Consider the following 232,796-nt stretch of genomic DNA (forward strand, 5'->3'; position numbering starts at 1 on the left):
ATCGGATCGCACTGATGTGGACCGCATGTTCACTGCGATTGCGGTGTGAATTCAGCCTTACAAACTGTATGGCTGAATTTGCACCTCACAGACAACGCATGCAATTCAGAGCGCACTGCTTCTAAAATTACATGCGTTGTCTGTGTGGTGCAAATTCAGCCATACAGTTTGTATGACTGAATTCACACCGCAATCGCAGTGAACATGTTTTTTTGGTCCGCAACCAAATCGGATAGCACGGTGGTTCACAACAGTGTGATCCGATTCTGTGCTAACTGTCAGATCGCACTGCGATATGCGATCTGAGCTGGGGGGTGTCGTTAACTTTGAATTGACACCCCCAGCGTATCGCATATGGCAGTGTGATGCGATGCGGAAACATGCAGATATATTCGCAGTCTGTCCCTGCTCCAGACAGCAAACCTCTCCCTACACTGACAAAAGACAGAATATAGATAGTACACCTATACCAAATACCAGTCCTTAAAAGGACATTTGTGGGCCTATAACCAAGCGATCTGTGTCACTCACTAACAGTCTATCCCTGCTCCACACAGCAAACCTCTCCCTACACTGACAAAAGAGAGAATATAGATAGTACACCAATACCAAATACCAGTCCTTAAAAGTACTTTTGTGGACCTATAACCGAGCGATCTGTGTCACTGACAATCTCTCCCTGCTCCACACAGCAAACCTCTCCCTACACTGACAAAAAGTAGAATGTAAAATGGCCGCTAGATCAGGTCTATTTTTAAGGTAGGGGGTATGTCCATGTGCTGAAATGTCTCAATTGGCTGTCCTGTACCACCTGATGGATGTGTCACGGGTCACAGTTCTTCACAATGTAAAAGAATATGGCCACCGTGAACATCGCCAACGGCGCACAGCGAACGAGCAAAGTTCGCCGCAAACCGACCGCCAGGCGAACCACAAGGCCATCTCTATTGATTTCTATATAATTGGGTATTATACTGCCATCATGTGGTTGTTTTGGTTGTTTCCTCTGCCCATTCTGACTTTCCCTTCTGTGTTCCTTCCCACCTGTGTTGTACTTCCTCTTCCTTTTTCTTTATGCTTGTGGGGATGAAGATGGCCACGTCTGTATAGGCTTCATGCATTCTGCTCACATCTGGGAACACATTACCAGTAAGGATGATCGAACGGTTCGGGTCGACCATCGGTTCGACCCGAACATTGGATGTTCGATATTCAGCCGAATACCAAACTTTTTGCGGCAAAAGTTTGGTATTTGGCCACCAGAACCGCCCAAAATGCACTGGGACAGGAACTGGGCTTTAAAAGCCCGTGATTGGCCCAGAAACGTCTGCAAAAGCCAATGAGGGGGCAGGAGTCTCCTAGGAACATGATTGGAGTGACTACGGGGGCCAGAGGCCAATCAGGAGTAAATACGCCCCACACTATATAAGATGGCCCCGCCTAACCCCTAGCACAGTTATCCAGATCCTGTTGAAGAGAGTTGAAGCAGTTCTGTCTGACTCCTGCTTGCTACACTACATTTCCTACATATCGAGTGGTTCTAAAGCTCCATATAGCAGAATTGTATTTAGCTTACAGCCAGTGTAGATAGATACAGCGATTGTGCTGGTTCTTAGAGTTACAAAAAAAAAAAAAAAACTTAAGGGACAGTGTCAGTCTTCTGCTGTATGGAGCTTTCTATTTAGTGGAAAGGGATATCTAGTGTAGTTAGGGAACTTTGTACTACATTAGTTAGATTTGAAAATTGAGTTTCTGTAGGGAAAGTGTGAGGGTTCTGTTTAGTGAGCACGTGGCACAGTGCTGCTCTATCACAGCAGGTGTACGTGCTTGCTAGGCAGCAAAATACAGTGACAACTTAACGCCTGTTGTTCAAAGCGTTAGGTGCACTGTACAAAAGCCTTTGCAACTGTGCGTGACACGCAACTGCTGTGCTGTATCCAGCGACAACTCTGGGTCGCATAGCAGTGTGTGTTTTTCACCGCACACAGTTGCCAACGCATCAGTGACAACCTAACGCCTGTTGTTCAAAGCGTTAGGTCCACTGTGCAAAAGCCTTTGCAACTGTGCGTGACACATCTGCTGTGCTGTATCCAGCGACAACTGTGGGTCGCATAGCAGTGTGCGTTTTTCACCGCACACAGTTGCCAACGCATCAGTGACAACCTAACGCCTGTTGTTCAAAGCGTTAGGTCCACTGTGCAAAAGCCTTTGCAACTGTGCGTGACACGCATCTGCTGTGCTGTATCCAGCGACAACTGTGGGTCGCATAGCAGTGTGCGTTTTTCACCGCACACAGTTGTCAACGCATCAGTGACAACCTAACGCCTGTTGTTCAAAGCGTTAGGTCCACTGTGCAAAAGGCTTTGCTACTGTGCGTGACACATCTGCTGTGCTGTATCCAGCGACAACTGTGGGTCGCATAGCAGTGTGCGTTTTTCACCGCACACAGTTGGCAACGCATCAGTGACAACTTAACACCTGTTGTTCAAAGCGTTAGGTCCACTGTGCAAAAGGCTTTGTTACTGTGCGTGCGTGACACATCTGCTGTGCTGTATCCAGCGACAACTGTGGGTCGCATAGCAGTGTGCGTTTTTCACTGCACACAGTTGCCAACGCATCAGTGAGAAATATGCCTGGTAGACCAAGAAAAGGCATACGTGGCCCTGCTGCGGAAAGGGGCACAGCTTCTAGGGTGTCTAGAGGCAGGGGTGGACGTGGTGGTCAGTCCTCAGCCAGGCCACCATTTGGATTGTTCTCCGGCAGTGGCCAAGCTATACGTCCACAGTATGTACAGGAGGTGGTGGACTATATGACCAAACCCTCATCATCGGCATCATCTGCAACTACAGTGACCCAGGCAGAGAAAAGTGGTCAGTCTTCTGCAGTTGTCAGAACAAATACAGATGAGTCCATGTCCACCTCACGTCCTCCCTTAGACCCAACTTCAGACATGGCAGAGGAGTCAGCTGAGCTGTTTGACCACAGTGTCAGCCCTCTACTCCAGCCTGATGCTCAGTCCTTTATGGAGTCTGATGTTGGGTCTGAGTTTGAGGAGGAGGCAGAGCAAACAAGAGGGGAGAGCAGACGGCCCGCTCCATCTAAGGCCGCACCTGTTGTCTCCCGAGCCAGGCCTGATGCTCAGTCTTTGATGGAGTCAGATGTTGAGTCTGAGGTTGAGGAGGAGGCAGAGCAAGCAAGAGGGGAGAGCAGACGGCCCGCTCCATCTAAGGCTGCACCTGTTGTCTCCCAGGCCAGGCCTGATGCTCAGTCTTTGATGGAATCAGATGTTGGGTCTGAGGTTGAGGAGGAGGCAGAGCAAACAAGAGGGGAGAGCAGACGTGCATCTCCATCTAAGGCCGCCCCTGTTGTCTCCCGGGCCACTATACACACCTCATCTTGCAGGGCCTTTTTTGAGACATCCCATGCAGACAAAAAAGTTGCGATCTGCAAGATTTGTAAGAAGGGAATAAAAAGTGGCAAAAATGTCAACCACCTGGGTACAAGCTGCCTAAACAGGCATTTGACAACCCACCACTCGGCCCGTTGGCAGGAGCATTTAAAGAACCCACAAAAGGGCCAAAGATCGGTCAGTCGGCCTCCTAGTTCTCCTCGCGCTCCTCCTCATGCTCCATCTGCTCCACCTGCACATCAGTCTGTTCCTGGCCCTGCTATAGTCACTCGTCACCTGTTGGCAGCCTCCACTGGCAGGGATGATGATATAGCAGGCAGTGTCGCATCTACCTCCAGCACACCACCAGCTGTAACATCTAGACGCCAAATTTTGATTCCACACATGCTGGAACGAAAAAAAATGTATACTCCCCGCCACCCACATGCCCAGCGTCTAAACAGTAGTTTGGCTAAACTACTGGCTCTGCAACTATTACCATTTAACCTGGTAGAGTCTGCTCCCTTCAGTGACTTCGCAAAATGTGCAGTTCCACAGTGGCAGGTGCCAAGTCGGCATTACTTTTCCCGTAAGGCCCTGCTATCCCTATACCAACATGTGGAAGGCAATGTAGTGTCGTCCCTGGCCAAGTCAGTCAGCCGTAAGATACACTTGACGGCTGACACTTGGTCAAGCAAACATGGGCAGGGACAGTACATTTCTGTCACTGCTCACTGGGTGACACTGCTTGCCAGCGGAAGGGATTGTAGCCAGGGCTCGGTGCTGCAGCCAGTGTTGCCCCCACGTCTGCAAACAGCTGGTGGTGTCGCTGATCCGGGTAGATCGATCACTTCTACCCCCTCCTGCTCCTCCTCCTCTACCTCCTCCATGCCCTCCTCTGCAGAATGGTCCTTTGAATATGATGAGGTACCACGTAAACGTTCAAAGGGCTATTCTATGTCTCAGGCCAAAAGGTGTCACGCAGTGCTGCAGCTTGTGTGTCTAGGGGACAGGCAGCACACTGCCCCTCAGATTCTTGGGGCTCTGCAGGCACAGGCCCAGAGGTGGTTGACACCACGCCAGCTGCAGCCAGGGATGGTGGTTACTGATAATGGGTCAAACCTCCTGGCCGCCCTTCGTCAGGGAAAGTTAACCCATGTGCCATGCCTGGCGCATGTCCTGAATCTCGTGGTACAGCGGTTTTTGAACTCGTACCCGGGAATGCAGGATGTGCTAAGGATGGCAAGAAGGGTGTGCAGTCACTTCAGGCGGTCGTACAGTGCCACTGCACGTTTGGCCGAAGTGCAGCGTGAGTTTCACCTGCCGGTACACCGCCTCATCTGTGACATGCCCACCCGCTGGAACTCCACCTTGGCTATGCTGCAGCGCCTGTACACGCAGCAGAGGGCCCTCAATGAATACCTATGCGAGTACGGCACCAGCACTGGCTCTGCGCGCCTGGGCTTCTTTTCACCACGGCAGTGGCTTTTGATTAAGGATGCATGCGCTGAGCGCATGCATCAGTGACACAATACCGGTACTGTTTTTGTTGGAGCACACTCTGCGTGGCATTATGGACAGGGCACTGGAGGCAGAGCAGCAGGAGGAAGAGGAGAACTTCCTTGCCTCTCAAGGCCCCCTTTATCCTGAGAATCCTGACCCCATTATGCCTAGCTCCCAGAGGCCCGAGCAGGATCCAGTGGTGGAAGAGGAGGAGGAGGAGGAGGACGATTCTGCGGGAACTTTTGCAGGGTTTGAGGAGGAGGAGGAGGAAGACATGCGGCAATCTGCAAGGCCTAGTTTGACTCCCTCGGGACACTTTGGAGTAGTACGTGGCTGGGAGGAGGAGGAGCCCGTTGAAGATAATGTCGTTATGAGTGACCCCGAGGAGTCAGCTTCTCAGGCCTTCGCTAATTTGCGACGCATGGGAAACATCATGCTTCAGAGCCTGCGAAAGGACCCCAGAATCAAGGCCATTAAAGAGACTAACCACTATTGGTTGGCCACCCTACTTGACCCCCGGTACAAGTGTAAAGTCTCGGAGCTTTTCCCATCCACCCAGAGAGTCCACAGGATCAAATCCCTTGAGGTCTCAAGAGGAATCTGGTGAACATGTTCCCCGACTCCCGTAGGGTGCAGGGGCGGGGACAACCTACCATGGATTCTACTGGTGGTCACGAGAGGAGCGTTGGAGAAGGCGTGCGGTTGACGGATGCCTTTCGGTCTTTTTTTAGTCCTCACCGCCCAGGCCTCTCAGCTGCCACATCGCATCGACAGCGTCTGCATCACATGGTGGACGATTACGTGAGGGCACAGAGTGACACAGAGGGCTTTTCATGTGACGAATCCGATCCACTGGCATACTGGGTCTTAAGATTAGACCACTGGCCAGAACTGGCCCAGTATGCCATGGAGTTGTTGGCCTGCCCTGCTTCCAGTGTCCTATCGGAACGGGCATTCAGCGCAGCAGGAGGATTCGTCACAGACCATCGAACGAGACTCTCCACCGACTCAGTCGACCGTTTGACATTCATTAAGATGAATCAGTCGTGGATATCAAGCTTTGATGCACCTGATGCAGACCTTGTAGACTGGGCTATCGTTGTGATGTGGCAGTTGAGCCTCAGTTTAAGCCTGGACCATAGTGCCACCCTCAAACCCTCCTCTCATTCTCTTTACGTTCACAGAACCTCATTTTGGTTATAACAAAAACTACAATGTTTGCACACCTGTTCCACAGGTGCACACCTTTACAATTTTTGGGCCTCCTTCAACGCCAGCTCTTTGGGGTTAAGGTGGGGAGGCTATGCTAAAACAAAAACTACAATGTTTGCGCACCTGTTCCACAGGTGCACACCTTTACAATTTTTGGGCCTCCTTCAACACCAGCTCTTTGGGGTTAAGGTGGGGAGGCTATGCTAAAACAAAAACTACAATGTTTGCGCACCTGTTCCACAGGTGCACACCTTTACAATTTTTGGGCCTCCTTCAACACCAGCTCTTTGGGGTTAAGGTGGGGAGGCTATGCTAAACAAAAACTACCATGTTTGCGAACCTGTTCCACAGGTGCACACCTTTACAATTTTTGGGCCTCCTTCAAAGCCAGCTCTTTGGGGTTATGGTGGGGAGGCTCCGCCAACACCAAAACTACCATGTTTGCGCACCTGTTCCACACGTGCACACCTTCATAATTTTTACGCCTTCTTCAACACCAGCTCTTTGGGCTTACAGTGGTATGGCTCCGCCAACACCCAAACAACAATTTTTGCGCACCTGTCACACAGATGCATATCATTGTAATTTTTTTCCTTACAAAGGCAATTATTGCCTTCATTACCAGCACTTTCATAGGGATATGGTGTCAAGGCATCGTCCGCACCACCAAATGCCCAATTTTTAAGCATCCTTTACTTCTATTCAAAGTCAAGAGACAACAGTATTCATCCAAAACATCTCTAATCTTGTTCACTGTGCACTACTTTGTGGCCCCTACCCCTAACCCTAACCCTCAATGTATCCGTGCATATATGTCTGTTTCTTGTGAGAATTCAAGTTAAAGTGCACCAAACACCATTTTACATGAAATAAAGTGCAATTACATACATCTTTGGACTTCTTGAAACATTTGGTAATAATAGCCCCATTGTGGAAATACACCCGTTAAAAAAAACTCTAATCTTGTTCCCAGTGCACTGCATTATGTCCCCATCATACACATTGGCTGAGCCGTTGATTAGGAGCAAAAGAAAGGTGCGGTTAAGCAAAAAAGTCATTTTTGAAGGTTTGGTATGCTGCAATTCTAGTTCTGGACATGCTACAGAGCTGAAACTTCACAGGTACACCTTTTAGACCCCCCAGACACTAAATCCAAAGAAATCTTTTTTTTTTTTTTTTTTTTTTTTTTTTTTTCAATAATTGGCTCTCTATCAAAAACGACAATTTTTAAGAACTTTTTTTTGTGTGATTAATAGTCCCTGGGGCATGACCCAGAACCCTAGGCACTTTTTAGGGGCATTTATTGGGTTTTAGGGCTTCAAAATGGTGTTTTTTGATTCCAGAAGTTCGGGTCCCATTGATTTCAATGGGGTTCTGAAATCCAAAACGAACTTTCGGGAAGTACGGGTGTTCTGGTCGAACCAAACTTTTCAAAAGTTCGATCATCCCTAATTACCAGGTTTTGACCTGCAAAATACTGTCTTTCAATCGTCTACCGCATCTTGTTGTCTGCTGTAACTGCTGTTTGCAATAAAATCTACGTGGATGGAAAAAGAAAATGTTTTGGTGAGTTCAGCTATCTGATAAAGGCTGTCCACAGTGATTATATCTGCTTATACAGGCCAGGCATATGTCTCAGCAAGGGATAAGTCACTATTACAACAGTTGGAGTCAGAATAGTCAAAACATGTGATAGAATTCCTACAGCCTGCTGTGTAGATGTTTATGTTTAATCTGCAATTAAGCTCAATGCCATCCACCATCTTGTAAATGCACATGGTGACACACACTTACTGCAAGTAATCTATGAATGTTGAATACTGTTTCTCTGAATTGGTGTGTTTTACCACCTGTCTAAGCTGCTGTTCATCTTCTTAAAGAGACAGTAACCATTTTTTGCAAAACTTGAAAAAATGTCTAGACAAGCCTCTGAGCACTCTGTTATCACTGAATCTACACAGATACATCATGCCTCAGACCACACAGATACACAGGGTGCAGATATCACAGAATAAGTGTAAGACCCAAACGAACAATAATACAAACACAGAAACTTAGAGAAAACTAGGAAACCACTAGAGATGAGTTCTTTGGCAATCTGTCAGATCTATGGGACAGAACTACATACCGCATGTCTGTTAAATACACAGCTTTCTTAAAGGACTCTAATATCGAGGACTCTTTAGCAGAACTGGCTAAGACAGATGAACTAAACCAACAAAAATATCTCTTAGTGCAAGTTGCCAAGAATAAGGTGTAACCCTGCATTGCTCATCTGCAGGAGACCAGATCGCATAAATCCACATCTACTAAGCTCACCACACATTCATTTAGATCAGTGTTTCTCAACCTTTTTTCAATCAAGGCACCCTTTCAAATTCTGCACAAATCTTGGGGCACCCTATTCATAATGAAAAAACTAAACTAAACTAAACGTTTTAATGCAGAAACATCTATATATATAGTACGCCTAACGTTAGAGATGATTGATCAATTTTCCCAAAGCAAACACACCTTTGCACACTGATATAAACTAGTACTCCAGTGTTTTTCCCCTCACTCAGCTAATGGGATCCCAATGCTGATGGAGAGGGACAGGGAAGGGTCACACAAGGATGCTGTGCAGGCGCTGATAACTTAATTGGTTGTGAGGGCACCAGCGGCTAGAAGATTGTAATGGTGCTCAATGGAAGCCTGCAGCTTTGTGTAACTAAAAGGCAGGCTTGATCCACCCGCTGGCTTGTATACCATTTTTGAGCAATTTTTAGGCATTTTGTTAAGGCACCCTCTAAGAAACCTGAAGGCACCCAAGGGTGCCTGGGCATCCTGGTTTAAAAAGGCTGATCTAGATCTTCTCGTCCTAGAAGCTCAACATTAAGTGACAACCTAATAGAGGCTCCTGCAAGTCTGTAAGCGAATAAAGTGCGAAGCTCCTTTTCCAGAAAGGAAGCTGAAATGGAAGCTCAGAGCAAAGCTAACCAAGCTGAAATTGACGCTCAAAGCAAAACTCTTCAAGCAGAGATGGCAGCTCATCAAGCAGAGATAGAAGCTCAGACCAAAGCTCGCTATGCAGAGATAGAAGCTCAGAGCTAAGCTTACGAAGCAAAGGTGGAATACCAAATAAAGATTCTGAAAATGGAAAGGGAGGAAGCAGCTGCCCTAGCAAAGGCTGAAGGTCCTTGAACAAGCAAAGGGAGAAAGTACTAGTTTGGACTGTTCCATTCCAGCAGAAATGGAAGATTCAATTGAACGCACCAGTGAATATGTGCTAAGGCATAGTGTTTGCAATGATACAGAATCATCTCCTGTATCACCTACTAGCATTACTGTCTGGACTCTCAACACAGAGACCTCCAACCTGCACAAGCCTGAGCCTCTTCAAGTCCACAAAGCAAGTGCATCTAAACAACAAACCACATCACCTCCTGCCTACGACAAGGTGACTCCCAGGAACAAACCACAGTTCAAGCAACAGCCAGCAGAAGCCTTAGAGACTAAGCTAAATGTTCTTGCAGCGTAATTGTATTCTGGTAAACCTCGCCCTTATTCACCAGAGAACTTTCACACCCAAGGGGTTCCACAAGTTACTTTGGCACGAAAGAGTGAGAGATCAGACCTTTCGGAAATTCGCCAGATATATGATTCGCCCCAAACTCATTAACATTAGCCTCTCAAGGTTCGACGACTGTCCAGAGAACCTTAGGGCTTAGAGATCAACCTTCAAAGCTGCTATTGTTGATCTCAATCTTAATGTCAAGGAGGAACTTGGTTTGCTCATAAACTGGCTGGGGCAAGAATCTGCAGATCCTGTTAAAAGACTGGGAGCAGTGCATGTTAACTAACCAGATGCAGGTATTGCTGCTGCATGGGCAAGACTTGAGCCAACGTATGGTAGTTCTGAAGCGTTCTATTTAAAAGACTGCAAAACTTTCCAAAAATTGGTAACAAAGATCATCAGAAGCTTCAAGAACTAAGCGACTTCCTCATGAAATTAGAGTTGGCAAAGGCAGAACCTCATCTACCTGGGCTAAGCTATCTGGACACTGCTCATGGCGTGAATTCAGTGGTGTCTAAACTGCATTACAACCTGCAGGAGAAATGGGCACAACAGGGCTCAAGATATAAAAGAGACTTTAATGTATCCTTTCCTCCATTCTCAAATGTTTATGGGTTCATTAGTGAACAAGCTGAGAAATTGTCCCAGCAATAGCTTCTGTGAGTCTAGCCTGCCCGCTTCATCATCATCATCAAGGTATGATAACAAAGCAGCTAAACAGAGACTTAAATAGAGCTGTATCTACTATAAAGACAGGCATCTCACCTCCCGTATCCTCTCTTGATCACCAGAGTGATTCGGGCGATAGAGACAAGGATCCTAATCGTCAGTGCCCTATTTACAAAAAAACCTCACCCTCCTAAACAAATTTTGTGGGCTTAGGGCAAAGACTGTCAAAGAACGCAGGGAGCTTCTCCAGCAACTTGGAATATGCTTTAGATGCTGTGCTTCCTAGGACCATTTTGCTAAAAATTTTAAAGTTGTGATCAAGTGCACAGACTGCAGTAGTGAGAAACATGTTACAGCTATGCATCCTACTCCACTTCCAGACAATCCACAGCACCCATCTACATTGAACCCTGCTTCAAATCATGGTGGGGAGCAACAAGGCCATGCCCTAGCCATAAGAAATGTTTTATCTTCATGTACTGAAGTCTGTGGGGAAGGATCAAACCACAAATGCTTTGCCAAGGTATGTCTAGTAAAAATATATCCAAAGAATCAAGCCTGAGAAAGCTACCAGGATTTATGACATAATAGATGAGCAGAGCAACAGATCCCTGGTTAAACCTAAATTCCTTGAGATCTTCGGCATAAAGGGACATGCAACACCTTATACTCTCAACACCTGTTCTGGTTGTGTACAAACCTCTGGCAGAAGAGCCAATGGGTTCATGATCTCCGATATCAAGGCAAAGGAGGGCATACTCTTCCCAACATTAGTTGAGTGTGACCAAATACCAGACAACAGGGAAGAGATTCCTACTCCAAAAGCTGCGTATCACCATCCCCACTTAAGGCACCTGGTTACTGAGATTCCTCCAATGGACATGGATGCTGAAATCTTAGTCTTGCTGGGAAGAGACATTCTCAGAGTACATAAAGTACGTCAGTAGTGCAATGGATCTGACAAAGTCCCATATGCACAAAGACTTGATCTAGGCTGGGTAATATTTGGGGATGTATACTTGAATAGAATGCTGATGCCATCTGAGATTAACTTCTTTAAGAGTCATGTGCTAAGAAATGGGTGTGCATCTTACTTCAGACAATGCCCTTATCATTATGAAGTGAGTATCTGACGTATCTGACGTTACTCCCATCCCCCGTGATGACAACTTAGGTAGTACAGTGTTTTGTACTATACATGATGCCAACAGAATAGCCCTGTCAGTTGAAGATAGAAAGTTCATCCCAAAAACAGACAGTGAATTTTTCAAAGATTAATCTAACAGCTGTGTTGCACCATTACCTCTTTGTGCTGCATGAGTTAGACCTCCAAACAATTGTGAACACGCTTTATCCAGATTCAACTCACTTCAACAAACACTAAAGAACGGGCCTGCAGCGAAGGACCATTTCATTGCCTTTATGAAAAGGAATGTGACGGTGTTCACTGTCACTGGGTGTGAGGGACAGATACTTGGGGGACGCTGAGAGAATGGTTTGGATGGCTTCAGATGGGATAGTAATATTTGTCAGCAATATCTCTCAGGAAATGTATGAAGATGAATGGTTTGACTTTTCAGATTGCCAGAATATTGCAGGAGTGTCTCAAAGACCCTTGCTAGATAGTGAGACGGGGTAGGGTTTGTTATTGGTAAGTGCCTGTATTCCATTGTTCTATTGTTTCTGTCTGCCTTAAGATAAACTTATTATGAGATGTACATGTGTATGTGGACTGGCTGCTAAGGGGGAGGGGGGATTGTCCCACAGTGTATATCTCTTTGTGCATGTGTTTAAATAAACAGTTTGAGTTTTACTTCACCCTCAATCTAAAGTCCTGTCTCTCATTGGGGGAATCTGCTACAAGGGATTGTTATGCTCTTCATACTCCCTTGAATAATCACTAAGCTCTTGTAAGAGCTTGTTCCTGCTTCACTCTCTGGGGAAAGAGAGGTTCATCCACTGGAACTTGGAGCCTTGTTGTAGGTCCAGGGTGGGTAGGAGACGGCAAGACTCCAACCAAGCTGCGGCGGTTTGTGGGGTCTGCGGTGGTTATGGTGTCTGGTGGAGTGCTTGGAGCCCTCGGGAAGCACTAGGAGCATCCGTCAACGGAGGTACCCAGTCGGGTACTGATTGATCTGTTACAAGGATCTTTGACAATGATCACGCTGAGCCAGCTCCGTGTCTTCTAAAACATGACAAGTGCTGGTATCTGCCTTCCTTTGGAGTGTACCATTAACATAAACCAAGGCAAATCAGGGTAGTGTTTGACTCCAATGCCAAGCATCAAGCCATATCCCTGAATGATGTTCTTCTCACTGGTCCTAACCTAACCAACAAACTTGTAGGAGTACTTATGAGGTTCAGGAGAGAGCCAGTTGCCAGTATGGCGCAGATGCTCGACACTTTGTTGAGAGAGACCTCCATGTGGATGACGGACTCAAATCCTTACGCACAGATGAAAAAGCCATTGACATGCTCCAAAGGACTCAAGGTATGCTTTCTCAGGCCAACCTCAGACTCCATAAGGTTGCCTCAAACAGTGCTGCTGTGATGAAAGCCTTTCACCCTGGTGATCATGCCACAGGATTTAAGGATTTAAATCTGGGAATGGACATGCCTCCCATTCAGAGAAGTCTGGGCTTAAGGGGAAACTTATTAAAATGCACTTTTGGCTTTCCTGTCAGTGCTGCAGACAAGACATTCACGAAACATGGTGTTCTGTCAGTGGTGAACGGTCTATACTGTATGATCCACTGGGATTTGTGGCTCCCATCTCCATACAAGGTAAATCCCTATTAAGACAGCTATCACTATTCAAGATTGGGATGCTCCACTACCAACAGACAAATATTCAAAGTAGGAGTCCTGGAAACAATCTCTACATGCCTTAGATGGAATTGACATACCACACTGCCACATTTCAGCTTCCCTTGATGCAATTCAGAGAAAAGAGATTCACATCTTCTCAAATGCATTCACTGAGTCCATTGCAGCTGCTTCCTACTTTAAGGTAAGAGACTCTTTCAATCATACCAATGTAAGGTTTCTGTTTGGCAAAGCTAAGTTAGCACCTAAGCCTGAACACACAATTCGCAGGCTTGATCTTTGTGGGACTGTGCTAGCCGCAGAAATTGCAGACTTTATATTGCGTGAGCTAGACATTTAGGTAGATGACATCAAATTCTACACAGACAGCAAAGTTGTTTTGGGCTACATTTACAGTCAGACAAAACACTTCTATGTCTATGTCAGTAACCATGTAAAAAGAATCAGAAAATCCTCAAGGCCTAAACAATGGCATCACATTCCATAAGAGTTTAATCCATGCCACCAGACCAGTGTCTGCAAATGTATTTACAAATTCTTCTTTCTTAACAGGACCTGAATTCCAGCTGGATCATACAAAAGAAACTACAGTTGAGATCTTTAGTCTTCTAGATCGTGACAATGATCCACAGCTATGCAGAAGCTTGGGTCTGTTCCTGTTCCACCTGGAGACTTTAAAGCGGGGAACTTATACCGTGAGCAATGGAAGTGAGTACATCCTCTTGCCAACTGCTTCTGGAATCACTGGAAGATAGTGTATCTTTCTCTTTTGCAAGGACGCAGAAAATGGCAATATCTGAACCCTAACCTCCAAGTTGGAGACCTTGTTCTGCTCAAGGACCAGCAAGCTGAAAGAATTGATTGACCCATGAGACTTATTGTAAAGTCCATTCCTAGCAATGATGGTATGGTACGTAAGGTAAAAAGGTGAAAGTTGCAGGACAATGAACTGTAAAAACTTTCCTCAGACCCATCACAGAACTTGTTTTACTCTTGCCTTTTGGAGACTGAACTTGCTTACCTGGGTTTGTTGTATCCAGTTTCTAACACATGAAGAACGTGGCTTGAACTTTATTGACACTTCTTCATGCCTTATCTACAGTGGGTACGGAAAGTATTCAGACCCCCTTAGATTTTTCACTCTTTGTTATATTGCAGCCATTTGCTAAAATCATTTAGGTTCATTCTTCTTCCTCATGAATGTACACATAGCACCCAATATTGACAGAAAAACACAGAATTGTTGACATTGTTGCAGATTTATTAAAAAAGAAAAACTGAAATATCACATGGTCCTAAGTATTCAGACCCTTTGCTCAGTATTTAGTAGAAGCCCCCTTTTGATCTAATACAGCCAGGAGTATTTTTGGGAAAGATGCAACAAGTCTTTCACACCTGGATTTGGGGATCCTCTGCCATTCCTCCTTGCAGATTCTCTCCAGTTCTGTCAGGTTGGATGGTAAACGTTGGTGGACAGCCATTTTTAGGTCTCTCCAGAGATGCTCAATTGGGTTTAAGTCAGGGCTCTGGCTGGGCCATTCAAGAACAGTCACGGAGTTGTTGTGAAGCCACTCCTTCGTTATTTTAGCTGTGTTCTTAGGGTCATTGTCTTGTTGGAAGGTAAACCTTCGGCCCAGTCTGAGGTCCAGAGCACTCTGGAGAAGGTTTTTGTCCAGGATATCCCTGTACTTGGCCGCATTCATCTTTCCCTCGATTGCAACCAGTCGTCCTGTCCCTGCAGCTGAAAAACACCCCCACAGCATGATGCTGCCACCACCATGCTTCACTGTTGGGACTGTATTGGACAGGTGATGAGCAGTGCCTGGTTTTCTCCACACGTACCGCTTAGAATTAAGGCCAAAAAGTTCTATTTTGGTCTCATCAGACCAGAGAATCTTATTTCTCACCATCTTGGAGTCCTTCAGGTGTTTTTTAGCAAACTCCATGCGGGCTTTCATGTGTCTTACACTGAGGAGAGGCTTCCGTCGGGCCACTCTGCCATAAAGCCCCGACTGGTGGAGGGCTGCAGTGATGGTTGACTTTCTACAACTTTCTCCCATCTCCTGACTGCATCTCTGGAGCTCAGCCACAGTGATCTTTGGGTTCTTCTTTACCTCTCTCACCAAGGCTCTTCTCCCCCGATAGCTCAGTTTGGCCGGACGGCCAGCTCTAGGAAGGGTTCTGGTCATCCCAAACGTCTTCCATTTGAGGATTATGGAGGCCACTGTGCTCTTAGGAACCTTAAGTGCAGCAGAAATCTTTTTGTAACCTTGGCCAGATCTGTGCCTTGCCACAATTCTGTCTCTGAGCTCTTCAGGCAGTTCCTTTGACCTCATGATTCTCAATTGCTCTGACATGCATTGTGATCTGGAAGGTCTTATATATAGACAGGTGTGTGGCTTTCCTAATCAAGTCCAATCAGTATAATCAAACACAGCTGGACTCAAATGAAGGTGTGGAACCATCTCAAGGATGATCAGAAGAAATGGAAAGCACCTGAGTTAAATATATGAGTGTCACAGCAAAGGGTCTGAATACTTAGGACCATGTGATATTTCAGTTTTTCTTTTTTAATAAATCTGCAACAATGTCAACAATTCTGTGTTTTTCTGTCAGTATGGGGTGCTATGTGTACATTCATGAGGAAGAAGAATGAACCTAAATGATTTTAGCAAATGGCTGCAATATAACAAAGAGTGAAAAATTTAAGGGGGTCTGAATACTTTCCGTACCCACTGTAGTTATTGTTGCATATACAGTATATGCATGTTCCTTTTTGTCTTTCAGATCTTCAAGACAACTGCAAATTGCACCATTTTTTTATTTGCGTTGCATAACTACCATCATGATGTAACATAGTGGTATTTACAATAGCAGATGGGGAGTGTGCTGTTACACATGTTGTGATAATTTACATAGTTAATTTTCATAAGCCATTGTTATTTGACTTTTATATAATTGGTTATTATACTGCCATATTGTAGTTGTTTTGGTTGTTGCATCTGTCCTTTCTGTCTTTCCATTCTGTGTTCCCTCCCACCTGTGATGTACTTCCTCTTTATTTTTCTTTATGTTTGTGGGGATGAAGATGACCACTTCTGTAAGGGCCTCATGCAATCTGCTTGCATCTGGGAACACATTACCATGTTTTTGACCTGAAAAATACTGTCTTTAAATCATCTACCGCATCTTGTTGTCTGCTGTAACTGCTGCTTGCAATAAAACCTACGTGGATGGAAAAAGACATGTTTTGGTGAGTTGAGCTATCCGATAAAGGCTGTCCGTGGTGATTAAATCTGCTTATACAGGCCAGGCAAAGGTTTCAGCAAGGGATGAGTCACTATTATAAAAGTTAGGGAGTCAGAATAATGTAAATGTATTTTATTGGGATTTTATGTCATAGACCAACACAAAGTGACACATAATTGTGAAGTGGAAGGAAAATAATGAATTGTTTTCAAAATATATTACAAATAAATATCTGAATGTGTGATTGTGTATGTAATTGTGTGTGAATAACTCCCAACCACCCCTTATTCGCTGGGACCGTCCCGGGATTTAATTTAAATCCCGGCGTTCTGCGAGTCTGGGCTAAATCCCATTGCCAGAACTAGTTCCAGCACTTGATTCCACTATGGCTTCTAACATTGGCACGCTAGTGGGGGCACCTGGCGCACCTACTCCACTTATCTAACACGCGTACCTCCTCTATGGCAGCCGACATCTCTCCCCCCCAGCTGCCTATATTATTACCTGCTGGAGAACTAACTCTTCTCCGGCTCTGGAGATTTCATGCACACAGGACAGATGTAGGAGCCGGGGAGGAGAAACACCACTGTGCATAAACTTGCGCTGATCTGAGGTCTTTGCAAGAAGGGATAACAGAGTGGCAGTGAAGGAGAGAGTGCAGTGACAGGGAAGGGGGAGAAGACAGTGACTGGGAATGGGAGGACACAGTGGCTGGGAAGGGAAGGACACAGTCACTGGGAAGGGGAGGACACAGACACTCGGAAGGGGAGGACACAGACACTCGGAAGGGGAGGACACAGTGGCTGCGAAGTGGAGGACGCAGTGGCTGGGAAGTCGAGGACACAGTCACTGGGATATATTATATATATTATGAGGCGGGAGGGCCGATTTAAAGTCCGAGCTCCCCCAAGCCCACCCCCCTCCTTCTAGCACAAGTCCTCTCTGCTCCCAAAATGCCCTGTTAGCGCATATTCTCCCACCCCCCCCCCCAAGAGATGCCAGCTGCCATAGAGGCGGTCATCATGGCATTCGGGACCCTGGGCACCCCACAAGCGATGCTGGGCACGCGCCCTGGTAGCCCGCACAACGCACCCCTGTAAGGCTCTGGGATTCAGCCCAGATTTGCGGAACAATGGGATTTTGTTCAAATTTCAGGAAGGTTCCACTATATTGGAGATGGTTGGGGGGGGGGGGGTTATGCTAGAAGTGCGGAGAGGATTTGTGCTGGAAGAAGGGACTAGGGAAAGGAGGGTTTGTGCTGGGGGGTTTTGAAGAGGGGAAGAAAAGTTTGTGCAGGCATGAGAGGGGATAAGATTTGTGCTAGAAGTGGGGAAAGGATTTGTGCTTGGAAGGGGGATTTGGAAGAAAGAGGATTTTTGCTGGGGGTATTTGTTACGGAATGAGGAGTTGTGCTGGGAGGGATAATGTTGGGGCGGGGGGCGAAGAAAATTTGTGCTGAGAGAGGGAATTTGGGGGAGAGGTATTGTGCTAGAAGTGGGGAAAGATTTTAGACTGGGAGGGGGAGGATTTGTGGTTGAAGATAATTTTTGCCTGGAGGAGGAATTGGGGGGGGGTTGCGGTTCTGGGAGGGAGTATCAGGGGTAAGTAGGATATGTGCTGGGGGTATTTGGATACAGCGGGGACCGGACTCATTTTGTTCCATGTATAGGCAGGGTGGTTGTGCACAAGTCAATCTACCGATCTACCTGTGTACAACCACTCTGTTGGAAAGTTTCTGCTCCATCAGCACCACCAGCTATAGTCTCCTTCCTATCAGAATACAAACACTCAGAGGGGAGGATTCCTCCATCCATCTGGAATGTTTGGATGGGGCAACTGAGTAATTTTTCATTCAAACTGTTGTTGAACAAACAAAAGAAAAAAAACATCTATGGGCTGCCTTGCACTCTTGCATCCAAACTGGACTAATGTAACTATGCAAAAACATCAATACCTATAGTTTGGATATAAAGATGGCCATAGAGGAGCAATTTGCTTTCCTGCAACCATGGGTTGCAGGAAAGAAAATCTCTTGATTCCCCCATCAACACAGTGTTTATGGGGGAATCCCTCCCTCGGGGGTATTGTGCTCTCCCCACTGGCAATAATCACAAGAAATATCCGACAGGCTGATTGTACTCAAGTTGATTGATTAATCTGCTTGGGTATAATCAGCCTGCCCTTACATGGTTCCAATCTTAGCCGGTCCCTGCTGAACTGAATGAAATTCAAACCTTCTATGGCCGGCTTAACACTTCCTTATGCTATCCAAAGTTGGAGTTAAGCTTTGAAAGGTCTTCTTCTAGGGTGGAACAATAAGCAATTAAATATATAAAGGGATACTGTCACATGTCATGAATGGCATGTCTGTACAGCCACCCCTTAAACACACTGCTGCTCTTCTATACAGCTATCCCTTGCTGGCGCAAATTACCTGGTACTTCCAGGTATGGTAGAGCATGTGACCTTCTCTCGGTGACAGTGCTTGGGTATATGTCAGGGTCCGGACTGGCGGCAGGTGATGGCACTGGAGGTGGATCCTCTGTGTCAGTAAAGGAATTGGCGTGGACCGTACCAGGGGACCGGTTCTAAGTTACTACCGGTTTTCACCAGAGCCCGCCGCAAGGCGGGATGGACTTGCTGCGGCGGTAGCAACCAGGTCGTATCCTCCGGTAACGGCTCAACCTCAAAGACAGCTGATTCAGGCGCGGTACAGAAGGACAAGGCAAAGGCAAGGTCAGACGGAGCAAAAGGTCAAGGCAGGCGGCAAGGTTCGTAGTCAGGGGCAACAGCAGAAGGTCAGATACACAGGCAGGGAACGATACACCAAAAGCTTTCTCAAGGTACCAAAGGCAACAAGATCCGGCAAGGACAGGAAGGGGAAGTGGGTTTTTATTGAATTTTTATTGAATTTGGGCTGATTGGACCAGGCACCAATTAGTGGTGCACTGGCCCTTTAAATTTACATGCTGCGGCGCGCGCACGCCCTAGGGAGCGGGGCCGCACGCGCCGAGAGGAGGAAGGAACCCGGCGTGCGCCGGGAGCAGAGAGGACCCGGCGGGTGAGTTCCACTAATGCGGGGGAACAGCGCTCACGGTCGGGGACGCCGACCGGAGCGCTGCAGCCCGCAGCACGCCTTGAGTGCTCCGGGGAAGCCACGGAACCCGGAGCACTCGGCGTTACAGTACCCCCCCCTTAGGTCTCCCCCTCTTTTTGGAGCCCAGGTACCTGTGGATGAGGTCCTTGTCAAGGATATTGGACTCGGGCTCCCACGACCTCTCCTCAGGACCACAATTCTCCCAGTCAACCAAAAAAAACTTTTTACCTCTGACGACCTTGGAGGCGAGGATCTCTTTTACTGAGAAGACGTCAGAGGACCCAGAGACAGGAGCAGGAACGATGACGATGAAAATCGGTTAAGAATGAGGGGTTTGAGGAGGGATACATGAAAGGAGTTGTGAATACGGAGAGAAGGAGGAAGATGGAGTTTGTAAGAGACAGCATTAATTTGGCTTTTGATTTTAAAAGGCCCAAGATAACGTGGACCCAGTCTGTGGCTGGGGACCCGAAACCAGATGTATTTGGCAGAGAGACACTCTTTTCCTATCTGCATGTCTCTTCATGCGAGAAGAGGCGAGGGTGAGCGACTTTTGAGTCTCTTTCCAGATGGAGGAGAAGTCCAGGGTCAAGTCATCAATGGCAGGAACTCCAGAAGAAGTGGGAATGGGGAGGGGGGGAAGCGGGTGACGGCCGTACACCACAAAAAACGGGGATTTGGTGGATGACTCAGAGTCTCTAAAGTTGTAAGAAAATTCGGCCCAGGGCAACAAGTCGACCCAATCATCCTGACGGGAGGAGACGAAATGTCGCAGGTAGTCACCAAGGATCTGGTTAACCCTCTCCACTTGTCCATTGGACTGAGGGTGGTAGGCAGAGGAGAAGTTCAATTTGATCTTCAATTGGGTGCAGAGAGCTCTCCAAAACTTTGAGATAAACTGAATGCCTCTATCGGAGACGATGTGTGTTGGAAGACCATGGAGACGAAAATGTGTAAAAAGAATTGCTTTGCCAGCTGTGGCGCAGAAGGGAGGCCAGGGAGCGGAATAAAATGTGCCATTTTAGAGAACCTGTCGACAACCACCCATATGACTGTGTTGCCATGGGATACAGGAAGATCCGTGACGAAGTCCATTGCTATGTGGGACCAAGGCTGTTCAGGCACTGGCAGAGGGAGAAGAAGACCTGCAGGCTTCTGGCGGGGAGTTTTATAACGTGCGCAGACAGTACAGGCCCGAACGAACTCCGTCACATCATTCTCAAAGGAAGGCCACCAATAGTGTCTGGCAATTAGTTGAGTCGTCTTTTTAATTCCAGCATGACCCGCCAGGTGAGAGGAGTGACCCCATTTGAGAGTCCGCAGGCGAAGACGTGGAGGAACAAATGTTTTCCCTGGAGGAACTGGTACCAGTGAAGCAGGGGCAGTTGAAATTAGACACTCAGGAGGAATGATGTGTTGAGGATCGGTTTCATCCTCGGAGGCATCGGTGGAGCGTGATAGGGCATCCGCCCTAATGTTTTTATCAGCAGGACGAAAATGGATTTGGAAGGTGAATCGGGCAAAGAACAATGACCACCTGGCCTGGCGTGGATTAAGGCGCTGGGCAGACTGAAGGTACGAGAGATTTTTGTGGTCAGTATAGATGGTGATCGGATGAGGGGATCCTTCCAGAAGGTGTCTGCATTCTTCCAGTGCCAATTTAATGGCTAGAAGTTCATGATCTCCGATGGCGTAGTTCTTTTCAGGGGGAGAAAAAGTTTTTGAGAAGAAACCGCAGGTGACGTTTTTCCCTTTAGCAGATTTTTGAAGAAGAACCGCTCCGGCTCCAACAGAGGAGGCATCTACCTCCAGGAAGAATGGTTTCAGCGGATCAGGCCTATTCAAGACTGGAGCGGAGGCGAAGGCGGCTTTAAGACGAGTAAAGGCTTCTTCAGCTTGGGGAGGCCAGGATTTCGGATTCGCTTCTTTCTTGGTTAGGGCCACAATAGGCGACACGATAGTGGAGAAATGGGGAACAAACTGACGGTAATAATTGGCGAATCCCAGGAAGCGCTGAATAGAGCGAAGGCCTGAGGGGCGTGGCCAATCCAAGACTGCAGAGAGTTTGTCAGGGTCCATTTGAAGACCCTGTCCAGAAACTAGGTATCCCAGAAACGGCAGACAGCTACGTTCAAAAAGACATTTTTCCATTTTGGCGTACAGATGGTTGACACGAAGGCGCTGGAGCACTTGACGAACATGGCGACGGTGTTCCTCCAGGGTGGAGGAGAAGATTAGAATGTCGTCGAGATAGACCACTACACAAGTATACAACATGTCCCGGAAGATCTCGTTGACAAAGTCTTGAAAGACTGCAGGAGCGTTGCACAGGCCGAACGGCATGACGAGATACTCAAAGTGGCCATCTCTGGTATTAAAAGCGGTTTTCCACTCATCTCCCTCACGGATTCTGATGAGATTATAAGCGCCCCTGAGGTCAAGCTTGGTGAAGACCCTTGCTCCGCGCAGACGGTCAAAGAGTTCCGAGATGAGAGGCAAAGGGTAGCGATTTTTTACGGTGATTTTGTTAAGACCGCGGTAGTCAATACATGGGCGTAGTGACCCATCCTTTTTGGCAACAAAGAAAAATCCTGCTCCGGCAGGAGAAGAGGATTTCCTGATAAAACCTTTCTTAAGGTTCTCCTGAACGTATTCTGACATGGCCTTGGTTTCAGGGATGGAAAGAGGGTAAATCCTGCCACGGGGTGGCGTGGTACCAGGAAGCAAATCAATGGGACAATCATAGGGTCTATGTGGTGGTAAGACCTCCGCCTGCTTCTTGCAAAAGACGTCAGAGAAGTCCAGATAAGCCTTAGGAAGGCCGAGCAATGGTGAGGAAACGGAGACTTGTCTAGTAGGTACCGACTTGAGGCAATGAGTGTGGCAGGTAGGCCCCCATGATTTAATGTCCCCAGAGGTCCAGTCGAGGGTAGGAGAGTGGCGCTGGAGCCAGGGCAGGCCAAGAAGGACGTCAGAGGTGCAGTTCGGTAGAACAAAAAATTCAATGGTCTCTTGGTGGAGGACTCCTATGGTCATGAGCACAGGTTCTGTGCGATAACGCACGGTACAGTTTAGATTCTCACCGTTAACTGTAGAAATGAAGAAAGGCTTGACGAGACGGATCACAGGAATGTTAAAGCAGTTTATGAAGGAGGCTCTAATGAAGTTTCCTGCAGAACCAGAGTCCACGAAGGCCTGTGCAGGGAAGAAGACTTTAGCGGTAGAAGAAATCCGTACTGGAACCATCAAACGTGGAGAGGAAGACTCTACACCCAGCGACGCCTCTCCTACGTTCACTAGGTGCGAGCGTTTCCCTGACGCTGTGGACGAACTGGACAGTCCTTTAAGAAATGTTCGGAACTCCCACAATATAAACATAAATTCTCATTCCTCCGGCGAGACCTTTCTTGCTGGGTCAGGCGAGCCCGATCCACTTGCATGGCCTCCTCGGCGGGAGGCGCAGCAACCGGTTGCAATGGTTGCTGAAAGAGAGGTGCCAGGCGTGGATAACGCCTGTTGCGAACAAGATTCTTTTCTTGGCGAAGTTCCTGGCGTCTTTCAAGGAAGCGCATATCTATGCGAGTAGCCAACTGGATGAGTTCCGTCAGAGAGTCAGGTATTTCTCGTGCGGCTAGAGCATCCTTGATATGGCTGGATAAACCTTTTTTAAAAGTTGCGCAGAGGGCGTCGTTGTTCCAAGTCAGTTCGGAGGCCAGTGTGCGAAATTGTATAGCATATTCGCCTACAGTAGCGTCTCCTTGGACGAGGTTTAGCAAGGCCGTTTCTGCTGACGAGGCACGGGCAGGTTCCTCGAAGACACTGCGGACTTCAGAGACGAAAGACTGGACGGAGGCAGTGGCAGGATCATTGCGGTCCCAAAGTGGCATGGCCCAGGCCAAGGCCTTCCCAGACAATAAGCTGACCATGAAGGCCACCTTAGATCGTTCCGTAGGAAACTGGTCGGCCAACATCTCCAGGTGTAGGGAACATTGGGACAAGAATCCCCGGCACATCTTAGAATCCCCATCAAACTTGTCCGGGAGAGACAAACGGATTCTAGCGGAGGTGGCGGCCACCGGCTGCGGAGGTGGAGCGGAAGCAGAAGCAGAAGCAGAAGCAGGCGGCTGCTGCGGTGTGGGAAGAAGCTGTTGCAGCATGGCGGTCAACTGTGCCAGTTGTTGTCCTTGTTGGGCAATCTGCTGGGACTGCTGGGCAACCATGGTAGTGAGGTCAGCGAGACTAGGCAGCGGCACATCAGCGGGATCCATGGCCGGATCTACTGTCAGGGTCCGGACTGGCGGCAGGTGATGGCACTGGAGGTGGATCCTCTGTGTCAGTGAGGGATTGGCGTGGACCGTACCAGGGGACCGGTTCTAAGTTACTACCGGTTTTCACCAGAGCCCGCCGCAAGGCGAGATGGACTTGCTGCGGCGGTAGCAACCAGGTCGTATCCTCCGGTAACGGCTCAACCTCAAAGACAGCTGATTCAGGCGCGGTACAGAAGGACAAGGCAAAGGCAAGGTCAGACGGAGCAAAGGGTCAAGGCAGGCTGCAAGGTTCGTAGTCAGGGGCAACAGCAGAAGGTCAGATACACAGGCAGGGAACGATACACCAAAAGCTTTCTCAAGGTACCAAAGGCAACAAGATCCGGCAAGGACAGGAAGGGGAAGTGGGTTTTTATTGAATTTTTATTGAATTTGGGCTGATTGGACCAGGCACCAATTAGTGGTGCACTGGCCCTTTAAATTTACATGCTGCGGCGCGCGCGCGCCCTAGGGAGCGGGGCCGCGCGCGCCGAGAGGAGGAAGGAACCCGGCGTGCGCCGGGAGCAGAGAGGACCCGGCGGGTGAGTTCCACTAATGCGGGGGAACAGCGCTCACGGTCGGGGACGCCGACCGGAGCGCTGCAGCCCGCAGCACGCCTTGAGTGCTCCGGGGAAGCCACGGAACCCGGAGCACTCGGCGTTACAGTATAGTAGCCAGCCGTCTATAATATCACTGGTTCCTCTAGGCTCTTATACCAGCCAGGTATTTTAGTATTGGCTGCAATATTGTTGGAAGAATTGGCTGAGTCAGAAATCTTTCACCAAATGTAGCTGAAGTAATGTATATATGAACCTATAAATGTAGATAGAAGTTATACTTTATGTAAATTACAGTTAGAGTGATGCTTTATGATGAACCTATTCTCTAGTGAACGTTCATGTTCGAGGTTTCCATACCCCCCTCTCCTTAATGAAAGGGGAGTTTGTGTGTTCCTTATTCCTACAGACTTTAAAAAACCTAGAGAGATAACGAAGCAGGATGCTACATTCCAAAGACCAATTTCCAGAACCAGCTCTGACCGGAGAGATTACAGTTAAAGGATGGGACAGTTGATAAACCGTTACTTTGCCATAAGAAGAAGGGGACATTGATTGGATGAAATATGCTATTACACCTTGGATCAGCCCAGAACACACCTATGCTTCATACATATTCATTACTAAAAAAAAATTAATGTTCTATTGTCTTTGTAGATTTTGGGACACGTGGCAGATTTGCACGGTCTGAACTCTGTACATATTTTATGCGCATGAAAATTAAACGGATCTACCTTGTTTTCCAAATTGCCGGTATTCAGTATTGAGTTCTTTAAATAAGAAACCTACAAATATGCAGAGAGCATTTTGCATAACATTAGAGACTCCATGCCATGCTTTGTGTTTTATTTAACAAAAAGTCTATTACATTCACGTACGACAAGACCAGTGGAGATACATACATGTGCGCATACTGTTGTGCTGTGGACAGGGTCAACACCAAATGTGCATTAGTGTGCTTGCGCACACATCTTGTGACATGCATACAAGCGTGCATGCTTGCTTAGCACAAGTGTTGGTGCCAAACCGCCAATAGAAACTGGAGTGGACATGGACACTTTTTCTGAGTAGCCTTCCCTTAAGTCAAATCAAGTTTTTGATAACCTACAACCCCACCTGGTGTTTTCCAGCTTCCTGTGTAGGGCCCATCTTGCCCCCTTGATTTATTTTTGGATCTTGTCTTCCCGTTGTGACCCTGGCCTGTGTTTTGGACTTTTTGCCTCCTGATTTGGTACGGTTCTTCTCTGCCTGGCTGTTACCAGCCTCAGCCTACTGTATATCATGAAATTGTCACAGCCTTATGATTCTGTACCCCACTACCCTGCTGTTACTGACCATAGCCCATATCCTGACTCTACCTCGGTACCTCGCTAGTGTTTATTTATTCTTGTAGTGATCATAATAGGTTATTCTCTTTGATGTTACCTTTTATATAGTTATCAATTGGTTTTTTACTATTTATTATAAAATACTATCATAGATGTGTGTTATGGAAGAAGAAATAAGCCCAGGCACATTTATGTGCAGACGGAGAATTTCTGTTAGCCAAATCCACAGACGGAGAAAACCTATTAGCCAAACCCATGGGCAGAGAATTCCAGTTCACATGACTCGCCCGCCAGTGTGCACGCCCGCCACTAAAGTGGCGCCAAGTGGGCTATATAAACACCTCTGCTGCACTAGGACCTTGCCTTATGGTCTACAGCTTTTTGCTACCTTCTACCTGTTCCTGGTGTTTAAACTCTGTTGCCGTTCTGATCCGACTGACCATGCTTATACTCTCCCTGAACCGACCCCTGGCTTGCCCTTTGACCACGTATCTGCTTGATCCCTCTGTTTGTCTGTTTGCCGTTGCCAACTCCAGCCTTAACCTGATTACTCTGCTGCCTACTGCTCTGTTCCTAACGTGCCTGCAAGTTACCGACCCAGCTTGCCTGTCCCTGCTGTGTGTCCAGCCATCCTTATATCTGCTGTCTTTGACCTGCCAAGTGCCTGCTTCCTGTGACGTGCCAGCCTGCTGAGCATCTGCTGCCTGTGACCAGCCAGTCTGCCAAGTACCTGCTGTCTGCCACCCGCCAGCCTGCCAAGTACTAGCTGCCCTGCATCATGATCCAGCCTGCATCCAAGTATGCACAGATCTCCCATCTGCAGCCTTCACCATCTGAACTTCTAGGCACTAATGCCACTTCAGGCTTCAATGCCTCCTGTTTACTTTATCAAGGGTACCAGGCCGGAGGTGTAAGAGATCGCCTTCCTCTCCACATCCGGCTCCATCTCCAGGTACGTGACAATGTGTTACTATGCGGCCGTTCACTCGGATCTGATGATATTTTTAAGGATTTTCTGTAATCATGCCTATTTTCCCTTATTCTACTTTATATACTTTTTAGCCTGTTGCCAGCTGTGCTATAGGTACACTTGTGCTTTGTTATATCAGTAGAGACTGGATTGCAGTTATAAAAGCCGGCCAGTATTACCCTTTTAATCGGGTGACTAGCCACGCCCAGTCTTCTTGCTGATTGGCTGTTTTTTTATTCCATCCAGACAGTATAAATTTTCCCCTCCAGAAGGGGGCGGGTCCACATGAAGAAAACGCGTCGCGGCCCACCCCTGTCCTGATTTGGTCTCTTGCTAGCTCTGTGAGAGTGGGTGTGAGAGCTGGAGATGCCATCAGTTATATACCTCCATACGGTGGGTCCGAGCTTATTCCCACAGTGGTCTTCTCATCCCTCGTGATGGTTGACTGCTTGAGTGGGGATCCACATCTGCTCTGTGTGCAGCTTGCAAGATATTTTTATGTAAGTGTATCTGAATAAAGTGTTACTTTTTTTTACTATCACACTGACCCAGGCACCCTCTTTCTTCTGTTTTTGTTTGTGTCTGAGGTAATTCCCATTTCCTGCTGAGGAGTGGCCGGTGACTGTGTGTGCTATTCCCATCCACATGTGGATCCATCCATCCTGCGGACTTCTTCTTGATATTCCCTACCAATATGGACCGTATAGACTAATTCTTACCTAATGTGTTTTGAGTTGATCTTTTGTGCCTCCCCCCCCCCCCTCCTTTTTTTTGATCGCTTATGGTCCACCTTATAGCTGTCAGTGAGCACGGACTCACACATTACCTGCCAGTTCTGGGTGATATATTGATTGTTATCCTACCATCACATCATATTAGATGAATTTCAGTGGCACAATTAACAGGTTTATGTAGATCTTTGCAGGGGAACTCAGAAAAAAACGAGGTGCAGATGTACTCATAATTGGGTGCTGCAGCACATACTGTACATATTTTTCTTTTAATGGGAGGCCATAGTTCCATTTTCACCTTCTATAAGTTACTAAGTGAACATAACAAAGGATGTTACACCTCATAGCTCCAAAATCCTGATTAATCTGGAGTGTCAAGGGTAAAAGGTCGCTCAAGGTTTGACTGGAGAGACTGGAATGTCAACTACCTGCCCTATTGTATAGCACAATATAGGCATGGGAGACAGTGAGCCCAATAAACTATCCGTGGCACAGAGTGATAAATTGTGACTAGGAAAGTATGTGTGAAATTGTCACAAAAAAATTGCAAATTGTAATTGTAGCATTTACATCCAAAGGGCCAGCAAGAATATACCAAGGTCTCCCACATTCGTTTAGAGGCTACCAGTCACAATATCAGGAAACAAATACAGCTAAAGTGTGCCAACGCATTGGCACCAAACTGCCTATTTAAAGGAGATCCTGGTGTATGCTAATCGCTGGATGGTCTTCCGTTTTCCTGTGACCCATGTTCCTGTGTTTCTGCTTTTGCTGACTGATCTTCTGTTGCTGACCCGGCTTGGTCCTGACCTTGCTCTGTGAATTCTGATTACTGACCATGGCTTGCCTCAGACTATTCTCTGCCTGCCTCTCTGGTATTGACCTCGGCCTGCTCCTGGACCTTGCTCTTCCTGATTCCCTGGTACTGACCTCGGCCTGCTCCTAGATATTTCTCTGCCTGCTTCCCTGGTACTAACCTCAGCCTGCTACTGGACCTTGCTCTGCCTGCTTTCTATCCATGCTGCTGCCTCACTGTGTATGACCCTGGCCCTTCTTGACTATGTCTCTGTCCGTGGCAATCACCTGCTGCCAAGCTACCGGCACCCGTGCTTCTTTGAGCCTTGTACCTCTGTCATCACAATCAGGGGTGTTTGGACCAAAGCCGCAAGGGAAGTCCTCTCGTCAACTTGGCCTGCAACCAAGGTACGCGAAACACAAGCTCTGTTCCATGCTCACTGACAATATAGGCTCAGTCCAGGGCAGTGATGGCGAACCTTGGCTTGGTTTATGTATTTAAATAGTGCCACTCCTTTTACACAAATGTTTTCAGTCTAGGGGATGTCTTTTTAGAATTTATTGCTGAATAACCTGAAACAGGAGAGGGGGATTTAGGGGTTCAGGACACTCAAACACCATATTAGCAACCAACAGGAAGACAATCTTCACACTAAATCCTCAAAGCTGCACTCACACATGAAAGTTCCAAGTTAGATCCTACTCATGGTGTCTCAGTAGCTGTACTCCTCTTACCTTCCATTGGGAGATCCTCAGTAAGGAGGATAACAGATCCTTTGTCAGACCAGGGCTTCGGGCAGTGTCCCCAGTACTGATTATTTATGAATCTTGTCCAGGCCCTCAGCCCAGCACCTGCTGAAGTCCAGGCTGCAATTTTTGACTCAGTAAAGTTGCCTCAAGGAGCAGCAGCCCCAAGAGAACCATAACACTCCTGCCAGATGAAGAATACTTTGGAAAGGCCTCCCAACCAAACAGTTTTCATATCCCCAGCCACCTTATGAATGCCTCATTCCAGGGATTGGCTGGAGCATGATAAAACTTCAAGCTGGTCATTTGACTCAATCTGCCCTATATTCTGGATGCTTCTTTCAGAAGCAGGTGAGATAAATCAAACACCCAGCCTGGAAACCCTGGCCAGACCAAAACAATTAATTGCTGCTCTATTAACTTCAGCAAAGCCAAATACTAAATTTAGCCTAGAATCCTAACTAGAAAATCGTGCTATATAAATTATTTATTATGTTGCAGTTACCATTTATAAGGAGTCCTGCTCCATCTCCTGCTTGACACACATATTCTATGTGCCTAAGAGATATGCCATCCTTTCAATTACATTGTTTTGCTGTAAAATATTATGTTTTACTATAGCAAACATCTCCCTTACTCCTCTAACTCCAAAAGAAAGCAATAAAAGAGAAAGGGAAGCTGCTCTTCCTTTAAAGAAGAACTTCACTCTCTCAATCAGCATTGACTATTTTAAATCATTATGCTGCTAGCTGTAGTAAATAATAGCAAAGAATATCATATTTGCTTGCTTTAAACTGCAGGACTTCCTTTTAAACCCTCAGTGACTAATTCGGAAGTGATGAAACGCGTTGGTCGTGGCCATACAGCAAACCGAAAGTGCTCTTAAAGGTAGTGGAGGACGGCGTCCGTGGTCTGCTAACCAGCGTGGAGGTGGTAGGGACCACTGTGGCACTTCACTTCCTATTGTGTATTTACTAATGTGCTGTTTGATTTTTATTAATGTAAGTGTAATGGGAGAAAGTTTATTTTAATAAATATGCTAATCTAAAACGGTATAACACGAGGAGAGATTTTTCTTTTTTCCATATTACCCTATGGGAATCGTGTACAAGAGGTCAATCTAAGTGCATTTTAACCTGGAGAGGATTATTGATACAGCTATCCCTAAACGCTTTTGCCCACAGCATGAAAATAGGGGGGCCACTATCTCTGGTAAGGAACCATCTAATGGGAGTTGGTGTGCACATTGGTGGTGGTTTAACAAGGTGATTGGAGCCTGATTCATGGTAACCACACCTGGAGAGTCCATATAGGATTTTAATGACTGAAAGGATTACATCCAGGGTTACTTGCTATGACCAGGAGCACTTGAAACTAATTTTGGAATTTGGAATACACTTTTATAGTGATTTTCTGCTCATTTCTAGGCAGTGAGATCGTTTTGAGCATATTATGGGACTTTAATTATATGTTCATAGTGTGTGTTCGCCATTTTGATTTTGCTTACATGCGAATTTTGCACAGTTATATTTTACTTGTATATGATATACTGGTATCAGATTTTTTGATACACATTGATTAATATTTTTTTTTATGCAACTTGGTGTAGGACTTTTTGATTTATTACACTGATTTGGTGATTATATTGTAGTATAAATTGCAGCAGTTCTGTAATAATTATAACTAATTGTCACATATTAGCACTTTATTATTTTTAAATATACACTTATTGGGATTTTTTTTTACTCAAAATATGTAGCAGACAACATATTGGCCTAAAATGCTGAAAAAAATTTGATTTTTAAGATTTTTTTATTGGGAATGTTTTATAGCAGAAAGTAAACAAATATTGTTTTTTTTTTTTTTTTTCAGAATTGTCACATTTCTTTTGTTTATAGCACAAAGAAAAAAAAAATCGCAGAGGTGATCAAATACCCCCAAAACAAAGCTCTGCATATGGGAAAAAAGGGACAATCAATTTTATTTGGGTATAGCGTCGCATGACCGCGCAATTGTCAGTTAAAGTAAGCGGTGCCGTATCGCAAAAAATGGCCTGGTCATTAAGCGGGTAAGACCTTCCAGTCCAGAAGTGGTTAAAGTGATATCTAAGGCTGATTTTCTTTCTTTTTGTAAAAATAAAAAAAAATTGTATACTTATCTGCTCTTACATTCTCCCTTACATTCTCTTCTGGGAGTCGCCCACTGAGGCTGTCTGCTCCTCCCCCCTGGGGGTGCCTCCTTAGCAAGCTATGCATGTGCTCTCCCTAACTGGACTGTGTGCGTCCATAGCCAAACATAGCTAAGCTATGGCCCCTGTCCTACCTTATAGGAGTTTGACTGACAGTAGAAGGAGCCTATGGCTCCCCCTGCTTTCAGTGTCTCCTTTGGGACCAATTAATGAGAGGAGCAGCTGAGACAGCATTGGAGTGCTGACAGGAGTCAGGTAAGTGTTTAGGGATAGGGGTGGGTAGGACAATTAGTGTTTTTTTTTCTTTACCTTACAGCGGTAGTAAACCGCATAAAAAATAAGCAGTTTTAGTCATGATGTGCTAGTATGCATTGCATACTAGCACATTATGACAGACTTACCTGAAAATGAAGCCCTGCAGCAGTGCGCTGTCACCGCTGAAGGTGTTTCCATTTTCACCCGGTCTTCCTTCCAGGTTCGTAGGCTTCGGTGATACAAATTGTGCCAGTAATGACGTCATGCACATGCGCGCAGGAGTTGCTGTTTACGCCACGGCTCTGAAGGAACGGCACGGTAATGGCGTTCCTTTAGAGCGCATGCGCCTGAGACATCACCAGTTGCATCTAAAGTAAATATCTCCTAGACGGTGCACATTTAGGAGATATTTTCTGTACCTTTAGTCAGTCAAAACTTTTTTTTAAAGTTTGGATAGGAATTTTTTATTTCATCTGTGTCTGTGTGGGGAGATTTCCTTTTCAATTCCTGCCTCATAGCCAAACAGGAAGTGGTAGGGGGGCGTGGCCGGGATGTGAGACTGAGCGGACGTGCGGCGCTGGAGCTCCGATCCTGATCTCATCCTTTTGCCTCATTGAGCTACCTGTTTATCCTCGGCACCCCCTTTCACCACCCTGGGTCCCCCCAAGAAGACGAGCGGCAAGCAGCGGGCACCTCCGCTATCGCCTGGGCGGCTTAGATCCTCGGTTACGCCCGCTTCTTCTCCCTGTCCCCCGGGACGCTCGGCGGCCATCTTGGTCACGAGGCCTTCTCCCTCCAACATGTCGGCCAGTACTCAGAGGGAGGCAGGCCCAAGCCAGCAGCGGGATCCCTCTCCACCAGATATCCTGGAGGCGATACAGGCCTGCAAGGACACCATTACGGTCAAAATAGACTACCTGGCCACGGATATTAGCCTGATCAGGCACGATCTGGACAAATTCCGCTCGCGGGTGTCTGAAGCGGAGGACCGCATCTCCCGCCTGGAGGACAACACCAGGGAGGACTCCAAGGACCTCCATGCCCTGCAAATACAGGTTAAGGCTCTCCAGGACAGGGCGATTGACACCGAAAACCGCCTGCGAAGAAACAACATCCGCATCTTGGGGCTGCCGGAGCGTGCGGAGGGCCCCAGGCCTGCGGAATTTGCTGAGATCTTTCTGCCGCAGCTGCTGGACCTCCCCGCTATGCCACCGACCTTTGTGGTGGAAAGGGCCCACAGGGTCCCCGCGGTTCCTCCGATGCCCGGAGCACCCCCAAGGCCTTTCCTGCTGCGCCTTCTCAACTACCGGGACCAAGACCGTCTCTTGGCAGCAGCACGAACCAAGAAGGAACTCCGCTATGAGGGCGCCCGCATTATGCTGTTCCCGGATTATTCCCCTGAGGTGCAACAGAAACGCCGCCAGTTCACTGACATCCGCAAGCGTCTCCGCGATCTGGGTATCAAGTACAGTCTCCTCTACCCCAGCAGACTCCGAGTGATCGACGGGGATCGCACCAGATTTTTTGATACCCCTGACCTGGCGGCCTCCTGGCTGGACGTTCGCTGACCTGGATCCCCCCCGCACCTAAGCTGCGCAAGTATACCCCCTTTCTACTGTTGACCCCCCCTACTTCATATGACTTTTATGATTTGGATTGCCCTCTTTTGGTCCTGCTCCCTACCATCCTGCCGTTATTCCCCCCTCCTTCTTATTTTTCTCTCCTGGACCCCCCTTCTCCCTGTATGTGCCTTATGAACTGCCGCTGCTCATCTCTGACTGTTCACTGTAGCTCACTGTATGGAGCTGAACCAGCTGCCGAGCTGCACACTGCAATATAAAATCCCCCGCTGGTCTATTCGTTTTGCTGTGGTGGGATTTTCCTTTTTCGCCTTTGCTGGACATTTCTTCTATGCTGCCCACCCCGGCTCCCCCCTGTTTGGTGGAGCCGGTGTGCCCCCCCTACTGCTGAGGCTGATGCTTTTAGCCTAACAGCGGTTCTGGACTCTGTGTTGTTTTTTTTTTTTGGGTACAAGCTTTCCCTGGCTCCCCCCGGGGGGACTAGTTGGTCCGCCCTGTTTTTTTGGGGGGAATGCTGGGGCTTAGCAGGATAGGCACTCCGTGCCTGGGTGTTTTTGTTCTGTTTACATGTGTAACTGTGTTCCCTGTTCTGCAGTTGTGTTTACGGTGCTTGGGTTCGCCTGCTCTTGCTGCTCCTCAGATGCTGATAATGGTTCCCACGGGGTCCTCTCCCATTTCCTTCCAGTATAGTTGTCATGGCCTCACGTGACCTGCAAACCTTCTCCGTCCTCTCCTGGAATGTTCGGGGCCTAAATTCAAAATTTAAACGTGCTCTCATGTTTCAATACTTAAATTCCCACAAACCGTCGATTGTAATTTTACAGGAAACGCATCTGATGGGCAGCAAACTGTTGTCCCTCAAGAAACCTTGGGTGCACAAGTCATTCCATGCTTCCTACTCCAGTTACGCAAGGGGGGTCTCGATTTTAATTCGAAAGTCCCTTCCCTGTGAGGTGGAGGCGGTCCATACGGACCCTCTGGGCCGTTATGTTGTGCTAGTTCTCAATATGTGGCACCGTAGGTATGTGATGGTGGGCCTGTATGTACCCCCGCCCTTTAAGCCTGATGTGTTGTATTCTATCTTGGACAGGGTTTCCCCGTACTGCCCTGCCAGGTTGCTTTGGATGGGGGATTTCAACGCCATTCTCTCCCCGTCCCTGGACAGGCCGTCCGCCCCTAAATCCTTTTCGGAGGATCTATTGCGCTGGTCGGAGGCCGCAGGGTTGACGGAGGTCTGGCGTTGGAAACACCCCGATCAGAGGGGTTACTCCTGCTTTTCGGCTTCTTACAAGACTTCCTCCAGAATTGACCTGGCTTTCGCCAATACGGCGGTGTTATCTGATGTGGTGTCGGCACGGTATTTGCCGGCAGGGCTGTCTGATCACTGCCCCTTGGAGCTTACCTTGCGTTCTACTGCGGCCCGGTGTGGCTCTATGTGGCGCTTGGGCTCCCAATGGGTGGACCACCCGGACGTCTCCTCTCAGATCCCACCGCTTCTGCAGGAGTATTGGAAGAATAACGCAGAGACGTCCACGCCCGGAGTGGTTTGGGACGCCTTCAAGGCTTACACCAGAGGCCACTATATGTCTACCATTAAGGCGGTCAAGGTCCAGCATTCAGCTACGCTGACCCGTCTGGAGGAGGAGGTGGAGGGCGCCAGTGCCACGTATGGCCTGGACCCTTCGACCGCCAACTTCGAGACGTTGCAGGCGAAGAAAAGGGACTTGCATCTACATATGTCGGAGATCACGAGGTTGGCGATGTACCACTCCCGACAGTCCTTTTTCGAACAGGGGGACAGGAATGGTAGGTTTCTGGCGTTGATTTCTCAACATTACTCACCCCAGACGGTGGTTCCGGAGCTCACCTCTCCCACAGGGGAGGCCCTTACCTCTCCCGAGGACATACTGGAAGCCTTTAGATCTTACTATAGCACACTCTACACTACCACCCTTCCCCCAGACTTTAGCCCGACTGACTTACACTCCCTCCTGGACCCAGTGGCCCTAGGCTGGCTCTCGGATCGGGAGAGAGATTGGCTGGTGCGCCCAGTCACGACTGATGAGGTTTTGGCCATAATTTCGTCCATACCAGGTGGCAAGGCCCCGGGCCCGGACGGTCTGCCCATAGAATTTTATAAGACACACTCGGGACTTCTAGCCCCGCTGCTGGCCGTGACCTTTACCAGGTGCCTCGAGGAGGGGTCCTTGCCCCCCTCGATGGCGGAAGCACATATCATCCTCATTTACAAGCCCCCTAAGGACCCCAAGCTTTGCGCCTCTTACAGGCCTATCGCGCTACTCAATAATGACTGACCAAGCTGCTAGCTACTAGACTCCAGCCCTTACTTCCCTCGATAGTGGATCAGGACCAAACAGGCTTTATGGCTCATAGGTCCACGGATGTTAACCTTCGCAGACTGTATACCAACCTACAAGCACAACATCTTAACGTAGGGACTAGAGTAGTGGCCTCACTTGACATAGAAAAGGCATTCGACTCGGTGGAGTGGCCTTTCCTGTGGGAGACTCTCCGGAGAATGGGGTTCCCCCTAATCTTCATCCGTTGGTTGCAAACCATTTACAGGGCACCGGTGGCGGCTATTCGCTTGGGTGGACAGTTGTCCTCTGGGTTCACTCTATCTAGGGGCACGCGACAGGGCTGCCCCCTCTCTCCGGCCTTGTTTGCCATTGCCATGGAGCCGGTGGCGGAGGCCATCCGCATTTCCCCGCAAGTCAGGGGCCTGCGGATTGCCGGGTTGGAGGAGAGGGTAGCCCTGTATGCAGACGACCTCCTACTGTTCTTGAATGATGCTGACTCTTCCCTCCGGGGGGCGCTGCAAGTTCTGGACACCTTCTCCAGAGTGACCGGGTTGAGGGTCAACTGGTCTAAGTCGCAACTGTTGGCGATTGACCAGGGGGCCAGGCACTTGGCACCGCCGGATGTTCAGTTGCAATGGGTGGAGGACATGGTGTACCTGGGAGTACGGGTGTCTCGGGATGTTGACGCCTTTATTTCACTTAATCTGGACCCAGTGGTCAACGCAGTTAGGGCAAGATTGAAGGCATGGGAGAACCTACCCCTTTCCCTTTTAGGTCGCATTAATCTAGTGAAGATGAAGGTATTGCCTAAATTTACGTACCTCTTTCGCCACTCCCCGCAGTGGATACCCAAGTCCTTTTTCACGGCACTAAATAGACTTTTTTCCTCTTTCTTGTGGGGGTCGCGCCCGCCTAGGTACAAATTTTCCACACTTATGCGCCCCCTTTCCCAGGGGGGACTGGCATTTCCGGATTGCCACAAATACTTCCTAGCATCTCAACTGGTCACGGCCGTTTGGTGGCTAAATCCTGATCTATACAACTCGGCGGTTGCGGTGGAGGCGGCGGTGCTCGGATCTGTGGAGGCACTCACTCACTTGCTGTTTAGGGGCCCCAAGGCCCCGCACGGGCTCACTGCCTCCATGTCCACGGTGCTGCGAGCCTGGAAACTCGGGCTGCAGCTCGAGGGTTATCCGGGCACGGCGGTCTCCCCCAACGCGCCTTTGTGGCACAATCCTGATTTGCCGCATCTCTATTCCCTTCCTGACCCGGTGGTGTGGACTAAATTCAACATCAAGAAACTCTCGGATGTGTCGCATGATCTCACCTTCCCTCTATTGTCCCATTTTGTCGATACGTTTAATGTCCCGCCATCCCTAGTGTTCAGATACCTGCAGTTCTCTCATGCCTTCAAAGCCCAGTTCCCGCCCGGTGGTGCTCAGCTGGTGCAATCGGACCTGGAACGGGTTCTGCGACATGACTGCTCGGAGCGAGCGGTGTCGGCTCTGTATGCCCACCTTCTCCGAGTCCGCTCTCCGGAGCTCTCTGGCCTCCATGATCGCTGGGCCCGGGATGTTCCGGACTTGGACTCGGAGGATTGGATTAATGTGTGGGAGGTCCCCTTTAAGATGCTGGTCTCTCTCAGGGACAGACTCATCCAATTTAAGATAGTCCATAGAGCCTATCTCACCCCATATCGTCTCCACAAGATGCATGCATCTCACTCCCCGGAGTGCTGGCGGTGTGGCCAGTCTCCGGGAGATTTCTTCCACGTATTCTGGACCTGCCCCCATCTCTCTGACTTTTGGTCCGGGGTGCTTCAATTGATTGAAAAAGTTTCTCAGGTTAAACTTGATCCCAGCCCCAGAGTCTGCATTCTGGGTTTGCTTGATGACCTAGTGCCCCGGGTGGCTGATCGGACGTTGCTGGGTCTTTTGCTTTATTATGCCAGGAAATCTATTGTTTTGCATTGGCGACGGCGATCGCCACCCACGGTACTGCAATGGAAGATACTGGTGAACTCGGTACTTCCTCTTTACAAGGACACGTATACACATAGAGGCTGCCCGAGGAAGCATGACAGGGTGTGGAAGAAGTGGCTCGCCGATCCCTCTACGGCTGCGAGCGGCTGATGCGGGCCTCGTCCCGTCGCCCTAGGGCGGCCGGGGATGCCCGCGTCGGTCTTATTTAAGGTATTGCCCTCTTGTGCCTATGTCACATGCCTTGTCACGAGATGGCCCCCTGGGCGGAAGTCGGGTTTCGTGGGAGGGAAGTGTTTGCCTTTTATGATGTCTTTGCTGCTAATGTTTTTCCATTTGGACCCCTGCGTGGGTACCGTGCCTTAATGCCTGTACTGCCTAGTAGTTCGGGTCAGTGTGGACCCTGGCACCGTAGTTTGTTTTTGTTGTTTTGTTTTATTTTCTCTGTTGAAAACTCAATAAAAAAGATTTAAAAAAAAAAAAAAAAAAAACAGGAAGTGGTAGGAAATCCCTCCAGGGAGGGAAACCTGGGATGCCATCAGGGTCACCAGAACAAGTGTCACTATTGGAAGATTTGACCTCTATTCCTGTTCTGAGGACTACTCAAAATGTGTGATTTCTTTCACTTTCAATAAATGGATTTTTAAAACATACTTACCTGTAATATCCATTTCTTGAAGTACATCAGGGGACACAGAGCCAATAATCATAACATAAGGTTATATAGCCACCTACAGGTGAAGGACACTGGCAACCAATCAGAAAGGATGTCCCCCTATATAACCCCTCCCACACAGGAAGTACCTCAGTTTTGTAGCAAGCAATAAAGGCCCCATAAAAGAGGGGAGGGGCCTCTGTTTCCCGTGTTGTACTTCAAGAAATGGATTTTACAAGTAAGTATGTATTAAAAATCCATTCTTCATTTCGTACATCACGAGACACAGAGCCAATAACCGTTACATATGGGATATCCCAAAGAAATGCATCCGAGGGGAGGGGGACACCAAAAATACCGCCATCAGACCACAAAAAGAACTACACTGCTGCCTGCAGAACACTGCGGCCAAATGCAGACTCCTCCTGGGTCCCAACATTCACTCGATAGAAACGAGTGAATGTATGCACCGACGACCAGGTCATGCAAATCTGAGCCATAGAGGCTTGATGGCGAAGTGCCCAAGAGGCACCTACTCTTCTAGTAGAATGTGCCTTTACAGGAAAAAGTGGAACCTTCCCTTCTAAACCATACGCCTGGGTAATAACCTGGTGAATCCAATGAGAAATCGTAGACTTAGATGTTGCCAACCCTTCCTGGGTCCTTCTGGCAGCACGAACCAGAGGTCCTTCTTACAAAACTGAGCTGATCTTTCCAAGTAAATTTTAAGTGCAGGCACTACATCAAGAGAATGCAATAACTTTTCCTCCTCTGTGTGAAGATCCGGAAAAAAGAAAGGTAGTATAATGTCCTGATTCAAATGAAAGGCAGACACCACCTTGGGCAAAAAGCCTGGGTGTGGACATGGAAATCACCCTATCTTGATGAAAAATCAAGAATGGCTCTTTACAAGAAAGAGCTGCTAGTTCTTAAACCCTTCTAGCCGAAGTTATCGCAATCAAAAAGACCAGTTTCCTGGTCAGAAGAAACACGAAAACTTGCCCCGTGGGCTCAAAGGGCTGTTTTTGTAAAACTGCCAGCACCAAATTTAAATCCCAAGGACATAATGGTGGCTTCACAGATGGTAGCATACGTAACATTCCCTGGATGAAGATCTGAACCAATGAATGGGAAGCGATAATTTTTTGGAAAAATAATAAGGCTGAAATATGCCCCTTAGCGCTCAAGGCTAATTTCATATAGACCCCTGCTTGACAGAAAGCTAGAATTCTCCCGATGATATATTTGCGGAGATGCCATTTCCTGGCTTCACACCAGGTAATGAAGGATTTTCAGACCCTGTAATAAATGCCTCTGGAAACTGGCTTCCTAGCATTTGTTAGGGTAGAAACTGCAGGGCCAGATACACCACACTCCTTCAAGATTAAGGCTTCAATAGCCAAGCATCCACTCAGACTTCAAGTGGATCCCTGGTCCTGGACAAAATCTCTTCAAGTTGTTGTTGAATGGGAACGAGGGACACCTATTAACAAACGTACGTAGGGATAGTACACACCCTTAACCACTTAACAGAGGATTTCCCCCCTTAATGACCAGGCCATTTTTTGCGATTTGGCACTGCGTTACATTAACTGACAATTGCACAATCTTGCGATGCTGTACCCAAATAAAATCCCTCTTTTAAGGTCTACCAGTGCTTCTAATTCCAGAAGGTGGCGACGGCCTCAGCCATCTGGGTCCAGAACCAAACCTTCAGGGCAGGGACAGAAGAAGCCCTGGGCCCAGAGATCAGCCAAGTTTTCCTCTAATCCTACCTTGTGAAGGGGGGCCCCCACTCACTCGAGTGGGGGGAAGGCTGCTTCGGTTCTCGAAGGTTTGGGTGGAAACAATCCAGAACAACTGGGTTATCTCCACCATCACGGTTCCTCGCATCCTCAGCATGTAAGATCAAGTATACCGACAGATCCCCTGAAAATAAGATCTCTCTTTCTGGCTTTGGACCAGCTAAGGGCCCAAAGAGTGATAACGGAGGTTCTGGAGGAGGAGAGGTTCAGGGGTTTTTACTTAAACCTGTTCATGATCCCATATTCATGAGACCTATTCTGGATCTTAAAGCCCTAAACCAGTTTCTGAACATTTGTACTTTTGGTATGGAGTCGATTTGTTTAGTCATGGCCTCCCTACTGGAAGAGGAGTTTCTGGCATCCATAGACATCAAGGATGCATATTTACGTGCCTATATTTCAGGCTCATCAAAGATTTTTACTATCCAGTATTGGCCGTTCCAAAGTCCCTAGGGATATCTGTAATAGGATATCTGGACAATCTATTACTTATAGAGCTTTGGCTCTAAGCCGAAATGTCCTCCAGACAGTACAGTTCCTAGAACGTCTGGGTTGAATTCTGAACTTGGCAAAGTCAGCATTACAGTTGGTCCAGCCTCTGGAATATCTGGGATTCCTTCTGGACACAGTACAGGCAAAGCTATTTTTACCAACAAGAAAGGTCATAGACCTGAAGGATCTGGTTCAGTCCATAGTAAGGCTGAGATATCCTTCTATAAGAAAATGGTGTCCGCATTCGAGGCCATTCCCTATGCTCAATTCAATGCCAAACCCTTGCAGAACAACATTCTGTCAACGTGGACCGGAAACGTTCAGTCTCAGGACTGGTCCATGTCTCTGGTACCATAAGTAACGTCAGAGTCTGAATTGGTGGTTGTTGACCAGAAATCTAGAGAAGGGGAAATTCTTTCTTCCAGTGACCTGGAAGGGGGTGACTACTCCCCCGTCTGGGGAATGGTTCTGGAGAAAGCCACTGTCCAGGGGAAATGGTCTTGGGTAGAAAAAGGTCTCCCTATCAACATTCTGGAAATCCGAACAGTCAGTCGATCAGGCTTTGAAATATTGGATGCCCAGACTTCATGGTCACCCTGTCAGGGTGCAATCTGACAATGCCACGGCTGTGGCTTATATCAACCATCAAGGAGGCACAAAGAGTCAGTCAGACCAGAAAGAGGTGGATATCACCCTATCTGTCACGGAACCATGAACCAGACGTACAACAACAGATAAGTGAAAATAAGAAGGCTTTATTGAAAATCAAGCTGTAAAGCAAAAGTCCAAACGGATGGCGAAACCGAGGCAGAGTCCTTGCGAAGCCAGAGGTCAGGAACCAGGAGGGTAGTCAGACGAAGCCGGGATCAGGAACCAGCAGGGTAGTCAGACGAAGCCAGGATCAGGAACCAGCAGGGTAGTCAGACGAAGCCAGGATCAGGAACCAGCAGGGTAGTCAGACGAAGCCAGGATCAGGAACCAGCAGGGTAGTCAGACGAAGCCAGGATCAGGGACCAGAAGCAGCAGCAGTCCTAGAAGCATGTGAACACAGGAGGACCAAGCAAGGAACTGAAGCCACAGACCTCCTATATATATGAGCTAGGCATCCAGCTCCTCCCAGTGGGAAGGAGGAGCCGCAGGGTAGGAGGCTACAAGAATACCCAGAAACCAAGATGGCCGCCAGCACATGTCAAACGAAGGAGAACAGCAAGAAGGTAAGACCATGACAGTACCTCCCCCTCAAGGGCCCCTCCTCCGCGGAGAAAAGAACGGTTTCTGAGGGAAGCGTGCGTGGAAGGCTCGGAGCAAGGCAGGAGCATGGACATCTGCGGAGAGAACCCAGGAACGCTCCTCTGGACCATAACCACGCCAATGAACCAAAAACTGCACCCGACCGCGGACCAGGCGTGAGTCCAGGATATTGCTCACCTCATACTCCTCACGATTGCCCACTTGGACCGGACGGGGCCGAGGAACCGAGGAAGTGAAACGATTACACACCAGTGGCTTCAACAGGGAGACATGAAACACGTTGGAGATCCGCATGCCAGGAGGAAGCGCAAGGGCATAGGCTACCGGGTTTACCCTGCAAAGCACTCGGAAGGGACCAACAAAGCGAGGCGCCAGCTTGGGAGTGGGCACTCGAAGGTTGAGGTTGCGGGTGGACAACCATACACGGTCTCCGGCCTGGTAGGAAGGAGCAGGCGCTCGTCTGCGATCAGCCTGGAGTCTCTGGCGCTGCGCAGAGACCTCAAGGGACTTCTGGATCTGTACCCAAGAAGCACGTAGGACGGAAAGGTGATCCTCCACAGCCGGAATATCCTGGGGAGAGAATACCTCCGGTAACACGGCAGGTTGGAACCCATAATTGGCCATGAAGGGAGACGTCCCAGAGGAAGAGTTCACCGCCGTGTTCCTGGCAAACTCAGCCCAAGGCAGGAGGTCAACCCAATTGTCTTGGTGATCGGAGACATAGCAACGAAGGAATTGCTCCAAGGCCTGATTGGATCGTTCTGCGGCCCCATTGGACTGAGGGTGGTAGGCCGAGGAGAAGGAGAGATGAATCCCCAACTGGGAGCAAAAGGCGCGCCAGAACCTGGACACAAACTGACTCCCCCGATCCGACACAATCTCCTTGGGCAAACCGTGCAACCGGAAGACCTCCCTGGCAAAAATCGTGGCCAACTCCTGTGCAGAGGGTAACTTCTTGAGAGGAACACAGTGGCACATTTTGGAAAATCGATCCACAATCATGAGAATGACCGTATGGCCTCGGAATGCAGGGAGGTCCACAATGAAATCCATCCCCAGGTGTGACCATGGGCGCTCCCCGGTGGCTATGGGTTGCAGAAGGCCCAACGGAAGGTGCCGAGGGGACTTACTCTGGGCACAAACGGAGCATGCCGCTACATATGCGGCGATGTCGGAACATAGGGAAGGCCACCAGAACAGACGTGAAACAGCCCAGGACAGCTGATTCTTTCCAGGATGCCCCGCGGTCTTGGAGTTATGGTAGGTTCGCAACAACCGAGTGCGCAACTCCTCAGGCACAAAACATCTGCCGTTGGGTCTCCCAGAGGGAGCACCAGATTGAGCCGCCAAAATCTGCTCACCCAGGGGAGAGGTCAGGCTGGTGCGAATGGCGGACAGGATCTGATTCGGAGGTATGACCGAAGTCGGAATCGACTCCTCCCTGGACAGGTCGGAGTACTGCCGTGATAAGGCATCCGCCCTGATGTTCTTGGAACCGGGTAGGTAGGAGACCACGTAATTAAAACGTGACAAGAACAGAGCCCATCTGGCCTGACGTGGTGTCAATCTCTTGGCCTCAGAAAGGTAGGTCAGATTCTTGTGGTCCGTCAGGATGAGGACCGGAACCACCGAACCCTCGAGCAAGTGCCTCCATTCTTTAAGAGCCTGCAAGATGGCCAATAACTCCCTGTCACCAATCTGATAGTTGCACTCGGCGGAAGACAGTTTCCAGGAGTAAAACCCACAAGGAAGCAGAGGACCCTCTGGTGTTCTACGCTGAGACAGAAGGGCGCCTACTCCCGTCTCAGACGCGTCCACCTCGAGGACAAAGGGCAACCCAGGGTTGGGATGCGACAGAATCGGAGCCGACACAAAGGCGGACTTTAGAGCCTCAAAAGCTCGGATGGCCTCGAGCGGCCAGACCTGGGAATTACTGCCCTTCCTGGTCAGATCCGTGAGAGGCTTGGCTAGCATGGAAAAGTCCCTGATGAACTTCCGATAATAATTGGCGAAGCCCAAAAAGCGCTGCAGGGAGCGAAGACCACTGGGCTGGGGCCACTGTAAGACAGCCGAAACCTTCTCAGGATCCATGGAGAACCCCTCAGCGGAAATGATGTAACCTAAGAAGGTTACCTGGGATCGGTGAAATTCGCATTTCTCAAGCTTACCGAACAGCTTGTTCTCTCGTAACCATTGCAACACTCGTCTGACATCCAGAATGTGGGTCTCCATGGATTCAGAATATACCAAGATGTCATCCAAATAGACCACCACACACTGCTGCAACAGGTCACGGAAAACATCGTTAATGAATTCCTGAAAGACTGCGGGCGCATTGCACAACCCAAAGGGCATAACCAAGGATTCATAATGACCGGTCCTGGTGTTAAACGCGGTCTTCCACTCATTGCCCGCCTTGATCCTTACGAGGTTATATGCCGCCCTCAGGTCGAGTTTGGTAAAGACCGTGGCCCCTTTAAGGCGATCGAACAGCTCGGAAATCAAGGGTATCGGGTAAGCGTTCTTGATCGTGATGCGATTGAGACCCCTGTAATCGATGCAAGGCCTCAACTCACCGCCCTTCTTTTTCACAAAGAAAAATCCAGCCCCTGCCGGGGACGAGGATTTGCGAATGTGTCCGCGTGAAAGCGCCTCCTTCACGTACTCCTCCATGGCCTCATTCTCCGCTACCGACAGTGGATAGACCTTGCCACGAGGAGGAACGGCACCAGGTTGTAACTCGATGGCACAATCGTATGGGCGGTGCGGAGGTAGAGCAACCGCGCGCACCTTATCGAATACATCCCGGTACTCCTCGTATTCAGGAGGCAACAGAGAGTCCGAGGAAGTACACAGCAACTTGACAGGCCCATGGATGCAACTAGCCCCACACTGCGGTGACCACGAGAGGATCTCGGCCGATCTCCAATCGAAAGTCGGATTATGCTTCTGGAGCCAGGGGTACCCCAAGACCACCGAGTAGTGTGGAGACGAAATAACCTGGAAGCAGACCGACTCTCTGTGAACGGCACCAATGGCTATCACCACTGGAAGGGTCTCATGAGTCACGTGTGGCGGCAGAAGGGGTCTGCCGTCTATCGCCTCAAGAGCCAGTGGAGAACCTCGGGCCTGCAGAGGAATGGAATTGGCGGCAGCGAACACACTATCAATGAACAAACCACCAGCACCAGAGTCCATCAACGCCTGGGTCGTCACTGAGCCCCCGACCCAGGAGAGGACAACAGTGATCAGTGGTTTGTCAACACGGGAAACCGGGGACGAGGAGACTCCACCCAAGATCTGCCCCCGACAGGATCTCAGGTGCGAGCGTTTCCCGGACGGTTCGGACATGCCAACCGAAGATGCCCACCGAGACCACAGTACATGCATCGGCCCTCGCGTCTCCGGAGTACCCTCTCCCCCTCGGACAGGCGAGCAAAGCCCAGCTGCATGGGTACACCCCCAGCCAAGTCATCCCCAGGAGGCGTGGGAGGAGAGGGAGGCACGGGTGGGACAGCAAAGGTAGGCGCCAATCTGTTAGGAGGCCTCCGCAGACTCTCCTTAAAGGAAGGTCTCTCCCTGAGTCTGGTGTCAATCAAAATCAAGAAAGAAATAAGAGACTCAAGCTCCACTGGTAGGTCCTTAGCTGCAACCTCATCCTTCAAGGCATCCGAGAGACCATGAGAGAAAGCAGCGACCAGAGCCTCATTATTCCAGCCCACCTCTGCTGCCAGGGTACGAAACTCAATGGCGTATTCATCTACGGATCGTGAACCCTGTCTGATGGACATAAGGAGCTTTGCAGCAGAGGCAGCACGAGCCGGCACATCGAATACCCTCCGAAGAGAAGCAACAAAACCGGAAAACTCGCAACCACCGGATTGTTGTTCTCCCATAAAGGGCTGGCCCAGGCCAAGGCCTTGTCCGAGAGCAGCGAAATTAAGAAGCCCACCTTTGATCTCTCAGTAGGAAAGGCATGTGGCAGCAACTCGAAATAAATGCCCACCTGGTTAAGGAAACCTCGGCACTGAGTTGGCTTTCCCCCAAAGCGCTGTGGAAGGGGGGCAGAACCGGTCATACCCCGAAACACCGCAGGCGCAACAACAGGCGTCGGGGTAGACTCTGGCGCAACAACCGGAGCAGCAGTAGGAGCGGGCCCAGGAGCGACAACCGACCCATCGTCAACGGAAGCTAAATGAGCCGTGCGTTCAAGCAGGGTTTGCAACGCCACGGCGAACCGACCCAACAGGTGATCCTGCTGATCAAGTCTGGCAACCAGCGTGGGTAGCGAGGATGGCCCTGTACCGTCAGAATTCATGGCTTGGTCCTAATGTCACGGAACCATGAACCAGACGTACAACAACAGATAAGTGAAAATAAGAAGGCTTTATTGAAAATCAAGCTGTAAAGCAAAAGTCCAAACGGATGGCGAAACCGAGGCAGAGTCCTTGCGAAGCCAGAGGTCAGGAACCAGGAGGGTAGTAAGACGAAGCCGGGATCAGGAACCAGCAGGGTAGTCAGACGAAGCCAGGATCAGGAACCAGCAGGGTAGTCAGACGAAGCCAGGATCAGGAACCAGCAGGGTAGTCAGACGAAGCCAGGATCAGGAACCAGCAGGGTAGTCAGACGAAGCCAGGATCAGGGACCAGAAGCAGCAGCAGTCCTAGAAGCATGTGAACACAGGAGGACCAAGCAAGGAACTGAAGCCACAGACCTCCTATATATATGAGCTAGGCATCCAGCTCCTCCCAGTGGGAAGGAGGAGCCGCAGGGTAGGAGGCTACAAGAAACCCAGAAACCAAGATGGCCGCCAGCACATGTCAAACGAAGGAGAACAGCAAGAAGGTAAGACCATGACACTATCCTGGGCAGAGAAGTGTGTGCCATGCCTGACAGCAGTTTTTATTCCAGGAATAGAGAACTGGCAGGCAGATTTTCTGAGTCCTCAACAGATGTTTCCAGGGGAATGGTGTCAAGTTCTTACCTTGCCTTCCTATTGGCAGCCTTCTTGGACATGTGCAGACTGCTGTCTCTTATAAACTCTGTTGCATCATCATTTGTTTGCTGGTACATAGAAAAGAAAGGAAGAGGAGGTGCAAATCATCATTTGTTTGCTGCCTGAGCGACACTCAGTGATGATGTTGCACCTGACTATTTATATCACCTGATGGCTTTCAGACTTTGCCCTTGCGTTTGTGCTCCAAGGTGCATCACTGCTAGCAGTCCTCTGGTCTCTGTGCTTTCTCCGTGCATGACTTGGCTTGGCTGACGACCTTCATGGCTCTGGATTCCGCATCGGCAGACGACACCGCATCAGACGATGACCCAGCTTTGGCAGACTACCCGCTTCTGGAATGACTACCTGTTCCTGGACTTGATCCCGGCTTGGATGACTACCCGCTTCCAAACTCAACCTCGGCAGTTCTTGATTTTGCTCCTCTCTCTTGCTGTGCAATTATTATTGTTGCATAAATAAATCCCTTTATTTTACTTGCATCTTCGTGTGGTCTGGTTTCCTGGCACCCTGATGGAATGCAAGGGCCATGAATCCTGAGGATGCAGGTGCTCCTACGCTTCCCATGCTGGTTACCAGGCTCGATCAACAAGATCACCTTTTGGGTCAGTTCGCTTAGGTATTGCAGACGTTGCTTGCATGCACTGCACACCTTGCTCCTGGTGCTGCTAGGCCGGTGGTTCATCCTGTTGTTGCACCCGCTGCTGCTCCTGTTGCCGCTCCTGCTCCTGCAGCTGAAGTCGCTGTTACAAGAGGGATGACTGGTTCAACCCCCCTCCCGCAGCTGATAACTGGCTTTTGTTAAAAGGACATCAGTCCCAACAGTACTCACCAGTGCTAATCAGTGCCACCTATCAGTGCCCTTCGGTGCTGCATATAAGTGCCCATGAATTCCACCTATCAGTGCAGCCTCATCAGTGCCCACCAGTGCCACCTATCAGTGCCTATCAGTACCCATCCGTGCAGTCTATCAGTGTCCAACAGTGTAGCCTCATCAGCGCACATCAGTGAAGGAGAAAAATGACCTGTTTGCAAGATTTTATAACAAACTATAAAAAAAACATTTTTTTCAAAATGTTCTGTCTTTTATGTTTGTTTAGCAAAAAATAAAAACCCCAGTGGTGATAACATACCACCAAAAGAAAGCTCTATTTGTGTGAAAAAATGATAAAAATGTCATATGGGTACAATGTTGCAATTCTCATTTAACCACTTGCTGACAAGCCATCGCAGATATACGGCGGCAGGTTTCCATGAATCGTCGTACCCATATGGCGCTTCCCGGGATGTTCGTAGGGGGCGCTCGTGCTCCCATTCGCCAGCAGGGAAGCTAATCTGTGGGGTGGCAGCCATGATCGCCGCCGGGCACCCTCCCTCTCCTTGTTACACACAGTAGACCGTTGTTCTGTCAGCGATCAACACAGAGCTCCTGTGTTCCTCTTATTTAGGAACACAGGTCCCTGTGTTGATTCCATAAGCCCATCCTCCACACAGTTAGAAAAAACCCTAGGCATACATTTAACCCTTTGAGCGCCCCTGTTGTTAACCCCTTCCCTGCCAGTGTCATTAGTACAGTAACAGTTAATATTTTTAGCAATGATTACTGTAGTAATGTCACTGGTCCCCCCCAAAAGTGTTAAAAATGTCAGTTAGGGGTCCGATCTGTCCGCTGCAATGTCGCAGTCTCGCTAATAATCACTGATCGCTGCCAATACTAGTAAAAAATAAAAATGACATCAATCTTTCCCCTAATTTGTAGATGCGATAACGTTTGTGCAAACGAATCAAAATGGGCTTATTGGGATTTTTTTTTTTTTTTACCAAAAATATGTAGCAGAATACAAATTGGCCTAAAATGATGAAAAACAGTTAATTTTTTTTTTTTTTTTGGAATGTTATAAAGCAGAATGTGAAAAAATATTGTTTTTTTTTTTTTTTCAGAATTGTTCTCTTTTTGTTTATAACACAAAAAATAAAAATCGCACAGGTGATCAAATACAACTAAGTGCCCATTCACACTACTGCGACTTGTCAGGCGACTGGTCAGCCTGACCAGTCGCAGTCCATGCAGTGCTACGGGAACCGTTCTAATAGGAGCGACTCAAGTCAAGTCAAGGAAAATAGTTCCTGTACTACTTCGGGGGACATCGGAGCGACTTGCATTGACATTCATTATATGAAGTCCGTGCAAGTTGCGCCGAAGTCGCGGTGCACGCGACTTCACAGGTTGCCCCCGAAGTCGTGCCGCGGTAGTGTGAACCGGCACTAAAAGAAAGCTCTATTTGTGGGGAAAAAAAGGACATCAATTTTATTTGGGTACAGCGTTGCACGACTGCGCAATTGTCAGTTAAAGTAGTGCAGTGCCGTATCGCAAAAAATAGCCTGGTCATTAACCACTTAAGCCCCGGAAGATTTTACCCCCTTCCTGACCAGGGTTTTTTTTGCGATTTTTTACTGCGTGACTTTAACGGACAATTGCGCGGTCGTGCGACGCTGTACCTAAACGTCCTTTTTTTCCCCACAAACAGAGCTTTCTTTTGGTGGTATTTGATCACCTGTGTGATTTTTTGATCATGCGCTATAAACAAAAAAAGAGCGTAAATTTTGCAAAAATAACAATATTTTTCACTTTTTTTATATAAAATTCCCCAAAAAAAATGTAAAAATCAAAATTTTTTAACATTTTTGGCCATTTTGTTTTATGCTACATATGTTTGGTAAAAAAAAATCACAAAAAGCGTATTTTGATTGGTTTGCGCAAAAGTTATCGCGTTTACTAACAAAGGGAAAGATTTTTGGTGTTTTTTTTTTAACGAGTAATGGCGGCGATCTGCGATTTTTTTTTGCGGTACTGCGATATTGCGGCGGACAGATCGGACCCCTGACTGACATTTTTGACACTTTTGGGGGTACCAGTGACATTACTGCAGTAATCAGGGCTATACATATGCACTGTTACTGTAAAAATGACACTGGCAGGGAAGGGGTTAACTGTATTGGAGAGGGAGGGGTTAAGTGTGTCCTAGGGGCGTGATTCTAACTGTGATGGGACATGGCTACTATTGTAAAAACAGAGATCAACGGTTCTACATATTAGAGTCGTCTGATCTCCATTTTTACACAGGGGAGAATGACAGGCGGCTTGTTTACGTTAGCCGCCTGCCTTTCTCCCTCTCTACCGACAATCGGCGAGTGATCGGCGGACATCGGGTCCGCCGGTCACACGCACTGACTGCTTGGTGAACGAGCCGCGGCGGGTGCGCGCCTCAGCGGACGCACGCTCGCCCGCTATTGGCTCACAAGCCGGTGACAGGCTAGTGACGTATATATATACGTCACTTTGCCTGGCCGGAGCTGACCGCCGCAGTATATTTACTTGCGGCGGTCGGCAAGTAGTTAAGGGGGCAAATCTTCCGGTTCAGAAGTGGTTAAAGTGTGAGAGAGCTGAAAGCTGTCAATTGGCCTGGGTAGAAAGGGGGTAGAAGTGCCCTATAAGCAAGAGGTTCAAATAAAAAAGTATACATGCTGAATTTTCTTTATTTATGTGTTATTAGTTTAATAAAAATGGAGCAGTGAGCAGTGAGCAGTCCTGTTTTTGGACTATAATATCCAAGGCTCTCCCTATACTCAGTGCAGGAATGCAGAGCCCAGCCACAGTCCACATGCAGCAGGCTGTCCCCTCTGCAGGTCCCCTGACGACAAAGATTTCATGGTTTCCCTAGCAACAGCATCCCTGCACCTTAACAACGACGTGCGGCGTCGTGATGTCAGCTCGCCCGTACGCCGACTTTCCCTTGGTAACCGCCCAGGCCAGCGGCAGAGTCAGTGTTCTCTTCCGGACAACAACAATGGCGGACAGTCTGTCTTCTCCCGGTACCGGAGACTCACCTCCCCTGTCCGGCACCGATGGCTCCCAGCGGCTTCTCTTCTCCCACGACCTGGTGTTCGGTACCTACCGGGGGCAGAGCCGCTTCGGCCTGGTCAGGCTGATGCACGGGGAGGACTCGGAGAGCGAGGAGGAGGAGGAGGTGGTAGCGGCGGATGAAGAGGAGGCCGCGGGGGGCCGGAGGAGAAGGGGCGGCGGAGGAGGAGGAGGAGTACAGGGGAGTCCCGTATCGGACACTGCCGGTGAGGCCAGCAGGTTCGGTCCCCTGAAGAGAGGCTATGTGCGAGTCCAATGGTACCCCGAGGGCATCCGGCAGGATGTGAAGGAGACCAAGGTAATCATTGCAGCAGCAGCAACACCATTATATGACATGGAATGGTGGCTATAGAGGATGAATGGGGGACCGGTGCCATCCGGGCTATAGAGGATGAATGGAGGACGGGTGCCATCCGGGCTATAGAGGATGAATGGGGGACCGGTGCCATCCGGGCTATAGAGGATGAATGGGGGACCGGTGCCATCCGGGCTATAGAGGATGAATGGAGGACGGGTGCCATCTGGGCTATAGAGGATGAATAGGGGACCGGTGCCATCCAGGCTATAGAGGATGAATGGAGGACCGGTGCCATCCGGGCTATAGAGGATGAATGAAGGACCGGTGCCATCTGGGCTATAGAGGATGAATGGACGACCGGTGCCATCCGGGCTATAGAGGATGAATAGGGGACTGGTGCCATCCGGGCTATAGAGGATGAATGGGGGACCGATGCCATCCGGGCTATAGAGGATGAATGGGGGACCGGTGCCATCTGGGCTATGGAGGATTAATGGGGGACCGGTGCCAATTGGGCTATAGAGGATGAATGGGGGGTCTGGTGCCATCCGGGCTATAGAGGATGAATGGGGGACCAATGCCATCCGGGCTATAGAGGATGAATGGAGGACCGGTGCCATCCGGGCTATAGAGGATGAATGGGGGATCGGTGCCAATTGGGCTATAGAGGATGAATGGAGGACCGGTGCCATCCGGGCTATAGAGGATGAATGGAGGACCGGTGCCAATCGGGCTATAGAGGATGAATGGAGGACGGGTGCCACCCGGGCTATAGAGGATGAATGGGGGACGGGTGCCACCCGGGCTATAGAGGATGAATGGAGGACGGGTGCCACCCGGGCTATAGAGGATGAATGGAGGACGGGTGCCACCCGGGCTATAGAGGATGAATGGAGGACGGGTGCCATCCGGGCTATAGAGGATGAATGGAGGACGGGTGCCATCCGGGCTATAGAGGATGAATGGAGGACGGGTGCCATCCGGGCTATAGAGGATGAATGGAGGACGGCTGCCATCCGGGCTATAGAGGATGAATGGAGGACGGCTGCCATCCGGGCTATAGAGGATGAATGGGGGACGGCTGCCATCTGGGCTATAGAGGATGAATGGGGGACGGCTGCCATCTGGGCTATAGAGGATGAATGGGGGACCGGTGCCACCCGAGCTATAGAGGATGAATGGGGGACCGGTGCCATCCGGGCTATAGAGGTGGAATGGAGGACCGGTGCCATCCGGGCTATGGAGGATGAATGGAGGACCGGTGCCATCCGGGCTATGGAGGACCGGTGCCATCCGGGCTATGGAGGATGAATGGAGGACCGGTGCCATCCGGGCTATGGAGGATGAATGGAGGACCGGTGCCATCCGGGCTATGGAGGATGAATGGGGGACCGGTGCCATCCGGGCTATGGAGGATGAATGGAGGACCGGTGCCATCCGGGCTATGGAGGATGAATGGGGGACCGGTGCCATCCGGGCTATGGAGGATGAATGGAGGACCGGTGCCATCCAGGCTATAGAGGATGAATGTGGGGGTCCAGTGCTATCCGGTCTATAGAGGAGGAATGGAGGACCGGTGCCATCCAGGCTATAGAGGATGAATGTGGGGGTCCAGTGCTATCCGGTCTATAGAGGAGGAATGGGGGTCCGGGATATAGAAGATAAATGGAGGTGCGGAGCGGTACGGGCTATGGAGGATAAATGGGGGTGCAGAGCGGTCCGGGCTATGGAGGATAAATGGGGGCCCGGCATGATCTGGGCTATAGAGGGCACAATGGGGTCTATTCATGTCTATACAGGGGTCAACCCAGTCTGATCCCGACTTCCGATTCCCATGCCAACCATACGGGTGGAATGGGGACCGTTCCCATCCCGACCATGCGGGTGGAGTAGGGGACCGTTCCCATCCCGACCATGCGGGTGGAATCGGGACCTGAGATGATCTCGGGTATTTAAAAGAATCAGAATTGATTAGAAATTGATTAGAAATTTTTAGTTTGTCTTTGTAAATGCACAGAAAGAACATTGCTATGTTGGGTATGATTGAGATGGAAAGATCTTTTGGGAGTTCAATCAGCACGCCATCTATTGTCTCTGGATGTCTCAAGGCTTTAATACAATGTGATTACCCACTCTGTGGAATGTATATTTTGCAGTGTCACAGTATTTTATTCTGTACAGCAGTATGAGGATTAACATAGAAATGACAGAATTACAGATTTTTTTTGTGTATGATGTTGAAGCAGAAAATGGTCCTCTGCATAGGAGATCTTATTCTGTGTTTGACTTTTATTACCTTTCTTCTAGCTTTCATTTCAATTATGCATTCACCAGGGCTTTGTGGATTACTATGTACTTCCATCAATAAACATAACTATGGCGTCATCTTTTTCCACTTCTCCAAGATGGCATATAGTAGTTCTTGTCCGCGCCATTTTTTTGTTTAATTTTCTCCCTACTTTTTCTATAACTGAATATTAGGCAGGTTTCTTCCAATTCATGAAATAACATTCATAATCTTTATATTACATTTATGATCTGTTTTCTCTAGAGAAACGAGGGTTGATCAATAAAGCTGATGCACATCTTGACAGCAGGGATCCCTTCTGTTTGTGACATTTGCAGGGATTTTAGGATGCCATTAGCAAGGAATGAGAAATTCCCTTGGGTGGCCTCGGTCTCCCTAAAATGTCACCATTTGACTTCTGAATGGTTAATGAACAAAGACCTCTCCCATGCCATGGTGATCTCTTGGTGTCTTTGTGAGATGTGCTGACACTAAAGCCCCGTACACACGATAAGAAATTCGGAAGGGAAATTTCGCCCGACGTCCGATCTGCCGATTTTCGGCTTGTTAGTATGGTGCTTTCGACAGCCGACTCCGACTTTTCGCTGACAAAATCCTGATGTGCAGGCATTAAAATTTTTGTCCTCCGTCAACACACGTCCGATTTTTGTCTCATTAGTACAGATTTCGATGGGGAAAAATCTTATGAGCAAGACTAGGCATGCTCAGAGATGAAAGAACATAGAAAGCAATCCAATGACATCACTTCTGAAGTAGAATTCTGTCGTACGGGAAAATTCGTGTGCAGTCTAGATCACATTTCAACCAACAGACACCACTCTGGACAAAAGACAGATGACCGGTTGGCGGAAATTCATTGCGTGTGTAGGGGGCTTTAAATTGCTAAAGTTTTTGGTACATTTTCTGTTTAATTGTTAACCAGGAATGGATCACAAAAAGAGAGATAAGATGTAGGAGTTTATTCTTCACAAAAAGATTTATTGTATCCATGGCAGATGGAACTGTAACACCATTTGACCTTTGGCTGTCATAAATTGCTTTGCATCCGAGGGGAGGGGGGGGGGGGGAATCATATGATTTAGGTAGATAAAACACATAAAGATAAATACCCAAACATCCCCTGCAAACACTGACTTTCTGAAAGTTGGCATTTGCGTAGAGCTAGGTGGAACCCGCTGCGTGACGATGCTCATACCTGTTGAAAGGTCAATTGGATACTCCAAACCAATTTTGTGAGGCCGAGGGAGAGTGGTGGAACGTGCAGTCAGATAACGTTTGGTAATGTTGAAATAGGCATCTTACATTGTTGGTAATGGTTTGATTTTTTTTTTTTTTTGAAAACTTACTGTAGATGTTCATTAACCACTTCCAATACTGGACACATTCACCCCCTCCCTGCCCAGGCCAATTTTCAGCTTTCCATGCTGTCACAATTGTGGGGTCTTGCAACACTGTACCCATATGAAATTTTTATCATTTTTTTTTTTTTTTTCCACACCGTTTTCTTTTAGGGCTCTTTCACACGGTCCGCCTCCGTAGGCGGATCCGTGCTGCTCAGCAGGGATCGATCCGCGATCCCCGCTGAGCCGGCGGATGACAGCTCCGTCTCCGCTTGCAGTGCGGAGAGGGAGGTGTCACAGCCCCCGCTGCTCTCTATGGGGAATCGGATGAGAGCGGACCGCCTGTCCACTCTCATCGGATCTGATCCCCAGGATGGATGGAAAATAGAGTTTCCATCCGTCTGGATTTCACGGACAGGATCGGATACAGATGGCAGCGAGTGTCAGCGGACATGTCACCGCTGACATCCACTGCTCCATAGGGCTGAATGGGGCATCCGATCAGATCCGCCTAAAAAACTGACAGGCGGATCTGATCGGACCGCCCGTGTGAAAGAGCCCTTAGTGGTATTTTAATCGCCTCTGGGTTTTTTATCTTTTGCTTAATAAACAGACCTATTTTGAAATCTATAACTCTTTTTTCTAGATTTCCTTTATACATTTTTGCAAATAAATCTTTCTCTATAAATTCAGGCCTAAATATATACTGCTACGTGTCTTTGGTTTAAGGCCTCTTTCACACGGGCGTTCCGTATGTCCGTATATCACCCCATCCGTTTGCTGATGATATACGGACATAATGCATGTCTATGGCATTGCGGATGTCAGCGGATGACCATCCGCTGACATCCGATTTTTGTCCTTTCAGTTCTGTTCCGCTTTTTGGAACAGAACAGAACCCTATTTTTCTTACGTTTAAAAAATGGAACGGATGCAAAATCGGATGTCAGCGGTGTCATCCGCTGACATCCGCAATGCCCATAGACTTACATTATGTCCGTATATCATCCGCAAACGGAGGGGATGATATGCGGACATATGGAGCGGATGACACAAGTGTCATCCGTGTCCATGAAAAAAAAAAAGCACCGGAGCGGATCGCAATACGGTCCGCTCCGTGTGAAAGAGACCTAAAAAAATGTATATTAACCACTTCTGGACTGGAAGGATTTGCCCCCTTAATGACCAGGCCATTTTTTTGCAATCCGGCACTCCATTACTTTAACGGAAATTTGCGCGGTTGTGCAACTCTGTACCCAAATAAAATTGATGTCCTTTTTCCCCACAAATAGAGCTTTCTTTTGCTGGTATTTGATCCCCTGTGCGATTTCTTTTTATTTTTTGAGCTATAAACAAAAAAAAGACTGACATTTTGGGAAAAAAAAACAATTTTTCACATTCTGCTATAACATTCCCCCAAAAAAAAAAAAATCTAAATATTTCATTCTTTTAGGACAATTTGTTTCCTGCTACATATTTTATTTATCGCGTCTACAAACTAGGGGAAAGATTTATCATTTTTCCTTTTTTTTTTAGCAGTAATGGTTGCGTTCTGTGATTTTGTCCGTTTTTCATCCATCCGTTGACGGATGAAAACGGACCTCAATGTATCTCTATGTAAAAACTTATGACAACGGATGATCATCCTCTTCCGTCAATGTCCCTTTTTTTGAACGGATGAATGCCCTATTTTTCATCCGTCAAGAAAACGGATCGGATGACAAACGGATGACAACTGACGAAAAAAGAATGAAAAACGGATATGAACTGAGATGAAAATGGACGCTGACTGAAGACAAAAAACGTGACTGAACTGATGAACTGAAAGGACAGTATGTGTGAAAGGGGCCTAACTTGACATTTTTGACACTTTTGGGGGGACCAGTGACATTACTACAGCAATCAGTGCTAAAATGTGCACTGTTACTGTAATGACATTGGCAGGGAAGGGGTTACCTAGGGGTGATCAGAGGGTTAAGTGTGAGCCTAGGGGAGTGTTTTCTAACTGTATGGGGTATGGTCTTGTGAAATGACCTCAGAGACCTGTTCTCCTATATAGAAGGATTACAGGCACTCTATGATCTTTTCAGAGGGAAGAACTGTCAGCTGTGTTTATAACTGCTGACGGCCCTTCTCTCTCAGCGGGGAGTGATCGCAGGTGCCCAGCGGCAATCGCGGCCGCCGGCCCTGTGCATCGGCGTCCCTGCCCCCCCCTCCAGCACCACGTGCGTGACCGAGAGGCTGCCTGCCACAGTAAATGTGCGGCGGGCGGTCTTTAATGTGGTCAACTACTTGTGGACTAGGCTCTGAAGTTTCAAAGTCCCTGAAGTAGGTCGGCTCTATTACACAAAACGACATACCTGTAGGTCGCTTTGTATAGCAGACAGTGGGGGGAGTGCGTGCACCACGCGTCAATTGGCTAGAGCGGGAGCCAATCAGCGGCTCCGGCGGACGCGATGTCCCCAGGCCACCCGCGATCACTCCCCATGGAGACAGAACGGCGGTCTGCCTATGTGAACAAGGCGGACTGCTGTTCTGTCACAGATGAACACAAGGATCCTGTGTTCCTACTATTTAGGAACACAGATCTCTGGGTTCATCTATTGAGTACATCCCGCACACAGTTAGAAAGCACTCCCTCGGAACACACTTAACCCTTTGATCGCCCCTGGTGTTAACCCCTTCCCTGCCAGTGTCATTAGTATAGTAACAGTGCATATTTTTAGCACTGATTACTGTAATAATGTCACTGGTCCTCCCAAAAGCATCAAGTGTCAGTTGGGTGTCTGTTCTGTCCGCTGCAATGTTGAAGTCCTGCTAAAAATCGCTGATCGCCACCATTACTAGTAAAAGAAATTTTAAAATAAAAATTACATAAATCTATCCCCTAGTTTGTAGACGCGGTAACTTTTGTGCAAACCAATATACACTTATTGGGATTTTGTATTTTACCAAAAATATGTAGCAGAATACATATTGGCCTAAATTGATGAAAAAACATATATATTTTCTTTAATTGGATATGTTTTATAAACCGTAAAATTATGGGATATATCTGAAACTCGATTAATCCTGATGTACTGGCGGCCCTCATTTCTCGAGGCCGAAAAATGCCAGGACAGTGCAAATATCACCCAAATTACCCCTTTCTGGAAAGTAGACAGTCCAACCTATATATATTTCTTTATTTAAAGTTTTCCATCGTAAAAAAACAAAAGGAAAATCACAGAACTAGTATAACTTATAATACATATAAATACTAGTCCAACGTATTTAGTAATAGGCATGGCGAGTTTTTTAAAGGTGAAATGTTTTTTCACAATTTTTTTATTTTTTTTTATTTTTTACATTGTTCCCTGTATAGGACAGCGTCGTCATATGACTGGTGTGGCCTTGATCAGGGACACTAACTTTTAAGTTCTTACCTACGCATTTTTTAGTGCGTTTCACAGTTTGCACTACAGTCCATTTAACATGGTTTCCTATGATACACGTTCACATCTATGCGTTTTTGGAAAATGTCAGGAACTATTCTTCCCACAGTAGATCACGTTTTGCATATAATAGACTCTAATGGACTCAAGTGCTGCGTTTTTGATGCATTTTTATATGCAGTTTGCATTTTTTTCCCTCTATAATAAACGGGTCACAGCTGGTTAAGGACCGGGCCGATAAGCCAGCCGCCGCATCCTTAACAACCAATGAGTCAATGTAAAAAGCAAGAATTGCCGGCAGTAAAAAAAAAAATCTGCAAAAAAAACTGCATGGGGTACCCCCTCCAGTCTATACCAGGCCCTTCAGGTCTGGTATGGGTTTTAAGGAGAACCCCACACCAAAATGAAAGAAAAAATAAATAAAAGGCGTGGACAAGGGCCTCCTCCCCACAAACCTGGGTGGTGGTTGTGGAGGTCTGCGGGCAAGGGGCTTATCAGAATCTGGAAGCCCCCTTTTAACAAGGCCCCCCCATGTGAATGAGTATAGGGTACATGGTATCCCTATTCATTAACCAAAACCTAAATAAAGTGTAGTGTGGTGTTTTTTTTTTTTTTTTCCATAATGTCCCCTAAAGTAAATCCGTTGTCAATCACGATGCCGGCCGCCACCGCTGACCTGAAAAAACAAACCAAAGAGCTTTGATTACTTTGAAGGCTCCTGCTATCAGCCTGCTCCATTCTTTGTTCCTAAATAGCTAAGGGACAGGGCCACCCAGCAAGGCCACCTGGTGGCACTACCCCCCTGTGATGCCATTGAATAGTGTATGCTAGACCACCTATGTCACAGGGAGGTGGTAGCACTAGGTGACGTTGCCAGGTGGCCCCACCCCTTAGGTATTTAAGAAGAGTTGACTCAAGTGGAGCTTTTTTCAGGTGTGGCAGGTGTCATTATTGACTCACTTTTACACTTTTTTTTCGTGAAGTTTCATTCACATGGGGCGATGGGATCTGGGGGCTTCCAGATTCTGATTATTAAATCCCCCCCCCCCCCCTCCGCCAGCTATCATTTGTCTATAAGCTGGGCAGGAAGCGGTTAAAGGAGTAACCAGCAATTCTTTAAAGCTGGCCATAGACAAGTAACATTTTTGTTCAAATGATTTCATTTCCAGAACGTTCGGTTTTTCTAATCATCATTAGTCAAATCAACGTTCAATTTTCAGTAAAAAAATTTAAGGAGCAGGATGGAAAATTTTTGTTGAATAGATTTCTAACTGTGAATGTGGTTTTTGGTAAAAATCCATTTGTTCCAAAATGGAATGGTTAAAGTAAAAACATTTTGAAATGCTTTTGAATTACATTTAAGTCATCAAATGTACTGAGAATTTTGATCATATGTTCATATGAACATTCGTTCAAAAATTGACTAGGGTACGGCAAGCTAAACTCGTTTAGCAGGGCTCGAAATAAATAGTCTGTGGTAAAACAAACTAAAACATAACTGAATAATCACCGTTATTCATCGTATTCCATCGGTCACTTGACTCCTGTTCAGTAGTTACATTGTACAAGGCTGGCAGTGGGCAGAGTGTGTTGCAGTGGATCACGTCTAATGCTTAAACTGCTGTATACAGCGATGATGGCAAGGCTCTGTCTGTGGCTGACGTCCTGTCAGTCAAATGCTCTATCCCAGCCTGTGGCATCATCCCAGTGAGCCAGATATAGATGACTTTATTTAGAGATCCGCACGTACAATGCGGCAACACAGTTACCAGATGAGGCTGAAAGTTACTGACACCACCAATCATTAACAGCAATTCACTGACCGGGGATTTTCTACAAATGGAAAAGTCACAAAATAAATAAAAGCAAAACAAAGCATGCGGTTAATAAATTGTGGACGCTGACGCTGGCCATACACTGAGGCCTCTTTCACACTGCCCGTCCGTCGGACGGACTCAGTTTATCTCTGCGGGGGATCCATCCGCCGATTCCCCCGCTGAGCAGGAGGATGACAGCTGTGTCTCCGCACTGTGTGCGGAGACACAGCTGTCAGTTCCCCATGCATCTCTATGGGGGAATCGGATGGGAACGGTCCGTCTGTCTGTTCTCATCCGATCCACTGGATGGATGGAAAATACTAAAATAGGGTTCCAGTTTTGACGGATCAGATGTCAGCTGACATGTCTCCGCTGACATCCGATGCCCCTTAGGCCCCTTTCACACAGGCGGACCGTTCAGATCCGCCTGTCAGTTTTTTTGGCGGATTTGAACGGTCCCTGCATGCATTCCTATGGGGCATCGGATGTCAGCGGAGACATGTCCGCTGACATCTAATCTGGACAGATTGAAACCCTATTTTCCATCCGTTCAGCGGATCGGATGGGATCGGATGGTCTGTTCCCATCCGATTTCCCCTATAGAGATGTATGGGGACCTGACAGCTGTGTCTCCGCACACAGCGCGGAAACACAGCGGTCATCCTCCTGCTCAGCGGGGGATCGGCGGATCAATTCCCCCACTGAGAAAAACGGACTCCGTCCAACGGACGGAGTGTGTGAAAGGAGCCTTAGGCCCCTTTCACACATACGGTCTGTTCAGTTCATCAGTTCAGTCACGTCAAAATGCGTCCCTTTTTTTTTACATCCACTACCAATGCAAAAACGGACCGTTTGTCCGTTTTTACATCCATTTTTCGTCCGATCCATTTTTTTGACAGATGAAAAATAGGGCATTCATCTGTTCCAAAAAACGGACATTGACGGAAGCGGATAAAAATGGATGTTAACGGATGATCATCTGTTGTTATCCGTTTTTACATAGAGCTTCATTGATGTCCATTTTTCATCCGTCAACGGATGGATGACAAACAGACCGTATGTGTGAAAGGGGCCTTGCACAATCGGGTTGCCATCTCATCCCTTTAAAATCAAGCACATGGTAATTACACAGGTTCTGTGGCTGATTAAGGTTGTTTAAGGGCTGAAACAATGGATTATGAAAATAGTTGTCAACTATTTTCATAATAGATTAATTGGTTAGCAATATTGCAATAGATGTGAGCTAAATATCCCTGTTTTTCATTGCATAGTTTGCTGGAAAGGGTGTAGCAGTGTGCAGAGGGTCCATCCACAATTTTTAGTGTTAATATGTGGTCTCACCCCTTTAGCACCTGATAGTTTAAATACATGTACAAGCTATTGGGATTTGAGCACAGGGCATATACAGTGGGTACGGAAAGTATTCAGACCCCCTTAAATATTTCACTCTTTGTTATATTGTAGCCATTTGCTAAAATCATTTAAGTTCATTCTTCTTTCTCATGAATGTACACATAGCACCCCATACTGACAGAAAAACACAGAATTGTTGACATTGTTGCAGATTTATTAAAAAAGAAAAACTGAAATATCACATGGTCCTAAGTATTCAGACTCTTTGCTGTGACACTCATATATTTAACTCAGGTGCAAAATGAGGTTGAAGGATTGTAAGAGGTGCATGAAAGTCAGCCAGCCCCCAGTTTGATGTACTCACCTTCCAGTCTGTCACCAACCAAATAAGACCTGTCTCTTGGTACAAAGAACAGGGGTTTAGTTGACACACATTTGCAAACGCATGTGAAAGCTGCAGAGCCACGTCACGGCACCCTGTTTAAATCTGCAGTCCTACACTCTTAATTTAGTGTCCTCACACTGGAGGCACATGGCCGCTAATGGGTGGATGGGGAACAGGTGAGAGGGAGACAGCCCAACCTCCCCCAACCCATCCCCATGCACGACTGGCTATTGTCTCAAAAAGTTCAAATAATTAGGTTAAAATATAACCATGGTGCAAACTGGAGAAGACCAGCTGAAAAGCATTACACCTCCATCCCCTTGGTGGATGCAGTATATGGATAGGAAGGGATTTCATATATGGGGCATGGCCTGTAAAGCACACTGCCTTTGAAATCCCTTATTTCCTTTGGGACTTTATATGAGACAAGCAGGTCATGCTATTGGTCTCCATCCCTGTATACGGAAAACACTAGGGTCAAATCAAAAACTGCATCCACCAAAAACGCACGAAAATCGCACGGTGGGACTTTAGATGAGGCACCAAGCTGTAAGCAAGGCGTCTCCATCCCTGGTTGCTTTAAACATATTGGACTAGGTGGGACTTTAGATGAGACCCAAGCTGGTGTTGCCCGGCGTCTCCATCCCTATAACAAAACACAAAATGAGGTTGAAGGATTGTAAGAGGTGCATGAAAGTCAGCCAGCCCCCAGTTTGATGTACTCACCTTCCAGTCTGTCACCAACCAAATAAGACCTGTCTCTTGGTACAAAGAACAGGGGTTTAGTTGACACACATTTGCAAACGCATGTGAAAGCTGCAGAGCCACGTCACGGCACCCTGTTTAAATCTGCAGTCCTACACTCTTAATTTAGTGTCCTCACACTGGAGGCACATGGCCGCTAATGGGTGGATGGGGAACAGGTGAGAGGGAGACAGCCCAACCTCCCCCAACCCATCCCCATGCACGACTGGCTATTGTCTCAAAAAGTTCAAATAATTAGGTTAAAATATAACCATGGTGCAAACTGGAGAAGACCAGCTGAAAAGCATTACACCTCCATCCCCTTGGTGGATGCAGTATATGGATAGGAAGGGATTTCATATATGGGGCATGGCCTGTAAAGCACACTGCCTTTGAAATCCCTTATTTCCTTTGGGACTTTATATGAGACAAGCAGGTCATGCTATTGGTCTCCATCCCTGTATACGGAAAACACTAGGGTCAAATCAAAAACTGCATCCACCAAAAACGCACGAAAATCGCACGGTGGGACTTTAGATGAGGCACCAAGCTGTAAGCAAGGCGTCTCCATCCCTGGTTGGATTTTCGTGCGTTTTTGGTGGATGCAGTTTTTGATTTGACCCTAGTGTTTTCCGTATACAGGGATGGAGACCAATAGCATGACCTGCTTGTCTCATATAAAGTCCCAAAGGAAATAAGGGATTTCAAAGGCAGTGTGCTTTACAGGCCATGCCCCATATATGAAATCCCTTCCTATCCATATACTGCATCCACCAAGGGGATGGAGGTGTAATGCTTTTCAGCTGGTCTTCTCCAGTTTGCACCATGGTTATATTTTAACCTAATTATTTGAACTTTTTGAGACAATAGCCAGTCGTGCATGGGGATGGGTTGGGGGAGGTTGGGCTGTCTCCCTCTCACCTGTTCCCCATCCACCCATTAGCGGCCATGTGCCTCCAGTGTGAGGACACTAAATTAAGAGTGTAGGACTGCAGATTTAAACAGGGTGCCGTGACGTGGCTCTGCAGCTTTCACATGCGTTTGCAAATGTGTGTCAACTAAACCCCTGTTCTTTGTACCAAGAGACAGGTCTTATTTGGTTGGTGACAGACTGGAAGGTGAGTACATCAAACTGGGGGCTGGCTGACTTTCATGCACCTCTTACAATCCTTCAACCTCATTTTGTGTTTTGTTATAGGGATGGAGACGCCGGGCAACACCAGCTTGGGTCTCATCTAAAGTCCCACCTAGTCCAATATGTTTAAAGCAACCAGGGATGGAGACGCCTTGCTTACAGCTTGGTGCCTCATCTAAAGTCCCACCGTGCGATTTTCGTGCGTTTTTGGTGGATGCAGTTTTTGATTTGACCCTAGTGTTTTCCGTATACAGGGATGGAGACCAATAGCATGACCTGCTTGTCTCATATAAAGTCCCAAAGGAAATAAGGGATTTCAAAGGCAGTGTGCTTTACAGGCCATGCCCCATATATGAAATCCCTTCCTATCCATATACTGCATCCACCAAGGGGATGGAGGTGTAATGCTTTTCAGCTGGTCTTCTCCAGTTTGCACCATGGTTATATTTTAACCTAATTATTTGAACTTTTTGAGACAATAGCCAGTCGTGCATGGGGATGGGTTGGGGGAGGTTGGGCTGTCTCCCTCTCACCTGTTCCCCATCCACCCATTAGCGGCCATGTGCCTCCAGTGTGAGGACACTAAATTAAGAGTGTAGGACTGCAGATTTAAACAGGGTGCCGTGACGTGGCTCTGCAGCTTTCACATGCGTTTGCAAATGTGTGTCAACTAAACCCCTGTTCTTTGTACCAAGAGACAGGTCTTATTTGGTTGGTGACAGACTGGAAGGTGAGTACATCAAACTGGGGGCTGGCTGACTTTCATGCACCTCTTACAATCCTTCAACCTCATTTTGTGTTTTGTTATAGGGATGGAGACGCCGGGCAACACCAGCTTGGGTCTCATCTAAAGTCCCACCTAGTCCAATATGTTTAAAGCAACCAGGGATGGAGACGCCTTGCTTACAGCTTGGTGCCTCATCTAAAGTCCCACCGTGCGATTTTCGTGCGTTTTTGGTGGATGCAGTTTTTGATTTGACCCTAGTGTTTTCCGTATACAGGGATGGAGACCAATAGCATGACCTGCTTGTCTCATATAAAGTCCCAAAGGAAATAAGGGATTTCAAAGGCAGTGTGCTTTACAGGCCATGCCCCATATATGAAATCCCTTCCTATCCATATACTGCATCCACCAAGGGGATGGAGGTGTAATGCTTTTCAGCTGGTCTTCTCCAGTTTGCACCATGGTTATATTTTAACCTAATTATTTGAACTTTTTGAGACAATAGCCAGTCGTGCATGGGGATGGGTTGGGGGAGGTTGGGCTGTCTCCCTCTCACCTGTTCCCCATCCACCCATTAGCGGCCATGTGCCTCCAGTGTGAGGACACTAAATTAAGAGTGTAGGACTGCAGATTTAAACAGGGTGCCGTGACGTGGCTCTGCAGCTTTCACATGCGTTTGCAAATGTGTGTCAACTAAACCCCTGTTCTTTGTACCAAGAGACAGGTCTTATTTGGTTGGTGACAGACTGGAAGGTGAGTACATCAAACTGGGGGCTGGCTGACTTTCATGCACCTCTTACAATCCTTCAACCTCATTTTGTGTTTTGTTATAGGGATGGAGACGCCGGGCAACACCAGCTTGGGTCTCATCTAAAGTCCCACCTAGTCCAATATGTTTAAATTTAACTCAGGTGCTTTCCATTTCTTCTGATCATCCTTGAGATGGTTCTACACCTTCATTTGAGTCCAGCTGTGTTTGATTATACTGATTGGACTTGATTAGGAAAGCCACACACCTGTCTATATAAGACCTTCCGGATCACAATGCATGTCAGAGCAAATGAGAATCATGAGGTCAAAGGAACTGCCTGAAGAGCTCAGAGACAGAATTGTGGCAAGGCACAGATCTGGCCAAGGTTACTAAAAGATTTAAGGTTCCTAAGAGCACAGTGGCCTCCATAATCCTCAAATGGAAGACGTTTGGGACGACCAGAACCCTTCCTAGAGCTGGCCGTCCGGCCAAACTGAGCTATCGGGGGAGAAGAGCCTTGGTGAGAGAGGTAAAGAAGAACCCAAAGATCACTGTGGCTGAGCTCCAGAGATGCAGTCAGGAGATGGGAGAAAGTTGTAGAAAGTCAACCATCACTGCAGCCCTCCACCAGTCGGGGCTTTATGGCAGAGTGGCCCGACGGAAGCCTCTCCTCCGTGTAAGACACATGAAAGCCCGCATGGAGTTTGCTAAAAAACACCTGAAGGACTCCAAGATGGTGAGAAATAAGATTTCTCTGGTCTGAGACCAAAATAGAACTTTTTGGCCTTAATTCTAAGCGGTATGTGTGGAGAAAACCAGGCACTGCTCATCACCTGTCCAATACAGTCCCAACAGTGAAGCATGGTGGTGGCAGCATCATGCTGTGGGGGTGTTTTTCAGCTGCAGGGACAGGACTACTGGTTGCAATTGAGGGAAAGATGAATGCGGCCAAGTACAGGGATATCCTGGACAAAAACCTTCTCCAGAGTGCTCTGGACCTCAGACTGGGCCGAAGGTTTACCTTCCAACAAGACAATAACCCTAAGCACACAGCTAAAATAACGAAGGAGTGGCTTCACAACAACTCCGTGACTGTTCTTGAATGGCCCAGCCAGAGCCCTGACTTAAACCCAATTGAGCATCTCTGGAGAGACCTAAAAATGGCTGTCCACCAACGTTTACCATCCAACCTGACAGAACTGGAGAGGATCTGCAAGGAGGAATGGCAGAGGATCCCCAAATTCAGGTGTGAAAGACTTGTTGCATCTTTCCCAAAAAGACTCCTGGCTGTATTAGATCAAAAGGGGGCTTCTACTAAATACTGAGCAAAGGGTCTGAATACTTAGGACCATGTGATATTTCAGTTTTTCTTTTTTAATAAATCTGCAACAATGTCAACAATTCTGTGTTTTTCTGTCAGTATGGGGTGCTATGTGTACATTCATGAGGAAGAAGAATGAACTTAAATGATTTTAGCAAATGGCTACAATATAACAAAGAGTGAAAAATTTAAGGGGGTCTGAATACTTTCCGTACCCACTGTAGCTGGTTATTTGTATTTACCACTGCAGAGAGATATTTATGAATACATTTTTTTTTAACTACTTGCCGACCGCCCACCATGTATTTACGTCGGCTGCAATAAGTGGCTGTACCGGGGTGATGCCTGCAGCTAGAGGCATAATCCCGGTACCATTTTTTTATTTTTATTTTTTTTAGAGCCGGCGGTCGGCTTACAGGCGGTAACGACCGACGCATTTCGGGAGCCGCTCGATCATTACCCCAGCGAGCGGGAGGGGACGCTCACTCCCTCCCGCAGCAATGCTTGGGTCTCCTGTCCCACCGGGAGACCCGAGCAGCCAGCCGACACCTCCGCCAGCTGGTTGGAGTCCTGATCAAAGCCAGAAGCGACTTTGATCGGGTCTCCGATGACGTAACCCGGAGGCGGCGTCCATGACGTCACGTCCGGGTTACTCACGGCTAAAGGCACTGAATTTAAAAAGTGAGTGTATTCAAAAATGCCATTTTCGTCATTTTGAATACATTGAAGTGCAAATTAAATCGCTCTTCAAACCACACATGTAATGTATCGCTGCGATCACCAGAGCGAGAACAATAATTAAGAAAAAAAGAGCTACTCTAACTCTAAACTGGTAACCGTTAAAATGTTTTAAAACATTGCGTATGAAGATTTTTATTGACCGTAGTTTGTCGCCATCCCGCGCAATTTTAAACCATAACATGATGGGTATCTATTTATTCGACGTGACATCATCTTTCACAATATATAAAAAATGGGCTAACTTTCCTGTTTTTTTTTTTTTTTTAATTCAGTGAAGTTTAATTTTTCCCAAAAAATGGCGTTTGAAAGACCGCTGCGCAAATACCGCGTGACAAAAAATATTGCACCGACCGACGTTTTTATTCTCCTGAGTCATTCCTCATATATATGTTTGGGGGTTCTAAGTAATTTTCTAGCAAAAATACTGATTTTAACTTGTCAGAAATGGGCTCAGTCCTTAAGTGGTTAAACATAATAACTAAGTTATACGCCACACTTTTGAGGTGTTTTTTTTATTTTATACGATTAATCAAATCGATAATCAGACAACTAATCGATTATGAAAATAACCGCTGCAGCCTTAGTGCCTTATCTGCCTTAAATTAGCCTCAGAACTTGTGTAATGAATACTGGTTCGGTTTTAAAGGGATGAGGCGGCAACCCTACTATACAACCTGTGAAATCTCCTTTCATTTTACCAAAACACTGTAGTTTGAAAACCTTAAAGTGGAGTTCCACCCTAAAATGTAACTTGCCTCCATCTTCTCGCTCCAGGTCACCTGAAAAACAAATGGATAATCGCAATTTTTTATTTTTTTTTGTTAGTTACCTTGTTTTAGAAGATAATATACTTGCCTTACTTCCTCTTCCTCCCCTCGGCGGCCACGGCGATTCGTCACTTCCTGGCATGCAATGATTCCTGGGAGCTGAACGTCATCGCTCCCAGGAATCAATGCGCCTGCACCGGCCCCGATGTCGGTTCCGGTGCGGGCGCCGTCATACCTTGCAAAACAGCTTCTGGGCATGCCGCGCGCGCACCGGAAGTGACATCGGGGCCGGTGCAGTACATTGTGGGACGGAAGAAGATGGAAGAGGACACAGAAGAGGATCACGCTGGCTTTAAGCTGCCCACACCAGAGATGGCAGTGCTGCACAATACATTTTCAAGGTAAGTATTTCTTCTTGCAGGTAAGTGCGAACCGGGACAGATCAGAGGCTAGCCATTGTGGAATGTACTAGCCCTGACTGTCCCGGGGGTATTTTTATTAAAGAAAACTTTCACTGGGTGGAACTCTGCTTTAACAATCCTTTTTAAGTCCCAGGTTCACATTTGTGCGATGCGGGAACGCTGCGAATATACAGCGCATTCACGCATCACATCCGCACCCCTAGCAGTTCACACTGCCATATGCGATACGCAGGGGGTGTCAATTAAAAGTTAACGACACCCCCCCAGATAAGATCGCGTATCGCAGTTCGGTGCAAATCTGATGCAATTTCACTAATGGAAATGATTGTGGTTTCTGGGGGGATTTGGCGTAGCTGGAGATCAAGGTTGCACTAAACTTGCACAGGACTCTTTTTTTTAACTGTATTACAATTGCAGCACATAGATGTGAACAGCCTTCATTTAAAACAATGTTTTTTTCAGATGACCAGGAAATCTATGCCTTTCGGATCGGATCTAATCCGCATAGAATCTGCATCCTTGTGAACGCGGGACTAAAGCGGAATAGAAGTCTTCTAATAATAGATAGCGGGCAGGCTATTATCACAGATGAGACATGCGGGTTGATTTACTAAAACTGGAGAGTGCAAAATCTGGTGAATCTCTACATGGAAATGAATCCACTTCCAGGTTTTACTATCAAAGCTTAATTATACAAGCTGAAGTTAGCAGATTTGGTACCATGCACAGCTGCACCAGATTTAGTATTCTCCGGTTTTGTAAGCTATCTTTTCTGTGATTAAAAAAGCTTACCTGCCTGCTCGCAGTCTTGTATGGCTGGTAAACTGAGCTGAGCATGGGCAGCATAGCTTACAGCCCCGTCTGCGTCCCTATGTGCTGGTATGACTGACTGCTGCACATGTGAGAGTTATGACCTCCCGAGCTGAGCAATCAAGATGCCAGAATACTGGAAAATATTTTCAAGGGACCTTGGAGGGTAGGACAGTAGTGACTTTAGTTCTGATTTAATTAGTGCCAAGTCAGGCTGATCCTTATACTACAGTTGACGGTAGATCTAAAGGAGGTTGTACAGTCAGATTGTGTGGTGTATGGTTAGCCTATAAGTACCCACTGACTGGTGTGGCTCCTGATTTTCATGTTCACCTATAGCCATGCACATTGTCATTGGTAAACATACTCTCCTGCCTATGAAATGAGGACATGCTGTAACCCTTAGCCCCCCTTCATACTCCTTTAGCCGCTTCCCGACCACCCGTCGCAGATTTACTGCGGCAGGGTGGCTCTCCTGTGCGAACCGACGTAGGTCTACGTCGGTCGTGTGCGGGAAGCTAGGGGGCGAGCGTGCGCCGCCGGCGTGCTCCCGCCCCTACTTGGCAGCGGGGAAGCCGATGCATGGGTGAGGCGGCTCCGATTGCCGCCTGACATCCATGATTGCTCCCCACTGAGAGAGAAGGATGGTTGGCTTTTGTAAACACAGCCGACTGTCCTTCTCCCTGCAATGACCATAGAGCCTATGTGATCCTTCTATATAGGATCATGTGTCTCTATGGTCATTTCACAAGCCACGCCCCCCCCCACAGATAAAATCACTCACCTAGGCTTACATTTAACCCCTTGATCACCCACAGGGTTAACCCCTTTCCTTCCAGTGTCCTTTTTACAGTAACAGTGCATATTTTTAGCACTGATTACTGTAGTAATGTCACTGGTCCCCCCAAAAGTGTCAAAAATGTCAGGGGTCCGATCTGTCCGCCGCAATGTCGCAGTCCCGCTAAAAATCGCAGATCGCCGCCATTACTAGTAAAAAAACAAACAAAAAAAAGACATCAATCTTTCCCTTGGGGCCCTTTCACACGGGCGTTCCCTATGTCCGCAAATCATCCTATTTTTTTGCGGATGATTTACGGACATAATGTAAGTCAGTGGCATTGCGGATGTCAGCGGAATACCATCCGCTGACATCCGATTTTCTTCCTTTCAGTTCTATTCCGTTTTTTTTGGAACGGAACAAAACCCTATTTTTTCCTTTGTTCAAAAAACGGAAAGGAAGCAAAATCGGATGTCATCCGCTGCCATCCGCAATGCCTATAGACTTACATTATGTCCGCATATCATCCGCAAACGGATGGGATGATATGCGGGCATACGGAGCGGATGACACAAGTGTCATCCGCTCTGTGAAAAAAAAATAAGTCCCGCAGCGGAGCCAAGGACCGGAGCGGCCGTGTGAAAGAGGCCTTAGTTAGTAGCCGTGATAACTTTTTTGTGCAAAGCAATCAAAATACGCTTATTGCAAATTTTTTTTTTTTTTTTTTTTTTCCAAAAATATGCAGCAGAAAACAAATTGGCCTAAAATGTTAAATTTAGATTTTTTTTTTTTTTTTTTTTTTGGAGAATGTCGTATAGCAGAATGTGAAAAATGTATAGTTTTTTTTTTTTTTTTTTTTTCAAAATTGTCGCTCCTTTTTTGTTTTATAGCGCAAAAAATAAAAATCACACAGGTGATCAAATACCACCAAAAGAAAACTCTGTTTGTGGGGAAAAGACATCAATTTTATTTGGGTACAGCATCGCACGACCGCGCAATTGTCAGTTAAAGTAACGCAGTGCCGAATCGCAAAATAGGGCCTGGTCATTAAGGGGGCAAATCCTTCCGGTCTTAAAGTGGTTAATACTTTATCACATGCATATTTACCAAAAGCTGTGTGTCTGAATGATGTGTTGAGGCACTACTGGTTACATATTATTGGCAGTGCTTTTGGCAATAACCTTGCATCATGCCACTAATCGCACATTTCAGGATCATGCAACATAAACGTGTTTTATCACAATGCACGGATATGCAACCATCCTTAGAAACCAATCAAATTGGAGCAATTTAGTGTAGTTAAAATCCAAGTAGAATAGGGAATGCTGGGTATGCCATTGCCTGCCTACTTTGGAAACTTCTAGTTGTCTGGCTGTAAGGCAATAGTATCTAATGTCGCTAACCTAAAGCAAATCGTGGAGATCAGGAAAGTCAGACGTTTTCATTTGCAGAATTCATTTTTACTTTGATCTTAGAAAACATTGAAGCCAAACGGCCAGTGTGACAGAAAGGTAAATAAGCTTTTGGCAAGAGGTCAGCATTGACAGCTTTAAAGGGTAAGTCCAGCCTAAAACTAAAATCTCCAAATCTACTTGCTGGCACAATCTAAGTCCAAGCAAAACTCACTATACACTTTAGTGAGTTACACTATATCCAGCGGCAGAAAGTCCGTGCAGGACACATCCAATAACGGCTGGGGAGTGGCGTCACCCCTAAACTTACGATGGGGCTTCTGTTGTCGCTGCCTCTTCTGTATGCGCCTCCACAGAGAAGCTGCTACTGACAGCTCAGCTTGGGATCGGATTGGATCAGCTTCAGAAAAGTTATGTATAGCGAGTTTTTTGCGTTACAGGGTTAGATCGGTCAGTCTTAGATTATGCTTGCAAGGAGATTTAGCGATTTTTTTAGTTTTAGGCCGGGCTTCTCCTTCAAGGTTTCGGTAGGAACAGGTTTTCTTTAACCACTTCTGGACCGGAAGGTTTTACCCCCCTTAACCACTTAAGCCCCAGAAGATTTTACCCCCTTCCTGACCAGGGGGTATTTTGCGATTCGGCACTGCGTGACTTTAACGGACAATTGCGCGGTCGTGCGACGCTGTACCTAAACTAATTTGGCGTCCTTTTTTTCCCACAAACAGAGCTTTCTTTTGGTGGTATTTGATCACCTGTGCGATGTTTTGATCATGTGCTATAAACAAAAAAAGAGCGTCAATTTTGCAAAAATAGCAATATTTTTCACATTTTTTTATATGAAATTCCCCCCCAAAAAAATGTAAAAATCAAAATTTTTTTTAACATTTTCGGCCAATTTGTTTTATGCTACCTATGTTTGGTAAAAAAAATCGCAAAAAGCGTATTTTGATTGGTTTGTGCAAAAGTTATTGCGTTTACTAACAAAGGGAAAGATTTTTGTCATTTTTGTTGTTTTTTTTTTTTTTTAACGCGTAATGGCAGCGATCTGCGATTTTTTTTTTTTTTTTTTTTTTTTTGCGGTACTGCGACATTGCGGCGGACAGATCGGACCCTTGACTGACATTTTTGACACTTTTGGGGTTACCAGTGACATTTCTACAGTAATCAGTGCTATACATATGCACTGTTACTGTAAAAATACACTGGTAGTGAAGGGGTTAACTTTATTTGAGAGGGAGGGGCTGTGTGTGTCCCTAGGGGCGTGCTTTCTATTGTGATTGGCTGTGGCTTCAGATGTATGAAGAGTGATCGACGGTTCTACATAGTAGAACCGTATGATCATCCTTCATACACCGGGGAGAATGACAGGCAGCTCGTTTACACAAGCCGCCTGACTTTCTCCCTCTCCCCCGCTGATCGCCGAGTGACCGGCGGACATCGGGTCCGCCGGTCACGCGCGGGGGGGTTCGTGACCGCGCCTCCGGGGCGCGCGCTCGCTCGCTCCCTAGACCCTCACAGGCTAGCGACGTAGACCTACGTCGCTTTGCCTGTGAGGGGCTGACTGCCGACGTAGATCTGCGTTAGGCAGTCGGCAAGTGGTTAAGGCCATTTTTTGCGTTTCGGCACTGCTACTGCTACGGTTACTTTAACGGACAATTGGTCACTCATGCAAAGCTTTGCCAAAGAAATAAAATAATCATCAGTGCCCTGATTATTAGTGCCTCCTCATCAGTCTAGATCAGGGGTCTCCAAACTGTGGCCTGGGGGCCAGATGGGGCCCTTTGCTTGCCTCTGAGGCCCTTAGGGTACTTTTACTTCTGCTGATACAAAACACTATTCCTCCCACTGACATCAACAGTGGGGCAATATTCCTGCTACTGATGACATCAATGGTGCACTATTTCTCCCATTGATGCCAGCGATTGGGGACTTTTCCTCAAAATGATACCAACAATGGGGCACTATTATTCCCACTGACACCAAGAATTAATCCCACTGATGCCAGTTATGAGGCACTATTCCTTCCACTGATCACAATGACAAGGCACTATTCCTCCCACTGATGCCAGTGGTGGGACACTATACCTCCCCTTATACTAAAAATGCATTGTTTACTCCCACTGACGCCAGGATAATTTCTACTCCCAGTGGTCACAGTCCGGCCACTATAAAGTCTGAAGGACAGTAAACTGGCCCTTTATTTGGAAAGTTTGGAAACCCCATGGTCCAGATCAGAGCAGCCTCATCAGCGCACATCAGTGAAGAATGATCCGGAAGAGCTGAAGCTGTTATATCGGCAAAGGGTGGGCCAACGCCATATCGAACCCTACGGACCAAGACTGAGAGGCCCTTAACGTTCTGTAAAGGAAGGCGTCCCAACTTTTGACAATATAGTGTGTGTACATACATACATACATACATACATACATACATTGCTCAAAATAATTAAAGGAACACTTTAAAAACACATTAGATCTCAATGGGGAAAAAAATATGCTTTATCTATACTGATATGGACTGGGTAATGTGTTAGGAACGAAAGGATGCTGCGTTGTTTGATGGAAATGAAAATGATCAACTTACAGAGAGCTGAATTCAAAGACACCCCGAAAATCAAAGTGAAAAAATGATGTAGCAGGCTAGTCCATTTTACTGAAATGTTTATTGCAACAACTTAAAATAGAACTCGGTAGTTTGTATGGCCCCCACACGCTTGTATGCATGCCTGACAACATTCGGGTATGCTCCTAATGAGACGATGGATGGTGTCCTGGGGTATTTCTTCCCAGATCTGCACCAGGGTATCACTGAGCTCCTGAGCAATCTGGCAGCGGTGGATGACCGAATCATAATGTCCCAGAAGTGTTCTATTGGGGAGCGCGGGTGACCATTCAATGGTATCGATTCCTTCATCCTCCAGGAACTGGCTGCATACTCTTGCCACACGAGGCCGGTGCACCAGCTTAGGGTCTGACAATGGGTCCAAGGATTTCATCCCGATACCTCTCCAGACCATCGCTGATCCACCACCAAACCGGTCATGCTGAAAGATGTTACAGGCAGCATAACACTCTCCACAGCTTCTCCAGACCCTTTCATGTCTGTCACATGTGCTCAGGGTAAACCCACTGTTAGCTGTGAAAAGGACAGGTTTTCGAAACGCGTTGGGTGGTTGTCTCTGTTCTCAACAGTCACAACAGGCTACGGTTGTACAATCCAATTACTCTACCGCATTGTTTTTAAATATTTGTATATTGTTACTTTCATGTAAGATATATGTAAAAAATTGTATACTTTTTTAAACTGCTTTTTGATTTATGCCCTAAAAAATCCAACCCTAAGGGGATCTGTACACGCATTCCTGTGAAAAGGACAGGGCGCCAGTGGTAGATCTGCCAATTGAGCTTCATGGTGCCGTTCAATAAGCAGAGCCCACTAGAGGACCTCAGGCCACCCTCATGAAGTCTGTTTCTGATTGCTTGGTCAGAGGCATTCACACCAGTGGCCTGCTGGAGGTAATTTTGTAGGGCTCTGGCAATGCTCATCCTGTTCCTCCTTGCAAAAAGGAGCAGAGACCGGGCCTGCAGAGACCTGCTCAGAGGTCCTGCTGATGGGTTAAAGACCTTCTATGGCCCTGTCCAGCTCTCCTAGAGTAACTTCTTGTCTCCTGGAATCTCCTCCATGCGCTTTAGACTCTGCTGGGAGGAGACCCAGCAAACCTTCTGGCAATGGCACCTATTGATGAACCATCACTCCTGTTAAAACACCCACAAGTGAAGGATCTATTTTTATTACCATTTGTTCTGCACCCCTAAAGGATAACTAGATACTTACCAAGACCACAGCACTGTGAAAGCTTATTCACCTACGTATATGTTTTAGACACTATATTGGACTTTATTTGGTGACTCCTATCAAGAAGCACTTCATATACATTTTTTTTTTTTCACATAATTATGGACTTTTTATTAATTATATAGATATTTGTGGATGGATATTTATTGCAGTTTTGTACATCTTTCTATATACTATATACCATACCACTGTGACTGCATGGTCCCCTAGCACTTAACCCCTTGTTATATACTTTATAAGTCACTTGGTTACTCATACACAACCTTTTATACCTCATCTGCTAATATCACAAGTTTTGCACATATACACTTGGCACTTTATCTACTTATTTATTATCCATCTCTTATTTTGCAGCAATTGCACTTTGTATTATTATTATATCTATAAGTTTTTTTACTTATTTTTAGAAGTAATTTGATGTGATTATATTTATATTGTTTGGAATCACCCTTCACCCATTAAGAGGCAGCACTATAACACTCATTGCTAACCATTTAAAAGCTAAGGATAAGCTTCCAAGTGTTAGCAGCAGCCTCACACCACACGTATACACACTTATCACATATCCATACCCAAGACAGCGCGGGAGATGCACACTTTTTTAATCACTTATTGATGTGCCATCCCGGAGGATTTGGACTGTCTGTGCAACCTCTATAGCAGGGATCCTCAAACTACGGCCCTCCAGCTGTTGCAGAACTACACATCCCATGAGGCATTGTAAAACTATGACATTCACAGACATGACTAGGCATTATGGGAATTGTAGTTTGTGAACAACTGGAGGGCCATAGTTTGAAGATCCCTGCTCTATAGGGTCCAGGTACCGCCTCATGCTACCAGAAGTGACACTGACCCTAGCCAAATTCAAAACTAGTAAAAACAGTCAAAAGACGAGTAGATTAAATAATTGTACCTTCCTACTGACCCCAATGGTGGGGGGGGGGGGGGGGGAGCTCCCTCAAACCGGACCTGGTGACATTGTTCCTTAGGGTTCTAGGCCCGGGGTAGATGGGACTCTCGCTCCCATAATTACATCCATGCACGAATATATATATATATATATATATATATATATATATATATATATATATATATATATATATATATATATATATATATATATATAATATTATTATTATCATCATTGTTATACTACGTTGTGCCACCTTCCTACCATGTGCCATACCGCTGTATAACCTGTGATGCCTTGAATACTTCCTGATATTCCTGATAATTCTGATTGTCTGATACTGCACCATTCATCTGTTGCTCTTACCTTATGATTGTGTACATGCATTGGAACTAGGCCTGCTGAATATAATCGCCGAATCGATGCATCGCGATGCGACCCTTCGCGATTCTGCATCGATTTGGGGTCACTGCAAAATCGATTAGCTTGACGTCACTTCCGGGGTGGGCGGCGCTGGCGCTTGATGAGAGTGACGGCGGCCGGGCTTGCGAACACGGAGCTCCTCGTAGGAGAGGAGGAGAGCAGAGCCTGCAGAGAAACCCGGCCCACGGACTGCCCCCCCTCCCCCCCAATGGACTGGCCGAGGAGGCCCTGCTTTCCGCCTGTACCGTGCACACTGCCCTGCACGAGTCCGAGCTCCAAATGCCGACATGGGGCTCATCAACCGGGACCTGTCCGTGTCCGAGCCCTACTCCATACACCTACCGGCTACCGCTACTTCACCCACAACTGGCTGCAGCTCTGCTTCCTGGTAAGTCGGGGCATTACAGGGCCCAGCATTACTCCTTACCAGGGCCTGCTATAATAAAACTAGGGGCACTACAGAGCCCAGCATTCCTCTTTACCAGAGCCTACTGTACTACAACTAGGGGGACTACAGAGCCCAGCATTCCTCCTTACCAGGGCCTACGGTACTACAACTAGCATCAGGTAACTCTTCTAACCTGATGTGGCCTGCTCTAAAGGGGATCTATGAGGGGACCTGCTCTACTAAAGGGGGATCTATGAGGGGACCTGCTCTACTAAAGGGGGATCTATGGGGGGACCTGCTCTACTAAAGGGGGATCTCTGGGGATGCTGGCCTGCTCTAAAGGGGGATCTATGGTGACCCTGCAGTAAAGGGGATCTATTCCATAGATCTCCCTTTAGAGCGGGGTCCCCATAGATCCCCCTTTAGAGCTCAGTTCCCCTGGATCCCCTTTAGGGCAGGCCCAGGCTGCCCATAGATCCCCTTTAGAGCAGGGTCCCCATAGATCCCCCTTTAGAGCAGGGTCCCCATAGATCCCCCCTTTAGAATAGGGTCCCCAAAGTAATCGTGATGCATCGCGGAATCGTATCGAATCGCGACCCTAATAATCGTAATTGCATCGAATTGTGAGGTAAGTGAAGATGCGCAGCCCTAATTGGAACCTGTTGAAAATTTTCAATTTTCTGTTTTGTTTTGTCTATATTTTTGTAAACTCAATAAAAATTTATTGAATGGAAAGAAAAGATGAGTAGGGAAAAAAAATGTCAGTTGCCTCCACCTGTAAAACCTTTTCTGTTCTTTGAGGTTGTCTCATTGTCGCCCATCTAGTGCACCTGTTAATTTCATTAACCCCAAAGCAGCTGAAACTGATTAACAACCCCCTCTGGTACTTAAAGCGGAGTTCCGGCCTCAAAAAAGGTTTTTGATAAAAATACCCCCGGGACAGTCAGGGCTAGGGCATTTCAGCAATGACAGCCTCTGAACTGTCCCTGGGTTCACTTACCTTTTTAGAAGAAATACTTACCTTGAAAATGTCTTGTCCAGCGCTGCCATCTCAGGTGAGGGCAGCTGAAGCCAAAGTGTCCTATTCGGTGTCCTCTTTGGTGATGTCGGAGTGCCAGAATGCCCTGCACCGGCCCCGCTCGTCACTTCCGGTGCAGGCGCGTCATCCCTGCACAGCTTCTAGGCATGCCCAGTAGCTGTTTAGCAGGGAATGACGCTCCTGCTCCGGAAGTGACGAGCAGGGCCGGTGCAGGCGTATTGACTCCTGGGAGCAATGACGTTGATCTCCCAGGATAAGAAAAGAGATGCGGCACTTCCAGCAATAAGGAAAACGTTGTATTTATTGAAGAATAGGTGGTCCGACACTACACATACAGGACAACACACCGATCAGCAGACGCGTTTCACACAAAGTGCTTAATCATTGATTAAGCACTTTGTGTGAAACGCGTCTGCTGATCGGTGTGTTGTCCTGTATGTGTAGTGTAGACCACCTATTCTTCAATAAATACAACGTTTTCCTTATTGCTGGAAGTGCCGCATCTCTTTTCTTACAATTGGACTTTCCAGGCCACGGACCTTAGTGAGCACCCAGCCATAGGATTATTACAACCTTTTCTGGGATTTCTGTTTACGGACAGCCTTGGAGCGGTGTTTTTCCCCTTCACCTTCCCTCCCCCCTCCCTCCTTTTGCTTGTTTTTCTCCCAGAAGTCAATGCAAGCAGGAAGTGACGGCGCGGGCCGCGGCCGCAGAGGGAGGAAGTGGAAGGAAGGTAAGTATATTTTCTTCAAAAACAAGGTAAGTAAAGCAAAAAAGAAAAATCGTGATTATCCAATTCTTTTTCAGGTTACTTAGAGCAAGCGGATGTCAAATTTTCGTTTTGAGGCTGGAACTCCACTTTAACTGACCAGATCAATATTCCAGGAGTTTAGCCCCGTACACACGTAGCGATTGTCGGCCGTAAATATTCGGCCACCGGCCGATTGTCTGCTTGTTAGTATGATGCTTCCGACAACCGACTGCGACTTTTCGGCCGAACAGAATCTGGTGTGCATGCTATAAAATTTTTGTTGGCCAACACCAGAACGGCCAATTTGTCAGTACAGAATTCGGCCGACAAACAGCAGATGAGCAAGACTGGGCATGCTCAGAGAAGAAAAAACACACGGAAAGTTAACCGTCACATGACATCACTTCTGCAGTCAGCTGTTGTTGGCCAACAAAATTCGTGTGCAGTCTTTAGCACTTTCCAACCGACAGGACAGCACCGGACAAAAGACGGCCGATCGTTCGGCTGACAATCGGTACGTGTGTACGGGGCATTTGACTTGATGCTATACTCTGATCAAAAGGGTTCCTTTAATTCTTCTGCGGTGTGTGTGTATTTATTTAGTTGTTTGCCTGGAGTTCAGCTTTATAAAGATTAGATTTTGGCTGCTTCCTCCTCCTCCTTCTTCTTCTTTTTTTCTTCTTGTTGGTTCTTACACCATGTTATTAAAGATGGATGATGCAGGAATGTGTTATTTATGAGGGACTTCATAATCATCATGATAATGAATAGATCTTTTTTCTGTGTGTGTATATTTTTTATATAATATAAACTGATGATGATGATGATGATGATGATGATGATGATGATGATGATGATGATGATGATGATGATGATGATGATGGATCCACCTACATTTGCGATCACAGACTTGGAAGCCACTTGCCTGCTATCAGTTCCCAGTTCCAGGAATGGAATGGGTAAAAATATGGTGGTGAGGGACATAGCAGTACTTAGCGATGTACACTAGTCACGTGAGTGTGCGGAAATCACCCCATCAATATGAGAGTAATAGTCTCACATCATCCCATCCCATGTGTGTCTTATCATTTTCCTGTCTGTACTCAGTTGCAGATGTTGTAAATCTCCTATCGGTTGTGTAGTGACATGGTGATGATCTGAGGTTACAAGAAGGTCAAACAACTGCACGCTGATTAAAATGACCTATTTAATAGAAGATTACAAGCCTTATCTCCCTGGAAGAAAATAAATCTGCTGCAGTATTAGGGAATAGAACTTGTTGTCGCATTAGATCACACATCAACATGTAATTGATTGCATTTTATGAACCTTTGCTTTTTCCTTAGCATCGCTCACTTTCATGTGGTTCTCTGTACCAGCCAACCCCTTTTAAATCTCTGAAGGCAGATAATGAAATATTGATAAATCCACAAATAGCAGCATGTTGTAATGGCTAGAAATACTGGAATATATTTTTCTCAAGCTACAGCGGATAAAGTGCTTTGTCACACTGTTTGGGAATGTTAATTTGCATTGTGTAATTCTTTTTATAGCTAGACTGCGTATGCTGCATCATTGCTAGGCATACACCAAAGCTGGCCATAGACTGTTTGTTTGAATCTCGGCTCAGCAGGAACCGATCGATTATTGAACTATGTATGGACAGGCTGAATGTATAAAAGCTGAGAGACTTTTACATGTGATTATTGCTAGCGGCTGTGGCGGCCTCCAGCAATAATTACTGTGCTCTCCCAGCTGGGACAGCTTCCCCCCGCAGGGAGAACACAATGGCTCCACAGGAGGGATTCCCCCATTAGCACTGACTGACTGTGCTGTATACTAGTCTGTGGGCCGATTCCCGCAGCTGTATACTAGTCTGTGGGCCGATTCCCGCAGCTGTATACTAGTCTGTGGGCCGATTCCCACAACTGTATACTAGTCTGTGGGCCGATTCCCGCAGCTGTATACTAGTCTGTGGGCCGATTCCCGCAGCTGTATACTAGTCTGTGGGCCGATTCCCGCAGCTGTATACTAGTCTGTGGGCCAATTCACACAGCTGTATACCAGTCTGTGGGCCGATTCACACAGCTGTATACTAGTATGTGGGCCAATTCCCGCAGCTGTATACCAGTCTGTGGGCCGATTCCCGCAGCTGTATACCAGTCTGTGGGCCGATTCCCGCAGCTGTATACCAGTCTGTGGGCCGATTCACACAGCTGTATACTAGTCTGTGGGCCGATTCCCGCAGCTGTATACTAGTCTGTGGGCCAATTCACACAGCTGTATACTAGTCTGTGTGCCAATTCACGGCAGCTGTATACTAGTCTGGTGGCCAATTCACGGCAGCTATATACTTAGTCTGTGGGCCAATTCACAGCAGCTGTATACTTAGTCTGTGGGCCAATTCACGGCAACTGTATACTAGTCTGTGGGCCAATTCGCGCAGCATTGTAGATCAGTGGAAATGTTCTGCATAGAGCAGCATTAAAAATAAAAATCGGACACTGCTACATCCAGGGCTTTCATTTTGGGTAAAATATAAACTGTGCGCATGTAAAATGTTTATGCCAACGTGTACATACGGGCAAGGCACAAGGGCCCTATTGGTCACTGCTGCTGCTCCTGGGTGAAATGTCACTATCGACAATGTGTACTTACACACTCTTGGTCAGAATTGACCATTAATGCAGTGCGTGTGTTATCCATGAATGACTACCCAAGGCCATTCTGTGCATTGGTCACCGATTTACAAACTGTAATCAGCATTGTATACAGCATTGATTCATTATGTGTTATTGTCAGCCTTCGCAGCTCTGACATCCAATAATGTTCCTGTACCATACACCTTGCTTGCTTAAAGCAAATGCCCAGGATATTTTTGCCCGCAAAATCCTGTGTATTGTGTTTCCTCATTTTGAATCCATGTAAATGAGCCCTTAAATTACATTCAGTTGGGATTTAAATCTAGCCCAATGCAGATAGCATAGAATGTTGTCACCATTGTCACCATTGTATGCATTGCTAGCTGTATGCTCCGTTTTCTACGAGATTCTGTAATATCCTGCCAAAAGCAGGTGACAGCTCGCTACAGACAGGGATAGGGAGTAGACTTCATTCTGATGCAGTATGTCTGCATTGTATCCTAGGAGGGTTCTGGCAGGCAGCCCATATGTTCAGCTACAGCAGCACGAACATTTTTACACCACAGGAATTGATTCCATTGCTGTTGCAGTCAGCAGTTCCAGAGAGAACCAGCCAAATAAAGACAACTCACCTTTTGTTAAATACGCAAATAGTTTTTCATTGAACCTATTGTCTTTGCAGTAGCATAGGTCACATTAGTTAGTGGCAGTAAATACAGCATTTGTGATCTCTTGAGAGGTTACTACACCAACGAAGCCCTCTGGGTTACTTTCCCTAAGGGGTATTGTCATCAAAATCCTTTTAAATGGTTAGCTCAGTTTTTCTTTCAATTCTGTATCATTGACTGACCCCAGAAATGCCACATTGTAGAATTTTTTCCTGCATTGCTGCTATCAGTGATATGCTTCTCCCCCCCCCCCCCCCCCCCAAATAAACACTTCTTGGTTCACACACCTTTTTATGCTTTAGAAAAAAAAAAAAGTAGACCATGCAAAAACCCCATTTTAAAATGATGCCTCCTCACTGCTCCTCCCTTTGCTGCATACTTTGTAATAAATATCAATGGAAATACTTTTTTTTTACCTACTTAAGCTCCTGGAAGGTTTTACCCCCCCCCCCCCTACTTAATGACCAGGCCATTTTTTGCGATTCGGCACTACGTTGCTTCAACTGACAATTGCCCGGTTGTGCGACGCTGTATCCAAATACAATTGATGTCTGATACATTTTTGGTAAAAAAAATCCCAAAAAGCGTATTTTAATTGGTTTGCTCAAAAGTTATAGCATTTACAAACTATGGGATAGATTTTTTGGACTATTTATTTGTATTAGTATTGGCGGCGATCAGCTTTTTTTTTTTTTTTTTTTTTTTTTTTGCAGGGCTGCAACATTGCGGCGGACAGATTGGGCCCCCTAACTGACATTTTTGACACTTTTTGGGGACCATTGGCATTAATACAGTAATCAGTGCTAAATAATATGCACTGTTGTTGTATAAATGACACTGGCAGGAAAGGGGTTAAAACTGGGGGTGATCAAGGGGTTAGGTGTATGCCTAATAATGCTTTCTGACTGTGTGGGGGGATGGGTTGGATAGAGGCAGGTGAGAGATTGTGTGATTCAGCTAAGCTGAATCACCAATCATTCCCTGCCTCTCTGACAGAAACGCCACCTGCTTTGTTTACATAAGCGGACAGCTCTTCTGTCATTCTAGCCGAAGATTGTAGGAGGCCGGCGGCAATCGAGCCTGCTCCTCCCACGGTTTGGCTCCAGCTGTGACTGATCAGGTGCACATTATCACGTAGATTACGTGATTATGCGCAGCCGAGCCGCCCGGCCTCAGTAAATCTGTGCGGGGAGGTCGGCAAGTGGTTAAAGTGTTTGTAAAGGCTGTTCATAACTAACAGATTTATACTTACCTGCTCTGTGCACTGGAATTACAGAGAGCGGCCCTGATCCTCCTCTTCCCAGCCCCCCTGCCAGCACTCCTGGTTCCTTCACCAAATGCCCCACTGCCCCGCCCCCCCAGCTCTTCATGGGGGCACTCGGATAGGCCCGCTTCTAAGTCTCGCTTTTTGCATCTATTAACACAAACCACGCCCCCGCCCCCTAGTTACTGGCTTTGATTTAACAGCAGCGGTAGCCAATGGTGAGCTGCAGACATGCACTGCGCTGGATCGAATGAGGGCTCCGGTAAGTAAAAGGGGGGGGGTCAAGGGTGATCCTGATACCTAAACATTTTTTATTTTAATGCAAGGAATACATTGACGTAAAAAAATGTTTAGGCTTTAGAACCACATTGGAAAAGTATGGGTTTGATTTTTTTTTTTTTTTCTTCAAATCTTACCTAGGTGAATGCAGCATCGTTTCCCCTGTCTAAGACTGAGAATTGATCGATCAAACACTGATTATTGCTCAGTTTTCTCTGCCTCTTTGAGCAGAGAGCTTGTGACTGTCAGAAAAAATAAAACCACGCTAGCATCATATAAACATATACATAAAATAACAGTCCAAATAAAGTGATATCATCAGGCATCAATATCGCAAGTTTGAAAGGCTTTGGTTGTCAGTGCATACCTTTACAAAATTATTTTAGAAGCTAGATACTTCAGCATCTGCGGATGCTTCTTCTGGCCGCAAAACTTTGCAGGCTGCGGTTTGAGAGGCTGTTCCTTCTTGAGGGGTGTTTTTTATTTTAAACCTTTTATTTTTCAGAGGGGGCTCCTGTGTCCTGGTTAGGGGCACTTCTATTTAGCCTCTTTCCTTTGGCACTGCTTTTGGATGTCCAGATAGTTATGATTTATAGAGCGCTGTGTCCGTCGATGAACGATAGAGAATGGGATTTTTGTACTTACCATAAAATCCATTTTGACTAACACAGCACCCACCTATGGAGTTCTGATACTACTGCTTGCTACTAAACTGATTACCTAGAGCAGGCAATATAACCCAGTAGTTATGATTTGTTGAGCACTGTGTCCGTCGAACTCAGAGAAATGGATTTTACGGTAAGTACAAAAGGTACATCATAGGGGTTTGGGGAGGATCACGTGAACCTTTTCTACAATTCTTTAGAGAAATTGGTAACCATAGATATGGACTTTCATTTTCAGCAACTTTTGATTTAAAACATATACAATTTTCAGATCTTGTAGTATACAAAGGTGATGATCAACTTCTAACCAAAACCTTTTTTTAAGGAAGTTGATAGGAATGGTTGTATCACTCGGGGGAGTGGCCACCACCCCAGATAGTTGGGAGCCATCCCCAAAAGCCAGATGATGAGACGAGTAAGGTGGAATTGTAATAACAGGGATGTTTATGCTATACAGGCAAATGTTTTGGTGGAAAGGTTTTGTGAGAAAGGCTATAGTATAGGGTTAAAGATTTAGAGCAAGTTAAAAGAACAGTAGGTGGTATGAATAGAGAGGATTTGTTTAAAAAAGAATAGAAAAAGAAGAGAGAATAACATAGCATATCCCATCATTTCACTGCTGTTTTGACTTTTTGTGGGATTGACAGGGTTGAGCCCCACTGGAGGGGAGGAAATGTAACCACTTCAATACAGGGCAGTTACACCCCCTTCCTGCCCAGGCCAATTTTCAGCTTTTAGCGCTGTTGCATTTTGAATGACAATTGCACGGTCATGCAACACTGTACCCAAACCAAATTTGTAATTTTTTCCCCCACAAATAGAGCTTTCTTTTGGTGGTATTTGATCACCGCAAGTTTTTTCCTTTTTTGGTGCACAAATAAAAAAGACCGAAAAGTTTGAAAAAATTTTGTAAATACGTTTTTTTCCTGCACTGATGCGGAGGCACTGATATGCAGTACTGATGGGCAGTGATATGCAGTACTGATGGGCACTGATATGCAGCATTCGTGGGCACTGATATGCAGCATTCGTGGGCACTGATAGGCAGCACTGGTGGGCTATAATGGGCACTGGTGGACGGCACTTTTAGATGGCAATGATGGACACTAGTGGACAGCACTGATAGGGAGGGCACCACTGGCAGGCTCCCTGAGCCCTGATTGCCATCCCTGGTGGGCATCCCTGGTGGCTCTAGTGGCACCCCCCCCCCCCAGGGTCTGCACTGGTAATCTTTGTTCTGATTGCCAGCACAGACCCCCCGTATCAGTGAGTAATTTGCAAAAAAAATGCTTCAAACTCACTGATCCCCTGGCTGCAGCACAGATCGTCTCTTCTTCTCCTCACTGACAGGATCTGTGTGAGGAGAAGAAGAGATCATAGCCCGTACAATGGCTGTATTTACATTACATGACATGATGGCTGTGATTGGACACAGCCGCATTGTGATCAGGAGGGCCAATCACAGGGCCCTCCTGCCATAACTTGTTGCTATGTGTCCGAGGGACACAGGTACATCGAGATCGTGGTGCGATCTCGCTCCTTCTGCAGGACGTTCGGGAACGTTCGATCAGAAGGACGAGACTCCCACCCGGCCGTATATGTACAGTGGCCGGGTGGGAGGTGGTTAAAAAGGGCCATTTCCCAAAACGAAACAGTGGATCCATCGTTTGGGAACTATAAATCCTTTGGGGTTTGAACATTGTGTTGGATCTCCATTGTTTACTTTCTAATTGGTGAAAGAAAGCGATATATTGTACATTTATTTTCATTTGTTTACTTTTATTTATTTTTTATCTCCTTCTTTTTTTTTTTTTTTTTTCAACTCCATTTTTGATCTATCAATAGTATTTTACATAAATGTTTATATATATATATATATATATATCTGTATGATTTGATATAGCTGGTTATTTCCAGTTGACGACATCAATTTGATTTTAGCAATTTATTGTATTTTGTTAATCGGGTTCAGCTGTAAGTGACATCGTTAAGACTTTTTTCAGCAAGTGGATAATATTGATATATTTCTATTAATGACAATTTTGGCTCGCTTCCAATATGGCCACCATGTCTTTTTTTGATTGGTCCCTGGGAAAGAGGCGGCTCTTCTCGGGATATAAATAGAGGCTTGTACTGACCGGAAATGAGGTCCTTGACGACGCCCTGTTGGAAGGTGAAACGCGTTGACCTAATTTCCGATTTCGAGTTGTAACAACGTCTCTGTGGAATGCATGGTGGTCACGGTGTTTGCAGAAGTTTTTTGCTGTTTACATGTGGTTTTACTGCTACCATTTTGTAAGTGTTTTTATTGCGCCAATAAACTGTAACCCTACGGTACTTCACTATTGGCTCCTTCTCTTTGTTCCGCCTTTAAGGATTACTGGAACATCTTGGAGGCTGTTGGGGAGTTCTTGATCTGTTCCTTGTGACCCATCAGTCCTATTTAAATCAAGCCTGTTTGACTCCCAGACTGAAAAGCTGGGGGTCCATTGTTTCTGGTAAGGAGGAACACAAAAGGGGGGGGGGGGTGTCACATCACGGCGTGAATTTATGTGGAGCACTTCAGAACATTTTAAGAAGATTGTAGCACAAGAGTACTTTACATTGATCATATCACTTTATTTAGAGCGTTATATATGTTTATATGATGCTAGCGCTGTTCAATCTTTCCATGTTTACAAGTGATTCACGCTTGGTGCACAGCTGCTGCTAATTTATCCTTTTTTCACTTCATTTTCACCATTGTGCGAGTATTTATTTTTATATGTCAGTCGTCACTGTTTGCTATGCATGTCTTTTGCATGGGTGGCCAGGGGGCAGTCAAAACTGGCAGTTAAGCTGTGGTTTCCCCCCCCCTAAAAGCTAGGCAAATGCTTGATTTATGGTTACAAGAGGTTTGTCCCATTTAAAAAAAATTATATATATATTTTGACAAAAATAAAGTATTTGGAAGGCAGCAGGTAAACCTCATGAATGCCTGACCTGACAGCAGTTGCTTACCCACCCTCTAAAAAGCAATCCACTGTGGATTGCTCTTCAGAAGCTGTCCAAGTGTGAACCTTCTACTGTAGTATAACTGGTTCACTTGAACTTTACAAATGTGTCCTGCATTTGCAAATTGGCACATGCTTTATAGGTTTTTTTTGCATTCTCTGGATCAACTGTGGTTACAGGGTTCTGTATATGGAGTTTTTCTATTAAACCAATATTTTTTTTTACTATTTCTTGAGCTAGTGTTCTTTCTTTCTTTCTTTATTTTTTTTCTTTCTTTCTTTCTTTTTTTTCTTTCTTTTTTTTCTTTCTTTCTTTCTTTTTTTTCTTTCTTTTTTTTCTTTCTTTTTTTCTTTCTTTCTTTCTTTTTTTCTTTCTTTCTTTCTTTCTTTCTTTCTTTCTTTTTTCTTTCTTTTTTTTTCTTTCTTTCTTTCTTTTTTTCTTTCTTTTTTTTTTCTTTCTTTCTTTCTTTTTTTCTTTCTTTTTTTTTTCTTTTTTTTTTCTTTTTTTTTTCTTTCTTTCTTTCTTTTTTTCTTTCTTTTTTTTTTCTTTCTTTCTTTCTTTTTTTTTTTCTTTTTTTTTTCTTTCTTTCTTTCTTTCTTTCTTTCTTTCTTTCTTTCTTTTTTTTTTCTTTTTTTTTTCTTTCTTTCTTTCTTTTTTTCTTTCTTTTTTTTTTCTTTCTTTCTTTCTTTTTTTTTTTCTTTTTTTTTTCTTTCTTTCTTTCTTTTTTTCTTTCTTTTTTTCTTTCTTTTTTTTTTCTTTCTTTCTTTCTTTTTTTCTTTCTTTTTTTTTTCTTTCTTTCTTTCTTTCTTTCTTTCTTTTTTTCTTTCCTTTTTTTCTTTCTTTTTTTTTCTTTCTTTCTTTCTTTTTTTCTTTCTTTTTTTCTTTCTTTCTTTCTTTTTTTTCTTTCTTTTTTTTCTTTCTTTCTTTTTTTTTTCCTTTCTTTCTTTTTTTCACCAATTGTAACCCATTTAACTCTGAAGTGCTGTACGCTTTACTACACAGCACAGCAGTGTACAGGTACACAGCATTGGAGTGCACTGCTGAGTTCCTCCACCCATCTGCCAGTTCATCATTCCTATTTTATCAGTTATTAATTTTTATAGCAAAGAAAGCGATGGTAGATGTTTGTAGCTCAAAGCCCCCCCCCCCCCCCATGCTTCCTTTATAGAATCACTATATGTACCTAGTATAACCTAATAAAATGTCATTAAGGCATGAAAGGGTAATCTAGCCATTATCGGTAGAACTGCAGGGCGTGAAGTCCTCATTAGTCAGTGAATAAGAACAATTTGATTAGCAAATCAGGAAACAAATGAACGTTGATAAAAAAGGATGGCCAAGATTCTAAAAATACAATAGCATTAATAGTTGGGCAGTGATTATAGCTATGGTTTTAGGAGCCCCGCTGCATTTTTTATTCTAACAAATGTAAAGTGCCAGCGCTTAGGAAAATAATGAATATTATAAATAGATGGCTGCTGCTAATAAAAAGGGGGGGGGGTAGCCTTTTAAATAGTGAGTAAAATTATCAGCGCTGCTCAATATGCTAAAATTAAAGTGATATTAATATGAACGATTGATGTCTCATCATTAATAAATATAATACATGCTGGTTTGTGTAAAAATTATAGTAATAAAAATTGTGAGTAAATTACTTTTCCCAATGATAATTCAATATTAATACAGTCAATAAATATCACATTCTATAAACTCGTATACAAAATATTGTGCATCACAATAAAAATATTCAATTTAGCCCCCGTTCACACTAAGGCGACCTGTGAGGCGACCTGGTCGCCTCACAGGTCGCCGTAGGTCGCCTTCCATAGGGAAGCTGCGGACCCGTTCTAATAGGAGCGACACAAGTCGCTCCGACTTAGAAAAAGGGTCCGGAGCTTCTTTGGGGCGACCAGGAGGCGACCGCCATAGACTTCAATGTTATGAAGTCCGTGGCGGCCGCTCCGAAGTAGCGTCGCCCCTATGTGAACGGGGCCTTAAAGTGTCCAGTGATTGAATACATCAACATATATAAAAGTGCTCAGTGCCAGTCTCTATAATCATAAATAAATAACTCCTCAAAAAAAGTGCTCAGTGCTTGTCTTGTCCAAAAAAGACATCCGAAGTGCCGATGCTTCTAAAGTGCAATCAGGTGCTCCCCTCTCGGTCCCCTACTCGCCAAACAAATACTGTGAAAGAGCCTTATAAGATATTCCTCACTGGTTTGAGTCAGAGGTAATCACCAATAGCAGCACCATGCATCGTTATTGACCAAAGCACTCTCCAATTTAGATCATCCAGGATCGCTTCCCCATGCGGGATTAACAAAGAGATAATAGCCTTCATCGTGCAGTATGTTTAAACTTTTATTTACACGCTAAAACAGGTTACACTTACAGTGTTGTAGCAGAACAAACAAACATTTTTTTATTCTGCCCACTTCCTTCAATCTTTTTCAGACAAGTGATAAATACGGGGGGAGGGGGGGGGCAGGGCAGGGCCATGGTTTTACCACCCTCCTGAACTGTAAATTAACAGCTGGATGGGGCTTTTGGCATGCTGCTGCCACACCATTTTTAACTAACTTTTGCAGAGTTTGACAAACGTTCAGTGGGGCCATGGCAAGTTCCTAGTTGCACCGTTGAGTTCAGTAGGCCCGCAGCACAACTGTAAGCAATGCACACGATTTTGGTGCTGTAGGGCAGCATTATGGGGTTAAATCGGGTGGGGAGGAGGAGATATGCCTCCTTAGCGCCTGTCAAATTACAGTGGGTGTGAAGGTCCCTTTTTCTTAGGCTAGGTTAACACCTGTGCTAATACTTATTCATGTTTTTGGGTGCATTTTCAATGCATTGCTATGCATTTTTGGGGTGTTTTTCATGCTTTTTTGGTTTCTTCAGTCTGGTAAGGATTTTTAGGAAAAACCCCACACCCGAAAAAAAAAAAATCCCAAAAATCCATACCAGACCCTTATCTGAGCATGAAATAGAAATTTATACCGCGCCAACATTTATTATCCAGCTGCCAGCAAAAACAAACAACAATTTGTGAAAAACAATAAATAAATAATGCAGCGCTGATAATCGAGTTTAACGTATATAGTGTCAATTTGCACTGTAAAGTGCAAATTATGCAAAAATGTGCAAACTCATACAAGTAAAATACAGAAATATATACACTTTGCAGAGGACTAAAAGTGCAAATAAAGTGTATATACATAAAGTGCATAAGTGTCCATAAAAACTTAAGCAATTCGATAAAAATATTCCATCATTTGAATCATTCTTGATACATCCACCAAAAAAGTGCACAGTGCAGATAAGTCCTCTTGAGTAATCCTAGGTGTATAACCACCACCGATGGAACATGTAGATCAAAGGCTCACCGGATAGCGTCGACCCAACAAAGCATATACTCTTTGGGTCATTCACGCTTATAGAGAAAATAGATGTCGGTATGTCAGATGTCACAAATCCTTCAGGAACTAGTGCTTTCAATCCAGACTCATCATCCACACATTAAGAGGAGGATAACCACTGGTGACTACAGCTGGAAATTCTTACACGAGGTATTCAAGGGAAGAAAAAAAAAACTCAGTGCGCACCCATATAAAAGCCATTTAATAATAAAGGAAAACACACTTACAGAAAGACTGATGATAATGCGCTTTGTACATAAAAATATTCTCAGCATTTGCAGTGGACCCGACACGTTTCGTGTAAATAGACATCATCTGGGGTGTCCCACTGCAAATGCTATTGCTTTTTATACCTTTCAGGGGGTGAACCCCCCCCCCAATTAGACAGTTGGTGCAATGTCTCCCTGTCCCAAACAGCTGCACTTGCTGTTTCAAAAAAAAAAAAAAAAAGTGTGGTAAAGGGCCTCAGGGTCCAGGCCTGGAGAGGTTGTTGCAACCTCGTTCTTTTGCTTTGAATTCTTTGTGTAACATCCTAGGAATGTATTCAAGCAAAGGGTACAAGTCCTGAAAAGTCTACTAATCTGAAAAGTCTTTGGCTTCAGTTGGTCGCAGTTGGCATTGGTTTGCAGGCATACAAAAGGGGAATGTGCAAGGCTGCAGGGTATGCTTTCTTTCTTTTAAGATTTATTGGATTTGAAAGGAATAACAATAAAGCCAATCACATAAAAAGCAAATTAGTGTCTGTAAAGCTTGTAACCATACATTAGACTCTTCATGATGGGTTATCATAGCAATCAAAGCTAGAACAGCTGGGCATGAATTGCCCATCATTAATCATAGAATGATTTAATTAGCATGTTAGAGAAAAATCAGCGTGAGGGTGGCCAAGATTCCACAGTTTGAAAGCTAGAAAAATAAGATAAATGTCCCAATTCATTTTAAAGGTTGCATTATATTTGGAGATGCTATAAGATTGTGGCAGGTCGGAAGGGAGACCAGAGGGGAGGACTAGGTGTTTTGGGAGAAAAAAAAAATTGGGACTAGACCAGTGTTCTACCATTCTCTTTCCTATAATTGAATGCAGTTCTATAATATATATGTGTGTGTGTGTGTGTGTGTGTGTGTGTGTGTGTGTGTGTGTGTGTGTGTGTGTTCTTTCATTCATTGACGGACACAGCTCCTGATCTCCATAACCATTGGGTTATACTGACCCCTACAGGAGTAGGACACTAGTCTTTCTCTTTCTCTCGCTCTCTTTCTCTCGCTCTCTTTCTCTCGCTCTCTTTCTCTCGCTCTCTTTCTCTCGCTCTCTTTCTCTCGCTCTCTTTCTCTCGCTCTCTTTCTCTCGCTCTCTTTCTCTCGCTCTCTTTCTCTCGCTCTCTTTCTCTCGCTCTCTTTCTCTCGCTCTCTTTCTCTCGCTCTCTTTCTCTCGCTCTCTTTCTCTCGCTCTCTCTCGTCACCCTAGTCTTGCCAGCAAGTGCGCAGACCTCAGCTCCACGCTAGGTCGGCCGCGACATGGCCCCAGATGGGGGCTGGCCTGTGAGTTAAACTTTTCGCGAGGTGGCATACGACCTGGTCTCGGCACAAGTCGGTGTACCTCCTGGCCGACAGCTCCCCCATTTCGATGGAGAGAAGGTTCTGTCTGGAGCGGTGCCCGCCTGGTTCCTGATATGGTAACTGTACCCCCCCCTCTCCCCCTGGTGGGTTTTGGGGTGGACTTGGGCCACCTCATGGGACGGTCAGACCCCTGGGTTCCCTCCTTCCCACTAGGCTCTCCCCTTCATTGGTCTGGTGGTCCCTGTGGGCCATCTCACCCCCCCATCCGCCCCCCCTTTTCACTGACACTGGGGCTGTGGGGTGGCCTGCGTTCACCACCTAGGGTGGGGGCATGGTACTGTGCTGGCAATGGGGGCAGGTGGGTGTGCCACCGGCGATCGGCTGTGAGAGGGGCTGTACCTGATGGGGGCTCCTGCTAGTGCCCCCCCCCCTCCTGCCTGTGCGTTTTTCTGAGGCCTGTGTGCTTAATGCACGGTGACCATGTTTGTGTAGTCCGGTGACCATTTTTCGGTGGTTTGCCATTGAAAATAGTGGTGGCCATGACAGTGGAGCCCTCTGGGCAGCGATTTTGGCGGTGGGAGCCCCTCCTCATTCCTTGGTGCTGACTCCGGGATCTTGTCATTTCCTGATCGCCATTTGTGCAGAGCAGATTCTCCTGGTAGCTGTGGTGTCTGGTTTCTGTGGGGTGGAGAGTCTGGTGGGGTTCTGCTCTGTGGCTGGCAACCGGGTGGGGGGTTGTCCCTTGGCAGTGTTTTTACACTTTTTTGTGGTGTCCCCTTGTCGACTCTTTGAGTCTTTGGAGCACATCTCCCTACCTGATCCCCCCTCTCTGAGGCTGCAGGGCCCTCCAGGTCCCATCTATCCATCGATAAACTGATGGTGGTCCTGGAGTCTTGGTGTCCCAGGTGGAGGTGGCTTTGGGGAGAAAGGCTGGCAAAAAAGCACCCCCTGCCTTCCCCTGATCTCTTCAGATCCTGAATCTGATTTGGCCGGCGCGGACGTGGATCACCCTGCTGATCACCCTGCTGGGTCTGCGACCATGCGCCCTGAATCCTCAGATAACGAGGAGGATTTCTCAGCTTCTACAACCGCACATGAAAAGGCACCGGTGAACGCACTGATTGTAGCTGTGCATGAGAACTTAGAGATGGAGGACGCAGCTTAAGAAGGGGACTGTTCCACTGGTGGTGGACCCTCCAGTTTCCAGATAAAACAAGGCAACCATGATTCCGATTGAAGAGTCCCCGGCCTTTTAAGGACCCGGCTGACAGGATGGCAGGAGGCAGAGACTGGCCCGCAATATGTACACCCTGGCTGGTTTGGCTCTGAGGCCGATATTCACCCTCATTTTGCCCTGGTGTCGCAGTTTGACTGAATGGGCTAGGCTTTTGCACTGTGACCTGGAGGGGGAGTGGCTCCCCCCTGTCTTTGCTGAGCTGGCGGACCAGCTGGGTGCGGCTCTCCTAGTGGCTCGGCTCTCTGTTTTGGCAGTGGTCCTTTGACGTGTCTTTTGGCTCAAATGCTGGTCTGCGGATCATACTTCTAAAAAAGACCTTGACCTTCCCGTTTTAAAGGAGATCGCCTGTTTGGTGCTACCGTGGATGACATCATTAAAGGTCTCACAGTGGGGGAAGAGTACCTTTCTTCCGCAGGCTGATAAGGGCAAGGACCCTCGTCGTAGACGTGGGCCCCCCTCCTCGGCTAATACGTTTTTTTTCGTCCCTCAGGGTCCACTGGCAAGGGATCGGAGCCTTTTGGGACTTCCACTGAGGATCCAAGCAGGTTTGGTCTAGCAAATCAACAGCGGGTTTCTCCAGACCGCAGACAAGGCCCCTACAGCATGAAGGTGTGCCCTCAACCGTATCTGGGGTGGGGAAAAGTCTTCCCTGGTTCTCGGACCCATGGACTCCCCTGGTACAAGTCAGGTGGGTCCACGAGGTCATTCAGTCCAGCTACAAGATTGAGTTTCGTTCTTACCCTCCGGTAAGGTTCTTCATCCAACGTGCGACTGTACCCTGGCCGCTTATAGGGTCTTTGGAACAGTGCAAGACCTTTTACTTTAAAGGGTGATCGTTTCATCAGTTTTGTCTCTGGTGGGGCATCCCTGAGGTCGATCTGTTGGCATCAAGGGATCCTCAGGCAGACGCCTCAGACGCACTGATGGCCCCGCGGAGTCAGTGTTTGATTTACGCCTTCCTTCCTTTCAAGCTTCTGCCAAGACTTCTACGCAGGATCGAAGCAGAAGGGATTCCTGTCACCTTAGTGGCCCCGGACTGGCCTCGCCGGGCTTGGTAAGCTGATCTGATGTGGCTGGTCGCTGACATTCCTTGGAAGCTTCCTTTTAGGGGGGGATCTGCTGTCCCAAGGACCAATCTTCCATCCTGCTTTACAGTCATTGGCTTTGGAGTCGCTGATTCCAACACTGTTAAAAGCTAGGAAATCTACTTTTAGGAAGATCTGTAATTGTACATGGAAGACATACATTGCATGATGCGAGTCTCTTGAGGTTCATTCTTGCTCTTTTTTGGTGGCTCAAATCTTGACCTACCTTCAACGGGGGGTTGAGCAGAAACCGGTTTTGAGTACTATCAAGGGTCAGTTGTCGGCCTTGACTGTCTTCTTTCAACAGCCCTTGGCCACATACTTCTTGGTGCATATTTTTCTTTAGGGAATTGGGCACTTGACCCCTCCAGTGTGATATCTGTTGCTGCTTTGGGACCTCAATTTGGTGCTCTGTCCTCCAGAAGCCCCCATTTGAGAATCTTTGGAAGATTCCCCTGCTTGCGCTGTCCCAGTAGGTGGTCTTTTTTGGTAGCTTTCACCTCTGCGCGCAGTGTCGAAATTGGCAGCGTTATCCTGTCGTTCACCAGTAATAAGGTGGTTCTTCGCCCATGTCCTTCGTTCCTTCTTTAGGTTGTCTCTGATTTTCATTTGAATGAAGACACTGTTGCCTTCCCTGTGTCCCAGGCCAAAACATCAGAACATTGCTTAGCATGCCTTGGATGTGGTCCGGGCGATTAGGGTGTACCTGGCAGCTACAGAGTAAATCAGACTCCCTATTTGTGCTTACAGATGGGCCTCTGAAAGGATTGTCTGCTTCCTCTACGACCATTTCCAGGTGGATCAGACAGATGGTGATTCAGGCCTATTCCATCAAGGTTCCTTCTTTCCCTGTCAAGGTGCACTCTACTCGGTGCTTAGTGCCTCCTGGGCCTTCCGTCATCAGGCTTCAGTGACGCAGGTTTGCAAGGCGGCCACCTGGTGGTCGGTGCACAATTTCACAAAGTTCTATAAAATGGATGTGTTGGCATCTGAGGATGCTTCCTTTGGTCACAAGGTATTGCAGGCTACTGTTAAAGGACCTGGTGCTCTTTAAGGGTGTATTGTTTTTTTTTGTTTTGTTTTTTCCAGGTGAGCTCCAGTTGTTTTGGTTGAGCTCCGGTTTGCCTGGTTGGCTATAGTTAGCCTTGGGAATTTCTTTTTTGCTGTTCCCACCCCTCATGTTTAACACTGCTTTGGGATGTCCCAATGGTTAAGAAGATCTGTGTCCATCAATGAAGTAAAAAATTGGATTTTTGACTTACCGTAAAATCCATATCTCTGTTCATTGATGGACACAGCACCCACCCCTCGGAGTCGTAATTCTTCTGCCACGGCTTGTAACAAAACTGGGTACCTATAGCAGAGAGAGGGAGTATACCCCCTGGGACTGCCCATAGGCATAGCCAGACTCTTTCTGCCTAGTGTCCTACTCCTGTAGGGGGCAGTATAACCCAATGGTTAAGAAGATCAGGAGCTGTGTCTGTCAATGAGCATCAGAGGAATGGATTTTACAGTAAGTTAAAAAGCCCAATTTTTTTTTTTTTTTTTTGTGGACCTAGACCTTGCATCAGATACGTATACTTGTTGGGTGCATGCATACTCCGTAATGTGTAAGGCTACATACAGGTATTGTTCGAACTCATTGTACTCGTTTACGTTTCAATTAATGTATGGGCAGGCTGGTTGTACAGAAGTTGATCTACTAACTGACTTCTATACAATCACCATGGCGGGATTCAAGTTTTTTTTATTTTTTTATTTTCCATTTAACATGCAAGTTGAAAAAAAAAAAACTAAACTAGCACATTATGAAAATCTAACCTTGAAATAAGGCCCTCCAGCAGCGAGCTGACAGGGCTTCCATCTTCACCCAGTTTTCCTTTCACTCGCTCCGGAATCTTGAATGGTTGAGCTGTGATGAGGTCATTCCCACCCATGTGTGCGGGAGTCACAGCCGCGACACAGAACTCTGAAGGAACGGCATTTAGTATGCCATTCCTTCAGAGCGCACGTGCTGATGACGACACTGGCTGCCAAACAAGCGAATATCTCCTAAACCGTGCATTTTACCTACAGGTAAGCTTTAATATAATCTTAACAGTAGGTAAAAAAACACAGAAGGGAGTTTGCTACCACTTTAGGTAGACCTGTACTTGGCTTGTTTTTTACTATTTCAAATTCATCAGCAGAGTTTGTGACAAAGCAAAAAGTTTACTTATTCTGATTAGAAGCAAAAGAGCTCTTCCACATGTTTTACAGGACCTAGGCACACTCATAGGAGGCGATCCAAAGCTTCATACGCATACCTCACCCTCTCTTGTCTCTGATTATTGTATTATATTGATGGGGTTATCAGGTGGGGAGGGGGGGGGGTCTAGGAGCAGGATTTGTAGTCCCACAGAGACATTAAGCATTGGAAGACAAAGTGGGCCTTGGCAAGACAGCTGCAGAATACCTATTTTAAGTGTTCGTTCAGCACTGACTTGTCTCATAGTGTGAACGATCAGGCTGCCTGATTCTAGGTCTATATTAAATAACCTGCTTTATGTAAATGAAAATAAGCAAACAGTTTGCAGTGGCAATCCAAAGATCTGCTCATTTATCCATTCTGTAAAACCGTTAATGGCGTTAAATTAGGCATTGGTTCCAGTGTTTGGTTGGCAAGGAGGGAAGAGGTGTGGGGGGTAATTGACTGACTGATGTGGAAGTAGGGCAGATGGGGTGTTGTGGTATGCATGCCACTGGATACATTAAAGTTGCTAGCGCAGGGTTCCTTCGTGTGACCCCATACCGAAGGCCCCTTTCACATGACCATTCCAATTAGGTCCACCTGTCAGTCGTATGGTCCATTCACCCTTGTGGACTGGCAAGTGTAAACGCACTTGTCAGCTTAAAATAAACGGAAGGGGAATCCGTTCTTCATGTAGGCTGATCGGAAGGACAGCAGGGTCCGTTTGCACCCAGGCGCATATAGAACAGAGAGGGCCCTGTCCATGTCTGCTCTGCATAAACTGAGTGAACACAGACCTGTCCTCTGCCTGCTCTGCCCTGATCAGCAGGGGGTCAACAGACAGATCCCTGCTGATCAAAATGGAAGGCATCTGTGTGTAAATGATCTAATAAAACAGCCTCAGTGGGTGGGGTTCAAATTAAGCATACAGAGGGGAAAGCACAGAGCTCCTAAATTGTAGAATAGAAAATTACAGTTGAAAGTGTAAATTGTAATTGTGGAAGTAGATGTAGCCTGGAGTAGAACATGATGGACTAGATAAGCCTTCTGCATGTGGATTGTAAGCCCTTCATTCCCATTTAGCGTTTTTACCAACAAGGTATTTATAAACCGGGATACAAGTAGAGCTGAAGACATTACAATCTGGGTGCAGTATGCACTTTCTGTCATTGGTTTCTCAGAAAGCGGGAGCCAGTCCATTTAGGGTGCATTTTTGGCCTGCCTTCAATCGGTGAAAAGAGCAGGCACTCCATAGTCTTTCCTAGACATAGTACCATTCCAGGAAAGGAGACCTGTAGTGACTATTTATTGTGTTTTTATTAAATGTCTCCTTTTTTTTCATTTTCCAGCTGAAGCTGCAGGATCGTTCTTTGGTGCCCAGAGATGTTGTACACCGAATTGGAATAAAGGTAAGCTATTGTGCTCGGTGTTGGATAATGTGTGCCTTGGACATCCTTCCTCAACATTGCATTCTACTGGGCATAAGCATATAAGCATGAGTTTTTTTTTTTTTTTTTTTTTTTAGTCAAGTCACCCTTTAAAATTATGGACCACCTCAAGTTTTACATAATGTAGCAATAACCACACACATAGGAAACAATGGAGGTGATTTATTCTTCCAAAGCAAATACATCTTTGCACCCTAATATTCCAATGTTTCTCTTCTGCTCCAATTCCTCTTACTCAGCTGATGTGACCCCAGTGCTGATGAAAAGGAGCAGGGGAAGGACAAATGATGACGATGTGCAGGTCGCCTGACATCCTCCTTATCAACCGATGAGGTCATTGGTTGTTAAGACTCCGGTGGCTAGAAGTTTGTAATGATGCACAATAAAAAAACCTGTGGCTTTGTGTAACCAAAATTAGGGGGTTGGAGGACCTTAACTATGAAGAGCGGCTGCAATCGCTCGATTTATTCTCCCTGGAGAAGAGACGTCTGAGGGGGGACATGATAGCAATTTATAAATATCTTAATGGGGATCTCAGCTTAGAAAAAAAGCTGTTCATTCGAAGGGATTGCATGAGGACTCGAGGACATACAATGCGATTAGAGGAGAAGCATTTTAACCTCAGGCAACGAGGAGGGTTCTTTACTGTTAGGGCTACAAGATTGTGGAATTGTCTACCACAAGAGGTGGTTTCTGCGGGTAGTATGGTGGCTTTCAAAAGACTCTTAGACTTACATCTCATGGATCAGAACATTCAGGGGTATGTGAGATGATTACGGCCACACACAGCTACACAGGTTGAACTGGATGGACTATTGTCTTTATTCAACCTCACCTACTATGTAACTATGTAACAAAAGGAAGGCTTTAGCCACCCACTGGCTTGTAAACAACTTTGGTTGATTTTTAAGACATTTTGCCAAGGCACCCCTGTTGAAAAGGGCTGATCTAGGGGTTGTTTATGAAAAAGGAAATTTAAAAAGAAACTCTGCATTTTCATTGTCCACCATGGAACATAACCAGGTACATCCTAACTTCTTATATCCTTGTAAAAATATATTTCTTTATGTTACTATTAGGCCTTCCCCACAGGTTTTCAGCTAGTACATGGATTAGCCATAACAGTATGCTCATCTGCCTGATATTGAGTAGGTCCCTCTTTTGGCATCAAAATAGCCCTAACCCACGAGGCACTGTCCCTTCTAGACAAAGCATCACACTGACTCTGCTGCCTTTTTCCTATAGTGCATCCTGGTGCGATCTATTCCTCAGGTAAGCAACACACACCCACACACCCGGCCATCCACATGATGTAAAAAGCAAAAACATTATTAATCAGACCGGGCAACCTTCTACCATGGTACAGTTCTGATACTTATGTGCCCATGTAGGCACCTTTGGCTCTGTACACAGGTAAGCATGGGAAACCTGACCAGTCTGCGGCTACACAGCCCCATACACAACAGGCTGTGATGCACTGTGTGTTCGGACACCTTTCTATTGGAACAACGTTTTCAACAATATGAGCTACAGTACCTGTTTTATGGCATTGGACTACAGAGGCCAGCCTTCGCTCCCCATGCGCATCGGAGAACCTTGGCCGCCATTGACCCTGTTGCAAGTTCACCGGTTTTCCTTCATTGGACCGTATTTGGTAGATCCTGACCATGGCAGACGAGGAACATCCCACATGAGCTGCAGTTTTGAAATTGCTCTGACCAAGTCGTCTAGCCATTACCATTTGGCCCTTGTCAAAGTCACTCAAATCTTTACTGTTGCCTTTTTTTTTTTTTTCTTACGCTTTTAACACTTCAGCTTCTGGGAAAATTTGTTCAATTGCTGTCTGATATATCCCACCCACTTTCAGGTGCCATTGTCGCAAGATAATCACTGATGTTCACTTTACCTGTCAGTGGTCATAATGTTATGGCTGATTGGTGTGTAAGATCCGTGTATATGGCAAGCTTTTAAAAGGTATGTGCAAAGCTTTTGGCACGCTTCAAGCAGCTTTTGCTGAAGCTTTTAGATAACTCATCAGTTCAAGTTTGGGAAGGTTGGAGGGCTGGACATAGATCTAAAGGGGAATGCTGTCTGTCACTTTTATGGCCACCAAGGTATTCATGCATTGGTTGTAATAACCCCCGCCACATTTCGATTGCACTTAGGATTGGTGCCTACATGCAAAAAACGTCATCTGAACAAAAACTCTAGGGCCGTTATTTACGGTTTACTTTAAACTGATGACCAATAGGGGCTTTTAAAACCTCATCTGTGGACAATTTTGGGTGCTGAAGTTTGTTGCGGTTTTATAGGCACAATCTAGAAAAGGGAATGAGCCTCGTCGCAGACCCTGCCCATAGAAAATGATTTTGTGCTTCTGGGACTGAGAATAAGGGAAATAGATCTTTCGAATCTTCTCTGGGAGGTTCCAAGCAGCCTTGGTCTTGTAAGCCTAGAGCTAGCTTCTCTGGACCCGCAGACGAGACCCCTTCAGCATAAAGATCTGCCCTCACCCATTATTGCGGTGAGGTGACCTCTTCGCTGGTTTCCGGTCCCGCAGACTTCTTTTGTGAGCGGCAAGGAGATCCGCAAAATTTTTTTTCGGGATACTCAGAAAAGGGGCAAAGTTTTGTTCTTTTCAGTTTTTTTAGGTCCTGAGTCTCCTTGTGCTCTTTTTTTATTCCTGCAAAGATTCAGGTAACATCCAAACTACCTAAGGTACCCCCTATCCCTGTCCAGGGAATTGAATTACCTAGGTCTGATTTTAATTCTGACCAGGGTGGTCCTTCCTCTGGACAAATTTCAGAAACTACAGGCCGTGATTCACCGGCTGCTGTCACAAATCTTTCGATTTGCTTACAGAGTCTTGAGTCTGGTGGTATCCCCCTTCAAGACACTTCTGTTTGCACAATCCTACATTCAGCTACTTTAGCAGGTTTGGCTCCACAGGAGGATACCAAAGTTCGGCACAAGATCACGGTTTCCTCTGGCAGATGCCGTAGGCATCCAAGGGCCACGGTATGCCCAGTATCCTCCTCGGCTCAGGCTTCTTCCCGCAGTTCTTGTGAGGAATCAAGAGCGAGGATCTTCCAATCATTTTGGTGGCCGTAAATGTCCCTTGGGGGCTTTCTCTCAGAGAAGATCAGTTGTCCCAAGGGCTAATCTACCATCCTGCTTTACAGTCGCTGGTTTTATTGGCTTAGCTATTACAAGCCAGATACTGAGGTATAGAGGTTTGTCTTGATCCGTGATCCCTACTATGGTGAAGGCGAGAAAGTAGTCTTCCAGCAAGATATACCATTGTACATGGAAAGCGTACATTTCTTGGTGTGAGTCGATTGGCGCTTATCCTCAAGCCTTTTCTGTGGCTCGATTGTCTCTCACTTCCATTTGAATGAAGACCTTGTGTTGCCTTCTTTGTGTCCCCAAGCCGGCTCATCCTAAGGAATTTGCTTTGCATACCTTGGATGTGGTTCGTGTGATTCGGGTGTATCTGGCAGCTACTGAGTCTTTTCCTGTGTCCTGGTTAAGGGCACTTATGTTTAGCCTTGGGTTATTTTCCCCACCCCTTGTTTTCATAGGCAGACACTAGGCAGAAAAAAGTCTGGCTACTCCTTTGGGCAGTCCCTAGGGGTATACTCGTCTCTCTGCTATAGGTACTCAGTTTTTTTTTTTTTTTCTGCCTAGTCAGGAGCAAGGACCTTTGTTCCTTGCTGGGATCTCTGGTCCTGGCAAATTTTTCTTTATAGCACGTGCAAACCTCAGCTCTGCGCTAGGTCAGCCATAGTCCCACGAGTCTCAGTGCGAGTCGCAAAGTTCCTCCTGGCCGACAGCCCCACCATTTCGATGGGGAGGGGTTCTGTCTGGAGCGGTGCCCATCTGGTTCCTGGTATGGTGAGTAGCTGGTCCTCTCCCCCTGGAGTTTTGGGGTGGACGTGGGCCCCTCCTTGGGACAGTCAGTCTGACTCCCGGGTTCCCGTCCTTCCCGTCAGGCAACCCCCTTCATCTGTCCCCCCTCCACTTATGCTGGGGCTGTGTGGGTGGTCTGGTCCCCTCCTGGGGGGGGGGCAGGGGGCTGGGGGGCTCTTCCGACGACCAGACGATCAGCTGTGATGGAGGAGGGGCTTTGTACCTGGTGGCGGCTCCTGCCAGGGCCCCCCGTCCTGCCTTGGTGCCGTCATTTTGCTGTAGCCTGTGTGCTCAATGTACGGCAGCCATGTATGTGTTGTCTGGCAGCCATTTTGCAGTGTTTTGCCATTGAAAATAGTGCCGGACATGATTGTGGAGCCATGTGGCGTCGATTTATGGCGGTGAGAACCCCTCCTAATCCCCTGGTGCTGACTCCTGGATCTTTTCACTTCCTGATCGCCGCACATGGAGTGCAGATTATCCTGGTGGCTGCAGGTTCTTTTTTCTGCTGGGTGGTGAGTCTGGTGTGGTCCTCTCCCTCTCTGCTGAGGATTGCTTGGTGCTTTGTGCCTGGCAACCGGGTGGTGCTGCCAACGCGGTGGGGGTTGTCCCTTTTCAGTGTTTTACACTTTTTGTGGGGTCCCCCGGTGACTCATTAAGTCTTTGGAGCACATCTCCCCACCTGATTCCCTCTCTGAGGCGGCGGGGCCCTCCGTGTCCCAACATCCATCGATGCACTGACAGTGGTCCTTGAGACCTTTGTGTCCCAGGTGGAGGTGGCTTTTGGGCGACGAGCTAACAAAAAAAGCGCCCCTTCCCCTGCCTCATCAGATCCTGAATCTGATTTGGCCGCGGATGTGGGTCTCCCTGCTGGGTTTGCAACTACACGCCCGGAATCCTCCGATAGTGAGGGGGATTCCTCTACATCTGCAACTGCGCACGAAAAGGCGCTGGTGGAAGCACTGATTGTATCTGTGCGTGAGTCCTTAAAGATGGAGGCATTTACAAGCAATCCAGAGCGGCAAAGGTTTTTCCTTTCCCCTCCTATTTTGACAGAATTTTCGCTAAAGGGTGAGGACCACCAAAGCAACCCCTTGGGGTTCCTAAGCTATTTGCTAGGCAATACCCCTATGAGAAGTCCCTTATTAAGAAGTGGGCTGTTCCACCAGTGGCAGACCCTCCAGTTTCCAGATTGAACAGGGCAATTCTGGTTGAAGAGTCCGGTATTCACTATTGCCCTGGTGTCGCAAACGCTGACTGAGTGGGCTAAGCTTTTACGTCGTGACCTGGAGGGAGAACAGCTCCCTACTGCCTTTGCTGTGCTAGTGGACCAGCTGGTCCAGGGGCTGCAGTTTTATGTGATGCTATCTGTGATGTTATCTGTGATGCCTCTTTGAATGTTGCTCCCCTAGTGGCTCGAATCTGTGTCGGCAGTGGTCCTTCAACTTCTAAAAATGCCTTGACGGATTCCCCACCCTTTCAAGGAGATTTCCAGTTCCGAGCTACCCTTGATGAAATCTATTATAGGTCTCACAGGGGGAAAGAGTACATTTATTCCGCAGGGGGGGTCGTCAGGGACGGGAGCCCCTGACGACTTTAAACGTATGACGAAACGCGTTTGGTGCAACCAGATGTGACGCCCCTCGGTCGATTTGCTTTGGAAGGCTGCAGTTTTGCTTTCTCGTTGGTGTTTTACATGCTCGCTTGTATAATCTATCATGTGAGTGCACATTTCTATAATAAATTGAATACTTTTAGACTGTATTACGCTATGTTCTCTTACATTTATTTCATGTTTATCGGAACCTGCCTATTTACCTGGAAGCCTACCTGAATGAACAATCTTGATGGTTTATGCCTGGTGGGTAATATCCCCAATAAGCGCTATAGGCTTTTCCATTAATTTGAAAGCCATTACATTCTGGTAAGAGGGCCATTTCCTTATCACATTTGTTGATGCCTTTTTCTATCAAGTTTTAGGAAGATTGGCTTTCATTTGCATGCTGGGGCTTGTGGTTCCTTCCTAAAAGAAAGTGCTTCTTTCATCACTGGAAATTGCTTTTACCTTTTTTATGGATGTTTTGATGGACTTTATGCACATATATGGTTACAATATAAGTTTTATCTTTTTTATGTCATTCACTAGCGGTGTATGCTTTTACACAATTTTTTATATTTTTTATACACGTCAAGTTTTTTTTGTCATCAATCACTAGCGCCACACATATTTGTATTTATTGTTGGGCCTTTTCTATTGGTCTGTGTGAGCTGCTGTTTATTTGCTCATTCTTCTTTTTTTACTTTTATTCTGCACAGCATTTCTTTTGTTGTATGTTTGTGCTTATGGATGGGCCTCAGAACGGGTTGTCCACTTCCTCTGCGACCATTTCCAGATGGATCAGACAGTTATTCAGGCCTATTCCTTCAAGGGTCAGGTTCCTCCTTTCCCTGTCAAGACGCACTCTACTCGGGCGCTCAGTGCCTCCTGGGCCTTCCGTCCTCAGGCGTCGGTGATTCAGGGTTGCAAGACGGCCACCTGGTCGTCTGTGCACACTTTCACAAAGTTCTATAAAGTGGATGTTTTGGCAGCTGTGGATGCTTCTTTTGGCTGCAAGGTTTTGCAGCCTGCTGATTAGAGGACCTGGTCCTCTTTGATGGTATATTGTTTTTTTTTCAGGTTCCAGTTGTTTTGGTTGAGCTCCTGTTTACCTGGTTGGCTATAGTTAGACTTGGGAATTTATTTTCCGCTGTTCCCACCCCTCATGGTTAACCCTGCTTTTGGGAAATCCCAATGGTTAAGAATATCATCAGCAGCTGTGTCCATCAATTAAAAAAAGAGAAAATGGGATTTTTGACTTACCGTTAAATCCAGTTCTCTGATGTTCATTGACGGACACAGCACCCACCCCTCTGTGGAGTTGTAATTCTTCTGACACTGCTTGTAACAAAACTGAGTACCTATAGCAGAGAAAGGGAGTATATCCCCTGGACTTCCCATAGGCGTAGCTGTATTTTTTTCTGCCTTGTGTCCTATTACTGTAGGGGGCAGTATAACCCAATGGTTAAGAAGATCAGGAGCTGTGTCTATCATGGTTAAGAAGATCAGCAGCTGTGTCTGTCAATGAACATCAGAAAAATTGATTTTAAGTCAAAAATCCATTTTTATTTTTGGGTCACGTGACCTATGAAAACACACTATAAGTACGGTAAACTCAATGGCATTTTTGACTCCCATTATCAACACCCTTTTTGTTTTCTTTTGGCACAGCGCTGAAAACCTTATTTTCAGGCCGATAATTTTAGGTGGCCGAAAATTCAGGTCATCGCTATTTTCCACGTTGCACCGATATTTAGGGTATAACCTAAAACATGTTTGCAACCCCCCCACCCTCTTACCTTGAATCGGGGGTGGGGGGGGGGTGGTGCCTCTTTCTGCAGCATTTTATTTTCTTTTGAGTTTGGGGCAGCTGTGCAGAGCTCCACCCACAAAGGCGGTTCATTTATTCACAGAGATCTTTTAAATGGAAAGTCTACAAGTCCCATCCGGCACTGCAGTAGATATCAATGGAGCACAAGTGCAAAGTCGTCATTATATTTGTAGTCCATTGATTACTTCCTCCAGCTCCTAGCAGATGGTCCGTAGCTCCTTTCAAACATGTGGCAGGAATGTAAACTATACAAAAGCCTGTGCATTGAACCCCTCGATCAAACAATTGCATTTCACTTCAATGCACAAATTTAATAAATGCTTATTTTTTTTTTTTTAATTATATTGCATTTTCCACTGTTCTGCAAAAGGTGGACTGCTTTAAGGATTCACTGACCTGGAACATGTATACAGATGAAGCCTTCTGACATTCTATATCTGTGTACATGTTCAGTAATTTTAATATATTAAAGTCAGGGGCTCTGCTTACAGCCAGATGACTCTCATTTTCAGAAGGAGAGTTTAGCAATCACTGCCTTTTGTATTTTCTATTAGCTAGTTTACTTGAGCCAAGATTTTCATAATTTCACCTGAGCTCTCATGAGTGGGCGAGTGGATTCTGCATAATGTATTCATCGTCGGTCACATTCATTCTGAGCATGTGATTGTTATTCCCTGTTTCCCATCCTAATATTGCCCTGCGAATAGCTTCCCTATTACAGAACACCTATTCAGCTTGGAGCTGTAGAAAATGTTTCTCCTTCCTCAGTCAGTAGAGGGAGCTCCCTACCAGCACCTTTGTCAATCTGTATCCTTACATCTCAATTGCTACCTAATAGATTTCTGCTAATAGCTGGGCAAGGCCAGGGCTTAAGACTGGAGACACATGGGCCATAACTTCACTTTATTAATGAAGGCTGGACATGCTGGGATTCAAAAAAAGGGAACCAGTAGGATTTGATGAAAACGGGCACTATGTTTGGCAGATTGGAAACGAGCCCTTTTAGGGAAAATGGGTTTGGTGCACAAATAACCTCTCTTGTGACTGTGACTCTGTTCTTCTTTTTTTTTTTTTTTTTTTCTTGTTCTGTTGAAGCTAAACCTAACTTTGATTGCTGTTCTTTCCTAGGACAGTCAATGTGGCACAGTTGTGGACGTAAATATAGAATGTATGGTGAAACTGGTGGGGACCAACTGCTTCCTGCAATCCGTCAACAGTAGAGATCTAAAGCACATTTGGGTAAGATGTTGATCAGCATTATTATTATTATTATTATTATTATACAGGATTTATATAGCGCCAACAGTTTGCGGAGTGCTTTACAATATGAGCATGCAACTTGCAGTAGAATATGCAACAGAGGCGTACAAAAAGTGGACCAACAATTATTGTATTAGTATACACATTTATTTGTGTAGGAGCCATATTGGCAGATAAAGTAAAATTCCGGGCAAATTAAATGTTATTGTAGTTTTGAACAAAGTACTAATTACATCAAAGGCAAACTCAAGCAAGTGGGCATCTATGCAATCACCAGTTTTACCTGCCAAAGGGATTTTTAATTCTGTACAGCTAATGATTTACACACATTTAACACACCAGATGGGCAACACACTTTTTTTTTTTTTTTTTTTTAGGTTTTTATTTTTTTGCACTTAATTTTTATTAGAGATAATACAGGAAGGGTAGACAACAGGTACATATATATGCAACGGCCTCCCAAATTTTCTACCCAAATCTCCAGCCTAACAGGCAAAACTTTTACACCTGAAGCTTGACAGCTCCAAGACCTTCCGACCTCCTGCAGGTTCTTTTTGGCCAATAAGGCTTTCATAGTGATGGGCCAGTAAAAATGTATGGGGGGTGGAGTTTTCGGAACCAACTTTGACTATCCGGACATGTCAGTGCTGTCAGGACTGTCCAGCATTGTTCTGGTGAATTTGGGAGACTGATGAAAATTTGGTACACTTAATACCTGCAACAGTTTGCTCTTCTTCCTATGTGACACTCTAAGGGCTCTTTCACACGGGCGGTCCGATCAGATCCGCCTGTCAGTTTTTTAGGCGGATCTGATCGGATGCCCCATTCAGCCCTATGGAGCAGTGGATGTCAGCGGTGACATGTCCGCTGACACCCGCTGCCATCCGCATCTGATCCTGTCCGTGAAATCCGGACGGATGGAAACCCTATTTTCCATCCGTCCTGGGGATCGGATCGGATGAGAGCGGACAGGTGGTCCGTTCTCATCCGATTCCCCATAGAGAGCAGCGGGGGCTGTGACACCTCCCTCTCCGCACTGCAAGCGGAGACGGAGCTGTCAATCCGCCAGCTCAGCGGGGATCGCGGATCGATCCCCGCTGAGCAGCACGTATCCGCCTATGGAGGCGGACTGTGTGAAAGAGCCCTAATTGTTTTTTTTTTTGTTTGTTTTTTTTTTTTTGCCAATTAAACATGTCAACTTAAATTATAATTTGACACTTGTACACTCTGTTAAGTCACATACCAGGAGCATACAACTTGATCAGCTCTGGCCTATCAATCAGTACTTTAGATCTGCCCAGCTTGCCCCCTGTGCCATACATTTGGTGGCAGCATCCACCTAGCACTCCTTGCTTGTGGTCAAGTATGCTCCAAAGTCCGCTAGGTCTGTTTATGTCCTGTTACAATATTGTATTATGGCAGTTCATTGGATTTGATATAGTGAATTGTTGAGTAGTTGCAAATTGGAGAAACAAATCAACATTAAGCAATAGCAGCCAATAAGATTTCCTCTTTTGCTCATGTGAATACAATAGACCGAATTCTGTTCATTGTGGGTTCTTGCTTTTAAATTCCCATTGCTGTTTGCGTAGATGTATGTCTTGAAGTGCTTTCTTGTACAGCAGTTGTACGGCAGTTGGTGGGCATCTCTTAGTGAATTGATGTCTAACTTTGTTTTCCCTTTTTTTTAGCCTATCATGTATGGAGATTACATTGCTTACAACTGCTGGTTGGGAAAGGTTTTTGATCTCAAGAACCAAGTTATCTTAAAGCTGTCAAATGGAGCCAGGTACTGCTATATTACTAGAAATGCTTGAAAAGCACAACAGTCATGCAATAATGACATGTGATGGTGTATTTTCTATATAAATGGTTATATTTCATGATATCGGTGCCTATGATTTGTATTTCTATTGATTTTATGCCTTCGTCTCCTTCCTCTTCTGATGCAGATGTTCAATGAGCACAGAAGATGCTTCTAAATTATATGATGTTTGTCCCCATGCAAGTGATTCGGTAGGTACCATGTGAGTGTACATACTAAAACATGTAATTATGTATTTACTGAATACAGAACTGCAACTCGGTATGTCTTTTATATCTGCCAAATTATAAACACAGTTACTAAAATGTTAATGCAATCTCAAAAGCTGTTTTCAGTGTTTTTAATTCTGCAGCTTTGACTAACCTAATAATTAGTGATCCTGCCATAAAAGTCCTCTATTCGTTCACTTCCTGTTATGGGGTGGTAACTGTCTCTCACTTGTGCATTGTCCCCCTGTCATAAGCCGCGCTGGTGTAGACTACAAACAGCCATTCTGAGACTAATTGCGAAGGCATGGTCCACGGTTGTCACTGTCGGAAAGCCGGTCCAGAGCAATGAGTGCGGGTTCACACATATGCGATCTCGGACATCGCATGTGATTTTTCACTGCACTGCTGTGCAAATCACATGTGATGTATGTGCGATGCAAATTCAGCCATACAGATTGCATTGCTGAATTTGCATCGCATTCAGACTAAAGTCGCACAGGACCCTTTTTTTTGTCCGCACCAGAATCGAATTGCATGGGTGTTCACACCTATGCGATCTGATTCCTGCCCGATCTGACAGTTTGCACTGCAATATGCGAACTTATCTGGGGGTGTCGTTAACTTTGTATTGACACTCCCAGCAGTTTGCATATGGCAGTGTGAACTGTCTGCGAGTCGGCTGCGATGCGGGAACCCGCAGCAGATTCGCAGGGTTCTCGCATCCCACCAATGTGAACCGGGACTTATAAACACAAAGAAAGGGCGCACCAGCCTAGCGCATTATCCACTAGGCTGGTGCGCCCTTTCTTTGTGTTTTTGTTTTTGCAGTGTTTCGACCACCCTGGTCGTAGAGGGCAGCAAGGCTTAGCCATATGAGATGCCAAGTGTGGGTTCCAAGACCAAGTAAGCCTGAGGACCTGGTTCTAAGCGCAGGAGTAGGGTGTTTAGTATCACTCCTTTTTTTTTTTTTTTGAACCGGCACTTATGCAGGTGCTTGTAGACAGGAAGTGACTGGAAAACACTAGAGAAGGGTCGGTATCACTGAAATGCTAGAAGTAGCAGGATAAAATGTGAAAATAGTATTCTATATGGTTTTTTTTTGGCAGTTGGGTGATTTTAATTCTTTAGTAAATGAAATGTCGTTTAGATCTACTTCAATGTCATTGTTTTGTTTCCATTGTTTGAATGCTCTAAATCCTTATTTTGTTTTAGGGTCTGTTTTTTGATGACTCTTATGGGTTCTATCCTGGCCAAGTGCTTATTGGCCCTTCCAAAGTCTTTTCTAATGTTCAGTGGCTGTCTGGCGTGAAGCCAGTCCTGAGTGCCAAGAGCAAATTCCGCGTGAGCGTAGAAGAGGTGAGAGTGAGCACTAGTTTTTCTGTCAGCTTACATCTAAAATACTTGCCTCTGCTATTCACAGTGCACTATATTGCTTGCTTTGTATCTGTTCAGTGGAAGCATTCTCTATTACCATAGTTCTGTCTGCTAACTCTGTCCTCTAATCTATTCAGGTACAAGTGACTGAGGTGAGAGTAAGGTGGATAACGAAAAGCTTTTGCCTGGGTTGTACAGATTCTATGGACCCACCATCTAGTGTTATTACCCAGGAGAATGTGCACAAGTAAGTGAGCTGCTAGTAATAATCAGAACTAGTAGGATCAATTCCTACCCCAAATCTTCAGATGTGTAACCAACCATTTAATACGGCTATTCTTCACATCTGCATTCACGTTTCCAGAGATGTATTAAACCCAAAAGCAAACCTTTTTCTTTACATTTGAGCTTACCATTTCTTAGATGTGTTTGTTTGTTTTGTTTTGTTTTTTTATTACTATTTCTTTTCTCCTTTTTTTTTTTCTCTTTCTTTTCTTACTTTGGTCCTAATGGTAGACCTTTTGCCTACTATAGGGGAAAAAAAAAAAAAAAAGTTGCACGCCAGTGAGGGTTTTTTTTTTTCTTCTTCGCGTATGTGATGATGCCAAACCCTAATTATTGACATGTTGACATGTATAATGACTTTTTGGATTACCTGTACCTGGCTGTAATCAATAAAATTTATCAATAAACTTTATAAATATAAAGCAGTATTAAACCCAAAAGCAAACCTTTTTTCTTACATTTGACCTCACCATTTCTTAGATGTGATAGCTGTATTAGTTTCCTTTTTAAGGCTTTGGCTTCTATTTTCATCTGGCAAACCGGCCAGCAAGTCTGTTTCTCACAGCACAATCGCTCCAGCAGAATGTATCAGTGTACATGGATGAGACAAACCACTAACACTGGCAGGGATGATTCAAATGATCAGCGTTTAATTATTTATTTTTGCAAAACCTTTATCCCAAAAGGAAAAAAGTTTAAAAAACGGATTATAAAGTGTGAGCTGGAGTTTGGTTTCAATTTGTTAGTGGTTCTAAATCTGCTAATTAATGTAACAGTACCCCCCCCCCCCCCCAGACTTTCAACACCCTTTCCTGCTGTGCTCCCTGTGTGCTTTCCTCCAGAGTTGTCCCACCAATACATGAGGTGTGTTACTTGCCAGATCACCGGGTGAAAACAGCCACCACATCTAATAATCGGTATTTTGCAATATAATACATTTTGGGTTTAATACAGCTTTAGACAGAATTGGGCCTAAGACAAAGTAGCAGCTTGCTCCCTTTGGGCCCCCTGGACATGCAGGCTGTAGGCTCCTGCCAAGGTGTCTTTTTTTTGGATGATCCAGCTCTGAATATTTCCAAGCTGTGGCATATGCATCTCTTTGCAGTAGGTCTTCATATAATCATTTTTTCCAAGCCATTTAGATTGATCAATTGCTTTGAAAGGCCACTAAGCCAGAGGTTGGAATGGATTGATCCTTCCTGCATTCTCATTGCATCTCCTGCATTTCTCTAGTGTTTCTTTTCCCTGACTTCTAATTGCTTTAACATCAAATGTTGTAAATGCAACTGAGAAATATGAGAGCACTTCTCTGCTAAACATTCCTTATTTTATAAGCAATGCATCAGTCCTTTTATTATGGATTATGCTGGTTGACACTTTATTGGCAGGAAATGGCTTTGAACAAGAGTTTTCTAAACTTTCCAGTTGCTGCTGTTCTCCCATGATAGGCTGGTAGTGGAAGTATCCTGGCCAGACCTAACACATAGGGTCACCCTGAACAGCCATTTGTGTTTAAGGACCCCACAGTTATCACAAATGTCTAAACATTCCTAACATCCAGTTGCTATCGAATGGGTCTGGCTAGCTTTTGTTTTTCCCCTTGTAATACCTACAGCACACTTGTTTGGTAGGCTTTATGGATGTCCCCATGATGCAGCTGTTTTGGCAGATATACTCTTCCTGCCACTGAACACCGATAAAGATGCAAGACCACCTGTGAGAATGCTTACAGCTGAATTTCTGAATAAAGGTGTCATCCTCAGATGGAGTACAGATGCATGATTAACCAATAGCTAATCTTGTATCAGTACCAGTAACACTTTTTTCTCTGTCGCTCATTGACAGATGCAGAATCCATATCTTGATATCCATAGGGTTATATTGTCCCCTACAGGAGTAGGACACTAGGCAGAAAAAAAGTTCTGGCCACACCTATGGGCAGTCCCAGGGGGTATACCCTCTCTCTCCCTGCTATAGGATGTCAGTTTTTTTTCTGCCTAGTCAGGAGTAAGGACCTAAGTTCCTTGCTGGAAACTCTGGTCCTGGCAAGTTTTTTTATATCTTTTTTTTAGTTTGCCTTTTTCTCCAGTTATTCCTGTGAGATCTTCAAGCAATTATGCCAGATCTGGGCGACGGGCTGGATGCTGAGATCCAGTGGTCACCCCAGCCAGCCTACGAGCACGTGCAGGCCCAGCTCCGCGCTGGGTCGGCCGCGACATAGTCCTGCTGGACGGGGACTGTCCCACGGGTTAAACGTCCCGCCGAGTCGCATACGACCAGTCGACGGCCGAGTCGCAGCATCTCCTTTGGCCGACACAAGCCCCCCCCCCCCCCCCACTGGTCTGGAGTGGCGCCCGCTCTGTTCCGGTATGGTGAGTAAATGCTTCCCCCCTTTTCTCCTCATGGCTGACTCTGGGGTGGACCCGGCCCCTCCCTGGGATGGTCGGACCCCCACTAATCTGGGTTTTCCTCTTTTCCCCTGTGCACCCCCTTCCTGTGGGGGGGGGGTGTTTGTGTGTGTGTGTGTGTGTGTGTGTGGGGTGGCTGGCTGTTCTTGCAGGCCACTAAGGGGGTGGGGGGGTCCCGACGGTGCGGACGGCTGTTGTGCGGGGGGCTTCCTCCCTGGCTTCCCAGGGCCTACCTGCCGATCGATCGTCTGTTAGTGATGTGGGGACCCCCCTTCCCTCCGCAGCGCGCGGGGCCGCCATTTTCTTGTCCCTCGTGTGGCTCATGGCAGCGGCCATCTTGGTACACCCAGCTCGTTTGTTTGCAGAGCTGGGCAGCTGTGGGAGTTACTGAGGGCGTGTGAGGGGGCGGAGCCCCTCCCTAGACCCGGGAAGATCGCTCCACAGGACTTCCTTGTCATGTAGACAGCGCTGAGAGCAGTCCTTTTGAACTCTGGTGCATCGTGTGGTGATCATTTTGGGGGTCTCTCTTCTCTCTCTGCGGGGGTCTCCAGGCACGCTGTCTGACCACTGAGGGGAGCTGTAGCGCTGGGTGACATTTTTTGCAAAGAAAAAAAGTTTTTTTCAATTTTGTCATATTTTGCTGACGGGTTCCCCTGGTGTTGCCATGAACCCTGCTGCACATGTGTCCCCATCTGAACCCCCACGAGGTGGCCGCAGGGCCCTCTGATTCTCCGCTCCCCATTGATGTATCCGCTGGTTTCCAGACTAAATAAAGCTACTGTTATCCCGTTGGAGGATTCCCCGTCCTTCCGAGATCCGGTTGATCGTAGGGCGGAATCGGTGTCCCGTTCCATATTCTCCCTGGCAGGGTCGGCCTTGAGGCCAGTGTTTACCATTGCTCTGGTTTCGCAGACGTTGACGGAATGGGCCAAGCTGTTACGCCATGACCTGGAGGGGAGAAGTCTCCCCCCTGCCGTGGCAGATTTGCTGGAGCAGAAGGTGCAGGGGCTACAGTTTATTTGTGACGCCGCGCTTGACGTTGCTCCATTACTGGGGCGTGTGTCAATCTCGGCGGTGGTCCTCCGGCGCATGGTCTGGTTGAAGTGCTGGTCGGCGGATCAGGCCTCAAAAAAAGCCTTGGCGGATCTCCCTTTTCAGGGGGATCGCCTGTTTGGTGCTACCTTGGATGAGATTATCACCCCGGGGGGTTTCAAGAGACCCTGGTCTGGTAAGCAAAAATCCGTCTTCGCCGGTTCCCGGACCCGTGGCTCTCCAGGATTACAGACAAATGGGTTCACGAGGTCATACGGTTGGGATACAAGATCGAGTTTCGATCGCTTCCACCGGTGCGATTCTTCCCTTCCAATATGCGACTGTCCCCGGATCGCCTAAAGGCTCTGTTGGGGGCAGTGCGGGACTTGATGCAACAAGGAGTGGTGGTTCCGGTTCCCTGTACGGAACGTTTTCAGGGTTTATACTCAAATCTGTTCACAGTGCCCAGGAAAGAGGGCAAGGTGCGTCCAATTCTGGACTTAAAGGCGCTCAATTGTTTTGTCCGGGTGCAAAAATTCAAGATGGAGTCCATTCGCACAGTGGTGGCCTCCCTGCATCAGGGGGATTTTCTGGCGTCCATAGACATCAAGGATGCCTATCTTCACGTTCCCATTTACGCAGGACACCAGCGGTTTCTGCGCTTTGCTGTGGGAGAGGACCATTATCAGTTTGTGGCGTTACCTTTTGGTCTCGCCTCTGCTCCCCGGGTCTTCACAAAGGTTTTGGCCCCAGTTCTGGCGCTGTTGCGGCAGCCGGGCATATAGTTTCTGGGCTCCCTGGACAACCTCCTCCTCCGTGCAGAGTCTCCACAGGCTCTGTTGTCAAACTTGGAGATCACCATGACCTCTTTGGAAGAGTTCGGGTGGCTGTTGAACCTGCAGAAGTCATCCCTGGTTCCCTCCAGGAGGCTGGACTATCTGGGCCTGACTTTGGATGCGTCCTTGGCCAAAGTGTTTCTCCCTGCGGAGAAACTCCAGAAGATTCGGTCGACGACTCAGTTGTTACTGTCCGCCAACTGGCTGTCTCTTCGGACTTGCATGAGGGTTCTGGGGCTGATGGTGGCGTCTTTCAAGGCAGTACCTTTTGCTCAGTTTCATATGCGGACTCTCCAAAAGGACATTCTTCTCAAATGGAACCGGAATCCCGATTCCCTAGACAATCGGATCCGGCTGAGCAAGCGAACCAGGGAGTCTCTGGTTTGGTGGCTTCGGTCTCCGATGCTCAGTCAGGGGAAGTCCTTTCTTCCGATCTATTGGACGATTGTCACCACGGATGCCAGTCTATCCGGGTGAGGAGGGGTTCTCGGCAGGCTGTCTGCTCAGGGGCTCTGGTCCCTGGAACAATCCAGGTTGCCGATAAATGTGTTGGAACTGAGAGCGATCAGGTTTTGCCTGGACCCTGGACCGAGCATCTTTTGGGGCTGCCCGGTTCGAATCCAGTCGGACAATGCCACAGCCGTGGCTTATGTCAATCACCGGGGGGGGCACCAAGAGTGTTCTGGCGGCTGTAGAAGTGGCCGGCATTCTTCGTTGGGCGGAACAGTTTGTTCCGGCTCTTTCCGCAGTTCACATTCCGGGCGTGGAAAATTGGCAGGCGGACTTTCTCAGCCGTCAGACCTTGGATCAAGGGGAATGGTCTCTTCATCCAGAGGTGTTTCACTAGTTGTGCCTTCGTTGGGGCACCCCGGACGTGGATCTGTTGGCATCTCGGCTCAACAGGAAGGTGCAGAGGTTTGTAGCCCGCTCCCGCGATCCTCTGGCGGACGCCGCAGACGCACTGGTTGCTCCGTGGGGGCAGTATCAGCTGCTGTATGCCTTTCCTCCAAGTTGCTGCCGAAACTTCTTCGCAGGATAGAGGCGGAGGGAATTCCAGTCATCCTTGTGGCTCCGGACTGGCCTCGTCGCGCCTGGTACGCCGACTTGGTCAGGCTGGTCGTGGACGCTTCTTGGCAACTTCCTCTCAGGGAGGATCTGCTGTCTCAGGGACCGATCTTCCATCCTGCTTTACGATTGCTGGCTTTGACGGCTTGGCTGTTGAGAGCCAGGTGCTGAAGGACAGGGGTTTGTCTGCTTCAGTTATTCCTACTCTGATTAAAGTGAGGAAAGCTACTTGCAGAAAGATCTATCATCGCATATGGAAGTCTTATATCGCGTGATGTGAGTCCCTCGGGGTTCCTCCACGTTCTTACTCGGTGGCTCGATATTGGCCTTCCTGCAACGGGGGGTTGAGCGGAAGCTGGCCTTGAGCACTATCAAGGGTCAGGTTTCAGCAATGGCAATCTTCTTCCAGAGGCCACTGGCTACTCATTCTTTGGTGCGGAATCTCATCCAGGGGGTGTGGCACCCGGTTCCTCCGGTGCGCACGCCCTTGCTGCCCTGGGATCTTAATTTGGTGTTGTCGGTTCTCCAGAAACCTCCCTTTGAAAATATTAGGGAGATTCCCTTGCTTACCTTATCCCAGAAGGTGGCCTTTTTGGTGGCTATCACTTCTGCACGCAGGGTGTCGGAACTGGCTGCGTTGTCCTGTCGTTCCCCATATCTGGTGGTTCATAAGGATAAGGTGGTTCTTCGCCTAAATCCGTCTTTCCTTCCTAAGGTGGTTTCCGACTTTCACTTGAATGAGGATATTGTGTTACCTTCCCTGTGTCCTAAGCCCAGTCATCCTCGGGAGTTTGCGTTACACTCCTTGGATGTGGTTCGGGCGATCAGGGTGTACGTGGCTACTACTGACTCTTTTTTCGTAAGGCTGATTCACTTTTTGTGATCACGGATGTCCCTAGAAAGGGGTTGCCTGCGTCTGCCGCTACTATCTCCAGATGGATCAGACAGACTGTGGTGCAGGCTTATTCTATTAAGGGTCAGGTTCCTCCGTTCCCTGTTAAGGCGCACTCTACTCGGGCTCTTGGTGCTTCCTGGGCCTTCCGCCATCAGGCGTTGGTGCTTCAGGTTTGCAAGGCGGCTACCTGGTCGTCGGTTCATACCTTTACAAAATTTTATAAGGTTGATGTGCTGGCATCGGTGGATGCCTCTTTTGGCCGCAAGGTTTTGCAGGCTGCTGTTTGAGGGGACCTTTGGTCTACCTTGGGGGTTTTGTTTTTTTTTTTTTTTTCAGGTGGATCTCATCTTCTTGTTTCGATGAGTCCTCTGTTCTTCTGGTTGGCTCTGTTTTGGCCTTCTGGATTGGATTTTTTTTCTGTTATCCCACCCCTCACTTATGGCACTGCTTTGGGACGTCCCTATGGATATCAAGATATGGATTCTGCGTCTGTCAATGAGCGACAGAGAAAACTGGATTTTTGACTTACCGTAAAATCCTTTTCTCTTAAGCTCATTGACAGACGCAGTACCCACCCCTCTATTTTGAGTTGGGTTGGTATGAGTCTCTGACATTGCTTTGTTACATAACTGACATCCTATAGCAGGGAGAGAGAGGGTATACCCCCTGGGACTGCCCAAAGGTGTGGCCAGAACTTTTTTTCTGCCTAGTGTCCTACTCCTGTAGGGGGCAGTATAACCCTATAGATATCAAGATTCTGCGTCTGTCAATGAGCTTAAGGGAAAAGGATTTTACGGTAAAAGTCAAAAATCCATTTTTTTTTGTCATGTTAGGATAATTCTATTCACTTCCTGTCCCTAAGATGCAACCAGGGCTGGATTAGGAGCATTGTGGGCCTGGTGCTGAGGAATTTGGTGGGCCTTTTTTGGATATAAAATGAAAACGCAAACCCTTTTTTGTTAAAACAAATATTTTAAACAAATCACCCATTCAAACTATGCACAATAAACTTGTGTGAATGAGCTCTTAATTTTTTTTTTTTTTTTACTTTTTTAATTTTTGATTTGTTGCAATGTTTTCTCCTTTTTTTTAACACTTTATTTTGGGGTGTGGGCCTTGGACAGTGTCAGCTGAGCAGTGGGTGGTGTCCATAGTTAATTGTTGTTATAACATTTTTTACAATTGATTTTAAGGTTTTTTTTTTTGTTTTTTTTTTCATCATTTTTTTTTTCACAATGCTTTTGGGGGCTTGGCAGTGGATGGTTTCAGTAGGGCAGTAGACTGTGTCAGTAGTTTTCTCATTTACTATTTTTTTTTTTCCTTACAAATTATTATATTGCTGTTTATTACAATTTAACAGCCCTGTTCGGGGCTTTGGTGAGATATCAGGGGTCTAAACTGACCCCCTAAAGGACTGACACATTCAGCAGTCCCTTTCTTTGTATCCTCCGCTGCATTGCAGATGTATGAATGAATAAATAGGAGACAGAGGCTACTGTTCATTCACAAAGTGAAGCATAGTAAACAGATGGGTACGGATCCCTGACTTCAAACAAAGAAGGGGCCTAGTAAATTGCATATTTACCAGACCACCCTTCCCCGCTCTCCTTTCTGACGCATCCTGAGTGGCGGCTGGGGGAGCAGGGGGAATCTAAAGGTCAGTCAGGGGTGATTGGTATGGCAGGGGGCGCAATTACAAGCACTGATCTCCCTCCTATGGCTCTCCACATGCAGCTGAAGAAAAAGTTGACAGTGTCTCTTTTCTTGACTTTTATACGTTTTTTTTTTTTTTTTTGTTTTTTATCTTCCCAAAGACAAATATACCACTCCTCACAAACGCACCTTATTTAAAATGGAACTGCACTGCATCTGAGCACCACAAACCAAAAATACTATTTAATTAATTTGTATTATTCAAAGCAATCTCCCCAATCCATCCAGGTCTCCATGCTTTATTTTGCTGAGAAATAATTTTAAAAAAACACCCCTAGCATTTCTGGTCGTGGCCATTTTGAGTAAGGGCAAATGTTTCATGTATCATTTCCTTACTGGAATCGATCTGCTCTTTGCTCAGCCTTAGGCTGAGCAGAGATCCCTCCCTCTCATGAAGACTCCTGGGATGCTTGACATCATTTGCCTAGGCAAGTAACTGAAGAAATGTTAAAAAAAAAGCTTAAAATCAGTATATATATATATATATATATAATGATATACTTTCCTATCTATTTACGAATTATTGCAGCATAAGGATTAAAAATAGTCAATGTTGATTGAGAGGGTGAAGTTCCACTTTAAGTCATCAGATTTTGGCAGCACCTATATTTTATATTTGTGAGCAACTACTTTCAAGGATGAAGGGCTAAATTAGAACCAAAATATTTGATGCGCACCTTGAGAATTGCTACTACATACATCCATCGAACCAGATATTGATGCATTATGTTTATCAAAAACATTATTAAATATTGCACTAGGTACATGTTGCCCTCTTTTACAAAAAATGAAGTTTTATTGCTCAGGTACATTATTTACTGTATATCAGTGATCGTTAAATTTCGATCTGCTTGACTTTTTCTGCTCATCAGCTATTCGTATTTTATGCGGGCCCAAGACCATTCCTCTTTTTTTCAATGTGGCCCAGGAAGGTCAAAATGTTGGACATCCTTGCCCTGAACAATGTATCTTTGTTGTCTTGAATTCCTTCTGTGATAGTATGGCACTTCTCGGTATGAGAGTGTACCTCCAGCACTTCTATGTCTAGTTCCGTATAGTTGTATATCTGCAGTGTGTGTGATCTAAGGCACTGCTGCCTCTACTGCTAGTCTCAGGAGATTTGGATTGAGACTCAGTGATGTTACTACTGTGGTGCTTGCTGTTGTCCTTGCTGGCAGGGCCGGTGCAAGGATTTTTGTCAACTTCGGCAAAGGTGTATTTTGCCACCCCCACCGTCCTCCCGCCACTGTCCTTCCACTACCCTCTCCACAATAGCAGTCCTGGAGCCATTTTTTACATTTTTTGTTTACATTTTTTAAAAAAAACATTTGAGGCCTAAAGATTACCGTACTTAAAACCTCCAAAATATATTTTTATTTTTTTGAAAGCAGACCATAGAGAATAAAATGTTTTATAGTTCTAATTTGTTCCATGACATTAGCGCAACATTTCAGTAAAAAATACAAGTACATTTTTGGGGAAGTAAATGCAATTTATTACCTAATTTTGATGAGGTTGTACCGAGTAAATGGATACCCATGTCCGATCCTAAAATTGAGTACAATAACAAATATATGGCAAAGCAATCATGCAAAATGTCAAAGTCCTATGCTAAGTGGTGTTATATTGTTTGATGTTTTAGAGTGCAGAGGCTGGGTCCATTTGATCACACCCAGAGGCAGCTGGGAGAGAGGTGCTTGTACATCTTCCCAACCATGGTGGAACCCACTAGAATCTTGTGTGAGAGCCTGGAGAAGAACTGCTTACTTGGGGAAGTAGCCACCACCAGAAAGGTACGCTATTATTTCTCTCCTCCTATACAGACTGGTGGGTAGCGTAAAGGGAAGGTGTGTGTAGTTGGGGGGAGGGAGGGGAGTGATGGCAAAGTAAATCGGTTTTCTTGTAATTGCCAAGCATAGGTTTACTTTAACGCAACAGCCATATTTGTTCATTAGGGCAAAGTTCATGTCAGCCAAAATATGTCTGAAGATGAAACTCCTTTCTGAAGGATAACTGAACTTTTAAACACATTGGTGCTCTTATAGGCAATAGATTTGGGTCAATTTTTAACTTTTTTTAAAGGTGTGAAACAATTTTAAATCCTTCTTTCTTAACTAAGTGTATACATTCCTTTTGGTTTTACAAATAAACATTTAATGCTTGACCAATAATTATAACTATTAGAACGATAGTGGGGAAAACGAATGAATTGATCTGCAAATGTTGTAAGTTTGCCCACTTACAAAGAAATGAAGGGTCTATAATTTTTATCATATGCGTTTTTTCTGGATTTTTGTTGATATTCTGTCCATCATTTAAAACACGCCTGATTATAAATTGAGTTGCAGTTCAGTTAGTAAGAGAAGTATTTGATCCCCTACCAACCAACAATGATGCTGGCTCCCACAGTCTGGCTTCGGTATGTGCTCATGTGGTACACAGATTAGTCCTGGCAATTTAAGAAAATGTTCCTAACGACAACTTGTTATGTTTTTATAAGACACCTGTCCACAGATTCTTTCTTCCATTCACACCTCACCATCATGGGCAAGACCAAAGAGCTGTCAAAGGATGTCAGGTACAAGATTGTAGACCTGCACAAGGCTGGAATGGGCTACAAGACCATCAGCAAGAAGCTTGGTGAGAAGAAGAAAACTGTTGGAGTGATTATTCGCAAATGGAGGAAATACAAAATAACCATCAATCCCCCTCAGTCTGGAGGTCCGTGCAAGATTTCGCCTTTCATGAGAAAAGTGAGGGATCAACCCAGAACTACATGAGGAGTTTGTGAATTATCCCAAGGTAGTTGGGACCAGAGTCACCAAACATACCATTGGTAACACAATACGCCACCATGGATTAAAATCCTGTAGCGCCCACAAGGTCACCCTCAAGAAGGCTTAGCTCTTTGGCATTATCTCAACTTGCTATTTTTGAAGGAAGAAAAGTGCTGACCATGATCCTGAAGGAAGAAAAGTGCTGACCATGATCCTAAGAACACCAACCCTACAGTCAAGCACGGAGGTGGAATCCTTATACAATAATGTCCCTTAATGTGGTGAAGTCGACCTGTACCTTTAGCAGAGAAACGGCCCCAATGCTAAAGGTACAGGCTGACTTGACAGTGACCCAAAACATACCACCAAGGCAACAAATGAGTGGCTCAAGAAGAAGCGCATTAAGGTCATGGAGTGGCCTAGTCTACAGACCTTAATCCTATAGCAAACCTATGGAGGGAGCTGAAACTGAGTTGCCAAGCGACAGCCAGGAAGCCTTAAGAATTTAGGGAAAATCTGCAAAGAATGGACCTAAATCCTCCTGAGATATGTGCAAACTTGATCACCAGCTACCAGAAACGTCTTCTCTCTGTACTTGCCAGCAAGAGTTTCTCCACCAAGTACTAAGTCCTGTTTTGCTTGGGAATCGAATACTTATTTCTCTTTTGTTCACTGACTGACACAGCTCTCCATTATTCAGAACCATAGGGTTATATTGCCCCCTACAGGAGTAGGACACTAAGCAGAAAAAAGACTTGGCTACGCCTATGGGCAGTCGCAGGTGGTATTATACTCCCCCTCTGCTATAGGTCTTCAGTTTTTTTCCGCCTAGTCGGGATTTCCCTGCCGGGATCTTTGGTCCTGGTACTTTCTTTCTTTTTACTGGCATTTTATTTTCTCCTGTTTTTTTCCTGTGAGATTTACAACCAACTGCAGGACTGGGGGACAGGCTGGATAATCTAGATCCAGTGGTCCCCCCCCCCCAGTTTGGCCAGCAAACACACGCAGAGCTCCGCGCTTGGTCAGCCGTGACAGGCCCCATTCTGGACCATGGAGGGCAGTGAGTTAAACGTCTCGGGAGGACGCGTATGACTGGACGCCGATAGACCGTGTCAGTGTTACCCTGGCCAACAGCCCCCCAATTCTGTTGTGAGGAGGTTTTGTCTTGGGAGTGTTATCCGCATACAGGCTGGACCGGTAAGTAGATGGCCCCTTCCCTCCTTCCTGGACGGTAAGTAGGGATTGGACACTCCCTGGGGTGATCAGTCCCTCTGGGGTTCAACTCCAACCCCTGGGTTGAACAAGGCAACCATGATTCCAGTAGAGAAATCTCTGGCATTTAAGGATCTGAATGAAGAATAATAGTAGCGCAAAAAGTCACTTATGATGTAACTCACAAATTGCATAAAATACAACCATAAAATAAGGGGTGTTTTAAAACACTTCAATATAGGATAAAAAGTCCTTTAAAGTCCATAGACCGTCCAGGATAGAGTGATGTTGTTAATGGATCACCTTTTTCAACCACCACCAAGTGTCACACAGTAGAAGTGGCAACTCACCAGATATAGTGGCTTGATCAATCCTTGCTGTATACACTAGATCCGATATCCCTTCCACAAACTCCACTCAGTATAATGGCCACATGGAAGGGATATCGGATCTAGTGTATACAGCAAGGATTGATCAAGGCTGTTTCTGACACCCATCATTAATACCTTTTGATTCCTGCTTTTTGTGCTCTTGTGTGAGAACACCTGAGCCACTATATCTGGTGAGTTGCCACTTCTACTGTGTGACACTTGGTGGTGGTTGAAAAAGGTGATCCATTAACAACATCACTCTATCCTGGACGGTCTATGGACTTTAAAGGACTTTTTATCCTATATTGAAGTGTTTTAAAACGCCCCTTATTTTATGGTTGTATTTTATGCAATTTGTGAGTTACATCATAAGTGACTTTTTGCGCTACTATTATTCTTCATTCATGTTTTTCCAAGTTATACGATATTTGGTGAAGTAGCAGCAGTTTGTTTGTTTTTAGCAGTTAACCAGCTGACTCCTCCAACAAGCGCAGAGATATCCTGCTTGACATACGTGTGTCCAGATATATATTTATTCATTTAAGGATCTGGCTGACAAGAAGGCGGAGGCTGTTTCCCGCAATATGTTCTCTATTGCTGGCTCGGTGCCTAGGCCAGTCCTGGCTATTGCCCTGGTGTGGGCTAAGCTTTTGCTCTGTGATCTAGAGGGTGAGCAGGCTCCCACTGAGTTGGCGGGCCAGTTGGTCCAGGGGCTGCAGTTTTTCTGCGATGCCGCTTTAGATGCAGCTTCGCTGATTTCTAAGCTATCTTGTTACAGCAGTGGGCTTAGGTGTGTATTGTGGCTTAAGTGTTGGTCTGCGGACCAGACTTCTAAAGAAGCTCTGACTGCCTTACCCCTTCAAGCAATCGCTTGTTTGGCCCTACCCTGGATGACATCATTAAGAGTCTCACAGGGGGGGAAGGGTACCTTTCTTCAACAGTCTGAGAAGAAAAAGGAACCTCGTTGCAGACGTGGCCCGGCTTTCTTTGCTCACAAGAAGTTTTAGGTCCTCCTCGGGAGGTTTACAAACAAGTGGCCCTGGTCTGGCAAGCCAGGAGCAGGATTTTTCTAGACCCGCAGACAAGGCTCCTTCAACTTGAAGGTGTACCCTCATCCGTGCCTGGAGTGGGGGATGTTTTCCCTGGTTTTCCCTGGTTTCTGGGCCTGTAGACCTCGTTGGTAAACAACCAATATGTCCGGTTACAAGTCAGTTTCGTTCTTGCCCTCCGGAAAGGTTCTTCCCTTCCTCTCCTTGGGGCGTTGCATGATCTGTTGCTTTAGGTATTGGAATGGTTGCAAGGTTTTTATTCAAGCCTGTTCACGGTCCCAAAGGAGGGCTAGGTTAGTCCAATTCTGGACCTTGTGTACCCGCACAAAGCAGTTCAGTGCCCTAAGTTTAGAATGGAGTCCATTCGCACGGTGGTGGCATCCCATCATCGGTGGGACTTTCTTGCTTCTATCAGCGTTGAGGATGCTTCCCTGCACATTCAAATATGTGCCCGAAACTAGCGCTTCCTCTGTTGTGCTGCGGGAGAGGAGCATTACCAGTTTGTACCCTTTGAGGAGCATTAAGTGTTCCTACACCTTGAGCCTTGCCTCTGTTCCTCAGGTCTTCACAAAGTGTTGACCCTGGTTCTGGCATTGCTACGTCAGCAGGGGATTGCGGTACTAGGCTCCCTGGACAACCTCCTTTTGTTAGTGGAGTCCTCTGCTGACCTACAGCAAGCTGCTTGCTGTGGGGGCACTCAACAGGAGGGAGAGGCCAGGCACACCGAAGAGAGACCCGAGAAGAGGAGGATCTGTGCTGCTCTGTGCAAAATCGCTGCACAGAGTAGGCAAGTATGACATGTTTGTTATTTTTAACTAAAAAAAATAACGAGTATCACTTTAAAAAACAAATGTTTTCAAAGTACAGTTATCCTATGTGTGCACCTACCGTGTTTCCCCCGAAAATAAGACCTACTGTGATTTTCAGGGTGGACTGCAATCTAATCCCTACCTCGAAAAAAAGCCCTAGTTTAGTGTTTGTAAAATCCTAGAATTCACTCTATTACTGTTTTATATAATGTCCAATGTGTGTGTTTCTGTAATATAATTCTGCCAAATACCTTTGGCACAGCGGTGCTCAGCTGACCTCACGCTGCTCTCCTCCTCTTCTCCCAGCTGTCAGCGGGGGATCTCTACCCCTCCCTCTCCAGAGCGTGGAAGAGAGCTTTGGCGGGTCACAGAAGCGCCGAGCTGCGCTGTAACAAAGGTATTTGGCACAATTATAATACAGGAACACACATTGGACATGATATATTACTAATAATAGAGTGGATTCTACAAAAAAGCCTTTTTTTTTTTTCTTTTTAAATATTGGATAAAGCGAGGAAGGATTAGAACGCTTGCTAATTCTAACTGCTGTGCAGCACTCCATTGGAGAAATTTTCTTTGTCCTGAGGATGTTTTTTTTTGTTTTGTTTTTTTGTTTACTAATGTTACTAGGGGCATTCTAGAACTTCTGTTAGCTTTTTATATTGTCTGGTTCCCTGGCAGATTTTCGCTCACTTAGGGCTCTTTCACACGGGCGATCCGATCAGATCCGCCTGTCAGTTTTTTAGGCGGATCTGATCGGATCCTCCATGCAGCTCTATGGGGCAGCGGGTGTCACCTCCGCTGACACCTGCTGCCATCCATATCTGATCCTGTCCGTGAAATCCGGATGGATGGAAACCCTATTTTTCCATCCGTTCAGGGATCGGATGAGAGCGGACAGGTGGTCCGCTCTCATCCGATCCCCCATAGAGAGCAGCGGGGGCTGTGACACCTCCCTCTCCGCACTGCAAGCGGAGACGGAGCTGTCATCCGCCGGCTCAGCGGGGATCAAACCGCCGATCCCCGCTGAGCAGCACGGATCCCCCTACGGAGGCGGACCGTGTGAAAGAGCCCTTAGGCTGCATTGTCTGGTTCCCTGTGGCAGATTTTCGCTCACTTAGGCTGCATTCGCATCTGGCCATTTTGAATAGTGGTGAGAATTGCTGAGATTCTGCCCACAGTTTCAAAACGGTCTTGTAAAATGCCAAATCGCACAAGTCGAATTTCAGATACCATTCATCTTCATGGTGCCTAACAATTCACATTGAGCGATTTATTTTAGTAGACCACTTTAAAATCGCAGGAAGACTCACGGCGATTTTGCCTGCGATTCGATTCAAATTGCCCAGGTGTGAATGCAGCTTCAAACTCTATGCAATAGTAAATATAAAGTTTTGGCTATAAGGATGTCCACGTCAATGTATGATGTAAAGTCTTAAGAAAAACTTGTTTATAGTTTGGCTTTCAGAGTCATGCCTTTGGCTTTTCTTTCAGCAAGGAGACAAGTTGCGGGAAAAGCAAATCGTAAAAATCATTGCATGTACACAAGAGTCCTCAAACCCGGCAGAGCTATTCAAGAGACACTCTAACACTCCAGCATCTGAAGTGACTGATAGAGGCAGTAACCAGAAGGAGGCCAGTAACCAGAACGAGGCCACCAATGGAAAAGAACTACCCAAAGCTCCAGCCTCTGAGGAGTGCTCTGTACAAGACCAATTGCTGGGCAACATCCAGGAGATGTTCCAGGACTTCCCACTTCAGGCCAATGAACAGGATGCAGATGACGAAGCTGCTGAGGACACAGATGACACGAGCTCTGTGACTTCTTCTGCCAGCTCGACCACCTCCTCAAAAAGTGGCAGTGGGGCTGGCTGTAAAAAGAGCATTCCTCTGTCCATACGAAACTTAAAGAGGAAACACAAAAAGAAGAAAAAGAGCAAGGTGTACAGAGAGTTCAAGCCAGGGGACAGGTTTGTAAGTGGGGGAACCCCAAAGCTTTGGGCTGGTCTTCCAGTATGACTTCCCCAGTGTTTCTGTTGCATAGGGATAAATGTATTTGGTGTATGGTTTAACACATTTTTGTATTTTTTTTTTTTTTTTTTAAGCACTTGCTGACTTGCCCTACGCAGATATACTGCGGCGCGGTGACTCGGCTGCGTGCGCATAATCACGTATATCTTATGTGATTATGTATATATTAAATATACACATATTGTATATATTATGTGATTATGTGCACGCGGTCAAGTTGGCGCGCGCTCCGCTGGAGCCGCATTCCTGCTGTGCTTAGACACAGAGGGAGCCAGACCGTGGGAGGAGCGGTGGAGATCACCGCCGGCCTCCTGCATTCGTCACAGAAACTGACAGAAGACCCGTCTGCTTATGTAAACAAAGCAGGCGGGTCTTCTGTCACACAGGCAGAAAGATCATGAGTTTCAGCTAAGCTGAAACCCCGATCTCTCTCTGTGCCTATCACAGAGCCCCTCCCCCCAGTCAGTAAGCATTATTAGGCATACATTACCCCTTTGATCACCCCCAATGTTAACCCCTTCCCTGCCAGTGTCATTTATACATGAACAGTGCATAATATTTAGCACTGTATACTGTATTAGTCACAGCTCCCCAAAAAATGTCAGTTAGCGGCTTGATCTGTCCACCGTAATGATGCAGTCCCGCTAAAAATCGCTGATTGCCGCCATTACTATTAAAAAAAAAAAAAAGTCAAAAAATCTATTTTTTTTTTTTTCAAAATTGTTGTTTTTCTTTTTGTTTGTTTTATAGCGTAAAATCTTAAAACTGCAGAGGTGATCAAATACCACCAAAAGACATTTTGTGGGAAAAAAAGGACATCAATTGTATTTGAGTACAGCATCGCACGACCGTGCAATTTTTCGTTAAAGTAACGCAGTGCCATTTTGCAAAAAATTGTCTGGTCATTAAGGGGGTAAAACATTCCGGGGCTGAAATGGTTAATAGAGAATATTGTCTGCAAACGGTTTACCTAAAGTGAAACTCTAGCTGACGGGAAAAAATCCTGTTTAGGTTAAATATATTACGTTGAAAGATATTAGCAAAAATCTTTGTAGATTCCTACTTGCTTGTCTCCTGTAAATACTGGGATGGGTCATTTAATTGAGTTTCTATTAAGTGCTAGTGGGGGCTGTCTAGCCTAATCACTGGCCAGCTACTGCAAAAACCACACATTCAATCTTGAAGAATACTAGGACTGCAAGCAGCAGTTTTAAAAATTAGTTGGCTTATAAGGGGTTAAAGTTGTTCTAAAGGCAAAACATTTTTCTCTTTCGTTTAACGGACACAGCTACTTATCTTCTTGACCATTTGGTTATTCTGCCCCCTACAGGAGTAGGACACTAGGCAGGAAAAAGCTTGACTTTGCCTATGGGGAAGTCCCAGAGGGTATACTCTCTCTCAGCTATAGGCACTCAGTTTTCTTCTGCCTAGTCAGGAATAAGGACCTAGTTCCTTGCTCGGATCTCTGGTTTTTTTTTTTAAATGGAATTTTTTTCCTATCTTTGTTACTTTGTTCCTGTGAGAATCTACTATCAACTGCCGGACTGGGCGACGGACTGTAAAAATCTAGATCCAGAGGGTCCCCCCAGTCTGGCCAGCGAGCGCGCACAGGCTTTAACTCTGCGCTTGGTCGGCCGCGACATAGCCCCACTGGACGGGGCAGGCCTGCGAGTTAAACGTCTCGTGAGGATGCATACGACCTGGCCTCGGCCTGAGTTGCAGCGTTCCTCCTGACCGACAGCCCCCCAGCTTGGCGCCTCCCTTGGAAGTAGGGGTGCTGTGAGGGCGGTATATTTTTTGATGGCAGCCATGCTGCCATTATTGCATAGGGCACCTGCCCCTTTTTAGCGCTGCGGCACCATCAGGGTACGTCCGCATCATGGCAGATGCCCCCTTTTTAAGGGGGCTGTTTCCTATTATTCGGGCCTCTATGTAGGGGGCCCCCTTGTTTGTTTGTGGGGTCCAGTAGGTGGTCTATTTGTGGGCCCTTGGTCGGTGTCACCTTTGCGGGATCACAGTCAGCAGCCCTCCCCTGATTATGTTTTCCAGGTGAGCTTTTCTGTCTCATCAGATCTTGAATCTTTTCACCCTACTGGGTCTGCATCCATGTACCCTGAGTGCTCAGATAGTGAGAATGATTCCTCTGCTCCCCTAGCATGCATAAGAAGGTGCTGGTGGATGCATTGTGTCAGTGCATGAAACTTTAAAAATGGAGGATGCAGCTGATGCTGCCTCAGAGGCACAAATCCCCTTTGGCACCCACAGGCCCTCCAAGGTGGCGAGGGTGTTCCCCTTTTCTTACTTTGACAACATTGTGACAAAACAGTGGGGTTTTCCAAAACAAACTCTTGTGGTCCCTAAGCATTTTGCTATGCAGTATCCTTATAAGGATTCCCTGCCTAAAAAGTGGACGATGCCACCCGTAGTGGACTCCCTGGTTTCTAGGTAAAATAAAGCTACCTTACATCTGGTTACAGAGTCCCTGGCCTTTAAAGATTCGGCTGATAGGATGGAGGAGACTCCGGCCCGCCATATGTTCACTGTGGCTGGTTTGGCACTTAGGCCAGTATTTTACTATTGCCCTGGTGTCGCAAATTCTGACCAAGTGGGCTAAAATTTTACACTGGGGCCTGGAGGGGAAACCACTTCCCCCTGCCTTTTCGGAGCTTGCGGATCAGTTGGTCCAGGGGCTACAGTTTATCTGTGATGCCACTTTGGATGCGGCTACTTTAAATCTAGTCTGACTGTATCAGCGGTGGTCCTTCAGTGTTTTATATAACTGAAATGCTGGTCTGTGGACCAGACTTCTAAGAAGACCTTATCTGATCTCCCCCTTGTAAGGGGATCACCTGTTTGGAGCTTCCTTGGATAACATCATTAAGGGTCTCACAGGGGGGAAGAGTACTCTTCTTCCGCAGGCTACCAAGGGCAAGGACCCCCGTTGTAGACGTGGGCCATTCTTCTCGGCTCATGAGGCATTTTCGTCCCTCAGGGTTTCAAGACGAGGGATCAAAGCCCTTCAGGGCCTCCACCGGAGGTTTCAAGAGGACCTGGTATGGCAAGCCTCTAGTGGGCTCTTCCAGACCTTCGGACAAGGCTTCCTCTGCATGAAGAGGCACCCTCACCCGTATCTGAGGTGAGGGGGGACGTCTTCGCTGGTTTCTGTATTCGTGGACCTCCCTGGTGCAGGACAAGTGGGTCCACGAAATCATTCGGTCAAACTACAAGATCAAGTTTCGGTCGTATCCTCCGGAAAGGTTCTTCCCTTCCAACCTGCACTTGTCGCCAGATCTCTTACAGGGTCTCTTTGGGGTAGTGCAAGACTTGTTGCTTCAAGGGGTGATGGTTCCGGTTCTGACTTTGGAACGTTTTCAGGGGTTTTACTCAAACCTCTTTACTGTTCCCAGGAAGGAAGGCAAGGTATGTCCAATTCTGGACCTCAAGGCGCTAAACTGCGTTTTACGGGTACAGAAGTTCCGAATGGAGTCCATTTGCGCGGTAGTTGCGTCCAAACATCAGGAGGAATTTCTCACTTCTATTGACATCCAAGGATACCTACCTTCACATTCCAATATGTGCCAGTCACTAGTGCTTTCTCCACTTTGCAGTGGGCGAGGAGCATTATCAGTTTGTGGCGTGACCCTTTGGTCTTGCTACCGCTTCTCGAGTCTTCACTAGTGTTTGCCCCCGGTGCTAGCATTGTTGTGTTAGCGGGGGATCACGGTACTAGGAAACCTGGACGATCTTATGCCAGCCGAGCCTCCGGCTGCTCTGATGGACAACTTGGTGATACCCTGCGAACTCTGAGGGAGTTCGGTTGGATTCTGAACCTTCAGAAGTCTGCTCTGGAATATCTGGGTCTGACTCTGGACTCTGCCTCAGCCAGAGTGTCTCTTCCTCTGGGAAAATTCCAGACATTGCAGAAGGCAATTCAGCTTCTTTTGTCCAGCAGATGATCATACCTCCGGGCTTGCATGTGGGTTCTAGGCTTGATGGTGTCTACCTTCGAGGCGGTTCCGTGTGCACACTTCCACACAAGATCTCTGGAAAAAGAGATTCTGGTGAAATGGGACAAGAATCCAGTGTCTCTAGACACAGAGAAAAGCCTTTCTCCCCCTGTACTGTACGGTTATCTCCATAGATGCCAGCCTGTTCGGGTCTGGAGGCATCCTCGGCACAGCTTGTGCTCAGGGGGGCTGCTGATTTAAACTGGAACTCTGAGCAATCAGACTTTGTCTGGATCATTGGACAATTCGTCTTCAGGGGTGTCCGGTACGATACGAATACGATACGAATTCTATCAAACAATGCCACGGCCGTGGTCTATGTCAATCACCAAGGGGTCACAAGAAGTGTCCTGGAAGCTTGGGAAGTAGCCGGAATTCTAAGGTAGGCAGGGCGATTCGTTCCAGCCCTCACTGCTGTACACATTTCAAGGAAGGTGGCTCCAGACTGGCCTCGCCGGTCTTGGTATGCCGATCTGGTACGGCTGGTCGCCGATGCTCCTTGGATTCCTCTCAGGGAAGGTCTGCTGTCCCAAGGGCCAATCTTCCATGCTGCTTTACAGCTACTGGCTTTAACGGCTTTGCTGTTGAAAGCCCGTAGCTGAAGGATAGGGGTTTGTCTGAATCAGTGATTCCTACACTGTTCAAGGCTAGAAAATCTACCTCTAGGAAGATCTACCTTTGTACTTAGAAAACGTACATTGCGTGGTGTGAGTCCCTTGGGGTTCCCCCTTTTCCTCCAACTAGGGGTTGAGCAGCCTTGAGTATCATTAGGGACCAGGATTTCGGCCTTGGCGGTTTTATTTTTAAGTCCATCTGCCACATATTCCTTGGTGTGTACTTTTATTCAGGGAGTTCAACACTTGGCTCCTCCAGTGTGGTCTCCATTGCCGCCGTGGGACCTCCAATTTGGTTGTCAGTTCTCCAGAAACCTCCCTTCGAAAATATTCCGGAGGTTTCCTTTGCTTAAGTTGTCCCAGAAGGTGTCCTTTTTTGGTGACTTTTACTGCTGCGTGCAAGGTGTCTGAGCTGGCAGCGTTGTCTTGACGCGTTGGCCTTACCTGGTGGTTCACAGAGATAGGGTGGTTCTTTGTCCTTGTCCATCGTTCCTTCCAAAGGTCGTCTCTGATTTACATTTGAATGAAGATATTGTGTTGCCTTTTCCTATGTCCCAGGCGTAAACATCCTAAGGAAATTGCCTTGCATTCTCTGGATGTGGTTTGTGCAATGTACCTGGCAGCTATGCAGTCTTTTAGGAAGTCAGAGTCACTATTTGTACTCGCAGATGGACCTCAGACAGGGTTGGCCGCTTCTGCTGCAACCATTTCCAGATGGATCAGACAGACTGTGATTCAGGCCTATTCCATTAGGGGTCAGGTTCCTCCTTTCCCTGTTTAGGCGCACTCTCCTTGGGCTCTCCAGAGTGCCTCCTGGGCCTTTCGTCATCAGGCGTCAGTGCTGCAGGTTTGCAAGGTGGCCACCTGGTTGTCTGTGCACACTTTCACAAAGTTATATAAGGTGGATGTGTTGGCATCTGCGGATGCTTCTTTTGGCCACAAGGTTTTGCAGGCTGCTGTTAAGAGTACCTGGTCCTCTTTGAGGGTGTATTGTTTTTTTTCAGGTGAGCTCCAGTTGTTTATGGTTGAGCTCCATGTTCTCAGCGCTCATGTTTGACACTGCTTTGGGACGTCCCAATAGTCAAGAAGATAAGGAGCTGTGTCCGTCAATGAGCGAAAGAGGAAAAGGGATTTTTGACTTACCGTAAAATCCATTTCTCTGATCATTAACGGACACAGCACCCATCCCTCTGCGGAGTTGGCTTTCTTCTGACACTGCTTGTAACAAAACTGAATGCCTATAGCTGAAAGTGGGAGTATACCCCCTGGGACAACCCCATAGGCGTAGTCAAGCTGCCTAGTGTCCTACTAATGTAGGGGGCAGTAAAACCCAATGGTCAAGAAGATAAGGAGCTGTGTCCTTGAACATCAGAGAAATGGATTTTATGGTAAGTCAAAAATCCCATTTTACCCTAATGCATTCCCTCTAGTAAAGTGGAAGAAACTATAGGCAAAACTTTTTTTTTTCCATTTTGTAGTAGGGGAGAGTTATAACCCCTGTCAGATTTTATTTTTTGCCATCTGTGTCCCATTGGGGAGATTTACCTTAATTTCCTGTCCCATAGCCAAAACAGTAAGTGTGAGGAAATCCATGCAAATTAAGGGGAATCAATTTGTCATTAGAACTAGTATCCCCATTGGAAGATTTCTCCTCAATTTTTCTGGGGACAACCTAAAATTCTTGATTTTTCTTTACTTTCAATGATAATGGTAAGCAGGGCCTATTTACAAAATACAAAGCCTTATGTGGAGGGGGACGGGCAGGCAGAGTGGCTGCTGTGTGAGTAAGCACAATCGCTTCTGTCAGTGTGCTGGGAGCATACTGATGGCTCTACTCCCAGCCCTTCATAAAAACAAAAAAAAAAAAAAAACAAATTCTAAAATATATATTTTTTTTAGTCCTAGAAAGCTTTATTAGACAAAGCACACTTTAGCACAGACCAAAAAGGCACAATGGTGACTCATCATTAAATCGCGTCCAGTATATATATATATATATATATATATATATATATATATATATATATAATTAGTCAATCATAATAACTACAGGATATTCATGATCATTAACAATATAATAATAAACAATAAGCCACTGTTGCCACTGAAATTTACAGTCCTGCCTATCACCAGGTCCAGCGGACTCCATCCTGGTGTATCCAACCAATTCACCATAAATTTCTCAAATTTATCAGGGCCCCTATGTTGGGGTGTGTGTGTAGCTCAAGTCTAAGTGTGCCACCCATATGTCTTGTCCCACATCATGAGCGTTAGGGGGATCCTTTACCTTAGATTTAATTTTGAAGTAAACCTGTGTTTTACACAATCAGGACCATCCCCAGAAGCATATACTTACCTTTCCTTCATCTGCTTCATCTTCCAACTGCTCCATTTAGATCTGGGAGTAAAAGAAAATACCCAGTACTTCTTGGTATGGAGGAATGTGACTCGGCTATGGGACAGCACAGGCATGGGACAATCAATATTGCTCTGTGAGCTAGAACTCTTTGATTACATGAATTGGTGATCTATGACTCATGGCTTACATTGATTTTTCTTTACTTCTGGTGGCTGAATGGATCGGCAGGGTAGCAAAAGGAAAGCAAGTATATGTGTCTATGAATATCATGTCCTGCATTGCAAAAGTACAGATGGACTTTTACCACTTGCCGACCAGCCGCTGTACTTATACTGTGGCAGGTCAGCTCACGGGTGTACGTCGTTTCACGGGTCAGCTAGGGGGGCGCACGCCGGGCACCCGCGATTGCTCCCTGTGGAGACAGAACAGCATTCTGCCGATTTGTAAACACAGCAGTCGCTTTTCTTTCAGTAATGAACACAGGTATCCTGTGTTCCTCCTATTTAGGAACACAGGTCTCTGTGGTCATCCAGCAATCCCATCCCCCACACAGTTGGAAAGCATCCCCTGGGGACACATTTAACCCTTTGATCACCCCCTGGTATTAACCCCTTTTCTGCCAGTGTCAGTACATTAACTGTGCATATTTTTAGCACTGATTACTGTAGTAATGTCACTGGTCCCCCCCTTAAAAGTGTCAATGTCAGATAGGTGTCCGATCTGTCTGCTGCAAATCGCTGATCGCCGTCATTACTAGTTAAAAAAATAAAAATGACAAATCTTTCCCCTAGTTTGTAGTAGAGCTGCACGATTCTGGCAAAAATGAGAATCACGATTTTTTTGCTTGGAATAAAGATCACGATTCACTCACGATTCTCAGCACCACGTATATTTATACATTTTTTTTTTTTTTTTTTTAGGGATTACATTTTCTGCACATAACACTACCTTTTCAGCCTTTTTACTTGTGAATTATCAATATAATAATAATTTAAATTATTATTTTCATTATATTATTTATTGTAATATATATATATATATATATATATATATATATATATATATATATATATATATATATATATATATATATATATATATATATTACAATAAATAATATAATGAAAATAATAATTTAAATTATTATTATATTGATAATTCACAAGTAAAAAGGCTGAAAAGGTAGTGTTATGTGCAGAAAATGTAATCCCTAAAAAAATAAATAAATGTATATTATAATGAAATGAAATGAAATACATATACATATATACAATATACATTTAATTATTTATTTTTTAGGGTTTTCCCCTCTCTCCCCCTCTCCTCTGTCCTTGATTACCTCATGGAAAGCTCATCATGCCATAATTTTCTCAGACCCGTGAACAAATAGGACCTCGTCACTTCCGGGGACAGAGCAGGCGGGGCTGAGGTGGGACGGAAGGCACCGTTGCGTCATCCTGCAGACTTGAATTGAGGAGGCGTGACGGAGGTGCGGCCTGCCGCGTCATCTGCAGAGTGCTCAATGGAGGAGGCGTGACGGAGGTGCGGCCTGCCTCGTCATCTGCAGAGCGCTGAATGGAGGAGGCGTGACGGAGGTGCGGCCTGCCTCGTCATCTGCAGAGCGCTGAATAGAGGAAGCGTGACGGAGGTGCGGCCCGCCGCGTCAGAGGAGGCGTGACGGAGGTGCGGCCGTGAAATAACCCCACCCCCAGAATCGCCGATATTCGTGATGGAGATCGCATAGGGGGGTGGATCGAGATCGCGATCCCAGAACGATTAATCGTGCAGCTCTAGTTTGTAGATGCAATAACTAATCAATATACACTTATTGGGATTTTTTTAACCAAAAATATGTAGCAGAATACATATAATGGCCTTATAGCTGAAAGTAAAAAGGTTTTTTTTTTTTTTTTTCAGAATTGTCGCTCTTCTTTTTTTTTTGTTTATATCAAAAAAAAAATTTTCGGTACATCGTCGCACGACGGCCCAATTGTCAGATAAAGTAACACCGTGCCGTATCGCAAAAAATGGCCTGGTCATTAAGGGAGTAAGGTCAAGAAGTGGTTAAGCTGTGTTAGAAACAAAGCTTGTCACACGAGTAAGGCAATGCCTTACATGCTACGATTTTCTTTCCTGCTACCACGGGTTGCAGGAAAGAAAACTGTTCAATTCCCCAACCAACACAGTCAGTGTTGATGGGGGAATCCCTCCCACATAGCTTTTGTGTTCTCCCTGTGCGGGCGGCGGCGTGGGGATTCATCCCTGCTGAGAGAACACAGTGATTATTGCTAGTGGCTATAGCTGATGGCTATCTCATGTAAAAATCCAGCATGCTGCTGCTGGTTGTACCCAAGTTGATCGATGGATCGACTTTTGTACAAAGTAATCTAGGAACCTAAAAACACAGACACCTGATGTGCTTGTATGTAATTAATTGCTTCCTCCCCAGGAGACAAAAGGCAGTGGCAACTTCCATCTTTGAGCCTGATCTCTACTACACTTCCTGCCATTCTTGCTTCCCCAACCAGTAAATGCAGCATTGCAGGTGGATGGGACAATAGATGCATGTTCCAAGCCAGAAGAAAGATGTATTGAGATTTTATGTCCCCATCTGAAGATAGTACTACCAATAAAAAAAAAAAATATCAGCCTAGTTACAATATTAGTCTTTTAATAGTCTTTAGTACTAAAGATGAAAACTGTAATATCTGTATGGCTAATGTTTCATATCTCTCAATCCCCTTTTTAGGGTGGCAGTTGAAGTGATCACTACAGTGACTACTGCAGATGTTATGTGGCAGGATGGTACTTTGGAAACTAACATAAGGTCTAACGAACTGCTTCCCATCCAGCATTTGGATAATAATGAGTTTTGTCCAGGCGATTTTGTAGTGGATAAAAGAGGTTAGTGAATACACACACAAATTTCTTTTAAGAAATACTCCTGTCACACTGTTTTACTTATTCACTTTTTCTTTCTTGCTTATCATCAAATAGTCCACACTCTGCATGAAACCAGTGTATATGGTGTGGTCCAGTCTGGAGACCATACAGGGCGTACGTGTGTGGTGAAATGGATCAAGCTGAATTCTGAAGGAGATGATGTTGAGGTAAGTGAGGGTTTATCAGTGCAGTTGGAGTGCTAGCTGTTCTTTTTGATTGGGTTTTGGCTAGCTTAAATAACCTGCCAGCTTCCTGGGGACCCTGCCACTATGCCCATTCTGAGAGAAATGGCAGTGTCTGTATGAAGCCCAGCCCCCCAAATGCTTTATACTCACCTTAACAGTTCTCCCCCTTTCCTTTCATTTCTTTGGATGCTATTGCAAAATATGAGGTGCTTTTGGATATGGGTAAAATGACGTACTTCCTAATACAGCGCTTTGGCTTAGCAACCAAGCACTATGCCCAAGCACTGTTTCAAGATGTAAAGGATATTGTTCCACTCTTTATTCTGACACCAGCCAATTTTTTGGTAGTGATCAGGGAAGGAAGAGTGTCTGGGGAGTTCTGTAAAGGTTGTGGCTAACCGCCTCAAGTTTCACCCCTACTGAGGGGTATGCAACCATCCCCCCCCAGCTGCACTAAATGTCAATGGCATTCCCCCAAAAGATCACTGCCCCTGGAGTCAAGCCAGCTGTTCAGTCACCGGCATCTTAAGGGCTCCGGCTGACCACAAGCTGCCCCTCTGGCAGACAGCCTCATTACAGATCAGCCAATCCACGCTGCTGGAAGAACAAGATGGTGGCGTCATTTCCAGAGCCCCGCGGCACTTCGGGTGAGGCAATTCCGGTCCGCAGCCATCTTGGTGAAGGCTGAAGCCCCGGAGCTGGACAACAGAGTGGGGCACTTTTCCGCTTTTGTTATTTTCGGGCGGCGGCACAATTTAAAAAAAAAAAAAAAAGAGGTGAAGGAACAACTGGGGGGTTGGGGGAGGCAGATGGACTCTCTTCCTTAAGGCAACATGCCAGGAAAGCAGATGCCAGTGCAGGTATGTCCACCAACTTGCATATGGTCAGCTTGGGGGCGGGGCTGGAGCTGCAGCAGGAAGCAGTTAAAATGCCCCTAAGCAGGGTTTTTTTTTTTCCCTGAGGCTGACCATGTCGGATGCTTCTCCACCCTGCAGATCCTGCTTGTCAAGACAGCTCCAAGGTAAGCCAGAGCACTCTGCAGTTTCCTCTGTCTATACCTCATAACAAACTGTTACTTATGTTTATGTATGGCAACTGCCTGTCTCACCGGGTCCTTTGTGCTTATTTACAGACAAAGACCCCAGAAAAGAAAAGGGCATAGACCAGTAGCAAGCCATGCGCCTCTTGCGCTCACAGATTTCCTCCAAAATGGGAAAAAAACATTATGCCAAAAATGTATCAACAAAATGGTGGCCAATGAATGTTCCTTTAGAGACCTGCTCAACTCTTTTAAAAAGGAAATAAAAAGCACGTTTTGACCACTACGTTCGGCTATAGAAAAGCCGGAGGTTCCAGCCACACCAGTACACTGTCTTCCTGTAAGCCATCCATCTCCTCGTGCAGCAGGGAAGAGGTGGACCTAGCGGAGTAGGAAACCAATTCAGATAGCTCAGAATCCGAAGACATTGCTGACAGCCAAAGCAGATACACTGGGCATCAAAGAACAAAAAGTCAGAGCTTTCCTTACACAATAAAATGTCCAAAGGCTTACAACTGAAAAAAAACAAGAAATTTCCGGTACATTTGACTCTGAAAAACTTAGTCAAAGAATGGGAAGAGCCAGAAAAGAGGCTCTTCACACCAGCTGCGATTAAGCGCAGATGTCCTTTCGCAGAGGAGGATATGGAATCCTGTACAAAATGCCCTAAAGTAGATGCCTCCCTCGCCAAAGTCGCAAACAAGTCCGACTTGGCCTTGGACGACTCCGGGACCCTCAGTGATCCCATGGATAAGAAGGCACTGCTGAAGAGAGCTTGGGAAGCTGGAGCAACGAATCTAAATCCGGCCATTGCCTCCACCTGCACGGCTAGGACCTTGCTAGTCTGGTTGACTCAGCTGCAAGAACTGCTAGAAGAAGAAACTCCAAAAGAAGAGTTAGTAAGGATCATACCCACATTAACCAGAGCAGCAGCAGCATTCCTCGCAGATGCTTCGGCGGAAGCTGTGAGGGTATCGGCCAGGACCACTGGCCTAATTAATTCGGCCAGGAGAGCCCTGTGCCTGAAGTTAGGGGGAGACATAATTTCCAAAAATAGATTGTGTGGAATCCTCTTCACTGGCGATTTACTGTTCGGACTGGACTTGGAAACAGTTCTAGACAGAACCACAGCCAAAAATAAAGGGTTTCCTCAAACCAAAAAGAAGCAGGGGAAAACGCCCTTTCGTCTGTCCAGGAGATTTAAAAAAGAAACTGGACCAAGGAGGCGCTGAATACAACAAAACAAAAAAGGCAAGGGAGACTTTATCCTCAAGCCTTCCATTCCAAGAAACAAAAAGAAACGATGGTCTCCAGGTGGGGGGTAGATTGGCGACCTTTGCTCATCAGTGGAGGAAGATCACAAGAAATGGATTTGTCCTTCTCACAATAGCAGAGGGTTACTCGATAGTTTTCTACTCGTCCCCCAACCAAGTACCTGGAGACGACTCTTCCGAAAGGCACAGACCACACAGAGGCTTTTTTATCTAGAGAACCTACTAAAACATGATTTTGTCACATACCACCGGAAGAAGAAAAAACAGGAGTTTGTTTGCACAGCTCTACCTTTCGGCATATTTACGTGTGCCGATTGAAAGCAAAAACAAAAAAAAAAGCGCCATCAAAAATACTTAGATTTGCGGTCCAAGGCCCAGCTACCACTCTTCATATGCAGTACACAGCTCCACTTTTCGGCATCTCTTCAGCACCCAAGATTTTCTCGAAAATGTCAGAAGCCCTGAAAGACCTAGGACAGCAAGGCATAGGTGTGGGGCCATAACTAGATGGTCTACTGTTCGTCGCTGAATCAGCAGACAGCCTGGAATCCAATCTGCACAAAAGCATCTCTTTCCTTCAAAGCCTTGGATGGATTGTGAACGAAGAAAAATCACAATTTAACTCCAGGCCAGAGAGTCCTATACTTGGGCTACATACTAGGTGCCAAAATAACAAAGCTTCTCCTAACAGAGGAAAAGATTGAGAAAATCACTGAGACAATAGTATATCTGATAGGAGCCAAACTCATGACCATTAGGCGGGGCATGACAGTGTTGGGATTAATGATGTCCCCAGTTCCGGCCATCATCTGGGCACCGCTCCATATGAGGCCTCTACAAAATCCCATCCTGGCCCGAAGGGATGGCAACCTATCATCCCTAGAGATGAATATTTTGGTTCCTCATTTAATCAAGAGCGCTCCAATGGTGGCTCAACCCACTGATTTACCTCAAGGGACGCAGATGGATGCAGTCTGATCCGGTTCGAATCACTACGGACACCAGCACTCTGGGATGGGGAGCGCATATGGGGGATCGTTGGGTACGAGGAAAATGGAACCCAGATTGGTCCCAAGCATCCTCAAACATGAGGGAATTAAAAGCCGTAGTGGAGGCGCTAAGAGCATTTCATCCAGCCATTCAGGACAAAGCTGTCTGGATTCAGTCAGATAATACCACAACGGTGGCATACCTGAACAGACCAGCGGGAACAAAATAGACTTGTCTGAGTCTGACAAACTACACTGTCTTGGGCTGAGACAAACATCAGATCCATCTCCACTGTACATCTGAAAGGAACCGACAATACGCTGGCAGACTTAAGTCGGAAAGCCATAAAGCAGACAGAATGGTCCTTAAATCAAGAAACCACCTCATGGATCACTCAAGCCTGGGGGGTACCCAAGGTGGATCGGTTTACGTCCAAAAATAATACGAAACTCCCAAGATTCTTCTCCCTTAAACCCACAGATGGAAACATCGTTGTAGATGCGTTCAACCAAAATTGGGCATACCAGCTGTGTTATTCATTCCCTCCAACTGCCCTAATACCAAAGGTAGTACAAAAGATCAGGGAATAAAGGGCAATAGTGATACTTATTGCACCCCATTAGCCCCATGCTTGTCACTTGAAGAATCTTAGTGTTCGATCATATATAATGCTACCTGACATGGCGGACCTCCTAACGCAGGGGCCAGTCAACCACCGGAACCATGACACTCTCAGCCTAGTTCCTGAAAGGGTGAGGCTACAGAGGCAGGGTCTATCCAACAAGGTGATAGACACCATTTTAGCCAGCAGAAAACCTGTAACCAGAGCCATCTACGAGGAAAGTTCGTCTTTTGGTATGGGAGCAAAGGAGACCCCGACAAGGGGACTATTCCAGCAATCTTAGCTTTCTTACAGAATGGAGCCGACAAGAGCATTTCCCATAACACTTTAAAGGTGCAAGTGGCAGCCCTATCTTTAGTGGCAGAAGACCCCCTCATTAGAAGATTCCTTATCTCGTTAAAAAGAGCCAGACCCACAAAGTTCACCAGAACCCCGACATGTGACCTCGCCACGGTACTTAAAGGATTCCTCTCTACACCCTTTGAACCATGAAAAGAATGCTCAGATAAATACCTTACACTTAAAACAGTACTCCTAGTGGCCTTTTTGTCAGCGAGGAGAGTCAGCGAAATACAGGCTCTATCTATGATAGAACCTTATTGTCTGTTTCCATTGGATAAAATAATCCTCACCCCAGACCCGGCTTTTCTACCTAAAGTCTCTTCAATTTTCCACAGAACACAGGATGTGGTTATCCCCTCCCTTCCAGGATGGATAGATGGCAAGAAAAGCGATACATACAACAAGCTAGATGTAAGGAAAGTTCTAATAGCTTACCTTGAGAGGACTAAAGATTGGCGAAAAACAACCACACTATCCGTTCTCCATGCTGGAATCAATAAAGGGAAACAGGCCTCAAAGTACGATAGCCAGATGGATAAAGCTTGCTATTCAGGTAGCCTACCAAGCACAAAACCTTGCCCCACTGAGTGGCGTCAAAGCCCACTCGACAAAAGCTTGGGCATCCTCAAGCGCAGAAAGGGACGGGGCAATACTGTAGCAGATCTACAGGGCAGCAACATGGTCGAGCTTCAATACCTTCGCAAGGCATTACCGCATCGACCAGCTGTCCAGTCAGGACCAAACATTTGGTCGGAAGGTGCTCCAGACTTTATCCCTTCCCTAGTAAGTATTGCTTGATACATCCTCTCAGATGCTGGCCTGGAAGACGATTAGAAAAATAGTTAACCGGTACCTAACTTTTCTAAGAAGTCTTCCAGGGCAGCACTCGTTCCCGCCCTAAATAACAATACAAAAGGGCTTTGCGGATTCATAAGCTTGCTGAGGGTTCCTTGGGCGCTTTACTATTACTGAGGCACACAGGTGTGACTGACCTTTTTAAAACGGAGGACTATGGTGTTTCAGGTGGCAGGAGCCTATCTCTCAGATGCTGCCCTGGCAGACTTCTTAGAGTTACCAGGTACCTAACTGTTTTTTTTTTTCTTACCCCCTACATTTTGCTTGTATTCTACACCAAAGACAATGCAGCAGTAGAAGTGAAACAACTTTTTTTGCAGTTTAACTGGGTACTAGCCACTAAATCCTAGTAAAATATGTCAGTGATTGAGTCACCCCAGAACCTCCACCCCTAAACATTCTATAGCTTGACGCTGACCATTTTAAAGTGAACCTGTCAGCTGTATAGGCAACCCTTATTTTTCTGACTTCCAAGGGTTAATTTAGACTTGTGCCTCTTCTGGCTTCAAGGATGTGAGGTCACTAGTGCCAGGCACCCGGAGAAAGTGCCCTGTACCGCCTAGCATATGTTGTGTGTGTGTGTGTGTGTTTTTTTTTTTTTTATAAATACTCCTTAAATAGGGGGCAGAGCAAAGTGTTTTCTCTTTATTCTGTGCGCAAAATGGAAGGGTTTGCGTGTGTGTTCGGGGTTTTTTTTTTTTTTTAGTTTTTCTTTATTATGGTTTGTGCTGTAATTAAGCATGCCTATGTGACTGTCCCATCTGGCGCAATATTTAAACCATACTTTCTTGATACTAGGACTATGAGGCGTGTGCTATGTATACAGTAGGTATGCTCAGGTTTCCCTTTAGGCTTTTCCCATTGTTAGCACAATGTGGCCATGCCCACCCTTTGTTGAGGTGCGCTATGCATTGTTTTGATATGTGGGGTGTCTGAGGTTACCCCCCCAGTCTTTCCCAATCCTAGCAATACCCCTGGGGCAGGGCCAAAGACGACTCTTACAAAAAACTGAGGTTTGCATATATCTTCAAATACTTCTCTCTGGACCTACAGATTGATTTGACGTGCACTTTTGTTTGAAGCTGTCCTCTACTTTTAAATGTTCCATCATATTCTTGGGTTTTGACTGGGTTACTTTAAACAATAACGAATACCCCCCTCACCCTTTTTCTCCTGGTTTGGGAGGAAAAGCTGTTGGAAGTGATACAATTAGATAACACAGTAACAAGGCAGCAAAGAGAAGTTCTCTAGAGCTTTGGAGGGAGGCAAGTACGTAGAATCGAGGGATGAGCTTTGTTTATATTCCATTCCATGTCTGAGATTTAAAACCATTTTATTCTAGTTTATGTATTACAAATTAATGATTGTAAAGGCTAAAATAGGTTTTAAAAAATAATATATTACACCTTTACCTGTTCTGTGCAAATAGAATTGCACAGTGTGGCCCCAAACCTCTTCTTCTGGGGTCCCACGATGGTGATCTTAGCTTATCTGAGTTCCTCCTAGCAAGCTGTTTGTTAGGGGGGCACTCATGTGGGCTCAATCCCAGGCCGGGCTTTGTGAGTCTATAGATACACAATGTGGTTCGCCCCCTCCTCACAGGATTTGATTCACAGCAGCAGGAGCCAGTAGCTCCCCCTGTTGCCTCTGTCCTGTAAATGTAGGAAGGGAAGAGAGAGCCGCAACAGATGGGCACAGCAGTAGATCAAGGAAGGACTTGGTTAAGTATTTAAGGGTGGTGAGGGGGGTGATACTGCTGTTGGGACATTTTAACCTTCAATGCATTAAGGTAAAAAAATTTATTTTTCCAACCACTTTAAATGCATACAACTTGTGCAAGTACCTGAATCTTTCATGATACTGGTCTCCTGTAACCCCCCCTCCCCATTCAGCAACTTTTACCCTTTTGAAGAGAGGACTAGCACTGTCAACCCATCGGGGCCTTATTTCTTTGCACTGTGCAAATGTAAACATGGTTATAATAAGATGGAGAAATGGGATAACCTCATCAGTGTACGAATGCTCCTTTTATTATTAAGTCACGGACTGGGGCAGGGTTCTAGACCTGGTTTTATTGCTTTACTGCTGGAAGGTGTTGGTCTTGGCTATGTATGTGACATTAATACTTCTATCATAAGAAAATCTGAACAGAGAGACATATCCTTAGGCTAGTAAGATAGGTTCTGTAAATTAATATAAATATATTTTGACTGTGGCTTGTTTAGTGGCTAGCCTGAATCTTGGCTGTGATAAAAGATGACCCATTGGCCTTACAGGTTGTGGGAGAAGAGGAGGATGTCAGCGTATATGACATAGCTGATCACCCAGATTTCCGTTTTCGAACTACAGACATTGTGATACGACTTGGAGGCACAGAGATTGATGTTCTTCCGGATGGCACCCAGGTAAGCCAGTTTGTTTTGGTGAAGCTGCCTGCAGCCTGTTGCTGCATGTTTATTATTAACCTTATACAGGGAGGTGGGTAGCTGCAGTCCAGTCCATATGTATACATAAATAATAAATTTTGACTTGATATACAAGCGATGTCTTGATATACAAGTAGCCTCAAGTCACAGCTGAGTATAAAAGAGAAGAGAGGTGCCTCTAAGTGTAGCAATATGGTTAAATTTAATGAAGGTTCAACATTTAGCAACTCACATGGTTGATGATTGGAACAGGCACATCTAATGCCCCATACACACGTGCAGATTATCTGCAGACTTACCAAAACCATATAATATGAGGTCAAACCTAAACACTTTCAATTTGTATGCAATCCGGCAGGCCCTTGCACTACATAGAAAAGGTAAGTCTGCAGACAAAAGTCTGCAGATAATCTGCACGTGTGTATGGGGCATAAGGATGCAGGCATCCAGGCTAAAGCTGTCCACATAGACCATCCTCCGCACCGCCATCTACGTCATCCCTTCCATGCTACCCCTCGCTTTCAGATGGCTTTACTGCAGGGTGGTCTTCCCGGTCAGGATTACAGACTGGCAGCCGGCGGTGCAGAAGATAGTCTAAGTGGACAGCTTTACCCCGCATGCCTGCATACTTAGATGTGCCTGTTTTATTCATCAACCATGTGAGTTGCTTAATGTTGTACCTTCATTAAATGGAACCATATTGCTACACTTAGAGGCTCCTCTCTTCTCTTTGATACTCTGTAGCTCCTGCTGGATTTTGCTTCTAATCCCCTTGTGTAAGCGGCTATTTGTGGATGGACATTTTATGGTTATATAACCTATCGCAATGCTATAATCCTTTTTATATGGACTATAAACTGTAGGACTTATAAATAAATGGTTGTGGAAGGAATCATCTGAGTTTCCATTATTTCTTATGGGGAAATTTGCTTTGATACAAGAGTGCTTTGGATTACAAGCATGTTTCCGGAACGAATTATGCTCGCAATCCAAGGTTTTACTGTATTTGACTAACTTTAGATTCTATTGGCAAGAATTGTACTAAGATTTTAAAAACGGGGCTGTCTAAATTTAGCAGTTAGTGTTCTATAAGTGTACAAAATGTATGCTATATATTGCATGCTGTGATGAATCCCCAACTCCCATTTTACTTACTGCTGTGTTAACTGGTGAATTTGGGAGGAAAACAGCAGCTTCATACAACTATTTGGCTTACCATCTATTGAAGTATTTTGATATAGCAGCCCTTGTAATCTAATGAAAAAGGTAAAAGTCCTGGAAGTTGCACATCTCTGCAAAACCCCGTAAGAGGTGTATGACAGCCTCAGCCTAGGCTCCAACCAGGCCATGCCTCCAATGTGTTTCACTCCGCCCACGGAGCTAGGTCATGGGGATCATGTTCCCTGTGACTAAGTTCTGTGGGTGGAGTAAAATGCATTGGGGGCGTGGCCTGGTTTGAGCCCAGGCTGAGGCTGTTATATCCCATCTTACGGGGTTTTGCAGAGATGTGTGACTTTCAGTATGTTTCCCTTCTCTATTATGGAGACAAAGACGGCAATAAAAGCCTGAGAGGAGACTATGGCAGAAGGTCCACTGCAGCTTAATAATTACTAATCTAAAGACCCCTTTACGGATCAGGAATGGATTTTCCCTTTCTGGAAAGCTTGGTGCACCAGAAAGACCATACTTCTTTCAAATTCAGGTTTTCATATCCACTTACATTTCTGCACACAACTTGAAGGTTGCTTGCAATATGGCCACCTGCTGCCACCAGAAAACACTACTGTCCCTGTATGCATATAAAGAGTAGTGAAGTTGCACACCCACTAATCCTTTGTGTAGAAAAGGGAGGATGGATTGTGTCTGTCACTGCTAACCAAATAAGTTTTGTGTGCAAGGTTGTCAGCTGTGTACAGCTTCACTACCTTTGTATGTAAAAATGATGGGAATGTGGTGATACCTGGAGATTGTCAGAACCGCAGCTGGAGGGAGAGAGGAACAGCACATTAGAGCAGTTTCAGGGATATTTGCGTGACTATTGACTCTGTAGTTGATGCATACATACTGCAGCCACATAAATCATAGATGTTATGCATGCAGTGGCATTATCCAGGTTTTATTTTTAAAGTGTATGTATAGCTGAAACTTTTTTTATGGTTTGTATAGCGTAGGTAAGGGTTAGAGCTCCTGTCAGATTATTATTGCTGTCTGTGTCCCCATTAGGTAGGTTAACACTCCTAAATGTTGCCACCATAGTTAATCACTTCTGGACCGAAAGGTTTTTACCCCCTTATTGGCCAGGCCATTTTTTGCGTTACAGCACTGCGTTAATTTACCCCTCCGGCACCGCCCACCGCATATATACTGCAGCAGGGCGGCTCAGCTGCGCAAAATCACATATAGGTACGTACATTTGTGCAGGGGTTCTCAGGGCGTACGCGTGCACTCCACCAGAGCGTCGCTCCCGCTGTGATTAGACAAAGCAGGAGCCATTCGTGCAGGAGAATGATGGAGCGCCCGTCTGCCTATGTAAACAAGGCAGAATGGCTGTTCTGTCATAGAGGAAGAGTGAGATCTTGTGTTTCAGCTAAGCTTAAACACAGATCTCTTTTTCCTCTAGCGCATCCACCCCCCCCCCCCCCACACACAGTTGGAAAGCACTCCTTAGGAGCACACTTACCCCCTTGATCACCCCTAATGTTAACCCCTTCCCTACCAGTGTCATTTATACAGTAATAGTGCATTTTTTTTTTAGCACTAATCACTGTATTGGTGTCACTGGTCCCCAATAAGTGTCACTTAGTGTCAGATTTGTCCCCTGCAATGTCGCAGTCCTGCTAAAAATCGCTGATCACTGTCATTACCAGTAAAAATTATTAAAATAAATAAATAAAAAATAACGAAAAAAAACGATCCCATAGTTTGTGAACGCTATAACTTTTGCGCAAACCAGTCAAAATACACTTATTAGGATTTGTTTTACCAAAAATATGTAGCAGAAGACCTATTCATCTAAATTGATAAAAAAAAAAATTGATTTTCTAAATTTTTTTTATTGGTAAAGTTTTATACTAGAAAGTAAAAAAAAAAAAAAATTTTTATATATATATATATATATATATATATATATATATATATATATATATATATATAATTATTTTTTTTTATAACACAAAAAATACCACCAAAAGAAAGCTCTATTTGTGGGGAAAAAAATACCATTTTATTTGGGTACAGCGTTGCGCAATTGTCGCAAAAAATGGCCTGGTCATTAAGGGGGTATAACCTTCCAGAGCTGAAGTGGTTAACCGAAAATTGCGTGGTCATGCAACGCTGCACCTAAATAAAAATGTTTTCCCACAAATAGAGCTTTCTTTTGGTGGTATTTGATCACCTCTGCGGTAAAAACAAAACAAAAAAAGAGCAACAATTTTGAAAAAAAAAAAAAAAAACTATTTTGCTTTCTGCTATAAAACACAGCCAATGAAAACAATTTTAAAAATCACATTTTTTCATCAATTTAAGCCAATATGTATTCTGCTACATTTTTGGTAAATAAAATTCCAATAAGTGTATATTGATTGGTTTGCGCAAAAGTTATCACGTCTACGAACAATGCAATATTTTTATGGAATTTTTTTTCACAAGTAATGGCGCCAATCAGCGATTTTTATTTATTTTTTTTAACGGGACATTGCGGCGGACAAATTGGACATCTGACACTTTTGGGGACCAATGACACCAATACAGTTATCAGTGCTAAAAGAAAATGCACGGTCACTGTACTAATGACAATGGCTGCAGAATGGCGATCTGCCTTGTTTACATAGGAAGATCACCAATCTGCCTCTCCCAGAGATGATCGCGGGTGGCTGACGGACATCAGGCCCTTCGGACCTACTGATTGACATCCCTGCTAGCTGTGTTGTAGAAGTTTAAAATGAAAATTGACACCAAACCGTTATTCTATGCAATGTTAATTCTCTGTTACTGCTAACTTCTAGCCCTCGGTAGGACAAGTGGCTCGTGTAAACACCGATAGCAAGATACAAGTTATTTGGGCTAACAACTCTAGGTCCATTCTTCTTCCAACGGTAAGAAAGTTGAATGTCACTGCCTAATTTTTATGATTTTATTTCTAAGAAAAAGGGAAGTTTTAACTTAAGGCTAGCCATACACACACACACAGGTTTCTCCATTCACTCCAAATAGTGTGTTTGGAGGAGTCTTCCCTGCTGGCTATTTGAACATTTGGCATCCTCAGCTGTCTGAATACCTGAACAGTGACTGGATCTATTTGAACGCAGCCACTGTTTCTCTGCATTCCACCTGCTCTTGTCAAGTCAGCGCGTATCAACAGGGCATTGTATGGTAGACTTAAACAATAACTAAACACAAGAACGAAAATGCAATATATTGATGCTTATTGTTCTTGGATGTGGTGGCTGAATTCATTATATTTTTTTTCTTTTTTTTTTTTTTTTTTAAAGCTAGTAGCATTTTCAGAGATGCAGTGTCCTTGTCACTTCCTATGAGCCGCACCAAATAATGTCTTAGTTCCTACCTATCTTTGGTTAACTACCAATTGCCCTGCCCCCCATGTAATGAAGGTAAAGAAATTTGCACACGTTTGTGATCCATTTCTGGAGAACAACCTAGGGTGACAATCGGGTCTCTTTCTCTTTATAGAGGCAGTGGAAAAGTGATACAGCCACTCAGGGACATGAAGTATGTTATTTGTAGGATTACCAAGTGAAAAAAAGGAAAAGAAAAAACAAATGCAGCCACCACATAAGGACTAGTAAGCCGCAATATATTACACTTCATTTTGTGTTTACATAAATTTTGAATTTAACCTTCATTGTTCTAGGTTGACCAAGTGGAAATGCTATTTTAACCTCTTCCCGACTGCACTATAGTCAAATGACTAGTACAGCGCAGTCGCACATTTCCGTGAGGCCGTCTATTGGCATCCTCTCACAACAATGCCTCCCTGCATGCCCTTAGGGAGCGCCTGTGATCACTGTGTCCAAGCACAGCCGATCACGGTGTAAACAGGATTTGTCGGCTATCGACAGTCCTCTCCTTGCGCTGTGTCCTGATTATAAGTGCTGCCTGTCGGTGCCACCTCATCACCTGCCCATCAGTGCAGCTTATCAGTGCCCATCACTGAAGGAGAAAAATTACTTGTATACAAAATATCTCTTTCTTTTATTGACAGACACAGCACTCCATAAATCATAACTAGTGGGTTGTATTGCCTCCTCCAGGAATAGGACAAGGCCGAACAAAAAAAACACCTGGCTACGCCCATGGGCCCTCCTCAGCTGGTATTTAACCCCTCTCTCTGCTCTAGATAATTCGTTTTTAATCTGTCTAGTCAAGAGTAAGGACCTAGGCTCCCAGCTGGGATTTCTGGTCCTATTTGTAGATCTCCCAAGACAAAAAAGATGTAAGGAAGGAGAAAATAAACAACTGCCGGGCTGGGCGACGGGCTAAATAATCTAGATCCAGTGGTCCCCCCCAGTGGCGGTTCTACATTAAACTGCTCCCCGGGCAAGACTCCCTCCCGGCGCCCCCCCAAAAAAAATAACATGACATAACATAACAATAAATGCAGAGTGCCACAGCATTGCTGCCCCCAATAAATGCAGAGTGCCACAGCATTGCTGCCCCCAATAAATGCAGAGTGCCACAGCATTGCTGCCCCCAATAAATGCAGAGTGCCACAGCATTGCTGCCCCCAATAAATGCAGAGTGCCACAGCATTGCTGCCCCCAATAAATGCAGAGTGCCACAGCATTGCTGCCCCCAATAAATGCAGAGTGCCACAGCATTGCTGCCCCCAATAAATGCAGAGTGCCACAGCATTGCTGCCCCCAATAAATGCAGAGTGCCACAGCATTGCTGCCCCCAATAAATGCAAAGCGCCAGCGTTCCCGCCGCGAGACCCGTCCGTGCATTGACTTGCCTCACTTCTCTTCCGTTCAGTCCCCGGATTCCTTGCGTCTCCTCAGTCCTCCCGCGGCGCCTCCTCCTCGGCCAATGGCGTGGGGTTTGCCTTTCGGCCAATCAGGAAGCGGAAGGACCCGCTCCCTGATTGGCCAGGAGGAGGATCAGTGTGACGATAGCGAATTTTCATTGTGCGGGCTCGGGGGGGAGCAATGCTCTGCGCCTAGGCTTGGCTGCGGAAGTGGCGGTTTTAGGCATGGGCGTACGGGGCTCGGGCGGCCCGGTACCATTTGACCCACGGACCAGTACCGGTCTGCGGCCCGGGCATGCCGCCCCCCACGTGTCATGAAAAAATGCCCCGTTCGCCCATGCCTAAAACTGCCACTGGTCCCCCCTAGCCCAGCCAGCAAGCGCGTGCAGACCGCAGCTACGCACTAGGTCGGCCGCGACATAGGACAGGGGCTGGCCTGCAAGTTAAATGTCTTGCAGGATCGCATACGACCTAGCTTGGGTCTGAGTCGCAGCAGTCCCTTTGCCGACAGCTTCCCTACTTCGGTGGCAAGGAGTTCTGTTTGGAGCGTTGCCCCCACCATTGAAGGGTAAGTACAGTCCCCCCTCTCGCCTTTTGGTGGTTTTCTTTGGGGTGGACGCGGGTAACCTCCAGGGACGGTTGGACCTGCCTGCAGGTTCCCTCCTCCCATCCTTAAATCCCTCACTTAGCAGGGCTTCCCCCACTACAATTCCCTACTGTCGGGACCTAAAGTCTGGTGGGGGTCCCAGGGCAGAAAATGCATCAGAGACCCCTGGGGTCTCCCCCGCTATCCCCCCTCTGTAAGGGTCCTGGGAAAGTGTGTGTCCCGCCCTTGTAGTCTGGAGGGGTCCCAGTATAGGAGACCCCTAGGTGCATGCCCTGCTGTTTGCAGTGTGGGTATAGTGCAGGGGGGTCCCAGTGTAGAGATCAGTGCAGTGTCTCCTCTAAACATGTGTCCTACCATTTAGGGGAGTTCCCTTGCAGAGGGTGCAGGAAAGATCCTGGCAGCATGCTTCAGTGTTTGAAGCCGATGGTTGCCATTTTCCCTTAGTCTGGCTGGTCTTCAGTTGGCGGCCATGTTTGTGTAGCCAGATGTCACGGGGCCATTTTGCCTTTGGCTGGTCTCCAGTTGGTGGCCATGTTTGTGTAGCCTGATGTCACAGGGACCATTCTCTCTTAGTCTGGGAGATGCTGGAAACAACTGAAGCCTTGTGGGGATGCCCAGGACATATAAACAGGAATAGTGTCCATGATGATATTGGTTTCGAATTCTTAGCGCTCCCCTGGTCAGTAGGGTGAGTATTTGGGGGTCCCTGTTATCTCTCTCTGCTGATAGGTACTCTGAATCTTGTAGAGCCTCAGGATCACATCTCCCCCACTGACCCCCCTCATGGGTCCCTCGGAACCCCAGCTTCCCATGGTTGCACTGACGGCAGTCCTGCAGTTCTTAGTGCCCCGGGTGGAAATGGCGTGTGGCCAAAGGCCCGGGAGAAAGCATCCCCCACCTTCCCCTCAGTCTCAGTCTTGCTCTGATTCTGAGCCGGATGCCACCGTGGACACGGCTGTCCAGGGGGACTTAATATCATAACCCCTGATATATTGGATAGTGAGAATGATTCCTCCATGGTCGCAGCAGTGAATGAAAAGCCGCTGGTAGATGCACTTAATACTGCAGTGCATGAGACTTTAAAAATGGAGGATGCGGCTGATGTAACCATGGACGTGGCTGTGTCCTTTGGTATGCATAAGTCGCCTCGTTCTCCAAAGATGTGTTTCCTTATGTGCCTTATTTTGACAGGTTTTCCTTTAAGGAATGGGAACAACCAAAATTACCCTTTGTGTTCCCCAAACGTTTTGCTGTACGTTGCCCACTTTTTTAAAAGGGACTCCTCAAAAAAGGGCTAGTCCCCTAGTGGCGGACTCTCCTGTTTCCAGGTTGAATAAAGCATCCATGATCCCAGTAGAGGAATCCCCGTCCTTTAGGACCCGGCTGACAAGAAAGCGGAGGCTGTGGCATGCAGCATGTTTACTATGGCTGGTCTGGCATTGCGGCCAGTTTTTGCCTCAGCCCTGGTGTCTCAGACCCTAACTGAATAGGCCAAGCTTATGCGTCTGGGCCTGGGGGATGAGCAGGTCCCCGCTGCTTATGTTGATTTAGCGGACCAGTTGGTCTATGGGCTGCAGTATTTGTGATGCAACTTTTGTTACAGCTCCTGTGCTGTACGAACTTTCTGTTTCAGCGGTGGTGATTAGGCGTGTGCTGTGGGTTAAATTTGGTCCACAGACCAAGCCTCTAAGAAAGCTTTCATTGATCTTCCCTTTCAAGGCGATCGCTTGTTTGGGACTACACTTGACCTCATTAAGGGTATCACGGGGTTAAGAGTACATTGCTGCCACAGTCAAGGAAAGGGAAGGAGCCTCGCCACAGACGGGGCCCTCCTTCTCAGCCCATATAAGATTATTTTGTGCTTCTGGGACGGAGAATAAGGGAATTAGATCTTTTAAATCTTCCCCGGGAGGTTCCTAGCAACCTTGGTTTGTGAAACCTAGAGCTAGCTTCCCCGGACCAGCAGACAAGACTCCTTCAGCATGAAGGTCTGCCCTCACCCATTATTTGGGTGGGAGGACATCTTCACTGGTTTCCGGCCCCGTGGACTACTATGGTGGGCGTCAAGGAGATCCGCGAAATGTTTCTTTTGGGGGTACCCAGAAAGTGGGACAAAGCTTGTCCTTTTCAGGTTTTTTAGGTCCTGAGTCTCCTTGTGCGGATTTAATTCCTGCAAAGGTTCAGATGTCTGAACCACCGAAGATCCCCCCCCTATCTCTGTCTAGGGAATTGATTTACATAGTTCTGATTCTATTTCTGACCAGGGTGGTCCTTCCTCTGCATAAACTTCAGAGATCACAGGCCGTGATTTACCGGCTGCTGTCACACAGATAGTTCTCTCCCATTTTGCATACAGTTTCAAGTTCGGAGTCTGCTATTATCCACCTTCAAGACCGTTCTGTTTGCACAGTCTTACATGCTGCTCCTTTTATCAGATTTGGTTTCACAGGAGGATACCGACGTTTGTGACGAGGTCACGCGGTCCTCTGACAGATGCCACAGGCGTTCAAGGGCCAAGGTAAGGCCAGTATCATCCTTGGCTAAGGCTTCTTCCGCAGTTCCTGCGAGGAATCAAGAGCGAGGATCTTCCAATCATCCTGGTTGCTGTAAACGTCCCTTGGGGGCTCTCTCTCAGAGAAGACCAGTTGTCCCAAGGGTTGATCTACCTCCCTGCTTTACAGTCGCTGGTTTTTATGGCTTAGCTATTGAAAGCCAGGTACTAAGGAAAAGAGGTCTGTCTGGATCAGTGATCCCTACTATGGTGAAGGTACGTGGAAAGCATACATTTCTTGGTGTGAGTCGATTGGCGCTCCTCCTCGATCCTTTTCTGTGGCTCTGATCTTCACCATCTTCAATCGGGCATTTGTCAGAAGTTGGCCTTGAGTACCATCAAGGGCCAGGTGTCTGCCTTGGCAATCTTCTTTCAGCAACCCCTAGCCACATACTCTTTAGTTCGTACCTTCATTCAGAGGGTTTGACATGTGATACCACCTGTACGGTCTCTATTGTCACCATGGGATTTAAATGTAATACTTTCGGTTCTCCAGAAACCTCCATTTGAGAATATTCGGGAGTTTTCCTGGCCTACGTTATCCCAGAAGGTGACATTCTTGGTGGCTGTTACCTCGGCCCGCAGGGTATCTGAATTGACAGCATTATCCTGTCTCAGTCCCGATTTAGCGGTCCACTGGGATAAAGTGGTTCTTCGTCCCTATCCATCATTCCTGCCCATAGTTGTCTTCTGACTTACATTTGAATGAGGACATTGTGTTGCCTGCCTTGTGTCCCAAGCCTGCTCTTCCCAAGGAATTTACCTTGTATACCTTGGATGTGGTTTGTGCGATTTGGGTGTATCTGGCAGCTACGGAGTCCTTTTCGGAGGTCAAACTCCCTTTTTCTGGTTACAGACGGACCAAGAAAAGGGCTGGCGCTTCTTCGGGCTACCAGCTCCAGATGGATCAGACAGATGGTGACTCGGGCCTATTCCATTAAAGGGCAGGTTCCACCTTGCCCTGTTACGGTGCATTCTACTCAGGCGTTAAGTGCTTCTTGGGCCTTCGGTCATCAAGCTTCAATGTCAAAAGTTTGCAAGGCAGCCACTTGGTCGTCCGTGCATACCTTCACAAAATTCTATAAGGTAGATACTTTGGCATCGGCAAATGCTTCTTTTGGCCGCAAAGTTTTGCAGGCTGCTGTTTTAAGAGGGGCTGTTCCTTCTTGAGGGGTGTTTTTTCTTAAAACCTTTTATTTTGCAGATGGGGCTCCTGTGACCCAGTTAAGGGCTCTTATGTTTAGCCTTGGGTTATTTTCCCCACCCTCATTTTCCTTTTGGCACTGCTTTTGGACATCCCACTAGTTATGATTTATGGAGCGCTGTGTCCGCAGAAGTACGAAAGGGTTAAATGGAATTTTTGTACCTACCGTAAAATCCATTTCTCTGAGTTCATCGATGGACACAGCACCCACCCCTCTATGGAGTTCTGATACTTCTAATACTGCTTGCTACTAAACTGATTACCTAGAGCAGAGAGGGGGGTATATACCAACTAAGGTCGGCCCATGGGAATAGCCAGGTGTTTTTTTGTTCTGCCTAGTACTACTCCAGGAGGAGGCAATATAACCCAGTAGTTATGATTTTTGGAGCGCTATGTTCCTCGATGAACCCAGAGATTTTATGGTAAGTACAAAAGTCCATTTTTTCTACAAGCAGGGGCCCTGGAGAATAAAATGGCAGCTGTTACAATTTTTTAATTGTGAATTGGGGCCTAAAGTTATGCATTCACTCCAACATACTTGGTAATACTTTGTGTGGTTCAATCACTATGTACATATGTGTGCTGGACCTATCCATGCATTCGCAATTGTGTGACTGCGCAGGGGGGGCACGGGTGCTTTTAAAAAAGTTTGCTTATTATTTTTATAAGTCTTTATAAACCCTCATATGTACCCAGTGATGGGACTAGCAGTAGGTGATACACAGACATAAAACAAATCCTCCTACATAAGTTGTAGTGGTGTATCTGCAGCCCATTTTTATTTCCTCTAGATCATTCTGACAACGCATAGAAGAAAATATTTCTCTTTAGATCTTTGAGCAGGGGGTGGGGATCTGAAGTCTTTACACAGCAGACAGCTGAGCCCTGATTGAAAGGAAGGGGCACACACCTCATCACACAGTATGGATAGCAGTCACAGTCCTGCAGCTCCCTCCTCCATCACCATTTTAGCTCCTGGTGTCAGGAAAGGCTGTCAGAACAGAGTCATGCTGAGGAAATGGGCAGCAGGGTGAAATTACACTCAGAGCTTTGGAGAGAGACGAGTACGCTGTATAGAAAGATGAGCATCTTCCATATTTACTCTCATAGGTTTGCAACCACCTAAAATGGTTTTTATTTACAAAAAAAAAAAAATCATGCAACTTTATTATTATCACAAGGGGGTGAACAAGCCCCCTTGTGATAGCTTTGGGCAGATGACAGGTACTCTTTATGGATACACATGTCTCCCCTGCCTTCCAAAGCAGCTCACAAAGCACAGATTGTGTTCAGTTAGCTGCTTTCTTGGCTGTACCAGAAACCGGAAGTGACAAAATCCAGGTTTATTCATCACAGAGGAGGTTGGGGAAAGGATGATTCTCAATCTTTGTGAGAAGCCATCCCAACCCTTTACAGCAATCCTGACCTCCCCAGAGGAATTGTAGAGCCTGGGAACCACCACTCGGGTGGGAGGAATAGGGCACCTGCAGTGCTGTGCAAGTGATTGGGCAGCTTTAAAGCCAATCGGCGGCTAAAAAAAGTTACCAGGATCACAGCTGCAAACCACTTACTGACAAGAAGTTTTAATATGCATGTTGGTCAGCAAGTCGTTTAAAAAAAACACAATAAACAAGTAAAAATAGCAGAAAAATACCCATTGATCTGCCAGAAATCACTCTGCATCTAACTTACTGTAGTTAGCTGAAAACTCTTGACTCTCCTGCACTGAAATCTCAACCAGTGTTGTCAGCTGTCCTTGAGTTTTCTCCTGCTGGACTAGTGAACACCTCCCTCTATGGAGAGGAGGAGAGTAGGAGTTGTGCTGTACGCTAGCAGAGCACAACTCATGCAGCACTGACTACACGGTTTGTGATTTTATCGTTGAATATATTTTTTTATATTTTGCAAGAAAAAAAAAAAATAAACAAAAAAAAATAAAGAGAACTCTACATCACAGAAATGAGTCTCTATATATATATATATATATATATATATATATATATATATATATATATATATAATATAATATCCATAGTGACAAAACAATAATCAAAGTATACAGTATCATTCTGAAGTGTAGAGGAAACCACAAAGCTGCCATTAAAAAAAAAAAGGGGTAAGCTCATGATCCAAATGACTCAAACAAGACTAGGAGCTTATGGGGCGCTGAAGTGACAATACGGAGCTGGTATGTACCCAGTTAAGGAAACGAGGGAAAGAAAGTGGAAACCAAGCTTCCCTGGAGTAACTGTAATGTATCCTGGTAGAAGACCCCTACATAAAAAATATACAAAGAAGGGTATGAGAAGCTGAGGTGGCAGAGGCTTTTGTAGTTGACTCCTCTCCTGCCTTGCATTCACTACTCCCTCAAGCTAGACGTAACAACCTCTCTAACTCAATCTGATGCCAAAACTATGGCTGGTAAACTGTTTGAATCTGGTGACAAAAATTTAATTTGACAGCTAACCTGGTGGCAATTGGTTAATGACCAAAAAAAGGATGTAATAGCAAACACACCAATATTTCTTGCCAAAAATGTATAAATATATAAATAATAAACATGTGAAAAATGGAAAAATTGAAAAAATACGTAAATGTGAAGAATTAAAAAATCAAACCATGAAAAAAGTTAAGTAAAATATTAGATCCCAAAAAGGAGTCCTTTTTATAAAAAAAAATTCCACAACAAAGTCCAATGTTTTTCCAATTAATTTAGTTGCTTCACCGTGCTTCTATATAGGTGATCCTAAACGTAACACAACAAATGCTACAAATGCATTCACCAGAGCCCTGTAGCCACCTGGGCCAAAGAAGCCTTATTATTTAGCCAATAAGATCGGATGCAGGATTCACTCTCTCTCATACAGTCAGTATTTCTTCCTCCAGTAGACATATTCTCCCCTAAATGGATAAATACCAATCAGATCCATTCGAATGGCTAAGCGCTTAAAGGATTGGTACCCGAGCCTCGGCTAAGAAGACCCGAGGTTTTGCCTGTAATGTGACCCATCTGGGAGCTGGACCCTGATAAATGGAACCCTGGTTATTTATTATCCCAAGGAGTTTGCCAGCAGGGTGCTCTACAGGTCCAAGGGTGTGGACCCCATTAAAACGGGGGACCCAGTCCTTAAAGGTCCAATGACGGACAAAGTCTTTTTCCCTCTTTTAAAAAAAATAAAAAAAAGAGAGAGAGATTTGTTATTCTGGTCTTTCTCCCAGTGGCCACTGGGGGGGGGGGGGTGAGCAGTGTACTGTTCATGCCCTGTGTACTTCTCAGGAGTATTGGACTGCAGTGTCTCCAGCCACTAGAGGGCACACGTTCGCTCAGTATGGCCTACTCCTGTATAGACAGGAGGTAGAAGGGTGGCCATTTTTGGTGGACCATGTGGGCTGAAGGATCAGCAAGGCATCTGAGACATGACTTCAGTCCATTGCTACATTTTTATGGGAGAGCTTGGTGACCAGTCAAGGCATGAAGGTGTATTTGTATACTTACTGCCTTATCCGGGGGGGCTTGTACAACTGTCTGTCGATACACCCCTGTACGGGTATAAGTGGACTTTAAGGAGTTATGTCTCCAGAATAGCGCGCATTTGGTCTGCAGGAACTTCGTTTTAGGCTGTTTTAAAGCAGCATTAAGGCTGTATTGGAGCCTATATGCTATAAGGGGGGCTGGCTTGCCCTGGCCTGTACTCATATTTTCTGTCAGCATTTCTCACCCATGCCCATAATTGGGACATCTCTGACAACACTAATTCCTTTGTGGTTTTAGAAGCATGGGCTCCCATGAGTCCCTACGCCTCTTCCCTTACCGAGCCAGTGAGCAGCATTCTCAATTACACTCTCAATGCAGGCAGTAATCAAAGCCTGGCATTTGACAGTGCCGAAACGCGTTGCCAATACTCACCTAAGTTCCCCACACACACCTTTGTTGCTTAATCCACCTTTCTCTTACGTCCTCCGACAGTCGCCGCCTCTTCTAAGTCATCACTGTTGGTTATTGACTTCCGCTCCGCAGGAGTAGCTAGGCATAAAGACTTAGTCAAAAGAACAAAGGCATTTGCATATACACACCCATGGGGGCTGTCCCATCTGGTCAATACCCCCCTGCAGTGACCACTCCCAACTCAGTTTTAATCTGCCTAGCGTCAGGAGTAGTTAGGCTTCCCTGTGCTGGGGCTACAGTCTCAGCCTATCTAATCTTTTTTTATTTGATTTTCTTTTGAAAATGTCAGTTTTCTCTTACTTTACTAGCTGTTTATTTTGTCAGCTTTCGTTTTAGTCGATTCTTAGGGAAAAAGATGGATTCCTGTGGTGCTGGGATTCGGACTGACCGCCCTGGTTTTCCAGGGCAGAGGGTCAGATGGACCCCCAGCCCGCCATCGAGCGTTCAGCCATGGTTCGTCCTGGCACTATGAACGACCCATCCCTGTTCGCAGCAGGGATGCAGCCGTGAGGTGCCTACCTCACAGGACACATCTGCGATGCTGCAGTGTCATGTCCCTGGCAAACGGCTCTCCCTGTCATAAGAGGACAGCGGCTTTCCGTTCATAGAGGCACCCCACGCCATATGGTACAGGTAAGTACTTCTGTGTGGGGCCTCTGTCTGGGGTGACAGTCCTGTGTTGAGTGTCCCCCATGTCTGTACCTGTGTGACTCCCTGATGCGGTCCCTGCAGGGATCGCTTGTGCATGCGCTGCAGTGCTGTATGTTTTTGGGGGTCCCCTTCCCTGTGTCACTTCGGTGCTTGTTGGGGGTGCAGACTGTGTGTGTGGCGGCCGCGGCGGGGTAAAACCGCGCGGTCCGCCATTTTAGGTATGGGCAGGCATGTTTAGCTTCTCTATGGGCAATCTACATGCTGTTTTTGGCGCCATCCGCCGCCATTTTGCGGTAGCCGAACAATCGTTCCGACCGCATGTCCGGCGGCCATTTTGGCGGAGCCTTCCATGCAATCCTATGGGGCAGCCATTTTCCCTGAGTCATGAAGCCTATAAGTTCCGCCTACTCTAGCAGCGCTTCCTTTTCCTCTGAAGCAGGACACTCGGTGGCAACACTCTGCGGGGCTCTGCAGGTTATTGCTCTCAATATCTTTCTGTATTGTCATTTCTGGCTCAGTTTTTTCTCTCCTGTTTGGGGGTCTTTGTCACTGTAGCTGAAGCGGTGGGCTGCGCACTCCGCGGCGATCTTAAAGGGACAGTACTAACTTTATTGCACTGTTGTTTTTTGTCACCTTGAGCAATGGATTCTCAGGACAGCAAATTCCCTCCAGCTCTGGTGGGGGTCCCCAGTTCTCCTGTAGCCCCTCTGAGACCTGATTTGGCCGCTGTAGTGACGACCTTGGTGTCAAATATGGAAATGCTGATGGCTGAACGTGCTGCTAAAAAGAGGCCCAGATTGTCTCTCTCCTCTGATTCAGATGGTGATATGGCTGCTGCTGCTGCTGCGAGCGTGCCCTTTTCAGGGTCTCGCTCATCCTTGGACCTGGTGGGGTCTGAGGGGGAGGCAGAGGTGGGAGGAGTTGATACCTCTTCCCCGGGGTCGCCTGAAGACCATGGATGAATTAATTGTTTCTGTTAATGAAACGCTACATTTGGAGGATGTGCCCGGTCCTCCGGGCGTTGTGTCCTCATTTGGGACGCACAGGACCTGCAAGTCGGCGCAGTTTTTTCCCTGCCCAGCGGAGTTTCATTACACTGTTAATGAAATGTGGCGCACGTTAAAACGTCCATTCCTGGTGCCTAGTCGGTTCAAATTGCTTTATCCGTTTGCACCGGCTACGGAATCACGATGGTGTGTGCCTCCACAGGTAGATCACACTGTGGCCGTGTTAAACAAGGCTACCTTGGTTCCTTCTGAGGATACCCCGGTTTTCCGGGATCCCACGGACCGGCAGTTGGAGTCTCTAGCCCGCCATTCCTATACGGTGGCGGGCTCGTTGCTCAGACCCGTTTTCGCGTCCGTTTTGGTGGCTCAGGCGGTGGCTGATTGGACTAAGGTGCTTAGGAGCAACCTCGTGTCTGATGCTGTTCCGCCTGCCCGGCTGGAAATGGTGGATCAAATTCACCAAGGAATCATGTATCTGTGTGATGCGGCCTTAAATGAGGCCCCTTTAGTAGCACGCCTGTCTGGTGTCTCGGTACTTAACCGGCGACTGATATGGCTGAAGAGCTGGTCAGCTGACCAGTCCTCGCGGAAAACAGTTGCTGATTTTCCATATGCTGGTTCTCGCCTTTTTGGCGAGGCGTTGGATACCCTGGTGAAAGGCGTCACGGGGGGCAAGAGCACCTTGCTGCCCCAGAACCCGAAGAACAAGTCCTTTCGTGGCAAGCGGGGATCCACTCAGGGGTCCTTTCGTACCTTTTTGAACCAATCCAAGGGCAAGCCCTTCAAGGCCCAGGGCAGCCAGAAGAAGCCCTGGGCGGGCAAGCAGGAGTCCGGCAATGCCGGCTCGGCGGGTCAGTCCGACTCTGCCTGAAGGGGCACCCTCACTCGTTTCAGGGGTGGGGGGACGCTTGCGCGGTTTCCTCCAACCATAGCTGCTCTGGATTTTGGACAGGTTGGTTCAGGAAATCATTCGATCAGGATTCAAGATCGAATTCCTTTCCCGGCCGGCGGGCAGATTCTTTCCCTCAAAGCTTCGCTTGCCTCCTGGGCGTCGGCAGGACCTGCATCAAGCGGTGTAGGACCTTCTTGCTCAGGGGGTGATTGTCCCGGTGCCTCATCGGGACAGGTTTCGGGGGTTTTACTCCAATCTGTTCGCGGTGCCCAGGAAGGGGGGCAAAGTGCGTCCTATTCCCTATATGGGACTGATTCTGGACTCTGCTCAGGCAAAGGTGTTCTCCAGGAGGACAGGCTCCGGACCTTGCAGGACGAGCTCAGGTCCCTCAGGGACCACCCGTCCTCGTCACTCAGGACCCACCCGTCCTCGTCACTCAGGACCTGTATGCGGGGCCTGGGGTTGATGGTGTCGGCCTTCGAGGCGATACCCTTTGCTCAGTTTCACACGCGGGCTCTCCAGGCGGAGATCCTGGCCAGGTGGGACAGACTGCCTCAGTCCCTGGCTCCGAGTGTCTCATTGAGTCGTCGGACCAGATTGGCTCTTCTGTGGTGGCTCCAGTCCCCGTCGGTGGCGGAAGGCAAGTCCTTCCGTCCGTTGATGTGGACGGTGATTACCACGGATGCCAGCCTGTCGGGCTGGGGTGGAGTCCTGGGCAACCTGTCTGCCCAGGGCACTCGTCGGAGGAGGAGTCCTCCCTCCCGATAAATGTGCTGGAATTGCGAGCGATAAAACTCTGTCTCTTCCAGTGGTCGGACCGTCTTCAGGGCCGTCCTGTCCGGGTGCAGATGGACAATGCTACCGCGGTGGCTTGCATCAACCACCAAGGGGGCACCAGGAGTGCTCGGGTGGCCCGGGAGGTGACCGACATTCTGGTTTGGGCCGAGACTCGTGTCTCGGCGATCTCAGCAGTTCACATTCCGGGTGTGGAAAATTGGCAGGCCAACTATCTGAGCCGCCAGACCCTGGACCAGGGGGAATGGTCCCTACACCTGGAGGTCTTCCAAATGCTGTGTGCGAAGTGGGAATCCCCGGACGTGGATCTGTTCGCATCTCGGCTAAACCGAAAGGTGGAAGGGTTCGTGGCAAGAACGCGCGATCCGCTAGCGGACGCCTCAGATGCGTTAGTGGCCCCTTGGCATCAGTATCGTCTGATGTATGCCTTTCCTCCGATTCAGTTGCTATCCAGGTTCCTCCGCAGGTTAGCCTCGGAACCACACTTGGTGATTCTGATGGTGCCGGACTGGCCACGCCAGTCCTGGTATGCCGACGTTGTTCACCTGGCAGTGGTGCCTCCGTGGCGGCTGCCAATGCGCGAAGATCTCCTGTCTCAGGGTCCGATCTTCCATCCTGCTTTACAGTCGCTGGCTTTAACGGCCTGGCTGTTGGGACCCAGGTCCTGAGGGACAGGGTTTTCCCCTCTGAGGTCATTCCTACCCTTGTCAGGGCTAGAAAATCCTCCTCTGGTAAAATCTATTGCCGTACCTGGAAGGCTTATTTCGCCTGGTGTGAGTCCAGGGGGTTCTCCCCTCGCTCATACTCGGTGTCGAGAGTTTTGGCCTTCCTCCAGTCTGGGTCCGCATCCCTCCTTTCTTCCTAAGGTGGTCTCTGAGTTCCACATTGAGGACATTGTCCTACCTTCGCTTTGCACGAAGCCTAAGCATCCTAAGGAGGTTGCTTTGCATTCTTTGTATGTTGTCAGGGCGATCAGGGTTTACCTGTCGTCTACGGAATCTTTTCGGAAGACGGATTCCCTCTTTGTCCTTCCTGAGGGACCTCGGAAGGGCATGGCTGCATCCGCAGTGACTATTACCAAATGGATCAGACAGACCATTGAACAGGCTTATGCTTTGAAGGAATGGGTTCCACCCTTCACTGTTAAGGCGCACTCTACCAGATCTGTGAGTGCGTCCTGGGCCTATTGGCATTGGGCCTCGGTGGTCCAGGTGTGCAAGGCTGCGACTTGGTCGTCGGTGCACACTTTTTCCAAATTCTACAAGGTAGATGTTCTGGCATCAGCTGATGCCTCCTTTGGCCGCTAGGTTCTCAGTGCGGCAGTGCCATGAAGGACCCTTGTTTTTTTATGGGTCTCTGGCTGTTGGTATTTGCTTTCCTGGGCTGTTGCTCCTATTGAGCATTGTTTTCTGTTGCCCGGAGGTTCTCTTACTGTGCATGTAAGGTTCCTTTCTCTGATGTGGGTACTGCGTTGCCTTTTCTACGGTTGCGTCTCCCACCCCTCATGTCTATACTGCTTTGGGACATCCCAACAGTGATGACTTAGAGGAGGCGGCGAGAAAACTGAATTTTTGTAAAATCTTACCTGTAAAATTCCTTTCTCTGAGTCCTCCGACAGTTGCCGCCCCGCCCCTCTTTTGGGGTTCTTATTACCTACTGCTATGCTACCAAACTGAGTTGGGAGTGGTCACTGCAGGGGGGTATTGACCAGATGGGACAGCCCCCATGGGTGTGTATATGCAAATGCCTTTGTTCTTTTGACTAAGTCTTTATGCCTAGCTACTCCTGCGGAGCGGAAGTCAATACCCAACAGTGATGACTTGGAGGAGGCGGCGACTGTCGGAGGACTCAGAGAAAGGAATTTTACAGGTAAGATTTTACAAAAATTCAGTTTTTCCTGAATTCCTGTCAAATCCAGATTCGACTGTCTGGGCGTCTAGAGGCATCAAAACACTTGGTAATATTTGCTCTGAAGGTGTTTTGATACCTTTTTTGACAATCTAAAATTATGGTTTAATATTCCTAATCCTCTGCTTTTTAGGTACCTGCAGCTTTGCCACACCAATAATACGCAATCTGGCACACCTCCAATTGACTTATTCATATCCAGATATTGAAAATATACTTTATGATGACAGTGTTGTACAAAGCTCTCCTACCCTCAGTTCATACTGGCATGGAGACTCTTCCTGATACCTGGCAGGCGGATGTTCCAGGTATCGACAACGAAGATTGGGAAGACATGATACTACCCCTTCTCTCAATTCGTTGCTTGTAGAGACAAATTGATAACATTTAAATTGGTACATAGAATATATCTGACACCCCAAAGGTTGAATAAAATGTATCCGGGCCTCTCCTCCAAATGCTGGAGATGCCTTGAGGAACATGCCGATTTTAAAAACGTTCTGGACGTTTTCGATGATGCAAACCTTTTTGGGTGAGGTTACCCAATTTATTGTTACATTGACCACTGTGGGGGTTCCCCCCCGAGTATGGAGGTTTGCTTATTTGGCCTGGTTATCACTCTAGCCCCTCTGGCACTTAGAACCCTTCTTAGCCTACTCCTTTTTTATGCCCATAAAGCCATCATACGAAAATGGAAGTCAAGGGAGGCCCCTACTATAACTTTCTGACAATCCCTATTAATGCGGTGACACCGTTATACAAGGCTACTTTACCTCTCTTGTGGATGTCCTCCTAAGTTCTCTAAAGTGTGGGATATCTGTCTCGATTCTCCCTCCACTGCCACATCCTGAGACACTGAGATTCTCAGAAAATGTGTATGTGGACATACAGGTCCCTCTCAAAAAATTTGCATATTGTGATAAAGTTCATTATTTTCTGTAATGTACTGATAAACATTAGACTTTCATATATTTTAGATTCATTACACACAACTGAAGTAGTGCGAGCCTTTTATTGTTTTAATATTGATGATTTTGGCATACAGTTCATGAAAAACCAAAATTCCTATCTCAAAAAATTAGCATATCATGAAAAGGTTCTCTAAACGAGCTATTAACCTAAGCATCTGAATCAACTAATTAACTCTAAACACCTGCAAAAGATTCCTGAGGCTTTTAAAAACTCCCAGCCTGGTTCATTACTCAAAACCGCAATCATGGGTAAGACTACTGACCTGACTGCTGTCCAGAAGGCCATCATTGACACCCTCAAGCAAGAGGGTAAGACACAGAAAGAAATTTCTGAACGAATAGGCTGTTCCCAGAGTGCTGTATCAAGGCACCTCAGTGGGAAGTCTGTGGGAAGGAAAAAGTGTGGCAGAAAACACTGCACAACAAGAAGAGGTGACCGGACCCTGAGGAAGATTGTGGAGAAGGGCTGATTCCAGACCTTGGGGGACCTGCGGAAGCAGTGGACTGAGTCTGGAGTAGAAACATCTAGAGCCACCGTGTACAGGCGTGTGCAGGAAATGGGCTACAGGTGCCGCATTCCCCAGGTCAAGCCACTTTTGAACCAGAAACCGCGGCAGAAGCGCCTGACCTGGGCTATAGAGAAGCAGCACTGGACTGTTGCTCAGTGGTCCAAAGTACTTTTTTCGGATGAAAGCAAATTTTGCATGTCATTCGGAAATCAAGGTGCCAGAGTCTGGAGGAAGACTGGGGAGAGGGAAATGCCAAAATGCCTGAAGTCCAGTGTCAAGTACCCACAGTCAGTGATTGTCTGGGGTGCCATGTCAGCTGCTGGTGTTGGTCCACTGGGTTTTATCAAGGGCAGGGTCAATGCAGCTAGCTATCAGGAGATTTTGGAGCACTTCATGCTTCCATCTGCTGAAAAGCTTTATAGAGATGAAGATTTCATTTTTCAGCACGACCTGGCACCTGCTCACAGTGCCAAAACCACTGGTAAATGGTTTACTGACCATGGTATTACTGTGCTCAATTGGCCTGCCAACTCTCCTGACCTGAACCCCATAGAGAATCTGTGGGATGTTGTGAAGAGAAAGTTGAGAGACGCAAGACCCAACACTCTGGATGAGCTCAAGGCCGCTATCGAAGCATCCTGGGCCTCCATAACACCTCAGCAGTGCCACAGGCTGATTGCCTCCATTTGAAGGTTGACTTTTTTTTTGTATTAAAAACACTTTTTTTTTTTTTTATTGGTCGGATGAAATGTGCTAATTTTTTGAGATAGGAATTCTGGTTTTTCATGAGCTGTATGCCAAAATCATTAATATTAAAACAATAAAAGGCTTTCACTACTTCAGTTGTGTGTAATGAATCTAAAATATATGAAAGTCTGTTTATCAGTACATTACAGAAAATAATGAACTTTATCACAATATGCTAATTTTTTGAGAGGGACCTGTATATTCTTTGGGGACACTAGTTTTAATTTGTAGTTTTGAATTTGAGTCCTGAATTTTGAGGGTGCATATAGTAGAAACTTGGAGATGTTCTGTACTGCATGTTAATTTCCTACATATTCCTGCATTCAGCGCTGAGCAAATATGATGTTAATTATGTATGTAATCTTTTTCTTTTTGTTTTTTGCGTTTTTTTTTTTTTTTTATCTTGAGCTGGGATATGCCTGAAGCCGTTTTTATATTTTACCTTTTTCAGAAATCAATAAAAAAAATGTTTTCGAAAAAATAAATAAATAAATAAATTTTATATATAAGACATGGAGGGAAAACAGGGCTGCAGAGGTCATCCCAAGTTGTGTCCAAAAGGCGCATAGCAACCGCCCACTCCAAGGCAATCCTGAGGGAGAGAACCCAGGTGAGAACAAAAGAGAAACGGCTCAATGGGCAAGCCTATTCTGCTGTTTGTCTGAAGCAGAATAATGCATCCAAATATACCACAAAGTGGTAAACTCATGCCAGGAGTTCTTATCTGCATTTCCTCCATCAGCATGGTGTCATTCATTTTATTAGCCCAGCAGGATAGGGAGGGGGAGGATGTGGACTTCAGAGCCTAGAGATGAGCTGTCTAGCGGCAGAGAGGAAAAAATGTAAAAGACTCGAGAGCGTTAACTGAACCTGGTAAAATGGATAATAATGCCATTGGTAGAGGACAGAGATAGACTTATCGTAGATCTCATTATGCACCTGAAAAATTAATTGTGGACCAAAATGGTCAGGCTAGGTCTCAGCCCCACCAGATATGCATGCTTGGGATTTTAGTGCAGCAGAGGAAGCGTTGTTAACCAACAAATTTGAAGTATTTTACCCATTAGTTTGGAGTGCATTTCTGATATGGGTGCATTTCTGATATGTTCTCCATATATTTTTTTTCTCTTCCTGCAGGGTTTTAAATGGATAAAACGCTGGGAATATGCATTTATTTCAGAGATTTATTAAATTTGTTTTTTTTTTTTGCTTATACATACACAAACTGAAGTGAAACGTTACTCCATAACAACCTCATTATTAATCTATGATGAAAGGTTTTGAATAAGGAGAACATTCTAAGACCGCTAAAGTAGTGGTGCTACAGAACAATACATTCCACGTACAAGTAAAAACTGCATTTTGTTTTTTCAGTGTCCTACACATAAAGTGAATCTGTTGCCTGGTTATAAGCCGTTATGTATACTGCTCAAAAAAATTTAAAGAAACACTTTGAAAACACATTAGATCTCAGTGGGGAAAATATGCTGGAAATGGACTGGGTAATATGTTAGAAACAAAAGTATGCTACATTGTTTGATGGAAATTAAAAATGATCAACCTACAGAGAGCTAATTTCCAAGACGCCCCGAAAATCAAAGTGAAAAAATGATGCAGCTGTCTAGTCCATTTTGCTGAAATTTAATTGAAGCAACTCAAAATGGTACTCAGTAGTTTGTATGGCCCCCACATGCTTATATGCATGCCTGACCAGGTCAGGGCATGCTCCTAATGACAACGGATGGCGTCCTGGGTTATTTCCTCCCAGATCTGGACCAGGGCATCACTGAGCTCCTGAACTAAATAAGGTGCAACCTGGTGGCATTGGATAGACCGAAACATGTCCCAGAGGTGTTCTATTGGATTTAGGTCAGGAGAGTGGGGGGGGGGGGGGGCATTCAATGGTATCAATTCCCTCATCCTCCAGGAACTAGCTGCATACACTCGGCACATGAGGCCGGGCATTGTCGTGCACCAGGAGGAACCCAGGACCCACTCACTGTACAAGCGAAAGGTCTGACAATGGGTCCAAGGATTTCATCCCAATACCTAATGGCAGTCAGGCTGCCATTGTCTTAACCTGTAGAGGTCTGTGTGTCCCTCCTTGGATATGCCTCCCCAGACCATCACTGACCCACCACCAAACCAGTCATGCTGAATGATGTTACAGGCAGCTTAACATTATCCACAGCTTCTTCAGACCTGTTCATGTTTTTCACATGTGCTCAGGGTGAACTTGCTCTCATCTGTGAAAAGCACAGGGCGCCAGTGGTGGACCTGCCAATTCTGGTGTTTAATCGCTAATGGCAGTGGAGCTCCACGGTGCCGGGCAGTGAGCACAGAGCCCACTAGAGGACATCAGGCCACCCTCATGAAATCAGTTTCTGATTGTTTGGTCAGAGACATGACACCAGTGATCTGCTGGAGGTCATTTTGTAGGGCTCCGTCAGTGCTCATCCTGTTCCTTCTTGCACAAAGGAACAGATACCAGTCCTGTTGATTTGTAAAGGACCTTCTACAGCCCCGCCCAGCTCTCCTTGAGTAACTGCCTGTCTCCTGGAATCTCCTCCATGCACTTGAGACTGCTGGGAGACACCAAAGCAGCTGAAACGGATTACCAACCTCATCTGCTTCCCAACTGACCAGATCAATATCCCAGGAGTTTATTTGACTTGATGCTATACTCTGATTAAATAGTGTTCCTTTAATTTTTTGAACATTTTATTTCTAAATGTAAACCAACAGTAAATGATCTTTAAAACAAGCCCATGCTGACTTTTATTGTTTTAAAGTTTTAAAAAAGGAAAATGAAAGGGTACCTTAAAAGCACAAGAATATTGGCAATAAGGGAACTTAAGAATCGCTTAAGAGGAGGCTCATCTGGGAATACAATTTTAGAGGCAATCAATTCCTGTGTAAAATTGGCTGTGGGTTAAAGCTTAGCTGATGCACCTGCAGAATCTATTTGGCTTATCTGATATAAAATATATATTTGGTAAATAAAATTGCTTAATGGCTTACCCTTTTATGATCAGAGATCATTAAAACCCTGGATGCCAAGAAAAAGTATACTACATCAGTTTAAGTCTGTTTTACTTGACAAATTAAAATACTTTTTTTAGATAAAACTTTCTGCATTAACCACTTTACCACCGGAGGATTTTGCAGGTTAAAGACCAGACCCCTTTTTTCAACTTGGCACTTCGTGACTTTAACTGATAATTGCACGGTCATGCAATGCTGTACCTAAACTAAATTTACGTCCTTTTTTCCCACAAACAGAGCTTTCTTTTGGTGGTATTTGATCGCCTCTGCGCTTTTTATTTTTTGCGATATTAATAAAAAACAGCGAAAATTTTGCAAAAAAATGACATTTTCAACTTTGTCTTTTAAAAAATATCCAATATACTCAATTTATGTCATTTTTTTTGGCCAAAATATATTTAGCTACATGTCTTTGACAAAAAAAAAATCAATGAGTGTATTTTTATTGGTTTGCGCAAAAGTTATAGCGTCTACAAACTATGGTGTAAATAGTGAAATTTACGCAGCTTTAATTTCTGACTGCCTATCTCATTTCATGAAGTGCTAAAATGGCAGGGCAGTACAACCCCCCCCCCCCAAACTACCACTTTTTGGAAAGTAGACATCCTAAGGAATGTCCTGACAGGCATGTTGAGCTCATTGAATATTTCATTTTTTTGTCACAGGTGTTTTGAAAAATGACTAAAAAAAAAATTTTTTTTTTTTTTTTTTTTTTTTACACAAGGTTGTCATTGAAATGATATATTGCTCACACATGCCATGGGTATATGTGTAATTACACCCCAAAATATATTCTGCTGCTTATCCTGAGTACAGGGATACCACATATGTGAGACTTTTTGGGAGCCTAGCTGTGTACGGGAGCCCGAAAACAAATCACCACCATCAGAATTTCAAAGGGCGTACATTTTTCATTGCATTTTCAAACTACCTATAACGGTTTAGGAGGCCCTGAAATGTCAAGACGCCACAAAACCCCCCCAAATGACCCCATTTTGGAAAGTAGACACCCCAAGCTGTTTGCTGAGAGGCATGGTGAGTCCATGGAATATTTTATATTTTGCCACAAGTTTTGGGAAAATTACAATTTTTTTTTTTACACAACGTTGTCACTAAAAGATAAATTTCTCACACATGACATGGGTATATGTGGAATGACACCCCAAAATACATTCTGCCGCTTCTCCTGAGTATGGGGATACCCCATGTGTGAGACTTTTTGGGAGCCTAGCTGTGTACAGGACCCCAAAAGCCAATCAACACTCTCAGGTTTTCTAATGGCGTAAATTGTTCATGTCACCTCTGCACTACCTGTCACAGTTTCGGAGGCCCTAAAATTCCAAGATAGCACAAAACCCCCCCAAATGACCCCATTTTGGAAAGTAGACACCCCAAGCTATTTGCTGAGAGGCATGGTGAATCCATGGAATATTTTATATTTTGCCACAAGTTCCGGGAAATATATATATATATATATATATATATATTTTTTTTTTTTACACAAAGTTGTCAGTAAATGATATATTGCTCACACATGCCATGGATATATGTGAAATGACACCCCAAAATACATTCTGCTGCTTCTCCTGAGTACAGGGATACCCCATGTGTGAGACTTTTTTGCAGTCTAGCCGAGTACAGGACCCCAAAAACCAATCATCGCCTTCAGGCTTTCCAAGAGCGTAAATTGTTGATTTCACTCCTGACTGCCTATCACAGTTTTGGAGGCCATGAAATGCCAAGACAGCACAACCCCCCCCCCCAAATGACCCCTTTTCGGGAAGTAGACACCCTGAGCTATTTGCAGAGACGCATGTTGAGTGTTTTGCAGATCTCACTTTTTGTCACAAAGTTTTGGAAATTGAAAAAAGAGGAAAAAAAATGCATTTTCCTGTTTTTTCTTCATTTTCCAAAAAAATGAGAGCTGCAAAATACTCACCATGCCTCTCAGCAAATAGATTAGAGTGGGGGTTTTGTGCCATCTTGGCTTTTTATGGACTTCAAAAGTGTAATAGGTAGTAAGGAGTGAGATCAACAATTTACGCCCTTAGAAAGCCAAAAGGTGCGGATTGGTTTTCCGGGTCCTGTACGCGGCTAGACTGGCAAAAAGTCTCACACATGGGGTATCCTTGTACTCAGGAGAAGAAGCAGAATGTATTTTGGAGTGTCATTTCACATATACCCATGGCATGTGTGAGCATTATGTCATTTATTGACAACTTTGTGTAAAAAAATTAAAAAAAATAAAAAAAAAAATTTTCCCCGAAACTTGTGGCAAAATATAAACTATTCCATGGACTCACCATGCTTCTCAGCCAATAGCTTGGAGTGTCTACTTTGCAAAATGGGGTCATTTGGGGGGGTTTTGTGCTATCTTGAAATTTCAGGGCCTCTGAAACTGTGACAGGTAGTCAGGGGTAAAATCAGCAATTTACGCCATTAGAAAACCTGATGATGTAGACTGATTTTCGGGGTCGCGTACACAGCTAGGCTCCCAAAAAGTCTCACACATGTGGTATCCCTGTACTCAGGAGAAGCAAAAGAATGTATTTTGGGGTGTCATTTCACATATTCCCATGGCATGCGTGAGCAATATATCATTTAGTGACAACTTTCTGTAAAAAAACAACAACAAAAAAAAAAAATAATATTCCCTAAACTTGTGGCAAAATATAAAATACTCCATGGACTAACCATGCCTCTCAGAAAATAGCTTTGGGTGTCTACTTTTCAAAAAGGAGTCATTTGGGGGGTGTTTGAACTGTCCCGGCATTTTATGCTCAATCTTATCCACACTTTACCCACTCTTCTAACCACTTGAAAACCAAGCCTTTTCTGTGCCTTTTTTGTTTATATGAAAAAATATTTTTTTTTACTAGAAAATTACTTTGAACCCCCAAACATTATATATTTCTTTAAAGCAGAGGCCCTATAGAATAAAATGGTGGATGTTGCAAATTTTTTTGTCACACGGTATTTGCGCAAAGATTTTCCAAACGCAATTTTTGCGAAAAAAATAATTTTTTTTTTAAATTTATTGCACAAATACACTATATAATTCCAATTTTTTTGGTAAAATTTAAAAGATGATCTTATGCCGAGTACATAGATACCAAACATGACATGCTTTAAAAATTGCGCACGCTTGCGCAGCGGCAACAACGTACGTACATTTTTAAAAACCTTTAAAAGTCTCTACAGGTTACCACTTTAGACTTAGAGGAGGTCTACTGCAAGAATTACTGCACTCGATCTGGCGATCGCGGCGATACCTCACATGCATGCTGCAATTGCGGTTTACATATGACACTAGACCAACGCTTGCGTGCGCCATTTGTTTTGCTTTTGTTATTTTGACACCTTTCCTTTAATTTTTTTTTTTTTTTTAATCATTTTTATTGTTATCGCAGTGAATTTAAATATCCCCTATGATAGCAATATGTAGTGACAGGTACTCTTTTTTAAAAAAAATTGGGGTCTTTTAGACTCTAGATCTCTCCTCTGACCTTAACGCATCTGACCACACCAAAATTGGTGTGATAAAATACTTTCCCAATTTCCCAATGGCCCTGTTTATTTCTGGCGAAACAGAAGTCATGAAATGCTCGTAGCTTCCGGTATCTTAGGCCATAGAGATGATTGGAGCCATTCTCATCTCCAATTAGCTCTATGGTTAGATAATTGAACCACCGGCTGCACTCTCGGGTTAACCGGTGGGACAGGAGAGCCCGAGAAAAACCACGGAAGGCTGCGGAAGGTGGGGGGGGGGAGGCCCCTCCGGCCCCTCCCACTGCATGTAAAAGCAGTCTAGCAGCCAATTACCTGCTAGGATTGCTTTTACATGTAAGCCGACCGCTGGCTGTAAAAAACGATACCAAGATGATGCCTAAATCTGCAGGCATCATCCTGGTATAACCACTCAGTCCAGCAACGTACCAGTACATTGCTGGTCCTTGTTTGGCATATAGGTTTTTTTTTTTTTTCATGCAGCCTGTGGGCTGAACGGAAAAAAGAGAACCTATCGGAAATCAGCACAGGAATAATGCGTAGTATTACTCATCATTAACCGCCCAAACAACCACCCACTGAATTTAATGATGGGTATACACGACACTATCCACGTATACCAAAATAGGATTTTAACTGCAGTGCTGAAATCAGAAAATCACCACAGCTGCTATCAGCAAAGGTATCCATATATGCTGAGCGCAAACACTGTTTGTGTCCGAATATATAAAATCAATGTCATGTTAGCCGACAAGTACCTGCAAGAGAAACAGGTCACAAAAGAATGAAAAAACAAAGTACATTAAAAAAAGTACAGTAGGAAGAGTAGAAGAACATGACTGACACAACAACAGTTTTTGGATCCTTTTATTTTTCTTTCTAACTGTTTCTTGATGTCTTGATTTGGGACTGCGATCTTCCAGCTTGGGTCTCTCAAAATGTCGATGGACATCCAACATCCTTCGAGACCCTGTGTTTGTGTGCCCTACACTGTGTCGTGCTGTACCCTACACTAATACTCCACTAGTGTATGGTAGCGCTCAAAACCTTCCCCGATGCAGAGACCAGGTTGGTCAGGACATTTGGGACAATAATAACGGGTGTCACACCTAAATCCATGCCTGCTACAGACACGACATCTTTTTTGGGGGTATCTTTGGGTAGGGGTACTCGGGAGGACATAAGAAAAATGTCTCTCATGCAGCCGGCTCACTGCATCTGGAAGGGGAAGTTGGGCAGGCATGGCTCCTGGGTACAGGTAGGCAAGGATGATCTCTTCCTGGAATTCCGGGAAAGATCAAGTTCGTCCTGACGCCCTGTATAGGACAAAGGCGTTCAGCATAGCCAATTGGTAAAGGTAAACAGACACTTTTTTGTACCAGCGTCTGGCTTTACGGGCAACTAAATACGGCGCCAAAAGCTGGTCGTTAAGGTCCACCCCTCCCATGTTAAGGTTATATTCGTGGACACAGAGGGGTTTCTCCACAACGCCAGTTGCCGTAGTGATTTGGATCGTCGTGTCTGCGTGAAGGGAGGACAGAACATAAACATCCCGTGTATCCTTCCACTTCACCGCAAGCAATTTGTCCGTTTTCAAGCAGGCTCTCGCCCCTACTAAGACGGGAATTTACAAGCTGTTGGGGGAAGCCCCGGCGATTAGGTCGCACGGTGCCACATCCGCCAATTTGTAAATCGAGAAGGTGACTAAATAGTGGCACGCTTGTGTGTAAGTTGTCCACGTACAAATGGTACCCCTTTCCAGATAAGGGTGACACCAAGTCCCAAACAATCTTACCGCTGCTCCCTATGTAGTCTGGGCAGTTCGGGGGCTCCACACAGCTATCTTTTCCCTCATAGACCCGGAAACTAACTGTATAGCCTGTGGCCCTGTCACACAATTTATACAGTTTGACCTCGTACTTGGCAATCTTGCTGGGGAGGTACTGTTTCATAGCAAGGCGGCCAGTAAATTTAATCAGGGACTCGTCAACGCAGACAACTTGTTCGGGGGTAAACAAGGCTGCAAACCGCTGATTGAAGTGGTCTATGAGGGACCTAATTTTGTGGAGCCCATCGTATTCAGGGTCTCCCCGAGGACGACAGATTTCATTGTCGCTGAAATGCATAAATCGCAGAATTTGCTCGTATCTCCCCCTGGACATGGAGGCAGAGTACATGCGCATATGGTGAACTGGGCTAGTGGACCAATATAGCCGCAATTCACTCTGTTTAGTTATGCCCATGTGGAGGGAAAGGCCCAGAAAGATTTTAAATACGGAAACTGTTATAGGTTTCCAGCCGAATTGTCTGGCAAGGGGCGAATTTGGGTTGGCGGCGATGAACTGTTGTGCATATAAATTTGATTGATCCACAATAGATCTGTAAAGATCTTCCGTTAAGAACAGCTCATAAAAGTTCAGGGGTATAAAACCAGCTGTCTCCACGTGGATTCCAGGTTGGGCGGTGAATGGGGGGGAAGTACTGGCGCTGTAGAATCAGTGGGTTGCCAATTGGGATATGCCAGCGCATCAGGGAGGGCACTATGGGCTCTACGGGCCTGTCTACGAATACGCAGTGGCTGTGGGCCACTACTTGTGCTAGCCACCGCACCAGCTTCAACTGCACTTAGGGGACTCGCCACGTCACCAGGTAATACTGCAGTGCTGGTTGTACTAGGTCCAGGGTGTACTTGCCAGGTCGCCAGAAAAATGAGCGGCACTAGTAACCACACTCTGCTCCATACGAGCACCCTGTGATTCCTGCATCTCAACAACTCCAGAATGGGGTCGGGTACGCCTGGGTCTAACAGGGAGCCATCTGTCGTCGGAACTATCTGTCAGGGAGCCGCTGTTGTCATCTGGTTCGTATACTGACAGTAAATTCGGTCATTGTAGCTTCCCCATCGCTATCAGATGACACGGCCAGTATACTATAAGCCTCTTCACCACTGTACAAACGTTTAGACATTTTGGTAACTAAATTTACCTGTACAGTGGTGCGACTCACAGGTAATAAAAGCACCTGGTTGTCAAGGAATATATCAAGCGCTACCAAAAAAACTGCTAATGCTAGCAGTGATCAGGCCTGACTGCTAACACAGCGGTTTTGTGTGTTGTGTTTTTTTGTAAGTGACAGTAATCTATTGATTACTACACTTACCTGGGTGAAAGGGTTAAACGCAGGTGCTGGTCGGAATCAGTGCTGATCGTGCAAACACCATGTTTTGGTTCCTGATTGGTTCCCTGTGCTGCTACTCACGTGATTAGTTCGCTGTGCCGCGTTCACCGCTTGGTCAAGAGAATTACCTCCAGGGCGGCAAAGGGAACGTGTGTGACAGATGTCATGTCGGGCTGTGTTCGTCTACCTCCTACCACAACTGTGAGTCCAGACTCTGCCTAATCCGTCTTCTGCATTCCACCCAGAGAAATATCGCGATATATATTGTTGAAAACGAAATATTGCAATGTTCTCTTTTTCCCAATACCGTGCAGCCCCAATTTGAAATTATGGTAATTGTAGGGGTGTACTTACTACTTCCATTTGACAAGTTAGCCTTTTTGTAAATTTAGATTGAGACTGAATGCACCATACCAGTTTTATGTGTCATTTGCTCAAGTTTTCCACTTTTTATCTTGGCACAGTTTGAATAAAGATCTATTGTTTGGTTGGTTAAATATGTTGAATAAGTCAACAATTTTTATGTGTGTACTTACTATTTCACATGATTGTATGAATGCCATAAAAAGTAACAATAATATTCAATGAACTGCAGTATTGTTTGTGACATTTTATACATATCATAATATAGGCTGAATGAAAAAAAAAAAAGTGGCTTTGGCCTCTAAAGACTAAAGCAAAGGAAAAGAATACCTAAAGACGAGAAATCAAATTTTCTTGTTATTGAGTACATTGAAAGGGCCTATTTGTTTTAAAAGTATTGCTCTCCTTATATATCCAAAGCTGTAAAAGAATTGTTAGAAACCTGACAGGTTTTGCAACCCTTCTATACTCTATATATTTATATTTTTTTGCTGTCAATGTCTGGTTAGGAAATTTATTTTCAATTCCTGTCACTAAGATTCATCAGAAAATGAGCAGCCATCTATATAAAGTAAAAGGAAATGGCCTCTTCGCTGTCACTGAGGCAGATTACCTTCTTTTTCTCATGACTGCTCTAATAATTGTAATTTCCAATTATTTTTAGTCCTGAAGACAGTGGTCACCAGAACAAATGGAGAGGGGGAATCTTGCCAGTAGACCGCTTTACTTGAAAGGGATTATGTTCTTGTGAATCTAAAGCTAAAATAATTTTGGCTTTATATATACTTCACCTAGTATACTGTATTGCAAATTCATTCCTGACTAACATTTGTGTTCCTCCTCAGCAATTGTACAATGTGGAGTCAGAGATTGAAGAATCCCTCTATGACTCTGTAGGCAGCAGCTCCAGTGGTGCCTCCTCTGATGAATGGGAAGATGACAGTGACAGCTGGGAGACCGACAATGGCTTAACAGAGGATGAAAACTCACGTCTTGGGGCAGAGGCAATTGAGCAACCCCAAAACCAAACTGCTGCATCAGAACCCACAACACAAGCAGAAGTAGAAGAGGCAGAGCAGGGTGCTTCTGCAGCTGCATTGGGGGTTCCAGGTCTTGTGGCCAAAGCGAATGAGAAAGAAGGGATTGTCAAGAGCTTTAAAGAACTTAAGGAGGCTATTAAGATTCTTGAAAGCCTGAAAAACATGACCGTGGAGCAGCTTCTGACTGGTTCTCCAACATCACCCATTGCTGAGCCAGAAAAATTTACTAGAGAAAAGAAATTCCTAGATGATATCAAGAAACTGCAGGAGAACCTCAAGAAGACCCTTGATAATGTGGCTATTGCAGAGGAAGAAAAGATGGAGTCTGCTCCAGATGCTGATAAAGAGGACAAGGAAGCACAGACACCAGTCCGTTCCGAGTGGCCAAGTGACACCCCAGTACTGTGCCAGCAGTGTGGTGGTAAACCTGGAGTCATATTCACTAGCGCTAAAGGAGAGGTTTTCTCTGTGCTGGAGACTGCACCAGGTAAGGGCCTGTGTTGTTGCTGGGTGATTTGTACTTATCTAATTGAACTGGTGACCTTACTGCGACCTTATTTTACATTACTTTGTGAAAGTAAATGTAAGCCCTAACAATGAACTTCTTATTTTCATCCTTTTGGTCTCTTAGGGCTCTTTCACACGGGCGCTCCATATGTCTGTATTTCATCCCATTTTTTTGCGGATGAAATACGGACATAATGCATGTCAATGGGATTGCTAATATCAGCAGATGACTATCCGCTGAAATCCGATTTTCGTCCTTTTAGTTCTGTTCCATTTTTTGGAACGGAAGAGAACTCTATTTTTCTTCCGTTTTAAAAAACGGAACGGATGCAAAATCGGATGTCAGCGGTGTCATCCGCTGACATCCGCAATCCCCATAGACATACATTATGTCCGTATATCATCCGCAAACGGATGGGAGGATATGCGGACCTACGGAGCGAATGACACAAGTGTCATCCGTGTCCGTGAAAAAAAAAAAGTGCCGCAGCGGAATAAAAAAATCGGAGCGGCCGCATGAAAGAGCCCTTAAGTATACCCTTAGAAGTGTTTTATCTCTTCAGTAAGTGCAAACAAGAATACCTGTTGATTTTTTTTTCAGGAAATTCAGAGCTTTCCTGTGTTATCTTGAGCAGGTTAATTGGACCTCCTGATACTCATAGACTACAAAACAACTCGTCTTTGTTGTGGAGATGAGGACAGTGGGGTGAACTCTTCACTTTAGCAAAAAACAGGGTAGGACAACTGTCAGCCCACAACAAGAAATAAGTAGCTCAGTACATTTTTGGCATATCAACTTTTTTTTTTTTTTTACATGGGGTCCTTAAATGGATATGCAGGAAAATATATATTATAGAGAGACCCTTTTAAGATACAAATGAGATTCACTATTGACATTAGTTCTGGTTCATGTGTATCGTGTTATAAAATTGAATATAGTATCTGAAATGAAGGGATCCAGAGTTAATTAGTGATTTGGAAATCAAATGTCTGATGCATATCTCTCTGCTTTCCCCAGAGAGCCATAGTTTCAAAAAACTGGAGTTCCAGGCCCCTGAAGCTAAGAAGTTCTTTAGCACTGTCCGTAAGGAGATGGCTCTGCTTGCCACATCCCTCCCTGATGGTATCATGGTGAAAACATTTGAAGACAGAATGGTAAGTCCTTTCCTGTTACCAGTATACTTTTTCTTCTTGACCTGTTTCTGCTGCCCATTGATGACCTTTCCTCTAAATTTATATATATATATATATGTAAAATGGGTAAGAGTTGGAGCTTCTATGATTTTATTGTCTGTTGTTTTGGCAACCCCTCCTATCATTTTTTCACAGGGACAGAGAAAGCAAGTTGGAGTTACAAAAGTAACTGGTTAGCTTTAGAGCAGGGATGGGAAAGGAAACTGACATTAATAAAAGGGGGAGCCCATGAAAAGCAAGTAGTTTGCTTGCTGGAGCCACCCCCCGCAAAATCACTATTCCAGCCTAACATCAGAACCCCCCCCAATGTGAAGCCACTTGGCCTGGAAATTGGTCATTCAGGCTTCAGTCATTGCATTTTTTTAATGGTCATGCAGGCCTCTATACCTTGAAATACTAAGTTTAACTCCTATTGGTCAACAGACTGCCTGAGAAGGCAATGAAGGGCAAGAGTGCGGTCCTTAACTTTCCTGCCCTAAAGTGAATATGTTGCATTTTAATAATGAACAAAACTGTTTTTCATTTATGTAGAAATTCTATGCTGAATTTAGAGAATATACAGTATCTCACAAAAGTGAGTACACCCCTCATATTTTTATAAATATTTTATTATCTTTTCATGTGACAACACTGAAGAAATGACACTTTGCTACAATATAAAGTGCTGAGTGTACAGCTTGTATAACAGTGTAAATTTGCTGTCCCCTCAAAATAACTCAACACACAGCCATTAATGTCTAAACCGCTGGCAACAAAAGTGAGTACACCCCTAAGTGAAAATGTCCAAATTGGGCCAAAAGTGTCAATATTTTGTGTGGCCACAATTATTCTTCAGCACTGCCTTATTCCTCTTGGGCATGGAGTTCACCAGAGCTTCACAGGTTGCCACTGGAGTCCTCTTCCACTCCTCCAAGACATCACAGAGCTGGTGGATGTTAGAGACCTTGTGCTCCTCCACCTTCCGTTTTGAGGATGCCCCACAGATCCTCAATGGGGATTAGGTCTGGAGACATGCTTGGCCAATCCATCACCTTTACCCTCAGTCTCTTTAGCAAGGCAGTGGTCATCTTGGAGGTGTGTTTGGGGTCCTTATGTTGAAATACTGCCCTTCGGCCCAGTCTCCAAAGGGAGGGGATCATGCTCTGCTTCAGTATGTCACAGTACATGTTGGCATTCATAGCTCCCCAGTGCCAACAGCCTTAATGCAGTCCCATACCATGACACTCCCACCACCATGCTTCACTGTAGGCAAGACACGCTTGTCTTTGTACTCCTCACCTGGTTGCCGCCACACACACACTTGACACCATCTGAACCAAATAAGTTTATCTTGGTCTCATCAGACCACAGGACATGGTTCCAGTAATCCATGTCCTTAGTCTGCTTGTCTTCAGCAAACATTTTGCGGGCTTTCTTGTTCATCATCTTTAGAAGAGGCTTCCCTCTGGGACGACAGCCATGCAGACCAATTTGATGCAGTGTGCGGTGTATGGTCTGAGCACTGACAGGCTGACCCCCCACCCCTTCAACCTCTGCAGCAATGCTGGCAGCACTCATACGTCTATTTCCCAAAGACAACCTCTGGATATGACACTGAGCACATGCACTCAACCTCTTTGGTCGACCACGGCGAAGCCTGTTCTGAGTGGAACCTGTCCTGTTAAACCGCTGTATGGACCTTGCCACCATGCTGCAGCTCAGTTTCAGGGTCTTTGCAATCTTCTTATAGCCTAGGCCATCTTTATGTAGAGCAACAATTCTTATTTTCAGGCCCTTAGAGTTTTTTTGCCATGAGGTGCCATGTTGAACTTCCAGTGACCAGTATGAAATAGTGAGAGTGATAACACCAAATTTAACACACCTGCTCCCCATTCACACCTGAGACCTTGTAACACTAACGAGTCACATGACACTGGGGAGGGAAAATGGCTAATTGGGCTCAATTTCGACATTTTCACTTAGGGGTTTACTCACTTTTGTTACCAACGGTTTAAACATTAATGGCTGTGTGTCGAGTTATTTTGAGGGGACAGCAAATTTACACTGTTATACAACCTGTACACTCACTACTTTACATTGTAGCAAAGTGTCATTTCTTCAGTGTTGTCACATGAAAAGATAGAATAAAATATTTACAAAAATGTGAGGGGTGTTCTCACTTTTGTGACATAGTGTACGCTGAACAATGTTTTCCTTTAAATATTATAAATTAATAGGAAAGGAATTTTTCCAATGCAAAAATATACGTCTTTGTAGATCACCTGTATCCTGGAGTATCTAATATATTTCATTAAAAATTTAACATCATGTGCATCTGAGGGAAAGTAACATTGACCCCAAGCCCTGTGCTGCTCACTAAACTCACTTCAGGTAAACCACCAGAATATTTAGTCACATATATAATCTGCATGGATTGGGGAATATTATCATACTCTTTTCTCAAGCTTCTGTGTGTATTTTTTTAGTCACATATATTATCTGCATGGATTGGGGAATATTATCATACACTTTTCTCAAGCTTCTGTGTGTATTTTTTACTCAGTTTAAGCTAATAGTGAAAAAGCACCCTGTTTCTTTTATTTGTCCGCTAGGACCTCTTCTCAGCATTTATAAAAGGACCCACACGTACTCCGTATGAGGATGGCCTATTTCTGTTTGATATTCAGCTGCCCAATATCTACCCAGCTGTGCCTCCGCTCTTCCGCTACCTTTCTCAGTGCAGTGGGAGACTCAACCCAAACCTATATGATAATGGGAAAGTGTGTGTCAGTCTGCTGGGCACCTGGATAGGAAAGGTAATTATATCGACTTTTATGATTGTTCACTTACTACCATTTATCTGCCTGCTTAAAGAGAAAGCTACAGTGTTTTTTTTTTTTTTATTTTATTTTCATGTTTCTCATTTATTGACGGACACAGCTCCTGCTCTTCATAACCATTGGGTTATACTGCCCCCTATAGGAGTAGAACACTAGGCAGAAAAGTCTGGATATGCCTATAGGCAGTCCCAGGGGGTATACTCCCTCTCTGCTATAGGTACCCAGTTTTTTTATGCCTAGTCAGGAGTAAGGACCTAGTTCCTTGCTGGGATCTCTGGTCCTGGAAGATTTTTTTCCTTTTTTAGATTTTTTTTTCTCCTGGTTCTTTGCTGTGAGATCTACAATCAACTGCCGGACTGGGCGACGGGCTGGATAATCTAAATCCAGTGATCACCCCATTCTGGCAAGCAAGCACACACAGACCTCAGCTCCGTGCTAGGTCGGCCGCGACATAGCCCCACTGGACGGGGTCTGGCCTGCGAGTTAAACGACTCGGCCCGAGTCCCAGCGTTCTTCCTGGCTGATTGCCCCCCTATTTAGATGGCGAGGGGTTCTGTCTGAAGCTGTGACTGCCTGATATGGTGAGTAGCTGTCCCCCCTCTCCCTCTGGAGGGTTTTGGGGTGGACGTGGGCCCCTCCATGGGACGGTCGGATCCCTGGGTTCCCCTCCTTCCCATCAGGCACCCCCTCATCTCCCCCCCCCTCCACTTATGCTGGGGCTGTGTGAGTGGTCTGGTCCACCTCCTGGGGTGGGAGCAGGGCGCTATGCTGGCGATGGGGGGTGCTCCGCCAGCGACTGGACGATCTCCAGACCGGATCTATGTGCGGGGGGGCGTACCTGGTGGGGGGCCCCCGTCCTGCCTGTGCCTGTCCTTGAGGCCTACGGATTCCTCCTGAGAGCCTGGTGGGGGGCCGCCATTTTGTTTTAGCCTTGGGTTGCAAAGCACGTCGGCCATGTTTGTGTAGTCCAGCGGCCATTTTGCGGTGGTTTGCTAAAGAAAACAGCAGCTGCCATGTCTGTGGAGCCTTCTGAGTGGCGTTTTTGGCGGTGGGAGCCCCTCCTCACCCCCCTAGTGCTGACTGCTGGATCCTTTCATTTCCTGATCGCTGCTCGTGCATTGCAGATTCTCCTGGTGGCAGTGGTGCCTGGTTTCTGCGAGGTGGTGAGTCTGGTGGGGTCCTCTCCCTCTCTGCTGAGGATCGATTGGTGCTCTGTGACTGGCAACTGGGTGGGCTGCCAGAGTGGTGGGGGGTTGTACCTTAGCAGTGTTTTACACTTTTTTGTGGGGTCCCCCTGGTGACTCATGGAGTCTTTGAAGGACATCTCCCCACCTGATCCCCTCTCTGAGGCTGCGGGGCCCTCAGGGTTCCATTCATCCATCGATGCACTGACGGTGGTCCTGGAGTGCTTTGTGACCCAGGTGGAGATGGCTTTTGGGCGGCGGGCTGTAAAAAAGCGCCGCCTTCCTCTGTCTCATCAGATCCTGAATCTGATTCGGCTGCTGTGGATGTGGGTCACTCTGCTGGGTCTGCGACCTTGTTCCCTGAATCCTCAGATAGCGAGGAGGATCACTCCACTTCTGCAACCATGTACTAAAAGGTGCTGGTGGACACACTGATTGTAGTCGTGCGTGAGACCTCAAAGATGGAGGATGCAGCTGCGACAGAGGCACAGGTTCCCTTTTGGCACTCACAAGCCATCCAGAGTGGAAAAGGTGTTCCCTTTCCCCTCCTATCTTGACAGAATTGTCACTAAAGTGTGGGGACGACCAAAGCGTCCCCTTTGGGGTCCCTAAGAGATTTTCTAGGCAATACCCGTATGAGGAGTCCTTTCTTAAGAAGTGGACTGTTCCACTGGTGGTGGACCCTCCAGTTTCCAGATTAAACAAGGCATCCATGATTCTGGTTAAAGAGCCCCAGGTCTTTAAGGATGACAGGAAGGCGAAGGCTGTGGCCCGCAATATGTACTCCCTGGCTGGTTCACCACTGAGGCCGATATTCCCCATTTCCCTGGTGTCGCAGACTCTGACCGCATGGGCTAGGCTTTTGCGCCATGACCTGGAGGGGGGGTGGGGGTAGCTTCCCCCCTGATTTTGCTGTGCTGGCGGACCAACTGGTCCAGGGGCTGCAGTTTATCTGTGATGCCTTTTTGGATGCGGCTCCCCTAGTTTCTTGGCTCTGTATTAGCAGTGGTCCTTTGGCGTGTCTTTTAGCTCAAATGCTGGTCTGCGGACCAGACTTCTAAAAGGCCCTTGACTGATCTTCCCTTTTCAAGGAGATTGCCTGTTTGATGCTACCCTAGATGCCATCATTAAAGGTCTCACAGGGGGGCAGAGTACCTTTCTTCTGCAGGCTATGAACCCTCGTCGTAGACGTGGGCCCTCGTTCTCGGCTCAGAAGACATTTTTCCTTCCTCAGGGTTGACTAACAAGGGATCGGAGCCCTTCGGGGCCTCCACTGGAGGATCCAAGCAAACTTGGTCTGGCAAGTCCAGAGTGGGCTTCCCCAGACCCTCTGACAAGGCCCCTTCAGCATGAAGGTGTGCCCTCACCCGTTTCTTGGGTAGGGGGATGTCTTCGCAAGGTTCCCGGACCCGTGGACTACCCTGGTACAAGACAAGTGGGTCCACGAGGTAATTCGGTCCGTCTACAAGATCGTTTCGTTCTTTCCCTTCGCTAAGGTTCTTCCAACGTGCGACTGTCCCTGTCCACTTACATGCTCTTTTTGGGGCGGTGCAAGACCTTTTACTTTAAAGCATGGATGTCCAACCTCTTGGCTTCTCTGGGCCACAGTAGTAATAAAATGCCGCCGCACCCCCCGCACTAATTTAACACAACTAGAGGATGATCAAATGAAATGGAATCAGTATACAGAGGTTTACTTCTTCTGAGAGATACTAAAGGAACACTCTAACCACCATGACCACTTCAGTGATTTGAAGTGGTCATGGTGGTAGGAGTCAGAAACACTGTACATGCTTGCCTCCCCCCCCCCCCCCCCCCCCCTCCAAAGCAGCTTCTGCCTACCATTAGTTGGAAGCCACTGTGGACGTGCCCCCGACCCGACTTCCTTCCTCCCCAGCAAAAAAACAATTGTCAGGGGGCAGTGGGCCGCATTGCCTGGGGTTCCGGGCCGCAGGTTGGACATGCCTGCTTTAAAGGGTGATGGTCCCGGTTCCGACTTCGGAACGTTTTCAGTGGTTTTTCCTGTTTACAGTCCCCAGGAAGGAAGACAAGGTGCATCCAATTCTGGACCTCAAGGTGCTGGTCTGCTTTGTGCGGGTGCAGAAGTTCAAAATGGAGTCCATTTGCATGTTTGGGACTTCCCTGCATCAGGGGGATTTTCTTGTGAAAGGTGGGTGTATGCCGCGCTAAGGGAAAACAACTTGACTAGTGTAAACTTCAATGCAGCTGTTCAAAATGGTGGTGACCAGATAACTAAAGTGCAGTGCAAATACAGCGCAAAGATATGTGGTTAACTAAGTTGCATATTATCAATGATAAGTGAAATTAAGACCGAAATGCAGCTGTTCATAAATAATGGTGATAACCAAAATTCTCAAGTGCAAAAAATATGTAAACTCAGCGCAAAACAGTATTAAATAATACACAGAAAAGTTTGTCTACAATGTAGAGCTCTTTAAAGTGCACCGTGCAATATTGCAAAAATGTGCAAAAAAGCTGAAGTGTAGAAAACGTATTAATAAAAACAATATATAGAATAAAGTGCCAGTCCAAATAAAATAGTTCACTAAGATTTCAATAGATGGTTAGTTGTAAACAGTCCCAAATGGGTCCCACGAAAGTGCTGGAGTGCCAAGAAGAAAGTGCACAATCATGCAATCGTTTCGGTGCAGTGAGAAAGTGCCGGTCCTCCCCCTTTGGGTATTCACTTACCGGATAAAAATTACCCCTACGCTGTACAGCTATAAGGGTCGACAGAGCTTATGTCCTAGTAAGGAACCAGCTGCCACACTTCTCCAAGCCAGGTATGCCTCCAATGATACAAATACCCCGATGCATGTAATGGAGAAAAGATGCTCTCCTTTCTTGCCTCTATCGACATCAAGAACGCTTACCTTACTTACACATTCCAATATGTGTCGGTCTCCAGCGTTTCCTTCGCTTTGCTGTGGGAGAGGAGCCTTATCAGTTTGTGGCGTTACCCTTCGGTCTCGCCTCTAATCCTCTGGTCTTCACAAAAGTGTTGGCCCCAGGGCTAGCATTGTTACGCCAATGGGGGATTGCTGTACTGGGCTACTTGGACGACCACCTCCTGCGAGCGGAGTCTCCTACTGCTCTGGTGGAAAACCTGGAATTCACCATATGAGCTTGAAGAGTTTGGCTGGATTCTGAATTTTTAGAAGTCTGCTCTGGTTCCGTCCACAAAGCTGGATTATCTGGGTCTGAGTCTGGACTTAGGCAGAGTGCACCTTCCTCTGGACAATCTCCAGAAACTGCAGGCTGCAATTCGTCTCCTGCTGTCCAGCAGATGGTCATCCCCCCTGACTTGCAGATGCTGGGCCTGATGGTGTCTACCTTCAATACGAGGTCCCTGCAAGGGAGATTCTGGCCAAATGGGACAAGAATCCGCAGTCTCTGGAAAATCCAATCTGGCTAAGCCGGGGAATAAGAGTCAGATATAGTGGCTTCGGCCTTCTGTCATCAGGCCTCAGTGACGCAGGTTTGCAAGGCAGCCACCTGGTCGTCTGTGCACACTTTCACACAGTTCTATTAAGTGGATGTGTTGGCATCTGCGGATGCTTCCTTTGGCCGCAATGTTTTGCAGGCTGCTGTTTAGAGGACCTGGTCCTCTTTGAGGGTGTATTGTTTGTTTTTTTCAGGTGAGCTCCAGTTGTTTTGGTTGAGCTCCTGTTTACCTGGTTGGCTATAGTTTGCCTTGGGAGTTTCTTTTCACTGTTCCAACCCCTCATGTTTAACACTGCTTTGGGACGTTCCAATGGTTAAGGAGATCAGGAGCTGTGTCTGTCAATGAACGAAAGAGAAAATGTGATTTTTGACTTACCGTAAAATCCATTTCTCTGATGTTCATTGACGGACACAGCACCCACCCCTCTGTGGAGTTGTAATTCTTCTGACACTGCTTGGAACAAAACCGAGTACCTATATAGCAAGTCACTTTATTGATCAATTTGTAACAATCTCACCATTATTTTGGTTCTAATTATAGTGTGGAGGTCACTCAACCACACCACGTTTATTATATATCCAATTTTTGAAATAGGAACCTATATACAGTCTTTCTGGTCACTTTTTATATACATTCGATATTTACTCAATCACTTATATTGGTATATCTTTATAGATTCACTGTCATTAATCCATTCACTCATTTATCTCGTGGAGTTTCTCACAATATCACTTGTGCAATAATATTTATGCAGCATATTGCACTTTAGTCATTATACCACGTCCATTTGATGATATCAAAACTACACATATTGCACGAGAGCATATACCACTTTATTTTTGATACCCATTTGCACATTTATTCAATATATAATTAAGATATTCTTACATTAATTTATATTGGCTAATTTGTATCCATCATTGTGTTATATATTTGTATGCATATTTGCACATAATATTTAATTCAGAAATTCACATTGTCTTATATTTGATTAGTTGTATCCATCACTGTGCTACCTATTTGCATGTTTGACATTCCATCTCACATTGCGTATAATTTTTCAGACCTTAAGCCTAAGTAGCGATTATACGCTTCTCCTTTTTATTCATACTTTTATTCCATTACACTTTGTGCATATTGTTTTAGACCACTTTTTTTTATCCAGGCAGCACCAACACCTTCCCCCTTCCCTTCAGATTCCTTATTTGTCCTTAAGGATGGTTCTCTTAAGGGGTAGGCCGTATCTGCTGCAACCATTTCCAGATGGATCAGGCAAACTGTGGTGCCAGCCTATTCATTAAGGGTCAAGTTCCTCCTTACCCTGTAAAGGCACATTCTACGAGGGCGCTTAGTTCCTCCCGTCGTCAGGCGTCAGTGGTCCAGGTTTGCAAGGCGGCCACCTGGTCGTCTGTGCACACATTCACAAAGTTTTAAAGGCGGATCTCCTGGCATCTGCGGATGCTGCTTTTGGCTGCAAAGTTTTTCAGGCCCCTGTTGCAGAGGCTACAGCCTCTTGAGGGTGTTTTTTTTCCTGATAGGTGAGCTTCAGTTGTACCTGGTTGGGCTCTTTGGTTACCTGGTTGGCTATGTTTAGCCCTTTTTGGGAATTCTGTTTTTTGCTGTGTTTCCCACCCCTCATGATGACTCATTTGTGACGTCCCAATGGTCAATGAAAATATGAAGCTATGTCCGTCAATGAACGAAAGGGAACTGGATTTTTGTCTTACCGTAAAATCCTTTTTTCTGATGTTCATTGACGGACAGAGCATCCACCCCTCTGTGGAGTTGGGTTTATGTATTCTTCTGACACTACTTGTTACCAAACTGAGATCCTAAAGCAGGAAGTGGGAGTATACCCCCTGGGACTACCCTAGGGGCGTAGTCAAGCTTTTTTAAAAAATTTTCTGCCTAGTATCCTACTCCTAAGGAGAGCAGCATAATTCAACAGTCAATGAAGATATGAAGCTGTGTCCGTCAAAGAACATCAGAGAAAAGGATTTTACTGTAAGACAAAAATCCAGTTTTTTTAACTTGGTTTAGATAGTTTCCATGTTTTACATATAATGATTTAAGTAATATTTTAGTTGTATAATAAACCTATATCCAAGCTGCATCTATGACACATTAAAATTAGCATAGCTCAGCACGTTTTGCCTACTTATTGGCAGCCTGTGTATGAATGACTAAGCCAGACAGTGTCTTCTAAGAGGAGAAGCAGATGCGTCCTTTCTGAGCACCAGAAAGCTCATACTGTTGTTTGGACCATTCTGCCTACTGGCTGCAAGTGGTAAGTACAAGCTATCCTGCTATACATAGGTAATGAAGCCCAGACTCCCATTTCATCACATTTTATGCCTTTTTACTGGTAACCTTTTATTCTCTTGGTCCCCCCATCCCCCCATGGATGAGCGCCAACTGTAGCTCCGAGTCGGGTCTGGCCAGCCCGAGAGCCCCCTACCCCCTGAACAACCAGTGTGGCCACCTATTAGTGCCCATTAATGCTGCCTTATCGCTACCCATATTAGTGCACATCAATGCGGCCTTATCAGTGCAGCCTCATTAGTGCCCATCAATGCTGCCTTATCAGTGCCCCTATTAGTGTTCATCAATGCTACCTTATCAGTGCAGCCGCATCATTGCTCCTATTAGTACCCATCAATGCTGCCTTATTAGTGTAGCCTCATCAGTGCCACCTTATCACTCCCGATTAATGTTTCCTTATCAGTGTCCCTATCAGTGCAGCCTCATCAGTGCAGCCCCATCGGTGCCCATCAATGTTGCCTTATCAGCGCAGGCTCATCCTTGCACATTAATGAAGAAGAAAAATTACTTCTTTGCAAAAAATTTTTTTTTTCATATATTTTAGCAAAAAAAAAAAAACCCAGTGGTGATCAAAAACCACCAGAAGAAAGCTCTATCGATCTAAAAAAAAAAAAAAACGAAAAATATAATTTGGGTACAGAATTGCATGACCGCGCAGTTGCCTTTTAATGTACGACAGCGCTGAAAATTGTCCTGGGTGGGAAGAGGGTGAAAGTAGCCAGTAGGCAAAAGGTGAAAAAAAAATTGGCTCCTAACTTTTTTAGCTGGCTGCTAGATTTAAAGCAAATCTGACAAGCCCTGGTTGCAAGTATTCAAGCATCAGACTGTTTTTTTTACGGAAGTACTGCATACACATTAAACAAAAATTGATCGTCTGGGGACGGACGATAAAAATTTGGTGTTTGTCCCTCGTTTTTTTTTTCGTTGAAAATGTCGGCATCGGCTGCTGAAAGTTGTGTACACACTAGCAGAAAATTGTATGATTTCACCTCGGACGGGAATTTTCAGCAGATTTTCTACTAGTGTACCCCACTTTACACCCAGAACTGCATCATCAGCTTTGCATGAATTTACTATTAAAGTGACTGGCTATTTTTTGTAAATACCAAACAAGCTTATGTGCTCTGTGCAGTGGTTTTGCACAAAACAGCCCTGATTCTCTTCCTGCCCCCCCCCCCCCCCCCCCAGCCAATGGCTACCACTGCTGTTTGAGCCAGTGAGGAGAGAAAGGCAGCAACTCTTGTTCTTGGGCACAGTGCAGTGCTCAATTGAGATCAGGCTCAGGTAAGTATTTAGGGGGGAGCAAAACATGAAAGGTTTTTGTTTTTTGTTTTTTTCCCCTAATACAGAGAATGCATTAGGGTAAAGACCTTTAGCCTTTATGACTTTAATTCTATACATCCTTTGATAAAACTGAAAATATGATCTGCATATTTTAATTTTTATCTTTAGGGAACTGAGAGATGGACAAGCAAATCTAGCCTTCTCCAGGTACTAATATCCATACAAGGTGAGTCTACTTCATGTGTCTTATTTTTTTTTGCAGCAAGAGTCAAATATTTTGCCACATTCTGCTTAAAGCTGAACGCCAGAAACATCTAAAATGCACAGGTTATTGCAGCTCTGTTTTAACATGAATGCATCATAAAACGTATTCTTTAAAATGCAGGCAGTGTGAGTACCGAAGTTTGACTTGGTATTAGCTTCTTGTTGTCGCTTTATGGCAGAACACAGAGAAGGGGAGGGAGAAGCAGCATAAAGCACCTTTCAGTGCAAGGAGTATGCTGATAGGAGATAGCAGAGCTGTACGGGGATTGGTATCTGTCTGCTGCTTCTCTTTTCACTATCCAATCACCGGGTTGGGGTGTGGAGGAAATCTGTAAGTGAATGGGGAAACTGCAGAGAAAGATCATGTCCGCTCTCCTGCCAGAAAGGGCTGAGCACTGTAAACCTCAGAACTTGACAGACAGAAAAACAAATCCTTTGGCAGGTATAACGGCCTTCATATCTGTAATTCATCTGTATATTAGCCTTGAGTTGCGTTTTTTAACTTATACTGAGAAAATACATAAGCTGCCACTGCAGGATTCTCATTTCAAAAATGCTAGTTATCTGTCATTGTAATGTTAATGGTTGCCCTTCCGATCCACTGGTTTCAAAGCTTTCTGAAAGCATGTAAGCCAATCAGGCATTCTGACATCAGTATGAAGCAGAAGACAGCTAAGCAACTTGAATTTGTAGGACAAGACCAGCAATGGCAATCATAACTTTTTTCTCAATATGTTTCTCTTTAATCTTGGCTTCTTTTGTTTTCTTTCCTCTCTAGGCCTTATACTGGTAAATGAGCCTTATTACAATGAGGCTGGCTTTGACAGTGACCGTGGGCTGCAAGAAGGTTACGAGAACAGTCGTTGCTACAATGAGATGGCTCTGATCAGAGTTGTACAATCTATGATTCAAATGCTGAGGAGACCTGTGGAAGTCTTCCAACAGGAGATCATGGAGCACTTTCAAAGCAATGGCTGGCGTTTAGTTCACAGGATAGAGACCTGGCTAGAAACCAATTCTATGGTAGAAAAGGGAGGCGAGTTGTCTAATGGCCAGGAGCACCCTTGCATTGTACCTTACAGCCCCTCTGAGCAAGAAATAACTCCAGAGCCTTCCTTAAGTTCTAAGGATTTGGACGACTCTGGGTGCGGAGCCTCCACCCTGTCACCTGGAGAGGCTCCTCAGTGTTCTGACTTGGAGGGCATGGGTAAGGGGGCCTCAAGTAACACCTGTAGCCCTGCTGAGGAACCACGAGGGGCAACTGGAGGAGTGCAGCCAAGTGTGAAACCAAAGAAACGCAGAAAGAGCTATCGTAGTTTTCTGCCTGACAAACGAGGATTCCCTGACATTGGCTTCCCGTTGTTTCCCTTGTCTAAGGGCTTTGTGAAAAGCATCCAAGGTGTTGTTGCGCAATACAAAGCTGCTCTCTTGGAAGCCGGCATCTTGGAGCCCCGTGGAGCCAGGCTTACATTACCATTGTAGAGACCAGATGCATTGTGGGGCTTTCTTCAACTCCCCCACACACTTCATCGTATACATTCTCTTTTCCCCATATTTCATTGCCTGGTGAGGGCCAGTCATACAAAAGTCTGGAGTAACGTAAGACTTCTTAACCACAGTGTCTGCTGTGAGACCAAACAAGATTGTAACCGATTAAAATAATGGCTGACATTATGCTGTATGCTCTGCTGTTCCCTTAATTTATTCTGTCCAGATTATCTGCTCCTGGCATAATGTCTGGGGCTGCCTTGCTGCTACAGGGCAGAGAATTGTATCATTTATTGCTCATGAAGAACTATCCCTTACCTCTGCATAATGTCTTAGACCCAGGTCATTCAAGAGTTGCAAAATTAGCAGTGTAGCCACTCTTGTATCTAGCCTTATTTAAAGGTATTTTGATTGAAAGGTTAAGCCCTTTCATTTAAATCGACTGTGCTACTTGTCAGGAAAAGATCTGAATGGTTATAGCTCTTCTGAAGAAGTGTTATATGGGCATGCAACTCTTCAGTGAATGAGAATCCTGCATTGTTCTTTTTGCATCTCAAATAGATGATGTAATTTCATTATCGCAAGTGTATCTTGAAGAGCCTGTACTAGCGATTGTGAGAATGAATGTCTAAGCTTACTGAGAATCACTTGGCCCATCGTTATGTCAATGGCAAGCATTGTCAAGACGTGGTAATTTTTCAGTGAATAAGCTTTGTTCTCTTGTTCTGATAATTGTAAACCCCATATAATTTCTCCAAGAACTAAACTGCTCTTTAAGTTTTGATATACTAGCAGTAATATACCATAAAGCTAAAAAAAAGAACCCTTTTATCCTCTGCGAAATTGGGCAAGTTGCCTAGGTTAGTGAATGGTTAAATGCTTCTGTTGAAATTCTTAGTTTGGCACATTAGCCTGTTCTGTATCCTCATGTCTTCAAAGTTAATCAATGGGCACCGCTCTGTTTAATATTTTAAAAGACAAAGACTATTTAGTATGTTATATTTGGACTTGGGAGCTACATCATTTCTATCAATGACATAGCTAAGGATGAGAAACGATCGCTACATGAAGCAAACTGTAGCTGCATTATGAATATAACACTGCCATGAACAATGGAGACAGTGCAGGCCAGTGTGTCCTTAACTCTTGCCTGCCCTTTATATTGGTCTGCCTTATATTTAGGCATGTTTACATCCCCCGGTTTTCCTTTCAAATGTGAATCTTTATATTAGAGGGATGTGCTGCTGCCGCTTTTCTTTGTTCCCTATGATTCTTGAATTATCCTTGTGTCTGTAACACTTAAGGGTCTAGATTACACAAAACAGGTGCGAAAAGGTGAGCATGAGTAATATATGAGCCTTTTAGACATAGGCTGTGTGATGTTATTTAATACATGTATAGAATGCGCTGTATTTTTATTTAAGCCGCATTTTTAACCCCTCTCTCCCTGAGGCACCATTTAGCCACATTTCAGTTTTGGGTAGATGCAAATGAGTTTTATTGCGTATCACCTCCTTAAAGAGACTTTTGCCATTACTCTTGATATTCCATCTAAGGCTGGCTTCATACTAGTGCGAATTGGATGCGGGTTTCCCTGCATCCAATTCACATGACAGGGGAGAGTGCCTGGCTCTCAATGGAGCCGGTTCACGCATCTCTGTAGCGGATGTGGAGCAGATTGCACAGGGGTCCTGTGTGTCTCTTGTTTCGTTTCAGGTCCAAATTCAGGCAAAAATTCAGACCTGAGTCATCCCTGAAACGGAGAACAGGGACGCAGCGGACCCCTGCTGTGAGTCGCATCTGATTTAAGTATGAATCCAGCCTAACACTGCTTGTGCATAGAGGCTGTTGTAAGCTCTTTATTGTTCTCTCGCTCAAATCGCCGCTCTCTAGCAATCCCTGAATAAAACGGTGTAATCCCTGTGTAAAAATCTACTTTACCTCTCTTTACTTTAAGCTTCCTTCGTCTCCTATCCCTATAGGCTGGATTTTTTCTCTTGCCTGTGCTAAGCTAATGAATAAAAAAAAATAAATTAAACAATTCCAACCAGTTGGGAATGAAGAGATGTCATTGCATCCAGGCAGACTAAACACACACAGCCTGGAAATCTGACATTTGAAGGTAAAGTTGATTTTCTTACAATGAGTTTTCAGTGTGATCGAAATATGGGAGTAATTAAAGGAGTAAAAGTCAGAAGATTTTTTTATCTTAATGCATTCTATGCATTAAGATAAAAAGCTGCCTGTGTGCAGCAGTCCCTCTAAGCCCCATAATACTTACCTGAGCCCATCTCTATCCAGCAATGCCTTAGCCATCCTGGGACTTTCCCTCCTGATTGGCTGAGACACAGCATCGGCGCCATTGGCTCCCGCTGCTGTCAATCAAAGTCAGTCAGCCAATTAGGAGAGAAAGGGGGCGGTACCGAGCCGTAGCTCCGTGTCTGAAAGGACACAGGGGGCTGTGACTCAGCTCGGGTGCCCCCATAGCAAGCTGCTTGCTGTGGGGGCACTCACCAGGAGGGAGGGGCAAGGAGCAGCGAAAAGGGACCCGAGAAGAGGAGGATCTGGGCTACTTTGTGCAAAATCAACTGCATATAGAAGAGAAGTATGACATGTTTGTTTTTTTTAAATAGACTTTGCAATCACTTTAAGAGATGACAACAGCCTTTATATGCAGGTACTGTTAGATGGGATACAGAGAAAATCACATTGGTCCTCTGATATTTCTGGAGTACTCTGTTGGGGAGAGCTGTCTGCTTTAGTCCTGTGTCTGCACCACCCAATTTAACTGGATTATAATAGACAAAATATAGGTGTGGATATCGAAATTCAGGTACAGAGATCTCTCCTCTGGGGTCCTCAAGAGATGTAAGTAAGAGTCGCTGATTCAACTTGCTAGCCTCTGCTCAGAAGTGAAATATCTGTTTTGAGTGGACTGACCCTTTGATTGAGAATTCTGTCAAGAAGTACTATTAATTGAGTTTTGGATGGAATGTGATTATGGAAACTTTTTTGTGTGGTGCTTTTATTACCAGCAGGATTTTGCTGCAAAAATGGCCCCTTGACATTTCCCAGTTGGTCCTCTTGTTGCTCCTACTCCTGCAGATATCAGTGTGTTAAAAAGTTTCTTTAGGAGGAGACATTTTAATGCCAACATACAGCAGCAACATTCGTGGCCGAACATTGGTGCAGTAAAATCTAGTGATACGTGTTTCTTAATTGTGGTCTTTGGTTGCTTTCCTAATTAGGAACTACTAAAAGCCAACCTGTGTGCTCACTAACAGGGCAGCCATCAGAAATTTTGGGGCCCCTTACACAGTTTTTGGCCTGCAGCCCAACCCCCCCCCCCCCCCCCCCAGGCCTGACCACCAACATTCCACAGGGCCCACCTACCGCGTCGTTGTCCTCCTACGGTCCCATGTCCTCTTCCTCCTCCAGTCCCATCTTCTCCATCCCAGGAAAATAAAGGTGAATGGTTCTAGTAAATGCCGCCCCTCCTGTCCAGGGGTAAACAACTGGAGAACAGGGGAGGGCAGGGCCTACAGCTGTGTGTGAGGGACAGGACCCACAACATAGTGCCAGTCTGCAAGGGAACGGCGGAGCATACAATTGAATGGCATTGCGAGGACAGGTGGCAACCATACCCTGTTTGGGGCCCCTCGGGATGCCTGGGCCCCCTACATGTGTATGGACTGTACCCCCCTGATGGCGGCCCTGCTCACTAATGATACTCACACTCACCCACCCCATTCCACAATACAAAGCCCATTCCCTGAGCAACCAATCAGCAGGTCTGGCCATGCTTACATTGGGGAGTTATTCACCTGGTCTCATGCAGATAGCACCTTTTAGCAAGTCTGCATTGTTACATTAGGGGGTTTAGGGAGTTCACAGTAAGCCTGTCAACAATTTCAACTTTAAAAGTAAAAAGACCGGCCTACTACCTCTATCAAAGATAATAGCAGACATCTTATACCTGCTGCTAACATTTTGGACATGTTGACTTTTTAAAATAGAATTACCAGCTATACCACTTGTAATTCTGTGAAATCATCCAAGAAATCTGCACGGTTTAGCCACCAAGGAGGACTGGAGTTAAGAAACACTAGTTTACGCTTCCCTAATCACTCTCCATACAACTCTGTTCTATGTGGAGCTCTTCTATAATTTCACCTCATTTGAGAGATCCCCTGTGTCAAATTGTCTTCAGCATGGAATCCTTTCCTCTTTCTGCTGTGTGGGGTTATTGTACACTTAACAGACAATACCTGATACGTTTTCCTAATGGCATTGTTGCCTCTCCGCATATCCTGGACATGGTGAAATTGATCTCAGGGCCGAAGGGGATAAAAATTCTAATGAATGAACCTATACACCCTGCTTCTGGCAGATGTACAGTATTTAATTGCTGGCAACGGATAATTCTAAACCAAAATGCTGTAAAATCGAGTGCTTGTGCTTCTGATGTGTGTGTATAGTGCCGTGAGACAATTTTTTTTTACAATTTTTTTTTTTCTTTGCTAATTTAATGTTTGGAAAAAAATGCAGGATTGTTTAATTAAAGATGCCTCTGCTTAAGAATTTTTTTTTGGGTCTCTGGTTTATTGTCATAAGTACAAATGTTGGAAAATAAATATAATGGCACACATATACACACCTGTGCAAAAGTGGTGTGAAGAAATGCTGTAAAAGAGTGCTTTCAAAAATTATATATTTTAATTGTTATTCTGATCAAAATCCAATTATATTAAGTGAGTGAACAGAAACAAAATCTAAATCAAATCACTAGAGGTACGCTTGCGCACAGTTTTTGAAGGAACTTTACAAGTAGGTTGTTCCAAACATCTTGAAGAACTAACTACAGACCTTCTACGGATAAAGACTGCATCAAATCCTTCTGTCTCTTCAATGTAATCACAGACAGGCTCAATGATGTTGAGATCAGGGCTCTGTAGGGGCCAAATCATCACTTCCAGGACTCCTTGTTCTTTACACTGAGGATGGTTCTTAATGACAGCTGTATGTTTGGTATGGTTGTCCTGCTGCAGAATAAAGTTGGGGCAGATCACACACCTCCCTAGTGGTTTGGAATGATGGATAAATATGTTCCTGTATTTCTCACATTGAGGACACTATTAATCCTGACCAAATCTCCAACTCCATTTGCAGGAATGTAGCCCCATGCAGACATTCATTATTGAACCACTCTCCTGCCCTTGGTGAACAAACTGCCTCCTGCTACAGCCAAATATTTAACATTTTGAATCATCAGTCCAGAACACCTGCTGCCATTTTCTGCACCCCAGTTCCTATGTTTTTGTGCATAGTTGAGTTGCTTAGCCTTGTTTCTACATCAGAGGTATGGCTTTTTGGCCTCAATTCTTCCATTAAGACCACTTCTGGCAAGTCTTCTCCAGGCAGTAGATGGATCTCACTGGTTTTCGCCAGTTCTGTGCTGATGGCACTGCTGGACATCTTCCCAAGTTGAAGGGAAGTAAGCATTGTGTATTTCATCGACTGCCTTAAGTTTCCTTAGTCGATCACTGCATCTATGGTCCTTAACGTTGCCCGTTGTGTGTGCGTGTGTATGTATGTAAATGTATAGTGTGTATGTGTGTGTATATATACAGTGGGTACGGAAAGTATTCAGACCCCCTTAAATTTTTCACTCTTTGTTATATTGCAGCCATTTGCTAAAATAATTTAAGTTCATTCTTCTTCCTCATGAATGTACACATAGCACCCCATACTGACAGAAAAACACAGAATTGTTGACATTGTTGCAGATTTATTAAAAAAGAAAAACTGAAATATCACATGGTCCTAAGTATTCAGACCCTTTGCTGTGACACTCATATATTTAACTCAGGTGCTTTCCATTTCTTCTGATCATCCTTGAGATGGTTCTACACCTTCATTTGAGTCCAGCTGTGTTTGATTATACTGATTGGACTTGATTAGGAAAGCCACACACCTCTCTATATAAGACCTTCCAGATCACAATGCATGTCAGAGCAAATGAGAATCATGAGGTCAAAGGAACTGCCTGAAGAGCTCAGAGACAGAATTGTGGCAAGGCACAGATCTGGCCAAGGTTACAAAAAGATTTCTGCTGCACTTAAGGTTCCTAAGAGCACAGTGGCCTCCATAATCCTCAAATGGAAGACGTTTGGGACGACCAGAACCCTTCCTAGAGCTGGCCGTCTGGCCAAACTGAGCTATCGGGGGAGAAGAGCCTTGGTGAGAGAGGTAAAGAAGTACTCAAAGATCACTGTGGCTGAGCTCCAGAGATGCAGTCAGGAGATGGGAGAAAGTTGTAGAAAGTCAACCATCACTGCAGCCCTCCACCAGTCGGGGCTTTATGGCAGAGTGGCCCGACGGAAGCCTCTCCTCAGTATAAGACACATGAAGGCCCGCATGGAGTTTGCTAAAAAAAACACCCGAAGGACTCCAAGATGGTGAGAAATAAGATTCTCTGGTCTGATGAGACCAAAATAGAACTTTTTGGCCTTAATTCTAAGCGGTATGTGTGGAGAAAACCAGGCACTGCTCATCACCTGTCCAATACAGTCCCAACAGTGAAGCATGGTGGTGGCAGCATCATGCTGTGGGGGTGTTTTTCAGCTGCAGGGACAGGACGACTGGTTGCAATCGAGGGAAAGATGAATGCGGCCAAGTACAGGGATATCCTGGACAAAAACCTTCTCCAGAGTGCTCTGGACCTCAGACTGGGCCAAAGGTTTACCTTCCAACAAGACAATGACCCTAAGCACACAGCTAAAATAACGAAGGAGTGGCTTCAAACAGTGGCGGTTCTACATTAAATTGCTCCCCGGGCGAGACTCCCTCCCGGCGCCCCACCCCCCCCCCCCCCCCAAAAAAAAAAAAATAACATGACAAAACTTCACATCTTGTACACACCACACATTTTATTGTAGTAATACTATGTCATTCCATAACAGTCCAATTTTTCACGGCACAGTGCCTCTTTAAAAATTACGGTATCCCTCATCACATCACAGCACCCCATTACATTGCAGCCATTTTCACATCATAGTGCCCCTTTACACATCGAAGTACCCTTATAACATCCCAACACTCCATTACATTGCAGCCATTTTCACATCAATGTGTATACTAGTGCGGTATTACTTAAACCTGCAGGAGGACCAGTTTTTTTATTTGTAAATGACTTTACTACTGCTTTAGGCCTGATTTACATGTATGTGGGTTGGCGGCCCACATTTTAGAAGGGCACAGGATCCTATTCATTTGAATGGGCTGCTATGCCTGCGTTTCCCGTAGAAAAAAGGTGCATGCAGCATTTTAAAATTTCAGGGGCCTTGAAATCCATCCTGCTTTTGCACCATGCGACTTACTTGCAGTTCCTGCACTGGCAAACTTTCTGCGTTTTTAGGTATGTGGGCCATGCATTTAAAAACAGTGCGTTTGCATGACACAGTTAACGCAAATGCACGGTGTTTTTAAATGCATGGCCCACATACCTAAAAATACAGCAAACTTGCCAGTGAAGGAACTGCAGGTAAGTCGCATGCTGCATGATGCCACTGAAATTTTTAAATGCTGCATGCACCTTTTTTTCTGTGGGAAAGCAGCTCATTCAAATAAATAGGATGCTGTGCCTTTGAAAATGTGGGCCCCCAATCTGCATACATGTGAATCAGGCCTAAAGTAGGCCCATCAAGCAGTGTCTGGTCTGGTGGTGGCCCAGAGCCATGCAGCGTGCTCTCTAATAAATAAATCCTTCTGGACACAGCCTGGTAGTGGCGGCTGGTGCTCAAAATTTTTTGGGGGGCAAAACAGAAAAATGTAATAGGCATTGCTTTGCGGCAAAAAACTCTGTAAAAAATTGTGTGACTTTGAGGTCACAAAAGTGTGAAAGGGGCCTTCAGTAATTAAGGTATACAGTGACCAGCGTACCCCCTTTCAATGCACAGTGACCAGCGTGCCCCCTTCAATGCAGAGACCAGCATACCCCCTTTCAATGCAGAGGCCAGCGTGCCCCCTTTCAATGCAGTGACCAGCGTGCCCCTTTTCAATGCAGAGACCAGGGTATCCCCTTTCAATGCAAAGACCAGCGTGCCCCCTTTCAATGCAAAGACCAGCGTGCCCCTTTTCAATGCAGAGACCAGCGTACCCCCTTTCAATGCAAAGAGCAGCATTCCCCCTTTCAATGCAAAGACCAGCGTGCCCCTTTTCAATGCAGAGATCAGCGTGCCCCCTTTCAATGCAAAGACCAGCATACCCCTTTTCAATGCAGAGACCAGCGTACCCTCTTTCAATGCAGAGACCAGGGTACCCCTTTTCAATGCAGAGACCAGGGTACCCCTTTTCAATGCAGAGACCAGGTTACCCCTTTTCAATGCAGAGACCAGGGTACCCCCTTTCAATGCAAGGACCAGCGTACCCCTTTTCAATGCAGAGACCAGCATACCCCCTTTCAATGCAAAGACCAGCGTGCTCCTTTTCAATGCAGAGACCAGCGTACCCCCTTTCAATGCAAAGACCAGCGTACCCCTTTTCAATGCAGAGACCAGCATACCCCCTTTCAATGCAAAGACCAGCGTGCTCCTTTTCAATGCAGAGACCAGGGTACCCCTTTTCAATGCAGAGACTAGGGTACCCCTTTTCAATGCAGAGACCAGCGTGCCCCCTTTCAATGCAAAGACCAGTGTGCCCCCTTTCAATGCAGAGACCAGCGTGCCCCCTTTCAATGCAGAGACCAGCGTGCCCCCTTTCAATGCAGAGACCAGCGTGCCCCCTTTCAATGCAAAGACCAGCGTGCCCCTTTTCAATGCAGAGACCAGCGTGCCCCTTTTCAATGCAGAGGCCAGCGTGCCCGCTTTCAATGCAAAGACCAGCGTACCCCTTTTCAATGCAGAGACCAGCGTGCTCCTTTTCAATGCAGAGACCAGCGTACCCCTTCCAGGATGCTGTCATGTGCCCCCCCCCCCATTCCCAGGTGCGAACATAGAGGAGAGCGAGAGCAACTTACCTGCAAGTGACTACAGTAGTGTACACTACCCTCCTTGGCGCCGCCTCCTCCTCGCCTTCCCCCGCCGCTAGTTCTGAGCGCGGCCGCCGCCGCTGCATAACCTGTGTGTATTGTACTCTCCTCCTCGGCTCCTCCTCCTCGCCTTCCCCCCCCCCCCCGCTAGTTCTGAGCGCGCCGCCGCTGCATAACCCCTGGCTGTGTGTGTGTGTAGTGTACTCTCCTCGGCTCCTCCTCGCCTCTTCCCCCCCCCCCGCGCTAGTTCTGAGCGCGGCTGCATCCCCGCACCAGGCAAACTTTACTGATCCACAGACAGCTGAAACAGCCAGGTGATCCATCCATCGGCTCCTTCAGCAGCAGGGGCGGCAGCGGCGCCGCAGCAAAGATGATTTTCTTTTTCTCCATGAGTCGTTTGTGTGGCGAGTGCCGCCCCCCACGTGATGCCGCCCCGGGCATCTGCCACGTTCGCCCGTGCCCGAAACCGCCACTGGCTTCACAACAACTCCGTGACTGTTCTTGAATGGCCCAGCCAGAGTCCTGACTTAAACCCAATTGAGCATTTCTGGAGAGACCTAAAAATGGCTGTCCACCAACGTTTACCATCCAACCTGACAGAACTGGAGAGGATCTGCAAGGAGGAATGGCAGAGGATCCCCAAATCCAGGTGTGAAAGACTTGTTGCATCTTTCCCAAAAAGGCTCCTGGCTGTATTAGATCAAAAGGGGGCTTCTACTAAATACTGAGCAAAGGGTCTGAATACTTAGGACCATGTGATATTTCAGTTTTTCTTTTTTAATAAATCTGCAACAATGTCAACAATTCTGTGTTTTTCTGTCAGTATGGGGTGCTATGTGTACATTCATGAGGAAGAAGAATGAACCTAAATGATTTTAGCAAATGGCTGCAATATAACAAAGAGTGAAAAATTTAAGGGGGTCTGAATACTTTCCGTACCCACTGCAAAAGCAACACAGCTCATCACCCTGAACACACCATCCCCACTGTCAAACATGGTGGTGGCAGCATCATGGTTTGGGCCTGCTTTTCTCTAGCAGGGACAGGGAAGATGAATGGAGCCAAATACAGGACCATTCTGGAAGAAAACCTGATGGAGTCTGCAAAAGACCTGAGACTGGGACGGAGATTTGTCTTCCAACAAGACAATGATCCAAAACATAAAGCAAAATCTACCATGGAATGGTTCACAAATAAACATATCCAGGTGTTAGAATGGCCAAGTCAAAGTCCAGACCTGAATCCAATCGAGAATCTGTGGAAAGAACTTAAAACTGCTGTTCACAAACGCTCTCTGAGCTCGAGCTGTTTTGCAAGGAGGAATGGGCAAAAATTTCAGTCTCGATGTGCAAAACTGATAGAGACATACCCCAAGCGACTTACAGTTGTAATCGCAGCAAAAGGTGGCGCTAGAAAGTATTAACTTAACCCCCCTGGCGGTATCCCCGAGCGTGACTCGGGGTGGATTTTTTAGTGCAGGATCGGTATCCCTGAGTCACGCTCGGGGTAGATGTGCAGAGAGCGCAGCGGTGTCTCTTACCTTCTCCTGGCGATCCAGCGATGATCTCTCATTGCTGTGACCGAGAGTCCCGCCGCTCCTCCGTCCGCTCCACACACACACACACACACATATAATGCATGAATTATAATCTAATCAATAATATAATTTTGTGTTTGTGTTTCAAATTTATCACATCTGGGATGTCTACTAGACTCTTGTTTTAGTCAGGTTTAAGTCAGTAATTACTAAGAATTGTAGGCCTATAATACATAACGCCAAATTTCCATGAAAAAAATTGTACCGCTTTTGGTATGTAATTCCTGCCATAATCATACCGCCAGGGAGGTTAAGGGGGCTAAATAATTTTGCATGCCCAATTTTTCAATTTTATATTTGTTAAAAAAGTTTGAAATATCCAATACATTTCGTTCCACTTCATAATTGTGTCCCACTTGTTGATTCTTCACAAAAAATTACAGTTTTATATCTTTGTTTGAAGCCTGAAATGTGGCAAAAGGTCGCAAAGATCAAGTGGAACCGAATAATTTCGCAAGGCATTGTATATGTTCTTCAACTGTCTTATGAGGAGAGGATTTACTTTCCCATGTTTCCTTCACTAAGTCAAGCAGTCCCCGTGGCCTTCGCCCGTACACCAATTCAAATGGAGAAAAAAACTGTGGATGCTTGAGGCACTTCCCTAATAGCAAACATCAATGCTGGGAGTAGACAGTCCTAGTCTTTATCATCTTGTTGCACAACCCTTTTAAGCATTGATTTGAGAGTTTTATTAAACCGCTCTACCATTCCATCTGTCTGTGGATGATAGATGTGCGCAGCTGTTTGATTTGGAACAACTTGCACAGATCTGCCATCACCAGAGGTGCCCTGGCCTGTCAAGATTTCCTTTGGGAATCCTGTCCTAGAGAACATATTAAACAATTCCCTAGCAATTGCTTTTGAAGTAGTCTGCCTTAGGGGAACTTCAATAACGTCTCACCTTTGCTTTAACTCCTGGCCAGTAGAACCAGTCCATTATTCGTGTCTTGGTCTTGTCAGCCCTAGGTGACCCCCCGATGCGTCATTGTGAGCTAGGTTGAGCATCGTGCATCTGAAAGACTGGGGAACCAGTAACTGGTCGACCACTTCTCCCCTAACCTCAGTAACCCAGTATAGCGGCTCACCAATGAACACAAAGTGGGGAAACTTTTTTACGGCCTCAGGTACTTGGGACACCCCATTAACTACGGTAACCTGTTCCCAGGCATTTTTCAGTGTGGGATCCCTCTTTTGGGCAGAAGAAAATGCACCCCATGACACCTCAAGATCAAGATGGGCAAAACTAGGAGAGATTTCTCCCTCATCCTCCTCTGACATAAACGGCAGAGGGGAGGCTTCCTTTATGCTCTCCCCAGCCATGACCTGCATAAGATTGGGTCCCTCCCCAAGGGTCCCTTTAGCTGGGGAACCAACTGCTCCAGATGCAGTGCTATCAAGGGTGTCCAGACCCTTAAAGGGAACAGATCAGTCCAGCTGTTCCAGTAGTCCTTGGCTCACGTAGTCCCAAAGTTCAACAAATAACAGGCAGTCCCTCCCTATGATAACATAATGAATGAGGTCGGGTACCACCCCAACCTCCTGGACAATTGTGCCACAGGCCGTGGTGATTGTCACTGACACCAGTGGGTATTCCTTTGTGTCCCCAGGTATGCATACCACCTTCAGGGTTCTTGCTCCCCGACTCACCACCCAGCTACCCTGTTACCCACAAGTGTTACCATACGTCCAGAGTCCAACAGCACATTGTCATGAAGCTGGTTCACCCAAAGGTCACATTCAAACTGCCCCTCAGTTAGGTCCAGGTGGGCAGCACAGACCATCTGGGCATAAAGCAACATCCTTCGTAGAGCGCCATACTCCATGGATTCCTCCTGCAGGGGACAGTGGGTCTGGATATGACCCCGGGAGTGACACCATGCACAGCACGCCATCATTCCTGCATGCTGGATCAGAGCTCTGAGACGCTGGGGTGGTTGCTGCTTGACTTTCCTGGGTGCTGACTCCCTGGTTTATGGATGGCTTGGCTTTTCTCACTGGCAAGGGTCCTCGAGGCTTGACCGGTCCAAGTAGATCCTCCACCACAGCGTGCCTCTCAACCATTTTCACTAGTTCATCTGCTGTCTTGGGGTCCCCATGACTCACCCAGTGCTGAAGGTCATTTGGAAGTGACCTCCGATATCTTTTTGACCAGCTGACTCCGGTCATGCATCTGAGCCCTTGGTGAACAGTCCAGACGGTACCTCCAACGGTGTACCCTTTGGGCCCATATAGCAGTAGTCACCCCAAGGCGGGCCAGGATTTCTGCCTTCAGTCTCTTGTAATCCTTGGCATCAGCAGATGACAGTTCAAAATAGGCCTTCTGGGGATCTCCAGTGAGGAATGGAGCAATAATACCAGCCCACTGGTCTGGGGGCCATCCCTCTTTCTGCTGTTCTCTCAAAAGTAGCCATAAATGCCTCCACATCATCACTAGGTGTCAACTTTTGCAGGCAGTGACTGGCCCTTATGGCTACCTGGTTGCTAGGGGCAACAACCGTGTGTTCCCATCCCTGTGCGAGATGCCGCACTGTTTCCATTAATGCAGCCATTGCCTCCTAAGGGTGATGGTTGGCCTCTACAGTGGCCTGCTGCTGCCGGGCTATCATTCTCTGAGCCAGGGCTTTTATCATCTCCTCAATGTAACCCTGTGAGGTTTTCAGAGCTTGTGCTCTACTGACAGAGGATAAGCTAATGTGGGTCCGAGTACTGTTTTTTTGAATGCTTCCAAATGGCTTTTGCGGCTACACTCTGCCCATATCCTCCACTGAATGTAACCTGGGATAACTCTGGAATGACCGCCAGCCATTTTGGTAGAAGCAAAACGGTATTGAATCGCAGCAAAACAAAAAACCGATTACTTCACCCAAAGTAAATAAACAGTCCAAATCCCAGTTCTGGTAATAAAGCAGCAGGCTCACCGCTAGCCTTTGGTCCCATACAGGGGGCAGGCCACACAAGGTGGGGGGGTTAGCAGCCTGTGTCTCAGCTTGTCTGAGAGCTTCCACTCGCTACACAGCTTGAGAGTCTCTCTCTAGCCCACTCACTTCCTTGACACAGGTGCTGATTTCCCTCTGCTGCCTTTCAAGCCTCCCTCACCTGGGACTTAACCCCTGAGTACCACAAAAGCTCTGCAACTGTCCCCATTAAAGGGCCCACAACTCAAATATCGGGGAAATGTACCTGCCATGCAGGACACATTCCCAGTGTCCTGTACAGTGCCCAACCACTCTGTAAAGTTGAGGTGAACCTTCAGGCCAAGGAAGGTTTGTCTGAGGGCCTGACAAGCTTTGAGCTTCAAGCCTTGTGGGTCCACTAGGAGCAAGACTGGGGGTTTAGGCTTCCTAGGATTCTGTTGCTGAGAGAGATGGGTGCTCTTGCTACCAGTAGCTTATTTGATAATAGTATACAGAATAGATCCAAGGAGATGTTGCTCCTTGAGGCTGGGTTCACATATATGCAAATTGGATGTGTTTTTACCCACATTCAGTTTGCATAACGTGTGAATGTGACCGGCTTTTAATTGAGCTAGTTTACACATGTCTGGGGCAGACGCGATATGGTTTGGAAAAGGTTACTGTGCGTTTTTGTGTCCGGTTTAAGTGCAAATTCAGGGCAAAATTCGGACCCTAATCGCATCTGAACTGGTGAACCCAAACGCATCAGACTCCAGACTGCAACCTGCAGCCAGACGTGTGAACCCAGCCCCAGGGTCATGCAGTGCAGATGCTTTATAGACACCGATACTGCAGTCCAAAGCTTTAACCTAACCAAAGTGTCCTCTGCATGTATGCTGATGAGATTACAAACTTCCAGAAACCCATCACAACTGTAGCTTAAAGCAACAATCATTTGCTCCAAATGTTCCATTACCAAGAGATAAATTGCAGTAGTTACAAGATCCCTTCCAATAGACTTTGCTTTGTCAAACTAAGGCCCTGCTGACATAAGACGATTTGAAATGGCGGGCTGAATTGCGACACACTTTTGGGTGCCCTTAATCTTAAGGGCACCCCAAATGGCGCAACTCTGCTGTGATTGTCAAGTGATAGAATCAGAGGCAATCGTAAGCAAAAATCGTGCTATGCTTGTTGCCCAAAAGTGAGCAGGAGCATCTTTTGGTTGACAAAACATGCATAGGGCAGCCCATTCAAGTGAATAGGCTGCCCTGTGTGTGACACATGTAAAAAATCGCATGCTCTCCTATGCATGATACGCTTTAAAAATCACAAGCGGGAACACTCGTTCCCACTACGCAAAGTCTGAACAGGGCATTAGGCTGATTGGTCAAAATCACAGCTCAGACAGAGTGAAGGACAGGACCTGCCAATGAGAACAGAGCTTTAGAAAGGACTTCCTTGGCTTGGATCCTTAAAGTGGAAATTCAGCCTAAAACGAACAACCTAAATCTGCTCGCAGCCTTATTCTAAGACTAACTTATCTAACCCTGTAAAGCAAAAATCGCTATACATACCTTTACTGAAGCCAATCCGGTCCGGTCTCCATTGGCGGTTTCTGCATGCAGGAGACAGCCGCCAACGGCTTGGAAATGCCTGGGAAGTGACGTCAACCATAGAGTTACTATGTGGTTTCTGTTGACAGCCGCCTCTTCTGCACACGCCTACACAGAAGCCGCCGCTGACAGTTCAGCTTGGGACCGGACCTTCAGACAAAAGGTATGTATAGCATTTTTTTCTTTACAGGGGTAGATAGATTCATCTAAGACCGTGACTACGAGTAGATTCAGAGTTAGTTTTAAGCTTAACTTCTACTTTAGAGACAGATGCATGTCAGAATGTTGGTTGATTTGTTAAGGCTGCACACTGCCAGATCCACAGAGGGAAGACACATTTTGAATAGATACAAGGCTAATAGGAGCTTGTTTGGAGCCAAAATCTTGGCAGGGTGTTTCAAATCTCCATAGATGAAGTACTGACACAGTGTTTGCTGTCTAAGGGGCGCTACAGTATCCAAGGTTGGGAATAACACTGGTGGAAGAAATAGGCTGGTCCTCTATTTTCTGAGTGGTGTGCACCAAATCAATATTAGACAAAACAGTCTCTTAATTTAGATGAAATAGCAGAAGACCGCAACTCCATGGAGGCAAGCTCATCCAGTAAGGACGGGAGCAACTCACGATCTTAGTGGATGATGGTTCAAAGACAACAAGCAGATCAAATACAGAATCTTCAGGGGAGGGTGCTGCAGCAAACTTCTGACCTCTGCAGGCTGTCAGGAACCATGAATCAGACTGAGACAGAAAATGCAGTAAAATCACACCTTTAATGTAATGGCAAAAAATGGTACAGAACAGTAAATGCAGTCAAAACGGGAAGTCAGACGAGCCAGTTATCAGGAAACCAGAAACCAGCGTAGTCGGAGGCATAGGAACAGGATCAGGAACCAGAAGGGATGTTAGCCAGGCAAAGTCTTTCACAGGAACACAGCAAAGAAACTCCAGATATGTTAACCAAGCAAAGGCAGGAAAGGAATAAACAAGGTAGCTTAAAAAGACAGAAGGGGTTGGCTGTAGGCAGGACTGATGAGCAGATCATGATATAATGTTATAGCGGTACTGCCCCTCTACCCCAGTGTCTAGAGTCTGATATGTTGTGCCAATGTGGCATTTAAGCAATGTAAGGTTCAGGGTTCAAGGCAAGCCAAAAACTTGTGGAAAAAAATGACATGTTCAAACGACCCATAATGCCTCATAGAATATACGTTGGAGTGTTTGCTTTACAGAATGGGGTCATTTTGTGGACTTTTCCATTGTATTGGTGCTATAGGGCCTTCAAAAGTGTGATAGGTAGTAAGAAAGTTTTATGTGTATTTATGCTCCTAGAACGCCTGAAGGTGCTACTTGGATGTGGAGTCTCTTTTTGTGGCCAGGCTGTGTAAAAGTCTCACACGTGTGGTATCACCATACTCAGAAGGAGTAGCAGAATGTATTTTGGGGTGTAATTTTTGCTGTGTACATGCTGTGTGTTAGAAATAGCTTATAAATTGACAACTTTGTGGGAAAAAAAAGAAAAAAACATTTTTTTCTTCATTTTCCCAAGAATTGTGGGAAAAAATTATAACTTCAAAAAACTTACCATGCCTCTTACTAAATACCTTGGACTGTCTACTTTACAAAAAGGGGTTATTTGGGGGGTATTTGTACTGTCCTAACATTTCAGGGCCTCAAGAAAGGAGATAGGCCGTCAGTACATCTGGTGTGATCAATTTTCAGCAATTGGTACCATAGCTTCTAGACCAACCCTTTGGCTTCTCTGGGCCACATTGAGTTTAGAGAAAATTTCTCGGGCCGCATATAAAATATATACTATAGTTAATGTATATAAGTAATAAAACGCCACCGCGCTCTTCCCGAGCCACCTCGCCTCCCCCCCCCCCCCCCGCACTAATGTAACCCAACTAGAGGATGACCATTGAAATGGAATTAGTATACAGAGGTTTACTTCTTCTGAGAGATATTAAAGGAACACTCTAACCGCCATGACCACTTCAGTGATTTGAAGTAGTCATGGTGGTAGGAGTCAGAGACACTGCACATGCTGGGATATTTACAATTATGTGCTGGGGGCTAGTCGCACCCCTAGCACATATGACTTAGGCAGCCAGAAAATGTCATGTCCTTATTCATACATATATGAACAAGGACATGACATATTATGACAAAACACAACTACTTATTAAAAAACATATTGCAACAATTTACACACGCTGATGCACTTACCTTTTCTACTTATTTTGCAGACTGCTGACGGGTACTGCTGGTGCGGGTACTGCTGGCGGGTAATGCTGGCGGATACTGCTGGCGGCTAATGCTGGCGGTTACTGCTGGCGGCTAATGCTGGTCATGCGGGTACTGCTGGAGGAAGGCACGGCTGAAGTAGAGAGCAGAGCCGCTGCTTCCTGTATGGCTCCTGCCACAGGTGGAGTGCATTTCATATCACTCCACCTGTGACAAAGCCGGAACTATAAAGGAAGCAGCGGCTCTGTCACTGACTGCAGACAACCTAAGTCTCCCGCAGCAGCGGGGAGATCACACGGCACTTGCAGCCTAGTGCGTGCCCATCCAATGCAGCTTAAACAGTGCCCATCCAATGCAGCTTCACCAGTGCGTGCCCATCCAATGCAGCCTGATCAGTGCCCATCCAATGCAGCCTCACCAGTGCATGCCCATCCAATGCAGCTTGATCAGTGCCCATCCAATGCAGCCTCACCAGTGCGTGCCCATCCAATGCAGTTGCAGCCTCTGCCTACAGTTGGTTGGAAGCCGATGTGGCCTTGCCCCCGACTCGACTTCCTTCCTCCCCAGAAAAAAAAAAAAATGGTCAGGGGGCAGTGGGCCGCATTGGCTACAGTTCCAGGCCGCATGCTGCCCTCGGGCTGCAGGTTGGACATGCCTGTTCTAGACTCAATAACTTTTACACAGACTAAATAATATACACCAATTTGGGTTAATTTTACCAGAGATATGTAGCAGTATAAATTTTGGCCCAAATATATAAAGAAAAATTCTTTTTTTGCAAAATTTTATAATAGAAACTAAAAAAAGTTTTTTTTTCAAAATTTTTGCACTTTTTTTGCTTATATCACGAAAAAAAAAACTCAGTTGTGATCAAATACCACCAAAAGAAAGCTCTATTTGTGTGAAAAAAATGATAAAAATTTTGTTTGGTTACACATAGGAGTACATGCTATGTGTTAGGAATATCCTATAAATTGACAACTTTGTGTAATTTCATTGGCTGTTTACCTTGATCAGGGTTGGGCTCAGTCCGAGGGACGAGCCTCACCCCCGATCGCCGCGCTGCGCGCCCCCGGGGGCGCGCAGTAGCGGCGAGACCGGGCGGACGTCATATGACGCCCGCCCGGATCTAGAAAGCCACCCTGCCGGCGTCATTTGTCTATACGCTGGTAGGGATGTGGTTAAAGTAGAACTATAGACAAAACTTTTTTTCATTTTGGAAAGGGTGTGTTATAACCCGTCAGATTTTTTTTTTCCATCTGTGTCCCTTTGGAGGGATTTACCTTCACTTTATATCCCATAGCTAAACAGGAAGTGAGAGGAAGTCCCTGCAAATAAGGGGAATTCCTTCGGGACCCACAGGTCATCAAAACGAGTGTCCCCATTGGAAGATTTCCGCTCTATTACTTTTCCCAAACCCAAAATTTGGGATTTTCTTTTATTTTCACTTTCAATGATAATGGTAAACAGGAAAAATAGAGAGCATGAATCTCCTTAACGGGGGCACAGACAGCAATACAAGCTGACAAGTGTTCTAATCCCTCCGCATTGTATCCAAAACAAAAAAAAGGTTTTGCCTCTAGTTATACTTTAACATACACTTCCACTTTAAAGCGGTAGTAAACTGCACCATTTTTTTTTTAAACCCTGCAAGGTTAAGGCATAATGTGCTAGTATGCATTGTATACTAGCACATTATGAAATACCTTAAAACGAAGCCCCCCTGCGCCATGCTGTCACTGCTGAATGGTGCTTCCATCTTCAACCTGTGTTCCTTCTGAGTTTGCGTCCTCCGGCCCTCTGATTGGCCATGCCACGAGGACGGCACCCCCGTGCGAGAGTCACAGACCGTGGCACGGGTATGTTGTCTCTTCAGAGCGCATGCGCCTGTGACATCACCGGCTGCATGCAGTGTGAATATCTCCCAAACTGTGCAGGTTTAGGATATATTCACTGTACATACAGGTAAGCCTTATTATATGCTTACTTGTAGGTACAAGTGCCAAAAAAGGGTTTACTCCCAATTTAGGGATTTGTGGAAGAAAAGCTACCTGTCTGGCATTGCCCTAGAGGTAGTCAGTGGACCATGTCACTTTAACACAGCTGAAAGTTTTTCCTGGATAGAATTAGCGGTTCGCTGATTTTCCAGTTCACAGGTTTGTTTTTTGCATAGTGCTCTTTTTTTTTTTTCCAATGATGCGGCATCGCTGATACGCTTTGCAGCGTCATGGTAATCTCCCTTATCACACACATACAGAAGGCGGTAACCAAAGTATCAGTATGCTGCAGTTCAATCATTATAAAACACATCATGCTTCATTTTTGCAGCGTTTTAAGAATTATTGTGACTTCTGTTGCATGTTTGTATCTCTATACATTTTTAAAGAATTCATTGAACATTCTCGTTTTTAGTGCTTTTTTGTCTCTCTTAGGAGACAATGTGGGGATTTTCACTCGGTGATTCCTATAAGGCCCCTTTCACACTTTAATGGAGCGATCGGGTCCACCTGTCTGTTTTTCAGGCAGACCCGATCAGACCCTCCAGTCTCCTCTATGGAGCAGCAGTTCTCAACAGACGTTTCAGTTTACAACCGCCAACATCCAAAACCGGTCCGCTAAAAACAGACTGTCTGGTATATTGGATCAGATGCCAGTCGAGTGGGAATGGACAGGCAGTCCATTTATATCTGAATGCCTATAGAGAAGAGCAAGCTGTGTCTGCTTTGCATAAGCTGAGCAGACACAGACAAGCCGTCCGCCTGTTAAGAGAGGATCGGTGGACAGATTCCCAGCTGACCAGGCAGACTCCAGCAGATCCTGCCCATGTGGAATGGGCCTAAGTTTGGCATAGGGCACGTTTTATTCAGTTCAACTTCTGTCCCTTCAACTGATTGTATAGGCACATGGGCAGAAAAAACACTGCGTTTTGATAGTTATGTGCACATCTAACAGCAGCACAATAGTATCAATGAGTCCATACACACAGTTGTGAGTACATGCGAAAGTGTGCGCTGAGAAAAAAAAAAAACTAGGGGACCTCTGTGCCTAAAGACATACGATCTTACACATGTAGCCATTCATTTGAATGAAAGAAGAATTGTACACATCTAAACATGCATACTTTAGGTGCAAATTTTACTCAGGATGTTCTGCTAGCTTTACCAGCAAATACTTGCATTTGGTGCAGAAAATACGCATATTCCTGTGTGAATGAACCCTAAAAAGAAAAACAGAAGAAGGCGTTCCCAGGGTACTGTGAACTCTGTGAGAGGTAACAAATACCTGCAATTGTTACACATATATTAGTTAACATTTGTAGCACCCTACAGGTAGGTGCTAGGTAAAGGTATAGAGGGCCTTGTCTGCCTAACAGCAGGGCTGTGATTTATTAGTTAGGGTGTCATGGTTTCCAGGTGTGCCTGCCGAAGGGGGAGTCTCCCCACTGGCTCCTGTGAGAGGCTTCTCATTGGGCGGTGGAGGAAACCCAATCAGGGGACACATCCAGGCTTGTAACTACCCCATAAGGCAGATTGTGCTGCAAAGGATTCTGGGAGTGGGTATAAGTTTGGGGGTGGCACATGACAGGATGTCTTTGGCGGGAGCAGTGTCCCAGGAGGGAGAGAACAGCTGTCTCCCCTCCTGTCTGAAGAGGAGGATCTCAGGGTGCTGCCTAAAGATCGAGGAGTGCTGAGCTAAGCTGAGGGGATCCGGTGTGCCGAGAACCTGCAGAGAGTCAGAGGGGTCCAGTCCCAGGAAAGCCTACACAGGTCGTGAGTACTGAGGATTGTCCCTGGGGGTCTGCCTGAAGTTAGAGGGGACCACTCCGGAAGAGCTTCGGGGATCCAGTGCCAGCTAGTGGTGAAAGGGGGTACCTAGGTTGAGGACCCTGAAGTGACAGAGGGGGTACATAGTCAGTGGACCCTGAAGAGCTTAAAGTGTAAAGGGGGTGCCTGTGGTTTGGGTCCTGAAGTGATAGTGCACAGTGTGAAGTGTGCCCGTTGAGAGTTGCAGCCAGGGCCGGTGCAAGGATTTTTGTCTACTTAGGCAAAGGTGCATTTTGGTGCCCCCCACCAACCATCCTCCTGTCATCCCCCCCCCCCCAACCAACCGTCCTCCTTTCACCCCCCCCTCCCCTCCACAATGCAAACCGCCACCCCATGTGGCATACACTTTATTTGCCTGCTGATGTTACATCATCAATGTTATCATGCTTTCAGTCATTATAGATGGGCAAGCGGCACTCAGGATAAATAGTGGAGGGAAGGGCACTTTAATGGGGTGCAGTGTTGCCAACCCCCCTAAGTGAAATTTACTAAGGGGGTGTCCAAAATGTACATGACAGAGCCACATTTTTTACAGGCAATTCAGAAAATTACATAAAATGGCTAATTACAGTGCAAAACAGTGCAAATATCAATATTTAAGCTTAATATTGTGTTAATCGCACATGTTACTAGTGTGATTAGCAATGTGTTTTAGGTAAAACAAAAGGCCAAAAACATATTTCTCCATTTCTATGAAGGTCAAGTTAATATAACCCAACACAGGTGTCAGGGTCCGGACTGGTAGCAGGAGCGATGCAGGGAGTGGATCCGCTGTGTCAGTGAGGGATTGGCGTGGACCGTACCGGAGGATCGGTTCTAAGTAGTTACTGGTTTTTACCAGAGCCCGCCGCAAGGCGGGATGGGCTTGCTGCGGCGGTAACTACCAGGTCGTGTCCTCTGGTAGCGGCTCAACCTCACCGACTGCTGATATAGGCGTAGTACAAAAGGAACAGGCAGAGGCGTAGTCAGACGTAGCAAAGGTCAGGGCAGGCAGCACAGGTTCAGAGGCGATAGTCGTTAGCAAAGGGTTCGGCAACAGGCAAAGGATTACACAAATAACGCTTTCACTAAGGCAACAAAGATCCGGCAATGGCTGGAAGGGGCAGGTCACTTATATAGGAAACAGGAAACAGGTCACAGGAAACAGGTCACAGGAAACGGGTCACAGGAAACAGGAAGGGAGGTTTGGACCAGGCACCAATTACTGGTGCACAGGCCCCTTAAATTTCAAACAACCTGCGCGCGCGCGCCCTATGGTGCAGGGGCGCGCGCTCCGGGAACCATGTGAGCGGGGAGCGGAGGAGGGAGCCGGAGCGGGCACAGGTGAGTGGATCTGGAACGAACGCTGCGAGCGCTCCGGTCCAGAAGCAGGGACCGGAGCGCTCAGCGTTACAGTACCCCCCCCCCCTTTGGTCTACCCCTCTTTTTGGTACCCAGAAACCTGAGGATGAGGTTACGGTCCAAGATATTCTCCTCTGGCTCCCAGGATCTCTCTTCAGGACCGCAGCCCTCCCAGTCCACCAAAAAATATCTTCTCCCCCTGACCAATTTAGAGGCCAATATCTCCTGAACGGAGAAGACATCCGAGGTACCGGATACAGGTGTGGGAGAAAGATTCTTGGGGGAAAAGCGATTAAAGACCGCAGGCTTGAGGAGGGAGACATGAAAACAGTTGGGAATTTTAAGGGAGGGAGGGAGATGGAGTTGGTAACACACAGGATTGATCCTCTTCTTGACCTTGTAGGGTCCCAAATAACGAGGACCAAGCTTGTAACTAGGAACCCTGAAGCGGACGTACTTGGAGGAGAGCCAAACTCTGTCCCCAGGAAGCAGGACACGAGGAGACCGACGTTTCTTGTCCGCTTGGATTTTCATGCGGGATGAGGCCTGTAAGAGGGACAGGCGCGTCTCACGCCAGATGGCAGAAAAGTCTTGCACCAGGTCATCCACTGCAGGTACACCGGAGGAGGAGGATAACGGCAGAGGAGGCAGAGGATGACGACCGTAAACCACGAAGAAGGGAGACTTGTTGGTGGCGGAAGAGTCTTTGTGGTTATAGGAGAACTCCGCCCACGGGAGGAGGTCGACCCAATCGTCTTGAAGGGAGGAAACGAAGTGGCGAAGGTAGTCGCCCAAGATTTGATTGACCCGCTCTACTTGTCCGTTGGTTTGGGGGTGGTATGAAGAAGAGAAATCCAGCTTGATTTTAAGCCGTCCACAGAGAGCCCTCCAGAACTTGGACACAAACTGGACTCCTCTATCGGAGACAATATGTGAAGGCAGGCCGTGTAACCGGAAGATGTGTCGGAGGAAATGCTTGGCCAACTGAGGTGCAGATGGTAAGGCTGGCAACGGGATGAAGTGCGCCATCTTCGAGAAGCGATCTACGACGACCCAAATTATCGTTTTCCCGTGAGATGGTGGTAGGTCCGTAACAAAGTCCATCGCGATATTGGACCAAGGGGTCTCTGGTATGGGAAGTGGCTGGAGAAAGCCGGCGGGTCTTTGGCGAGGGGTTTTGTCTCTGGCACATACAGAGCAGGACTGTACAAATTCAGAGATGTCCTTCTCCAAGGATGGCCACCAATATCTCCTGGAGATAAGTTGTAGAGTCTTTCGGACGCCAGGATGTCCTGCGAGAAGAGAAGAATGTCCCCACTTAAGAACCTTTAGGCGAAGACGGGGAGAAACATAGGTCTTTCCGGGAGGGAGGTTAGGCAAGTCTATAGGTGCCACGGTGACCAGACATTCCGGGGGCACAATGTGCTGTGGCTTGACTTCCTCTCCTGTGACATCAGACGAACGAGAGAGGGCATCGGCCCTGAGGTTCTTGCTCGCTGGACGAAAGTGGATCCGGAAGTTAAATCTGGCAAAAAATAGAGACCAGCGAGCTTGGCGGGGATTTAGTCTCTGAGCAGACTGGAGGTAAGATAAATTTTTATGATCCGTGTAGATGTTCACGGGATGTACCGATCCTTCCAGTAAATGCCGCCACTCTTCCAAGGCCAGCTTGATGGCGAGTAATTCTCTATCCCCAATAGAATAATTTCTTTCAGCGGGAGAGAAAGTCTTAGAGAAAAACCCGCAAGTAACCGACTTGCCTCTCGTAGTTTTTTGCATGAGCAAAGCACCAGCACCAACAGAGGAAGCGTCTACTTCCAGGTAGAACGGCTTAGTAGGATCCGGTCTGGACAGAACTGGGGCGGTGGCAAAGGCAGACTTAAGAGCGCTGAAGGCCTTCTCGGCCTGGGGCGGCCAAGATTTCGGGTTAGCCCCCTTCTTGGTTAGGGCTACAATTAGTGCCACAAGGGTGGAGTAATGCGGGATGAACTGTCTATAATAGTTTGCGAATCCGAGGAATCGCTGGATGGCCTTAAGGCCAGAGGGACGAGGCCAGTCCAGGATGGCAGACAGTTTGGCAGGATCCATTTGTAGTCCCTTGGCAGAAATGATGTAGCCCAGGAAGGGAAGGCTGGTACGGTCGAACAAACACTTTTCAAATTTAGCGTAGAGACGGTTCTTTCTGAGACGGGAGAGTACTAAGCGGACATGAGCACGGTGTTGATCCAAGTTAGTAGAGAAGATGAGGATGTCATCCAAATAGACCACGACACAGGTATAGAGCAGGTCTCGGAAAATGTCGTTAACGAACTCCTGGAAGACCGCTGGAGCGTTACAGAGCCCGAAAGGCATGACAAATTACTCAAAATGCCCGTCCCGGTGTTAAAAGCCGTCTTCCACTCGTCACCCTCTCGGATGCGAATAAGGTTATAGGCCCCTCTGAGATCCAACTTGGTGAAGTACTTGGCGCCTTGTAACCGGTCAAAGAGTTCCGTAATCAGGGGAAGAGGGTAACGGTTCTTTACAGTAATGCTGTTGAGACCCCGAAAGTCTATGCAAGGCCTAAGGGTACCGTCCTTCTTCGCAACAAAGAAGAATCCTGCTCTGGCAGGAGAAGAGGATTGCCTGATAAACCCTCTCTGCAGGTTCTCCTGGATATACTCTGACATGGCTAGAGTCTCTGGAGGAGAGAGAGGATAGATTCTTCCATTAGGCGGCGTAGTGCCAGGTTGCAAGTCAATGGGGCAGTCATATGGCCTATGTGGAGGCAACACCTCCGCCTGTTTCTTGCAAAAAACGTCTGGAAAATCCGCATATGGTTCAGGCAGACCGGGAGGAGGAGAAATAACAGGTGCAGACTTGACTCGTACCGACTTGAGACATCTACCGAAACAAGCCGAACCCCAGCTTCGAACCTCTCCGGAGGTCCAATCCAGAACGGGACAATGGCACTGGAGCCAGGGCAGACCCAAGAGGAGTTCTGAGGTGCAATGGGGTAACACAAAAAACTCCAATCGCTCAGAATGCAGGACTCCGATATCCATCTGGAGGGGTTCTGTACGGAACTGCACCATACCGTCGAGTCTCTCTCCATTAACTGTGGAGATGAAGATGGGCTTCAGTAAACGAACCACAGGGATGTGGAACTTGTTCACCAGCGAGGCGTCGATGAAGTTACCGGCTGAACCGGAATCCAGAAAGGCAGAGGCAGCAAAGGAGATCTTGGCGGACACGGAAATCCGCACGGGTACCGTAATGCGCGGAGAGGAGGTATTCACACCTAGCAACGCCTCTCCCACGCTGACTAGGTGCGAGCGTTTCCCTGACGCGGTGGACGGAGAGGACAGTCCTTTAGAAAGTGCTCAGTACTGGCACAGTACAAACAGAGGTTCTCGTCTCTACGGCGGTTCCTTTCTTGCGTGGTCAGGCGAGACCGATCCACCTGCATGGCTTCCTCGGCGGGAGGCCCAAAAGAGGGTTGCGGTGGAGGCTGGAAGATAGGCGCCAGACGAGGAAAGCGTCTGGGACGAGCACTTCCCTTTTCCTGTAGCAGTTCCTCTCGTCGCTCAGTAAATTGCAGGTCAATCCTGGTGGCCAAATGGATGAGGTCACTCAGGTTGGTAAGGACGTCCTTTATGGCGCTGGACAAGCCTTTCTTAAAGGTAGCACAGAGCGCCTCGTTATTACAGGAGAGTTCCGAAGCCAGGGTGCGGAAACGGATAGCATAGTCTCCGACAGAGGAACTCCCTTGGGACAAGTTCAATAACGCAGTCTCTGCTGAGGCAGCCCGGGCTGGCTCCTCAAAAACACTCCGGAATTCCACAAAGAAACTCTGGACACTGGCAGTGGCAGGATCGTTGCGGTCCCAAAGTGGTGTAGCCCAGGCCAGGGCCTTCCCCGAAAGCAGGCTAACGACAAATGCCACCTTGGCTCGTTCCGAGGGGAACTGGTCAGCCGACATCTCCAGGTGAAGGGAGCATTGGGATAAGAATCCGCGGCACAACTTGGGATCACTGTCGTACTTGGCCGGCATGGACAGACGGACTCTAGAAGTGGCGGCGGCCACAGGCTGCGGTGGTGAAGCAGATGCAGGCGGTGGAGGCGGCTGCTGCTGTGCTGGAAGAAGCTGCTGCAGCATGGCGGTCAACTGTGCCAGCTGTTGACCTTGCTGAGCGATCTGCTGCGACTGCTGGGCCACAACTGTAGTAAGGTCCGCGATACTAGGCAGAGGCACATCAGCGGGATCCATGGCCGGATCTTACTGTCAGGGTCCGGACTGGTAGCAGGAGCGATGCAGGGAGTGGATCCGCTGTGTCAGTGAGGGATTGGCGTGGACCGTACAGGAGGATCGGTTCTAAGTAGTTACTGGTTTTCACCAGAGCCCGCTGCAAGGTGGGATGGGCTTGCTGCGGTGGTAACTACCAGGTCGTGTCCTCTGGTAGCGGCTCAACCTCACCGACTGCTGATATAGGCGTAGTACAAAAGGGACAGGCAGAGGCGTAGTCAGACGTAGCAAAGGTCAGGGCAGGCAGCACAGGTTCAGAGGCGATAGTCGTTAGCAAAGGGTTCGGCAACAGGCAAAGGATTACACAAATAACGCTTTCACTAAGGCAACAAGGCAACAAAGATCCGGCAATGGCTGGAAGGGGCAGGTCACTTATATAGGAAACAGGAAACAGGAAACGGGTCACAGGAAACAGGTCACAGGAAACGGGTCACAGGAAACAGGAAGGGAGGTTTGGACCAGGCACCAATTACTGGTGCACAGGCCCCTTAAATTTCAAACGACCTGCGCGACCGCGCCCTATGGTGCAGGGGCGCGCGCTCCGGGAACCATGTGAGCGGGGAGCGGAGGAGGGAGCCGGAGCGGGCACAGGTGAGTGGATCTGGAACGAACGCTGCGAGCGCTCCGGTCCAGAAGCAGGGACCGGAGCGCTCAGCGTTACAACAGGGTTTTCCTTTACAGTGTAAGTGGGAACTCTGTGGACCCTGACGCAAAAGAGAACATTGTGGACCCTGATGTAAAGGAGAACTCTAAGGACTCAGGTGTAAGAGGCTTTGCTGTGGACTCTAGTGTAAAGGGAAACTCTGATGTAAAAGAGTCTTTGGTCACCACAGTCACCATTACACATGAGGGTCTATAGAGCTCCCCCTTACATTACTGTCCACAGAGACTGCATACATGGCACAAGAGATGGTCAGAGACTGTGGACATGGCACAAGAGATGGTCAGAAACTGCATACATGGCACAAGAGATGATCAGAGACTGCGGACATGGCACAAGAGATGGTCAGAGACTGCAGACATGGCACAAGAGATGGTCAGAAACTGCATACATGGCACAAGAGATGATCAGAGACTGCAGATGTGGCACAAGGGATGGTCAGAGCCTGCATACATGGCACAAGAGATGGTCAGAGACTGCAGACATGGCACAAGAGATGGTCAGAGACTGCAGACATGGCACAAGAGATGGTCAGAGACTGCAGACATGGCACAAGGGATGGTCAGAGACTGCATGCATGGCAAAAAAGATGGTCAGAGACTGCAGACATGGCACAAGGGATGGTCAAAGACTGCAGACATGGCACAAGAGATGGTCAGAGACTGCATACATGGCACAAGAGATGATCAGAGACTGCAAACATGACACAAGGGATAGTCAGAGACTGCATACATGGCACAAGAGATGGTCAGTGACTGCATTCATGGCACAAGAGATGGTCAGTGACTGCATTCATGGCACAAGAGATGGTCAGAGACTGCATACATGGCACAAGAGATGGTCAGAGACTGCATACATGGCACAAGAGATGGTCAGTGACTGCATTCATGGCAAAAAGAGATGGTCAAAGATGGCATATATGGCAGAAGAGATGATCAGAGACTGCATACATGGCACAAGAGATGATCAGAGACTGCAAACATGACACAAGGGATAGTCAGAGACTGCATACATGGCACAAGAGATGGTCAGTGACTGCATTCATGGCACAAGAGATGGTCAGTGACTGCATTCATGGCACAAGAGATGGTCAGTGACTGCATTCATGGCACAAGAGATGGTCAGAGACTGCATACATGGCACAAGAGATGGTCAGTGACTGCATTCATGGCAAAAAGAGATGGTCAAAGATGGCATATATGGCAGAAGAGATGATCAGAGACTGCATACATGGCACAAGAGATGATCAGAGACTACGGACATGGCACAAGGGATGGTCAGAGACTGCGGACATGGCACAAGAGATGGTCAGTGATTGCATACATGGCACAAGAGACGATCAGGAACTGCATACATGGCACAAGAGACGATCAGGGACTTCATACATGGCACAAGAGATGGTCAGTGATTGCATACATGGCACAAGAGATGGTCAGTGATTGCATACATGGCACAAGGGATGATCAGAGACTGCATACATGGCACAAGAGACTATCAGAGACTGCATACATGGCACAAGAGATGGTCAGAGACTGCAGATATGACACAAGGGATGGTCTGAGACTGCAGACATGGCACAAGGGATGGTCTGAGACTGCAGACATGGCACAAGGGATGGTCTGAGACTGCAGACATGGCACAAGGGATGGTCAGAGACTGCATGCATGGCACAAGGGATGGTCAGAGACTGCAGATATGGCACAAGGGATGGTCAGAGACTGCAGACATGGCACAAGAGATGGTCAGAAACTGCATACATGGCACAAGAGATGATCAGAGACTGCGGACATGGCACAAGAGATGGTCAGAGACTGCAGACATGGCACAAGAGATGGTCAGAAACTGCATACATGGCACAAGAGATGATCAGAGACTGCAGATGTGGCACAAGGGATGGTCAGAGCCTGCATACATGGCACAAGAGATGGTCAGAGACTGCAGACATGGCACAAGAGATGGTCAGAGACTGCAGACATGGCACAAGAGATGGTCAGAGACTGCAGACATGGCACAAGGGATGGTCAGAGACTGCATGCATGGCAAAAAAGATGGTCAGAGACTGCAGACATGGCACAAGGGATGGTCAAAGACTGCAGACATGGCACAAGAGATGGTCAGAGACTGCATACATGGCACAAGAGATGATCAGAGACTGCAAACATGACACAAGGGATAGTCAGAGACTGCATACATGGCACAAGAGATGGTCAGTGACTGCATTCATGGCACAAGAGATGGTCAGTGACTGCATTCATGGCACAAGAGATGGTCAGAGACTGCATACATGGCACAAGAGATGGTCAGTGACTGCATTCATGGCAAAAAGAGATGGTCAAAGATGGCATATATGGCAGAAGAGATGATCAGAGACTGCATACATGGCACAAGAGATGATCAGAGACTGCAAACATGACACAAGGGATAGTCAGAGACTGCATACATGGCACAAGAGATGGTCAGTGACTGCATTCATGGCACAAGAGATGGTCAGTGACTGCATTCATGGCACAAGAGATGGTCAGTGACTGCATTCATGGCACAAGAGATGGTCAGAGACTGCATACATGGCACAAGAGATGGTCAGTGACTGCATTCATGGCAAAAAGAGATGGTCAAAGATGGCATATATGGCAGAAGAGATGATCAGAGACTGCATACATGGCACAAGAGATGATCAGAGACTACGGACATGGCACAAGGGATGGTCAGAGACTGCGGACATGGCACAAGAGATGGTCAGTGACTGCATACATGGCACAAGAGACGATCAGGAACTGCATACATGGCACAAGAGACGATCAGGGACTTCATACATGGCACAAGAGATGGTCAGTGATTGCATACATGGCACAAGAGATGGTCAGTGATTGCATACATGGCACAAGGGATGATCAGAGACTGCATACATGGCACAAGAGACTATCAGAGACTGCATACATGGCACAAGAGATGGTCAGAGACTGCAGATATGACACAAGGGATGGTCTGAGACTGCAGACATGGCACAAGGGATGGTCTGAGACTGCAGACATGGCACAAGGGATGGTCTGAGACTGCAGACATGGCACAAGGGATGGTCAGAGACTGCATGCATGGCACAAGGGATGGTCAGAGACTGCAGATATGGCACAAGGGATGGTCAGAGACTGCAGACATGGCACAAGGGATGGTCAGAGACTGCATACATGGCACAAGAGATGGTCAGAGACTGCATACATGGCACAAGAGATGATCAGAGACTGCATACATGGCACAAGGGATGGTCAGTGACTGCGTTCATGGCACAAGAGATGGTCAGAGACTGCATTCATGGCACAAGAGATGGTCAGAGACTGCATTCATGGCACAAGAGATGGTCAGAGACTGCATACATGGCACAAGAGATGGTCAGAGACTGCATACATGGCACAAGAGATGGTCAGTGACTGCATACATGGCACAAGAGACGATCAAGGACTGCATACATGACACAAGAGACGGTCAGTGACTGCATCCATGGCACAAGAGACGATCAAGGACTGCATACATGGCACAAGAGATGGTCAGTGACTGCATACATGGCACAAGAGACGATCAGAGACTGCATACATGGCACAAGACACGATCAGAGACTGCATACATGGCACTTGGAACGGTCAAAGACTGCAGGCATGGCACAAGGAAAAACTCGGAAAATTTGTTGATTCCCTTATCAAAGGAATGGTGGTTGATCTCCCGTCTTACGTACAGGACACCCGTGATGTCCTGAGAAAATTGGCAGATGTCTCTATTTCTGAGCAATTCATTTTAGTAGGTATAGACGTGGAGACATTATACATGTCTATACCTCATGATTGGGGTCTCAGAGCTGTCACCTATTTCTTGGAACTCAAGTTCCCTCTTCTTGGTGTGCACAATGAGTTCATCGTTGAGCTTCTTTCATTCATGCTTGATAACAACTATTTCCAATTTCTACCAACAAATCAGAGGGACATCGATGGGGGCACCGTGGGCACCTGCCATGTCTCCATCTGGGCCTCTGGGAGGAGCAGGTGATCTATCCATCCCCGGTGTACCTCAGCCACTGCCACATGTAGCTGAGGTACATCGATGATGTCCTGCTCCTCTGTGGAGGGACCCTCCCCCAGCTGGAGGATTTTGTCGATAGCCTGAACCAGAATGACCGCAATATAAGATTGACCTACACGGCAACGACTGATGAACTCCCTTTCCTGGACCTCTTAATCTCACAGGATAATAAGGGCCTCAAGACTAAGACTTTCCGTAAGGAAACGGCTGCCAACACCCTTCTGACTGCTGATAGTCATCATCCCAGATCCTTGATCGAAGATATTCCGATAGGTCAATTCCTAAGAATAAAGAGGAACTGTTCTGATATGATGGACTACCAGACAGAGGCAAGGGATCTACATAAGAGGTTCAGGGAAAGGGGGTACTCGAACAGAGTAATCAGGAAGGCACGCAAGAGGGCAGCACTCAAAAATAGGGCAGATCTGCTTACCAATAGGGAAGAACAATCTATTCCCGTGCTGGATGTTAAATCTCAGCACCCCCGGATAGTTACCAAGTTCGGTACTCAATGGGACCAGGTAAAAGCCATTCTCTATAAAACACTGGCAGGTCTTAACAGTCTCCCCCACCATAGGATCCACCGTAGGCCCATTGCCACTCGTTACAGCTAAAAGAGCAAGAAACCTTAAGGACAGTCTTATGCACTCAGAGTATGTCAGAACAGGCAAAAGTAGGGACTGGCTGTCTACATTACCCCAATTGAGAGGCATGTTTGCCTGTGGTAGGTGTTCCATATGCAGGTATGTAATTAAATCAGACTCTTTTCTTAGCTGTGATGGGTCGACTAATTTTAAGATAAATAGTTTCATTAATTGTCAAACCACACGAGTCATTTACAAGCTGATTTGTCCATGCAACAAATCCTTCATAGGGAAAACAAAAAGAGAGCTTAAAGTGAGGATATCTGAACATCTGACTGACATTCGGAAAAAAGTTGATAACAAGACTATTCCGTTACATTTTTTAGAGCATCATGATTCCAAGCCAGACGGCCTTAAAATAAGAGGCATTTATGCATTGAAACTTCCACCTAGAAGGGGAGATTTCGATAAAATTCTATTACATAAGGAGAAGTATTGGATATACAGAATGGGGTCACTTGTGCCCCGTGGATTAAATGTGGAATTTAGTCTACAACCCTTTCTGGAATCTTAATATGTCCCCCTTCTACCATCTTTGGGAATGGCTGCTACTTATAGGGAATCAACCTGCTCTTTAGCATGTACTGGTGTTTGTTCGATATACTCACCAGAAACGGTATATATCCTCTCCCCACGTCATATAGATATAAGTATTCTGTAGGAGTGTGTACCTTTTTATATCCCTACCCATCAGGGTGTTCACAATCTATATCTCTGCCCACGTGTGGCTATTGACTTTCTAAGTGTATGTAGAGGGGCCTTATCTCTATGACGTGGGGATATGATCAAAATCTGTGGATATGTTGTCTGTGTATGGTTACACCTTTTACTAAGGCTTTTAATTCCCGCAAAGTCAGCAGAGTATCCCTTTCTTGCTCTTGCTCTATTTTGTGCTTTTTTTCTGTGTAAAAAATAGCCTTTGGTGGAAAAAACGCACATATATATGTGCATCATTTACAGCAAAACCTTTCTTCTTTTCTTGTATGTATGTGTTTTAATCTTTTTTATATAAATTGGCTCAATTTTTGATCCATATGTGCCTAATAAAGTTTATTTTTGTTTAATTTGCATAACGGTGTCCATAGTTGACTCCTTCTCTGGGGGGATTCTTGTTCTCTCCATACCTTGTTTTTTATGGCACAAGGGGCGGTCAGAGACTGCGAGCAAGGCACAAGGAGCAATCAGAAACTGCGGGTATGGCAAAAGGAGCAGTCAGAAACTGCGGGCATGGCACAAGGGATGCTTAGAAACTGCGGGCATGGCACAAGGGATGGTTAGAGACACCGGTTGGCAGAGGCAGTCAGGGAGGGAGTGGAAAGGTTGCCAAGGTAAAGGTATAGTGAGCCTTGTCTGCCTAACAGCAGGGCTGTGATTTATTAGTCAGGGTATCATGATTTCCAGGTGTGCCTCCTGAAGAGAGAGTCTCCCCACTGGCTCCTGTGAGAGGCTTCTCATATGGCGGTGGAGGAAACCCAATCAGGGGACACATCCAGGCTTGTAACTACCCCAGAAGGCAGATTGTGCTGCAAAGGATTCTAGGAGTGGGTATAAGTTTGGGGGTGGCACATGACACAATGTTTTTGGTGAGAGCAGATTCCCAGGAGGGAGAGAACAGCTTTCTCCCCTCCTGTCTGAGGAGGAGGATCTCGGGGTGCTGCCTGAAGATCCAGAGAGTGCTGAGCTAAGCTGAGGGGAACCAGTGTGCAGAGAACCTGCAGAGAGTCAGAGGGATCCAGTCCCAGGAAAGCCTACACAGGTCGTGAGACGTGAATACTGAGGATTGTCCCTGGGGGTCTGCCTGAAGTTAGAGGGGACCACTCCGGAAGAGCATCGGGGATCCAGTGCCAGCTAGTGGTGAAAGGGGGTACCTAGGTTGAAGACCCTGAATTGACGGAGGGGGTACATAGTCAGTGGACCCTGAAGAGCTTAAGGCTACATTCACACCTGAGCGTAGCATTTTTACCGCGATTTTACCGCGATTTTTAGGCGTTTTTACAGGCGTTTTTTGTGCAGGCGTTTTTAGATTTGAATAGAAACCAATGGAAAACGCCTGTAATCTGCCCAAAAAGAAGCTCATGTACTTTTTTGAGCGTTGGGCGTTTTGCTTACAGCGTCAAAACGCTCAGATGTGAACAGGGGCCATTGAAATGAATAGGATTTGTCTTGTTGGGCGTGTTGAGAGCTGATCCTAGAGCAGAAAAACTCCCCAAAAACGCCCCAAAATGCCTAGATGTGAACGGAGCCTAAAGTGTAAAGGGGGCACCTGTGGTTTGGGCCCTGAAGTGATAGTGCACAGTGTGAAGTGTGCAAGTTGAGAGTTGCAGCAGTACAGGAACTTACATGGAGTTTCTCAGCCAGTGCAGTGCTGGAGGGAGCCATTCAGTGACTCTGAGCTATTGAAGTGTTACAAGTCAAGCAGTTCTACAGTCCTGGATCTTCTGGACTAAAGTTGAGGATCCAGCACAGTTTCAATAATTACACAGTGTTCAAGCGTCAGGAAGCGTTGGCTATCGTCGGCTGGCGTCAAGACAGCGCTAATAGGCATTTTTGCCAGAAAAGTCCCACAATTGTATCTAGTTGAGCCTAAAGGAGTATCCCACTCTTTCCCTTCTCCCATCCCCTTAAATACAATAAAACCACAAAACAAAGATGCCGGAGTTGTCAATGTCTCAGTGCTCACACCCAGGGCCGCAGCTCCCAAGGGCTGGAGGGGTAAGGGCAGACCCACATCAGGCCACAGGCCAGGAAAACCTGCTACACATTGAAAATATATGAAGAAAGGTTCACTTTAAAACCAATATGGAGGCTTGCTGCATGTTTCGGGAGTTACAACCAAGTGGATAATTCAAAGGCATGTTTAAACTTTAGCTGTTGTGCAGCCAACAGTAACCTATTTAATGGAAAGCTCTTGAAGACAGTGAACATTTTCCTACCATACGTGCCTTTGGATACTGCTGGAAAAAGGCCATCATAATGCAAGAACTTCATGAATTCACTCTGTAGACATTTCATTTTGCCATTTGATTGATGCTCTCTTGTGTGTCAGTACTCCTAATTCTTTACAATCAAGGGGTAATCAACACGGTTTTCAGCAACAGTCAGAGCTATACAGTATCTGTAACAAATGATCTATAACCTGACAGATGTAGAATGTTTGTCATTCCCATTTTATAAGCTGTGCAATGAAGTGCCAGGTACTAGCGTACTTTTCTCTTAGATGTTTGCTAATAGGATTGTAGGATGATAGGTAGCTTAAAGCCCAAACAGAATATGCAGCTGAAATACATACTGTATACTGTATGTGCAGTGGCATACCTTATGTGGTTTTTAACTCTCCCTTGCTCTATACAATAAAAAATGTTTTCAATAATAATCATGAAATAAATAATAATAATAGTGACCAGAAAAGAAACACAGAAAGTGAAAATTGTAGCGCCCCTTTACATTGGTGGTCAGTGGAAAAAGTGCCCCTTACATTGGTGGTCAGGGAAAAAGTGCTCCCTTACATTTGGTGGTCAGGGCAGAAATGCTCCTTTACACTGGTGGTCAGGGGAGAAGTCCCCCCCCCCCTTACAATTGGTGGTCAGGGCAGAAGTGCTCCATTACATTGGTGAACAGGGCAGAAGTGTTCTCTTACATTGGTGGTCAGGGCACAACTGCTCCCTTGCATTGGTGGTCAGTAAAGAAGCGCTCCCTTGCATTGATGGTCAAGGCAGAAGGGCCACCTTACATTAGTGGCCAGGGAAGAATTGCTCCATTTCATTGGTGGTCAGGAGAGAAGTGCTCTTTTACATTGGTGGTCAACTTCTGCCATTCTGCCACCCATAGCTGCTAAGTCAGTGCAGCAAGAGAAGAGCACAAGCTTGTGGAACCACAGGTGCAGGCAGACCTACATCAGCAGAAGGTGGTGTCTGTGACCTCTGTGAGAGGTTCCTATCTTCTGCCCCCCCGTGACTTGGTACATAGAGGTGAAAGAAGATATACACTGCTGTTTGATCGATGCCTGTGACCCCTGCAGGGGTTCCGTATTCTGGTGAGTGCGGATCTTGGAGAGAGGGAAAGCACAATTGAACCCACCTGCACGGTTGATCACCAGAGATTGCAATTTATTTACACTGGTTTCTGCACTTTGTCACTTTTTATGGACTTATGAATTATTGTATTGACCTGTAGATCAACACATTATGGATCTACAATTGTCCATGGTTTTAATACGATAGCTTACTGTATATTTGCACCAACTTTTGCACTAGCCACTTTATATGGATTTTGGGTTAATTCCACCACCCATTCCTCCCTTTTGATCTCTAATTTTTCTTCCCTCTCATTGGGAAATGTGAGGAAGGCTGCAGACTGTCACTTAGATCCTAGCATGGAAATGACCCCCTTTTTTATAGAAGAAAAAGAAGAAGAGAGCATTAGGTACCGGTATTTTGAATTTAAGTAGTGTGGAATTTATAAAGGAAGAATTTAGTATTTTGGATCTGGGCCTCAAATATGCACCAGATAAAGATATTGATAAATTTGAGGTATACATAGACCTACACAAATGTTTGAGGAAATTAAGTGTAAAAAAATTATTTGCATTAAAAGGAGAAGATAAATCAGTACAGTCCATGGGATTTAAGCATACTGGTCTGAGGAACCATTCCATATTTAATCCTAAAGTACTGGGGAATGATTGCATGGGAGGCTTTAAGAGGATGGTTGAGGAAGACTTGAAAAGATTGGAGGTGAAGAACAAGAAAAATAAGAATATATGGAAGACTACTATATACTATACTTTCAACGGAATTGAATGAAAAAGGAAGTTGTCATCCGCCCAGCAGACAAAAAAGGGGGATTAGTTATTTTGAATAAATGTGATTATTAAGAGGAAATGGAAAACCTTTTGAGAGTTGAAGGGACAAACAGGAGGTTGGATAGTAATCCTAAAAGGCAATATAAAAAGGAGCTAAAGGCCTATATCAAGAAGGGCAAGGAGATGGGTGTCTTGAGTAGGAGGGAGGCTAGATATCACTTTCCCGAAGCTTCAAAAACACCTGTGATTTATTATCTACCTAAAATACATAAGAGACTGGAGAAACCACCAGGTAGGCCCATTATCAGCGGAGTGGACTCCCTGTTCTCCAGGTTAGGGGAATACCTTAACCAATACCTACAACTATTGGTACAGGAAGGAAAATCCTATTTGAGAGCTAGTACACAGTTGAGTACAGAGATCTGGGATATTATTAATATTGATCAGTGCTTTTTGGTTATTATAGATGCAAACTCTCTTTACACCAGCATAGTCCAAAGAGATTAGATAAATGGGGTTGCCAAAGGCCTACATGAGGGCACAGATTTAAAACAAGAACAGGTCATATATATTTTGGGAGGCCTGGAGCTGGCAAAGGAAAAATATTATTTCTGGTACAGGAACAACTATTACGTACAGACCAAAGGTGTGGCCATGTGACCACGGTATGCCCCAAGTGTTGCCAGTCCGTTCATGAACATGAGGGAGGAGGAACAGATCTATAATATAGAGAGACCACATTTGAAATTCTACCGGCGATATATAAATGATATTATCATCTTATTTGAGGGATCAGAAGAATCCCTGAATAGATTCCTTGAAGAGAATAATTACAATAAATACGAAATTTCATTTACTGGAAATTGGAATTGGCAACAGGTGGACTATCTAGATTTCCAGATATACAAGAAAGGAGATTGTGTACTAAGACCTTCTTTAAACCCAACGACAGAAATGAATATATACCATTCTCCAGCTGCCACCACCCAAGATGGAAGGGAAATATCCCAAAGGGTCAGCTAATGAGATTGAAAAGGAACTGTGACAAAATGGAAGACTATGACAAACAAGCTTGACTAATAGTGAAAAGGTTTGAAGAAAAAGGTTATCATAGGGAGAAATTAGAAAAAATTAAAAGAGAAGTGAGGAATATGAACAGAGAAATACTGCTAACCAAGAAATGTACCGTAAACAAAGAACACGGATCTAGTCTTCTTCACAGGGTATAACAAACAGTTTAGGTCCATAGAACACATTATTAAGAAATGTTGGACCATTTTAAAATCAGACAGGACCTTTTCTAAGATCCTCCCTAGTAGGCCTAGGTTTGTCTATAGGAGGGCACCCACACTCAGAAATCACCCCCCAAAAAATGTCAGACTATTTCCAGAAATAAAAGGATTCTACAGGTGCCAGAAATGTTTACATTGCAGGGTGAGCAAAATACAACCTAGAAAAATAGATAAATTTAGGTCTTCAATCAATAACAAAACATTTAAAATCAAGGAATAAATCACCTGTAATAGTACACACGTGACATATGTGATTGAGTGTCCATGCTGGCTCCAATATGTGGGTAGGACTACTACACCCATTTTCCTTAAGACTAGAGAACATATTAACATCAGAAAAGGGTTCCCCAAACATAGTCTATCCAGACATTTCTCAGAGGTACATAATAGAGACCCAAGGGGAATGACATTTTATAGGATAGACTTAATTAAGTGACATTGGAGAGGAGACAACAAGAAAATTAGGGTGCCCCAAAATGAAACTATGGATTTAGCAACTGGGGTCCCTACAGCCTAGGGGCTTCAATATACAGTCAGGTCCATAAATATTGGGACATTGACACAATTCTAATCTTTTTGGCTCTATACATCACCACAATGGATTTGAAATGAAACAAACAAGATGTGCTTTAACTGCAGACTTTCAGCTTTAGTTTGAGGGTATTTACATCCAAATCAGGTGAACGGTGTAGGAATTACAACAGTTTATATATGTGCCTCCCACGTTTCAACGGACTAAAAGTAATGGGACAGATTAACAATCATAAATCAAACTTTCACTTTTTAACCACTTGCCAACCGTATACTTTATATATACGTCGGCAGAGTGGCTCTTCCAGGCAGAGTCACGTATAAGTAAGTCACTCGCCTGGGAGCAGCTAGGGGGCGAGCGCGCGAGTGTGTCAGCCGTCCGTCCTTCTGCCTGCAATGAACATAGGGACCATGCGATCGTGCTATATAAGATTGCATGTCTCTGTGATCATTTCACAAGCCCAACCCCCCAACAGTTAGGATCACTCCCCTAGGCTTACATTTAACCCCTTGATCACCTAAACTGTTAACCCCTTCCCTGCCAGTGTCATTATTACAGTAACAGTGCATATTTTTAGCACTGATTACTGTAGTAATGTCACTGGTACCCCCAAAAGTATCAAAAATGTCAGTTAGGGGTCCGATCTGTCCGCCACATTGTCACAGTCCCCCAAAAAACCGCAGATCGCAGCCATTACTAGTAAAAAAAAAAAACAATAAAAATGACATAAATCTTTCCCGTAGTTAGTAAACGGAATAACTTTTGCGCAAACCAATCAAAATATGCTTATTGCGATTTTTTTTTAACAAAAATATGTAGCAGAAAACAAATTGGCCTAAAATGTTAAAAAATTTAGATTTTTACATTTTTTTTTTTGGGAATGTTATATAGCAGAATGTGAAAAATATAGTTTTTTTTTTTTTCAAAATTGTCGCTCTTTTTTTGTTTATAGCGCAAAAAATAAAAATCGCACAGGTGATCAAATACCACCAAAAGAAAGCTCTATTTGTGGGAAAAAAAGGACATCAATTTTTTTTGGGTATGGCATCACACGACTGCGCAATTATCCGTTAAAATAACGCAGTGCTGAATCACAAAATAGGGCCTGGTCATTAAGTGGAAAAATCCTCCGGTCTGAAAGTGGTTAATACTTGGTTGCAAATCCTTTGCAGTCAATTACAGCCTCAAGTCTGGAACGCATAGACATCACCAGACGCTGGGTTTCATCCCTGGTGATGCTCTGCCAGGCCTCTACTGCTGTCTTCTGTTCCTGCTTGTTCTTCAGTTTTGTCTTCAGCAAGTGAAATGCATGCTCAAAACAGATTCAGGTCAGGTGATTGACTTGGCCATTGCATAACATTCCACTTCTTTCCCTTAAAAAACTCTTTGGTTGCTTTCGCAGTATGTTTCGGGTCATTGTCCATCTGCACTGTGAAGCGCCGTCCAATGAGTTCTGAAGCATTTGGCTGAATATGAGCAGATAATATGAACATCCCATTTCAATGCTTGCCTTATACCATGCTCGTTGCCTGACTGTTTGAGGTTTTAAAGTCCTCTAAGTCACTGACCCAAAATAATCATGCAGCAAGTGAAGTTGGGTCAAAGGCTCAAAGTGGTGTAGCAACTGGTTTAAAATGACAGCCAGAAAATCAACATTTTTAGGAGAAGAAGGCAGCAATAGCAAGCCCCATATTTCCCTTAGCAAAGTTTTATTTTAAAGAGACCTTATGGCCAGACAATGTATTTTAACAACAATCTTCCCATAAGAATATACACTATATTGTCAAAAGTAGTGGGAAGCCTGCGTTTACATGCATATGAACTTTAAAGCAGAGTTCCAACCATTTTTGTGTTTATTAAAGTCAGCAGCTACAAAAAGTGTAGCTGCTGACTTTTAATAAACACACACTCACCTGTCCCACAATCCAGCAAAGTGGCCACCAGAAGCCTCTCTCCTCTCCTCTCGGCAGCGCCGGCATGAGCAAGGTCCATAAAGACACGGATGAGCGAGTTTGGGGCTGAGGAACTTGACGGGCCTGCACAGTCCTGACCTCAACCCGAAAGAACACCTTTGGGATGAATTAGAGCGCAGACTGTGAACCAGGCCTTCTCATCAAACATCCGTGCCTATTCTCACAAATGTGCTTCTGGAAGAATGGTCAAACATTCCCATAGACACACTCCTAAACCTTGTGGACAGCCTTCCCAGAAGAGTTGAAGCTGTTAAAGCTGCAAAGGGTGGGCCAACACAATATTGAACCCTACGGACTAAGACTGGGATGCCATTAAAGTTCATGTGCATGTAAAGACAGGCATCCCAATACTTTTGACAATATAGTGTATGTTCATTTAACATATTTTATGTATTTTATTTACCTGTTAAAGCCTCTTTGTATAGACATCTAAAAGCCCTGAGACTACCGTTGGGTGCTGCCATATTAGATGTGATGTCAGCAGCCCTAGAAGACTCATGTGTCACTCTATAGCAGTGTTTCTCAACCTTTTTTCAGTCAACACACCCTTTGAAATTATGTACAATTCTGAGGCACCCCATTCTAAAATGTTAAAATTAAACTAATATTTATTTATTTTTTAAGCTCATTAACA

At 46.0% G+C, this 232,796-nt stretch overlaps 1 protein-coding gene across 1 annotated transcript; it reads left to right on the forward strand.

Moving 5' to 3' along the window:
- The first annotated feature begins 50,254 nt into the window (after positions 1-50,254).
- Positions 50,255-191,775, forward strand: UBE2O (ubiquitin conjugating enzyme E2 O). Its single transcript, XM_082271902.1, has 18 exons — positions 50,255-50,692; positions 97,689-97,748; positions 106,253-106,363; positions 108,076-108,173; positions 108,337-108,400; positions 109,631-109,774; positions 109,930-110,039; positions 119,669-119,819; positions 125,739-126,214; positions 136,005-136,159; positions 136,253-136,365; positions 143,782-143,910; positions 147,936-148,025; positions 176,640-177,321; positions 178,360-178,496; positions 181,127-181,330; positions 189,779-189,836; positions 190,653-191,775. The coding sequence occupies exons 1-18, from the start codon at positions 50,321-50,323 to the stop codon at positions 191,354-191,356; spliced, it is 3,858 nt and encodes a 1,285-aa protein (XP_082128028.1). The 5' UTR covers positions 50,255-50,320; the 3' UTR covers positions 191,357-191,775.
- Positions 191,776-232,796: the final 41,021 nt, after the last annotated feature.

Source organism: Pelophylax lessonae (assembly GCF_965119305.1).
Source record: "Pelophylax lessonae genome assembly, chromosome: 11".
Lineage (NCBI taxonomy): Eukaryota > Metazoa > Chordata > Amphibia > Anura > Ranidae > Pelophylax > Pelophylax lessonae.

Coding starts and splice junctions, on each gene's coding strand:
- UBE2O (XM_082271902.1), top strand. CDS start 50,321: ATGGCGGACAGTCTGTCTTCTCCCGGTACCGGAGACTCACCTCCCCTG. Junction 136,366..143,781: donor CTGAAGGAGATGATGTTGAG/GTAAGTGAGGGT, acceptor TTGGCCTTACAG/GTTGTGGGAGAAGAGGAGGA. Junction 189,837..190,652: donor GGTACTAATATCCATACAAG/GTGAGTCTACTT, acceptor TTTCCTCTCTAG/GCCTTATACTGGTAAATGAG.